At 44.0% G+C, this 240,044-nt stretch overlaps 2 protein-coding genes and 1 long non-coding RNA gene across 15 annotated transcripts; 1 reads left to right on the plus strand and 2 right to left on the minus strand.

Moving 5' to 3' along the window:
* Positions 1–38,753: 38,753 nt before the first annotated feature.
* On the minus strand, positions 38,754–116,131 carry UACA (uveal autoantigen with coiled-coil domains and ankyrin repeats). Of its 9 annotated transcripts, none has more exons than XM_087877824.1 (19): positions 115,893–116,131; positions 102,559–102,692; positions 100,809–100,897; positions 99,810–99,874; positions 99,193–99,250; positions 98,781–98,851; positions 97,223–97,329; positions 90,219–90,400; positions 88,777–88,814; positions 88,389–88,478; positions 84,997–85,104; positions 67,297–67,329; positions 66,876–66,974; positions 52,212–52,248; positions 47,964–48,013; positions 43,979–46,687; positions 42,824–42,943; positions 41,149–41,214; positions 38,754–40,963 (listed from the first exon to the last, which is right to left on the minus strand). In XM_087877824.1, exons 1-19 carry the CDS (start codon positions 115,956–115,958, stop codon positions 40,892–40,894), a joined length of 4,194 nt encoding a protein of 1,397 aa, XP_087733950.1. In that variant the 5' UTR covers positions 115,959–116,131; the 3' UTR covers positions 38,754–40,891. The 9 variants fall into 9 exon arrangements, with proteins under 9 accessions (XP_087733950.1, XP_087733948.1, XP_087733949.1 ...); XM_087877822.1 differs by having other exon boundaries at positions 42,797–42,943; XM_087877823.1 differs by having other exon boundaries at positions 88,777–88,817.
* A 5,550-nt stretch (positions 116,132–121,681) lies between these two features.
* On the plus strand, positions 121,682–209,866 carry LOC148112129 (uncharacterized). Of its 2 annotated transcripts, XR_015729751.1 has the most exons (3): positions 121,682–121,820; positions 194,802–194,968; positions 208,133–209,866. It is a non-coding gene; the product is annotated as an uncharacterized LOC148112129 (long non-coding RNA). The 2 variants fall into 2 exon arrangements; XR_015729750.1 differs by lacking the exon at positions 121,682–121,820 and having other exon boundaries at positions 194,769–194,968.
* On the minus strand, positions 206,644–237,555 carry MORF4L1 (mortality factor 4 like 1). 4 transcript variants are annotated; one of them, XM_087877830.1, is made up of 13 exons: positions 237,353–237,555; positions 236,952–236,998; positions 236,742–236,809; positions 235,669–235,755; positions 232,252–232,332; positions 231,166–231,228; positions 227,862–227,887; positions 226,057–226,145; positions 225,182–225,283; positions 224,950–225,038; positions 223,462–223,634; positions 222,517–222,601; positions 206,644–206,674 (listed from the first exon to the last, which is right to left on the minus strand). In XM_087877830.1, exons 5-13 carry the CDS (start codon positions 232,308–232,310, stop codon positions 206,659–206,661), a joined length of 702 nt encoding a protein of 233 aa, XP_087733956.1. In that variant the 5' UTR covers positions 232,311–232,332; positions 235,669–235,755; positions 236,742–236,809; positions 236,952–236,998; positions 237,353–237,555; the 3' UTR covers positions 206,644–206,658. The 4 variants fall into 4 exon arrangements, 3 of the variants coding, with proteins under 3 accessions (XP_087733956.1, XP_087733955.1, XP_034291509.1); XM_087877829.1 differs by lacking the exon at positions 206,644–206,674 and adding an exon at positions 211,962–212,696; XM_034435618.3 differs by lacking the exon at positions 206,644–206,674 and adding an exon at positions 211,962–212,696 and having other exon boundaries at positions 237,134–237,521.
* Between the last annotated feature and the right edge of the window lie 2,489 nt (positions 237,556–240,044).

The following is a 240,044-nucleotide window of genomic DNA, read 5'->3' on the forward strand; positions in this document are numbered from 1 at the left end:
GGAGGCGCATTGTGCACATGGGAATGGAATTTAGAATTTAGGCAGTCTTAGCAGGATATTTTTCTTTCCTGCTACACCTTTTCTAAGCAAATTTGTACAGATGAAGTGGCAAATTATTTTTACACTCTGGGCAATAAGACGCCAGCCATTTGGTCCAAATTACAAAAAAAGGAATTCTGGCTAATAGTGAAGGAGGGTTTTCTGATGGCATATGAAGTCAGCTTTGGCTTTGGAAATGAATGGATTCTCCTTCAGGGAGACTGAATATTTAAGCCATTGGAGATGTTGGATGATCTTTGAAATGCCTCTGGTTTCACTGAGATTTATTCTCAACTAGACAGAAAATGTCAATGTCGGAGTCACTGACACCTATTGCTTGGATAGGACTGGAACTTAATTCTGCCATTTTCCAAGCTTGCTCTGTTCCGACCATCTGTGAAATACATAAGCTTCATATTCTATGGGGCATCTCTGGTGGCCCCATTGAGGCAGCCCTTGGTGCCCTGAAGACTTGTTGCTCTTTTTATCTTGTTGAGATAAATGGATGATTCAGCCCATTTTGCATAAGCTGGTATGATACAAAACCTAACACCTATATATAACAGAGAGTGTGACTGAGGCGTAGAGTTTTATGCATCATTGGGCTCTCGGTCTGGCTAGGACTCTTCCATTCCTCGGGAGTGGGGGGTTTGGCTTGGGCTTTGGAATCTGTTTGGGCTCCTCAGGTTCCCATCCTGAGCCTGTGATAACCCGGGGCACGGCACGAAGGCAACACAGCCAGAGAACCGGTATGAGTCCCTTTACTGGCACCAACTTTGCCCCCAATGTCCCGTTCATTCTCTGGCCTGGAGAAAAACTCTTCCACAAACCTGCAGCAGCTTCTGTCCACAGATACTCCAGTCCAAATGCTGTAAGCAGAATGACTGCAAATCAATCACTCAAGCAGGGCAAGATAATGAGTCCCAAAAGCGAAGAATTGACAGCAATAATTCCAGCAAGCCAAGAAGAACACAGAAGCACGACTATAATTCAGTCAGGAGGAATGCCAGGAATGCAGGCCTCACTCTCAACACTAGATGAATTCAGCATTTGTTCCTGACAAATGCCCCTCCCAACTGCCTCTCCTTTAAACTCCATTCCCAGGTGTGCCTTGCAAAGGAAATCAGGTCCCTTTCCTTCCTTGTAAGCTATGCAACCCACGTTGCTCTCTTCTGTGTTCTTCCCTGCTCACCCTAGGATGAGACAGTTGTGGGTCTTGGTCTTCATCTGAACCCCCTCTCCCTTGTTCTACCTCTCCCCTGCTCTGCCCTTCCCAATTTCCTCCACAGCCAACAAAGCCACTCTCTCCCGCTCTCTGTCAGCTATTGGTCTTCCATCTCAGATTCAGACTCTGACAGGGGCATGACAGATTCCCCCCCCCCCCCCCCCGTCACAGCATCCACCTTACTCCAGGTGTTCCCCTTCTCTGTGCCTTTCCCAGGGAAAGACATTGTTTCACAGTTCCTCAATGGTTGGTGGTCCCAGGTATACTGCTATGTGCAAATTTGGCTTGATGTCAGCTGTCTCAACTTGGTCCTTTTAAATTTATAACAGTAACAGAGTTGGAAGGGACCTTGGAGGTCATCTAGTCCAATCCCCTGCTCACGCGGAGACCTATACTAGGGATTAGAACTGCTGAATTGCCAACCTTTCTGATCGACAAGCTCAGTGTCTTAGCCACTGAGCCACCTAGCCAGGCAATAGAAAAAGAATGACTTCTAGGCTCATAGCTAAAGAAAGTATAATTTACTAAAACCAAGTGATTACAGAGTAGCAAAGCCAAATCTGGCATTTCGCATGCAAATCAAGCAGTTAACTTTCCCCCTTGGGTCCCATCCCGCCATAATTATCAGTGAGTGTCTAATGCCATTCAAAATACTTGTAGTACAAAGTAATTATTTTGGTAACAGTCCCCAGCTGCATGGCTTAGAGGTGTTGGATCCCATTGGGTTACCTTGGAACAGTCCACTGCTCTCACAGGATAATATAAATCTTTCAGTTTCTTTTCCCCCCTTTGTCCCACCCAGCAGCTCCTCTCCCACCCCCGTTACTCATGACAGCCTGGCATCTGGCTAAGCAGGGCTGGTGCAGCAGGATGGCAGGTCTGACAAGCTCCATCTCTGTGCATTTCATTTTCAATTTCATTTGGATGGTGGATTCCAGGGTTGCACTCCCTAATAATGTATTGGATATAAAAACCCTTCTTCTCTAGCTCCCATGCATGGGAAAAGGGAGTCCTTAGGGAGTCTGGGAGATGTTGTAAGCAAACAGATTGGTTGGTGGCAGCTGAAGGAGCTTTTGCCTGGTCTACAAAACCAGCCGGTCAACTGTTGGCCTTGTGGCTCAGCCTGAACGGCAAACAAATGGTGAGCAAACTCTCTTGTGAACTCTTCCCAAAGGCAAAGCTCAGATGCAAATGGAAGAAGAATAGGAAGATGATAGGCATGACAGAGCCACTACAAATAAAATTAAAGCTTTGCTGCTTTCTTTGCTTTCTATTTTCCTCCATTCATGTTAAGTCTTCTTCCTTGCAGCCTCTCTCCAGGGAGGAAAAGGCACAGATGGTCTCCTCTGATCTGTTATTCATCATTTCAGCAAAAGCTTAAGTCAGCTCAATGTGCTGGAGCCATTCATAGAAGGGGGCTGTTTGTTTTTGCTTAAACGGATTGTTAATTTGCGCAGCAATCTCATTAGGCCTAAACTGCCAGTTAATTTTGTTTGTGCTCATTAAATGGCTGATTCCTAAACCTTTCTCGGCTGACAGTAAAGGCCTGGCCTAGAGCTCAAATTCATCCAGCCCTTGCCCAGAGCTTTCTAGAGAAGTGGGGTTGCTTCTCCTAGCTTTGCAGTGATGGCTAGGAAGGCAGGCAGGGTGAGACCATTAGCTGATGCCTCTAGAGTTTTCAAAAGCCTCCTTTCAAGGAAATATTCCATTAGAATGGAATAAAAAGGAATCATTCCACCTCCTGATTGCACTGTTGCAGAGTGCTTTACAAGAGGTGTCCTTGAAGAGTATTCAGAGATTTCAACTGGTGCAAAATGTGGCAGTGATGAGGATGTGTTGCTGTGCTCATAGAAAAACCTCTGCTCCACGAGCTGCCCTGGCTCCCAATCTGCTTCCAGGTGCAATTCAAGATGCTGGCGGATACCTTTAAAGCCCTTTGTGGCTTGGGGATGGATTACTTACTGGACTGTCTCTCCCCAGTGGTTCTGTTCTGTTTGATCAAGTAGAAGTGGGTCCCATCTGCAAGAGGGTCTCATCTGTTGAAAGCTGGAACATAATTTCCCTAGAAATTAGATTTGCCCCAACTCTGCCAGTCTTTTATAAGTCACTGAAAACCGGGCTTGCCATAGAACCCAGGGCCCTGATGGCATGGGCGAGTCCACGTTGTTGCTTGTTTGAATCTTCGAGTCTTCTCAGATGCTCTTTTTATGTTTTATGTTATGGACTGGTAAGGGGAACATTTGGAGCTCGGCAGGTCCACTTTTTACCTACCTAGGTCCCCAGGGGATGCCAGACGAGCTGGAGTTGCCTCCCCACGAGGCGACCCATGGGGTCTTCGCCCGAGTCAGCTGCAGTGTGGCAGCGGTGGGGCGCGGCGGGGTAGAGCCCCCCCATGGACCCAAGTTCCATCGGACCCAGATGGTGGTTTCCTCGCTGCGGTCTTTGCCCAAGTCAGCTGGGCGGCACTGTGGCATGGCGGCGGTGGGGCACGGTGAGGTAGAGCCCCCCCCATGGACTCCAATTCCATCGGAGTCTAGCGATGGCCGGAGACTGCTTGGCGACAGCCTCCCTGGAGTCAGCTGGCACCCGCCAAAGGTGAAGGAGTTGTCAGCGGTGTGCGTGGAGGGCTGGTCAGCAGCGGAGCACCCCGTCCCAGATGCGGCTTGGTGGAGGAGAGACCGAGCTGAGGGAGACGAGGAAGGCTGCGCACCGAGATCAGGCTCCACCTGCCTGCAGCTGGGGGGGGGTTCTTCTCCCCCCTTCCCCCCCCTCGCCAGGGTACCACAGCGTTTTTGGGGCCGGTGGAGGCACGAATCTGGAATTACTGGTCCCCCTGTGGAGGGAAGGTGTCTTGGAGGCCTGTCTGCACTGTCCAAGCAGGTTGGGCCGAGCAGGGGGTCTCAGGCGGTTGAAGGCCTTGCCTGGATGTTCCATTTCTGCTGCTTGGACCCCTACTGCCAATTCTGAGATACACTTTGGTCTAACTCCTCAGGGAAAGCTTGTGCTTGAAAATTGAATGCGTTTTTTGCGCTTTTCAGACCGTGGGGAACAGGAATATGTGTTTCTTCTGCAAATCTGAGCTCTGTGTCAAAAGTTACGTTTTCTGGCTGAATTGAGCCCTACTGCCAATTCTGAGATGCACTTTGGTCTAACTCCTCAGGGAAAGTGTGTGCTTGAAAATGTGGACATCCTCAGCTACTACATACCAACTCTGCAAGTCTTCGGGGACCCCCCGTGCTCTACAGTCTTTGAATATGTCTTCATTCAGTCCGTCCTTGAAACTCTCCACTAGGGCCGCTTCTGACCACCATGTCATGTAGGGTGCCAGTTCGCAAAATTCTTGGGTGTATTCTGCCACCGATCTCCGGCCCTGCTGGATACCCTTCATTCTGAGTCTCGCTTTCCGCTCAGCTAGGTGGTTTTCAGACCACCTCCTAAGAGCCCCCATGAACAGGTTGTAATTCCTCAGCAAGGGGGAGTTATTATTGTAGAGGGCCACCATCCATTCAGCTGCTACTCCCTTTAAGACATTTGTGATGCATCTTACTCATGCCGCATCTGATAAGTAATCCTCCCCCCAGTCCTTCATGTGGTTCCACACTTGAGTCAAGAAAAGCCCCAAGGTCATCGGGTTCCCATCATATTTTCCAGCTGGGGGGGAATTTTTGGCTTTTTGCGTCTGCGGGGTGGGGCCTGCAAGGCTGGGGGTCCCTGGGCTGCTGCACTTGAGCTCCAGAAGCCTGAGATGTTTCTTCCCCAGCTTCCTCTTCCTCTCCCCCACAGGCTGTCTCTTCTGGATCCAGTCTGCGGTAGTCTCCTCCCTTCCCCACAGGGAATACATAAGACTCACAGCTTTTCCGGCTTTCCTCGGCATTGCAGAGGAGTTGCATCACCTGAGCAATCATGAGGCTCTCATTTTGCTCTTGCAGCCACACCGCCTCTCCCTTACGAGGTCTGGAGCTGGTTACTCCTTGGTGGGTCCTCCCCAGGTCCGGCAACCTTCTTACTCCCCTCGACCATCTAGCTTCCTCTGGCTCCTCTCTCAGCCGAATTTTTTCCATCCATTCTGCAGCTTCCTTCTCCGCTTGAAGTGAAGTTATAGTAGAGCCAGAAGCTCCCATCTGGTCTCCTTCACTCTCTTGGTCAAACATATCTTGGGTTCAGCCCTCTCGGTGTTTATCCGGGATGGCTGGAGATGAGATTCTGCTTAATGTCAGGTGTGCTTCCTTCAAAGTCCAGGAAAGAATGACCCAAACTCCATTGTTTATAGAGAAAGGTACTTTTACTAGAAGATGAAGTGAACGCAACCAAAGGAAAGCAGAATCTAAGGCAATACGCACGAAAATTGCATATAAAAAGCATCCCCTCCCACTGTCCACTGTAAATCATCCAATCCAAAGGTCTCCCAGGGGTCAGGTGGAAGCACACATCTGGCAGTGTCATCAATCAGGAATGCCATGACCGTTGGCCCAACAGCAGCTTCAAAGATACAGTCCGGTGGCTTAACTATCAGTTTCGTTTTCCTCCAGCACGCTTCCCCCCATGCTACCTAGCTCTCCCCCCTCCCGTTACTATGGCAGCCAAAGCAGTAAAGACGGAGGCTGACATTGATTCAGGAGAGGAATTAGGGAGGCGCGTTTTTTAAAAAAAGCATAGCAATTAAAGTATTGAAGCGGACAGGGGACGATGAATAGATGATTTTTCTTCTCTGTTGTTTTGATTTGCTTTCCCTTTTCTCTCTCTTTATTTTCTTTTTTTTTAGGTAGGTAACATGTTTAGAAGTTAGGTAGGATAAAAAGAAAAAGTTTTTTAGTAAAAGGCGATATTAAAAGTTGGAATAAGAGAAAGAAATAAAAGAAGGGGGAATGTTAGTTTATACTCTTATACAATAAAACAAAAACAATAAGAGAAAACATGGAATAATTGAATAATGACAGATTGCAACTTATAATTGTGTTTCATTATTAGAAATATATGTTGATTGAATTATGATTAATTTTACTAGTTTTATTTGTATTGAAATATTGGACACTCAGGTGCTACACTGTTCATGCATTGACTTGATATGTTTGTAAAAAATAAAAAAAAACAAAAAACTTTTTTTAAAAAAGAAAGAAACTAGGACTGAGGAATTTAAGGCAGCCCATAGGGTTCTCTCAGTTAAATTCTTCCCTTTACAAGAGGGGCACCAGCAACTTGCCTAACGAAGCCAGTGAGCCTCAGACCTGGGACCCACAAAAAGACTATCCATTTTATTGTGGCTCCTAGGATGACTGAGACCATATTTCTAGGATTAGCCTGGTTGAAAAAGTGGAATCCGTTAGTAGACTGGGACAGCAACAAATGGTGGGGCTGATGACACACCTGGGTGCATCCAGAGTCTAAGAGGGCTAGCTCTCGGCTCCATCTGTCATCCAGACAGACATCCACAACAATCACCAGATGCAATGCCCATCAACAATCGTTTATTCGGGATTAGCAGCAACACAGCAGGAAGAACAAAATGAACCGGAACACAGAGTTTAAGTCAGCGCTGCACGCAACCGCCGTGCAGTGCATTTTATATTCTCCCCGGCTCCCAAACCACCATCCGGCAAACTACTTTCAAAATTCCCCCCCTCCCACATCAGCTGCTGAGCGCCGTGATGCCCTGACGTCGCAGTTCTGACATCACAGGACAGCACCGGTAGTTCTTGGCCGGCCGCATTGCCCCGGTGCTCAGCTGCTGCGCGGAGCAGATACCGCTGTCCTGGGTGGTCAGGTAGGCGCTCCGTCCGGCCCCAGACATCCCAGCGTCCCGGAGATGGCGAGTCCCGGCCAGGGCTCGACACTAGCATCTTCCCCTGGGCACCCAATGAAGGCATCCTTAGTTCTACTGGGATGGTCATGGGGTCCCCATGCTGACTTACCAAGCGGTCATAATTGGAGTCAGTTTTGGTATCACTGTCATCTGCGGTGATTGGAGTTCCCAACTCCCCCAGGCCTGGGGAAGTGAACTCAACGACTTCCACCCCCTTCAGGGCTGTCTTGCAATTCTTTGCTGGAGGCTTGTCAGCTTTCTTCCCACCAGTAGGGGTCGGCTTGGAGCCAAGTTTGGAGAAACAATCAGCAGTCTGGTGGCCCTCCTTCCCACATCAGAAGCACGCTGTGGATTTTGGCTTCATTGCTGACCCCTCTTTGGATGCTCTAGGGCAGTGATGGCTAACCTTTTTGCCATCACGTGCCAGGAGAGGGAGGCGGGGGGAGGGTCACGCATGCATGTGCCCATGCGCATGCGCATGCAACCCCACCTATCCCCACTCCTGGCACATGATGGCCTGGTAGGCCCATTTTTCTTTCTTACTTGATTCCAGATCCTTTCTATGCATCTGGGAAGGTCGAAAACAGCCTTTCCCACTCCCTTGGAGGCCCTACGGAGGCTGAAAGGGCCCATTTCCCAACTCTTGGTGGGACAGGAAGTGATGTTTTTTGCTGTCCCCAGCCTCCAGAATCTCTCTAGGATTCTCTAGGAGCCTCTCTAGGAGTCTCTAGGAGGCTCTCTAGGAGTCTCTGGAGGCTGGGGACAGGAAAAACGTCACTTCCTGTCCCACCGGGAGTCAGGAAATGGGCCCTTTCAGCCTCCGAGGGAGTGGGAAAGGCTGTTTTCGCCCTTCCCAGATCCATAGAAAGGATCTGGAGCCAGGTAAGAAAGAAAAACGGGCCTTCCCCAGCCTGTTTCCCTACTTCTGGTGGGCCCAGAAGGCCCGAAAATCAGCTGTCCGGCGCACGCATGCGCCCCAGAGCTGAGCTGGCGTGCCCACTAATATGGCTCCACGTGCCATAGGTTCGCCATCACGGCTCTAGGGCCTTCTTTCTGTGGGGCAAGGGAAGGCTTGATCCAAAGTTGGCCCCCATGGAAGCGATCCCTGGGACTTCCGGTTGGTGAATCCCAGCGATATGGCGCTGTGACAGCGATCGCTGCTTGCAGCGCCACTTTTTTGTTGCGTTTTGGGGTCCCTTCGAGGCGTGGGAGCTCGGAGAGCTCCGCGGACGATAGCGGGGTGTCAGCAGGCAGAGCGGTGAGGTGCAAGCACTCTCTGCTGGACCGACTACCGCTGTCAAACTAACGCGGCACGTCTGCTTTAAATGGCAGACTTGAAGCTGTGATAGCCAACAAAAGACAGGAAGCAAGAAGATTTCGGTGAAGTTGGTGCCTATGATCATTCGTACTACTCTCCCTTGAACACGCTCGGAGTGAGTTCAATTGGATTGTGCTGGCTGCGTCGGATAAGAAGGATCCTGGAAGGAATTGGCGGCGATTGTGAGGTTGGAGGAGATTGGTGGGAGACAAAATCGCAGACGTGCTGGTGAGATTGAGGACACTTTTAGAAAGGGAGACGGAGCCTTCATTGGATTGGATTGATACTTTGTTTTGAGCAAACAAACTTGGAAAGTTAAGAGTGTGGAATAGACTAATTGAATAAAGGAACTGGATTTTGGAAGTGCGGTAGCTGTCAGGACTAATAATAAGACTGTCTTGAGCTGAGAGACTGAGAAGGAGCACTTGGGGAAGATAACATGGCTGATGAAATCTGAATGACAATGCAAATGGAGAGCGATTGAACTTAAGAGCAACGCGAAGCAGATCATACAGCAAAGCGTGCCTGCTGCATCATTGTAAAAGAATTTTTTTATATTTTTGGTTGCTTTTCCCCTTTGCTCTTTTATGACTGAGAGAAGTTATTGAGCAATTACTCAATCAACGAGTTGGGCAAATAACAACAAAAAAAAAACATTAGAAAATTTATATATCTACAAGTATATATCTATATTAATATTATATATATTACATATTCCATTTTAGATAATCTAAATTAATTGTGAACTTATTTAAAATTTATTAAGTACTTTTTAGATTTTTTTATTAAGGAATTTATATACGCTATAATCTTTTATATTCTATAATTGGATTTTTCCTTTTCTTCTCCTTTCTTCTTCTTTCAATTATTGATTCTTAATTTTGATTAGCTTTTTATAACTTAAAATATTGAATATTGAGATTGCATAATTAATTATATGTGTACTTAGATTGCTTAAGATATATTAGAAAGTCATCAGTGCTTAAGTGTTAAATAAGAGTAGGTAAAGATAATTTTCTTAAGTAGTGGTAGCAGGTGAGAGGGTTATCTTAGTTCAAATTAGTTTAACTATTAATTGATTAATAAGTGACTTATTACAAGATAGATTTGTGCAACAGATAAAAATTTGAATTATTGAATTATTGTATTACTAAACAATATTGAATAGTGGAACGGAAGGGAACGATTTAATATAAATTCATTTGATAGAGGCAGTTAAATATTGGTGGATGACAATCTGGAAAAACATTGAAAATATAACAAGAAAACAGAAAAAGGTATTAAAAGAGATGATGAGCTTCTCATCCATGGTGACAAAAACAGGAAAGAAAACATCTTCAAATCCCACGATCACAACGACATCACCTGCTACACAGAAATTGACTGAAGGTTTCTCCAAAATGGAGAAATCAGGAATGCTACCCACAATGGAAGCAATGCAATCAACATTGACAGCAATACAGGACACGATGATTATGTTACAAGAAAAAATGTCTAGTAACCATACTGAATTGAAGACAGATATAAGGGCATTAGATCAAAAAATGATTGGTATACAGGAATCGATACAAACTAATACACAGAAGATTAAAAAGATGGAAGTTAAAATGGAACAACAGGAAAAAAATTTTTGATACGGTTGACCAAAAACTGATGGAACAGAACAGGGAATTGGCAGACTCAATTACCCAATTGGAAATGGATCGAGCCTCCTTCTATCTCCGTTTCCAAAACATTGCGGAAGATAAGGAAGAAGATCTGTGCCAGGTGATGGCAGAATTAATTGCTGAGGTGTTGCAACAAGATAAATTGGATATTATAAAGGAAATTGACGAGGTGTATAGGATCCAGACAAATTATGCACGAAGAAATAAATTGCCAAGGGAGGTGCATATAAGATTCGCAAGGAAGAAGGTAAAGGATATCCTCTATAGTATGGCAAGAGATGATCCAGTCATGTATAAGGGAAAGGAGGTGATCATATTGAAACAAATTCCAAGGAGGGTAAGGGAGATAAGGAGAGATTATAGGTTTTTGGCTACTCAATTAAACAAAAGGAATATTCTCTTCAGGTGGATCTTACCAGAAGGCATGTGGATCACGTGGCAAGGGAATAAAGTTAAGATAGATAGCTTAGTAGCAGCTCAAGAGTTTCTGGATCAATTACGAGCGTCTGAAGAGGATCAAAGTAGTAAAGAGGAGTTAGAGGCGGAAACATCAAAAGAAGAAGCAACCCAGCAGATAAGAGAGAAAGAAGGGACATCGAAGGAAAAGGAGGAGGAAGACAAAGAAAGACCAAAGTCCACAAAGAGTCACACGTGCCAAGAAGTATTAGGATAGTATACAAAAATTAAGAGATGGCTGATTGGAAATTGATATCGGTTAACGTAAATGGCCTAAATGATAACAAAAAGAGGAAAATTTTTTTTACAAAATTAGCTAAACAAAATATGGATATAGAGTGCCTTCAAGAGGTCCATATTAAAAAGGAAAATCAAAAATATTTGGAATATAAGAAATTGGGGAATCTTTATGCATCCCTAGCTGATAAAAAGAAAAGGGGAGTAGCATTGTACATCAAGAAGGAAATAAAAGCCGAACTAAAATATGCAGACCCGAAGGGAAGGGTATTAATGGTGGAAGTTAAAAGAGGCAACTATCCAATCTTATTAACAGCAATTTATGCCCCGAATGAAAACCTAGGAGATTTTTATAAAAAATTAGGAGAGAGATTAAGCATGATGGATAAGAGCAAGATTTGCATAATTGGCGATTTTAATGGAGTAATAGATTCGAATAGAGATTATAAGGGGACCAAAGGTAAAAAGAAAAAGAGGAAAATTTACCAAAACCATTCTTTGATATGGTAGAAGAACTCAATCTAGTGGATATTTGGCGGGTTCTGCACCCATATCAGAGGCAGTATACATATTATTCTATTTCTAAGAAATCTTGGTCTAGGATTGATATGATGTGGATAAGCAGAGATATAGGGTTAGATATTAAGTCAACAGAAATCATGCCCAACATTTGGGCAGACCATAATCCATTAGAGGTTAAATGGGAATGTACGCACAAGAGAAGAAATACAAGATGGAGATTAAATAATCAATTTCTAAAGGACAAGCAAAATGTTGAGAAAGTAAAAAAAGAATTAAATCTATTTTTTGAAGTAAATGAAAAGGAAGCAACATCTCGAGGTATCATATGGGATACAATGAAAGCGTACATAAGAGGACTAGCAATATCGTATAGTGCACATAGGAATAAGGAAAGAAGAGAGAGGCAGAAGGCACTGATAGAAGAATTAGGGAAAGCTGGCTTCCGGTTTGCTGCTTGTCCCCGCTGGACGCTCCTTCGGGATCGTCGAACCCACTGCCTGTAAGAGCCGCCTTTTTCAGCGGAATGGCGGCTCGAAAAAACTCCGTTTCCATTAGGAAACGGAGATAGAGCCGGCTGGGGTGGGTAGAGTCCTCTGCCTAATCCCAAAAGTTTTTTATTTACTTTTGGGAGGGAGCGGAAGAGACTCCCCGTATCCCCAGCCGATGCTCCGGGCTCTGGGAAATCTCTGCTACACGCAGAGCTAGGGGGCAAAAGCAAGCCTGTAAATCTGTCAAATAAATTAATTAAAGAAGATATGAGCTGGACCTCTGATCCTGAAGCGCAAGTATTCTTTTTATTTTATTTTGCCTAAGAAGTGAAGTGAAGGGGAAAAAAGTTTTTTAAAATGGCGATTGCTGCTGCGGCTTGAAGAGAGGCTGAAAGGGAAACTCCTTCCGTTTTCAATTACAAAGTAGCGGAATGAATACTTTTGGCTGTAACTGAAGGCAAAACCTCACTCTCACGTCTGTTTTTTTTTTTCCTTTTTTTTTCCTTGGGGATCTGATATTGATCTTGGTTGGAAAAAAGTTTTTTTTTTCTCTTTTCCAGTAAATTTTGTCTGCATGGAAAAATGGCACTGAGACTTACAAAGCTAGACAAACAGGCAGTGGGGGGGGATTCCCCCATTAATAAATTACATCAACAAGTTTTAACTCTCCAGTCTCAGAAACCTGACTTTAATATAATAGAATTTCTTCTTGAGGAGATTGTAAGAAGGGATGAGATTGTGAATCAGCAACTTGAAAAATTTAAGTTGGAAATCAAAGAAATTGGTGAATTGGTGAAATCTAAGTTTGGCTTTTTGGATCGAAAGATTTTAAAAACAGCTAATGGCTTAGCAGACTTTGTGATTCAGTTGGATGCAAATACTAAATTATTAGAGTCTAAAATGAAAGAAACTGAGGAGAATTTGGATGACAAGATCCAAAAAATTAAAAAGGATTTGGCAAACACTCAGGATAATAGTTCAGAAGACAAACTTAAAATGGAGGCTGATCAAAAGACTGGTAATGAAGAAAATGTACAACAAAGGATTGAAAGAGAAGTTTTAATGATCCAACACAATTTTACAGAATATGCAATTAGACTGAGAGGTCTGCAGGAAAATGACAGAGATGATTTAAGGAAGATATCTTCTGAAATTCTGGCTGGGATTTTAAAGGTTCAACCTGATGAAGTGTTTTGCAGGATTGACAGAATTTATAGAATAAACTCCTGGTTGGCAAAACAAAGGCAATTGCCTAGAGATGTGGTGATTTATTTTACAGACAAAGAAATTAGAAATAATATTGTGAAGAATTCTTATAATTCTACTTTGCAATTTCGTGGAAGAAAGATTTGGATTTTTAAGGAACTCCCGCCCAAGATGTTAATGGAGAGGAAGAAATTTGGTTTTCTAGTGAATGAGTTAAAAAAAAGGAATATTCTATTTAGGTGGGACGTCCCAGTTGGTTTAATATTGAGACACCAAGGAGTAAGATACCAACTGAATACTGTCGAAAAAGCGGAAGAATTTTATCAAAAAATTTTAAAAATAAATTTAACATCTTTAGGCATAACACAGGACAAGCAAAAGGAGCTGGAAATAAAGGGAAAACATCAAATTACAGAGGCTGTGGTAGATAAACTGTCTTCGGACTCCTTGGATACCCCAGCTGGACTGTCTATAAATTTGAGAGCAGTGTCATCTGATTCTAATGTGATGAATTATCAAGTTACAGACAAGTGCGTAAATCAACCAGTTGATATACAAGTGATGGAAAAGACATATGAGATAATAAAACAAAACCAACAAGATCAATTTACAAAGCAGAATGACAACCGATCAGCTGATACACAACTTGTAGGAAGGAAATCTGGATGGAAATGCAACCCGCAAAAGAAAAAGAAAAGAAACAGATCTCGTAGAAATAGTAGTTTCTAAACCAAGCAACAGTGAAGCCAGGGATTTTAAAAAATAAATGAATATGTGAAAAGATATTGGAGGCGAATTATCGTTTAATACTATCTTGAGGAAAGTGGCAGATCTCTGCAATGCCGTGATTTTGGGATGTGGAAAGAGCCTTACATTGTTGGATTTGAACTATCTATTTTGGATTTCTTTTACCGATAAATATATTATAATTATTTTGAGTTACAAGGCAAGAGAGTCATGCTGGGGCATGCAGAAGATCTGGCTGTTACCCACTAAGATGATGGGAATTTATAATCCTGATGAAAACCACAATTACAACTATATGGAATATAATTATAATGTCACTTGGGTGGTTGTTTTTACTTTTATATATACATGAGGATATTCATTATTGATGGGGGCAGAAGATGACTGAAGATTTTGAATAAACTGTTGCACCAGGATGCTATGTTACCCTATTATGGATGATGGATTTAACAATCTAGTGGAAAGACATCAAAGAAGATACTAAATGAATTATAAATTTAAAGTTATTGTCTTTTCTCTTTTTATAAAATGGAATGTATATATAGACATATGTATATTTTAGCAGAGTGGGCAGTGGATTATATTTAGAATTGTAGTGTATGGTAATCTTGCAGGAAACTGGGTTGAAATAGGCTAGTTTAGTGATTGATTAGTTTAAGAAAAAGGATTTTTAAGTCATATATTTTGGGGAGTGGAAGAATTGGATAGAACTGAATAAATGTTAAATTTGGAGAAGGCTGCTTTGAAATGTTATATTAATATATATAAAAGATTAAAGGTTATGTTGTTGTAATAATAATAATATTTTATAAGTTTGGGGGAGGAGAAAAGGTAGATTATTGCGAAAAGCGGAGAAAAGCGGAGTTATAAGAATATTATGCTAAGGGTCAGTACTTTGAGGAGTGAGTAAGGGCATGGTAAAATATTATGTAATTAATTATGAATTAGCTTATTGTTGTGAAGAAGAAGTCACAGGGGGGGATGGGTGGTGAGGGGGGGTTAAGGAAGAGGGGGGAAAGGGGGAAAAACTTGTATTTGAAAACTTTTTCAATAAAAAAAAAAAAAGAAGAATTAGGGAAAGCTGAGAGGGAACTACAACATAAACCAGATAATAAGGTTGTTAAAGAAAATTGGATGGTTATACGGCACAAATTAAACGTTATAGATCAAGAGGAATTGGCGTACAAAATGAAACGAACCAAACAATATTATTTTGAAAATGCAAACAAACCGGGCAGGTGGCTGTCCTATAGGTTAAAAAAAGAAAAAGAGAAAGGCATAATTCATCAATTGGAAGACCCGGAAGGCCACCTCAATAATAAACAGGAAGATAAATTGGAGATTGCCCGAGAGTATTATGCGGCTCTGTATGCGGAAGAACAAATTCCTAATGAAAAGGTGGTCCAATACTTGTCAAAAGAAAGTCTTCCAAAAATCGGGGAAGAGGATAAAGAAATACTTAATAAAGAAATAACGATGACAGAATTAAGGATGGTAATATCAAAACTTAAAAAGAACAAATCCCCAGGCCCAGATGGACTTCCAGGGGAATTTTATAAAAATTTGGATTTGGAGGAAATTTTGTTACCAAAGTTGTTAGAAATGTATAATGAGGCCCTAACAGAATCCAAAATTCCAGAATCATGGAGAGAGGCGTATATTACTCTCCTCCAAAAAGAAGGAGAAGACCCAAAATTAATTAAAAATTACAGACCGATCTCCCTCCTGAATACGGACTACAAAATCTATATGGGTATTTTAGCAGGAAGGCTAAAAATAATTTTGAATAAATTAATACACAGTGACCAAAATGGATTCCTCCCTGGGAAGCAAATCAGGAATAATACAAGGATGATAATAGACATATTGGAATACTATGAGGAACACCCGAACAAAGAAATGGCATTGGTCTTTGTCTACGCCCAAAAGGCATTCGACAATCTTAATTGGCAATTTATGAAACAACAAATTATCCAAATGGAATTCGGATCAAATTTTGTCAATACGATATCCACAATCTATCAAAAACAAAAGGCTAACATATTACTGAATGGAGAATTAACTAAGGCTTTTCAAATTAGAAAAGGGGTCCGACAAGGGTGCCCTCTATCCCCACTTCTATTTATCTTAGCACTAGAAGTATTCTTGAGAAAGATTAGGAACAATAATGAAATAAAGGGTCTGACAATCAGAAAAGAGATATATAAAGAGATCATTTGCAGATGATGTGGTATTAATCATGGAAGAACCACTAGAATCAGGCACTAAAATTCTGGAAGAATTGGGCAATTACGGGGAGGTAGCAGGCCTTAAATTAAATAAATCCAAAACTAAATTATTAACAAAAAATATGACGGAGGTAAGGAAAAAAGTACTGGAAGAATCAATGGAGATCCAAACCGCCAAGAAGGTAAAATACCTGGGGGTCTGGATTTCATCAAGGTGCTCGGCCCTCAGAGAGGATAATTATTTACCATTGATTAGAAATATTAAACAGGATCTGGAAAAGTGGGGAAGACTACAGATATCATTATTAGGCAGAATCACGGCAATAAAAATGAGCATATTATCCAAGTTATTGTATCTATTCCGAACGGTCCCTGTTAAATTAGATTAAAAAAATTTTCTGGAGCTCAATAGCATCATCAGGAAATTTATTTGGGAGGGAAAGAAACCAAGGATAGCAATTAGGAATTTACAGGACAAGAAGGAAAGAGGGGGTTTCGGATTACCTAAATGGGAGTTATATCAAAAAGCTGCAAACCTAGTATGGCTGAAAGAATGGGCAATCCTGAGAAATAAAAGACTGTTAACTTTAGAAGGGTATGATCTCCAGAAGGGTTGGCATGCATATCTCTCGGATACTGGGAAGAAGATAAAAACTTACTTCCATAGACATAAAATAAGGGAGATCTTGATACAAATATGGGGAGAGATGAGACAGAAGCACTATAGGAAAATTCCGAGATGGCTTTCCACCATGGTGGCTATAATATATCCAAATGTATTAGAAATGGGTAAAACGGTCAGATACAATGAATTATTAGATGGGGGAGGGAACCTTAAAACAAGGGAAGAATTGATGGAACAAGGTATTTCTATAGACTGGTGGCCATATAACCAAATTAAATCCAGATATAAAAAAGATAAGGAGGAATTTGGCATTGAAATGAGCATAAATGGATTTGACAAGATATGGATGGGTACGGATGACAAAATTCTAGCTAAATTATATAATTACTTATTGGAGTACGATATGGCAGAGGAAGTAGTTAAAGAACCGATGTTAGCATGGGCCAAAAATATAGGACAGAATATAAATCTGAATGAATGGGATTCAATATGGAATAATAATCTTAAAATGACAAAGGCGATGGCTTATAAGGAAAACCAATACAAGCTGTTTTATAGATGGCATATGGCCCCAGCTAGGATAGCGAAGATCTACCCCAATTCGAGCCCTAAATGTTGGAAATGTGACCATCAGCAGGGTACTTTTTATCATTGCTGGTGGACATGTAATCAGGCACAAAAATTCTGGAGGATGATATGGATGTGGATTAGAGAAATAATAAAAGAAAATTTTGATTTCGACCCAAAAGCTTTTCTCCTGGGAATTTTGAAAACTGAATATGCAAAAAAGAAAAAGTATTTAATTATACATATTTTGACAGCCGCTAGAATTTCCTTTGCCCAGTATTGGAAAGAAAAACAAATACCACCTCAAGAACATGTTATTGGAAAAATATTGGAGTGCGCCGAAATGAACAAATTGACTTCAGAAATTAATGACAGAGAAGATTCAGAATTTTATAGCGTGTGGGACATGTGGTACGAATGGATGGGGAAAAGGAATAAAGAAGGTAATAGAGATTAAATATTAACTAATTAACAAAATCTATATGAATAGTATTATATTTAGTCTTAGAGAGTTGAGCACTATTATCTTTAAGTGTTTTGAAATTAAATCTAGCTTCAAGAAACAATATCAAATAAAAGACAAGTAATAATGCATGTAGATGTATATATGTATATAATTGCACCAATGAACCGAAAATGTACCGATTGTATCACTATATGTTATAATAAAAATAAAAAAAATTTTAAAAAAAGGAAGCGATCCCTGATCAGGTCAATTTCCATGTCGGCTGTCATCACATATCAGTGTTGCAGTTCTTGAGGGCCCCCAAGGGAGCAGCAACCCTTGTAGACATCTTCATTGAGGCCATCCATCAGGGCCTCCTGGGACCACCCCTCATGTGGCGCACCAGCTCGCAAAACTCCTGGGTGTATTCAGCCACCGATCTCTGCCCTTGATTTATAGGCTTCATCCTGATTCTGGCCTTCTGCTCAGCTAGGGGGTCCTCGAAGCGCCTTCTGAGTTCCACCATGAACTGGTCATAATTCCTCAGTAGAGGTGAATTCTCTTCATGGAGGCCCATCCCCCAGTCAGCAGTGTCCCTTCCAGGGCCATAGTGACGCATCTCACACGGGCAGCTTCTGATGGGAAATCCTCTCCACACTCCTCCATGTGATTCCACACTTGGGATAGGAAGAATCCCAAACCCTTGGGGTCTCCTCTGTATTTTATGTTAAGCGGAGGAACCTTTGGAATTCGATGCCTCCTGGTTCCTGTCCTACTCACAGGGGGGCCCACAGCTTGAGCCGCAGCAGCTTTTTCTCTCTCTGGCTGAACCCTGGGAATCTCTTCTGCGCTCACTGAAGCCTCTGTTTCCCTCCAGGCTGGCAATGCATACCTTTCACGAGCTTTCCGACTCTCAAAAGGAGAGTTTCAGGAGTTGCATGGCTTGAGTCAGCAGGAGATCTTCACTGTCCTCTTCCTGCCAAGTTGCCTCTCCCCGCCTGCGTCTGGTAACTGTCACTCCTGAGGGGATTTCCTCCCCACAGCCAGTGCCCACTTAGCTCTGGCTGGCTTTTCTTCAAGCTGTAACTCTGACATCCAGTCCGAAACCTCCGCCCCCCCCCTGTAAGGGAGGGGTGGACCCAGCACCTCCCATGTCCTCTTGGTCACTGTCTTGATCAGACATTCCTGGCTCAGTTCCCATGGTAGAGTTTTCTCCAGGATGGCTGTTAAAAGCAGAGTTTGCTTAATGTCAGGCTTGCCTCCATTCAAAGCTCAAGAAAGAAAAACCCTGACTCCATGTTTGTAGAGAAAGGTACTTTTACTGAGTATGAACTGAATGCAGTGAAAGAAAAGCAAAGTCTGAGGCGATAGGCATGAAAATTACATATTGAAAGCATCCCCAAAATCCCTCCCCCCACAGTCCCAGGTTGAATGTCCAATCCACATCTCCCCAAGGTGTCATGTGGGGTACTTCTTTAGGCGGTCCCATCTATCTGGTATGCCAGGACGGTTGACCTTGACAGTTATCAGCTCTCTCCGCAGCTGCTAAAAAAACAGTGAGAATTTTTCTTCCTTTTCTGAGACATCTCCACCAGCTCACTTCCCACCCTCCAAATACCTACAATACCTCCCCCCTCCCATTACAATGGCAGCCGAAAGCAAGCAAGCAAGCATCATGAGGCTGACAAAAGGTGGCACAGCTTTTCATGTAGTCCTCCATATCAGCTTTCATTTTTGGCCACCAAAACTGCCTCCTGGCCAAATGCAGGGTTTTTAAGAATCTGAAATGGCCAGCCAATCTGGAATTGTGGTTGTGCTATAGTACTTCCAGTCTCAAGTTGGTGGGGAACCCTTCGAACCCTTCCAAGCCAGTCCATCTCTCATGGTCAGGATATCCCTATTATTTATGAACATGGATCGACTGGGAGCACTGCTTTCAGTGCCACCATCAGCTTGTCCTGGCTGGGATCAGGTTGTTGTCTGGTTTGGCCCCTGGTGATGACTTCTGTGGCTGATTGCGAGGGGGGAATGATGGCATGGACAACTTCTTCCCTGTGGCTATCGAATTGGGGTTTTCTTGATAGGACATCAGCTAGTAGATTCTTTCCTGCTGGGATGTATTTCAGCTCAAATTTAAACCACCTGAAGTACTGTGCCCAGCGGATTTGTTTGGGAGATAGTTTCCTTGAGGTTTTTATGATCAGTCTGGATCATAAAGGGCATGTCAAAGGGCATCTACTCCCTCCTAGAAAATGCCTCCAGGAGAGGAGAACCCAGCGGACTGCATAGGCTTCTTTTTCCCAAGCAGCCCACCTCCTTTTAGTCTTGGTAAGCTTCTTCAACACAGTGTAGGAGCTGTCCTTCTGTAGGTGCACAGCTGCCATGGCTATGTCGCTGGCATTTGCTTGGATGACGGACTGTCATTCTGGATCCAGGTGTTGGAGGATCGGCTCCTCAGCAAAGAGCGTTATAATTTTTCAAAGGCTCTTTGACAGTCCATTGAGCAGGCAAATGGTTGGCTCAGCCATGGTGCTGCAGGAGGAGGCCCCATTTTTAATAGTTCTATTAGGGGCAGGGTGACTTCTGCAAAGGCTGGGATAAATTGTCTGTAGACGTTTGTGAACCCCAGGAAGCTTTGAAGCTGTTTGCGAGTGCGTGGGGGCTGCCAATCTAGCACTGCTTTCACTTTTCCTGGGTCCATCTCCACCCCTCCGCTGGATATTTGGTAGCCTAGATAATCTAGGGAGGTCTGATGGAATTCACATTTTGACAGCTTCGCATAGAGTTTTGCAGCGAGGAGTTTTTTCAGCACTTGCCTAAGGTCTGGGTCAAGGGCAGGGGTGAAATCCAACTTTTTTCCCTACTGGTTCTGTGGGCATGACTTGGTGGCGTGGCAGGGGAAGAATACTGCAAAATCTCCATTCCTTCCCCTCCTGGGGGAAAGATATTGCAAAATCTCCATTCCCACCCCACTCTGGGGCCAGTCAGAGATGGTATTTGCCGGTTCTTTGAACTACTCAAAATTTCCGCTACCGGTTCTCCAGAACCTATTAGAACCTGCTGGATTTCACCCCTGGTCGAGGGCCTCCTTGAAGTGGTGAACAAGGAGGCGCTCCGGTCAGTTTCCCAGCCAGCCTTCAAAGCTCCCAAACTAGCTCTATGGGAGGCCGGCAGGCTTGCTTCAGCATCTTAATTTGAACCTCCGCTTCTAATCTCTGGGCCATGTCCTCGAACCAGCCTCAGAGCAGTTGGACAACCTCGTCAGCATCTTCCAACCTGGGAGCTTTCTCATCATGAAGTTCCGCTATCCACTCCACTGCTTCTCCCTTGTTCATGTCATCTGCAATAGCTGAAATCAATTCCCAACCCGATGGGTATTGATTCCCATATTGGTTGATATAAGCTCAGATTCAATTGAGGAAGTAAGCTAGTCCTTCCTGGGGTCCCATCAAATGTCGCTCTGAATTGGGTAGGGGGAGCGGCTAGTGGGCCATTGGGCTGGGACTGGCTGCTAGGCTGGAACCTGCTATGGGACCACGACTGGTTGCTAGAGCTGCAGCAGTGGCTGGCCGGTACCGGCTGCTGGGCCATGACTGGTGGCTGGAAGTGTGCTGGTTGATGGGTGGCCATGGGCTGTAGGACTGGGGCAGGCATCCACTGATATTGCACCCACCCCTGACCAGGGTAAAATTCCCACCCTGGAGGGATCTGGTCTGCTGGATATAGCCTGAAGACTGGTTGCTGGGATGGAGTACTTGGTCCCCTTAGTCCCAGGTTGGTTCAATGGACTTTGTTGCTGTGCCATGCCCATTCCCACAGTGGCATTCCCAGTAGACTGGGCCTGATGTGTGAGGCTATGGAATGACCCGCTCCGTAGTGAGTGAAAGGAGGTCGGCATCCCACTCAGTGGTACTGCAACTTCCTGGCTCTGGAAGGTGAACGTAGGTTGAGCCATAGCCCATCTGGGCTGTTCAGTCCCAAGGGGTTGAGCAGCACTGCCCATGCTGAGTTGGCCGAACTGCTCTGGGAGGCCAGCTAGCAACTGGCTGCATGTCGGTGGCAAGAACCCCCATTCCCAGGAGTGCTTGTGGCACAATTGCCCTGGCAACTTCCACTCGAGGGTTGGGATCTGTTCTGCCCTGCCTCCACTCAATCGCAATTCTGACAACATTGCCCTTGTCATCATCTCCTGCAGCTTCACCCCACAGGGTTAGATCCACTTGCATGGCTTGCTCAGCTGCTGGCTCTTTGGCCCGGACACCCAGCTGGCGTTCCCTTTCTGTGGCCTCCTCCCCTTCCACTATGGCTTTGGAAGGGAAGTAGATGGTTTTGACATTGCCCACTGAACCAACCACTCCCTCTGTGGCTGCCTTGTTTTCCTCCATCTTCCCTGAGTCTTCACGCAGCCTGATTTTGGGTCAACATTCGGAGCATCCCGGAGCCCAGGGAGCTGGTTGGACTTTTTAAGGCAGATTCAGGTTAATGTCATGGTTCCAAGTAACACCCCCAATGAAAAAAGACTCCAAGGCTTGAAGTTCCTCAAAGTTCCATTTTATTAGAGATGTCATATTGGCACATCTGGGAAAACCAGAATCTGAAAGCTTCCAAGTTTTCCCCACCCAAAGGAAAGTCCAAGTCCCTGCCCAGCATCTACATGTCTATCACATGGTCCAATCAAAGCACCGTCCCAACTGGAGATGCTTTCCAGTTCTAGCCCTCCAGGTGCAGGGCAAGATGTCCTTGACTCTCTGAGAAAGGAATCTTATTATGACTATATATCACCCATGCTCCATACAATCCCTCATCCCAGTTTCCCACAGTAGTAAATATGGTAGGCCTGAAGGCCCAGTGCAAAAGATGGCTTCCAGGGCTGACAATGTAAAGTTATCTAAAGTGACTTCCTGTGACGTGTTTCCAAGGATCTTACCCAATAACTCCAACACAAAATGTTCTTGAATCAAAGTTCTTTATTGATCAGTTATTTCTATTACAGGTGAACGTTTGGAAATGCATCTGGATCTCTGGACCACACCTTATATACCAGGGAAGTGGAGCTAAGATAAGGAGGGATCAGGGGAATGGGGTTAACCCATGGGCTCTGCCATGGGGAAGCAATGTTAGGCATTTATATGTAACAAAACCCCCTCTAAATGCCTAACAGTTGGAGCTGTGTGTCTAATCTTGAAGTTAAGTAGGCGTGCTGTTTGTTCTGTAAGGGTTTGGTCAGGATGTCAGCGATTTGTTCGGTAGTCTCGCAGTGTATGGATTTGATAAAGCCAATGTTCGTTAACTGTCTGACGTGTTTATGTTTGATGTCTATGTGCCTTGATCTCTGGCCTACAGCGTCTGCCACTTTGTCCCAATGGGTACTTTGTTGTCTGGTATCTTGGATGGAGTATACACATTTAGCTCTCTCAGGCTGGCCATCTCTTTCTCCATGGCCTCTTCCCATCTAATCCTTTCTTCCCGTGGCAACCTAAGTATGTCTTAGCGAAGGGCTGCGACATTAGGGACGTAGAACCGGAGGTCGGGGAGGGGGTTGGAGTTCAATTTGAAGAGGGCTGTTCCATCAGCATAGTGAGTGGGAGGGGCAGATATGGCGGTAGCTGGGGACCACATCATGTTCGGGGAATGCGCACTCGCTATTTTCTCGTTCCCCAGGCTGTCCAGATTCTCAGGGCCAGAGCCTTCGGCTGATGTTATGCAATGCCAGGTCCGTTGTTAATAAAGCCCCCCTCATTCACGATCTTATTCAGGAGGGGGAGGTGGACCTGGCGGGCATTACGGAGACCTGGTTGGGGCAGGAGGGGGGAGTTCCCCTCGTGGATATATGCCCACCAGGCTTCCGTGCATTTCATCAGCCGAGGGCTCAGGGTAGAGGCGGGGGGGGTGGCGGTTATTATAAAGGAAGGGCTGGATCCAAGGGAGACCACTGTTCCACAGATAGCCGGATGTGAGTCCCTCTTTGTAAAGTGGGGTCGTGGAGTACAGATGGGCTTGTTGGTCACGTACCTGGCTCCCTGCCACGTGGCAACGGCCCTGCCCGAGCTGCTTAACGTTATAGCCGAGGTGGCGGTGGACACCCCCAGGCTTGTTATTATGGGGGATTTCAACCTGCCATCTATCGGTGAAACATCTGAGGTGGCTCGAGAGTTCATGGCTTCCATGACGGCCATGGACCTTACTCAGTTAATTCATGACCCCACTCACACAGGGGGACACACTCTGGACTTAGTTTTTGTCTCTGGTCAGTGGTTGAGTGGCCTTGATATAGGGGATATAGCCTGACCACTCGCTCCTTCGACTGGACTTTCTAACCGCTGCACCCCGCCACAGGGAGGCGGAACCGACCAGGTGGTTCCGCCCCAGGCGCCTGATGGACCCTGATAGGTTCCAGATGGAGCTTGGGCCATTTCCTGAAACTCTGGCTCATGACTTGGCTGAAGACCTGGTGGCCGCCTGGGATAGTGCGGCTGCCGGAGCCTTGGACCGTGTCGTGCCTTTGCGGCCTCTGACCCGGCACCGAACTCACCTAGCTCCTTGGTTCTCCGAGGAGCTTAGGGAGATGAAGCGCCGGAAAAGACGCCTGGAGAGTAGTTGGAGGACCAGCCGCTCCGAATCCGACCGAACACTGGTGAGGTCTCATATTAAGACCTACCTAGTGGCGATAAAAGCGGCGAAATCTAGCTATTTTGCTGCTCTTATCGCGTCATCAGATAATCGCCCGGCCGCCCTGTTTAGGGTGACCCGCTCCCTCCTCCATCTGGAAGTGCGGGATGACCCCTTGCAGGGCCGAGCTGAGGACTTTGTGCAGTATCTGTATGACAAAATCGCTCAGATTCGGGAAGGGCTGGCCTCTGACTGGGTATGTCCGGACGGGATGACTGAGGCAGGTCTTGAGAGTGTTATCTGGGGGGAGTTCGATCCTGTGGCTCCTGAGGACATGGACAGGGTCCTGGGATGGCTGAACGCAACCACATGTTTATTGGACCTGTGCCCCTCCTGGTTGGTACTGGCTTCCCGGGAGGTGACACGAGGCTGGCTCCAGAAGATTGTTAACGCTTCTTTGAGTGAGGGGGTCCTGCCGGCCGCTTTGAAAGAAGCGGTTGTGAGGCCCCTCCTCAAGAAGCCCTCTCTGGATCCGGCTGTTTTGGCTAACTATCGTCCAGTCTCCAACCTTCGCTTTGTTGGTTGGAGACTCCAGTCCGGCTTCCGGCCTGGGCACAGCACGGAAACGGCATTGGTCGCGTTGGTGGATGATCTCTGGAGGGCTCTGGATAGGGGTTAGTCTAGGGGTTAGATAGGGGTTGGTCCTGTTAGATCTCTCAGCGGCTTTTGATACCATCGACCATGGTATCATGTTGCACCGGTTGGCGGGGTTGGGGGTGGGGGGCACTGTTCTGCGGTGGTTCTCCTCCTACCTCTCTGACCGGTCGCAATCTGTGTTGACAGGGGGGCAGCGGTCGACCCCGAGGCACCTTGCTTGTGGGGTGCCACAAGGGTCGGTCCTCTCGCCCCTTCTGTTCAACATTTATGTAAAGCCGCTGGGTGAGATCATCCGTGGCTTCGGGGTGGAGTTCCATCAGTACGCTGATGACACCCAGCTGTACATCTCCACCCCAGGCCACCCCAACGATGCCCTTGAAGTGATGTCCCAGTGCCTGGAGGCCGTGCGGGCCTGGATGGGGAGAAACAGGCTCCGACTCAACCCCTCCAAGACCGAGTGGCTGTGGCTTCCGGCGTCCCGATATAGCCAGGTGATGCCATCGCTGGCTATTGGGGGCGAATCACTTGCCCCCACGGAGAGGGCTCATAACTTGGGCGTCCTCCTGGATGCACGGCTGTCTTTGGAAGATCATTTGACGGCCGTGGCCAGGAGGGCTTTTTATCAGGTCCGCCTGATACGCCAGTTGCGCCCCTTTCTAGATCAGGACTCCCTATGCACGGTCACTCAGGCACTCGTCACTTCCCGCCTGGACTACTGCAACGCTCTCTACATGGGGCTCCCCCTGGGGTGCACCCGGAGGCTCCAGCTGGTCCAGAACGCGGCCGCGCGGGGGATTATGGGGGCGACGAGGCGCTCCCACGTAACACCTCTCCTGCGCGAGCTGCACTGGCTCCCGGTGGTCTTCCGGGTACGCTTCAAGGTGTTGGTGACCACCTTTAAAGCGCTCCATGGCTTAGGGCCGGGGTACTTACGAGACCGCCTTCTGCCACCAATAGCCTCCCACCGGCCAGTACGCTCGCACAGAGTGGGCCTCCTCAGGGTGCCGTCCGCCAGACAATGTTGGGTGACGACCCCCAGGGGGAGAGCCTTCTCTGTGGCGGCGCCCACCCTCTGGAACAACCTCCCCCCGGAGATACGTACAATAACAGACCTCCGGATTTTTCGTCGGGCCCTGAAAACCCATTTATTTCAATTAGCGGGGCTGGCTTGAGTTAATTTTAAATTGATTTTAAATTGGGTTATTTTAATTTACGGCCAAAAATATTTAATTATTTTAAATTGTTTTTAAATTTTGTATGTATTGTTTTTTATTCTGGCTGTTCACTGCCCTGAGTCCTATTTTGGAGAAGGGCGGTATAGAAATTTAAATAATAAATAAATAATAATAAATAAGAGTTGGGTGTCGTGATGTTTGTGTGTATTGATAGTACGTAATCTTCAAACCTTTTTGGCATTTTGTTGCTGTTATGTCTATGGCTGCCTTGTTATCCTCATGTATTATTATCGGGTAGGCTGGTTCAGTCCAGATGTTGGAGAGCAGGTCATCGAACCATGTCAGGTTGTTGGCTGCCTTCGAGAGGCAGATGTATTCTGCTTCTGCTGTAGATGTGGCCACTAGGTTCTGTTTCCCGGTGTACCAATGCACTGGGCAACCGTTGATGAGGAATACATAGCCAGATGTGCTTTTCCTGCTCTTTGTGTCACCAGCCCAGTCAGCATCAGCATAACAGGTTAATATGGGCTCTTTGGAGTTCACTGGCTCTAGACATAGGCAGGCATCTACTGAGCACGCGTTTTACATCTTCCCAGTGGTACGTTTTTGGTTCACTGACGTGTCTAGACAAGAGGTTGACCGCTAGGATGATATCTGGCCTAGTCCAGTTGGCTATATATAGTAGTGACCCAACGACAGACCTATAAAGGGTATTGTCCTTAAAAGCTTCATCTTCGTTCATATGTTTTAGAAAGTCAACTTGCATGGGTGTTTCGCATGGCTTGGCATCCTTCATGTTGTACTTGTGTAGCAGCTCCAATATCTTCTGAATCCTTTCTGTGTTCTGTCGAACTGGACACCCAAGTACTTGTTTACTTTTTCCAAAGTTTTTAGTGCGAAGTGCTTCCCCAACTTATCAGCGAAATCATCACATTTCTGTTTGTGCTGGCCACAGTATAAAATATCGTCCACATAAACAAGCACGTATTCAATAGATGTGCCCTCCTTTTTGATGAAGCATAGGTCGGCAGAGGTGGCTGTGAATCCCATGTCCCTGAGAATTTTCGCTAGGCACTCATACCACCGGATTGCTTCAGCCCATACAAACTCTTGTTTAACAACCAGGTATCTCCCTTTTGTGTGTTTCTTCTGGGGGGTGCTCTGACAAAGATCTCTTTGTCTAGTTCCGCGTGGAGATAAGCTGTCTGCACGTCAAATTGGTAAACTTCTAGGCCTAGAATTGTTGCTATCACCAGGGCACTTTTGACATTTTCGGCCCTGACCATGGGTGAATATGTATCGGTGTAGTCCTCCAGGTATTTCTGCGCAAACCCCTGCGCTACAAACTAGCCTTGTACAGCGTCTTATTGTCCTCAAGCTCCTTGATTTTAAAAACCCACTTTGTCCCAATGGGTACTTTGTTGTCTGGTATCTTGGATGGAGTATACACATTTAGCTCTCTCAGGCTGGCCATCCATGGCCTCTTCCCATCTAATCCTTTCTTCCCGTGGCAACCTAAGTATGTCTTCATAAGAGTTGGGTGTCGTGATGTTTGTGTGTGTTGATAGTACGTAATCTTCAAACCTTTTTGGCATTTTGTTGCTGTTATGTCTAACGGGCCTGTTGGGTTGTGTTTCTGTGTCATGCATGTACCTGGCTTCCCTTTCTGTAAGTGCATCTACCTTTATGATGGGGTGGTCTTCTTTCCATCCCTTGGTGGTTACCCCTTGGTGTCTAAGTGTGTGTTTCTCGTGTGCCTCCGTTTCAGATGTGTCTAGTCTACTTGTGACCCTTGCACTGTCTGTGACTTCCTGCCTGGGGAACACTTCGTTGAGGTGTATTTTAGACCAATTTGTGTTTTCATGGAATACTGGATATGATAAATTTATTGTCCTTGTCAATAAATCTGTACCCTTTTGTCCCGGACTCATATCCCATAAATCTTAGTCTCCTTGATACCTTGTCCCCCTTATGCCTTAATTGTTTTGGTATATGCACATCCGCTGTGACCCCGAATATGTGTAGGTGAGCTATTTGGGGTTTCCTGTGGTACATAACCTCATAAGGAGTTTTGCCTACCACGCTGGACCATAGTCTGTTCAGGGTGTAGTTCGAGTATGTGAGTGTCTCTGCCCAGAAGTGTTGCACCAGCCCTGCATCTTCTAATACGTATCTTACCATGGTTTGTAAGATACCATTCCTTCGTTCTGACACTCCGTTCTGGAATGCGGAGAACGGCGAAGAAGCAAAATGTAATATTCCATGTTTCTTTATCCAATTGGAGAAGTCCCTTGATAGGAACTCTGACCCTCTATCCGTCATTATTTGTTTTATTTTGGTGTTGTGTTGTGTTTCTACCCTCCTGTAAAATTCTTTGAACTTTTGAAACACCTCACTTTTGTGATTGAGTGTATATACGAACCCATAATGACTGAAGTCGTCAACTATAGTTAGAAAGAACCTCTTTTTATACTTTATAGAGGGTTTCATGGGGCCTACCAAATCCATGTGTACTAACTGGAAGGTCGAATTGGTGGTGCGAGAGGCCTTTTTTGGTTTAGGTTTAGTTTTGAGTTTAGAACACTCTAAGTAATTGTTACAGTTTTTTACTTGCAAACCGTTTGAACATTCAGTCATTTTTTTTTATTGCAAAAGTTTTACAATTACATTTTCACCCCTTTCCCCCCCCACCACCACCCACCCCAAACTTCCCAACCTCCCTAACCCTCCCTAACCCTCCCCTCCCCCCAGACTTCCCTATATTATACTCATATCTGGTAAAAAAAATAAAAAAGAACCCCTTAATATAAAACTTGTGTAAAAACTTGAACCCCTCCCTCCCCTTTATAATTTTTCTTTTTACCCTCATTACATTAAAATATTTCTAATACATTATTTTCAAATAAAAGCTATTTGATACTTTCTAGTTTGATATTTGTTCTGAACATATTCTATCCATCTTTTCCATTCCCATTCATAAGTCTCTTGTGAACAATCTTTTAAGTATGCTGAAATCTTCGCCATCTCTGCAAAACTGGCCATCTTCAAAGTCCATTCCTCAATAGTGGGCAAGGCTTCATTTTTCTAATATTTACCTATCAACAATCTTGCTGCTGTTATCATATACGATATCAGTTTTGTTTCACCCAATGTAAAACCCTTAACTATACCCAATAAAAACAATTGTGGAGAGAATTGAATTTTTTTCTTCAAAACATTCTGCATGACCTACCAAATTTTTATCCAAAAAGCCTTAACTTTCCTACAGGTCCACCAAACATGATAATACGTAGCATCCAAACATTCACATCTCCAACATTTTGGCTGAACATTAGGGTACATACATGACAACTTTTTGGGATCTAAATGCCATCTATAAAACATTTTATAGAAATTTTCCCTCAAATTCTGCGACTGTGTAAATTTAACATTCTGAACCCAAATTTTTTCCCATGTTTCCAACATCACTGGTTCTTCAAAATTTTGTGCCCACTTAATCATACAATCTTTAACTAATTCAGTTTCTGAATCCCTTTCTAACAAAACATTATAAAGCCTTTTGATATGCATTGGACCTTTCTCTTTTATATGTCTAACCAATTCTTCCTCGTGCAACATAATACCAGTTTTTTGGTCCTCTTTCCATCTCAATTGTAATTGATTATATTGTAACCAAGTTAGATTAATCCCTTCGTCCAACAGTGTCTGCAATGTCTTCAGCTGCCATCTGCCCGCATCTGTAAAAAGAACCTCTTTGTATAAAAACCCCCCGAGTGACATTATATTTGTATTCCACAAAATATGACCAAGATCCAGCCATAGCGGTATTTTATAATCCCATTTGAATCGGTGCTTCTTCCAAACTCTCATCAAAGAGTCTCTAAGTATATGGCTTTTAAATACTTTATCAACTTTGTCATCATAAAATAAGTAGGCATGCCATCCAAATTCAAGATCAAAACTTTCTGCATTCAATATTCCAGCCTTTTTCCTTCCAAACCAATCACTTGTTAAAGTTAAAGCTGCTACATCATAATATAACTGTAGGTTTGGAAGTTTAAGACCTCCTCTTTCTGGAACATCTTGCATAATTTTCAATTTCACTCTTGGCTTTTTCTCGTTCCAGACGAACTTATTCACTCCAGTTTGCCAGACTTTCAATTGTTTATCACTTTTAAGCACCGGAATCATTTGAAACAAAAAAAGAAATCTTGGCAAAATGTTCATCTTAACTGCTGCTATTCTTCCAAGTAGAGACAGCTGCAGTTTTTTCCAAGTCTCCATGTCTTTCTGCACCTCTCACCACAACACCTCATAATTATTTTGAAACAATTTCATGTTTGATTCTGCAACCTGAACTCCTAGATATTTTACCTTTGGTACAATCTCAAAACCTGCCCTCCTTTCAAGCTCATGTTTACGATCTTGTGTCATGTTTTTAGCTATCATTTTAGTCTTTTTTGGATTCAGTCTAAAACCTGAAACTTTACCATAGTCTTGTATAATGTCCTTCATCAGGATTATTGATTCCATTGGCTGTGATAGGGTAACAACCAGATCATCTGCAAATGCCTTTATTCTGTAGTCCTCTTGCCTAATCATTATACCTTTCAGGATATTAGAGTCCCATATTGTATTTAGCAAGACTTCTAGTGTTAAAATAAATAAAAGTGGGGACAGCGGACATCCCTGTCTTGTTCCTTTTTCAATTTTGAACTCTGTTGTCAAACTTCCATTAATAATGATCTGTGCCTTTTGCTCTTGGTAAATTGCTGAAATCGCCTGTATAAATTGATCCCCAAAGTCCATCTTTTTTAAAGTCTTTAGTAGAAAATTCCAATCCACTCTATCAAAGGCCTTCTCTGCATCCAAAAAGACCAGCACTGCAGGAATCTGTTTATTCTTCTCAAGATATTCCAATAAATCTATTACTTGCCTTGCATTATCCTTCATGTATCTGCCCTCGATAAATCCCGCTTGATCATCATGAATCACCTTTTGGATTACTGGCATCAACCTGTTGGCTAATACTTTCGCATAGATTTTATAGTCTGTATTCAAAAGAGATATTGGTCTGTAATTCTCTGGTTTTTTAGGACCGACTTGTTCTTTTGGTATCAAAGATATATAAGCTGTTGTCCATGATGGGGGTATTTTACCCCCTTGTTGAATATTGCAAAATAAATCTCTAAGTTGTTCCACCATTTCAGCTTGCAAAGTTTTGTAATACACTGCGGTCAAACCATCCGTGCCAGGAGCTTTGGCTGTTTTTAACTGTTTAATTGCTACTATTATCTCCTCCTCTGTTATAGGATAATTCGTTCTTTCCTTTTGTTGATCAGTAATTTTTGTAACTCTTTTATCGTTTAAATATTTTTCTATAAGTCCATTCTGCACCTCCTCTTTGGCGTATAATAGTCCACAAAAGCTTCTTTAATTAATTTTTGTCGAAAAATTTCTTTCCCTCCAATATCAATACTATCAATAGTCCGTATACTCTGTTTTTTCCTCAATGTGTAAGCCAACCATCTGCCCGGTTTATTAGCGTTACAAAATGTATTGTGCTTCGCATATTGTATGTTTGTTGCAACTTGTTCCGCCATAAGCATTTGAAATTGATCTTTCAAAAGTTTTATAGCACCGCATATTCTTTCATCTGTTGGATTTTTAATAAGTAACTGTTCTTTATTCTTTATTTCTATTTCCAATTCAGATCTTTTCTTTTGTCGAATCATTCTATGTTTAGAGTTCATGTAGATAAGCACCCCTCTCATATAAGCTTTACTTGCATCCCACACAATTTCTATTGGGGTACCTTTATTCAAATTTATTTCAAAAAATTCTTTCAAGTGCTTTTTAAGTTCTGTTGTGTTTTTTTCATATCTGAACAAGTTCTCATTTAATCTCCAAGAACGTCTCTCAATCTTTTCCATCTCAATTTCTATCCATACTGGGCTATGGTCAGTCAAAGTTCTTGGAAAAATCTTTGTTCTTTTTGTCTTGACAAGTAAATCATCTGACAACAAAATGAAATCAATCCTAGAGAAGGATCTATGTCTATCTGAAAAAAAAGTATAGTCCAGTTCTTTTGGGTTATGTATTCTCCAAATATCTTTTAGTTCCAAATCTTCTTTCATATCAAAAAAGGTCTGAGGTAACCTAATCCTAGATTTCGCTGAACTCCTTTTGTCTAATTTAGAGTCTATTACTCCATTCCAGTCTCCCATGATTAAAATAGATCTATAGTCCCATTGTAGTATTTTAGTATGTAACATTTTATAGAAATAATCCTGTTGTTGGTTGGGAGCATAAATTCCTATCAAAAGAATTTGGCCATATGTTGTAAGTAATTCAATTGCTACAAACCTACCATCTTCATCTGTTTCTATAACTTTAGCCGTAAATTTCTTATTTACATAGATAACCACACCATTCTTTTTTTGCAACGTTGAAGATATAAAGTGTATTCCTAGTTTGGAGTTTATCAAGTATTTTTGATCTTGAACTGTAATATGCGTTTCTTGTAGACAAATTATATCATTATTAAATTGTTTCAAATATGTAAATAATTTCTTCCTTTTCTGTGCTGAATTCAACCCATTCACATTCCAAGATAAACACTTAAGCGTCATCTTCATCTTTCTGGAGCAAAGAGCAGAATAACCGAATATCATCCAAAATCTTCGGAGTCGCTCCCCCCATGGCTCCAGTCTCTTGTATAGTAGTCTTAGCTCCCTTCTTGTCTTGTCTTTCCTGTTGTTGTTGTTGCTTTTGTTTAAGTAACTTAGATTGAGCTCGAGTTATACGTTGATCCTTAACTTCGATCATCCGAACCGGGTTCAAGATTGGAGAAGATTCCAGCAAAGGCTCATCCAGAAAACCTCCTTCTGCGCCTTGCATTTCCTCTGGTTCCTGCTTAGACTGTTCTTGCAATTCTCGTTGAGGTTGCTTCTCATCACTCTCCTTAATCTCCAAAGCTGTAGATGTACGTGGGGATGGTGTTCTTTCCTTAAGAGTAGTAGTGTAGAAGTGCTCTGCCTTCTCCACGGTATTCAAACGATATCTTTCTCCCTTGTATCTCAAAATTATACCAACTGGGGCGTCCCACCGAAATGGTATCTGTTGATTTTGCAATTCTTTAACAAGAAAGCCAAAGTCTTTTCTAGTTTTCAACATTTTAGGAGGTAATTCTTTATAAACTCCAATTTGTGAGCCCCCCACTTGCACAGAGGTGTAAAAGGATTTTTGCAGGATGTCATTTCTTATTTCTCTGTCTGTAAAATATATGACCACATCTCTGGGCAATTGTCTTTGTCTGGCCACCCAAGAATTCACTCTGTAAATTTTATCTATTTTGTGAAAAACCACATCAGGATTAAGTTTTAAAATCTTAGCCAGAGCCTCAGAACAAACCTGTCTCAAATCCTGTCTATCCTCTTCTCGAATTCCTCGAAGCCGTATTGCAAACTCCATTGCCCTGAATAACATTCAGTCATTTTTTGTACAATTGGGAAACTGGCGTGGCCCAACTTCCTATGAAGCAGGTGGGCGCAGTCATTATGGATGAGTTTGCCAATAGAGGGCTTCCCCTTGTGTGCTGTGTCAGAAGTGTGTTTGTCTTCAGTGGTGTGTTCAACCATAACCCCTTTTGTCTCCCCAGGAGTACCTGTCTTGCCTTTCCTACTTTCTAGTTTGGATAGTAATCTTCTTGGGGTTGTAGGTATGTGAGCCCTCCTTCAATGATGATCTTGCCTACATCCTTATTACCCTTCGTCATGTATGCCTTTCCTCCTTTAAAGGTTGTCTCGATACCCAAGTCTTTGCTGAGTTTGAGTGTGGCTAGTATATTGTGAGGTATCTCAGGTATGAGATACCTCTATTCTTCCTATCCCATTTATGTATGTGTTCCCTTCCCCTGTTACCAGGACCTTATCCTGATTTGCTACCTTAATGTGGTACTTCTTTGCTGTGAATGATGTAAGTATATTCCTGTTGTTGGTAGTGTGGTTGGTGGCTCCTGAATCGATGAGCCACGTGTTCCCTTTCCCTGGCTGCATGTGTGTGGGTTGATGGTCTCCAAGGCCATACAGTGACCCTGGCTGGCTTTCCCTGGAGCTGTCTCTCTGTCCCCTCCTGTCTCTGGGATTGGGGGAGTCTCTGCGTCTGAATCTGTTATCTGGTGAGTGCCTGTCTGGGAACCCTGACCTCCAGCCTTGCCTTTCCCTGCAGTGAGTGTAGTCTCTGTCCCTTGAGTTTCTGGGGCAGTCTCTCTTATAATGATTCTTGGAGCCGCAGATAAAGCGTTCGGGAGTGTTGTGATACCTAGTTTGAAACTCTACCCTTTTTACTGATCTACCCTCTCTGCGGCTCATGGAGCAGTCCCTTCTTAGGCTATCCTCAGCTATCAGCCTGTTGGTGAGTGTTTCTAGGGACAGGTGCTCTATGTTGAGGCTATCCAGTTGCATTATAAAGTTTTCTCAACTAGAATCCAGGGAATTTATAATTATACTTTTCATGCTATCTTCAGAGATGGTCTCCTCCCTTTGTATAAGTTCTGCCCTGGTAGCATTCAGATTTAGGATATGCTCACCCATGGGAGTTCCAGCCTTGTGCCTGGCTGAGTAGAACTCTCTAGAGATCTTGGTGGTTGTGGCTGCACTCTTGCTATAGAATAAGTTGAATATTTTTTGTAATATTTCTGCCACAGTCAAGTAGTGGTCAAGGCTGGGTGATAAGCTTGCCATTAACAAATAATAAGCCCTGTGGTGCAGGCAATCTACATCAAAGGTCTAGGGTTTTCTAGGTGGGTCATTAAGTAAAAACAACATATTTTCCCTTAGAAAGATAATTTGGAGCTGATGATTCCACTCTAAGAAATTAGTCCCATCTAGTTTTAGCTTGTGGAAATCAGCTGGTAAAGTCATTGAGCTGTATGGTAAGTTACTCACAGTCTGGAGCATGGTTTTGTAGGTGAGGGAACTCACAATATGCTGGGGGAATGCTTGTTGCTAGTCTGTATGGATTTATTTGTTCCTCTCTCTTCTTACAGGCGGTGACTGAGCATGCGTGAAGCTCATTTCGCACCGGAGGTTGTCAGGTGAGGAACTCTCTGCTGCTGCTCTCAGGCCTAGGCGGGTCCGTAGCCCTCCCTGGATGATGGATGCCATGGCTGGACCCCTGGTGAAGAACGGGAGGTGAGGAGGTGAAGCGGTCGTAGGTCGAGGACCTCTGAAGCTCGGCGGCACAGCGGCGGCGATGGACGTAAGTCGAGGATCTCCTGGATTCGGCGGTGCAGCAGCTGCAGAGGCGGTGGATCCTGGTCGGCGCTGGTTGGTCTCCGGGCGAGTAGAGAAGCCTGGCGGAGGTCGTACGGTTGGTGAGTAGCTGTTTTGCCTTTCTATTCCCGGGTCTTGCATTGTTGGTGCAGCGGGTGGTGAGTGCGAATCTTGTGGTTGATCCTGCAGGTGATCAGATTCCAGTGCTCGCTTTATGGGCGCGTTGTTTCTCAGAGGGTTGGCTGGTCGGTGCGTGGTTTCCGGTGGCCACCCTGTTGTCCCTTTGGCTTTGGGGTGCCTTGGGGTGGTTTTTTGCAAGTGCGGGAGGCTTGAATGTGGAGCCGAGTGCTGCCGCAAGAGTCTCGATCGCTTTTTCCACTTCGGGCCCAGTAGGTGGGCTCTTGCAGGCTTGTGCCATTACTTCAGGGCAGTTTTCGGGTTCTTCCGAAAGAAAGAACCTGAATTGTATTGGGGTCTTCGTTGTTTCGCGCCGTTTTATTTGAATCTTGGCTCCCCATTGGTTGTTGGCCATTCCAAGATGGCCACCGGGACCATGGCGCGGAAATGAAATCGTCCATGTCTGGAGCTTCAGCTTGGGAATGCCTTTCCCTTGCTGGACTGGCAACTTCATTGTCTTGTTCCTGGGTGCTCATCGCTGCTCCATGGCTTTCTAGGAGGCCTTGGAGTTTACGATGAGGTCCTCTTTGCTGACAGGCGCTTCCAGCATGTTCAGTATGGTTGATCGGAAGTCGTCTCTGCTTGGTGGCTCACTCCTTTCGTGGCTGCAGGTTTCCTCTCTCGGTTCCTCATCCCAGAGTAGTGGGCTCGGGTCGTAGTCTTGCTCACACTCGCTCATGGCAATTCTTGCTGTGGCGCCTTCGAGAGCCTGCAGCTCTTCCATCTGCTTGGTATAGGCTCTGGTGTACATCCTGCTTTCTGCTTCGGATTGTGTTCCTGATTCTGCCATTTCTGTGAGTTGTGGGTTAACCATCCTCTGCTACCAAACTGTGACGTGTTTCCAAGGATCTTACCCAATAACTCCAACACGAAATGTTCTTAAATCAAAGTTTTTTATTGATCAGTTATTTCTATTACAGGTGAAGGTCTGGAAGTGCATCTGGATCTCTGGACCACACCTTATATACCAGGGAGGTGGAGCTAAGGTAAGAAGGGCCAGGTGGGTGAATGGGGTTAACCCTTGCTCTGCCATGGGGAAGCAATATGTAACACTTCCACAAGAGCAGTCTAGACTACCTGGGGTATTGCATCTTTCAGGATGGGGTGGAAATGGTCCCAGGTAAATTGAGGGCAATTCTGAAATGGGAGGCCCCTCAAACCAGGAGACACTTACAGAGTTTCCTGGAATTTGTGAACAGCAGTTCATCCCCACATTTGCTCAGATAGCCCTGCCTATCACCAATTTACTCAAGACAGGAAGGGGAGGGGTGAAGTCCAAGCCGAGTCAGCCACTAAACTGGTTAATCAAATGCCAAACGGCTTTCGAGAAGCTAAAGCAGCTCTTTGCTGCAGAGTCAGTTTTGAAGCACCCAAACCCAGATGACCCTTTCGTGATCCAAACAATTTTTTTTAAAATTTGATTTATATGCCGCCCTTCTCCGGAGACTCAGGGCGGCTTACAATGCGTTAAGCAATAGCCTTCATACTTGTGTATATTTATACAAAGTCAGTTTATTGCCCCCACAACTGGTCCTTAATTTACCTACCTTAGAAAGGATGGAAGGCTGAGTCTGGTAAGATTCGATGGAAGTCTTGAGCCTGGATGGAAGTCTTGAGCCTGGTAAGATTCGAACCTGCAGTAATTGCAGGTAGCTGTGTTAATAACAAGGTGCTTTAGACCACTGTACTACCAAGGCTCTTGATTGCCAGCGATGTGGCAGTAGGGGCAGTTTTATTCCAGAAGAACAAAAAGTGGGAGCTGTAAACCTGTAACCAAATCACATGAAGTATTAGTACCACTTTATAAAGCCTTAGTAAGGCCACACCTGGAATACTGCATCCAATTTTGGTCACCACATTACAAAAAAGATGTTGAGATTTTGGAAAAAGTGCAATGAAGAGCAACTAAGATCATTAAAGGCCTGTAGACAAAAACATATGAAGGACGGCTGCAGGATTTGGATTTGGTTGCTAACTTCCTAACAGTGAGAACAATTAACCAGTGGAACAGCTTGCCTTCAGAACTTGTGGGTGCTTCTTCATTGGAGGTTTTTAAGAAGACCACACATCCTTCCCACCACCCCTTCGCACCCGGCGGCAGCGCTTCTTGCGCTCCCCTTCCCCAGCGGTGGCAGGAGCAGGTGGTGGGGGAGGGTGGCAGCAGGCTGCAGCAGCAGGCTGGTCGCTCTGGCTGGTGGCTCCTCCTCCTGCCACCCTCGCACACCGGGCAGCATCCAGGCAGCCATACCTGGCCTCCCCCTGTGGCAGCGCACATGGATCCCAGCAGCGCAGCTTCAGGGCCTCTCCTCGCAGTGGCGGTGATGAGGCAAACAGGCAGATGGGCATAGGGGAGTGATTGGTGGCAGCGCTCCTGGCTGGCAAAGGTGGATATCCAGGGCTGTATGCAGGCAACGATGGCATGGCCGGTGCACACCCGCGCTAAAGGCCAGCTGATTGTTGCACACACATGCGCACCAGTAATCAGCAGACTAGCTGGCTGGTGCGTATGCGTGCCCTGGAAACCCGGAAGAGGAATGGGCAACGCCATGCGTGCCGGGCAACATGGCTTTGCATGCCACTTCTGGCACACGTGCCATAGGTTCGCCAACACAGATCTAGTGTTGGCTATTCCTGCCAGCTTAATAGCATCTGCAAATTTGGTGAGTTCCCCTTCTATTCCCTCATCTAAGTCGTTTATGAAGATATTGGAGAGTACTGGAACTAGGACAGAATCTTGTGGTACCCCACTGCTTACTTCCCTCCATGTAGCTGTAATATTGTTAAGGATTACTCATTGAGAATGATTTGTCAGCTAGTTACAAATCCATCTGATGGTGATCCCATTTTTTTCTAGCTTACGAAGAAGTAGGTTGTGGTTTACTTTGTTGAATGTCTTGCTAAAGTCTAAGTATATTATGTCCACAGCATTTCGTTGATCTACTAATTTAGTCACTAGGTCAAAGAATGAAATAAGATTAGTTTGGCATGATCTGTTTTTAACAAATCCATGCTGATTTCTAGTTATTACTTTATTCATTTCTAGATGTTTACAGATCTGTTTGATTATCTTTTCCAGTATCTTCCCGGGTATTGATATTAGGCTGATTGGTCTGTAGTTTCCTGGGTCTGGGGTTTTTTTTCTTTTTTTTCTTTTCTTTTTTGAAGATGGGAACCACATCAGCTCTTTTTCAGTCCTCTGATAGTTCCCTGATGCTCCAGGATTTTTTTGCTGTATCTCAGCTCACCCACCCAAAACGGCAGCATGTCATTTCAATAAAGCACAGGAGAAGTGACACAGAAAATAAACTTTTATTGATATGTAGTGTAAAAGGGAGACTAGAAATACATAAATGTCTCCCAGAGAAAAGAGAATGATAATACTTTTAAGTATTAGTACATCAAAACCAGACAATTATTGTCAGTTATTCAAGTTGCTGAGAACAAGAGCACTTGGTGAATTGGTTAATCTAAGCCTTCCAGAAGAGCAAAACAAGAGGCATGCTCTGAAGTTCTCAGTCAACCTTCCACAAAGACATTTTAAGCCCACCCAATCTATGCACAGGTTAACCTTCCCCATTTCCTTCCCTGTTTACAATCCTGTCACCTTTTTGCAATTCCTGTCACCTCAGAAAAATGGCAACAGAGCCTGCAGTCCATTGCAATCCAACACACTCTAGTTCCCTGTGCCTGAAAGGTCCTCTTTGTAAGTAGGCAAAGGGCAGGAATGCCCAGTTATCTGCAACTCTGGAAATACAGGCCTTTGTGTTTGATCAGCACTGTGGATGGCAGAATCAGCTGTCAGTTTGTTGAAGCAGCACCACAGTCAATCTCCAACTGAGATGCTCGTAGCAACAATGACTCTTGCCAATCAAGGAGCCATCTTCAGAAGTCCATCAGGGCAACATCCTGTCTTAGCGCACAACAGGCACAATGTGGCTTTGCAATTATTCAAGATCATGCTCAACTTCAGACGCTTAACATAAGTAACTGGCATTTTTGAAGCAATCTGCTTTTAATATTTCCATGTAAAAAGGTGGGTTTTTTTCCAGAAACCCAGAACTCCATATATCTGCTTTTGGAACTATTCCAAAGTTACTTAAAAAGCAACACCAAACTTTCCTTTATATTTATTCCTAAAACACATAACATCTATGCCAAGTTAATTTTCTCACCAAAAGGCTTTTCCTGCATAAATAATATCCTTTATAGTGGATTATTATACATAATTTACAAAATACTGTATTTTAAGATGCTATTAAATCACCTTAGCATAAAATCAAAGAATTTGAGCGATTGGGGTCCATTGTTTGAATCCAACTGGCACAAACTAAGGCACAGACCTCACAGCAGGAGCAATATTTCCCCAGAGGGGTCTTTCTGGGAGCTCCTTTCAGCAGAGTTCCCCACTCCAAGTTGAATGGAGCCACAACTGACAGCCACAGCCACCAGTTCATTGAATATATATAAGAACACAATTAAGTTTCCTGGGTAACTGAATAGATGCGCTTGCTGCTCTAGGAAGACAGATGCCCCTGCCTAATAAGCCACAGACCTGGAAAGGACAAACTGGTCTTCGGCCCTTGACCTGCCTCCAACTCGTGGCTGCAAAGGGGGGTCCAGCACTACAGCCAAGCCCACTACAAGAGGCACAGGTATCCTTTTGTTTCTGCATTTTTTTTAAAAAAAACTTTTTAATTTTCCCAACTACTTTAGTTGTTAATTAGCTTAACTGTAAACAGTTGATTTCTTCTTTTTTAAAAAAGTAATGAATGATCAAATACAAATCTTAGGCTACTGTATTTCAAGGTTTCATAACAGCTTTTCATTTTTATCTATCGCAGTCCTGCTGTCCTTAAAATTACAAATAAATCAGTAATGAACACTCCGTGAAAAACTATCTTGTAAAAAGCAAAATATTGTCTGATGTATTTTTCTCTCATGAAAATAGCAATAAAAAGGCATTACTACTTTTAGCTAGTCTTCAAAGAGGCAGCTTGGCCAGCCAAGCCACCGTGGAACACAGGGGGAGCATCAAGGCCAATCCCAGGAGGACACCTTCAGTCTGGTTCAGCCCCCACCCCAGAAGATGCAGGCCCATTTCTCTGAGCTCCCTGGCTCAGAGCCTGACATCTACAAGGAGTGGGAGGGGAGATGTCTGGGCAGGGCAGGATTAGCATTCTTTTAGGGCTGTCAATCCAACATTCAGGAGAACTTCGCTTTGGTCATCATTTTGACTACCTATAAATAAATTTTTCAAATTACAAGTGATCTTCTCATTTTTGTTTAAAAATGAGTTTGTGTAAATATTTTTCCATATTCCTGCTACAAGCAGCTGAAGGGCGGGTTACCAACTCCTAAGCATTAAGGGACGTTAAGAAGTTGGCAAAGTTGCCTGCAGCCTGAGGAGCCAGCCAGAGCTTCAATTCCCCTAGCAAATCAGTCCCTGTCGCATGCGGATGATCTGGAGCAAGGCTGCCTGCACATCTTCATCCATGTGACCCTGCAAAATTAAAAGGAGACCTTTAAAAAAGGAAACTACTAAACATTTCTTGTCCATTCTTGTTCTGAAGTTGGATTGCTTGGATAAGTCTCCTTAAAGGAGACAGCAGTCACACTCAAGCATGAGAGCAATTGTCACCCAGGCCAAGCGAACCCTCTCCCCAAAGTCCCTGCAAGGTCACGCACCTGAACAGCACTAAGAAGGTGTGTCCGGTATATTGAGATGACTTCTTGGTGCTGCCTCTCAGCATCCTAAAGCAAAGGAATCTTCCATTAATTTTCTACCTGAAACGATCAAACTGATTGGCTTCACTCTCGTTGAGGAGAGGTGAGATGTTGCACAAGGGACTGATGCTTCTGACACCTCTAGAAATTCCTCCTGAGATTTTAATCCACTGCTCACAGTGAGGAGCACTCCTTGGTGCTCTCTGAGCTTGCTTTTCTTGCAGAGTAAAATACTGGGGTATACCAGAAAATAAATCATATTTAAAAGGAAAAGATTTAAAAAGCTGGCAGGCTCCAGGAGAAGAGCCTTCTGAGTGGCGTCTGCCCTCTGGAACATCTTCCCCCCTTCCCTCCCTCCCTCCTGACTTTTTTAAGAGCCTTAAAACCTGGCTGTGCCAGACGGCTTGGGGATCCAATGGAGGAGCTTCATACTGGAGATGGTTGTTGAATTAAAACTTAATCCCACCTCCCCACCGGCCCTGCTCTTTCCCATCTGATGTCAATGGTTGTATTTGTTAATGATTTTATCCACTGTGTTCTATAATTGTTGATTTTAATGTTTTTAATTTTTTTATGCTGTAAGCCACTCAAAGTTGTTGACTATAAGATTGGCGGCAAATAAATTTGATAGACAGACAAACAAGACAGCCAGTCAGCCAGTCAAGGAACCCTTGGTGCTCTGAGCTTGGCTGTTTGCTTGCAAACTAGTGCAGGGCACTGATGGGATCTAGTCAGGTCATGAAACGTCTGCAAGGAACAACCAAGGTCAGAGAGGACTCACAGCTCCACCTAAGCTATTGTGATGTCTCCCTTGGACGACTCCTCTGATTCTTCCTTGGAGGTCAGCTCAAGGGAGGATGAACTCATTCCTAGCACATCAGAACTGGGTTAACATGACTCTGAACAGCCAGCCAAAAGAGTTTTACAGGAGGCTTCGGCTGGGACAGCTTGCAGGTCAATGAGGAGGAGCTACCTTCCGTGGTGGATCCGAGAGCACACAAGACAGAGGAAAGACAAGAGCAATAGAGATCTGCCAGATTACTTGGGAGAAGGCCCTTGCCTGTCTTGATGGGTTGCACCGGAAAGCTATTTATCACAGCAGGCAGAGGGAAGCGTTGCGTTTGTGGCTGTGCGTTCCTTGTGCTTCCTGCTTGACTTTGTGCCTTGGAGACTCTGCGTCTTTCACCAAGTTAGCTCTTGTATTTCAGTTTGGCCTGGTGGAGTTAAGTTTGTTTGGTGGACTTATTTGTTGGAGCAACTTTCCACTGTTTTATGGCCATTGCTTTGTGGACTAACCTTGGCCTGCTTGTGGCTGGATTTATTGGGACAGTTCTGAGGCTAGGTGAAGGGAATTGCTGGGGAACATTAATAAACTCTCTACAACCACACTTTTGGGTGTGTGTGACTGAGAGGGGCAGCACAGCAGTATATATAGGAAATATGTGTTAATGGAAGGGAGGGGCCATGCACTCACATTCAGGTTTCTTCTGCAGATGTGCAGAGTTGCAAGTCATGCAAGGACTGAGAGATTATTTTCCCACCATATTTAAGCCTGGCATTCCTAACACGCTGCAATTCCTAACACACTGTATTCCAGTTCCCTACTTACAGCCAGCTGCTGCTGCAGAGTCTTCACCTGGTTCTGGAGCACTTCCATCTGTGGATTTTGCCTCTTTGCAGGAATGTTGTGGGTAAGCTGTGAGAGGCCATTAAGAGCCTGTTTGAGCCGTTCTACATCATTGAGAAGCTCCGTTATCTTCAAGAGAGATATTGATAAAATTCCAATGAAAAGAACAGGAAAGCCCTGCCCTCCCATCATCCCCGGCCCACACATAAGGAGAAAAAATACAACCCAATCCCTGGGATTTGGGCACGTTCAACTAGAAGAGGACAGAAATTCAGTTTTGCCCACAAAAGAGGGCTGATCCCATTTTTACATGGAATTCTTGCATAACATAAAAAGGCAGGAAGTAGGAAACAACTGCAGACATCTCCACACTGAGCAGCTCTTGTCAGCTACATCAACAGCTTTGGAATGACTATCTGCTACACCACCAAACCCAACTGCAGAAGGAAGAAGGAAAGCAGGCCACCCAACTCCAGGGAGACTTCAGGTCAGAAAACAAAACTCCTGAGAGTTTTAAGATGATGACTGACCAATGTTATTTTTTATTAAATGGCAATGCTGTGATAATGCAATGTCCCCTCAGAGCTTGCCAGCAGCTATGCTACAGCGACTGCATGTAAGCTACCAGGAGTCTAAATGGAGACGGTGGGCATATGACTACTGTAATTAAAAAATATGTGAAAAAACAATGGCAGGTTTAGACAATCCTTTTAACCTAGAGTAGGGACCCCATTCAGCCTTTCAAAGCTAGATGTTTTCATCACGGAAAAACTCCAGGAAGGGCTTCCATAAATTGAATTTCTTCAAATTCCCCACATATGACCCCAAATGTCTCAGAGGAAAATGTATGTAATCCTGGCACATCCAGTGGCTTCCATGTGAGCACAAAACCTGATGGTGCAGCTTTTGCTCACCTGGAAATCCCAGTAAAGGTCCCCAAGACCTTTGCTACTGGCAATTTAATGTCCTTGGGGGTTTCCATAAAGTACTTGTGTGGGATTTATAAATGCAGCTTTGTGTAATCATGTGTGCTAGATGCAACAAGCAATGCTTCTTTAATGTGACTCCATTCCAAAGCTACTGAAAGGAAATCTGGGAGGAGTCAGTCTAGCTCTCCTCTGCACCTCCTCAGGCATCTCAGCTTCCCCATTTCAACTGGCTCACCTTGTTATCTTTGGCCTCCACCTGCTTGGCAGACTCCTGGATCCTTTTCTGCAACTCCACAATGGTGCTCAGAGACTTGTCACACCGCTCTTTCTGGTCTTTGATTTCCTGCTCAATGTTGACGTTTCTTGGCTGAAGCAGCTCCTTCTCATCCTTCAAGGATGGCTCCTCTGCATTTGCCTTCAGCGAATCGTCCTGCAGCTTCTCCATCTTTTTAGTCAGCTCAGCCAGTTTCTCAGCCATGCTGCTCACTTGGCCTTCCAGCCTGCTTCTCATCCTCTTGTGCTCAGATGCCTCCACCACCTCTCTCTTCTCCAGCTTGCTTAGTGCTTGCTTCGTGCTCTGAAGTTCAGACTGCAGCTGGGAGACCTCTTCTTTTCTGGTTAGGTTTTCTTCCTCCTTCTCTCTCCATCCAGACTGGAGAATTGCCATTTCCTTCTCTAGCCTTTCTTTGATTTGGGAGTGTTCTGCCAGAGGCACCGAGGTGGCCTGTAGATGGACCAGTTCCTGCTGCAGCTCTTGAGCTCTCTGCAGCTCTTGCTGGTTTCTGGTTGCCTGGCTGTCGAGTTTTGCTTTCAGGTCCTCAATAGTACAGCTGAGCTTCCTCTCCAGGGCCTCCACTTGCTCCAGAGGAACATACTGGCCCTGCAAGCGGCTCTGCAGGAGGAGCACCTCTGAGCGCTGCCTGGCACTCTCCTCCTGAAGCCCCTCCTTCTCTCCCGTGACCTCAGCAAACTTTTGCTGCAGCTCCCTTAACTCCTTCTTCAGGTCATCCACCTTGCTTGCCAACATTCCCTCCATTTCATGATACTTCTCTGCAAGGATATATTTTTGCTGCAGATCAGTTTGGACAGTCAGGATTCCAGCTGTTAATTTTTTGATTTCCTCAATGTGTTTCTGGATTTCTTCCTCTTTTATTCTGAGCTGTTCCCCCTGTTCCAAGAGCTGGCTTTTCAGCTCCATCACAGTGGCCTCAAAGTCCCGCTTCTTTTCATCCAGACTGGCAAGGGGAGCATATTTAGACTTGATGCATTCTTGAATCAAGTCAATCTCCTTCTTCTGGGCTTCAATTTCTGCATGCAATTGGGCCACTTCTTCTTGCTTTTCTTGGTACTTTGCCAGCATTGCAGAGTTGTTTCTCTGAAGGTCCTGAATATTTTTATTCAGAACAGCGACTTTACTGTCATGGTCTTTTGTACTGAGATATTCAGCCTGCATTTGACTTTGCAGCCCCCTCAATTTCTGCTTCAGTTCACTGTTCTCCTCATTTACTTTCAAATATTCCTGCTTCACCTCTTCCATCTTCTCTTTCAGGTCTGACAATTCTTCATCTGTTCTTTCCAGCATGATGTTCAAGGCAGTTTTTGCCTCTTCGTGAGTTTCTGAAGAGACATACTGCTCCTTCATGACATCTTGGAGAGCTGCATTTTTAGTTACCAATTCAGAAACTTTGGCCTGCTCTTTTTCGTATCTTTTGCTAAGCTCATTAAGCTGCTTTTGCAAGTCTGCCAAGGTAGATTTTAAGATTCCTATTTCTTTCTCATGCTTTTCAGGAGGAATGTAAACTGTCTGAAGCTTACTGACCTTCTCCTGCAGGCACAGCTTCTCCGCTAATAGTTTCTCTGTTTCTCCTTTATACCGGTGATATTTTTCAGTGGTTTCCGTCACCTTCTTGTTCAGCTCGCCTACCACTTTCCTTGTGTCTTCACTGATCTTCAAAGGAACATATTGGGTCTTCACCTCACCTCTGAGGGTCTCCATCTGCTGCTTTAGGAGGCTATGGTCCATCTGAGCCCTTTCTACTGCCTTGTGTAAGGCTTGGTTTTTCTGTTTCAGTTCCAAGTGCCCCTTCTCAAGCTCACGGGCCCTTTGCTCATATCTGCTTCTGACATGCTTATGTTCCTCTGGCTTCACATAGTGAGCAAACTGAGCTTTTTGCTTCTCAAGCTCCGTCCTAAGATGTTGAACTTCTATGCACAGCTTTTCACGTTCTTTCTCCAACTCTGCTAGCTTCCAGTCCTTCTCATCAATTTCACTGGACAAAGAACTCTTCATCTTTTCAAATTTGTTAGCCAATTTCACTGCTGTTTCATTCAGCTGTTCTTCTGCCTCAGAAAAAGTCCTCTCCCTTTTTTCACGTTCCACTTTCAACATGCCAAGTCCTTTCTGCAACTTTTTGTTTTCCTCCACAAGCCTTGCTTCATCTCGTCTGAATTCTTCCACTAATAGCTCATTCTGCTTCAACTGATTCCTCAACTTGCCCACTTCAGCTGAAGCTCCCTCATACTTAGCCTTCATGTCCTTCAGCTCCTCAGCCACCTTAGTGCTACCTGCAGCAGCTTCATTTGTCAGGTGATTCTTCAAGGCAAGAAAGTGGGTCTGCATCTGCTTCACTTTCCCTTCTGAATCAAACATTCTCTTCTGCACATCTTTTAAAGCATCTTCCAGTTGTTTTATCTGCTGATCTGACTCTTGCTTAATTCTTTCACACTCAGAGACCAGGGCTTTGCATTCTGCAGTCTTGTGGGACAGCTCTGCCTGAAGCCTGCTGAGGTCACCTCTTGCTGCCTCATAACAGCTTTTGATGCTGCTGAGCTCTCGCTTGAGAGTATCAGTCTCTGAGGTGCAACATTGTGTTGGGCTTAAGAGCTCCAAAGGCCTCACCATTGATCGGCTCTGGAGATTAGCAGGCGCCAAAGCAAGGGTTTGCTTTAAACAAAACAAAGGTATTCGTTAAGTTTCATACAATCGTTTCTATAAAACAGTAACTTTAACAGTTTTTTTATGTAAAGGGAAAAGCCTCCATCTAGTTCAACTATGGTGCTTTAAATGCTACACTCCCAAGTTCATTTCGTAATTTTTCAGATTAAAAGGCAAGCCAATGTTGCTTAGAAGGATGAAAAATATGATGACTTGTTGGATCGCAGTTATACTTAGGATAAAAAGTAGAAAATAGGTGTAAGGACATCCCTCCACTAACATAAATGTATTGCCTCTAAATTTTACTAACTTGAAGATTAAAATAGCATCCTCGTTTCCAGATTTAAATTGTCAGCACTGGAAGTTCAGCAACTCCCCAGCTCACAAAGAGCACAAGTGGGCCAATGTTTGCAGCCAATGGCCATGCAAAAACATTTGGGAAGGGTTTGGAGGCTGCAGCAAGTGGGGCCACAATGGAAAAGAGATCAGGGGTGTCAAACTCAAGGCCCCTGGGCCGGATCCGGCCCACGGGATGCTTAGAGCTGGCTCAAGGGGGTGCCCTGGAAATATCAAAGGACCAGTCCGTGGTGCCTCTGGCAGTGAAAACAAAGCCTGGGGGGCCCTGAGAACCATTTTCACTGGCAAAGGGCTGCAGGAGCCTGTCATGGCAAAAAACAGAGCCCGGGCAGGCAACACGCGTCCTCCCCAGGGTCTTTCTGCTGGCAGAGGGCCGCAGGAGGCCATTGTGGCCAAAAACGGAGCCTCAATGACTGATATCAAGCTGGCCATCCCCAATCCAGCCACGCCCCCTGGCTAGGCCCAACCGCCAGGCTGCACCATCTGTGCTAAATCATGAGGTCAAACACAGCCTTGATGCGGCCCTCAATGAAATTGTTTGACCCCTGGCCTAGATTATGTTCCTTTTTTTTCCTTTTCTGAAAAGGCCTTGTTTTTAAATAGCATTAAACCAACATTTCAGCGCTATTTTTGTGGTGAATCTATAGTTTTTATGAATTGCCCACCTCAAAAGGGCAGAAAAGCCAATTGTTGACAACCACAGTTGCAGGGGGAGACCAACAGCAAAAAAAAAAAAGGCAGGGGAAGACGGCCGTTTTGGGGGCATGTTCTAACTTCTGAAAGCTCCGTCCTCCTAATGGGTGGAGCTACAGGAAGCTCTGCTGAGGAATGCAGCATCTCCAGGGGCTGCCCAATAACAGACGCCAATACATGGATCGCACTTGGAAAGCAAACTGGAGTTCCATTGGAACCAAGAATATTTAAGTACCTGGGATCCTGCAGAATAGCCTGGGTCCATCATCAGTACATTTTCTTTCCCTTAAGAAAAACAGAACACGTTCCTTCTTTGAATATATGGACATTGAAACAAATGTCCATATATTCTATATTAAAAAAGAAAAGAAAATCAAACACATACACTGGTTGCACCAACAATTTTGAAATGGTATTCCATCTCTTCAGATGCACCAAGTATTTCCATATGCTTGCACATACATTTGGGAGGCGAAAAACACAGAACTAATTATATTAAGCTTATTAAAGCAATATTAATAATCTAGCACAGGCTTTATACAGAAGAGTTGTTACCACAAATATCCTGGCAATAGTAAGCTATTACTATTGTGAGATATAAAATATTATTTTATTTTGGCTACAGGTGACAGATCTGAAAATCAAGATAGTTTAGCAGTTTCAGAGTGGAATCTCCTCTGAGACTCCAAGTATGAATGGCTACTTTAAAGTTAGCAGCTGAAACCAGATGGATTACATCCCAGGGTTTTGAAAGAGCTGCCAAATGTGATCTCAGAACAACTGAACCATATCTTTCAGAGCTCCTGGAGCATTGGGGAACTATCAGAGGACTGGAAAAGAGTTGATGTGGTTTCAATCTTCAAAAAGGGAAAAGGTGTGGATCCAGGAAACTACTGATCAATCAACTTGACACTGATACCTGGGTGAAATCCTAGAAACTATCAACGCAATTACTAGAAGCCAACATGGGTTTTTAAAAAAACAAATCATGCCAGATAAACCTTATTGCCTTCTTCAACAATGTAACTAAATTAGTAGATCAAGGAAATGCTGTGGACTGTAATTTACTTAGACTTCAGCAAGGCATTTGACAAAGTAGAACATAGTCTACTTCTTGTTAATAATATGGGTTAGACAGCATTACAACCAGATGGATTCAAGTTGATTAACCAACCACACTCAGTCATAAATGGAACTACATCTACATGGAGGGAAGCATGCAGTGGGGTACCCCAAGGTTCTGTCTTGGGCCCAGTGCTCTTCAACATCTTCATAAATTAGGTAAATAATTTATGGGGATAGAAAGGAATCTCATCAAATTTGCAGATGACACCAAGCTGGGGAGAAACAGCTAACATTCTAAAAGATAGATTCGAGATCCAGAAGAATCTTGACAGACTTGAAGACTGGGCCCTATACAGTAAATTCAATTAAGTGGTGAGAAAAGTAAGGTTTTACAGTTAGGCAAGAAAAGCCAAATGCATAGGTATCAAATAGGTAGCACACGGCTGAACAGCAGTATTTGTGAGAGAGATCTAGAAGTCCTAAAGAACAATCAATTAAGTATGAGCCAGCAATGTGGTGCAGCTGCCAAAAAAGCCAATGCAGTCCTAAGATACATCAACAGAGGAATAGTATCAAGATCACAAGAAGTGTTTTTCATTTTTCTCCACAACTGTTTTTACTGGGTATAGTTAAGGGTTTTACATTGGGTGAAACAAAGTTGATATTGTATATGATAACAGCAGCAAGACTATTGATAGGTAAATACTGGAAAAATGAAGCTTTGCCCACTATCGAGGAATGGACTATGAAGATGGCCAGTTTTGCAGAGATGGCGAAGATTTCAGCATATCTAAAAGACTGTTCACAAGAGACTTATGAATGGGAATGGAGAAAGTGGATAGATTATGTTCAGAACAAATACCAAACTAGGAAGTATCAAATAGCTTTCATTTGAAAATGATATATTAAGATAGAAATATGTTAATGTAATGAAGATAAAAAAGAAAATTAAGGGGGAGGGAGGGGTTCAAGTTTTATATAAGTTTTATATAAAGGGTTTTTTTTTTATTTGATATGAGTATACTGTGTGGAAGTCCGGGGGGAGGGGAGGGTTAGGGAGGGTTAGGGAGGTTGGGAAGGTTGGGGTGGGTTGAGGTGGGGGAGAAAAAGGGGTGAAAATGTAATTGTAAAACTTTTGCAATAAAAAAAAAAAGATCACGAGAAGTGATAGTGCCACTTTATACTGTATTGATAAGACCACACTTGGCATTCTACATAAAGCTCTGATCCCCATGATACAAAAAAGATGTTGAGACCCTAGAAAGAGTACAAAGAGCAATAAAGACAAAAAGAGGTCTGCAGGTTAAACCGAGTCCAATGAAGAGAAAAATTATCTACATGATAGCAGTCTTCCAATATCTGAGGAGCTATCACAGAGAAGAAAGGGGTCCAAAGCACTTGAGAGCAGAACAAGAAATAACAGGTGGAACTTCATTAAAGAAAGAGCCAACCAGAATTAAGGAGAAATTTCCTGACAATGAGAACAATCAGTGAAATGGCTTGCCTCAAGAAGTTGTGGATGCTCCATCACTGGAGGTTTTTCAAGAGGAGACTGGTTGGCCATTTGTCTAGTATGGTATTAGGTCTTCTGTCTTGAGCAGGGGGTTGGACTAGAAGACCTCCAAGTCACTTCCAACCTTGTTACACTATGTTCTATGAAAGGTCATTTTCAAATTCTGAATATTGCCATGATAACAAAGGCATGCCATCTGTCAGAAATGGTGTAGGATCTCCTACAAGGTCCCTTCCAACTCTGTTATTCTATAATTCAATCGTCCTTTGCTGGTATCTTTTCATTACTCGGAATGCCTATTATAAAGCTGCCACAGAAAGAAGAGAACAACACTTTCTTAAAACTGAGCCAGCATGGTGTGGCATTTGAGACATTGCACTAGGAGCAGGGAAGTCCAGGTTTTTATCTCCTTAGTAAGGCGACACCTGGAATATTGCCTCCAGTTAAGGTCACCACATTACGAAAAAGACATTGAGACTTTGGAAAAAGTGCAAAGAAGAGCAACTAAGTTGATTAAGGGCCTGGAGAGTAAAATATACGACGAATGTGTCAGCTGGATCTCCAGCATGGGTTTCTTCAGTGTGCTTGCGATAGCTGCCATAGTAATAAGGGGGGGAGGGGCGGCTCAGGTATTGGGATGGAGAAGTGAATTGGTGTAGTCCCATAAGAACTGAAAGGGAAGTTTGTACTCATGAATTATGGCACTGCCGAGTCGAGTTGTTTACACTCCGTCAAGGTCAACCATCCTAAGACTCCAGATGGGAGAAATACCTGAAGACTGGCTTTTCACAACATCATATTGGACGTTGATTGGGCTCCCATTGCTGGACCCTGGGGAGAGGGATTTGGGGTGACTTTAAATCTGTAACCTTTGAGTGTTTTGAATCAGATCTTGCCTCACTTTCGCTGCTAACATTTCAAACTTAGTAAAAGTACCTCTTCTCTAAATCAATAGAGTTGGGGGTTTTCTTTCTTGAGTTTTGAATGGAGGCAGGATTTGGGCATGGCCAGTCTAGAGAAAAGAAGGACTAGAGGTGACATGATACTGCTGTATTCCAGTATTTGAGAGGCTGCCACAAAGAAGAGGGGGTCAACTTATTTTCCAAAGTACCAGAAGGCAAGGCAAGAAACAATAGATGGAAACTAATCAAGGAGAGACCCCTGAGTTCTTCGGGAGAAGGGCGGTATATAAATATAATAAATAAATGAATGAATGAATGAATGAATGAATGAATGAATGAATGAATGAATGAATCAATAAATAAATCAATAAATCAATAAGAAATTTCATAACAGTGAGGACAATTAACCAGTGGGACAGCCTGCCTCCAGAAGTTTTGGGTGCTTCATCACTGGTGGTTTTTAAGAAGAGACTGGACAATCACTTATCTGAAATGGAAGCCTCCACATACACAAAACAGATGTCACAAGATTCATGAACATCAACACTGAGGGTGAAACGTTCCTCCAGAAAAGAGGCAGAGAGCAGAAGATGAAGGAGAGGCAAGGAGGGCAGAATATCATATGGTGTTGGAAGAACCAGCCTTCTCTCAACTCTTAAAGGTACAAAATGTCCAACTCTGGGCTATCTGAGCATCCTCCTGTTTTCCATCCCTTGGGAGACTTCACCAGCATCTGACTGTAATGGGCACATCCATATTCCCTCTGCACATGGATTCAATTCCACTGAGAAGCCTACCAAACCCACATCCTCCTCAACTTGCCTCCCACTGCCTGCTTACTGAAAAAAACCCACACATTGTTTTGGAAGAAGTCTGCCAGGAATTCATCTGCTTCCTGGAAGACAAACCCAAGGATGCACAATTACAGGCTGCACAAATAAGCAACTGCAAAACTACAGAAAGACTGCCTGTCATGCTGAAGAAGATATCAAAAGCTACCTACTGTTATTAGGGTTGCTTCCAGATCCGGCATGGTCACCCTGAAATCACAAAAAACAGACATGGTTTCACATAGCTAATTGGCTGCCAATCAGGAGCTTTAAATGATACTTCTTTCCTTCCTTAAAATTCCTTCAGAATTACCAATGAAATTCAAAGTAGAATGTACAGAACTTTCATTCATATCAACAAAATGTATGCACGAGATAGTAGCACACAACTGAGCTCTCTAACTAGATCAAGAGAAGGGGCGTTGGTCTTACCTGACACGCTCCTTCTCATTTAGTGGAAATTACATCCAGGAATGGGTTAATTTTGTCTCCTCGCTGATTGGACTGAGTCTGTTTTGAGATGTGAGGACCCGCCTCTTCTACAGACGGTCCCCAACTTTTGGCGAAGGTGAAGCAACAGACTTGACGCGTCATAATCAATGATTTAAGCAATGATTTACCCAGGACCAGATGGTCTCCAGGGTGTGGCTGGGTGCTATCTCCACCAAATGAGAAGGACTGTTAGGTAAGACCAATGCCTCTTCTCCATTATAGGTGGAGATAGCATCCAGGAATGGGACATACTGTCAGCTTTGGAAGCCATATTAGGCCGGAAGCTCCAACACCTTCTCATGTGTGGGAAAGTAGGAGAGGGGGTTAGTAGACATAATAGCATTCTTCCTGTCGGTCAAGGTCAGGGCGATCCAGCATCTGGAGGAGTGGTCAGGGGGGGGATGGAACGGACGTTGATTGGAGCATGTGACCGACTGGGTGGAAAAGGGGATGGTTTTGGGAGCTTTGACTTACTGAAGGAAAACCCGGGCTTTTCAGATTCGGGTTTCCCCCAGATGTGCCAATTTGCCTATTCTAGTAAACAGGACTTTGGAAAATGCTTGCTTCCGCATCTTTACTAGGAGTGGGTTTTTTTCTGGAATGCTGACACATACCAAAGCTGGCTGCTTTACGGGTGGACTGCAGTCTGGTTCTGAGCTCCCGGTTCCACGTGCACTGTCTGGAGCACACGTCTGCCAAAGGCCACCTCAGCCGAAGCAAAGGTGTCTATTTTGTAATGCCTGATGAATGGTGATGGGAAGGACTACGTTGCTGCTCGACAGACTTCTTCGATTGAAGCCTGTGTCGCCCAACCCTGCTGTGGTGGCTGCGCTCCTGGTGGAATGGGCTATCACTCTCAAAGGCAATGGAAGAGCCTGGACCTCGTAGGCCTTGGCGATACACGCCCAAATCCACTGACCTACTGTCGACATGACCTTCCTGCTGAGTGTAGCGGGCTGGAAGGACACAAATAGTGATTCTGATCTCCGAAATGAGGAAGTCCTTTTAAGACAAATGCAGAGAGCCCTCCTTACATCTAAGGTGTGCCACTTCTTCTCTAGTGCGTGGCCAGACTCCAGGCAGAAATTTGGTGGCACCAACTCCTGGGCCCTATGGAGTTCACTTTGGGGACAAAGGAGGGGTCTAACCACAAAACTACTCTGTCTGGATGAAAAATACAGAGGTCCTTCCTCACAGAGAAGGCTGCCAGTTCTGAGATCCGCCTGGCCAATCCAACAGCCACCAGGAATACCACCTTAAAGGTAAGAGCTGCAGACCAGCCGATCTTAATGGCTCAAAGGGGGCCCCGATGAGAGTGCAAGACCTTGGACAGGTCCCAGGTAGGGTACCTGTGCACCACTGGTGGTTTTAAGTTGGTTGCGCCCCTTATGAATCTGCACACCGTAGGAAGTTGAGAGAGACTGTAGTTTCCCACAAGTCAATACTGAGGACAGTGCCACCACTTATCATCTGATAGTATTAGGGGATAGCCCTTTATCAAGGCCATCCTGTAGGAACTCCAGGATCTGGGCAATTGATACATCCATGGAGTCTGCTCCTGCCTTAACACAAAAGCCACAAAAAGCCTTCCACATGGCTTTTATATGGTTGGTGGAGGGCCTCCTAGAGGCCTGTATTGTTTGAATGCTCCTGGTGGAAAACTTGTCTTTTCTCAGAAGACTCCACTCAAGCGGTCAAATGTGGGGTCTGGGTGGACTAAGGCTGAGGTAGATCTTCTTGTGAGGTATTCTCCATGGCCGGGCTACCGACAGGTTGACCAGGTCAGCAAACCACAGTCGTCTGGGCCAGTGAGGTGCTCCACCCTCTCTGACATCTTCCTGATCACCTTTGGGTGGAAGAGGTGGGAAGGCATACAGTAATCTTGGAGGCCACTGACAGTGGAGGGCATCGACACCTTCCGCCCCTGGAGTTGCAAACAGTGCGAAAAATCTGGGCAGCTGGCTATTGACTGAAGTGGCAAACAAGTCCATGACTGGGAGGCTGAATCATTCCACAATTTCCCAGAACAGAGAGGGGTGCACTCCGCTTGGTCGATGTAAGCCCTGCTGAGCCAGTCCACCTGCAGTCTGTTGTTGACTCCAGAGATCCGCCTGCAGTCTGTTGTTGACTCCAGAGATTTGTTTTGCTCTGATGGAGAGAAGGTGGCTCTCCCCCCAAATGCCCAGTTGCTCGACTGCCTGCATCAGGGACTTGGACCGGGTTCCCGGGTTCCCCCCTGGCCATGTGTGCCTTGGTGGCCACCTTGTCCATTAAAACCAGAATATGCTTGCCGGAAACCGTCTCCCTGAACTGCCTGAGGGCGAGGTGGACTGCCCTCAGTTTCAGCCAGTTTATGTTGTGTTTCTGATCCTCCTGACCTTGAGCCATCAAGGACTGTAGGTGAGCCCCCCATCCAAAGATGCTGGTGTCTGTCGTGATAGTCAGGTGGACTGGTTCTTTGAAGTGACAGCCCCTGGTGATGGCTAGAGACCTCCACCAGCTGAAGGACCGGATCACCTTTGGGGGAACACGAAGCTTGGCCAGTGTGTTGCTCCTGCCGGACCGCTGATAAGGTAGGAGAAACCACTGCAAGCTCCTGGTGTGCAGTTGGGCCAATGGGACGATGGAAATATATGAAACCATCTTGCCCAGGAGCTGTGATAGAAGGACCAATGGCACTGTCAGCCTTCACCTTTATATTGCTTGCTTGCTTGGCTGCCATTGTAACAGGGGGAGGGGGGAGCTGTCTGGATGTCAGGGGGGCGGAAGTGAGCTGGTGGAGTAAATGGGAGAAAGTTTTCCTCAGCGTTTTTCTGCAGCTGGGAGGCACGCTGATAACCACTCAAGATCAACTGTCATGGCATACCAGGAGGATGGAGCCATCGGAAGCTGCACCCCACATGACCCTTTGGGGGGATGTGGATTGGATAATCCTGACTGGACGATTGGGAGGAGGGCTTTAAGGATGCTTTCTATATGTGATTTTCGTGCCTATTGCCTCAGACCTTGCTTTTCTTTGGTTGCATTCAGTAAAAGTACCTTTCTCCATGAAAATGGAGTCGGAGTGTTTCTTTCTTGAGTGTTGAAAGAAGGCATACCTGACATTAAGCAAGGTCTGCAATTAACAGCCATCCTGGAAAACTACCGTAGGGGCTAAGCAAAGAATGACAGCGACCAGGAGGATATTGGAGCTTCTGGTTCCGCGACCTCCCCGTCACACCCCGGCTGGGAGGCTTCAGAGTGGATGGCTGATTTACAGCTTGAGGAAAAGGCGGAGAGAGCCAAATGGTCGCTGGGCGTGGGGAGGTTACCGGAGCTGGAGAAGACATCCCAAGGAGTAACAACTACCAGACACCGAGGCGGAGATGCTGCCTGGCAGGAAGAGCAGAAAGAAAATCTGATCACCCAGGCTACTGAGAGAGGCTTGTGAGAATTGTAGAGCCCATGAAAGGTATGGATTGCCTGCCAGGGGGAGGATGAACACCCCGGGGGTGAAATGGAGGCTGCTGCTTGTGTGGAAGAGAGAGTCTAAGCCCAGGAAGAGGCAGCTCAGGCCTCCGGAATTCAAGCGGCTGCTGCAATCCAGGAGCCCCCTGCTAGGCAGGCCTTGCCACAGAGGCGTAAAAAGCCCAAAATTCCCTTGCTATTAGTAAGATACGGGGGAGATCCGAAAGGACTGGGATTCTTTTTAACCCAAGTGTGGAACCACATGCAAGATTGGGGGGGAGGATTTCCCCTCAGATGCTGCACGCGTGAGGTGCGTTACTGGGGCCCTGGAGGGGGTGGCAGCTGAGTGGATGGTGGGACTCTATAATGAAGATTCCCCTCTGATGAAAAATTATTGTATAACCAGTTCATGGCTAACTTCTATCGACAGTTCATCCCCTCGTTTGCAAAAATTGCCTCACCAATTACTAACCTTCTGAAAACAAAAGGAGAGGTGCCAAAGCCCTCTCGGCCTCTCGAGTGGACTATGGAATGTCAGGCGGCTTTTGCTGTTCGTTGGGCGCTGTTAACCTGGAGGCATTTCCTGGAAGGGGCGAAACACCCCTTTGAGGTGTGGACCGATCACAAAAACTTAGAGGCCTTAAAAACACCATGAAAACTGTCGCCTAAGCAAATCCGCTGGGCCCAACACTTTAACCGATTTAATTTCTCCCTGCGCTATCTTCCTGGAGGGAAGAACTTTATGGCAGATACCCTCTCGAGACTGCCTCAATACAATAGTGTCCGAGAAGAAGTGATTTGTCCAGTTATCCCCTCAAAACAGCTGGTGGCACAAGTGGTTACCAGAACCCAGGCGAAAGGGGACCTAACCTTGTCTGGTGACTTGAGCAAGCAGTTAAAAGAAGCACTAAAAACTGATGAGTGGTTTTTAGCCCACTCCAATGAGTGTATGCTTCGGGAGGGTCTCGCGAAACTGTATGTCCCCGCCAGCCTGAGGGGGGCAGTATTACAATACACCAATGATGCTAAAATCGCTGGGCATTTTGGTTTCGTGAAGACATTACATTTAGTTAAACGACAATTCTGGTTGCAGGCGCTGAAGACAGACATAGAAGCCTACGTGGCAAGCTGCCCCGTATGTACGTCAGCAAAGAAGCCTCCGGGGAAAACCCCTGGGTTACTTCAGTGTAGCCAGGCCGGGAGCACCAGGGAGATCTCCATGGATTTTATTGTTGAGTTGCCCGAAAGTGGAGGGAATACAGTCATTTGGGTTGTTACTGATTTGTTTTCTAAACAAGTGCATTTTGTCCCATGTCACAAGATCCCTTCGGCTAAAACTCTGGCTAAATTGTTTGTCCAACATGTGTATAGATTACACGGGGCCCCAGAGCGAATAATCTTGGACAGAGGGGTCCAGTTCACCTCCCACTTTTGGAAGGAATTCCTGAGGTTGTTAGACTCCGCCCAGGGGTTAAGCTCCACCCACCACCCTCAAACCAATGGGGCTTCTGAAAGAACTAACTCAGTGTTGGAACAATACCTTAGATGTTATATAAATTATTAGCAAGATAACTGGATGGACTTGTTGCCGTTTGCAGAGGTCGCCTATACACTACTGTACAGGGTTTAAGGTAGCCTCCGACCAAGCCTCCGACCAAGACTTTGTGCCCATCCCAGAGTTGCCTCAGGAAAAACCACAGATACCTTCTTTGGCTGAATGGATTGAACAACTACGTGGTACCTAGTCTGTAACACGTAAGGCCCTGGACGTGGCTCACCAAGCTCATAAAACCCAAGCTGGTAAGAAAAGAATTCAGGGTAGGGATTATAAAGTAGGAGATAGGGTTTTCCTTTCCACCAAGTACTTGCAAACTATCCAAAAGTCGAAAAAACTTGGGCCCAAATACGGCCTTTCCCTATCGTACGCATAGTTAACCCAGTTACAGTGCAATTAGAGCTACCTAAAACCTTGCGGAGGATTCATCCGATGTTTCATTTTAGTTTGCTGAAACCCTTTGCGTCCGGACCAAGAACTTCCTCCTGTCCCCATACTCATTGAAGGGGAACAGCATTTTTAGGTCAAAGAAATATTGGATTCGAGGAAATATCGCAGTAAACTGCAGTACTTGGTGGCCTGGAAACATTTCCCTTTAGCTCAGTCTGAATGGGTAAATGAGCAAGATGTTAGGGCTCCGAAGCAGCTGCAATTGTTTTATTCCAAACATCCTGATAAACCTTAATCCTGGAGCTGTACTTATGTTCCTGTTTGTCACTGCGTTATTTTATTTCCCAGCTGAGCTTCATATTTCTGGACTATCAGACTTTCCGTATCTTGCCAAGAATTGTTATCAAAAGCTACTACGCATGTCCATCCACCCACATTCCTTCACACACACTTTCCTTTGTTCTCTTGCCACGGAGGTGTCGACTGCTGAAAAGCAGCCGGCCCGAACTATTTCAAAATGTAGCAATTATTTTTCTTAGTTAGTGAGGTGTTTTATTTTCTTTACAACAAATAAATGAGTTTTATTAGAAAATATTTCTTCGGGTTTTCTTTTCAGAATATTGCAACTTGGAGAAGCCTCGATCCATCCTCTAATTAAATCAGGATGATTGTCCCAGAGCCAAACATGGGATTAATCAATGCTCTGACATCTGGTAGCTCGGACGGTTGATTTATGGCTTTTTTCCTTGTTTGTTATTTCTGATAAGAGCGCATAGGCGCATAATTATTTTTGCTAAGATGCCGAAACAGAAGAAAAAAGGCAAAATGAAACTAAGACCACTCTTCGTAAATGATTTGATTGATCTTTCCAACGAAGAGGTGGCAGACAGGAGATTTTCAGATTTCCAGCCCCTTGCTACAGCCACATGCCTGGAACAAAAAGCCGTGGGAGCAGAAATAGAGGGAGATAAGACAGAAGCTGTTTTTGAAGATGATGATTTATGACTGAGGTCAGTAGCATTTTCTTCTGATTTTCCAAGCTCTGAAAAAGTCCTCCCAGAACCTTCTGAATTGGTAACGCTTGGTGCAGAGCCAGATTCCCCACAAACGGCAAAGCCTTTTTACTCCCACACACAGAGAGAAATAATTCATTATTCTCCTCGTACTCTTGAGCTCACCCTGAATAAGCTGGCTATGAAAGCCTATCGTGACCGTATAAAATTCTATGAACAGGAGCTATCCCAGGCAAAAATGGCTATATCTATGCTTGAGCAAGATAAGGGAGAATCTTGTGACTTAAGAACATAAGATAAAAAGCGCCATATTGCCTTCTTCTCCGGAGCCAAAGACACTCCCCCTGGTGGATTCTGTGTCAGGCCAATTAAGGCAAAGAGCACTGCATACGTCACATGAAAGTCTCCCTGATCAAGTTACATATAAACCTGCCACACAGTCATTTCTTGTAACTGGGCTGCCCGAAGCTAAAGGTGCAGCACCATCTCCTGGTGAAAGTAATTTACTACAGGAAGCTGAAATGCCACAAGTGTTTCCACAGGCCCAAACTCCAACACCCCCTGGTGGTGTTGGTGTCTTTTTAGATGGAACACAACCACACTTAATGCAGCAAAGGCAAATGACTGCATCTCCAGCAGGTCATGCCAATATTGCAGCTCAAGCACAAATGGCACAAATGGCATATGTGCCAAATGACATATGTGCCATATGTTCCATATGTGCCCCAGCAACAAATGCCTGCATATATGCCACAGCCACAAGTGCAAATAGGGCCAGCTCCTGGTCCACCTCCAATGGCACAACCAAGACCATTTTTAGGTCCACAATAGGCACAACAAATACCACAGGCATTTCTGCCAGCACAGCCAGCATACCAAATGCAGGCTCCTTACCAGGCATTTTCTGTCTCTCCACTAACTGGTGAGTCAAAACTAAAAATGTCAGGACATAATTCTAAAGCCTGGGTCAGTGAGATTACACTATTGCTTCTTAGAGAAGGCACTCACTGCATGATTTTCAACCCTCCTGGACCACCTTGGACTTTTGCAATAAGAGATTTAGAGATAAGGGCTCGCACAACATTATTGATATCCATGGATACTGAACTGCAGGTCACTTTTCCACCAAATACAACAGCCCGTCAAATTTGGGCTGAATTGGAAAATTGCTACAGGACTGTCTCAATTGAATCTTCATGTTTACTCATGTCTGAACTCCACGGTTCAAGATTGAAACCTGGTGAACAAATTGGAGGGCATTTGACCAAACTGAAAGGACTGAGAACAGAATTGAGAGAAAGAGGCCATAACATTGAAGATATTCAAATGATCAGCATCATTATTAACTCTTTGAATTATGAATGGAAAGATGCTGTTACAAAAATTAACCAAGTCCCAATTGCTCAACGCACAGTGGACAATGTCTGTAGACTTTTAATTGAAGAAGAGACATTCATGTTGGCCACGCCACACTTGAGAGGACCACCCGCATCAAGAGCTCCAGCTAGGCGCCCCTTCCGAGAAAGAACCTATGCTCCAAGGATGCCAAGGTGCAACACCTGCAATCGTGTGGGACACGCCACCCGGGATTGTCCCCAACGAGTTCCAGCTCCCGTCACGTACCAGCCCAGAGGAACAGATTCCAGAGGCAGAGGCGGAAGACAAGGTCGTCGTGGTCCCCGGCGTGATCCACAAACTCCACTCGCCACATTGGCTTTAACCAATGATCCACAACCTCAACCAGAATACGACAGACGACTCCTGTGGACTTTGGACAGTGGTGCAGCATTGCGTGTTATCTACAGAAAGGAACTTTTCACAGAGATGCACGAGCCTGAACCAGAACTACGTGAAATTTATTCTTTTTCAAATCATCCTTGTCAGGTCAAAGGAAAAGGAACTGTTTATGTTGAAGAGCTCGATGCATTCATTCCTGATGTTTATTACATACCAACAGCAACCAGTAACTTACTTAGCCAGAGTCACTTGTCTAGAATGTTAAAATTCCAGGTTCACCACCTTGAAAATGCAAGTTACATAGTTAAAGATGGAGATATTGTTGCTGGAACCATATTAATTGGTGGTGTTTATTACTTAAAGCCAAAGCCTAAAAACCAAACACAGGCAAGTATACAAACTCCAAAAAGGGAGAGCACAGGCCCAGAGAGAGATGCTCCAGAGAGAGATCCTGTTGCTATTCCAAAGGGTCCTAAAGCCAACAAAAAGAGAGTTGGTAAACAGGTTGCTCAGAGCAAGCCTGAGGTTCCTCATAAAACTGTTAATGTTGAGAATTCACTAACTGCTAAACCTTTGCATTCCAGGTGCCATTGCCATTCCATAAATGGCATAGAAGATTGGGGCATGCCAGTTTCTGTGTTCTTAGGAAAATGCCGGAGTTCGCAAAAGGTTTGGATCTAAAGGGGTGTAAGGTTGTGCTGTATGCAAGAAGGCCAAATCCAAAGCAGCAGCCATTCCCAAACACGCTACACGCCTGTCAACACGCAAATGCTTTGATTTGATTTGGTTCACACTGACATAGTTGGTCCTTTCCCGCCATCATTTGGTGGTAGAAAATATTTTCTAACAATTGTTGATAATTACTCTAGATATGGATATGTGTATTCTATGAAAGAAAAATCAGAGACCTTTCAGATCTTTAAAGACTTTGCAGCCCTTGTTTCTACCCAACATCAAGTTCGCATCGCCAGAATCCAGAGTGATCATGGTGCCGAATTCATGTCTCAACGTTTCCAGGACTGGATGCGTAAGAATGGAATTATTCATCAGACTTCGGCCCCTTACACACCGGCTCATAATGGAAGACAAGGGGTCCTGCAAACCATGATGCGTTGTCTCCTAGAAGACGCCAACCTTGGTAAGATATACTGGGGTGAAGCTATGAAGTATGCAAATTACATTGTCAACCGTACTTGGAGCAGTGTAACAAATCAGACTCCTTTCTTCATGTTGTATGGCTACAAGCCCGATCTTAAAAACATCCATATTTTTGGTTCATATGCTATGGTGAACATTCCCTTAGCTTAAAGAAGAAAAGAAAGTCCAGCAGCAAAAAGGCTGAGATTTATGGGTATTGATGATAACTCAAAATGGAGCAAATTTATTGACTCTAAACATGTAATTGTGATTTCCCAATCTGCTAATTTTGAGGAAGATATTGACTGATCCAGGATTCATTCCAATGATCCTGGAGTTTATTTTCCTAGAGATAATACTGCTGATGCCACGCAGATTGATGACCAAGATTCCACTGATTCTTCTCAACCCGATATTCCGTCTTCGCAAGCCGCGGATGCTGACGCTAGCAACGAAAGTGAGGACGAGGACGAAGCAGAAGAAGACTGGACAGTTGTTCCGAGACGTTCCAAAAGGGCCACAAAAGGAATCCCTCCACAACGATATTCTTGGCAACTGACAAAAGCACCCTTGCCTTTGATTTGCAATGTTACACTTCCACCTGATAATTTCACACAAATCAAGCAGCTCCCTGATTCAGAGCAAGACAAATGGTATGAAGCAATGCAGGTTGAAATGGACAGTCTAAAGAAACTTAAAGTATTTACACCTACAAAACTTCCAGCAAACAAAAAGGTCATTGGCACTCGATGGGTCTACAGAATCAAAAAGAAACCAAATGGTGGTCTGGCTACAAGGCCAGACTTGTAGCTCAGGGTTTCGCTCAACGTTATCCTGAGGACTACACAAATACTTACTCACCGACAGTCAGAACTGAGAGTGTAAAAATTGCTTTAGCAACTGCAACTATCCTTGGTCTAGAAGTTTTCCAGTTCGATGTTGACACCGCTTATCTGCATGCAGACCTAGATGAAGAGATCTACATGAGAAGTCCTCCAGGATTCCGACAGCAAGAAGGGAATACCTGGTTCCTAAACTTTATGGTCTGAAACAGTCTGGTTTAATGTGGTACTTATGTCTTACTGACAAACTAAATTCAATGGGCTTTATTAAGTCCGAAACTGATGAGTGATCCGTCAGATCAATAGATGTGAGGAAGTCACCTTCCCGAACGCCCTCTAGGATCGATTGGAGGGACTGCATCTTGAACCGCCAGTATCTTAAATAGTGGTTCAGCCTCTTCAAGTCGAGAATCGCCCTCTACCCCCACCCCCCGAGGTCTTGGGGATTACAAAAAGAATAGAGTAGACCCCCTGCCCCTTTTGGTCCTCTGGAACTTGTTGAATCGCCTGAATGTCCAACAAGTGCTGTATTGCTGTCTCCATGAGGACCCTCTTTGAGGACTCTCTCGAGACGGGGCAACGAATGAAAAGCCTCGGGGGCGTAGAGAGGAACTCAAGAGGCCTGACCTGATCGTCCTTAGAACCCATGAATCCAATGTGATCTCCTCCCTCACTCTGCAAAGAGGGCCAGCAACCTCCCAATGGGAGGGTTGAATAGGCAGTCACTTTGGGCGTTGGAAGGACCTACTTCGGCCACCACGAAATGGCCGCTTGGTCTGGAATTGCTTGCCCTTGGCCAACCTATCCTGTTGTTGTTGTTGTTGCCTTGGAAAATAGTGTCTCTGATATCAGTGTTCCAGAAAACCCCCCAACTCCAAGTAAAACTCGGAAGCAAGCATCTGGAGATCTGGGTTCTCTGGAACGCCAAGCCGGAGTTCGCCAAGCAAAAGGTAGGGTGGTGAAAATAAGGCGAGGAGCGAACCTTGCCTCGCCTGGAAAGGGATGGTAGAACCTTCCTTTTGTACTTGGACTCCACTAAGATAGGGTCCAAAACCTCCTCGAACAACGTCTCTCCTCTGAATGGGGCTGAGGCTAGCTTCCATTTATGCCTGGCGGATGCCTGCCACTGCTGTAGCCAAAGCAGGTGTCGGTAGCCACTGAAGACGCCATGGTCTTAGATGCGTACTTGACCACATTTAGAGTAACGTCTGCTGTAAACTCTGCTTACAGAGTTTATTGATATCAAGCTTATTGATATCTTGGTGTATCCGAACATCCCCAGCCAGAATGCAGTCCTCCACCTGGAGAAGCCAGATCAGTGAAGCTCTGGTAAAGAAGGAAGCCACTGTTGAGGCTTTGATAGCCCAGGCATTTGCCTGGTAGCCTCTCTGAAAGATCTGCTCTGCCCTTTTGTCCTCCACCTTCAAGGTCTCCTCCAGATCACCAGGTAGAACCAAGGGGGAGGATAGGGCCGCCACTGGTGCATCCACCTTGAGTGTCTGAAGCGCTCAGTCCAGTTCTGGACCCACGCTATAAAATCTCCTCTTCCTGGAGAGGCCCATTGCCTTTGGACCACATCCAGGAACAGTTTAGGTGATGGAATCACCTCCGCTGTAGCGGCCAGCTCTGAAAATAGGGACTCCGTAGGATCCATTGGATCCACTACAGGATCTTGAACTACAGGATCCATCCCCAGGTGGGCCGAAGTCTTGGCTTTGAAGAGTAGAGATTTAAATAGCGAGGGTTTTGTTTTACTTTGTATAACCTGATTATATAAGCTGACATTTAAGAACATGAGAAAGGAAATGTGTAATTCCTGTTTTTGAGAAGATGTTTGTTTTGCAGGAAATACGTTCCTGGGTTAACTTGCCCTTATTAATTAAAGGAAGTACGCAATTGATGTTTTTGAGGGGTATTTCTGTTGGGAATTGGGGAATTTCCAGGGTGGAATTATGTACTGCATATGTTATATAAGATGTTATGTAAGATCTGGAACTGATTCCCAAGGTACTTTATTGACGTGTATTCTGAATGTCCTGAAGACTATAAAAACTTGTGTAAATTGTTTTATTTCCGTCTTTCTCTACTTTAGAGAGAAAGTCCCTTTGCAAAGAATAAACTTTGTTCCAGGATTCTTTCGGTCTTTGTCTCTTTAAAACGATAATGGGATTTACCTGTCGACCACAGCATCTTTCTGTTCTGCTTTAGACACCTTGTCAGAGGTAGCAGATTTCTTCCCAGGTTTAGCACTTCTGGTCCTTCCTGAGGCTTTTGCAAAGTGGGCCTACTCCTTCTTTAGTGTAGATGTAGATCTAGTGTGCACCATACGGCCTTTCATTTCAGCTGCCTCCACCTGGGCCTTATCCGCCATTTTGCAAGCGGCATGCACGCAGCCTGACTCCCCAGGGAGCTCTCCTGCTATTGCCAATGATTAGCTGGTGATTAACCAGTTCTCCTCTTTCTCCCACAGTGATAAATCACTCTCCCGGGAGCCTATGCCTATTTAAAGGCAATCCAGAGCTGTTTGGGCATGTCACACCTTTTTCCCAAGGCTGGGGCTCCCAGGTGGCTGTTAATTGCCTCTTCGCACCTCTCCCCAAAGGTGTGGGTGGCTTCGGCTGCTTCCTGCCCCCAGACAGTACTGCGGTGTTCTTTTGGGCTGAGTTAAATGAGCGCAGAAGCTCCAAATGTCAACTTGCAAAGCTTTCAAGTTGCCATGAGCAGGAGGGAGGGAGAACTGATAGAGCTGACTGATTTCCCTAACTGAAGCTACATTCCATACATGCTTTCTTTCCACAATCAGAAGAAGGGTGTTGGATTTTACAGCCAGCCAAAGTGGTTAATTGAAGAATGTGATTTATGACATGGCCAGAGAGGAGGGGAGAGACAGGGTCATAGGGGAACATAAATCTACATGGGATTGGTTCTAACTGCATCCGAATATTGTCGAAATGGTGCTTCTAATAAATGGCTGTATTTCTTTTGAAGTTTGGCTCATGGCTCATGAATTAATTAGGGCATCTTTCGGAAACTTCACACCAATCTTGCAGCAAGCTCAGGGGTCTATTTGTGCTATATTGGCACAAATATAGGAGCACGAAGCTCTTGGCAACGCTGGGCTTGCTGAGGCTGACAAACCGGAGCGCAGTAGCTCCGAAACCTTCTGATTAGCCAGCTCTCCTTTCTGAGCTCCTGGAAGTCCTGGCTGCTTGAGCTCGACTGGAGCGTAAAGCTCCGACGGTCTTAGAACCCCTGGGTAGCTGTGTGGAATCACCACGTGCATGCTAACCCCACGAGCCCGCTGAACAGCCGGGGCCTGAGCCGGAGCTCTAGCCACCAAAAAGAGCCTGGCTACTCTACCAGCGATTGGGAGCCAGCCAAGCAATCCTTCTGTGTCTCAAATCTGTTGAATTAATTCTATCGATTAAAGCTGTAGAGGAAAACTTTTTAAGCGTCCGTCCTTGCTGAGGGACTGAGTCAAAAGCTGGGAACCACTGGTAGAGGAGGCGTGTCCTCACAGCTCAAAACAGATTCAGTCCAATCAGCGAGGAGATGAAGTTAACCCATTCCTGGATGCTACCTCCACCTATAATGGAGAAGTTACAGTTTCACCCTATTCTGCATTAGTCAGACACAGCCAGATTAGTATGCCCAGTTCCGGGCTCTGCATTTGGGGATGGATATTCACAAACTGGAGCGCACTTAGAGGACAACAGCCAAGAGGCTCAGGGTGAGGAACGCATTGGCTGCTTTTAGCCTGGACAGAGGAGACTGTAGAAAGAAAAGGCCAATTTCTTTCTGAAGGGCTATCATACAGGCAATTGGGTAGAATTGATCCAGAAAATAGGCAAGAAACAATGGTTTAAAATACAAGAAGTAAATCTACTTCTTGTATTTTAAACCACTGTTTAAAACCATCAGGAAAAAAATATGTAACGGCAAGAGCCATTCAGCCATGAAACAGAATGTTTTGTTAGGGCGGGGGTGGGGTGGACTCTTCTTCACTGCAAGTACTGAAACCAAGGTCAACGGTTGAGGATTCTGTAATTGTGGATCAGATTAGATGATCTCCTGGATTCCTTCCAACCCTTACATTCTGTGATTCCCTCTTACCCAATCATTTCTTCCCCCATCCTGTCTCTCTCATACACACACACACACATTTTCTGGTTCTGCAAAGGACCACTAGAAATGAAGACTGCCTTCCATATTAAAGGACATTACCTCATGGAACCTGAGTTTTGACTTCAGAGCTTCAAGCATTCGCAGACTCTCTTCTTGTTGCTTTTCCTTTGTGGCCAGAAGTCTCCTCAGTTCATCTTTCTAGAAGAGAACAACAATCACTGCTATGGAGAGCCAGAAATGTCTGATTCTCTTTCTGGGATAATATACCTGTATAGATTTGATATACACCAATATCCCACAGTGTGTAGCAGTCAAGCAGGCTAAAGTTACTTGAGACTTAACATATGCTGCCATTACATATATCCTGGTACATTAGCACAATCAACCCAAAATGTTTTTAAAACACCCATTCCTGCTAATTTATGATTTTAGATCTATTGGGCAATTATCCAAGGAGATGGAAAAATGTTTTCCTTTCAAGTTAATGAAAGTGAACAATAGAAAGAATTTCCTTTTTTACCTCAGTTTCAAGATCATCAGCAACCATTTGCTCCTAAAAACAGAACAGTACACATATTCAGATATTTGAAATTATTGTTTCTTCTATCATTCATGAATGGCTAGTGCTATAATTCACCTGGCAAAGGATATTTTTCCTCTGTATTTCATATATTGTCCCAGATTTGGCCAAAAATATTCTCTTTCAAAAATATTCTGCCTTGCATTCATACCCCCACAAAAATAACCACAAGAACTAGACTTGTGGACAAAGGACAAATCCCCTCTTTTCCAATGCCAATTTTCTGACAGTTCAAAGAAGCCACAATTCTGAGACCAAAGGGAAGAGGGAAAGCAAGAAAGAGATCTGCCTCTATTGAAATTACCTTCTTTCCTTCCACATAATAAAGAAAAGCTTAATAAAGCACATCAATTGACTTGGAAGCCATGCCAGTAAAGCTTCTTTTTAAAAATACTGTTCTGACACAAGAGGTAGAACAGTCAATCAAAACCAGAATGACAAGTATTTGGTAACAACAATATGGCTTGATCCCCAAATGCAGAGTAGCATTTAAACTTCTAGATCTGACTTCTGGGCGGCACTGGAAAAATCGCTCCGTTCCCAGTGCCGATTTTCTGGCATTTTGGTGCCCCTTAGGGGTGAGGATCGGTCCTGGTGGGACCGGCAAGAAGGAGGGGAATCTTCGGAGGAGGTGTGGAGAGGTGCAATCTCCCACCACACCAAGAAGGACCTTCAATCCAGACGCAGAGGAAACCAGCTGGCATGGCTGACCCAGAGGCTTGACATCCCGGTTTAGAGCAATAGGAAGTGGAGAGAGAGTACGGTGCGAGATTCAGCGGTGAGAGCAAAGAATACGTTTCCAGTTTTTGGACTATTGGATAGGAATTTTCCGGAGGGGCAGCAGAGAGGAAAGAAAGACTCCGAGTGTGAACGGGCGGCAAACAGTGAGGAGAGCAAAACGGGAAGAGGGCGAATTGCAGACCAGCAGAAGAACACCAGGGGGGTGGAATGATCAGAAGGAAAGTGAGTGTTCCAGGAAGCTGGGAAAGAGAAGTGAACCTGAATACGAGGTTCTGCTCGTATTTCCATATATTTGCTGCTCTAACAGAAGAAGAAGTGTGGATTGGCAAAAAGTAAAGGGCGCATGAGTGTGACAGTGCAGATTGGAAATCACCATTTTGAAGACTAATTGTCACTTTTGAGTGAAGGACTAAAATTTCAAAGGAAAAATTTTATCTGAACTTTTAAAACTCACAAGAACTGAAAGTACTATGTACATTTATACAAAATTTATATACTGATATACTTATTTATCAAGTAACAAATAGAATTTACATTTTTACATTTATAATTAATTAATAGCAGTTTAGTATTAATTATTGGTAAATTTATTGTCTTTTTACCTTTCTACTTAAGACCTACCTTAATGACGGGTCTTGGGACCCCGAGAGGTGGCACAAGGATTTTAAGGATTTTAAGGGTTTTAAGGGACATAGATTGAGGGGTTTTTTAACAAAATTTTTAACGAAAATTTTAAGGGGACCTGGGAGGGGGGAGGGGGTTGTAGAGGTGGACCTGGGAGGGGCCATATAGCCACTGAAGGGGGTGGTGGGTCGGATGGGCACAGCGGAGGGGATGGGGATGGGGTGCCGGAGGGCGAGATGAAAGGCAGCTCACTTGAAATGCTGAGTGGGAGGGGCACGTATGGCAGACGCAGGGGGCCATATCATGTTCGGGGGGTACACACGCGCTGTTTGCGAGCGATTGCGTACTCCGGCCCCCAATGCGTGTCTCGTTTCCCGGGTTGCACAGAATCTCAGGCCCTGGGTCCTCGGCTGATGTTGCGTAATGCCAGGTTGGAGGTTAATAAAGCCCCCCTCATTTGTAACCTTTTATTGGAGGGGGGTGCGGACCTGGCAGGGATTACGGAGACCTGGTTGGGCCAGGAGGGGGGGTCCCCCTCGTAGAAATGTGTCCAACGGGTTTCCGTGCATTTCATCAGCCGAGGGCCCAGGGGAGGGGTGGGGAGGTGGCGGCGATTATTAGGGAAAGTCTTTGTCCGAGGGAGGCCACTGTTCCTCAGATAGCCGGATGTGAGTCTCTTTTTGTGAAGTGGAGTCGTGGGGTGCAGATGGGCTTGCTGACTACGTACCTAGCTCTCTGCCACGTGGCGGCAGCCCTACCTGAGCTGCTCGACGTTATTGCCGGGGTGGCGGTGGATACCCCCAGACTCGTTGTCATGGGGGATTTCAACCTGCCATCCATCCGTGAGACGTCGGAGGCAGCTAGGGAGTTCATGGCTTCCATGACGGCCATGGACCTGACCCAGTTAGTTCAAGGCCCCACTCACAAAGGAGGACACACTCTGGACTTGATTTTTGTCTCTGGTCAGTGGTTGAATGATCTAGGAATAGGGGATTTAGATATTAAGCCCTTGTCATGGACAGATCATTCCCTCCTTCACTTAGACTTCCGAGCCGCTTCCCTTCGCCACAGGGAGATGGAACCGACCAGGTGGTTCCATCCCAGGCGCCTGATGGACCCTGATAGGTTCCTGACGGAGCTTGGGTCATTTCCTGAGACTCTGGCACACGACTCGACTGAAGACCTGGTGGCCGCCTGGGATAGGGCAGCCTCTGGGGCTTTAGACCGCGTCGTATCTTTGTGGCCTCTGACCCGATGTCGATCTCAATTGGCTCCTTGGTTCTCCGAGGAACTGAGAGAGATGAAACATCGGAAAAGACGCCTAGAGAGTGTCTGGAGGACTACTCAATCTGAATCCGACCAAACACTGGTGAGGTCTTATATCAAGACCTACCTAGTGGCGATAAAAGCGGCAAAATTTAACTATTTTTCCGCTCTTATCGCATCTGCAGAGAACCACCCAGCTGCTCTGTTTAGGGTGACCCGTTCCCTTCTTTGGGGGGGAGCGCGGGAAGACCCCTTGCAGGGTCGTGCTGAGGAGTTTGTGCAGTTCCTACATGATAGTCACTCGGATTCAGGAAGGCTTGGACTCCGACTGGGTGAGTCCAGGGGGGGAGATGGGGGTACGTCTTGAGAACATTATCTGGGAAGAGTTTGACCCTGTGGCTCCCGAGGATGTGGACAGGATCCTGGGTAGGCTTAGTGCTGCCACATGTTTATTGGACCCATGTCCCTCCTGGTTGGTACTGGCCTCCCGGGAGGTTACACGAGGCTGGCTCCACGGGATTATAAATGCTTCTCTGAGTGAGGGGACCTTTCCTGCTGCCTTGAAGGAGGCGGTGGTGAGGCCCCTACTCAAGAAGCTTTCCCTGGACCTGGCTGTATTAGCAAATTACCGTCCGGTCTCCAACCTTCGCTTTGTGAAGGTTGTTGAGAGTGTGGTGGCACGACAGCTCCCCCAGTACCTGGATGAAGCTGTCTATCTGGACCCTTACCAGTCGGGCTTCAGACGGGGGTACAGCACGGAAACGGCATTGGTCGCATTGGTGATCTCTGGAGGGCTCGGGACAGAGGTTGTTCCTCTGTTCTGGTCCTATTAGATCTCTCAGAGGCTTTTGATACCATCGACCATGGTATCATGCTGCAGCGGTTGAGGGAGTTAGGAATAGGGGGCACCGTGTTGCGGTGGTTCTCCTCCTTCCTCTCCGACCGCTCGCAGTTTGTGTTGGCAGGGGGGCAGAGGTCGACCTCGAGGCGCCTCGCTTGGGGGGTGCCGCAAGGGTCGGTCCTCTCGCCCCTTCTGTTCAACATTTATGTGAAGCCGCTGGGCGAGATCATCCGTGGTTTTGCGGATCATCCGTACCCTGATGATACTCAGCTGTACATCTCCATCCCAGACCACCCCAATGATGCCCTTGACGGCTGCCTGGAGGCCGTATGGGTCTGGATGGGGAGAAATAGGCTCAGACTCAACCCTTCCAAGACCGAGTGGCTGTGGCTACCGGCGTCCCGGTATAGTCAGCTGACGCCATCGCTGTCTATAGGGGGTGAATCTCTACCCCCCAAAGAGAGGGCTCGCCATCTGGGCGTCCTCCTGGATGCACGGCTGTCTTTAGAAGAGCATATGATGGCCGTGGCCAGGGGGGCTTCTTATCAGGTCGGCCTGATTCGCCAGTTGCGTCCCTTTCTGGACCGGGACGCCTTGTGCAGTCACTCACGCCCTTGTTACCTCCCGGCTGGACTACTGTAATGTGGCCGCACGGGTAATTATGGGTGCAACTTGTTGCGCCCATGTAACACCTCTCCTGCGCGAGCTGCACTGGCTCCCAGTGATCTTCCAGGTGCGATTCAAGGTGCTGGTTACCACCTTTAAAGTGCTCCATGGCTCAGGACCTGGGTACCTATGAGACCGCCTTCTGCCACCGATAGCCTCCCACCGACCAGTTCGCTCCTTCTGACAGGCAGGACTAGCTTCATAATTGAGTTTTAAATTCGGAATTCTTAAATTTTTGGGTTTTTTAGCTAATTGGCCTTGAATGTAATACTTTTAATAATTTTTAAATTTAAATTGTGATATTTGTATTGTGTTTTTACCTGGCTGTACACCGCCCCGAGTCCTTTGGGAGAGGGGCGGTATAGAAATAAAATTATCCTATCCTATCTTATCCTCTATCTTTTCTCTTCTTTTTTATATTTTTTATTGCTCTCTTTTCTTTACCTTTTCCTCTTAACTTGTTCATTTATTATTTAAAACAAAGATTTAAAATTAATATTAGAGCTTCTTAATTGATTAAATTAGTAATTGTATAACTATCTATTTATTAGTTTAAACTAAAAGTGGAATAATTTTAGTAATTCGATTATTAATTAAGGTATTAATGAATTTCTCTTTTTAATAGAATTCTATTAATTAAATTAGAAATTATATTATATAGATAGGTTTTCTGGGATATAACGCATTGTGAATTGTAGTGGACTGTTTATAATCTGGGAGTAAGGGATAAGGAAAGGAAGGAAGGAAAGGAAGTTGAATAGCGAAGAGGATGGTGATTTGGGAAAAGATAGATAGGTTTTTAGGGGAACAGTATAGAATACTAAAGGAAATGACCAGCACCACCACAACTATTGTGAAGACGGGAAAGAAAACTACTTCAACACTGACTGGACCATCAGCTTCTCCTGCAGCGCAGAGAATAGAAGGAATGTTCCCATCAGAAAAACAACCCCCTACTTCGACTATGCAAATCATGCAAGCTACCTTCTCAACAATTCAAGGGATTATGATAAAAATGCAGGAATGTATGACAAAGAATCATGAAGAAGTGAGGAGGGATATGGATGAGATCAAGAGGGAAGTCAAAAACGATATCCAAAAATTAGATGAAAAGATGGATTCAATACAAGAAATCATACAAAAAAATGATAATTGAATAACAGTCATAGAGAAAAGAACAGAACAGACAGAAGAAAAATTGGACTCATTGGACCAGAAAATGATGAGACTAAATAAAGAACTGGAAAATACAGTGGCCCACCTGGAGATGGAGAGAGCTGCATTTTATTTGCGATTTCAGAACGTTGTCGAAGATAGAGAGGAGGACCTGACATTTGTGATGGCGGAAGTGATTGCGGAGGCCCTTCAGTGAGATAAGGACAAAATAATAAATGAGCTGGACGAGGTCTATAGGGTCCACACGAACTATGCCAGACAATATAAACTTCCAAGAGAGGTCCATGTAAGGTTTGTGCGAAGAAAAGTAAGAGACATTGTGTATAAAATAATGAAAAATGGACTCATGTTCTATAGAGGCAAGTAAATAACCACATTAAAGCAGGTCCCTAAGAGAATAAGAGAACTGAGAAAGGAATACTGGTTCCTAGCCACATTATTAAATAAGCGGCACATACCGTTTAGATGGATAACAGACAGGAAGAACAGGAAAAGGTTTTAGAGGAAGGAGACAAAGAGGAAGAAAGGGAACTTCAAGAGGAAGAAGGAGTGAGAACAAGAGCTAAGAGAAGGGACAGGAAGTAATAGAATATCACGCAGTAGAACCACAAAGAAATGGAACAGAATTTAAAATTTTTATCATTTAAATGGTCTTAACTCTCTGGCTAAACAACATCAAATTTTTAGAAAAGTGGTAAAACAAAAAATGGATATTGTGTGCATCCAAGAGGTGCACATAAGGAAACAGGATGAAAAATACTTAGGAGAATCATTTGTAAGCATTAGCGGAAGAAAAGAAAAGAGGAATAGTGGTGTACATTAGAGAAGGAATAGAGGGTAATTTGAGATATGCAGATGCAACAGGAAGAATATTGATGATAGAAGTAAAATTAGAATATAAAAATGTTTTATTGGTGGTCATCTATGCACCGAATAATGGACAGTTAGAATTTTATTAAAAAGTACATGAAAAAATATTAGAAGAAAAAACAGAGAATATATGTTTAATTGGCAATTTCAACGCAATTGTAGATGTAAAAAAGGATTATAGCAGTGATCAGAATAATAAAAAAAAGAAAAATGTACTCCCTAGAAGTTTTATGGATCTAGTAGAAGAATTAAATTTAATAGACAGTTGGAGATTCTATAATCCCGAGGTAAAGAAATTTACATATTATTCCAATCCTCACAAGTCCTGGTCCAGAATAGACATGGTATGGATAACTAAGACACTTATTCAAGAGATAGAAACAGTAGAAATAATGTCAAACAATTGGGCTGATCACAACCCGGTAATGTTGATATGGAAAGGACATCAAAGGAAAAAGAGGAGATGGACATTGAGTCCACAGATACTGAAGGAAAAGGAATATATAGAGCAAATGAAAAAGGAATTAGAGTTGTTTTTTAGAGATAATACAAAATACCTTACTTTCCGTCAGAATCTGTGGGATACAATGAAAGCTTATGTGAGAGGATTAACAATAGCCTACAGTGCAAAAAGAAACAAGGAAAGGGAAAAGAATATAAGAATGTCCAGGAAGAGATCAAAAATTGGGAAGAAAAATTACAAGATAAAGCTGGGGATGAGCAAATTAGAGGTAAATGGATAGCAGCTAAACATAAATTGAATATATTGGAACAGGAAAATTATGCAAAGACATTGAAATTTATAAAACAGAATTATTTTGAACACGCGAATAAGCCAGGGAGGTGGCTTGCTTATGGATTAAGAAAAGAAAAGGAGAAAAGAACAATTCAGCAACTACAGGATAAAAGGGGTAAAATGCAATATAGTTTAGAAAAGAAAAAGGAGATAGCATGTCAATTTTTTCAAGAACTCTATGAGCAAGATAAAGTGACAGAGGAGGAAATAAATCAATATCTAAATGGGGAGGGAATGTTGGCTTTAACAGAGGAAGAAAGGGAGATATTAAATAGGGATATCACTATAGAAGAATTAAGAGAGGCGATTAAGAAACAAAAAAATAATAAAACCCCAGGGACGGATGGACTACCAAGTGAATTCTATAAAGGACTAGGAGAAGTATTGGATTGGATATTATTAGAAACCTGTAATGGGGCATTAATAGAGGCAAAGCTACCAGATTCGTGGAGAGAAGCATACATTTCGTTGATACCAAAGGAAGGAGCAGATATAGCACAGATAAAAAAATTATAGACCAATCTCTTTATTAACACTGATTACAGGATGAAAAAAATACTAAATTGTAGAATACACCCAGACCAAAATGGGTTTTTACCAACAAGACAAATAAAAAATAATATAAGAACTGTAATTAATGTATTAGAATATTATGAGGTGCATCCAGAGAGGCAGGTAGTTCTGGTCTTTCTGGATGCCCAAAAGGCTTTTGATCAGATCAATTGGCAATTTATGCTTCAGCAAATAAAAAACATGAAATTTGGGGAGAGATTTGAAAATATAATAGCCTCCATATACACAAAACAAAAAGCAAGTATAATAGTAAATGGAGATTTTACAAACTTTTTTGACATAAAAAAAGGAGTACGGCAGGGATGTCCGCTTTCACCCTTACTCTTCATCCTGACATTGGAAAATCTATTGATAAGAATTAGATCAAACAAAAAGATAAAAGGATTGAATTTAAAACGAAAGGAATACAAGGCCCAAGCATTTGCGGATGACCTTGTATTCTTCATAGAAGAACCATTAGAAACAGGACAATATTGATAAGAGAGATAGAGAAATTTGGGAAGGTAGCTGGCTTAAAATTAATAAAGATAATACCAAAATGTTAACGAAAAATGTAATTTTTATTACAATATTACAATATTCCGTTGGGCAGCAAACCAAAATGGCAGCTCCGCAGTGAACCCCGAGCTTAGGGAGGCGATGTTCGACATTTTCAGGGGTGCCAGGGGTCAGTTAACAATCTTTTGACCCCCTCCCAGCGAGCCGAGGTGTTGCCGGCTCGATAGAGCCATGGATAGATCCCGAGGAACAGCTGACTTTCGGGGAGGAGGTTAGAGGACAGCGGCAGTACCTGGAGGCTTGGCTGCAAAGACGTTGTTGGTGGAGAAGAAGGCAGCATTACAAATGTTAGGATCTCTCAGTTTTTGAGGGGTCTGGACACTCCCCCCCTTTTTTTCTGAAGCATGGAAGGGGCTTAATGGGCTGAATGGCCTGAAGATCAAGCTTATGGGGAAGGAACTGAGAATTTATTTTATTTTATTTTATTTTATATTGGATTTCTATACCGCCCTTCTCCCTGAGGACTCAGGGCGGTGTACAGCCAGATTAAAAAACATGCAGAACAAATATTAAAAACAATTAAAAGATATATAAATTTGGCCCAATTAAAACTCATTTACCAATTAAAAACGTTTAAAACATTTAAAAACAGTTAAAAATTTCATCTTAAGCCAGCCCGGTTGTCAGTTGGGGATGACGGTTGGTCTCCCCCTTAACTGCTCCCCCTCCCCAATTAGGTTTAGGCCTAATAGGGCCACTCAGCATAAATTTACAACTTTTGATTGATCTGCAGCCTTATTTGACCATTCTTTGACCATCTTGTCCTCCCTGGGTTACCCAGATTATTCGATTATTCAATCATTTATTCCATCCTATGACTACACCTTGCTTTTTTCTGAACTAAGCCTCGGCTATCGCTGATGTGAGAACAGGAGGAGGCACAGACACCGAGAGTCTTGGACTATGGTGGGACGGACCATCTCTCCTTTGACCTTATGACTCTGGTTTGGGTCACCTTGAAAGGGTGGCCTTTGAGACTTTATTCCCCACCATTGAATAGACTTATTATAATCACAAGACTTACCATCGTCATGATAGGACGATGATGTCCCGATGTTCTGATGTTTTTAGCCTATTGTTAACATCTTTTAGCCTCTTTAACATCTTTTCCTCCCTTATTTAATCTACCTGTTTTTACCATCTCTAACACCCTTTAAATAGAAAATGATCCTTCATCACTCTCAGCTCATTACTATTCTTTAATGTATTCAACTGCGGAGTTCCTTGCACTGCGAGACTCTCCCCTCTCACAGGTTTGGCCCTCTCAACTATCGAGGGCTGCCCTTGATGACGCGTTTTGGAACCCCGAGAGGTGGTACGCTAAAAAACGGAAACTCTGGGGTTTTTTAAATAGATTTTTAGATCCAATTTTAAGGGGATCCGGGAGGAGGGTGGTTTTTAATAATAAAAATGAGACTGGGGGGTCTCTTAAGGATCAGCAGCCATGCCATTTTGACAGTCCCAGCGGGTTGGGGAGGTTGGGAGTCGTAGGAGATGCTCGGAGGAGGGTGGGACAAGCTATACCTGTGATGGTGGGAAGGGGCAGAAGAAATCGAAGTAGGGGTGGGGAGCATCACACCAAATGCATTCGGATGGTGACTTGCTCCCATACCTCCTGCTCACCTTGCTTTCCTGGGGATATGAGAGCTAAGGACCCTGGTTTCCGTCTGTTATATGTGAATGCCAGGTCCGTGATGAATAAGGCTCTCCTCATACGAGATCTTATTGATGAGGAGGGTGCGGACCTGGCCTGTATCACGGAGACCTGGTTGGGGCAAGTGGGGGGAATCCCTCTCTCTGATTTATGCCCCTCAGGCTTTCATGTCCTGCACCAGCCGCGACACCAGGGAAGCGGCGGGGGGGTGGCAGTAGTTGTTAGAGAAAGTCTGAGTCCTAGGGAGGTCACTGTCCCTCAGATAGGCGGGTGTGAGTCTCTTCTATTGAAGTGGGACCCTGGAGTTCAGTCGGGCTTGTTGGTCACATACCTATCTCCCAGCTATGTTGCCACAGCCCTGCCCGCACTGCTCGATGTCTTGTCTGAGGTGGCACTTGAACTCCCCAACCTTTTAGTTGTGGGAGATTTTAATCTGCCTTCGATTGGTGAGTCATCTGAGACAGTCCGGGAGTTCATGGCCTCCATGGCAGCCATGCACCTGACTCAGGTTATTCAGGGCCCAACTCATAGGGGAGGACACACACTCGACCTGGTTTTTCTCTCTGGGCAGTGGATAAATGGTCATGGTAAGGGGGAACTTTCCATCACTCCCCTGTCATGGACTGACCATTCCCTCCTTAGACTAGACTTTCAATCTGTCAACCCCTGCTGCTGGGAGACGGGACCCATAAAATGGTTCCGCCCTAGGCGCCTGATGGACCCAGAAAGGTTCTTGAAGGAGCTTGGGACATTCCCCACCTCTCAATCCTGCGATTCAGCTGAGGCTCTGATGGCATCCTGGGAACGGGTGGCTACCGACGCCTTGGACAGAATCGCACCTTTGCGGCCTCTAACCCGACGCAGATCCCGGATTGCTCCTTGGTTTTCCATGGAGCTCCAGGAAATGAAACGTCGGAAAAGACACTTAGAGGAGAGTTGGAGGTCCTCCCGATCTGAATCTGACCGAACACAGTTAAGATCTTAGGTTAGGTCTTATCTAGTGGCGATGGAAGCGGCGAAACGTCACTACTTCGCCGCCCTCATTGCATCTGCAGAAAACCGCCCAGCGGCCCTGTTTTGTGTGATCCGCTCCCTCCTCAATCAGGGAGCGAGGGTCCTTTGCAGAGCAGAGCTGAGGATTTTGTACAGTTTCTGCATGATAAAATCGCTCAGATCCGGATCGGATTGGACTCTGACTGGGCAGAATCCAATCGGGAGACTAGGGTGGGTCTTGAGAATAATATCTGGATTGAGTTTGACCCTGTTTCTGTCAAGGAAGTGGACAGGATTGTGGGCAAACTTAGTTCCTCCACTTGCTTATTGGACCCTTGTCCCTCCTGGTTGGTTTCGGCTGCCAGAGAGGTGACTAGAGACTGGATCCAGGCATTGTCAATGCTTCGTTGAGAGAGGGGAACTTCCCCGCCTCTCTTAAGGAGACAGTGGTTCAACCTCTCCTCAAGAAGCCTTCCCTGGATCCAGACTCACTTAATAACTATCGTCCCGTCTCCAACCTTCGCTTCATTGCGAAGGTTGTTGAGACTGTAGTGGCTCAACAGCTCCCACAATTCCTGGAGGAAATGGAATACCTTGACCCGTACCAATCAGGCTTCCGACACGGTCACAGCACAGAAACGGCATTGGTCGCTCTGGTGAATGATCTCTGGCGGGCTCGGGATGGGGGTTGTTCCTCCATCCTGGTCCTACTTGACGTCTCAGCGGCTTTTGATACCATCGACCATAGTATCCTATTGCAGCGACTTGTGGGGTTAGGGGTGGGAGGCACTGTCTTACGGTGGTTTTCCTCCTACCTCTTGGGTCGCTTTCAGTTTGTATGGCCGAAGGGCAGAGATCCACCCCGAGGCCCCTTAATTGTGGGGTGCCTCAGGGGTCGGTTCTCTCCCCCCTGCTCTTTAACATCTATATGAAGCCACTGGGTGAGATCATTCGTGGCTTTGGGGTGAGATATCATCAATATGCTGATGATACCCAATTATACATCTCTACCCCAGACCACCTCAGAGATGCCCTTTCCGTGATGTCCTGTTGCCTGGAGGAGGTACGGGCCTGGATGGGCAGAAACAGACTCAAACTCAATCCCTCTAAGACTGAGTGGCTGTGGATGCCGGCATCTCGGGTTTCAGAGGCTCCATCACTTTTGATAGATGGGGAAAAACTTGCATCTGTTGATAGGGCTCGCAACTTGGGTGTCCTCCTGGATGCTCGGCTATCCCTAGAAGACCATCTAACGGCCGTGACCAGGGGGGCCTTCGCACAGGTTCACCTGGTGCGCCAGTTGCGCCCTTTCCTGGACCGAGATGACCTTCGCACAGTCACTCATGCCCTGGTTACTTCCCGCTTGGATTACTGCAATTCCCTCTACATGGGCCTGCCCCTGAGATGCACCCGGAGACTCCAGCTGATCCAGAATGCAGCTACATGGGTTGTTATGGGAGCCCCTTGTTACTGCCATATAACACCCCTCCTGCGTGAGCAGTGGTTCTCCGGGTCTGCTTCAAGGTGCTAGTCCTCACCTATAAGGCCCTTCATGACTTAGGTCCGGGATATTTGCATGACCTTCTCCTGCCTGCCTCTCACTGTCCTGTTCGCTTACATAGGGCCGCTCTCCTCAGGGTTCCGACAGCGAGCCAATGTCACCTTGCTGTGCCCAGGGGTAGGGTGTTCTCTGTGGGTGCTCCCACCCTCTGGAATGAATTACCTACTGAGCTCCGGACGACTCCTGATCTCCGCTCCTTCTGTCGGGACTTGAAGACTTGGCTTTTCAAACAAATAGGCTGAGACTGATTCCGGGCTTTATTATTTACTACTAATTAATTATTTGGATTAAGTTATGATTTTATTGTACTTGTTTCTTAATTTGTGTTCGCCGCCCTGAGTCCTTTGGGAGAATGGCGGCATATAAATACATGTAATAAATAAATAATAAATAAATAAACAGAGGAATTAATTAAAGAATTAGGATTACAAGTAGTAAAAAAGGTTAAGTATTTAGGCATATATTTGACAGCTAAATGCTCAACTATAAAGGAGAATAATTATGTAACTTTAGTTCAACAAATAAAAGAGGATTTAGAAAAATGGGGGAAACTGAAATTATCATTATTAGGAAGGATAGGAGCTATAAAGATGAACATTCTGCCGAGGCTGCTTTATTTATTTCAGACGATTCCACTATTTGCAAAATCTTTTTGTAAATTTGAACAAGATAACTACAAAATTTGTGTGGGAAGGAAAAAAGCCAAGAATTAAATTAAGTACTTTGCAGGATGATAGAGCCAGAGGTGGATTTGGACTCCCAGCATGGGAGACATATCCACAACAAGTTTGACATGGATCAGGGAATGGGCGAATCTGAAAAATCAAAGACTGTTAACCTTGGAGGGACATGATTTGTTGATGGGGTGGCACGCCTTCTTGTGGAGCACCAGGAACAAAACACATAGGTATTTTTGCAATCATATATTAAGGGATTCATTAATTTATACATGGCAGGAAATTAAAAGTAAACACTATATGAAAGTTCCTGGATGGTTATCCACAATGGAGGTGATGATACACCCCAACACCTTAGAAATTCAAAAAATGGTAAGATACTATGAAATTTTGGATTCTCAAGGAACATTAAGAGGAACTCAGAGATCAAGGGATACAGATATATTGGTGGCCCTATCTTCAGATAAAAACAAGATATGTGCTTAGGACCTGGTTATCTACGGGACCGCCTGTTACCACCAATAGCCTCCCACCGGCCAGTACGCTCCCATAGAGAGGGGCTCCTCCGGGTGCCGTCGGCCGAACAATGTCGACTGGCGGCCCCTAGGGGGAGAGCGATCTGGAACGAGCTCCCCCCGGAGATACGGAGGATCCCAGATCTTTGCACCTTCCGTCGCGTGCTTAAAACGTTTTTATTTCATCAAGCTGGCCTGGCCTAAATCTTCTCCTTTTTTAAATTTAAATTTTAAACACAAATTTTAATTTGTTTAATTATGGGGTATTTTAAAATTCAGCCTAAATTATTTAATTTGTTTTAATCTATTTTAAATTTTGTATCTCTGTTTTATCCTCTGGCTGTTCACCGCCCTGAGTCCTTCGGGAGAAGGGCGGTATAGAAATTTAATAAAATAAAATAAAATAAATATAAAAAGGATCAAGAAGAAGGAGGAATTGAATTAAAACTGAATCGGTTGTATAAACTTTTAGAAGCCACGGAGGAAAAATTGATTTAAAAAATGTACAAATATCTATTGGAATTTGATCTTGCAGAGGAATTAGTAAAGGGACAAATGATAGCATGGGCTAGAAATACTGGTCATAATTTAGAATTGGAGAACTGGGAAAAAGTGTGGGAAAATAATTATATTATAACAAAGTCAGTGGTTTATAAAGAGAATCAATACAAAATGTGGTATATGGCCCCTTCGAGATTAGCAAAAATGTATTCAAATTTAAGTCCAACCTGTTGGAAGTGCAAACAGCACAGGGTACTTTCTTCCACGTCTGGTGGCTTTGCCCAAAAATTAGGAAGTATTGGGAAAAAGTAAGAATTTGGCTAATAGAAATAACATCAGAAAAAATAGAACTCAAACCAGAGATTTTCCTACTAGGGATGATTAAAGAAAACTATAGGAAAGAAATAAAATAAATAAATATTACACATAGTCACTGCAGCCAGATTGGAAAACTGACCAACTGCCAACAGACCAATTGATAATCCAAAAAATCTATAATTGTGCAGAAATTGACAAACTAACATTTGAAATGAAGGACAAGGTAGACTCAAAATGTTATATAGCATGGAATAGGTGGTATGATTGGATAACTTGTAGAAATGAGAGTACCGTATTTTCCGGTGTATAAGATGACTTTTTAACACAGGAAAATCATCTCAAAAGTCAGGGGTCGTCTTATACGCCGGGTACCCGAATCTGAGTTGCTGGCGCTGACCAATGACGCTACGGGAGCGCCGACAACATTGAGGGGAAGCTGTGCCGATCTCGTCAAGGCTGCATGCCGCTCAATGCTGGAACCAGCTGGTTGCTACGCGGAGCTTCCCCCGCCGTCCCAGGCATCCAGGGGGATATTACCGATGCTCCGACTTCCCCAGCTGACCCCCACCTGTCTGGGGAAGTCAGAGCGTCGGTAATATCCCCCTGGATGCCTGGGGGAAGCTCCGTGCAGCAAGTCAGATTCATGAAGCTGTGCCGATCTCGTCAAGGCTGCATGGGTGAAGGAAAAAAACCTGGTACAAAATAGCCCTCTTGCCACTACACGTAGCGTAGCCCATTACCTTGACAGGCAGATGTGCAGCCTGGCTCATAAGTATCTCTACAGTACAGCAACAATACATACAGTACAGCAACAGTACATACAGTACAGTATACAAATAGCTAACAGTCAAGATCCCATCATATGAAATATTAAGCCAGTTTTAAACTTAAAGTTGTAAACTTTGCCATGGAACATAATAACTGTGCTGCTGCAAGACAATATGGAGTAACAGAAAAGATGGTTCGGGACTGGAAAGCAAATGTAAAAGCATTAAAGAGTATGCCAAGGGGTAAGTGTGCATTAAGAAGAGGCACCCCACATTGGCCAGAACTCGAAAAAGACATGATGAATGAGCATCGCCAAAACGGTTATGTAGTGACACGAAATAAAATACGTTTGTTTGCACTTCAGTGGGCCAAATCTAACCCAGATCACAGCAACAGATTTAAGGCCACTGTATCCTGGTGTACTAGATTCTTGGAAAGGCATAATTTGGTACTGAGGCAAAAGACAAAAATTGCACAAAAATTACCTGCAGATCTTGATGCCAAAGTAAATAGTTTCCATCGTTACGTAATACAACAGTGCAATAAACATGGCTATGCGTTAAGTAGTATCGGAAATATGGATGAAACTCCAATGAATTTTAATATGATTGGAAATAAAACTGTCCACCCAAAAGGTGAAAAAACAATTTTAATTAAAACAACAGGACATGAGAAGTCCAGTTTTACAGTGGTACTAGCATGCACAGCTGATGGCTCCAAACTGAGACCAATGATTATTTTTAAAAGAAAAACAATGTCGAAACTCAAGTTCCCTGTTGGTTGTTTTGTACATGTGAATGAAAAAGGCTGGATGGATGAAGAAGGGGTAAAACTATGGCTTGATAATGTATGGAGCAGGCGACCAGGTGGACTTATTCAAAAACGTAGTCTACTGGTGTGGGATATGTTCAGGGCTCATTTAACTCCCAGCACCAAGCAAAGGCTTGCAAGAATAAACACAGATGCGGCAGTTATTCCTGCAGGATTGACATCGTTGGTACAGCCACTGGATGTGTGCCTAAACAAGCCATTTAAAGATCGCATTCGAGAACAGTGGAATGAATGGATGGTTAGCGGTGAAACGTCATTCACAAAAGGAGGAAACATGCGTGCTCCATAGTTGGATGTTTTGTGCAAGTTTGTCATAAAAGCCTGGAATTGATGCAGAAACTGTAATCAAGTCTTTCAAGAAGTGTGGCATATCAAATTCATTAGATGGTATGGAGGACGACTACTTGTGGCAAGATGAAGAGGAAGCCGAAGCTGAGACCATACCATCTGATACGGAATTAGATCCATATGATGACTGCCTTACAAATGTATTACAAAATGTCATTGATGTACTTATGATATCAGATGACGAACAGGAGGATTTTGAAGGCTTTTAAAGGGAAACTGTCACGCCAGCAAAACCTGTAAAAATAGCTTGCAGTTATGATGGGCGTTGCTGACTCGCCAGGGACTTGCCCGGCACTGGCTCTCTATTGTTTGTTATCTTCCTCCTATCATCATCAGTTCCAGTTTGGTTGACAGCTTAGAAAACAAACAGCATGGCAGCTCCCATGGGTTTATTGTCTTATCCTTCCTTTCAGCTTTAGAGTGAATTAGGAAAAGTTTAATCCAATTGCACTGTTTGATGTTTACATGTTTGATGACAGCCTTATGTTTATAAGTGACAGTTTTCCTGCTAAGTACCTGCATGTCATAAGCATTTGAATTAAAATTACCATATTGAAATCAAATCTGATGTTTTTTAATTTTTATTTGGTGTGCGTTGGAAGAGGGGTAGTCTTATAAGACGAGTATAGCCCAAACCCTATATTTTAACAGGAAAAGTAGGGGGTCGTCTTATACGCCCAGTCGTCTTATACGCCGGAAAATACGGTAAATGAAAAATTTTATATGATAATAATAATTAACAAATATGCACTGTTAATAAGATAATGGACGTGTGATTAAAGTCACTTTTTCTTTTTATGTATTGTCGTTTGTATTAATATATATGTATCTTGTATATACATAGTATAGTATTTTACTTTTATATGTTTAATAAAGTTTTGTTTTTAAAACCAAAAAAAATAAATAAATAAACTTCTAGATCACTCTGTTAAAATGAAAAACCAGAGAAAATGAATACATCCCTCACTCTAATCATCACCAGAAGCATCCTGCAGAGGGCAGCCGGGGTGACCACAGAAATGTCTCCTGGCCTCAACTGCTAAATCATCATCCCTCTCCAGAAGGCAAAGCTTCTCCTTGGGCACACTGGCCACTGCTGCAGCTTTATTGTCACTGCTGCTGAAAGTGGTGCCAGATTCCAGCAATGGGGACTCCAGTTCAAAAGGCAGACTGGGAATTCTTCTGTCAGATAACATGCCTCAGAGTAGAAAAAATGTCATCACCTTTATTCTAACCATGGTTCAGAAAGGGATGGTAGGCAAAAAGAAAAAAAGTAAGGAAAGCCTGGGGATTGAGGCTTGGTATTTTATATTAGCAATCTCAATTAAATGTTAAGCATGCGGCACAAACTGAGGCTTCTTACCTCATTCAGCTGCAACTGCAATCCATTTATTCTGTCTAGTAAGATTCGTTGTTCCTGTTGGATTTCCCTTACTCTTCCTTTTAAGTCTTCATTTTCTCTTTCTAATTCCTAGGAACAAAAAAATCTTATTCAAAGTGAGGATGTCATCAGACACTGCAGCTAATCTTAGCTCCCACCCCACATGAGACCTTCCCCTTTAGAGTCATCCAGATTCTCTTTCCGGTTTTCCTGTTGGCCACTTGCCAAGGGCAAAAGACCGGACTTCTCCCTGAAGCTACATCTGAGCAGAGGAAAACAGGACCCCCACCCACCTCCACTCCCCCTGGCAGAAAGCGGCCAGTGGCCACTTTCAGTCTGCTGGCTGATTCATCTCCATCCCCCACCCCCAGAAAATATTGAAAGTCATTTCTTTATATTTATATTTTTATTATATTTTTCTTTTTTTCCTGCACTTTTTATTCTTCCTTTCCATTTTGTCTTTTAACTTTCATTTGTATTGATTTTTTACTATTGTAATTAAAATTCTTAATAATTATAGTAAAAAACCCTACATGCTATTGCAGAAAACTTTGCAGCACTGTAAGCAGTGGTGGGATTCAGCCAGTTCGCACCACTTCAGGAGAACCGGTTGTTAACTTTCAGAGCAGTTTGGTGAACTGGTTGTTGGAAGAAATCATTAGGGCAGAGAACCGGTTGTTAAATTATTTGAATCCCACCACTGACTGTAAGTAATATATTTTTTAAATCTGAAAGCAGCAGAGACACATAGAATTATTCTGGTTGGTCTGGACAATGCAACAAGAAGACTGTAATGAACCCAGCGCACGTGTACAGGCAGCCAGTGGAATAAACAAGGTTGGCATTGCTTGTAATTCCCAATCCAGAAGAGGAAGTGCATTTCTTATAGGGGATGTTTTGGAATCAGTCCTAAATGACTGCGAAAGGAAGAACATTGCACTCATTTTTCTTTAATAAATGCTCTATGAGAAATAGAAGGGGAAATATGGTTGGTGGGCTTTCCTCAGGAATATGTAACCTATTGGGGAGCTAGCTCTGGTTACATCCTCAATTGACCAGGAGCAGGAAAACTAAAGTTTCCACAGACAGAGGCAGCAAAACAACTCCAATTAAGATATTGAGTGGTTCCTGAACAGTCTGGAAAGGATATTAGAGTAAGGATGATTAAAGCCTTGGCCCAGTTAATTAATTGGGAAAAAGAGACCCTCAACTTTGAAATAGATAAAATTTATAGAGTAAATTCCAGATTTGCTATAAGAAAATTATCAAGGTTCATTTTTTAAGAACTACAAGAGAACATGCTTTGGACTGCCACTTCGAATCTAAATTAAGAATGGAAAATGTGGATATAATTGTTTTGAAGGAAATTCCTATCACAGTGATGGCAAACCTTTTTGCCATTGGGTGCCAAAAGTGAGGGGAGCGCAGGGGGGGGTCGTGCGCACACGTGCCCACACTCAAAGTTCAATGTGCCCCGCCCCTCCCGCGCATGTGCGCGTGACCCTCACTGAGTTCCCGCTTTTGGCACGCGATGGCATGGTGGGCCTGGTAGGAAATAGCCCATTTGCCGACTTCCAGTGGGGCCGGAAGGCCCATTTTTTCGCTCTCCCCATGTTCCAGAGCCTTTCTAGGAGCCTGGGGAGGGTGAAAACCGCCTTCTGATCCTACCGGAAGTCAGCAAACGGGCTGTGTCCTAGAAAGGTTCTGGAGCCTGTGGAGGGTGAAAAACGGGCCTTTCCCACCTCCCTGGAGGCCCTCCAGACGCTGGAAACAGCTTGTTTCCTGACTTCCAGTGGGCCCGGAAGGCCTGAAAATCAGCTGGCGTGCGCCTGAGCTGAACTAGGGCAACATTCGCGTGCCCACCAATATGGCTCCGCATGCTACCTGTGGCACGCATACCATAGGTTCACCATCACGGTCCTATCAGAATCTTGAGAAAAAGGAAAGCAGGAAGACTGGAATAGATTATAAAAATAAATTATTAAATTATTAAAAAAAAGATATATAAGATGTGTAAGATGTGACCCGGTCAGCACTCTGTTCATAAAATATGTATGATGAAAGAAAATTTTTAATAAAACCTGTTTACAAAAAAAAAAGAAAGACCCTAACTGTAATATAGTTATTGAAAATACATGTGAGACCTGACCTAGTGGAAATCATGTATTTTCACTCATCAGTTACCAATTGCTAACCAAACTTTTGTTCTCACTCTCTGAAGACCAACCTTCAATGATAAAGCAGCATTTGGGGTACATCTAAGCAATTGTGAATCTGCTCTAAAGAGCTTCATTTGTTCAAGGACCTTCAGATGGACAATGACCAATAATTGAGCCATAAAGAAATTGTACCAATGGTATTCCTAAAATGGTGCTCTGGCAGCAGGCACTATTCCATCACCACCATCACACCCCATGTGGAAAAATGTCAGGCTAACTAATGAGTTTCTGCTTGTATGTAATTGGCCTGCCTTGGACCAGAAGAGCACCATGCCATTCCAAGAATTCAAAAGATGTTATCTTGTTCTTTTATGTCCATCAATGAGACATTTTATTTATTTATTTATTTATTCAATAAAATTTATATGCCGCCCTATCTCCGAGGACTCAGGGCGGCTCAACAGTAAAACCACCAGTTAAAAATATAAAATACATAAATATACGTATATAATTTATATTAAAACCCTCCAAAATCTAAAAACCCTCTCAGTCCAGGCTGGGCGATGTGAACAACCATGTTTTTAATTCGCGGTGGAAGATGCGAAGGTCAGGAGCCCCAGGGGGAGTTGATTCCAAAGGGTGGGCGTGCCCACAGAGAAAGCTCTACCCCTAGGGGTTGCCAGCCGACACTGTCTAGCTGATGGCACCCGGAACAGGGCCTCCCTGTGAGAACCCACCAGGCGATGGGCAGCTGTTGCTGGCAGCAGATGGTCCGCCAAATATCTTGGGCCTAAGCCATGTAGGTCTTTATAGGTCATCACCAGCACCTTGAATCTTACCCGGAGGGCAACCAGCAACCAATGCAAGTCACGCAGGAGGGGTGTAACATGGGAGTATCGAGACTCTCCCATCACAACCCCCACGGCCGCATTCTGTACCAGTTGAAGCCTCTGAGTGGTCCTCAAGGGCAGCCCCATGTATTTGTGCAAGTTACACATGTTGGCAAAGACCATTATTATCTTTCTCTTTTGGTGGTTCGTTTGTACGTGTTTCTTTTGCAGGACTGTGCAAATATCCTGCAAGGCGAGCAACTGTCTACCGTTTGCACCAGGCATTGCAGGACTCTAAGTAGTAGTTTAGGAACAAAGTGAGAGTTTTCAAGAGCTGATAGATTAAGTGGCATATACTTTTCAGAGCCAAAGGTACTTCCTTCACCTGTACATTCTGGTGCTCCTTCAGAAATGGTTTATTGCTCACTTCATCCAAGATATTAGGTTGAGTCCATTTGGGCAGCATGCTGGGCACCTGAAAAGAATGTTGAAGTTCATCTTCAGTAAGGATGATTAGTATTTCAAGAAATACTAATTACCTCATCTGCACAAGTTCCCCATTCCTTACAGTCACATTAGGCAACTGCAGACTAGACAGAGATAGCAAGCTTGACCACAGATGCTGATAAAGAGAGCTGATCACATTGAGAAAGACCACAATCACTGATAATGCCAACAATATAATATCTTCCCCAGAGGGCAGATCTTCCTCCAAACCACCTCCAAGGGGCAGAAATTAGAGGCTTACATTGAACATCACCTAGAATCCTTACCTTCAATAGTTGCTGCCCTTTCTTCATTACTTCGTAACCTGCTAAAAACAAAGCTTCTGTTTAGATATTCTGTCCAAGCTTTAGGGAGAATATGAAGAAAAACAAACTTATTCTTTAGAAGCTACTAGTCTGCATCTTCATTAATATTTTATATCCAACAATACAGAACATCAATTCTAAAGATGATTTAGAATAACCGCCTCAAACTGAAACCCTTTGGGATTCAATGGATTATATACCCACTAGCCACATGAGCTGGATATGTTGAGAGTAAAGCGTGAAGGGCAAACAAGAAAAGAACATATGCTGGTTTATTTAAAGGGCTTATGTGCCCCTCACATCAACAATGCCTCTAAAGCTCAAGAGGAACTGGAGAAATATTAGACATAAACAATGTGCAAATGATAAAGAAGTTAATTAGTAGTTCATCTCAAAAGTATCAGTAGAGCCTGGCTTGGAAAGAGTCCAAGAAGAAGACATTCTGCCTTGAGGAACTTGTAATAATGAAAAATTGAAAAATGTAATAGGAGATTCCAGTTGTCTTTGATTAGTGAGTTCCTCAAGGCAGAATGCCTTCTTCTTGGACTCTTTGCATTAAAAGCATATCATTTAACTCCTGCTTCCACCACAAGGTGCCCTGTGAGCAGCTTACAAACCCATAAATAAACCACCAGCTTGCTTGCTTGATTTCATTTGTGTATTTTAAAGTCTTGGCGGCTCAGAGCAACAATAAAATGATAGAACCATAAAACACAAAATCATTAAGCAAATAATTACAAAGTTTCATGGCAGAAAGAAAGAAAATAGCTCTGTCAACCATCTGATTAAGAGACCCAATAAAAGCAGGCACTTTAAAATCCCAAAAGCAAAACTTTATTGAGTACATAATTTCGGCATTGAAGAAAGCAAAACCAACTCTAAATTTTCCCGCACAACCCTGCATAGTTAAAAATGAGTTTCATTCCCTCCTCCCATGGAACAGGTCACATTGTCCAATTAGGAATCAGCCTTTTGTTCCACATCTTGCCCAACACCTGCAGAAGTGTCCTTGGCTCTCAGAGTTGAAGACTATAGCCTCCACATTCCATCTCACCCTTCCCTCCCGCCAGTTCTTTGGCAAGCTGAAAAGCAATCACAGTCACAGGAAGCTTAAGTGTTTTTCAATCTTGACAAGCTCTATATCAATTAACCCCCCAAATTACAAGAGTCACCAAGTTTTTGTCACTTAACTCCTGAAAAAAAACAGTTTTGGTGGCTTTTGGGATCTTAGGGCAAGAGCACTTTCAAAAAAGGAGGGCAACGACTAAAAAAAAACAACCTCTGAGCCTCTGACAATGAACAAAAGGACCGAATGGTAACCTCTGAATGGAAACAACCAAGAGATGGCAGTATCATAAGCAAAGAAGAAATTTCCCCTGAAAATATAAAGAAAGCTGATGCACCTTTGCTGGATTCTTCAAAGGCAGCCTTTATTAGAGACAGGATTTCAGCACTGTCCCCAATTCGTGCATAATAAAAACCGTCATGGCCTAGCGCATCAACCAAAGTAACATCGGCTCCATTTTTGAGCAAAACTTCTACAGCATCCTTACAGCCATATTCACAACCCAACATCAGAGCGGTCCTGCAGAAGAAAGAAGAAAGCATGCAAATACAATACAGGTTGCCAAGTCCCTGAATTTTGAACATGTGACCATGAGGTTGCTATGATAGTCCTAAGAGTGAGGATCACTTTTTTCAGTGCCACTGTAGCTTTGAGTGGTCGCTAAACAAACAGAACTGGAAGAAATAAAACTATGAAAAAACTATGAAAGAAAATTTCAATATTGTAATGGGAGGGGGAAGTGCTCCAGAGGCAGATGCCCCTTTGGATTGAGTTCCCTGTATATGGAGGGGGGGGAGGAGAGAGCACCTGGCACCTGGGGCTCTCAAGTGCCGCTGCTGCTTCTCCTCCCTTCCCCACTTTAGGAGCTGGAGAAACCTGAAAAAATTCCCAAAGTCAGCAGCAACTGTGGGAGTTGGGAGCTCAATCTGGTCAACCAAAATCCAAAGGCTTCCTGTGCACACATCATTGATGTATTATTTATTAATTAAGAAAATCTATGTGGCCGCCCACAATGATGCCGAGCGGCTTACAGAAACACAGAAATCTGCAGAAATTTAAATGCCGTTTAAATACAAAAGACCCTCACTAACTCAACTAACCTGCCTGAGGCGAGGCCTCCTTCGTCAACTCCTGACTACAGTCTTCTTCCCCCTTATTGGCCCCCCAGGTCAGGTGACTGTCCAGAAGGTGGGCTTTTCATGTAATTTTTAAATTATATTTAATTATATTAAGCACCTTGTTATTTATTCTCCATCGTGCTGATTGAATAATACAATTCATGGGTTGTTCCTCTACTTCCTTGCTTGAAGCTGAGTCAATCATTTCTTTAGTCCCGCCTCCTTCCACTGCGTCTCCCCACTTTTGACTCAGCTTTCATTCAAGAAGCAACAAGGAGAGGTGCTTCAGAAGGAAAAAAGTTTTAGACCAGGATCCAACTAATAGAAGCTGGGCTGTCTCTGCAGCCTTGGGGGGGGGGGGGGGGAGCTGTCCGACAGCATGTCCGACAGCAATCCCTTGAAAGCATCAGCTTTCTGCCTACTACTGAAAAGCTGAAAACTGAAAAGCCGAGGCCCCAGGACATCATTTAAATAATAAAGGACTTAGAGTCTCTGCTCAGTTTAGGCTGAGTAAGCTCGCTCGCTCGTTAACAGCCAAAGAAAAAGCCATGCAGCAAAGCCCCTGCGTGGGTGAGTCTGCCTGTTTCTCAGGAACAAAAGGGACAAACATGGAGGATAACTCCGAGACAGGGGCAAGTGGGGAGGAGCAGGGATTCCCTGCTCTAAGCCCAGCCCAAGAAATGAGCTCAGAAGGGCCCAGAGCTGCTGCAGAAGCAGCTACACTAGAGATAAGAAGAAAGTCTCCATTTTCCAGTGAGTACTCCAAAGCTGAGGAGAAAGAGGCTTTGAGGAGGCAGAAAGCCATTGAGAAAAGTTTTGCTAGAGCTGAAAAGGAGGCAGAGCAAAAGGGATTTCCCACTCTTCACTATTTCAACCAATAGAGGTGGAGCAGCAAGGCATTAGTGCCAGAGCTGCAACACCAGAGGGAGCTGGTGAGCAATCAAACCAAACAATCCTTTGTTTGAGAGAGGATGAATCATTGCTTGGATTGCAAGGAAAGTTTCAGGACTTTGGAAATCAGTGGCAACCTCATCCAGAGGATGAGACTGGCACCAGAGACAACATACATTCCCATAACTGCAGGAGCTAGATCTCCTGCACTTATGAGTAAGATGAAGGCTCTAATATCAGAGGCTTTAATGCAGGTCATGTCTGAGCAAAAGAATCAGATCAGCCCTATAAACGTGGAGAGAATATCAGACCATGATCGCCCCTTGCCAGCAAGGAGGCAAAAAAGGGGCCTGGCGTTACAAAGATTTAACTCCTGCATCTCATCCACTCCTAGTGAGGTGTCATTTTCAGGAGAGGAAGAACAAAAGGAGACAGAATTCTCTGATGAAGAGGAAACTATGGAAGATACCCCAGCATTTAATGGTCTGTTTCGAACAAGTCTGTTTAAGCTACTGCTAAGCAAGGCCAAAGCAACAACTGGCATGGGCACTGACCCGATGACATCTAGGGTAAAATCATCTGTGACAGACCCAAAGGATAGGCTCTTTGCAAGCCCAACGGTGGAATGTGAGACGGTTCCTTCTTCCAATGTGTTCAGAGAGATGGTGCATGGGCAAATGGTCCAACCAGTGATTTTCCCAATGCCAAGTGGGAACGAAAAGATGATGTATAACGTAGAGCCAGAATTTGCAGTCTCTAAAACCTCCAACAATTGATGGCCCAGTGGCTGCCTCAATATCCTCAACCATCTTAGGCAGAGGAGGGCTTGAAAGGAGAGGACAAGAAGGTGGAGCAGACCCTTCATAAGGTTCACCAAGCGGCAGCATGGGCAGTCAAAGCTACCACATCCGCCTCATTTTTCAGCAGAGCTGCTCTGATCTGGCTTCGGGAGATGCAGGACAAGGCACCACCTGGTGATCTCCGATCACAACAGGATTTTAACAAAGTAAGAGCTACACTGGAACTTATAGCAGACGCCACTCTCAATGGCGCTAAGTACACTTCCAAAGCCATCGCAGCATCAGTAGTTGTAAGACGCTTGGTTTGGCTCCACCATTGGCAGGCGGATATAAAACATAAATGGAAGTTAGCTTCTGCCCCAGTCAAGGGGAACAAGTTATTTGGGGAATCCATAGAATCTATACCGGTGGAAACCAGGGACAAGAATTTTTTTTTCCTCTTCAGTTGGAATATTTTTCTCTTTCCATTTTTGAGCGAAGGCTATTCATGCCGCTGTGAATATATGCAGTAATAAATAATTTGTATCTTTCTTATATTTTGTTTCTAATTCTTTCTTTCTATAAGTATGATAAAAATAAAATAAAAATAAAATAATTCCCAGTAAGAAATATTACTGAAAACCTTTAACTGCACAAAAATGGACACTCACTTTGGAACTCATGGATAAAAGCGAAATTAAGTACTACAAAATCTGGGAACAATTTTATGACTGGATAGATAACAAGAGGGTAGCCAAGACAAATGTATAGTGTTAGAACAAAAATATAGATGTTATTATAGATAAATGGGTGTTTAAGAGATGAATAAATATACAGAAATAAGGGGAAAAGTATTATCATATTATGTTTAAATAATGAACAAAGCTAAAGAACTATATGTTTATATGAGTACTAATATTATTGTAAAGTGACGGAAGATGTATGGAACCAGTGATGTCATATCTATGTCCAATGTTTTTTAAATTTTGTATTATTAATAAAAAACTTTTTTAAAAAAAGGGAAAAAAAGAATTTTTTTTTGCCTAAAATATTTATTTATTTATTTATTTATTTTTAAATTTATATACCGCCCTTCTCCCTGAGTACAGCCAGAATTAAAAAACATAAAATACAAATATTAAAAAACAATTAAAATATATATAAATTTGGCCCAAAATTAAAAATACAAACCAATTAAAACATTTAAAATTTCTTCTTAAGCCAGCCCGGCTTGCTGGAAAAAGTGGGTTTTAAGGGCACGGCGGAAGGCACTAAGGTCTTGGATTCTCCTTATCTCTGGGGGCAACTGATTCCAGAGGGTAGGTGCCCCCACAGTGAAGGCCCTCCCCCTGGGGGTCACCAGCCTACATTGATTGGCACACCCAGCAGCACTTCTCACCCTATATATGCAGGCAGCCCTTTCTGGCCACAGATGCCAGTTTTGGTCACCAGCAGAATCAGAGGCTCCACATATGAGCCGTCAATCGGACAGAACCAGATTTAAAGACAAGACAGGACAATGGTTTCCTGGGAGAGGTTCATTCCAGGGCTCAACCAGTAGGCCTTTCTGACGCAAAAAGTGACAGCAAGAGCAATCCACCCATCGGTGGAAGACTGGGCCTATTTGCCGACCGATGGGTAACAGTAACAGAGGATGCCTGGGTCCTGAACACAGTAAAGACTCGACTACTGAGTGGCGTCTACATCCCAACCTATTCAAGGAGTTGGCAGGAAGATTCGGGAGTCCAGTCCTGGATCTTTTTACATCCAAAGCGAACACGCACCTACCAAGGTTCTACGCAAGATTCCCAACTCCGGGAGTGGAAAGAGCCAACACTCTCCACAGCCCATGGCCAAGGGGACTGTTATATTCATTCCCACCACTACCATTGTTCCCAAAAGTGATCAGAAAGGTAATGGAGGAGAGGGCAGAGGTCCTGCTCATAATGCCACACTAGCCTAGACAGCCATGGTTCGCAGATCTGGTCAACCTGTCGGTGGCCAGACCATAGAGGATCCCCATGGACAGAGTATCTCTCAGCCAGGGGGCTCTACTACACCCAGAACCGCAGTGGCTTCAACTGACCATCTGGCACTTGAACGGGTTAGATTAGGTCAGCTCAAGTGCCCCATCAGGGTTATTCAGACAATACAGGCCTCTAGAAGGCTTTCAACCAACAGGATCTACGATGGAAGATGGAAGGTGGCAATTACTTCCGCCAGACAAATATCTGAACTGGCAGCCCTGTCCATAAGAGAGGACCTATGTATTTTTCACCTAAAGAGGGTAGTGTTGGTGTTGGTTCTCATCTTTAAAGCGCTCCATGGCTTAGGGCCAGGGTACTTACGAGACTGCTTGCTGCTACCGATAACCTCCCACCGGCCAATACGCTCTCACAGAGGGGGCCTCCTCAGGGTGCCGTCGGTCAAACAATGTCAGCTGGCGGCCCCCAGGGGGAGAGCCTTCTCTGTGGGGGCACCCGCCCTGTGGAATGAGCTACCTCCTGGAATACGACTGATCCTGGACCTCCGTACCTTCCGTAAGGCCCTAAAGACTTATTTATTCCAGCAAGCTGGCCTAGCCTACATGGTTTTTAATGGGATTTTTAAATTTTATAGATTTGGGGTTTTAAATTGGGAGCCGATTGATTTAATCTCTTTTAATTATCTTAACTTTTGTATTGTATGTATTTTAATTTTGGCTGTTCACCGCCCTGAGTCCCTTTTGGGAGAAGGGCGGTATACAAATTAAATAAAAATAAAAATAAATAAATAAATAGTGTTGAGACTAGATTCCACTTTCCTACCGAAGGTGAACTCCACCTTCCACAGGGCACAGGAGATAGTACTGTCGGATTTCTGTCCTAAGCCGGTGCACGAATTAGAAAAGAAGTGGCACTCCTTGGACGTTAGAAGGGCGATACACATCTATCTAAAGAGAATGGCTTCTATCAGGAAGATAGAATCAATGTTTGTTTCAATTAGGCCAAGCTCATTGGGCAACAAGATTTCACCAATAGGTTGGTGGATTTGAGCACGCATTACTAAGATCTATAAACTGCAGTCGTTGCCACTGCCCAGACAAGTGATGGCCCATTCAATGAGGACTGCAGCTACAACGGCGGCATGGAATACTCAGGCTTCCATCGAGGACATCTGTAGAGCAGCAATGTGATCTTCTCTGTCACCATTCATCAGACACTACAAGCTGGACGCTTTCGCATCAGCAGAGGCAGCCTTTGGCAGAAGAGTACTTCAGAGAGTACATACAGTGGCAGGGACCCAGGACCAGACTTTGCCCCACCCTTAGGACAGCCAGCTTTGGTATGTCCCATGAATTGTATTATCCAATCAGCACAACAGAGAAAGAGTGTTGGTCTTACCTGAATGCTTCTTCTCATTGTGCTGAAGGATAATACAATCCCATCCTGAAGACTGTCAGGTCCTAAGTCTGGAAGTGATCAGCAACAGCACCGAAGAACTCCATAAGTCAATCAATCAGCCTTCGTCAAAACTGGGGAGGTGCAGGAGAAGGAAGTGGGACTAAAGAAATGATTGACTCAGCTTCAAGCAAGGAAGTAGAGGAACAACCCATGAATTGTATTATCCTTCAGCACGACGAGAAGAAGCGTTCAGGTAAGACCAACACTCTTTTATCATATATCATTCATATGGCTTCCCAACTCAGACAATGTGATTCTAGGTAGTGTACAAAAATGGAAAAAAGCCAAACCAACAACTATAAAAAGAAACAACAGATATCCTTAGAACCTACTAAAAACTATCAGAAATTAGAGGAGAAATCAATTGTGACTGCTCAAAGTGGGGATTCTGCTCCTCCTGCCCCACAGGGCCAGGGAACAAGCCAGATCTTGACCGCCTGCTAATAGGTCAAGGCAGAAGCTGCCAGTGAGACATTCCTCCTGGGCCCTGTAAGGTGGTCCTGATTCATGAAAGGATTGTGTGGGACATTCAGATATGCTTCCGGGCATGTGGCCCAACAAATGCCCTAGTCATATGCCATACAGGGCTTTAGTGAGGTAATTATCACCTTGGATTGTTCTTAGAAGCCCACTGAAAGCCAGTGCAGGTCATAGAATACAGGTGCCACATGGCTATTACAAAAGATACCCAAAACTACCCTGATCAATGCATTTTGAACCAATTGTAACTTCCAGACAGTCTTCAAGGGCAGTCCACAAATAGTGTTAATGTCAAGAATAAGACATTAATGGCTAAGAACAGGGCCCCCATCCCAGGAACAGGCAGAAGTGGACATATGATGGAATACACAAAGTCCCCTCTGGCCACAGCTGCCAGCTTGCTCTTCTAAGCAGGAGCCGTAAATCCAGGAGAACCTCCAAACTGGACACCAAATTCAAGGAAGGCAAGTCAAGATCTTTCTGAGTCAAGTATGAAATATTTCCAGTTACAGAATCCATGGGGCCCAAAACTCACAATTTCTAGGGTTTTACTTCAGAGAAACTAACTCTAACATCTTCCAGAAACATATAGGTAATTATCTGCAGATGACTTGCAGGAAGATATCTTACCGATTTTGCTTATCTCTTGCATTAACTTCAGCACCTCTATCTAGCAGAAACTGGCATATAGTTGGACGGCACATCTGAGTGGCCAGCACCAATGGTGTCCTTCCATCCTGGCAAAAGAACAAGAAACTTGGACTTCTGGGTAAGAAATGGCAGGCAGCTTCATGAAAAGGAGAGCTGATGCCTGTGGCAGAATGAAGTGCTGGCAAGTAGACCTGTTCTTCGAGAATTCCTCCACAGATAAGTAGTGGACTTGAGATCACCCACAAGTGCTCCAGAAAGCTCACAAGGAAAATGCAGGACAGCCATCTCCAGTGCGGTTAGAGCTCCAGGAGAAAAGTGAAAGCCATCTTGCTTGAAGCACAATTGGTGCCTTTGAAACATCACTAAGTACACATACAACACTTCCTTCAGAAACTGTTTGTTAACTGCTTTTCAGCTATTGGGAGTCTTTGCATTGACAGGTTTTACAGTGATGATTTTCCTTCAATCTTTAATGAAAAAAGTTTTAACTACAAGTTTAAGAACTTTTTTAAAAAAGACGTTTGGGAACAAACAGCAAAAGCAAGGCTTCAATTTTAGAAAGTTGCAAATGGATTTAGGGTCCAGATAAATTTGAAATAAGATTTTGAAATTCATTATAAAAGAATCCTTCCCATGGGAAAATGCTTTTGTTTTGAATTTCTTTAAAAAGAAATTTACTTGTAAATTTGTATAAGTATACTTGTATACTTGTATAAGTAACAGATCAAGAAAGTGATTTAAATTTTCTTATATTGGATTTACAAGATAAGCTTGTTAACATTTTGAAGAATTTTGTGAGCATGGACAAAGAAAAAATTAAAAGAAATCAAGTTTAACAACATTATTTGAAGGTTAAGACTGTTAGAAGTAAAAGGAAGAAATATAATTTGGTTTATTTGATCAAAGTTAAATAGGCAAGTTGTTATCGCCAGTAATCCTTAATAGACTTTTGCTGACATCAGGACTGAAATGAGGTTTTATGGATTTGTTTAGACAAAAGATGGAATACAGGAAAAGATCATTTGTTGTATTTAAGTTACTACAATTATATTTTTGATAATGTAATGCAGGAGTCTCTTTTTCATTTACTTCATTCCTTTATTATATTCTTATTTCTTTCTGTTCTATTTTTGTTTTCTTTTTCACATGTCCTATTTTTTCTTTTTATTCTTTTTTTTGGCTTATGTTTGTTTTTATTGATGTACAGTGGTACCTTGGTACTCAACTGTTTTGAAGCTCATCGAATTTGGTACTTGATGCATGTTGACATGAAAATCTTGTTCCAGTACTCATTGTTCATTTGATACTCAATGCACAAACTAGTATCGGCTGCCTTGTGACTCACTACATTATTCCTTATAGGAAAAAATTGTTTGTTACTCATCGTTTTTGGTACTCATTGCACCTCCCAGAATCTTATAACGATGAGTACCAAGGTACCACTGTAATTGTACTGTTTAATAAAATTTTATTAAAAAAGAAAGAAAAAGCACCAGGAACTTGGCCATTCCTGAAAGAAGACTCTGAAAGAACTTACAGCATCTTTGGCATTCACCAAGGCTCCGTGGTCACATAGCAACTGTATGCTGGATGTACAATCCGACATTGCTTTGGGAAGCAAAACAACAGATATTACTAGTGGAAAATTCAAGGTTTAACTACTGGCAGGTTATTTATTGGCTGCAGGATCCATGGAACAAGTCTCTGGACTGTTTTAAATTATTAAACAGTATTAAGCTACTAATATCTAATAGTCAATTTCTCAATCAAAATGCATCCATTTTAAAGTACTGAGGTAATAAAAAAAGTTCCTTAACAATTGTCATCCATCTTTTGGTGAAACACAAGCAGCATTTGCATTAATCATTGGTTTTTCCATGTTGTTAGTAGCTCTGCTGGTTTTCGCATTACATTAGGAATCCTGGTTGCACATATAGCCTGTCCCTTACCTGCATCATGAAGAGCAGTCCGTCCTTGCAAATCCACATTTTCTGTTGAGCAGTTGTACTATAGAAGAGCCAAGCGTATCTTATTACCATTGTGTTGAGATTTAATACCTTCAATATTTACCATTACATTTTAATAATAACAGAATCTAAACCTGGCAACACTTCAAGCGGCACTTCAAATACATTTTCATTCAAAAATGTTACATACATGGATCAGGAACGCTCATTTAAGATGTTATTAGGTAACATCCTACCTACTCTAATAATGCAGCTTTCTACAAAATCAGTCCACAAGCTCCACGTGGTCTCTTGATCTGCAGGGCTTCCTTTCTAAGCGTTTTCCCTCCCACCCCATGGACAGATTTGCCACCTATAAAACCTGCACTGACCTCCACTAACCTCCTAAAGAAAAAGAACCTTGCATCTGCAGAGAAAGAGCCTCTAGTTGTTCAGCTTCTGCTTAATTTTTTTACATTTTTTTGAAATCCCACTGGACATTTGATAACTACTATAAATAGCTAATCAATGTCCTGAATGTTCCCCATTCAAAGAAACAAAATTCCCTATCATGCTTTCTTTTCGACATAACATTTAACAATTTGTCAACTATTTAATACCTGCAACAGTTTTTGTAGACAAAGCGCATGTCCATATTTTGCTGCTAAGTGTAGAGCAGTCCTTCCTGAAGAGAAGAATTAACAAGGAAATTCTGAACATAGCCAGAATATATATGCTACATACATACGCAAAGAAATGCCTATTCCCCCTCCCCCAAACACCCCCAGATTTATACATATATAATAACCCTGTGTCGCTCCAATTGCAGATTAAGTTGGTGGCTGTACTTTAACTAAATTATATACCTCAAAGAAAAGAAAGAAAACTGGGCTTTTTTATTAATTTAAAATGATTTGTAGTGCAGAATAAATATTTATTTATTTATTGGTTCGATTTATATGCCGCCCTTTTCTGGAGACTCAGGGCAGCTTACAATGCATTAAGCCTTCATACTTTTGTATATACCTGCTTAGTCGGGCTTTCACACCCCCCCCCAAAGTGGTGTTCTTTTTTATACAAAGTCAGCTTATTGCCCCCACAAACCGGGTCCTCATTTTACCTACCTCGAAAGGATGGAAGGCTGAGTCAACCCTGAGCCCTGTGAGATTTGAACTTGCAATAATTGCAGGCAGCTGGTGTTACTTAACAGTGCTTTAGTCTGCTGCACCACCAAGGCTCTTTTAGTTCCACACCTCTCTTTTTTTGGGGTGGGGTGGGGGGGTGCTGGTTACTATAGTTCAAAGCAACAAAACAAGCATCATGGAACCCAACAGGCTTACAGGGCCAGATACACAATACAGTAGTTTAGTGGAGAAATCCGGTCAGATCTATCCAGCTCACGTGAACCGGTAGCGCCGGTGGCGGGACGCTCCGCCCACCCACTGGGATGTCATTACATCACATTTTTTACCCTCTGCGCATGCGCAGAAGAGACACGCGCATTCACATTCCCGAACCAATAGTGAAGTTAAGTGCATTTCACCACTGCATTAGTAGGTCTTTTAAAGCTATTTAAGTAACAACATGCAATTGTTCTATTTTAAACAAGGAAATCATACCTGCTATATCAGTGGCGACAATGTCAATTCCATGAACAAGGAGAGCATTCAGACAATCGAGGTTACCCTTTGAGGCTACAACGTGGAATCTGAGTGAAACAAAAGGGGAAAAAAATAATGTCTTGATCATCTGCACAATTTCATTCTGTACAAATAAATCTTACTGAGTCCAAGAGAATTTGCTCCCAGTTCTAGAGCTGAAATTATTCCAACATGTGAATTGGAAGAGATAAACATTTAGAAGAAAAATATCCAAATAAATAACCTTCCAGTAGCTGCTGGACTTTAGAACATGACCTTCCTGAGCTCCAGCTAAAGTAGAACTAAATCCTGCACTAATATGTGCAACAACATGCTTGTAAAGCTTATGGTGTTGGCTAGGATTGACTGATCAACCCCAACAGATTAAGGAGGGGAATGTCACTGAAGTGCCCAATACCAACCAAAAAGTGGCCCTGTGAGATGTTGCTCTGTTTACCACAGGGGGCAAAAGATGCGCCAGAATCCTCGCACAGACCTAGAGTCTTCCCAGAGCAGTGTGGTCACATTTTACTTCCTTTCCTACTTGTTTAGTTTTGAATAGTTGCCACAGCCCTTGAGCCCCCTAAGGCTTGATGTTACCAAGAGATGCTACCCTCAAGTCCATTCCAACCAACTCTGGCTCCTAGGCTCACTTGCCACAAAGGGTTCAAGAAACCTTGCATAGAATATTCCAAGCAATCATCATTCTCACCCTTGTCAACTTCAGAGAGAAAGCCATTCTGTGGAATCATTTACAGCTGATATTCTTTGGGTGTTAGAAGATTTGGAAATTACCAAAATCTTTCCTTTTTTAGTGAGAGTCTCAGGGGAGGGCCTGCAGGGCTGGCACAGGTTGCCTGGGAATCCTGGGGGAGGGAGAGCAGGTGGGAGAAAAATCTGGAGGGGCTTGCAAACTTCTTGCTGACCTCCCTATTGACTTTGGCTGTGGAGAGTCAGCAGGGAAGGTTGCAAAGGTTACTGTGGCTCTCTATGATGTTGTAATCATGAGCTGGGCACCCAAATCAGGATCAAGCATCTGTGTGGGTGCTGCAACAGCTGGAATCTCATAGCCGGTCATACATTCCTATTTTCAGGTCTGCCATGGTTGACCAAATGGACATAAACTGAGAACTACTTGTAAAACATTTTACTCAATTTCTGCTTCATTTCAACCTGAAATTCTTTTCATCCACAATATCATGTCAGGTATCCTTCATTGCATAACATCTGAGGTTTTTTCAGAGAACTTTTCATATTGTGAAATAGGAGTTTGGCTTAAATAAAAGAACATTTGAATTTCCAGATGTTGCTTAAAGAGAAAGTTTTAAGGCTAATCAATTTTGTCAGCCTTTAATAGAATATTTGCAAAAGTGATTCCCTCCAATGCTTTTCTAAATATTTCTAAATTTCAGAATTTGGAAGCTGGTTATTCCAAAACACAACATGAGTTATAGATATGAATTCTTTTCCCAAGATAAAAGCCCCAACAACTTCCTATTTATTTTTTAAAAAAATATACTGCATTTTTTGTAAGGGTTAAGGAGGTTTCCTAAGAAATAAACACTAAATCAAGTTTATATTAAGGACTATTAGGAATAACATTCCTCTGTTATTCCATCTAAACATCCATCTAAAATCTAGTTAAGATGAAGAGCTGCCCATGTAGGTTTCCCCAAAAATCGTCCAGGGTTGGGGGGATAGTGGCAATCAAACTTATCCTTTTACTTACGCAGATCTCCCTTCCAGATCGAGTTTTGTGGGGTTCACTCCTTTTTTAGCAAGGATAGACAAAATCTTCTCCAAATCACCCCTTTCAGCTGCTTTCATCAAACGATCATCGTATTTGTTCCAATCTGCAGTCAACTGTTTGAAAAATGCAGAAAAAATATAATAAACGTCAGTATTGGAAAATCTAGCAGGAATTCCAGAAAATATTTGTTATAAGCAAGTATTGAATGTCTCCAATAAAAATGAATGAGCTAAAAGAATTGTTGCTCATCTGGCACATTGCTAAAAGGAGAAACCACTTGAAAAGTCAGGTTGTAAGCACTTCTGCAGGGAAACTCCCTGGAGGAGGTGTTACTCTGGTCTAAGAATACAAGAAATAAATCTACTCAATTACATTTTTAGCAGCCACCTTAAACTGATTATTATTTTAGTTTATTAATATTATTTCTTTTAGTACTATTTAGTATTATTGTTAGTTTAGCTTCTTTTCCTCAGGCAAAATGGGCCAAAAAAGAGATTTAACTGACTCTGATAAGTCAAAAATTGTAAAAAAGTCTTTCAGAGGGCTGCAGCACTTTTTGCTAAGATATTGGGGTGTGATCACAGAACCATCAAATGTTTTGTTGCAAATGATAATCAGGACCAAAAGAAATGTGTTGAGAAAAAAAGACGCGAATTAACTGCCAAAGATTTGAGAAGAATCAAATGTGAAAGTACTAGGAATCCATTATCCTCCAGTGCTGTCATACTCCACAATTGCAACCTACCTGGAGTGCCCAGAAGTACAAAGTGTTCAGTGCCCAGAGACATGGCCAAGGTAAGGAAGGCTGAAACCCGACCACCACTGAACAAGACACATAAGTTGAAATGGCAGGAATAGGCCAAGAAATATCTGAAGACAGATTTTTCAAAGGTTTTAGGGACTGATGAGATGAAAGTGACTCTTGATGGACAAGATGGAAGGGCCCGTGGCTGGATCAGTAAGGGGCACAGAGCTCTACTTCTACTCAGGATGCCACCAAGGTGGAGGTGGGGTACTGGTATGGGCTGGTATAATTGAAGATAAGCTAGCTGGACCTTTTTGGGTTGAAGATGGACTCAAAATCAACTTCCAAACCTACTGCCAGTTTTTAGAAGACTCTTTCTTCAAGCAGTGGTACAGGAAAAAGTCTGTATCTTTCAAGAAGACCATGATTTTTATGCAGGACAATGCTCCATCACATGCATCAACATACTCCACTTTGTGGCTAGTCAGTAAAAGCCTTAAAGATGACAGAATAATGAAATGCCCCTCTTCCTCACCTGACCTAAACCCTATTGAGAATTTGTGGGTTCTTAAATGGGAGATTTATGGTGAAGGAAAACAGTACATCTCTCTGAACAGTGTCTGGGAGGCTGTGGTTGCTGCTGCATAAAAAGTTGATCAACAGTCCCTTTAGACTCAGGCAAGAGCCTGCTCAATTTCCCCTGCTCAAAATCAATAAGCAAAACTGATGCATGATCTCACAACTAGTGGTGGCCTTTATTGGACTAGGGTAGCCTGGGGTCACTCCATCTCCCGGCCCTCTTGCTCTCTAAACCTTTTCCTTCTAGCACTTTTCAAAGGGTCTTTCCTGCTTGCCAAACAGACCATTCAGATCCATTTGCATCCTTTCCAAGCCAAACCAAACCAAATCAAATGGTGTAGGGTCTCCTGCTTGGGCGAGGGTGGGTGGGTGTTGGACTAGAAGACCTACAAAATCCCTTCCAACTCTGTTAATCTGTTATCTGAAATCACCCTTTCAAAACCAAACCAGATACTGCAAGAGCATCACAAACATGAGACTGGAAGTCATGCGCACTTCCTCACAGCACCAAGGAAATGATGGAAAACGCAGCATTAGACAAGCCTTCCCAAACTGTCCTTCAGATTGCCTTCCATTCCTTTCAAACTGCAGCCAGATTCTGAAAGCAAATCTTCAAAGAAACCAAGCATCTACAGGAAAAATTATGCTTTCCAATCACTGCTTATCCCAAAATGCCTCAGTAGCTTTGAGCATAGACTAAACACTTGCAGCAAATATATAGCTGAATTGGACTGGGAAATCACTAGCACAATCCTTCCAAGATAGGGGAGTCCCAGCAAGGCAAGGACATTTTGAATCTAAGAAAGATGTTATTTCAGCCACTTTCCTCTTCATATTATCTACATATTCCAGACTTAAACACATATATTGGCTTCTTCCAAAAATGTGTCTTGGAGTTTCAATCTTAGGGGAATAAATGCTTCCTTTAGTTAACTTTGCAACAGTTCATAAGTGTTCCAATGATCTAACTTTTCAAAAAAAATTGCAGTTATGTCAAAAGTAACATTTAAAAAAATATTCTGGAGGGTTTGTCACAGTAACAGTAACTGTTTATAGTTAGAATACATTTAAAAATTACACTTTCTACAAGTACTTGGAAGCACATGTCTATAAAATCAATTTTTTTCTACACTAAATAGCTTATTATGTAAATGTATCCAGAATCTTTGATGTAAAAGTAGTTGTAAATTAAGCAATAATTGAAGAAAATTATAAACAAAAACATTATAACGGTGTAAGTCAACCAAAATTAAAAAGGGATAATACATATTGGAACAAATTTAAGATTGCACTGCCAAAAATTGCTTGGTTTATTATCAAATACATGGTACCTACTACGTTTTTAAAAGCACATGAAAACCAGCAACTCATCCTAGAATTCCAAATTCTTGAAGCCAAGAGCAAACAATACACCCACTACAGAAACCAAACAGCCCGCCTGAGTCCAAGGAGGAGACACGATGTCATCTGGGACTTTGCTGCCCTGCTGCAAGCATCCTGGCCATGCTTTTCTTAACTTGGATCCTCAGCCAGGCTCTTCATCCCCAGGTTTTTCTTCAGACCTCATGACTGAAAAGGCTCCAGAACTCTGCCAAGCCCAACAGTCTCCCCAGCATGTCCTGCCTGGCACTGGGGAAGGAAACCTATGTGGAGGGTCTGGCTTTCTTTTGCAGCCTTTGGGCAGTGGTACCAACTATTGCTGCAGCAATTCTGACATAGTAAGTATTACCCAGGTCCAAAATATCCTGTAAACAATATGCAGACAGTCTCACATGGGTCCAGAGCTATTTTCTGATTTTCCTGGTACTTGATAGGACGATAGAAAAAAAAAAGGCTAATAATATATTCAGTGCATGCTCAACCAGTGAGTAATGTGTCAACTAGTAAGGCAAGAATGCATATGTTGCTTCCGCCACAAGTGGGCGACGTTCTCCCAAAACAGGGGATGCTGTGTCAGTCCTTTGAATAGCTTTGAACAGGAGCAGCTCCAAGGGAAGCCACTGGCTTTCTAAATACCAGACAGATGGCCTGCACAGCACGGCCTTCAGGTATAGTAGCCCTTGACTTCCAACCGTTCGTTTAGTGACCATTCAAATTACAACAGAGCTGAAAAAAGTGGCTTATGACGATCTAACAGAGGGGTGTCAAACTTGATTTCATTGAGGGCCGCATCAGGGTTATGTCTGATCTTGGAGGGCCGGGTGTGACCGGGTGGGTGTGGCCAGCTTGACATCACTCATGTCGGGGGCTCCTGTGGTGGCCCGAGTGCTTTGCCTGTGAAAATGGGCTCCCGAGCTTCCTATTCGGCTGCAATGGCCTCCTGCAACCCTCTGCCAGCAAAAACGGAGCTCGGGAGGGCTACCCACGACCCTCCAGAGCTATCTTTTCACTGGCAGAGGCACCATGGGCTGATCCTTTGCTGTTTCCAGAGCGGTCCTGCAGGCCAGATCTAAGCAGGCCGCGGGCCTTGAGTTTGACACCTCTGATCTAACAGAAGGAATCTACAAATCTATTTTGGAAAAAACTTCTCAGAAATTTACTTAGAAAATGTACCAGGTCCCTTTGCCTTTTAAAAAATAAAAAGAAGTTTCCATAGGACTTTCCATTCAGAAAGAAAGGTTCCGCTAAATACTGTTGCAGTTTTCTATAGACTTGTTGAAAAGGCTTGTGAAAATACTCAATGTAAAAAATGCAGGAGCCCTTCTCTCTCCTCTCTCTCATAATGGTGAACATCCACCTAATAGACATGCCATCTAAACTGTATTAAATGGCTTGTAATTTGATTATCATGGAATATTTCAAGGTGCTTTTCTGAAATTGAAGTATATAATGTCCACAGAATCCCCACAACTTACTTAGGAAATTAGCAGTCAAACAATTAATAAGGTTAATCTGAGATTTGTTACTGGTAAATGCTTACTGACTATTGGAATGACTGCATTATTTATAGGATCAAATTGCTTTATTATCTGTTCTAGAGTCTTCCTAGGTGTTTATGTCAGACTGATAGGACTCTCCTCTTTTCTGTCTTTAAAAAAACGTTCCTCTTGTCAGATCAACTGTCACTTGTTCTCTAGGATTTTTCACGGATCTGCAGATAGATGGTATCTGATTGTCCTCTGAGCAGCCAGTATTGATAGCTGAAGAGGGGTACATCTTGCAAAATAGGGTGTACTATTACCCTGTTTTCCCCAAAATAAGACATCCCCTGATAATAAGCCCAATTGGGTTTTTCAGCGCATGGCAATAAGGCCAAGTGCTTATTTCAGGGTTCAAAAAAAATAAGACAGTGTCTTATTTTCGGGAAAACAGGGTACTTTTCTTGGAATGAAATAGTTATTTCTAGTCAAAATTTAATGTACAGATTCTGAGATCTGCAAAATGAAAAAAATGGACTCAATGAAGAGCTGCATGATAATTGAGGAATGAGAATGAGAAAACTCCAGACTTTATCAATGATCCTTATTACTGAGGGCACCCTGCTTCTCGCTTTCTGTATTTGGAACGGTTCTGTGCTCTTCGCTTTTCTTCAGAAGTTTAAAAGCATCCTATCCTACTTCCTCTCCTTTTACCTTTCCTTTCAGTAACTGTCTGTGAGTCAAAAAAAATTGCATGCATACAGTCTCCAGTTAAAGTAAAATACACTTTAGGAATGATGAACTTCAGAAAAGACTGGGCCAAAGTCATTGGCTGCATTAAGCACACAACAGACTTACACAATGGGAGAACACAATCACCATCACCTTTTGCTCATCAGCTCCCTTCCTGAAAGTAACAAGAATTCTCTTTTTTGACATAACTGATTCTTGTTCTTATCCACTGCATTCTACATACCAAAATAATAGATCCCATCAACTCCTAATTAACTTTTATGTTTTTTTCCTAAGGGGAATAGAGTTCAGATCAAACTTAGCAGAACAACTGGCAAAGAAAGGAATGGGAACCAATGAAAGTAAAGGGGGATGTATGTTAAATTGCCAGAAATGGACTAATTCCATCCAAGACGGAGCTTATGGATAGCAATAGCACTTAGACTTATATACCGTTTCACAGTGCTTTTACAGCCCTCTCTAAGCGGTTTGCAAAGTCAGCATATTGCCTCCAACAATCTGGATCCTCATTTTACCAACCTCAGAAGGATGGAAGGCTGAATCAACCTTAAACCTGGTGAGATTCAAACTGCCAAATTGCAGGCAGCCGACAATCAGCAGAAATAGCCTGCAATACTGCACTCTAACCACTGCGCCACTTATGTTATCTCAGAGCCTCTTTTTTGCGTTATTTTAAAAATATGGAGAATGGATGAAGCATCAGGTAATTGGAGAAGGGCAAATTATGTTCCTGTCTTCAAATAGTGGAGAAAAAGAAAATGACTAATTATAGCCTGGTCAGTTTGACATCAATAACAGGAAGAACTTTACAACAGATTAAATTGTCATTTTTTTCAGCACTTTAGAGAACAATAGATAATTTGGCAAGAGCCAGCATGGGTTTATCAAGAATAGATTATGGCAAACTAACCTGCTGCTGTTCGTTTTTGACAAGAGTGTCCAGTTTACTAACCATAGAAACATGGTGGACCCAGTGTACTTTAATTTCAGCAAATCATTCAAAAGCCCTATGACAACCTATCACGGAATATTGCAAAAATGGATTGTCTATGCTACCATTAGAGGATACCAACTATGAGCATGTGTCAATAGCTTCTGATCAAGCTGGAAGAAAGTTCCAGGAGGAGAACATTAAGCTCTCATCTAGGCCCTGGGCTATTTGTTATATTTATAAAGACGGTTAAGAGAATAGAAAATGTGAGTACCAATTTTGCAGATAACAAAAAGACAGAGAGGATAGAAGAGATGGTAGAAAACAGGACTGGCACAGGATCACCCAGCTGCTTTTGTGCCTCAAGTGGGACTAGAACTCCCAGTCTCCCAGCTTCTAGCCTGATATCTTAACAATTGCACCATACTAGTTCTCAAAGGGGCCTTACAAGAATCCAAAAATAGAAGCCAAAAATAAAATTAAAATCGGTCTCATTATATTGTTCAGTTACCAGTTAAGACTTGGCTTTGCAGTCTCTGTCCTGAATATTTAAAAAGTGGTTCCAAACATACTTCTTTGAGGAATGATTCCACAGCCTGGGAGCCACACAGGAGAGGATTTTCTTCTCATTGGCAAGAGAAGAGCTTCTGGCAATGGGTCGTCTTTGGAAGAGCCTCTTCTGTTGATCCAAGTAAATGGACAGCTTCATGGGAAACAATGGGGCCACACAGCATGTGTAAAGCATGTGTAAGATGCTGGTAAAGACCAGCATCTTAGCAGCCAGCAACCTCTGCCAATCTCTCAGCATAGGTGCTATATGATCCCCATTTCTTGCACCAATCTGGTCACCGCCTTTTGCACCAAATCATGCCCTCGTCACCTCCCGCCTGGACTATTGTAATGCTCTCTACATGGGGCTCCCCTTGAGGAGCACCCGGAGGCTCCAACTGGCGCAGAGTGCGGCCGCGCGGGTGGTAATGGGAGCGACATGGCGCTCCCATGTAACACCTCTCCTGCGCGAGCTGCACTGGCTCCTGGTGGTCTTCCGGGTGCGCTTCAAGGTTTTGGTTACCACCTTTAAAGCGCTCCATGGCTTAGGACCTGGTTATTTACGGGACCGCCTACTACCACCAATAGCCTCCCACCGGCCAGTACGCTCTCAGAGAGGGACGCCTCCGGGTGCCGTCAGCCAAACAGTGTCGACTGGCAGCCCCTAGGGGGAGAGCCTTCTCTGTGGGGGCACCTACCATCTGGAATGAGCTCCCCCCGGAGATACGGAGGATCCCGGATCTGCGCTCCTTCCGCCGTGCTGTGAAGACCTTCTTATTCCATCAGGCGGGCTTGGCCTAATTTCTTCCCTTTTTAAATATGTAAATTTTAATCTGTTTTTAAATTATTGGGGTGTTTTAATCTGTCTGGGCCAAAATGATTTAATTTGATTTTATCTGGTTTTTAAAATTTTTTGTATTTATGTATTTTATTGTTGGCTGTTCACCGCCCTGAGTCCTTCGGGAGTAGGGCGGTATACAAATCAAATAAACCTAAACCTAAACCTAAACCTAAACCAAATGCAATTTTGGCCACTTTACAAGGGAAGCCCTATTGCAGTTGTTGAGATTGTTTTGGACAGATGTCAGGCCAGGGACATGACAGAGATCTATGGGATAGCACCAATCAATGATCAAGGGGATGAACATGAGTTCCCCCACCCTGCACCACCTTCTGGGTATGTCCCAATAGGAATGGATGGAATCACTGCAAAAATATCTCTTCGCTTCAACTCCACCAGACAACCTAGAAGGACACCATAGTTGATGATAGGAAAGGCAGTGAAGAGGTCCAGAACTAACACAGCTGCACTGTGATGGAGTATAGTAAAGCAGCACTTTCCTAGGAAAGAGGGAGCACATTCCAAGGCAGGGAGCAGACAAGACACAACACAGCCTGGAACTGGAGAGGAAGTGTGTTAGGATAGCCACTCCCTAAGAATCTCAAAGGGCTTATTAGGCTGAGAGTAGGAAAGATTTAGTCTTCTATAGGATGTGAGCAAATAAAAACGGAAGCTTGGTTGTATTGCTCTCTGTCATTCTTGGGCTGAGCCTTGACATGCACTCCCATCATCAACTTTCCAATGTAGATCATCCACCAAGTGAACAAAACAGTCTCAAGATCATTTCCCGGATGAACCCGATTGAAATGTATCCAGCTAATCAGATTTAGTGATGTAATGATATATCCAGAAAAAAATCAAAATTAAGTAGAGATGGGAGAAAATATTCTGGAAGGATGGAAGGGTGGCAAAGTTTGCTCTACTTAAGTGAACACTTTGACTTGTCATGCCTGGCATAGTATCATTTTTTCAGTGAAGCTACTTTCCCATTCTGGAAGTTATAAAAGCATCCCTAACACATAAATATCATTCTCTCTCATGTAAGGAAAAGGAGGGATCAAGAGCAACCAACACATACTGGTCTGTTGATAGCTTTTTCCATTTATTATTTGACTCTTTTAAGCATGTGTTTTGCCAATTTCATAACTATGCCACTGAGAAAAAAGTTTATGAACAAGGAAAGTACTGTTATTTTATACAAATTTTTTTTGAAGTCAATTAGAGATGGCTTGAGAGCGGAATGCATTCCCATGAGCCTAAATAGCTTTACATACTTCTTCAGGAAAAGGGAGTTAGAAGTTAGGCAATTCTGTATACCGGAAAAGTTACAATCTATTTCCAAAAACAACGACACACCCTCCAAACACATACCAGATAACACACCCATTGACTCTGAGGAACAAGAAAAACTAAATCCACTTGATAGTTATATACCATCACTTTTGATTATATGAAAACTTCCTTTTTGGCTATAAATCAAAATACAAAAAGAGTGTCTATTCCTTTAAGAAGATGATTACTGGCAAATGGACTTGGAAGTGTGTGTTTTGCCCAACTGAGAAAGTTTTCTGCTAGTCAAATGCAACTAATCCTGCTTCCCGGTCTCACTTGATAGAACTGAACCTTCTATGCAAACAATCAAAATCAAAACTTTCCTTGTTACCTAATTTTTCCTATATAATTTTCATTAAAAATGGGGGGGAGGGGTAAGCTTTACACCTTGTTCTGATTATCTTGATTCCTGGTTATTCTCTACTGATTCTGAAAGTTAGAAAAGATTTTGGGTGTCAACTATGGTAGTCCAACCCATTGCCCAACAGAATGGGATAACTCACAGTGGCCACCAAGTCCCTGCCACTAAATCACCACAGGACAACTCCATGCAGCCAACTTGCCGCAGGGACAACTCACCCTGGGCAGCCAGAGGGCTCAGAACCACTGCTGATGCTACAGCCGTGCCAGGCTCAAAGCCGCCACCAATGCTGCTGCTGTGTGAGTTCGGTGAAGCGGCAGCTCCGCAGCAGCTGCATCAGCAATGACAGTGAGTGTGAAAATGGGAAGCCCTCAGTCTCCACTGCCTCCCTGCTGCCCACCACAACTGCCATCACCACCATCCGGGCCTCTTCCCCTAGCAGCCTAGTGTGGCAGCAGCAGTGATGGGTGTGAAAATGGGAAGCCCTCAGCCACCACCTCTCCATCATCCACCCCGCCCTGTGTTCTGCCCACCTACTTGCTCACCCACCTGGTTCTCCCTCCACCTGCCTGTGGCAAGTTGGCCATGAGGAATTGTCCTGCGGTGACTTAGTGATAGTGACTTGGCAGAGGCGAGTTGGTGGTGGCGAGCTAGCCAAAGAGAGCTGTCCCAAGCCCCTGCGCAGGATAGGAATTGACTACAATAGCCAGTCAAGAATGCCTCTCTTTAAAGCTCTTCGCAAAGGACAGTGTACTATCTCCTTTGTGTACTACCAGTGTACTATCCATTACTGAATAGCACTTAGTGGTAAAACATCTTTCCTGAAGTCCAAGCGAAATTTCCTTTCTAGAAAGACAAGATAGAAAGACCTGCACATGGATTAGAGAACAAACACAAGCATACGAGGCCATAAAGAGAGTCAAAGAATTGCAATGGAAATGGGCTGGTCACATAGCAAAAAGAACTGAGGTGTACCAAGGCAGTCATAGAATGGATCCCACTTGATAAAAAGCATCCACAAGAGACCTAAAACAAGATGGATTGAGGACATCAACAAGTATTACAGGCCCAATTGGCAAAAGAAAGCTCAGGACTGTATTGGTTGGAAACATGCGGAAGAGGCATTCATCCTGCAATGGATAGACAATGGCTAAAAGGATCGTGATGAATAACCCATTGTTTCTTTTCCTGCCTATTGCAATCAAGAAAACAATTGTCCTCATTTCCTCCATCTTTCTTCACTGAGACTGTTGAGAGGTAGGCTTAAAGCCTTCCCCACCACAACAAATGGCTTCACTCCCTTGCTAAACCCCACACTGAAATAATACAGCCTTTTAAGGATTAAGCCTTTCTGGTGCAAAGGGCTTCTCCTTATAGAGTACAGCTCTTCATCTGGGGAGGGGAAAAATTTTGAAATTCTTGAACAGAACTTTAGAACAGCAGGTTTTAGAATGAGCCTCCTTTACCACCTTGTAATTAATACAGGCAAGTCCTAACTCATTTATCCACTAATTATGCAACTCTGTTAGAAAACTGAACACCCACTATGAAGTATTATTAATGGATAAATTAGTGGATGAACATGTACTCTTTGTATTAAAAAAAGGTAAACAACCCAGTAAGACTGCCTTCTAAAAAGAAACTAATTATTCACAGAAGACTCTTTGAAGCTATTTCAAAGCTGTAACACCTATAGCCAAAAACTCCTTGAAAAAATGAGCTTGTAATGTATTCAATTGCACTCTCCAACAAATAATCCTCAACCAAGATATTGTGTTGATTAAATGGACACACCTTTTGTTCATCTTATAAGCAAACTAAAATTCTAATCTTTCTCATGAATTGCTAAATTCATTTTCCCCAAATATACCAGAATATTATAGAATTTGGAGTTACAGTCATAGTTTGGCCACATTCAGAACCAGACTCAAATTGTGACATAACTGATCAAAAAGACTAATATAACCACACATACAGAAGTACTATGTCCCCAAACTGAACAGAAACATTTCAAAGGAAATTTAATGTAATTAATCATAACTACATGTAATCCTCACATAACGATGGCAACTGGGGATTGTGATCCCCATTCGCAACCTCCTGATGGCTTCCCCAATCGAGCAAATCTCGTAGCAAATAGAGATCACAGATGAGGTAGGATACTCCATAAGGATATAAGGACGAGTCACAATTACCATTTGTTCAACTGCTGAATAACTGTTGCTCATTAAAAACAGGGCCACCTGTAGTTCACTTTTCCTATATTGTTTTTGTTGGCATTTTTAATTCCAGAAAAATAACTAGCACTTGCAGGCCAGTCACTAGATTCCAGATAGAACTTTAAAAGTATACAAGAAGAATGTTTTATGCACAAAGTGCAATATAATGTAGAATATCAGACAACACAAGACAATTTATTACACAACATGCATAGTAGGTACTAAGAATAAACCTGGGTGCAAATACTACTCTACAAGTGTAGTACAGAACCTCCTTGCAAGATTACATATTTCAGATAGTTATTCCAATAAAATAAGCAATTTTATATCAACATCAACAAGAAAATGTTCAATGTCTTTGCTGGAGTACTCTTTTTACAGAATGCATGGAATGTATCAGTCGGAAAAATTCATCCACTAGTTCGCAAGGACTCTTCGATCTTTCTCACGTGTGTTATCAAACCATTTTTCCCAGGTCTCTATGTATTTGTTTTTCCTATTCAGGGGCAAGCCCCCACACTTTACAGGTGAAAGTGGACTGGTCATAATGTTCAAACATTTATAAGGTCAATTTGAATTGTGATTTTGTCCTTTAAGGCATTAGCCAATTTCCCTACATTGATGTTATTTAACAAATTTTACAAACCTCCAACATTACTAACCTAAATGCCATGGGGAAAAAACCCACTATCAATTGTGACAAAGATTACTGAGTATAATAATGAATCTACTGCACATGAGCTAAAACTCAACAAACACACCTCAGCACTCCTACCTTCCAAAAATATTAAAACCACATACTCTGGGCAGTACAGCCATCTGCTAACCAAATGTAGAACACGACAAGTTGGGCAGTTAATCTTGTCTTTGCTCTTACATCAGACTTTGAGTATGCATCCAAGGTGTACCTGTCCTGTTCATTCAGTATGCCAAGCATCAGCAATATTTACGTGGCTAGTGAATACAAAACAAAAAGTACTCCCTTTATTGTGCTGAGGACCTTGCAGCCTAATTCAACTTCATGGGCCAGAGTTCTACATGGGAGAAACAGATGTGATCAGCGTTCAGATTCTGCTGTATCCCATGGGCAGCTTACAACAGTTGACATTGCTTAGAGAAGATTCAACATTCACATGCAACATTCTAATCCACATCTGACAAGGTGGCATCCCGAGATGTAGCCCTAATCTGCTAAAGCACAGGGGATGTAGAATGAAAAACAGACATTCTGGCATTCCAAAGAAGCCAGATGTAAAAGTTCCAAGCTTGATTTTGGATTCCCTTCAACTGGCACACGCGATAATGGATAAGATTAGGGCAAAGGTAATAGAGATAGTTTGATCAATAACAATAGAAAAAGCTCATACACCAAGAGACCCTAAGAAAAAAGGTTCAAAAACAGTCTCAAACTCCCTTTTTCACCAGATAGAATAGTTTAAAATCCAGCCTTGACCAGACAACAGTTAAGAAATAAAAGCTGCTAAGCGGTCAGTCCAAAGTTCAGAAACGGCAGAAACACAACACGGGCTGCAGCGAAACCTCCCGCCGGGAAGAGGAGGCACTTCTGGAAAGCAGAAGCCAGCCGGCCTCTTCCTTGCCTGCTTCCCCCCGGCGCGCAGAGGAAGAGGAGCCGCTCGGCTGCCTAAATTTCACAGGAATAATTCCTTCGGAGAAACAGCTTCGCTGCCGCTGTGCGAAGCGCTTTCCCGGCCTCCCTTCCTTGAAAGGCGGGACCTTCGGGCTGCAGACGAAGGGGGCTCCTGGAGGTGGGGAAGTCCGAGGAAAGAAGGCGCCTCCCCCGACCCGGCTCTCTTCGGCCGCGGTCTCCGGGGAACCTCCGCTGGGGCGGGCTCGCCGCTGCCAGGAGAGCCGCGTTGCCTCGCCTCGCCCGTCGCCGCGATCCCGGCCGTTTTGCTCGACCCGCAGGAGCCGCCCGGACCCCTTCGCGCCAGCCCGGCCGGGCTTTCTTGGCCCCCCAAGAAAGGGGGGAGGCCTGGCCTCCGGCGCAGCAGACTAAGCGGGCGCACCGCTTCTTGGCAGCCACGGAGACAACCCCCCGCCTGTCCAGGGACCCCCGGCGGCCGAGCCGTACCGGGAACGCCGCCGGGCTCCGAGAACGATCCCCGCCCGTCCTTCCCTGCTCACCCCTCCGAGGCCGCTCCCGGAGGGCGAGGCCTCTGGCTTCCTCAGACGCGACTTCAGGCTCTTCATGGTGCCGGTGCCGGTGCCGGTGCAGCCGCCCGACGGGACGAGCACCACCGCTCGCCTCAGCCGCGCGGGAGGAGCGCAGGCGCCGTGTCAGGCAGCCTCGGCCAATCGGGCCACGAAGGGGGCGGAACTTCCTTGGCTGGTCTGCGGGCGGAGCCGGCCCCTCCCTCCTTCCCTCCCCCCCCGCGGGCTTGGGAGAAGCGGGGATCGAAAGCGCCTCATCGGCCGCTTCCAACGGCAGAGGATCCACCACCAATAACCGCAGCTGGCAGCCCTGCCTCGCGGCCCAGGGAGCTCTCCCAGCTTCTAAACCAGAAGCCGGCAGGATCAGGACCAACTAAGCGGGGGGCTCCGGGGGGCCTGGAGCGCTGCGACCGGAACTGCCTGCTTGCCGAGTCCCATCTGGAGCTCACCGCTCCTCTCAGCCTTGGGAGACGGGAAGAATCAGCCTGAGAGCGGTGGCCTTGCAACTCCATGCGAGGAAGGGCTTGTGGCAACCCAGACTCCAAATTCCACAGGGAACTATTGCAGTTCACAGAGCAGAAATATGTGCATAACGAACGGCATGGTCCCATCGTCCATCTGCAGCTTCAGGGTGTTCTTCAAGGGCAGCCCGTGTGCCACACATTGCAGTCATCCACTCTGAAGCTGGCCAAGGCATGCTTGACCATGAACGCTGCCTCCCAATCTCTCAAAAGGCAGAGTGGACACAGGAAATGAGACTGCAGAAGTCCTCTTGACCGCAGCTGCCATGTGTTCATGGAACAGGAGCTCAGGGGGACTCCCCGGTTTGCATGCTGCTTCTGTTAGCAGTAATGCCAGTCCAAAACTATGGATGGAAAATCATTGGACCCAGGGAATCTTAAAACCTACAGCCATTCAGTCTTCCTAGAATTGAGCTAAAACTGGTTCTTCCCCATCCAAACCCTCACAGACACTGAGACGGAATATCAATTGACATCACTTGATCAGCCTGAGGTAGAGGATGACATTGAGCCTATGGAGTGACTTTTGTATGCCACCTTGGCATACACCCTGAGTCTTCGGAGAGGGGTGGCATACAAATTGAATTAATAAAAATAAAAACTTGATGAAGAGAATGTCAAGCCCTGAGACATCCTGCAGGGCGCCTGTAGGTGAGACCTCTTCTCTGCAATCAGCACCACCTGGAACCTACTCCAAAGGAAGGAAGAGAACAGCACAGCACAGCACCATATCTCCATTCTTAACTCCCAAACCTGGCCCAGAAAGATATCATGGTTAAGGATATCAAAAGTCATTGAGAGATCAAGGAGAGCCAGGTTAGAGGTGCCAAACCCAGCTCCTGCCAGAGGTAAATGCATGTGAGATCAATGCTGCTTGAGGCCCGTATCCAGACCTGATGCCAGACCAAAGGGTTCTGAATAATCTGCTTCCTCCAGGGTTCTCTGAAATGGCAGTGCAACCATCTTTTCAACATCCTTCCCTAAAAAGGAAAAATTGGAGACAGGACAGACATTCTCTAACATGGTGGGTCCAATAATGTCTTCTGACAGAGGGGGTAAATCACCACCTACTTAACCCATGGTGACATACCCCTCTGCATGAATATCAGTTTCATGTTTGGATCAGTGGATGGCATCTCTGCGTGTTTCAACTGAAGCCTGCATAAAAACCTTCATTGCCCATGAGGTGCCATGAGAACCCATTCCACCATTTTTACCAGTGGCTGTGCTGGATCAGTGCACCAGAGCTCTGGTTTTATGATGCTTTTCATTAAAACTTACTAACATCTGCTACAGTCATTTTTGATCCATAGAAGTTTTTTTATAGTAACTTCAGATAATATAATCTAATCTAAAAATCATCAGATCTGTGCCAATATAGCAGGACTGGTATATAAGACTAATTTGCACTTTTATATACATTCTTCCTTCACTCATAGCTTGACAATAACAGAAGGGGGTGGATAGAATATAGGGGTGGGAGAATGGTAATCAAGCATTTGTTGCAGGGGTGGAATCCAGCTGGTTCTGGAGAACCGGTAGTGGAAATTTTGAGTAGTTCGGTGAACCGGCAAATACCACCTCTGGCTGGTCCCAGAGTGGGGTGGGAATGGGGATTTTGCAGTATCCTTCCCCTGGAGTGGGGTGGGAATGGAGATTTTGCAGTATCCTTCCCCTGGAGTGGGCCATGCCCACCAAGCCACGCCCACAGAACCGGTAGTAAAAAAATTGAATTTCACCACTAATTTGTTGGCTTCCGTGAGACATTGCTGGCATCTCAAGGACACACTGAGCAGATGTCCCAGTGTGGCTGGCTATTTCCCATAACAAAATGAACATGTGTGATTGGTAAACATATTGGACCATGGGTGGCCCGTAGGGAAAAGGGGGAATTAACTACACTTGCTTTTGCATTGGAAACCCAGAGCTGGTTTTACTTCTTCTGTGCCAAAGTGGTTTATACAGTAAAGGTTTTTTTTTTTTTTGGTAAAATAATGTCCCAGGAGTTCCTTTTTCTGGATTTGCCAACTGGACAATTGACATTAAACCAGCTCTCTATGTAGGCTTTATGAGCCTACCTGGACTCCACCAGGAGGTTGGCAGCTTTGAGATGTTGGCAGCCAACAAAGAAATGGATGGGGGGGGTGCAAGCCAGGGGAAACCCCCTCTCAAGAGGTCCTGGTGGCAGCTCAAGTCAAAGCTGGGATGAGGGCAGCCAGCGCATGCCCCAAACAGAAAGCGGAGAAGCTGGACCAACAGCCCAAGCTCAAGGGGGAGAGAGCAATAGAGGGACCCTATCCAGTCCCCAAAGGCCGGTGAATCAGTCACATGAGGAAGGCAGCAGAATCAGAAAATCAACCAATCCCCCCTGGGGTCACGGTAACCCAGGAGAGCAAGTGGAAGCTAGGAAGTTCCCAGCCTCAATTCACAGTCTGTCAATGGAACAGCTGAGGGAGAAGTTTGGTGGGCTGGAAGTCCAAGGAGCCACCTCACAGAGGGCAATGACCGCGGGAACCGGGATGAGTGCCATGAAATTGCTGCCTTCCCTGTCTCCCCCCCCCCCCTGCAGCCGATGGTGCTGACCCCACTCAGGGCAGTGGGAGCCCTCCACCAAGGACAGTGGTTCCCATCCCTGCCACCTCCCCACTGGTGGGGCAGTGGCCAGAATACGCAGACCCAGCAGCAGCTGGCATCCCCAATCAGGCAGGGGTGGCAGCAGTGGGGTTTGCCACCTGGATATGTCTTGGTGCAAGAACTGCCATCTCCCCTAGCGGTCGGATTCATTGGGCAACCCAACAACTTGGCCTATTTCCTGATCAGGTCTGGAATTAAATGAAGCATCAAGGAGCAATGTAATCGGATGAGCATGCCCAGGTCAATGCTGTTACATCTAACCTAGAGTGCCACGGGATGGCTGGTATCTGTCCACAATGAGGCTCCAGAACTGCAAGACCTGGACGCTTTCATGTAGGCATTGTGGGACAGATTCGAAGACCCCACAGCAGCCCAGTGAGCAGAGATCTGCATCCGCACCCTATAGCAGGGCAGGCGGACAGTGGCAGAGTACATGTAAGACTTTCAGAACCTGGTGGCTCATCTGAAAGATTGGCTGGTCTACCAATTCCAGGAGGGGTTAAAGAAGGAGTTGTATCACAACTGCCTACCTCAGGGGATACCCCACGACCTTCGAGTGTGGTACCAGTTAGCCATGAATGTGGATCTCGACCTGATGGAGTACCAAAAACCTGAAGCACTGCTGCAGAGCCAGTTTTGAAACACCCAAACCCAGATGAGCCTTTTGTGATCCAGGTAGATGCCAGTGATGTGGCAGTTTGGGCGGTTTTACTCCAGATGAATGAAAAGGGGGAGTTGCAACCCTGTGCCTATACATCTCGCAAATTATCTGACACTGAGAGACATTGGGCCATCTGGGAGAAGGAGACTTATGCAGTCTGATGGGCCCTTCTGACATGGAGGCAGTTTTTAGAAGTTAGTAAATTCCTGTTGTGGCCCACCAGCTGCCAACGGAGCTGGCAGCAGACTCGGACGATAAGGAGGTTGGGGAGGAACTTGGGCCAGTTTTGGAGTCTGGGGAAGGCTCTGATGGATGCTCTGCGTCCAATGCAGAGATAGAGCCAGGGCCGTCCAACATTTCCCTGCCAGGCAGTTGCCTTTGGAGGCTGATATGAGTGAGGAGGAAGAACAGCTGGGGCCTGTTCCAGATGCATGTATGTGCAGAGCAGTTAGGAGAGGTGAACAACAGAGGACAAGGAGTCAACTCAGGAAGCAAAGCACACGTGGACGCTGAATGGCCCCTCCCTGGCTGGGGAATAAATAGAAGGAAATGGGAATGGTTGTCATAGGAGACAACAGTTCATATTTCTGAAGATTTTGCTCATTGTGTTTCGTGCCACAAAGACTGCTTGCCAGAACTTAATTTGCAGCTGGGAGCTCACTGCCTTGCAATTATTGCAAGGAACTGATAAGGTCTCTTACTGCAGTTAAATCCTTGAAGGACTATTGCCTGGACTTTTTGGTGGGTGAATGCAATTAATTCACAAGAGGTAAATAAAGAAGATTGTTTTGTGACAAAGAGTCTGCTTTTTGCTTCTGCTAAGGCTGGGTCAGAATAGTTTGTCTCCTACCTCAACAACCCTCTACTAAAATGGAGCAGCTTCATGCAGAGAACACTCAGCTCATCCAACAGGTGGCTTTGCTGGCAGCACAGGTTGCGCAGCTTCAAGCTCACGCTGCTCCACCTTCCTGGAGGAAATGCCCAGTACCAGTGCCTGATAAATTTGCAACCAAGCTATATTTCCAGCATTTTTGGGACAATGCCAGCTCTTTATCAGCCTTCCCCACTGACTTCCCCACTGACTGGGATAAACTGGGGTTTATGATTAGCCTTCTTTCTGATGCTGTGGCCCGCTGTGCCATGCCCCTGCTGGTCCAGGCTAGCCCTTTGCAGGTGGTTTTGTGACCACCTGAGGCTCATGTGTGAGGACCCCATTAAGACTCAGACCACTACCCAATGCCTGAAAACCCTGAAGCAGGGCTGGTGCCCTCTACATGTGTATATAAGTGAGTTTAGGCTGCTTAGCCAAGATTCGGCCTGGAACGAGGCTGCCCTTATGGACGCTTTCCAAGACTGGTTGTCGGAGGAGTTGCAAGACGAGCTGGATCATGTTGATGTTCCTCCAAACCTCAATACGCTGGTCCATCTTTGTCTTTGGATTGACGCTCAGTTGCAATGACGGGGGTTTCATTTCTTCTGTGCCAATGTGGTTTATTCAGTAAAGTTTTATACTCTTGGTAAAATAATGTTCCAGGAATTCCTGGAATTCACCAATTGGACAGTTTACAACTGACCTCTTTGGAAGCATATTTTGTGGGATAGAATGAACACCCATGAAATTAAGCCACAACAGACCCCTTGCAGTAGGCAGCATTACAACATGCTTTGTAGCTTAGGAGTAAGATCAACATGAGGGATACACCACTTGACTACACCAATCTCACAAAGTCCTTGTGAAAAAGAAGGGATGTCATAGAACATAGTATCATAGGGCTGGAAGGGCCCATGGTGTTGTTCTAGTCCAACTCCCTGTTCATAGCAGGAGCCTCATATAATCTCATATAATGGTTGTCCGGTCTATTTTTGAAAACCTGCAGAGAAGGAGCACTCACAATTCTAGGAAGCAAACTATTCCACTGATTAATTGTTCTCATTTTCTCTTTAAGGTTGGATCTTTCTTTAACAAGTTTCCACCCATTGCTTCTTGTCCTGCCCTCTGGTGCTTTGGAGAACAAGTCAATCCCTTCTCTAAGTCCCTCAAGAACTGGAAGACTGCTATCACATCAGTCCTAATCCTCCTCTTTGGTAGGCTGATCATACTAGTTCCTTCAACCACTCATCTTATGATTTAACCCCAAACCCCTTACTATCTTTGTTGCTCTTCTCTACCTTATAGGGTCTTTTTTTGTATTGTGGTGAACAAAACTGGAGACCAAGGGTGGTCTCACTAGTGCTGTATAAAATGGTACTTGATGCTATCCCTCTGTTGATTCAGTCTAAGATTGCATTGGGGTTTTTTTGGCAGCTGCAGCACAATTCTGGCTCATATTTAAATGATTGTCCACTAGGGCTACTATATCCCTTTCACAGTTACTGCTGTTGAGCCAGATACCACCCATTCTGTACCTGTGCATTTGGTTTTTCTTGCCTAAGTGCAGGACTTAACTTTATCACCATTGAATTGCATCGTTGGATAGATTGTTAGATAGATCTTGTCCCCAAAGACCACAGATTAAGGTTAAGAGGATGTGGATTGTCCAAGAACAAATGATTGGCAGCTTTAAAGAGAGTGATTTAAACTTGAAATAAGGAGAAATTTTCTAACTGTGAGAGTTATGAACAATAGAGCAGCTTGTCTCTTATCACAGGAGCTTTCCAGGAAAAAAACAGGATACCATTTGTCCAGAATGGTAGGGGAATTCCTGATGTGAGCAGGGGCTTGGACTTGAAGTCCTCCAAGACCTCCTCCAATCCCATCATTCAAAGAAATGTGGCCTTCATTGGGCAAAGGTTCTATTTTGGATAGTGGTAGATGAGAGGAAAGAGCCAAAGACAAAACAAATATTATTGCTTGGTGTGGTTTTTTGTAAATAGGATTTTTACAAAATTTTGCAAAATTTATCTCCGCATACTCTATGCATTGTATACATTGAACTAATCTCCCATGCATAATTAAATTGGATACCTGATTTAACCATACACTTAAACACATGCACTGGATTCATACAACACCATGGGTTAAAATATGATTATCTTATTTATGGGGTTGTGTGAATATAGCCTTTATCTCTCTGAGAGAGGTATGCTAGTAACTTTCTCTAGATATGAGCACTTTCTTCAGCTGGGGAACGGGGCAACCAGGGACCTATCCCAGATCAAGGAAATATTCAAAGTGCAGAATCTTTTTTCTGTATGCCAGGATGGTCTTTCACATTAAGACAGTTTCCTGAGGAAAGCAAGTTAACCTTCTCCAAGCTGCAGAAGCACTAGCAGGAAAAGGGTTGAACATCTAGCAAAAAGAAGAACTTGCTTGGCCGAGAGTGTTTTATCCACCTGGCCTTCCTCTTTCTCAAATATCCCAGAAGTTGCAGCAGCTGACAAATAAGAATTAATTGGCTAGGAGCTGTTAAAATGCACTTGGAGTCATTAACGTGGCTCATTTATGGAGCCTGTCTATCTTTACCTATGTGGTATCTGAGCCAAGTGATTTTAAAACGAAGACTTTTGCAGAGGTTGAGAAATGGTCTCATAAGGCAGCTGTCCTCCAGCTGGTGTCTCTTAAGGCTATATTGACTGAAATTATGGGTGTTTTAGTCTGACAAGCCTGAGGTTTCATGTTGAGGCAGGCTGTTCTAAAGGATGGGACAACTGGTAGAGATAAAAGCAAGGAACTCTGGGAAAAGGAGCACTTTGCCAGTGGTGGACCAGTCTGGACTTCTAGATGGTCTCCAACATGATCTAAGGATCTGCTCAGATATAAATCTTTTTGCATCCAACTGTTAATGTTTTTAAAGCTCGGCAACAGACTAGAAACTGACTGGGAGCTACTGAGCTGACAAAAAGCCCCAGTTAGTCACCAATTGCTTTCTTTTAGGCCAGGTGAGATTCCAGATCATCTTAAGATCTTTAAGAGAATTTGACACAAAAACAGGATGCAATATTAACAGGAGGGAGAATTGAATTTAAATAGAGAGGGACAATACACACTTGATAGAAAACTTCCTTGAGTGAATATAGATTGTAATCCATTTATTTATTCAGAAAAAAAATCGTGACCTTAAGCAAATAGCTCTGGGTGACCAAAACAAAAACTACACCTAGAGCATGCCAAACACGCCCACCATGAGGTGGGGGCAGTATTGTGGAGCAGGTCCATGGTAATAATGAACTCCCAAACCACCTCTGCTCTGGGGCCACAGAAGGCAGGTTTAAGTGTCCCAGAACCATAAGCCAAGGGAACCCCATGTCAAGGAGCCCCACAGTCAACGAGCACAGGCAGGGAAGCCAGTGTGCAGGAGAGAGAGTACAGCAGTAATCCCAACTGATCTTTATGGAACAGTTTCATGATGGCTTTCATCATCATCATCTTAACCATTGTCTATCCACAGCAGGATGAATGCCTCTTCCGCACGTTTCCAACCAATACAGTCCTGAGCTTTCTTTTGCCAATTGGGCCCGTAATACTTGTTGATGTCCTCGATCCATCTTGTTTTAGGTCTCTATTGTGAACACTTTATATCAAGTGGGATCCATTCTATGACTGCCTTGGTCCACCTGCCTCAGTTCTTCTTGCTTTGTAACCAGCCCATTTCCATTGCCCATTTTCCATTGCCCATGGCCCATTTCTTTGACTCTCTTTATGGCGTATGCTTGCATTTGTTCTCTAATCCATGTGCGGGTCTTTCCGTCTTGTCTTGTGATGCTGAGCATCTAATGTATCTTCCTGTTGGATTGGGTGATAGAAGAGATAGAATGCAGCTCTCAAAGTAACAACAGCTCTTTATTAGAAGATCAGTAACCCAGCAGCCGGCTCATCAGACAACTTCCCTTTTTATAGGGAGCTGTCAGACAGCTCGGCCAATGAGGTTCAAGTATTTTCCTACGACTTTGGCAGACCTGAGTAGAGCCTATGCTTCACTCCTATTTAATATACAACACCCCTCCCCTCCTGGATAAGACATTGTCCAATCAGGTAACTTATTTACAAACGTAGTTACATAGATAGGCGGGGCATTGTCGAGCTCTAGTTGACCTGCGCAGCTCAGTTGGTTCCTGGGCATCGGCCTGAGCGGGTGGACCTGTTGCTGGCTCAGTGCTCACCAATGGAACCATCTGGATTTCGTCATGGCGCATGGCTGGAGTTTCTAGGCCCAACCCTTCCCGGAATCTGCGCTGGAGTCTCGGTTTCTCAGGTGGGTGTTCCCGCTGTACAATTGGGTTTGAGTTATGGTTAGATATTTGTTTGTTTTGTTGGCAAGAGTCTTCAGGGATCAGCCTCTTGTCGGTTTGAGCTATCTCTGGTAGTCTTAGCGGTGAGCTTTCAAGACGGCCTCAGAGTTGGTCCAAGTGCCGTTGCCATTTTCTCCCATCCTCTAGCTCTACTTTGTATGAGAGAGGACCTGACAGTTCCACCACAGTGGCTGGAATCTAGAGGGCTCCCCCGGCATAGTTGTGAGCATAAACTTTGGCTCCTATTTCAAATGACCAGATTTTCCCTGTTGAATTGGGGGGTGTTTCAGCAATATAGTTTCCCCAACGAGTGCAGAAGGTGCTGAACGATGGGGACAGGATAGGCACTCTGTTGTAGGGCCTTATTGAGTGTACACTTATAGTCCGTACAAATGCGGACTGAGCAGTCAGACTTGACAGGCGTGACAATAGGGGTCTCCCAACGGGCATGATTAACTGGTTCAAGGATTCCCTGGCCAATTAGTTCATCCAATTCTTTGTCGATTTTAGGCTTAAGGGCAAGAGGAACCCTCCGCGGTTTTAATCTAATTGGGACAATTTTGGGATCTAGGCTGAAGGAAACAGGCATTCCTTTATACTTGCCTAGGCTATTCCTGAAAACGTCCTCGAACTCTCGGATCAGGTCGTCTGTGCTGTTATTGGCGATGGCATTGATTCTGGTGACTCCCATGCCCAGGGCCTCGATCCAATCCAAACTGAGCAGGCTTGGTAATGCCCCACTGACCACAGTTATTTTCAGGGGCACTGAGAACTCCCTAAACTGGACCTGAAAGATTCCACTCCCTAGAACAGGGATGCGGTTTCCTTGGTAGTCTTTGAGGTGCACCCTCTGGGCCTTAGATCCAGTGGTGGGATTCTGCCGGTTCTAGGCGGTTCGGCCAAACCGTTTGTTAAATTGCTGGCTTGCCCCGCCCCTTGCCAATAAATAGTGGGGGCAGGGCGGGGGCAAGGGGCGGGCGAGCCAGTAATTTAACAAACGGTTTGGTGTTTTTTGCAATTTATTGGCAATTTATCGCAGCACACCGAACCGTTTGTTAAATTGCTGGCTCTCCCGCCCCTTGCCCTGCCCCGCCTCCCACCCCCGCGGCATCAGCCTACCCTAGCCCAGGGCTGGGCAATTGTGGCTCTTTTACAACCTGTGGACTTCAACTCCCACCTAGCCCATTCTGGGGAATTGTGGAGAATTCTAGGAGTTGAAGTCCACAAGTCTTAAAGCTGCCAAGGTGGGAGACATCTGCTGTTACACTGTAGAATCCTTTTAAGCATGAAGATGGCCAAGTATCCTCCTTGAGAGACAACAGTTGAACATCAGGAGGGCGTCCCGATATAGTCAGCTGGTGCCATCGCTGACTATTGGGGGTGAATCGCTGCCCCCCACAGAGAGGGCTCGCAATCTGGGTGTCCTCCTGGACGCACAGCTATCTTTTGAAGAGCATATGACGGCCGTGGCCAGGGGGGCTTTTTATCAAGTTCGCCTGATTCACCAGTTGCAGCCCTTTCTGGACCAGGACACCTTGCGCACGGTCACTCATGCCCTTGTCACCTCCTGGCTGGACTATTGTAATGCTCTCTACATGGGGCTCCCCTTGAAGAGCACTCGGAGGCTCCAACTGGTCCAGAATGCGGCTGCACAGGTCATTATGGGTGCAACCCATTGTGCCCACGTGACACCCCTCCTGCGCGAGCTGCACTGGCTCCCAGTGGTCTTCCGGGTGCGATTCAAGGTGTTGGTTACCACCTTTAAAGCGCTCCATGGCATAGGACCCAGGTACCTTCAAGACCGACTTCTGCCACCAGTAGCCTCCCACCGGCTAGTTCGCTCCCACAGAGACGGTCTCCTCAGGGTGCCATTGGCCAAGTTATGTCGGCTGGCGACACCCAGGGGGAGGGCCTTCTTTGTGGGAGCCCCAGCCCTGTGGAATGAACTGCCCCCGGAAATGCGTAAGATCTCTGACCTCAGGGTATTTCGCTGTGCCCTTAAGACCCTGCTGTTCCGCCAGGCCAGGCTATCAATGTAATGATTTTAAATTGGATGTTTTAAATTTTGGGGGGTTTTTAATATTGAATATTAATTATTCAATTTAATATTGAATAATTTCAAATTATTTTAATTGTTGTTTGTCCTTGTGCTTTTAATAGGCTGTATGCCGCCCTGAGTCCTTTGGGAGAAGGGCGGTATAGAAATAAAATTATTATTATTATTATTATTATTATTATTATTATTATTATTATTATTATTATTTATTGGTTAATCTTTAGTGAGATTCACAGCCTTTGAGGCTGGTTAATAGCTCAGCAGCTCGAGTCCTAACCAAGGACCTAGGAACTGTTAAGGTATCGTCGGAGGATGTAAGCTGTTCCGAGTAAGGTGGTTTTTTGTAGAGTCAAAATGTTCAAGTCCGGCAAATTTAGAATTTCTAAATAGCGGGGTAGCCCTTTGGGTATTGCTCCGAGGGCTCCAATTACAATCGGGACAACACACGATTTCTTTTTCCACAGTCGCTCAACTTCAATTTGTAAGTCCCGGTACTTTGTGATTTTTTCTTGCTGCTTATCTTCAATTCGTGCATCACCAGGTATTGCAATGTCAATGAACCATACTTTTTTCTTTTCAACTATTGTTATGTCAGGTGTGTTGTGGACCAAGTGCCTGTCAGTCTGAATCCTAAAGTCCCACAAGATCTTGAGTTTCTCATTCTCTAAAACTTTCTCAACCTGATGTTCCCAGTGGTTTTTGCTGTACTCAAATCCAAACTTCTGGCACAATTTCCAGTGAATGATTTTAGCAACACGGTCATGGCGTTGTAGGTAGTCAGTTTGTGAAATTTTGCTGCACCCACTGATCAGGTGGTCAACTGTCTCTTCTTTTTCATTGCAGAGGCGGCATTTGCTGTTGGTGGTAACATGTTGAATTTTTGCCTTCATACAGTTTGTGGCTAGGGCTTGTTCTTGAGCTGCCAAAATAAAGCTTTCTGTTTCTTTTTTCAGTACTCCTGATCTTAACCAGTTCCAAGTTAGTTTCTGGTCAGCTTTGCCTTCAATACTTTTCAAGTATTGGCCATGCAGAGCTTTGTGTTTCCAATTTTCAGCTCGCTGCTCAATTACTTCTTTCTTATATTCTGCTTTTGTTTTAGTTGTCTTTAAAAGGCCTCCTTTATTTACTTCCTTAATCATTGGTTCTTCACTTTTCTGGATGTAACCATTCAAGCTGCATTTTTCTTCTTCCACAGTCTGCTTTACTTGTAGGAGTCCTCGACCACCCTCTGCTCTTGGTAAATATAATCGGTCAACATCACTTTTAGGGTGCAAGGCATGATTCATTGTCATAAGCTTATTATTATTATTATTATTATTATTATTATTATTATTATTATTATTATTTGGTTTTTTTTATTGAAAAAGTTTTACAAATACAAATTTTCCCATTTCCCCCCCCTTTCCCTCCCTAACCTTTCCCTCCTCCCACGACTTCCCCAAGATGAAATCCAAATCCAAATCATATGTTATCATACTTTACCGCCCTTCTATTCTATACCGCCCTGTGTACTATACATTTCTACATGACATTGAACTATTCTAACCTCTATATACTATACATTTCTACACAACATTCAACTAAAAGCTATCTGGTACTTCCTAGTTTGGTATTTATTCTGCACATAATCTATCCATTTCTTCCACTCCCATACATAAGTCTCTTGAGTCCGGTCTTTTAAGTATGCTGATCTCTTCGCCATTTCTGCAAAACTGGCCACCTTCAAAGTCCATTCTTCAATAGTAGGCAAAACATCCCTTTTGCAATATTGACCAATCAGTAACCTAGCTGCTGTCACCATATACAATATCAATTTTGTTTCACCCATTGAAAAGCCCTTAACTATGCCCAATAAAAACAATTGAGGAGAAAATTGGAGTTTTTTCTTCAGAACATTTTGCATAACCCACCAAATTTTTATCCAGAAAGCCTTCACTTTCTTGCAAGTCCACCATATATGATAATATGTAGCATCCAAGCAATCACATCTCCAACATTTTGGTTGAACATTAGGATACATGCATGACAATTTCTTAGGATCTAAATGCCACCTATAAAACGTTTTATAAAAATTTTCCCTCAAATTCTGTGACTGCGTAAATTTAATATTCTGAACTCATATTTTTTCCCATGTTTCCATCATAACTGGTTCTGCAAAATTTTGTGCCCATTTTATCATACAATCTTTAACCAATTCATTTTCTGAGTCTCTTTCTAACAAAACATTATAAACCCTCTTGATATGCATTGGGCCTTTCTCTTTTATCTGTCTAACCAATTCTTCTTCATGCAACATTAAACTAGTTTTTTTAATCTTCTCTCCATCTCAGTTGAAATTGATTATACTGTAACCAAGTTAAATTAATCCCTTCTTCCAACAGTGTATTTAATGTCTTTAGTTGCCATCTGCCCCATCATTAAAAAGTACTTCTTTGTATAAAAACCCCCGAGTGACTTTATATTTATATTCCGTATAATATGACCAAGATCCAACCACAACGGTATTTTATAATCCCATTTGAACTGGTGCTTCTTCCATACTCTCATCAAGGAGTTTCTAAGCATATGGCTGTTGAATACTTTATCCACTTTATTTTCGTAGAATAAATATGCATGCCAACCCAATTCAAGATCATAACTCTCTATATTCAATATTCCAGTCTTTGTCCTTCCAAACCAATCACTTGCTTGTGTCAATGCTGCTGCTTCATAGTACAGTCGTAGGTTTGGAAGTTTAAGACCACCCCTTTCACAAACATCTTGCATAATTTTCAATTTAACTCTTGGCTTTTTCTCATTCCAAACAAACTTATTCACTCCTTTTTGCCATTCCATCAGCTGTTTATCACTTTTAAGCACTGGAATCATTTGAAACAAAAAAATCTAGGTAGAACATTCATTTTAACTGCTGCTATTCTTCCAAGTAGAGACAGCTGCAGTTTTTTCCAGGTTTCCATATCCTTTTGTACCTTTCACCACAACACCACATAATTGTTTTGGAACAGTTTTATATTTAAATCTGCAACTTGAACTCCTAGATATCTCACCTTTGGTACTATTTCAAAGCCTGCCTTCCTTTCAAGTTCCTTCTTTTGATCAACTGTCATATTTTTAACTATCATCTTGTTTTTTTCTGATTCAATCGAAATCCTGATACCATACCATACTCTTCTATAATGTCTTTCATCTGAATTATTGATTCCATCAGCCGTGTTAGGGTAACAACCAGATCATCTGCAAATGCCCTTGTTCTGTAATCCTCTTGCCTTATAACTATTCCATTCAGAGTGCTCGAGTCCCGTATTGTGTTCAACAAGACTTCTAAAGTTAGAATAAACAACAACAGGGATAACGGACAACCTTGTCTTGTGCCTTTTTCTATACTGAAGTTTGTAGTTAAGCTTCCATTAATGATAATTTATGCTGTTTGCTCTTGATAAATTGCTGAAACCGCCTGCACGAACTGATCCCCAAAGTCCATCTTTCTTAAAGTCTTTAATAGAAAGTTCCAGTTCACTCGATCAAAGGCCTTCTCCGCATCCAGAAACACCAGCACTGCAGAGATCTGTTTATTCTTCTCAAGATAGTCCAATAAATCTATAATTTGCCTCACATTATCCTTCATGTATCTGCCTTCTATAAATCCTGCTTGATCATGATGAATCACCTCTTGAATAACTGGCATTAATCTGTTGGCTAATACTTTTGCAAAAATTTTATAATCCATATTCAGGAGAGATATTGGTTTAAAATTTTCCAGTTTTATAGAACCTACTTCCTCTTTCGGTATCAAAGAAACAAAAGCTGCTTTCCATGAAGGGGGTATTTTACCCCCTTGTTGTATGCTACAAAATAAGTCTTTAAGATGTTCAATCATTTCTGCTTGTAAAGTTTTATAATACACCGCAGTTAAACCATCCGTTCCTGGAGCTTTAGCTGTTTTCAATTGTTTAATAGCAACAATAATCTCCTCAACTGTTATTGGTAAGCTCGTTCTTTCCTTTTGGTCACTAGAAATTTTCATAACTCTCCTTTCTTCTAGATATTTATTTATAAGTTCATTCTGTATATCATCTTTGGCATATAATTTAGTATAATAATCTAAGACGGCTTCTTTGATTAGTCTTTGTTGAAAAACTTCCTTCCCTCCATACTCAATACTGCCAATAGTCCGAGTACTCTGTTGTTTCCTCAGTATGTAAGCTAACTACCTGCCCGGCTTATTAGCGTTGCAAAATGTATTATGTTTTGCAAATTGTAAATTAGTTGCTGCTTGTTCCGCTGTGAGCATTTGAAATTGGTCTTTCAAAAGTTTTATAATTACTTGTAATTTTTCATCTGTTGGGTTTTTTATGAGCAACTGTTCTTTTTTCTTTATCTCTCCTTCCAATTCTAATCTTTTTCTTTGTCGATTTGATTTATGTTTAGAATTCATATGGATCAGTACCCCCCGCATATACGCCTTACTCGCATCCCAAACAATTTCAATAGGGGTACCCTTATTCAAGTTCATTTCAAAAAATTCCTTCATTTGTTTTTTAAGTTCATTTACGTTCTTTTCATATCTAAACAAGTTTTCATTTGCTCACCACGATCTTCTCTCATTCTTTCCCATTTCTATTTCTATCCATACCGGGCTATGGTCAGTTAAAGTCCTCGGAAATATCTTTGTTTTCTTTGTTTTTAAGAGTAAGTCAGCCGTAAGTAGAATAAAATCAATCCTAGAGAAGGATCTATGTCTGTCTGAGAAAAAAGTAAAGTCCAATTCTTTTGGGTTATGCACTCTCCATATATCTTTCAATTCCAAATCTTCTTTCATATCAAAAAAAATCTGTGGTAATTTAACACATGACTTTGCCAAACTCTTCTTATCTTTTTTGGGATCTATTACTCCATTCCAATCTCCCATAAGTAAAATAGATCTGTAGTCCCATTGTAATATTTTAGAGTACAAGATTTTATAAAAATTTTCTTGTTGCTGATTAGGAGCATAAATTCCAATCACCAAAATTGGACTATTATCTGTAGAAAGTTCAATTGCTATATATCTTCCACAGTCATCTGCTTCTAAAATTTTTGCTGGCAATTTTTTATTTATATAAATCACTACACCATTCTTTTTCTCCGAATTTGAGGCTATAAACTGCGCTCCTAATCTAGGATTTATCAAATATTTTTGATCTTGTATTCTAATTTGAGTTTCTTGTAGGCAAATAACATCATTATTAAATTGTCTCAGATAATGAAATATCTTCCTTCTTTTCTGTGGTGAATTCAATCCATTCACGTTCCAAGATAAAAACTTAATTGTCATTTGTAGTCTCCTGAAGCGTTAAGAGCATTTGCTGAAGTTTCTGTTCCAGACTGGTAGTCTTCGGCTTAGCTCTTCCCATAACTTCGGATTTTTGTGCTTTACCATTGACTCCCTTCTTATCTTGCGATAGCTTAGATCTCTGCTGTTGTTGTTTCTCTAGAATTTGTTTATAAGCTGCTCGAGTTATACGCTGGTCTTTAGCTTTATACGACATCAACTCGAGATCCACTGCCACTTCTCTTGTATTTTTGGGTGGTCCACCTAAAGCCTCTAAAGGAAGATCCAGCAAAGGTTCATCCAAAAAAAACCCTGTTGCTCCTTGAGTTTTCATTGCCTCCACCTCCATCTGTTTCCACTGCTCTTCAAGCTCTTGTTCAAATTGCTTCTCTTTCTCACCCTCCTCTATACCTAACACTGAGGATGTATGTGGAGATGTTGCGCCAGTTTTAAAAACATTGAAGTAAAAATCTTCCGCTTTTTCAACAGTATTTAATCGATATCTCTCTCCTTGATACCTCAATATTATGCCAACTGGAGCATCCCATCTGAATGGAATTTGTTGTTTCTTTAATTCAGTCACCAAAAGTCCAAAGTCCTTTCTATCTCTTAGCATCTTAGGCGGCAACTCTTTGTAAATCCCAATCTCCCTTCCATCCATTTGAATAGTAGAAACAAAAGACTTTTGCAAAATATCATTTCTTATTCTTCTATCTGTAAAGTAGATCACCACATCTCTAGGCAATTGCCTCTCCCTTGCCACCCAAGAATTCACTCTATAGACCTTGTCCATCTTGCACAAAATCTCCTCAGGGCTAACCTTTAGCATCACAGCCAGGGCATCAGCACAAACCCTTCTCAAATCTTCTCTGTTATTTTCTTTTATTCCTCTCAGTCTTACAGCAAACTCCATAAATCTAAATTGCATCATTGTCACTTCATTTTCAATCCTTTGCGTTTTATTGTCAACATTAGAAATTTTATAATCAGCTTCCTTCATTTTAGATTCTACTTCTGAACTGAGTTCTTCCACTTTTTTGTCAATCTGGACAACTACTTCTGACAAGCCAGTCACAACTGTCAGTATGTCACGCTTCATCTTGTCATACTTTTCTTGAACCACCTCCTTAATTTCCTGTTGAGATTTTTCAAATTTCTGGTCCAAAACTTCATTTTGATTCATCAGAGCCGCAGCAATAAATTCCTTCAAATCTTTAAAACCAGTCTCCTGTGCTTGGCTCTGAGTCTGCAAACTTAATAGCTGCTCTTGTGACTTGTGAGTGGGGGAACCCCCCCTGCAGCTTTAGCTTTTGTCTGCTTTGAAGCCATTCTGCCACGCAGTCTGATTCTTTCTAAGAAGGAAGTCCTCCCTCCCTTTTCACCACAGAATCCTCTCAGAAATTTCCCGAGCTTTAATCAAGTCTCTAAGGGAGAAGGAACAGATCAAAATCACTTTAAAAAGAACTTTTTCCTTTTCTTCTAGCCAGCGCTGTTGCTTTAGATACTTTGTAACGTATTAAAACACTCAGGCAAATCCACTTTCGCTTTCAGCTTTTCTCCTACCACTGAAGCCGGATGCCATTTTAGCAAACTTTCACTTTTTCTCCGTTCTTAAATTCAATCACAGGGCTAATACAAATACTTGCAGTTTTGAGTTTCAAGTCCAGATTCCACCCTGTTTATTTTTGATAATTCTCTTAGATTTCGCTGGTTATGTTGGTCGCGTCGTCTGGCTCTGTTGGATGCAGAGTTGTCCCCGGAGTCCGGAGCCTCGGCGAGCTGGATAGGGAGCCTCACCCTGCTTCCTCCCCAGAAGCAAAAAAGACAATCTGGGGACTTCGCAGGGGGCTCTACCTGCTCTCGCTGGCTCTCCTCCCGTTTCCTCAAGAACGTGGAGTTTTTCAAGCCGCCTCTCAGCTGTAGGGGCGGCTCTTTATGGGTGGCAGGGCTGGCGGTCTTAAAGAGACCGTCTAGCAACGACAGCGGCGCCAACAAGAAGTCCTTTATTATTATTTGTTAGAGGGCAGGGCTACATTTGGAAATTTTTGCAGGTTGTGCAATACGATCTGGTGTCTGCAATGGAGAGCAAAATCCGGCTTCTTCTCTCCGCTGTAAGTGCGGCATCAGGATTCCACCTTGGTATATTTGCGGCACAAGGCAGCCCTCATCTCCTGCTGCTTGGGACTCGGAGTGGTAAACAGCGTCTGGTTCAAGGAGCAGCCGGATTTTGCTCTCCATTGCTCTCTCGGCCCCCTGCAAGCTCTCGTCTCTCGAGGAGTGCTTCCTGAAGTGGTGCGGGAAACTTTGGTTGGGCTTCTCGAGAAATGAGAGCTTGCAGGGGGCCAAGAGAGCAATGGAGAGCAAAATCCGGCTGCTCCCCGAACCAGACGCTGTTCACCACTCCGAGTCGGCAGGAAATGAGGGCTGCCTTGCGCCGCAAATATACCAAGGCGGAATCCTGATGCTGCACTTACAACAGAGAGAAAAAGCTGGATTTTGCTCTCCATTGCAGACACCAGATCGGCCCCCTGCAAGAGAATGAATTTGAGTTTGAGTTTGAGTTTATTTAGATTTATATACCGCCCTACTCCCGAAGGACTCAGGGCGGTGAACAGCCATAGATAAAACAGATACAATATAAAATTTAAAAAACAATTTAAAAAGCATATTAAATAAATTTGGCCCATACTAATTAAAAAACACCCCTATTTTTAAAAACAAATTTGAATTAAAATTAAACAATTAAAAAGAGTTAGGCCAGCCCTGCTTGTTGGAATAAAAAAGTCTTGAGGGCATGGTGGAAAGTGCGTAAATCCGGGATCCTCTGTATCTCCGGAGGGAGCTCGTTCCAAAGGGCAGATGCCCCCACAGAGAAGGCTCTCCCCCTGGGGGCCGCCAGTCGACACTATTTGGCCAACGGCACCCGGAGGAGCCCCTCTCTGTGGGAGCGTACTGGCCGGTGAGAGGCTACCGGTGGCAGAAGGCGGTCTTGTAAATACCCAGGTCCTGAGCCATGGAGCGCTCTAAAGGTGGTAACCAATACCTTGAAGCGCACCCGGAAGACCACCGGGAGCCAGTGCAGTTCGCGCAGGAGAGGTGTTACGTGGGGATGCCATGTCACTCCCATAACCACCTGCGCGGCTGCATTCTGGACCAATTGGAGCCTCCGGGTGCTCCTCAAGGGGAGCCCCATGTAGAGAGAATTACAGTAATCCAGGCGGGAAGTGACGAGAGCGTGAGTGACCGTGCATAAGGAGTCCCGATCCAGAGAGGGACGCAACTGGTGAATCAGGCGAACCTGATAGAACGTCCTCCTGGTCACAGCCATCAGATGTTCTTCTAAGGACAGCCATGTATCCAGGAGGACGCCCAAGTTGCGAGCCCTCTCCGTGGGGGCCAACGACTCGCCCCCAATGTCAGTGATGGCACCAACTGGCTATATCGGGATGCCGGAAACCACAGCCACTCGGTCTTGGATGGGTTGAGCCTGAGTCTGTTGAGACTCAGAGACTCAGTCTGTTGAGAGAGAGAAAGTGGGGGAGAGTGGGGGAGAGAGAGAGAAAGAGAATGAGAGAAATAGAGGGAGAGAGAGAGAGAAAGAGGGGGAAGAGAAAGGGGGAGAGAGAGAAGGGGAGAGAGAATGAGAGAAAGGGGGAGAGAAAGAGTGGGGGAGAGAGAGAGAAGGGGGAGAGAAAGAAAGAGTGAGTGGGGGAGAGAAGGGGAGAGAAAGAATGGGGAGAGAGAGAAAGGGGGGAGAGAAAGAGAATGAAAGAGTGGGGAGAGAGGGAGAGAGAAAAAGAAGAGAATGAGAATAAGAGGGAAAGAGTGGGAGAGGGGGAAGAGAAAGAGGGAGAGAGAAAGAATGAGGGGGAGAGAAAGAGAATGGGAGAAAGAATGGGAGAGAGAAAGAGTGGGGAAAAGAGAGAATGAGAGGGGGAGAGAAAGGAGAGAGAGATGGGAGAGAAAGAATGGGGAGAGAAAGAATGAGAGAAAGAGTGGGAGAGAGAAAGAGAGGGAGAGAGAGAGAAAGAGTGGGGGAGAGAGAAAGGGAGGAGAGAAAGAGAGAATGAAAGAGAGAGAGAAAGAGGGGGGAGAGTGCCTGAAGGACCCTATCCCGTCACTGGGAGTCCAGGTGCTTCAGCAAGCGGTGCGCTGGATTCGTATTAATGGTCCGCGAAATTTAAAATTATGAACTTGGTGGTCCCTGAGGTCCAAAAGGTTGGGGACCCCTGCTCTGGAGGATTTAAGTAGCTTAACTGTGCTTGCTTGCCAATACCAGAATTACAGAGTTGGAAGGGACCTTTGGAGGTCTTCTAGTCCAGAGATCTCCAACCTTGGCAACTTTCTCTGCCTGGGCCTGATGCTTCCTGAGAGGCAGGGGGTCTCTCCGAATGGGACCCCCTCCCCAAAAGGCTGGCCCCAAAGCCCTAGCTCAGAGGTCTTCAAACTTGGCAGCTTTAAGACTTGTGGACTTCCACTCCCAGGATTCTCTAACCAGCATAGCTGGCTGGGGAATTCTGGGAGTTGAAGTCTTCCAGGCTTAAAGTTGTCAAGGTTGGAGATCTCTGGACTAGAAGATAAATTATGGCATAAATGATGACCGGTCAAAAGTGCGAGGACCTGTCAGAAATCACTTTTTTCAGCCCTCTGGGTAGTCCCTATGTGCATATGGACTACTCAGAGGGCTGAAAAAGTTATTTTTGACCGGTCCTTGCACTTTTGACCAGTCCTTGAACTTACAACTGTCCTCACATTTTACATTTTGTGCCCTATCTTGTCACCGTGGTGAAGAGAAGTAGAGGTGAAATGATTGACACGGTTGTTAAGAATGCCACAATGGGCATAAATGTGAGGATGGTCATAAGTGCAAGGACCGGTCAAAAGTGCGAGGATCAGTCAGAAATGACTTTTTTCGTTCCTCTGCACATAGGCACTGTCAGGTATGCTTCCTTCAGTATCCAGGAAAGAAAAACCCAAACTCAAACATTTTGAAGAATTTGGTACTTTTACTGAATATGAAATGATTAACAACCCAGGTAAAGCTGGAAGTGAGCAAAGCGCGCGAAATGCATCCACTAAGCATCTCCCCCCCCCCTTGTCCATATATCATCAGCCAATCCAAAGGTCTTCCAAAGGTCAGGTGGCATCACGTCTGGCAGCGTCATTCATCAGGAATGTAGGGGCAGTTGGTCAGCCATCCCCTTTGAAGAATCACTTTCGTTTCTCATGAAGACACATCCTATAAGGAAAAACAAATCTTGCATCTCCCCACCCCTCGTCCTATAACTAATCCCTCCCCCGTTTCTTATGGCAGCTGAAGCAGGCAAAAGCTGAGGCTGACATTCGGCCCCCCTTGCAGAAGATACGTTATTCCTAAGTAAAAGGAAAGAAAAGAGAGAGAAACAGAATATATACAATAATTATGGTTTATCTGGGTATTTGGTATAGAATTGCTGTACTTTCTTGGGAGCTCGGACATCTCGTTTATTCACCCATTCAGCCTGCGATAAAGGGAAATGTTTCCAGGCAATCAGATATTGGACTTTACCATGGTGTTTTCTCGAGTCCAAAATTTCTTTAACTTCAAAATGTTGCTCCCCCTCTATGAGAATGGGAACTGGAGGGGTGCTTTGATCAGCCCTTAAAGGAGACGAGTGTTCAGGTTTCAATAAACTAACATGGAATACAGGATGTATTCGTCTCAAGGTTTTTGGCAATTCCAATTCAACTGTTACTGGATTAATCTAATCACACGAAATGGTCCCACATACTTAGGCCCCAGCTTTTTGGACTTCTGGGTAGTCTGTAAGTATTTGGTAGACAAATAGACTTTATCACCCACTTTATACTTGTGAGCTGGGGACCTTTTCTTATTGGCTTGGGCCTTATGAGCCCGGTGTGCCTCATCCAATGCCTTCCGAGTCACTGCCCATGTGCTCTTTAGCTGTTCAATCCAATCCATCAAGGAAGGATTTTGAGGATCATCTTGTGGTAACTCGGGAATGGGTACAAAATCCTGGCCCGATGCGACCTTAAAAGGGGTGAATCCGGTGCTACTGTGTACAGAATTGTTATATGCCACTTCTGCAAATGGTAACAAGTCTACCCAATTGTCTTGCTGGTAATTTACGTAACACCTCAGGTATTGCTCGAGTACCCCATTGGTTCTTTCACAGGCCCCATTTGTCTGAGGGTGGTGACTGGAACTTAACCCCTGTGCTGAACCTATCAATTTCAAAAACTCCTTCCAGAAACTGGAAGTAAATTGCACCCCCCTGTCAGAAATTATTCTTTTCGGAGATCCATGTAGTCGGTAAATTTGCCTAATAAACAGTTTTGCGAGGGTTTTTGCTGAAGGGATCTTTGAGCAAGGGATGAAATGTACTTGTTTGGAAAACAAATCAGTTACTACCCAAATGACAGTGCAGCCCTCACTATCTGGTAAATCCACAATAAAATCCATAGATATTTCCTTCCATGGGGCGTTCGGTCTAGCCACACTTTGCAACAATCCAGGGGATTTTCCTGGAGGTCTCTTAGCCGAGGCACATACTGGACAGCTAGCCACATATGCCTCTATGTCCTTTTTAAGTGCAGGCCACCAAAATTGTCTCTTAACAAGATGCAGAGTCTTGACAAACGCAAAGTGTCCTGCGGCCTTAGCATCATGAGCATATGTTAATACGATTGTCCTTAAAGTTGCTGGAACATACAATTTCAATCCAACCCAAGCTAGTCCGTCACGAAGTGTGCATTCATTCGAGTGATTCTTAAACCACTCGTCAGTTTTTAGAGCTTCTCGCAAATTTTCAAGTAAATCCCCCGAGAGTTCTGGTTCGGCTTTACGCTGAGCTCTGGTAGTGACAGGTGTTGCTAATTGTGTCAATGGGATCATTGGTTGAACCACTTCCTTCTTGATGCTGTTGTACTGTGGCAATCTGGAAAGTGCGTCCGCCATGAAATTTTTCCCACCAGGAAGGTACCGTAAAGTGAAATTGAAACGCTTGAAGTGTTGGGCCCAGCGAGCCTGTTTTGGTGATAGTTTGCGTGGTGTTTTTAATGCTTCTAGATTCTTATGATCAGTCCACACCTCGAAAGGGTGTTTTGCCCCTTCTAAAAATTGTCTCCATGTTAACAGCGCCCATCTAACTGCAAACGCTTCTTTCTCCCATATGGCCCATCTCCTTTCCGTGTCTGATAGTTTACGGGACGTGTAAGCACAGGGCTGTAATATCCCGTTCTCATTCTTTTGCAAGAGTATTGCTCCTACAGCGACGTCGCTAGCATCAGCTTGTACTACAAAAGGTTGTTCCATGTCGGGGTGTTTGAGCACCGGTTCAGCTGCAAACAGTCGTTTCAGTTTCTCGAAAGCAGCTTGACAGTCCATAGTCCATTCTAGTGGTTTCGAGGGTTTGGGTTTTACTTCCCCTTTGGTTTTTAGCAAATCTGTAATTGGCAGTGCGATTTTCGCGAAAGAGGGGATAAATTGTCTATAAAAGTTTGCAAATCCTAAGAAACTCTGTAATTGTTTACGGGTGCGTGGTGCGGCCCATTCCATCACTGCCCGGACCTTTTCCGGGTCCATCTCTATTCCCTCATGCGATATACGATATCCAAGATAGTCAATTTTGTCTTGGTGGAACTCACATTTAGAAAGTTTGGCATAGAGTTCAGCTGCTCTGAGTTTATTCAAGACCGCTTGAACCAGTCTTACATGGTTGGCCATGTTGTCAGAATAAATTAGAATATCGTCCAAATAGACCAACACCCCCTTATATAGGTGCTCATGCAACGCTTCGTTGATCAACTGCATGAATACAGCCGGGGCCCCCTGTAGTCCAAAAGGGAGTACTCTAAACTGGAAACATCCCAGTGGGCAATTAAATGCTGTCTTCCATTCATCTCCCTCCTTTATTCTCACTCGGTAGTATGCCTCCCTTAAATCAAGTTTGGTAAAGATTTTTCCCTTCCCTAAATGGGCTAACATGTCCTTCATGAGTGGGAGGGGATAGACATTTTCTACGCAAATGGCGTTCATGTTTCTATAATCAACTACTAATCTGAAGGATCCATCTTTCTTTTCGCGGAACATTACTGGCGCTGCCACCTTGGGTTTGGCTCGTTCGATGAATCCCCGTTCTAAGTTTTTATCGATAAAATTCCGCAATTCCCCCAACTCTCGAGGTGTCATGGGGTAAATTTTTGGTTTGGGAAGCTTCACGCCAGGGAGTATTTCAATGGTGCAGTCAGTGGCCCTGTGGGGAGGCAGGGCATCTGATGCTTTTTCGCTAAACACTTCCTTGAGGTCCCAATATTCTTTAGGAATTTTTTCTTCTCCCTCAATATAGTTAATGGCTACTGCCACCCTTTCTGGCCTTATGTCGTCCCTTGGGGGGGGGCCTTCCTTTTCCGGAGTTGGTTCTGCCGTACGGATGCGCAGGACCCCCGTTTTCCAATTTACTCGTGGATTCCATTTACGAAGCCAGGGCAGTCCTAGAATGAGGGGCCTTTTCATGCCAGGTGCTACAATAAAGCTGAGCTTCTCTACATGATTCCCCAACTGCAGTTCAAGGGGTTCGGTCATAAAACTAGCTGGGCCTCCTCCTGCAATCGACCCGTCTAATTGACAAAATGCAATGGGTCTTTTTAAAGTTTTCAGTCTCAGTCCCATTTCCTCCACTACTTTGGGGCTAATTATGCACCTAGTGCACCCCGAGTCCAACAGGGCTAACAATTGCGCGTGAGTTCCTGTGGAGGGCACCCTTACTTCTACGGGGATGAGTAAGGGTTCTTCCGTGTGACTCACCCGTTCGTCGGTGTCGGAGTCGGAGTCTGTCTCACTGTCGTCATCGTTGGCCGGAGTTCCCAACTCACCCTGGTTCCGGGGAGTGAACTCAACGACTTCTCCTTTCAGGGCGGTGCCGCGGGTTTTGGCGGGTATTTTGTCGCCTTTCTTTTGCCTGGCCCCGGTGGCTTTTGGTGGTGGTTTGGAGAAACATTCGGCCGCCCGGTGACCCTCCTTCCCACATTTGAAACAGGTGAAGGGCTTTGACTTGGGTTTGAATTCGGTCTTCCCGCCAGTCATCTTGGCCGCCCCCTTACGGTAGAAAGAGGATGACTGGTCCCCCATCCGCCTTCCTCAGAGTTCGCTCCGTTTCAGCTCAATCTCCACATCCTCAGCTACTATGTACCATCTATCCAAATCATCGGGGACCCCCATGCTCCTGCAGTCTCGATATATCTCTTCATTCAATCCATCTTTGAAACTCTCCAAAAGAGCCATTTCTGACCAGCCTGTCATATAGGGTGCCAGTTCACGAAACTCTTGGATATACTCTGCCACCGGCCTCCGGCCCTGCTGAATGCTCTTCATTCTGAGTCTCGCCTTTCGTTCAGCTAAATGGTCTTCAAAACGCCTTCTAAGGGCCCTCATGAACTGGTTGTAATTTTTCAGCAAGAGGGAGTTGTTATTGTGGAGAACCACCATCCACTCAGCCGCTACTCCCTCTAGGGCATTCGCAACGCTTCTGACTATAGCCGCCTCTGTTTCGTAGTCCTCCCCCCAATCCTGCATGTGGTTCCACACTTGGGTCAGGAAAAATCCCAAGGTTTTAGGATTCCCATCAAACTTCCCAGGAAGGGGGGGGGATTTTTGGCTTTTTACGTCTGCAGGGGGGGGGCCTGCAGGGCTGGGGTTCTCTGGCCGGCTGCATCTCTTCCTCGAGCTGCTGAAGCCTGGGATGTTCCCTCCTCAAACTCTTCCTCTCCCCCGCAGGCTGTCTCTTCGGGCTCCCCCCTGGGGTCTGCTTCCCCCTTCTCCACAGGAATTTCAAAAGACTCACGGTTTTTTCTGCTTTCTTCCACATCACGGATAAGCTGCAAGGCTTGGTCTATCATGAGACGTTCCTTCTGCTGTTGCATCCACACTGCCTCCCTTTTATGGGGTCTGGAAGTTGTCACTCCCCGGGGATTCTCCCCCCAGTCCGGCAGTCTCCCCACTCCTTTGGACCATCTAGCTTCCTCTGGCTCCAAACGGAGTTTTTCCAACCATTCTGCAGTTTCTCTTTCCGACTGGAGGGCGGTTGAACTCGCTGCCCCCATCTTCCCTTCTTCATCACTCCCTCGATCTGACATACTTTGGATTTTCAGTCCCCTCGGTTTTTTGTCCGGGATGACTGGTTTTGACTTCCAGCTTAATGTCAGGTATGCTTCCTTCAGTATCCAGGAAAGAAAAACCCAAACTCAAGCATTTTGAAGAATTTGGTACTTTTACTGAATATGAAATGATTAACAACCCAGGTAAAGCTGGAAGTGAGCAAAGCGCGCGAAATGCATCCACTAAGCATATCCCCCCCCCTTGTCCATATATCATCAGCCAATCCAAAGGTCTTCCAAAGGTCAGGTGGCATCACGTCTGGCAGCGTCATTCATCAGGAATGTAGGGGCAGTTGGTCAGCCGTCCCCTTTGAAGAATCACTTTCGTTTCTCATGAAGACACATCCTATAAGGAAAAACAAATCTTGCATCTCCCCACCCCTCGTCCTATAACTAATCCCTCCCCCATTTCTTATGGCAGCTGAAGCAGGCAAAAGCTGAGGCTGACAGGCACGCCCACCCGGTCACATGATTAACTAACCACGCCTACCCAATCACACGACCAGCTAGCCATACCCACCCAGTCACATGACCACCAAGCCACACCGCCAACTAAGCCACGCCCACAGAACCGGTTGTTAAAAAAATTGAATCCCACTACTGCTTAGATCTCTCTTCTTGATGCCGGGTCCAGTCTTTTTTATCATTTCCCATGAAACTATTGTTAGGGATGACCCCCTGTCTATTTCCATCTCGCAGTTTGAGCCCTCTATCTGCACGGTTACGTATATCTTTCCCGCCATTGCTCGTTTGCCGGATGTTGGTCTGGTACGCCTCCTTTTTCTCAGTTGGGGGCTTCCCTCTGCATCTGGGGTTCCAGGATGTTGCTTTCCATCTCTCGGGTTTGGCGACAGCAGCAGGAGGTTGTTTGGCATGGAAGACTGTGGGTTGGCTAGCGTAGCAAACTCTTGCCAGATGTCCCTTACGGTCGCACCTCTGGCATATAGTTTCCTTGTGTTTACACGCTGCCCTGGAGTGTTGTCCCCCACACCCTGCGCATAAGGGCTGTCTTTCTTCCACAGCAGGGTAGGCTCTCTTTTTTTCAATAGATGTCATTTTCATCTTCCGATGACTCAATCTGCTCGGCGCTCTCCTGGTGGACTGCGGCAGTTGGGCGTGAAGTCGGCACGTTTCCCACCTTTTGCAGGGCTGCCGCTGATTTGTGTGAGGCTTCTGATGCTCTAGCCTCATCTAAGACGGTTTGTAGAGTGAGGGTCGGCTTTGCTAACAATTGCCTTTGCAAGCTAACATCCCTCACTCCGCTGATTAACTGTTCCAACAGCACGTCCTCCAGCTCTCTAAACTCGCAATATGCAGCGGCCTTTCTAAGTGCTGCTACGTTATTACTATTGTTCACTGTTTCACCTTCCTCCTGCATTCTGCTGTGGAACTCCCCGCCTTCTTACAAATTTGGATTGCACTGTGCTTATAGTGCATTTTGAAGATTGGCCCAGGGCAGAGTTTGAGTGCCTTGGTCATATCAAACACCTCAGTTCCACAATAGCTGAGAAACAGCACTCGCTTTCTATTGTCCGATAGTCTAAGGAGGTTGTTGGCCTCCATGAAGCACTCAAACCGAATCATGTATGAGTCCCAATTGTCCATGGCTGGGTTGAATGGAGTTGGTGGGGCATGGGCTGTCATCGTGCAGGCTGATGCAGGTCTTGTTCGCTGCAGAGACAGCCTGTAGATGCCGCCCAGTGGTCCCCTCCTCCGCTGGGACTATTATCTGCTAATTACGCTCTTGTCCGTCCTCTTGTTCTTCCAATCCCACCTTCATTGCCAGTGTTGGATCAGACGATAGAAGAGACAGGACGCAGCTCTCAAACAGCTCTTTATTAGAAGATCAGTAACCCAGCAGCCAGCTCATCGGACAGCTTCCCTTTTTATAAGGAGCTGTCAGACAGCTTGGCCAATGAGCTTCAAGTATTTTTCCACCGGTTTGGCGGACCTGAGTGGAGCCTATGCTTCACTCCTATTTAATATGCAACACTTCCCATGGCTCTTTGTGCCACTCTTAGCTACAAATGGCTTTATGTCCAGCACAGCAGCCCTGAAAGCCACTTGAATTCTCTGGATGACAATTGCTTACACCTTCTCCCTTGCGCTTGGGTCATGGCTGACATCACAATTGCAAGAGGAGAGCCTCCCTCCAACTGGGCTCAACCAGGTTTCAGTAGCGGAGAATATCCATGACTAGATCATAGAGGAGGTGACTCTATTACAGGCCAGACTTGTGTCCAGGAGCAGCAGACATGGAGTAAGACCACTGAAAGTCTGAAGACTGGGCCTTGGGTCTGAGCACAGGACTCAGGAATGCAGCATTGCTGCTTAACGCTGAAGTCACTTCCCTGAGAGGGAACCACCCTCATCTCCCATCATATCTCCCCCTGCCCACCATCATCATCACGCCTCTGCCTGCTCTGTCCCCGATCCACAGTCATCTTCCAGAATGAGCAAGAGGCTAGACTGGTTAACCTCATAAGGTCCTTCTAACTGTGTGATTTGCAGTGTACGCTTGGGGGAAGAAGGCTTTGGCCTGGGAGGCCCAGATTTCCATCCCCTTTCCTGCAAACTACTCTGTGCAAATCTCTCTCTCTTTCTCTCTCTCTCTGTAGCAGAAAATGCCTTGGTTACAAATAGATTCTTAAGAATTTTGCCAGTTGAGCAGTAGCTATTAAGAATAAAACCATATTCTACAGCCCCAAAGGAGTTGAAAAATAATGCCTCTAATTTTATACCTGCAGTGATGCCTTCAGGCGAGGCATTCCGGCTATGCTTGTGAATGACCTAAAATTATAGCAGGTTACAGACGTGATATTTATCATTTTAAAAGTAGCATCCTGCTGGTAGCTGATATGCCTTGTGGGCTATTTGTAGTGGAGCCAGAGTGGGGCATACCAGACAGCCTCCTCCAGTCTCTCGGGTTGTTTGTTTTTCTTCTCCTGATATGCTGATCCAGGATGGGGAGAATACAAATAAGGCAGTCTGTGAAATGCTGCAACCTAACCTGCCGGTGACACACAACCACAACCATCCCAGGCATCCTTCTTTGGGGGTCAAAGCTTCTGCACTGCCTCGAGGCTTCCTTTCAACTGGAGGGCAACCCAGCTAGCCTCTGTTTAAGGGGAAAAGTCAGAGAGAGTTGGAAAATGAGGCCCTCCTCCTTCTCTGCTCCTACAGTTTGAGCCAGGAAAAGAGGCAGCTCTGTGTGCTCGCTGGTCTCTTCCCATCTCCCAGAAGAATTAGAACAAACATTAGCCCCAGCAGCCTGGAAGCTGAGACGGGCTCAACACACCAAGGCTTTTGGCACGCCAGCAGCTCCACTCTGTGCTTCAGCCCTGAAGTGTCCCTGCCTTTCAGAGTGGGGGCAAGGGGGTAGCCAGGCTTCCAGCAATGGATTTCTGGCAACAGAACGGGTAATAGAGAGAGCCAACCAGAACAGTTGTTGTGCTTCTTAGACTACATGAAGAAGGGAGAAAATTGATTAGGATGGACTTAGCTTTCTCTTCCAATGACTCACTTCCACTGAAGAATACAAGCAATCTAAGCGAACCCCAAAACTGTTAGTGCGTGTAAATCAATAAGAAATATTGGAAAATTCAAACAACAACATTAGAATAGAATAGCATATAGAATAGAATATTCTTTACTGGCCAAGTGTCATGAGACACACAAAGAATTTGTCTTTGGTGCATTAGCACCCTCTATTCGTTTATTTATTTTATTTATTTTTATTTATTTTATTCAATTTATACCCTGCCCTTCTCCAAGTGGACTCAGGGCGGTGCACAGCCAGAACTAAAACACATATCAATACAAAATTTAAAATTATTAAAAGAATTAAATAACTATGGCCCCAAAATTTAAAACATTGAAAACTAAAACCCCTTTGACAATTTAAAAAGCTAAAAAACTAAAAAAGGGAGGGGGGGTTCACGCCAGCCCTGCTTGATGGAAAAGAAAATTTTTAGGGCACGGCGAAAAACCTGGAGATCCGATATCCTTCGTATCTCCGGGGGCAAATCGTTCCAGAGGGCAGGAGCTGCCACAGAGAAGGCCCTCCCCCTGGGGGTCGCCAGCCGACATTGCCTGGCTGACGGCACCCTGAGGAGGTAGGAGCATACTGGTCGGTGGGAGGCTATCGGCGGCAGAAGGCGGTCTCGCAAATACCCAGGTCCATGCCATGGAGCGCTTTAAAGGTGGTGACCAACACCTTGAAGCGCACCCAGAAGACCACTGGAAGCCAATGCAGCTCACGCAGGAGAGGTGTCACATGGGAGTGGCCCCTCGCTCCCATAATCCCCTGCGTGGCCGCATTCTGCACCAGTTGGAGCCTCTGGGTGCTCCTCAAGGGGAGCCCCATGTAGAGAGCATTGCAGTAGTCCAGGCGGGAAGTGACGAGCGCCTGAGTGACTGTGCGTAGGGAATCCCAATCCAGAAAGGGATTGAACAGAAAGGGAACTGGCGAATCAGGCGGACCTGATAAAAAGCCCCCCTGGCCACAGTCGTCATGTGCTCTTCTAAAGACAGCTTGCATCCAGGAGGACACCCAAGTTGCGAGCCCTATCTGTGGGGGCCAATAACTCGCCCCCAATAGCCAGCGATGGCACCAGCTGGCTATATTGCGATGCTGAAAGCCACAGCCACTTGGTCTTGGAAGGATTGAGTCGAAGCCAGTTACTCCCCATCCAGGTCCGCACGGCCTCCAGGCACCGGGACATCACTTCAAGGGCATCGTTGGGATGGCCTGGGGTGGAGATGTACAGCTGAGTATCATCAGCGTACTGATGGAACTCCACCCCAAAGCCACGGATGATCTCGCCCAGCGGCTTCACATAAATGTTGAACAGAAGGGGCAAGAGGACCGACCCCAGCGGCACCCCACAAGCAAGGCGCCTCGGGGTCAACCTCTGCCCCCCTGCCAACATCGACTCTGACCGGGCGGAGAGATAGGAGGAGAACCACCGCAAGACGGTGCCCCCTACTCCCAACCCCTCCAACCGGCGCAGCAGCATACCATGGTCGATGGTATCAAAAGCCACTGAGAGATCTAACAGGACCAGGATAGAGGAGCAACCCCTATCCCGAGTCCTCCAGAGATCATCCACCAACACGACCAATGTCGTTTCTGTGCTGTGCCCAGGCCTAAAGTCGGACTGGAGCGGATCCAGATAGACAGCTTCATCCAGGTACCCAGGAAGCTGTCGTGCCACCACACTCTCAACAACCTTCGCCAAGAAGGGAAGGTTGGAGACCGGACGATAGTTAGCCAAAACAGCCGGATCCAGAGCAGGCTTCTTTTTTTTTTTTAATTGAAAAAGTTTTATTGGTAAAAAAAAAACACAGTTTTCCCACAACCCTCCCACCCAACCCCCCCTCCCCCTCCCCGACTTCCCAGAGCAGAACACAAGGTATTTCTATTAACTTTTAACAATAAACTAAATTGCTTAACCAACCATTAAACTAACACCCCCTAACAAAAAAATTCTTAACCCCCCATAGATAAAATCCAACTTCTTAGACATAATACTTCTAATATCACTTATATAGTGCTTATACAGTTAAGAAAAATCATTCATAAGCTATTTGATATTTTTTAGTCTGATACTTATTTTGTATATAATCAATCCATCTTCTCCAGTCCTGTATATACCTTTCTTATGTGTGATCCTTCAGATATGCTGAAATTTTAGCCATTTCAGCTAGATTAGTTACTTTCAATATCCAGTCATCAATAGTAGGCAAAAAGTCCTTCTTCCAATGTTGTGCTATCAACAATCTTGCTGCTGTTATCAAGTTCAAAATTTAGTCTCTACAGCTGTATAGTCCGTAGTTATACCCAGTAAAAACAAATGCGGAGTAAATTTCAATCTTTTTTTTTAAATATTCTGCATCACCCACCAAATCTTTATCCAAAATGCTTTGATTTTTTTACAAATCCATCATATATGGTAATAAGTTGCATCATCACAGTCACATCTCCAACATTTAGCTTGCACATTAGAATACATACATGATCATTTTTTTGGATCTAAATGCCATCTATAAAACATTTTATAAAAATTTTCTCTTAAGTTTTGTGCTTGTGTAAATTTCACATTTCTAGTCCAAATCTTTTCCCAAGTCTCCATCATCACTGGCTCTTGAAAATTTTGCGCCCATTTAATCATGCAATCTTTAACCAGTTCCGTCTCAGAGTCTATTTCCAATAAAGCATTATACAGCCTTTTGATACAGCCTTTTTGATCTCTAATTTGTTTTACCAAATTCTCCTCATTTTGCACAAAGCCAGTTTTTTTATCTTCCTTCCACCTAGCTTGAAGCTGACCGTACTGAAACCATGTATAAATTATACCTTCTTCTCTCAATGTATCTAAAGATTTCAAATACATTACCCCCCTTTCCATAATAAGAAGCTCTTTATAGGTAATCACCTCCTGTTTTTGTTCTATAGTTATATTTTCTATTGCATGTCTAGGATTTGCCCATACAGGTATCTTATAATTTAACTTATATTGATATTTTTTCCAAACCCTCAACAAAGCATTTCTAAGTATATGGGCCTTAAATACTTTATCCACTTTTTTGTCATATAACAAATATGCATGCCATCCATATAGTAAATCATAACCTTCCAAATTCAAAATTCTCCCCTCAGTTAAGTTAAACCAGTCACTAAATTGTGATAAGACCGCTGCTTCGTAATATAATCTTAAATTAGGCATTTTGAGACCCCCCTCTTTCACGTGTATCTTGTATAATTTTCATCTTTATTCTGGGTTTTTTCCCAGCCCAAATAAAAGTATTAACACCTTTCTGCCATTCTCTCAAATTTTCATCTTTCTTAAGCACAGGTATCATTTGGAACAAGAATACAAATCTAGGTAAAACATTCATTTTAATTGCTGCAATTCTTTCCCCAATAAAGACAACTGTAATTTTTTCCAATTCTCCATATCCTTCTGTACCTTCTGCCAGAGTTCCTCATAGTTATTTTTGTATAATTTTGTATTTGAAGCTGCTATGTACACTCCTAGATATTTAACCTTTTTAACTATTTCAAACCCTGTTATTCTTGCTAGTTCATCTCTTTCCAATACAGACATATTTTTAGTTATCATCTTTGTCATATGTGAATTAACTTTAAATCCTGATACTTTCCCATATTGATCAATTATATCCAATATATATGGAGCCGACTCTACAGGTTGAGATAAGGTAACAACCAAGTCATCTGCAAATGCTCTTAATCTATAATCTTGATGTCTAATTACAATACCCTTCAATTTTTCTGAGTCACGTATCTTATTCAATAGCACTTCCAAAGTCAGGATAAACAACAATGGAGACAGAGGACACCCCTGCCTTGTTCCTTTCTCAATTCTAAAATAAGGTGACCAGATTTTAAGATTGGTAAAAAGGGACACCATTGTGGGTGTGGCTTATTTTGTGGGCATGGCTAGCTGGTCATGTGACCGGGTGGCCATGGCTATGTGTATAGGGACTACTCAGAGGGCTGAAAAAAGTCATTTCTGACAGGTCCTCGCACTTTTGACTGGTCCTCACACTTATGACCATCCTCACATTTATGCCCATGCAGCATCCTTAACAACCATGTCACTCATTTCACAACTGCTTCTCTTCACCATGGTGATAAGATAGGGCAAAAAACGTAAAATGTGAAGACAGTCGTAAGTTCGAGGACTGGTCAAAAGTGCGAGGACCAGTCAAAAATAACTTTTTCAGCCCTCTGAGTAGTCCATATGCATAAAAGGATACAGCAATAGAGAGGGATGAAGGAAGGGAAGGGAAATTAGAGTAGGAGTGAGGGTAAGAGGGGGAGGAAGAGAGGAGGAGAAGGAGAAAGGAAGAGGAAGTAGGGAGGAGAAGAAGAGGGGGAGGAAGAGAAAGTAAGAAGGAAAGAAAAGAGAGGTGGTAAGTTTGAGGAGAAAGATTGCTGCACAATAAAAAAGATGAAAGGGAAGAAAGCCAACCCCAAACAAATATAAAGATATTAAGATAAAGAATTAATGGTTAAACTTTAAAGAATAAAAGAGAACAAATATGAATAAATAGCAGTAATTAGAAACACACATACAAACATACAATTTATTTTCTTTGAACAGAGTATTTGGCCGGTTCACAAATTTAAACAGTGTTTAGTCACTTCAATTAAATTTACAATTTCTATATTTCCTTTTTGCCATATTTATTCCTCATCTATTTTTTTAAAAAAACCAATATTACCCTTCATCCTCATCTCTAATCTTAATCAAATTCAATTTTTCCCTTCTATTCTATATTATACCCCTTCCCATTGTCATCTATTTTTATATCCATCCTCACATTGTTTAATTATGTAATACAGTTGTTTAATACAAATTCAACATTTTAATATAAATCAATTAGTTATAAAACTATCTTTTTTGTATATTAATCAATATGAACATGAATATTCCAATTATTTCCATGCAATCCAATTTCTTACAAATCAATTAATTATATTTACCAATAATAATAAACCAAATAATTTCCCCCATATATTCCTCTGAACCACAACTTAACCATTTCTGCTTTCAACACAATATACAATTAATAGTATCTCAATTATTACAATTCCCTAGTTAAATACAGCTTTTTTTTCTTTTGTGTTTTAAAATCTTGAACTCTCCTCCTAAATTTCCCATTGTTTGCAGTTTTTCACCTACCTTTTTTGGGGAGGAAAAATAAAAATAAAAATAAATCTCTCTCTGCCTCATTTTGTCACATTGCACCAAAGATCCTGGTTTCGGTTTCGTTTCTGCAGCTTAGCTAGGGGGAAAAAAACTGCTTTAGGAACTCTTTACACTGATTGCCTGTAGGGCGGCCCTTTGAAGCCCCGGGCAAGAGTTTAAACAGTTTTTTTTCTTCTAGCCATCAGCTGGGGCTCAAGAGGCAGCGGGACTCAGGAGGCAGAATGAAAAATCGGGAGTTTTTTGAAACGCCGCGGGACGCGGGACAAATTGCTAAAAATCGGGACTGTCCCGCCAAAAGCGGGACGTCTGGTCACCTTATTCTAAAAGCCTCTGTTAAACCTCCATTGACTATTATTTGTGCTGTTTGCTGCTGGTATATCGCTCTAATTGATTGTGTAAAATACTCTCCAAAATGCATTTTCTCTATTATTTTGAACAAAAATTGCCAGTTCAAGTGATCAAATGCCTTCTCTGCATCCAAAAATATAAACGCTGCAGGGACTTGGTTATTTTTTTCCCCAAATATTCCAATAGGTTTACAATTTGTCTAACATTATATTTCATTTGTCTCCCTTTTATGAACCTGATTGGTCATTATGAATTATTTGTTGCATAACTGGCATTAATCTATTAGCTAATATTTTAGCAAAAATCTTATAGTCAGTATTCAAAAGTGAGATTGGCCTAAAATTCTCAGGTTTGATAGAGTTTTGATCCTTCTTTGGAATTAGTGAGACAAAAGCTATTTTCCAAGAAGATGGTACTCCTCCTCCTACCTGAATTTTGTTAAATAAGATTTTAAGTGGTTCTAACATTTCAGATTGTAAATGTTTATAATAAACAGCTGTTAATCCGTCTGTTCCCGGAGCCTTACCTATTTTTAATTGTTTAATTACCCCAACAATTTCCTCAGAAGTTATTGGCAGGTTCAATCTTTCTCTCTGTTCCAGCGTTAGTTCGGGAATATCTATCTTTAAGTATCTATCAATATCAACATCTTGAGTTGAATCTTTGTATAGAAATCCAAAAAAGCCTTTTTTATTAAATTCTGTTGGTAAATCTCCTTACCTCTAAATTCTATCTTGTCTATAGTACGTGATTTTTGCTTTTTTCTCATCGTGTAAGCCAGCCATCTCCCAGGCTTATTGGCATTACAGAATGTATTATGTCTGGCATATTGTATGCTATTTGCTACTTGTCCAGCCATTAACATATTAAATTGCTCTCTTAAAATGTTTATCATATCTTTTGCCTTTTTATCTCCCGGATTAATTATAAGCAATTGTTCTTTCTTTTTCATTTCCTCCTCTATCTCCTTCCGTCTATTTTGTTGTTTTAATCTATATTTATTGTTCAGAAAAATTAATGTTCCCCTCATATGCCTTACTTGCATCCCATACCATTTCCATCGAGGTACCTTTATTCATATTGTTAACAAAAAATTCTTTCATCTGTTTTTTAAGTTCATTCAAGTTATCTTCATATCTAAATAAATTCTCATTTAACCTCCAAGACCTCCTTTCCCCTCTTTCCTGTTCTAATTCCACCCAAACCGGGCTATGATCAGTTAAAGTTCTTGGACATATCTTCGTCTTCTTCACCCTAGAAAAAAGATCATTTGTGGTTAATATAAAATCAATCCTAGAAAAAGATTGATGCCTATCTGAAAAAAAAGTAAAATCACTTTCCAGTACGTTCCTTTCTCTCCAAATGTCTCTTAGCTCCATATCCTCCAAAATATCAAAAAAAGATTTAGGCAACTTAGCACGCATGGATATCTTGGATAAGCTTTTTTTTATCTTTCTGGGTATTTATTACCCCATTCCAATCACCCATTAAAAGTAAAGATCTGTAATCCCATTGTAGTATTTTGGTATGTAAAAATTTAAAAAATTTGTCTTGCTGTTGGTTAGGTGCATATATTCCAATTACAAGCAGCTTCCCACTCTGTGTTGTTAATTCAATTGCGATATATCTGCCTTGAGTGTCAGTCTCAATTAAATTGGCCGGTAGGCCTCTTTTAACATATATAACTAGGCCATTTTTCTTTTCTGGTGCTGATGCCACAAAGTGTGTGCCTAATTTCGAATTTATCAAGTACTTTTGATCTGAAAATTTAATATGCGTTTCTTGCAGGCAAATAACATCATTCTGGAATTGCTTCAAGTAGTGAAATATTTTCTTTCTTTTTTGTGGAGAATTTAAACCATTGACATTCCAAGATAAAAATTTATTTGGCATCTCTAGGCCCTCCAAGCTTTGAAAGCATCAACCGAACCTCCTCCGCCATTTTGGACTTCGGTCTAGCTCCTCCCACTGCTGGTGTTTTTTGGGCTTGTTGGGTTGAATCTTGAGGCTGTTGTGCCAGATGCTCTTTGTAAGTGGCTCTTGTCAATCGTTGTTCTCTTGGCATCTCTATCTTCTTAAATGGCTCAAGGGTTGGTGGTGGACCCCCACTCAGCAATAAGTCTTCTTCCAAATTAGCTCCTCCAGCTAAAGCTTGAGCATAGGTTTGTATTTGCCCTCCATCTTTCTCTTGTTGTATCATTTCCAATTGCTTGCTAGCACCCCCTGGTGAGGGTGGCCGTCCAGCCTTTAAGACATTGGCGTAAAAGTCTTTTGCCTTTCCAACTGTGTTTAAGCGATGTCTTTGCCCTGCGTATGTCACTATTATCCCAAATGGGACATCCCATCTGTACTGGAGCTGTTGGTTTCTTAATTCATTCACCAAAAACCAAACTGCTTTCTGTCTCTTAACATTTTAGGAGGAAGCTCCTTCAAAACCACCAGCTCTTGTCCATCCACTTGAATCTTGTTTTTGTAAGAAGCTTGCAAGATATCATTTCTAATTCTCCTTGTTGTGAAATAAATCACCACATCTCTTGGTAACTGCCTTTGTTTTGCCAGCCAAGAGTTAACCCTATAGATTTTGTCCATATGAATTGCCACATCTTCTGGCCTTTCTGAAATCAGCTCTGCTAAGGCATTGGAGCAAATATCCTTTAAATTTTCACCATTCTTTTCTTTCAAACCTCTCAGTCTCAGGGCAAATTCCATTGATCTGTATTGTAGCATGACCATTTCATCATCCACTTTCTCTGTTTGTATCATAACCTCTCCTAATTTAGTTGCTAGCTCCAAATTAGCTTCATCAACTTCCCGTACTCTCTCCTCGATCTTTAACATATGATTAGCCAGTCCTGAAACTGCAAAAACAATGTCATCTCTTATTGCATCATGTTTTTCCTCCACCACATCTTTAATTTTCTTTAACTCCTCCGAAAATTCTTTCATCATTTCTGCCTGATTGTTCAGGGCACCCATTATTTTAAGGTCTTGTGACTGTGTATCAGCCGGAAGTTGTTGCTTTTGAGTCACTACAGGGGAACCTCCTCCCCCTTTAGAAGTTGGTGGCTTTAGTTGTTTAGCAGCCATTTTATTTTAAAATGAGTTTTTCCTTTTACAGCCACAAAGTCTTATAAACAGTCTTACAATGTTTATTTTAGAGTTTTTCAGAATAAACAATCCTCTCTCCAGTCTGTTCTCAGTCCCCAGCAATTTTCTCTTCAAGCGGAAGACTCTTAACAAGCAGTTTCCCTTTAACTTTCACTTTCCCTTCCGCCCATAACAAAGGCTTCCTCTCCAGCCTCCAGCTCAAGAAAATTCCATTTGCAACAATGTATTCACGGAGTTAAGCTCTGTTTCTTTTAAAAGGCTTGTACTCTTGCTTCCGCTCTGTCTGCCTTGTTAGAAATCATTAAAACTCACTGTTTGCCGGCAGAATTGGACGCGACGTCTGGCTCTGGCTAGCAGAGGCACCAGCGATCCAGAGCAATGGGAGGGCTGAACTGGGGAGCTCTCACCCTCCGAGTCCCTGGGATTAATCCAGGGACTTTCGGGGAGCTCTACCCACCCCCTCCGACTCTCCTCTCCTTCTTTGCCCAAAGGAGAGTTTTTTCAAACCGCCGGACAGCAGTTTAGCGCTGTCAGGGTGGTTTTAACAGATCGGGTGGCTGGCGGTCAATGGAGACCGTCCTCGACGTCCGTGGAGCCACCAGAAGTCCCAGAGCAGGCTTCTTGAGGAGGGGCTTCACCACCGCCTCTTTCAAGGTGGATGGCAAGACACCCTCCCTCAAGGAAGCGTTGATAATCCCCTGGAACCAGCCTCGCGTAACCTCCTGGGAGGCCAGCACCAACCAGGAGAGACACGGGTCCAATAAACATGTGGTTACGTTCAGCCGCCCCAATATCCTGTCCACGTCCTCGGGAGCAACAGGGTCGAACTCCTCTCAAATGGCAGTCCCAAGACCGGCACCCATCATCCCGTCTGTACCTACCCAGTCAGAGACCAAGCCTTCCCGAATCTGAGTGATTTTATCGTGCAGATACTGAACAAAATCCTCGGCACGACCCTGCAAGGGATCCTCCCGCACTCCCAGATGGAGGAGGGAGCGGGTCACCCTACACAGGGTGGCCAGGCGGTTATCTGCCAACACGATAAGAGTGGAAAAATAGTTACATTTTGCTGCTTTTATCACCACTAGGTAGGTCTTAATATGAGACCTTACCAGTGTTCAGTCGGATTCGGAGAGACTAGATCTCCAACTGCTCTCTAGACGTCTTTTCCAGCGCTTCATCTCCCTCAGCTCCTCGGAGAACCAAGGAGCCAGGTAGACTCGGCGACGGGTCAGAGGCCGCACAGGCATGACTCGGTCCAAAGCGTCAGTGGCCGCCCTATCCCAGGCGGCCACCAGCTCCTCAGCCGAGCCATGAGTCAGAGCCTCAGGAAGTGGCCCAAGCTCCATCTGGAACCTATCAGGATCCATCAGGCGCCTGGGACGGAACCATCTGGTCTGTTCCGCCTCCCTGCAGCGGGGTGTGGTGGTTAGAAAGTCAAGCCTAAGAAGGGAATGATCCGACCATGACAAGGGCTCAATCACTAACTTCCCTATCTCAAGATCATTCATCCACTGTCCAGAGACAAAAATCAAGTCCAGAGTGTGTCCTCCCGTATGAGTGGGTCCATGAATTAATTGGGTCAGGTCCAGGGCCGTCATGGAAGCCATGAACTCCCGGGCCACCTCAGATGCTTCGCCGACAGACGGCAGGTTAAAGTCCCCCATGACATTTTGTTGTCGTAAATTTGCAAAGTAACCTGGTTAGTCTGCAGACTGTAGTTATATTGGTCATCTCTTAGGCCTTTACCTGATTGAGTGTTTTCTTTATGAGTGTTCACATTTTTGGAAGAAAGACAAGGGCCTTCTCTAGTTTCATTTCCTGAATTAGATATCCCATATCTATCCGTGGTTGTCCTCCTAACTCCTTCTGCAATATTTGGGTGACACTTAATAAACTTTACAAAAGATTCTTTCAGGCAGTCAACCTTATGACAGTTTATAAGAATTCATAGAGTTTACAGTTTGAGCTGTAAGCAAACATTGTCTAGAAAGGAAATCTCACATTTTCCCCCTTTAAAGTCATTACATCTCCCTCCTGTGCAGGGAAAGCTACTGCTGAGTTCCAAGGAGGGGACCATTTTCTGAGAGAGAGGAAGATAGTGTTTGCTTTCAAGTTTGGCTTGTAAGTCCCATCCCAATGAGTCACATAAATTAAATTTATCTGATAAGGCGGCTGCAGACAAGTTACTTACTGGAAGAGAGTGTTTCTTTGCGGTATAATCTTCCATTTTCTGCTGCTTCAATGGCTTGGATGAACTCTGTGCTGCAGAGTGCTGTCTCTTTCTCCTTTTCCCCATTCTTAAAAATCCTGGCTTGTAGTATTGTTAAAATGTATCTAAAACAAATGGTAGCCACATTATATGTGCTTTTGTAAAAGTCCGGTATAGATTAAAAATAGATTTAAAATGAGTTAAAAACTTAAAAAGCGCATATATCAGGGGTGAAATCCAGCAGGTTCTGACAGGTTCTGGAGAACTGGTAGAGAAAATTTTGAGCAGTTCAGAGAACTGGCTGGCCCCAGAGTGGGGTGGGAATGGAGATTTTGCAATATCCTTTTACCAGGAGTGGGGAGGGAATGGGGATTTTGCAGTATCCTTCCCCTGGAGTTGGGTGGGAATGGGGATTTTGCAGTATCCTTCCCCTGGAGTTCGGTGGGCATGGGGATTTTGCAGTATCCTTCCCCTGCCAGGCCCACCAAGCGACACCACGCCCACTAAGCCACATCCACAGAACCAGTAGTAAAAAAATTTGGATTTCACCACTGGCATATATATATACATATATATATATGCATATTCTTTCTAGCCAGGTTTTACCTATGTATACTAAGATGTTCTACAGCCCTGGTTCTGTGAAATCTCATTCACAAGTTTCTGGGCCTTTTTTCTGCTGACAAACAGCAACTCTGTGTTGCTCTCTGGGAGACTCAGATAGCTATTTCTGCCTTTTAAGGCGTCATCAGTGAGCCACATCCTCTTCTCAGGTATCCTCCCTGTAAAGGTACAATGTGTCTTTTTCTTTTTCGTAGGCTTTTATGTGCATATTCTTTCTAGCCAGGTTTACCTACGTAAGCTTTACAGGGAGGATACCTGAGAAGAGGGTGTGGCTCACTGATGACGCCAGTTCGAGGACTGGTCAAAAGTGCGAGGACCAGTCAGAAATAACTTTTTCAGCCCTCTGAGTAGTCCATATGCATAAAAGGATACAGCAATAGAGAGGGATGAAGGAAGGGAAGGGAAATTAGAGTAGGAGTGAGGGTAAGAGAGGGAGGAAGAGAGGAGGAGAAGGAAAAAGGAAGAGGAAGTAGGGTGGAGAAGAAGAGGGAGAGGAAGAGAAAGTAAGAAGGAAAGAAAAGAGAGAGGTGGTAGATTTGAGGAGAAAGATTGCTGTACAACAAAAAAGATGAAAGGGAAGAAAGCCAACCCCAAACAAATATAAAGATATTAAGATAAAGAATGAATTGTTAAACTTTAAAGAATAAAAGAGAACAAATATGAATAAATAACAATAATTAGAAACACACATACAAGCATACAATGTATTTTCTTTGAACAGAGTATTTGGCCGGTTCATAAATTTAAACAGTGTTTAGTCATTTCAATTAAATTTACAATTTCTATATTTCCTTTTTGCCATATTTATTCCTCATCTATTTTTGTAAAAAAACAATATTACCCTTCATCCTCATCTCTAATCTTAATCAAATTCAATTTTTCCCTTCTATTCTATATTATACCCCTTCCCATTGTCATCTATTTTTATATCCATCCTCACATTGGTTAATTATGTAATATTACAGTTGTTTAATATAAATTCAACATTTTAATATAAACCAATTAGTTATATAACTACCTTTTTTGTATATTAATCAATATGAACATGAATATTCCAATTATTTCCATGCAATCCAATTTCTTACAAATCAATTAATTATATTTACCAATAATAATAAACCAAATAATTTCCCCCATATATTCCTCCAAACCACAACTTAACCATTTCTGCTTTCAACACAATATATAATTAATAGTATCTCAATTATTACAATTCCCTAGTTAAATAGAGCTTTTTTTCTTTTGTGTTTTAAAATCTTTTTTTTTATTGCAAAAGTTTTACAATTACATTTTCACCCCTTTTCCCCCCCCACCGTCCCCCCAGACTTCCCAACCTCCCTAACCATCCCTAACCCTCCCCTCCCCCCAGACTTCCCTATAATATACTCATAACTGGTAAAGAAAGATAAAAAAAAAACACAAAAACCCCCCCCTTAATATAACACTTATGTAAAAACTTGAACCCCTCCCTCCCCTTTATAGTTTTTCTTTTTACCCTCATTACATTAAAATATTTCTAATACATTATTTTCAAATAAAAGCTATTTGATACTTTCTAGTTTGATATTTGTTCTGAACATATTCTATCCATCTTTTCCATTCCCATTCATAAGTCTCTTGTGAACAATCTTTTAAGTATGCTGAAATCTTCGCCATCTCTGCAAAACTGGCCATCTTCAAAGTCCATTCCTCAATAGTGGGCAAAGCTTCATTTTTCCAATATTTACCTATCAACAATCTTGCTGCTGTTATCATATACAATATCAGTTTTGTTTCACCCGATGTAAAACCCTTAACTATACCCAATAAAAACAATTGTGGAGAGAATTGAATTTTTTTCTTCAAAACATTCTGCATGACCCACCAAATTTTTATCCAAAAAGCCTTAACTTTCCTACAGGTCCACCAAACATGATAATACGTAGCATCCATACATTCACATCTCCAACATTTTGGCTGAACATTAGGGTACATACATGACAACTTTTTGGGATCTAAATGCCATCTATAAAACATTTTATAGAAATTTTCCCTCAGGTTCTGCGACTGTGTAAATTTAACATTCTGAACCCAAATTTTTTCCCACGTTTCCAACATCACTGGTTCTTCAAAATTTTGTGCCCATGTAATCATACAATCTTTAACTAATTTAGTTTCTGAATCCCTTTCTAGCAAAACATTATAAAGCCTTTTGATATGCATTGGACCTTTCTCTTTTATATGTCTAACCAATTCTTCCTCATGCAACATAATACCAGTTTTTTGGTCCTCTTTCCATCTCAATTGTAATTGATTATATTGTAACCAAGTTAAATTAATCCCTTCGTCCAACAGTGTCTACAATGTCTTCAGCTGCCATCTGCCCGCATCTGTAAAAAGAACCTCTTTGTATAAAAACCCCCCGAGTGACATTATATTTGTATTCCACAAAGTATGACCAAGATCCAGCCATAGCGGTATTTTATAATCCCATTTGAATCGGTGCTTCTTCCAAACTCTCATCAAAGAGTCTCTAAGTATATGACTTTTAAATACTTTATCAACTTTGTCATCATAAAATAAGTAAGCATGCCATCCAAATTCAAGATCAAAACTTTCTGCATTCAATATTCCAGCCTTTTTCCTTCCAAACCAATCACTTGCTAAAGTTAAAGCTGCTGCATCATAATATAACTGTAGGTTTGGAAGTTTAAGACCTCCTCTTTCTGGAACATCTTGCATAATTTTCAATTTCACTCTCGGCTTTTTCTCGTTCCAGACAAACTTATTGACTCCAGTTTGCCAGACTTTCAGTTGTTTATCACTTTTAAGCACCGGGATCATTTGAAACAAAAAAAGAAATCTTGGCAAAATGTTCATCTTAACTGCTGCTATTCTTCCAAGTAGAGACAGCTGCAGTTTTTTCCAAGTCTCCATGTCTTTCTGCACCTCTCGCCACAACACCTCATAATTATTTTGAAACAATTTCATGTTTGATTTTGCAACCTGAACTCCTAGATATTTTACCTTAGGTACAGTCTCAAAACCTGCCCTCCTTTCAAGCTCATGTTTACGATCTTGTGTCATGTTTTTAGCTATCATTTTAGTCTTTTTTGGATTCAGTCTAAAACCTGAAACATTACCATAGTCTTGTAAAATGTCCTTCATCAGGATTATTGATTCCATTGGTTGTGATAGGGTAACAACCAGATCATCTGCAAATGCCTTTATTCTGTAGTCCTCTTGCCTAATCATTATACCTTTCAAGATATTAGAATCCCGTATTGTATTTAGCAAGACTTCTAGTGTTAAAATAAATAAAAGTGGGGACAACGGACATCCCTGTCTTGTTCCTTTTTCAATTTTAAACTCTGTTGTCAAACTTCCATTAATAATGATCTGTGCCTTTTGCTCTTGGTAAATTGCTGAAATCGCCTGTATAAATTGATCCCCAAAATCCATCTTTTTTAAAGTCTTTAGTAGAAAATTCCAATCCACTCTATCAAAGGCCTTCTCTGCATCCAAAAAGACCAGCACTGCAGGAATCTGTTTATTCTTCTCAAGATATTCCAATAAATCTATTACTTGCCTTACATTATCCTTCATGTGTCTGCCCTCGATAAATCCCGCTTGATCATCATGAATCACCTTTTGAATTACTGGCATCAACCTGTTGGCTAGTACTTTCGCATAGATTTTATAATCTGTATTCAAAAGAGATATTGGTCTGTAGTTCTCTGGTTTTTTAGGACCAACTTGTTCTTTTGGTATCAAAGATATGTAAGCTGTTGTCCATGATGGGGGTATTTTACCCCCTTGTTGAATATTGCAAAATAAATCTCTGAGTTGTTCCACCATTTCAGCTTGCAAAGTTTTGTAATACACTGCGGTCAAACCATCCGTGCCAGGAGCTTTGGCTGTTTTTAGCTGTTTAATTGCTACTATTATCTCCTCCTCTGTTATAGGATAATTCATTCTTTCCTTTTGTTGATCAATAATTTTTGTAACTCTTTTATCGTTTAAATATTTTTCTATAAGTCCATTCTGCACCTCCTCTTTGGCATATAGTTTGGTATAATAGTCCACAAAAGCTTCTTTAATTAATTTTTGTTGAAAAATTTCTTTCCCTCCAATATCAATACTATCAATAGTCCGTATACTTTGTTTTTTCCTCAATGTGTAAGCCAACCATCTGCCCGGTTTATTAGCGTTACAAAATGTATTGTGCTTCGCATATTGTAAGTTTGTTGCAACTTGTTCCGCCATAAGCATTTGGAATTGGTCTTTCAAAAGTTTTATAGCACCGCATATTCTTTCATCTGTTGGATTTTTAATAAGTAACTGTTCTTTATTCTTTATTTCTATTTCCAATTCAGATCTTTTCTTTTGTCGAAACAGTCTATGTTTAGAGTTCATGTAGATAAGTACCCCTCTCATATAAGCTTTACTTGCGTCCCACACAATTTCTATTGGGGTACCTTTATTCAAATTTATTTCAAAAAATTCTTTCAAATGCTTTTTAAGTTCTGTTGTGTTTTTTTCATATCTAAACAAGTTCTCATTTAATCTCCAAGAATGTCTCTCAACCTTATCCATCTCAATTTCTATCCATACTGGGCTATGGTCAGTCAAAATTCTTGGAAAAATCTTTGTTCTTTTTGTCTTGACAAGTAAATCATCTGACAACAAAATAAAATCAATCCTAGAGAAGGATCTATGTCTATCTGAAAAAAAAGTATAATCCAGTTCTTTTGGATTATGTATTCTCCAAATATCTTTTAGTTCCAAATCTTCTTTCATATCGAAAAAGGTCTGAGGTAACCTAATCCTAGATTTCGCTGAACTTCTTTTGTCTAATTTAGAGTCTATTACTCCATTCCAGTCTCCCATAATTAAAATAGATCTATAGTCCCATTGTAGTATTTTAGTATGTAACATTTTATAAAAATAATCCTGTTGTTGGTTGGGAGCATAAATTCCTATCAAAAGAATTTGGCCATATGTTGTAAGTAATTCAATTGCTACAAACCTACCATCTTCATCTGTTTCTATAACTTTAGCCGTAAATTTCTTATTTACATAGATAACCACACCATTCTTTTTTTGCAACGTTGAAGATATTGTGTTTTAAAATCTTGAACTCTCCTCTTTTTCCCTAGATTTCCCATTGTTTGCACCTACCTTTTTTGGTGAGGAAAAAGAAAAGAAATTTGCCTGCCTAGTTTTCCAACATTGCAGCAACAGCAAAGCAGTTTCAGTTTCGTTTTTCAGCATAGAAAGGGGGAAAAAAATCTGCACTGTTTGCAAGCAAGCAGCAGAGCCCTGAGCAAAACAGCTGAGAGCAAATCAGCTGAGGGTCGGGAGCCCATCTAATCAAGGGCTAATTAGCCTATGCTGAAGCTCCGCGGGCCAATAAAATTACAAAAGAACACCGAACTATTTGTTAAATTGCTGGCTCCCCCGCCCCTCGCCCACCACTATTTATTGGCAATAAATAGTGGTGCGGAGGGGCGGGGCAAGCCAGCAATTTAAGAAACGGTTCGGCTGCACCACTGGCTATAGGGCGGCCTTTGAAGCCCCGCGGCAAGAATTTAAACCGTTTTTTTTCCTCTAGCCATCGGAGGCAGCAATAGATTGGGAGTGAGCGGTGTAAACGAATGGCCGGCGATCCAACAGAGCAGAGAGAGTGAGGGTGAGTGAAGGTGTGGGAGGGGCGAGAGAGGGCTTTGGTGACCCCTGTGAAATGGCTGTTCGACTCCCAAAGGGGTCGTGACTCCAAGTTGAGAACTGCTGCTCTAAAACTTTCTCAACCTGATGTTCCCAGTGGTTTTTGCTGTACTCAAATCCAAACTTCTGTTTCCAGTGAATGATCTTAGCAACGCGGTCATGGCATTGTAGGTAGTCAGTTTGTGAAATTTTGCTGCACCCACTGATCAGGTGGTCAACTGTCTCATCTTTCTCATTACAGAGGCAGCATTTGCTGTTGGTGGTAACATGTTGAATTTTTGCCTTCATACAGTTTGTGGCTAGGGCTTGTTCTTGAGCTGCCAAAATAAAGCTTTCTGTTTCTTTTTTCAGTACTCCTGATCTTAACCAGTTCCAAGTTAGTTTCTGGTCAGCTTTGCCTTCAATACTATTCAAGTATTGGCCATGCAGAGCTTTGCTTTTCCAATTTTCAGCTCACTGCTCAATTACTTCTTTCTTATACTCTGCTTTTGTTTTAGTTGTCTTTAAAAGGCCTCCTTTATTTACTTCCTTAATCATTGGTTCTTTACTTTTCTGGATGTAATCATTCAAGCTGCGTTTTTCTTCTTCCACAGTCTGCTTTACTTGTAGGAGTCCTCGACCACCCTCTGCTCTTGGTAAATGTAATTGGTCAACATCACTTTTAGGGTGCAAGGCATGATTCATTGTCATAAGCTTCCTTGTTTTTCTGTCCAAATTGTCTAACTCCATCTGGGTCCAATCAATTATTCCTGCAGAGTATCAAATCACAGATATAGCCCACATATTTATGGCTTTTATGATGTTTCCTCCACTCAGTTTGGACATTAATATCTTATGAATTCGCCGAATGTACTTGGCTGAAGTTAATTCCTTGACTTTATTATGCATTAAGTCAGAGGCCTCTAAAATCCCCAAGTACTTGTAGCCTTCTTCTGATTTTACTGCCTTTATCATTTCTTCATTCTCTAGTTCTATTCCATCCTCTTCTATGATCTTGCCTGCTTTGGTTGCTATTGTTGCACATTTGTCAATTCCAAACTGCATACCAATGTCTTGGCTGAATTCTTTTGTGTTTTCAATTAATAAATGCAGTTCAGCTTTTGTTTTACCAAACAGCTTCAAATCATCCATGTACATCAAGTGTGAGATTTTCAGTCCTTTCTTTGCAAGTTCGTATCCACAGTTCATCTTCTTCAAAATGATTGTCAGTGGTAGCATTGAGAGTATAAAAAGTAGGGGTGAAAGGGAATCGCCCTGGAAAATGCCTCGTTTAATTTCAACTTCACCCAGTTCTTCTTCATTAGCCATAAATTTCGTTTTCCAGAGGTTCATTGAAGATTCCATGAATTTTTGCATGTTGCTGCTGATGCCAAAGATTTCCAGGCATTTCTTGATCCAGCTATGGGGAACTGTATCAAACGCTTTCTTATAGTCTATCCAAGCCATGAACAGGTTGGTTTGTCTTTTCTTTGAGTTCTTTAAGATTAGCTTGTCAATCAGCAATTGATCCTTTGTTCCTCTTGAGTTTTTGCAGCATCCTTTCTGTTCTACAGGAAGCAAGTTATTTCTTTCCAAGTATCCATAAATTTGGTTTGCAATGATGTCAGTAAGAAGCTTGTATGTTGTTTGGCAAACAGGTGATTGGCCTATAGTTTCCAGGGTCCTTTCCTTTTTCTTTATCTTTTTGGATCAAAAATGTCCTTCCAGTTGTCATCCATTCATCATTTTCAGGTGTTTTTAGGATCTGGTTCATCTGGGTTGCCAATCTTTTGTGCACACTTGTAAGTGCCTTTAACCAGAAGCCATGCAGCTCATCTGGTCCAGGTGCACTCCAGTTCTTCACTTTTCTTGACTGTCTTTGCACCATTTCTTTTGTTATTTTCACGTCTTCCATTTTAATAGAGTCCTCAACCTGTTTGATCCATTTTGCATTTCTGTTGTGCTTCTTGTTTTCCCACAAATTCTTCCAGAATTTCAGAGCTTTCTCTTTATCAGGCTTTTCATTTGTTGTTACTCCATCTCCATTTTCTAAGCTCTTATAAAACTGGTGCTGATTTGCTCTGAACTGTGAGTTTTCCTTGAACTGAGTTACTCAGTTTTCATACTTTTAATCTTTTCAGCGATGGCAACAACCCTCTGCTTCAGCTCTTCAATTACTACTGCAATCTCCTTATTTCTCAGATCGTATCTTGCTTCCAGGCTGCATTTGACATGCTTGTTCTTTAGGTGACCTTGCCTTAGGTTCTTCAAGTTGCTCAGATCTCCTCGTAATTTTTTGATCTTCAATTCTAGCCGAATTTTCCACTTAGGCTTCCCCTTCTTGCCTCTTTGGTTCTTTTGTATTTTCAGACCCAGTTCTTTGGTGGTTATGACGGCTGCTGCATACATCAGTTGGTTTGTTTCGGCTAATGTAGTGGTTCGGATAGTTTGCACAGTCTCATTGACCTTTTTAAGTACATTTCTCAATTCTTTCCAGTTCACTTGGTTCAGCTTTGGTAAACGTGTTCTTTCAGCATCTTCCATTTGATGCTTTATTTTTCCAGCTAATTGAGCACTATCTGTTGGTGTTTGTTCTTCAGTGCTTCCTTGTTCTTTATCTTCATCCATTTCAGTATCCTCCTCCTCCCTTTCTTCCTCAATTTGCTTTTGAGTCTGCAAATCATTCTTGATGTTACTCTTCTTTGTTGGTGTACTGAGACCATTAATTGCTTTCTCTTCTATTGCTATTAATTCTTCTGTAGTGAAAAATTTGTGATTTAGGATTACACGTCATTGGTCCATTAACCTTTGTTCACTGGTGTCACAATCCGTGTGGTTCATCTTCCATTCATTTTTGAAATCCACGTTTTGCTGGCTCAGACTGATAGTATGCTTCCATAATAGAGATGTTTTCTTCCCTAGTCCAGATTTTTCGCTTTTTGGGTTTTTCTTCCAGTAGCTTGTCAGCTCCATGCCCTGGTTGCCTAGCAGAGGGAGCTGAGCCCTGTAACTTATTTTGCATAGAATGCCCAGGAGCCATAGCATCCAACGGAACCCTTGTTAATCCAGGCGACGGTTCAGCCGGCATAAATTTCATTTTTTTTTTCGTATTCACCATGTTTGAATAGGTTGTGAAGCAAATTTTGTCTGGCGCTTCACCTAAGATCTGTCTGATATGATTGCACCTGTTCAGCATAGTCCTCACTAGAGCACACAAGCCCCTCCACCACGACAAGGTAGAGCTCATCGGAGGGGTTATTATTATTATTATTATTATTATTATTATTATTATTATTATTATTATTATTCTCGTCCTAGGCGAGAATCATGACTGCTCTTCAGTACCAGGAGCCGTAGGCTGTGGAGCACGTAAAGTTTATTCCCTTTCCACACCAACCAGTCCCTTAGGGTGAGGTCCGCCTGGTGCTCTTTGAACCAGGAATCATTCGAAAGTGCTGCTTTTAGCTCCGCTGTCAACTTGTCTTCGGGGAGGTTGGAACCCTGCCGCGTTTGCGCTCTGGTGCGGGCTCGGGCAGTTGTCTAAGACTCTGAAATCATGGCGTGAACTATCTCTTCCCGTCGGCTGTCAAATTGGGGTTTGCAGGATCCCTGCATCAGCCAGAAGGTTCTTACCCCCTGGGATATATTTCAGGTTAAAGTTAAAGTGTTTGAAATATTGAGCCCAACGAACCTGCTTTGGAGAAAGCTTCCTCGGGGTCTTCAGTGCCTCGAGATTCTTGAGGTCAGTCCAAACCTCAAAAGGCTCCTCCACCCACTCCAGGAAATGTCTCCAGGACAGGAGAGCCCATCGCACCGCAAACGCCTCTTTTTCCCATATCGCCCATCTTCCAGTCACTCTCACATGGCAACTTCAAATCCCCTCCTGAAGCTGGGTTGGATTGGCAACTCTTCCAGGACTCTGATGCCTTGGGCCGAGCCTTGAGCCGGAAAGCTTCCTCTGCAGTCTTCATGGCCCGTTCCATTTCTTCAGGGGAAGAAATCAAGGGGTCGGTACTTCCTTTAGCCCCCAGGCCCCCGACAGCTCCTTCCTTCTCTTCCATCTTCACTGAGTCTTCACCACCCAGGATTTAGGTAGATGCTGGAGCTCAGCACCCCCGACAGCCCCCTTATGGGGTGCCGTTAGGACAATGTCAGTGTTCCAGAAAACCCCTGACTCCCAGTAAAGACATGGAAGCAGGCATTTTCCAAAGTTCTCTTTGTGCTAGGTAAACTGGCACATCTGGGAAATCCCGAATCTGAAAAGCCCGAGCTTTCCTTCAGTAATTCAAAGCTCCCAAAACCACCCCGTCTTCTCAATCGATCACATGCTCCAATCAACATCTGTTCCACCTTGACCCAGCACTTGACCACTCCTCCTCCAGATGCTGGATCACCTTGACCTTGACCGATAAGAAGAATGCTATTATGTTTACTAATTCCCCTCTCCTAAATCCCCCCTCCTACTTTCCCACACATGAGGAGGTGGCAGCATTGAAGCTTCCAAGGTTGACAGTACGCTTCCAATTGGCGGACAGCCCTTGGAGGTCATTTGCTTCAAGGAAGCATTCAAACCGCGTCATGTATGATCCCCACTTTTCTTTCGCGGGATCAAACGGTGTTGGCGGTGCCAAGGCGGACATAATTCTGCTGTGCTCAGCTCGTGCAGATTTTCCTGCCTGCCTCGATTCGGTTGTCAGCTCTTTTTGTGCAACCTGTCTACCTCTATCCCATCCTCATCGCCAATGTTAGATCGGGCGAGTGAGGAGACAGGAGACAGGTTGAAGTGAACAACTACTCTTTAATACACAGTGAGAATTAGGACTTCCAGTTGGCACCGCCGGCATTGTGGACGGTCTCCTCAGACCGCTGGCCCCGCGATCTCATTAAAGCCGCTTTGACAGCGTTGAGCAGCTGTCTGGCGGCTTGAAAACCTCTCCATTGGGAGAAGAAGGAGAGGAGAGCCGGTGGGTGTGGGTAGAGCTCCCGGTAAGCCTCCTGGAATAATTCCATGAGGCTTGGAGGGTGAGAGTTCCCCGGTCAGCCCACTGAAGCTCCGGATCCGAGACGATTCTGTTTTAAACAGAGCCAGACGTCGCGACCAACTCTGCAGGCAAAAGTGAGTTTGATTGAATCCAAGCGCAGACAGAGCAGAAACAGGAGAACAAGCATTTACAGTACAATATAACAGTGCTTAACTCCAGGTTTACATTGTTTCTAATTGAATCTCTTTGAGCTGGAGGCTGGACAATGGCGCCTTTGTTTTGGGCATGAGAGTGAAAGAAATGTGTCCTAATTTGCAAGCTAAATGTTGGAGATGTGAATGTAATGATGCAACTTATTATCATATATGGTGGACTTGTAAGAAAACCAAGGCATTTTGGATAAAAATTTGGTGGGTGATGCAGAACATCCTGAAAAAAAGGTTGAAATTTACTCCTCAATTGTTTTTATTGGGTATAACTATGGATTGTACAGCATTAGAAACTAAACTGATTTTAAACTTAATATCAGCAGCTAGGCTGTTGGTAGTGCAATACTGGAAGAAGGACTCTTTGCCAACTATTGAAGAATGGACATTGAAAGTAGCGAATTTAGTGGAAATGGTGAAAATTTCAGCGTATTTGAAGGACTATACACAAGAAAGATATATATCGGAATGGAGAAGATGGATTGATTATATTCAAAATAAGTATCAGACAAGAAAATATCAAATAGCTTATGAATGAATGTTAAACTTTAGAAGTATTATGTTATCTATAGTGGAGTTAAGCTTTCAGAGGGGGATTTGGTAGTTTAAGAATAGTTAGGTTAATTTAGCTTATGATTGTTAATTGAAATACCTGTATTTTGCTCTGGGAAGTCTGGGTGGGGAGGGTGGGATGGGAAGGGGGGAAGGGGTGTGGGGGTGGTGGGGAGGGAAAAGGGTGGGAGGAATATTGGGGGGGGATTTTCTTTGTAAAACTTTTTAATAAAAAAAAATACGCAGTGAGAATTCGGCAAATTTACAGTAGAACAGCTCTCCTTATATAGCTACTTGCCAAGTGTATTAGCCAATGATCATCAAGCTTTTTCCCGCTCTAATTTTCCCTCCAAAATTAGATACATAACACCTCTTATGTTTCTCATAAGAAAGATGGCAAATGGGGCTGCAGATGAAGGTAGAACTGGCTGAACCATCACAGGAAAGAGGGTAGGGCAGCTGTGATGAACTGGGAGAGCAATCAGGATGAAGGAGCAGCTTCTCAAGTTCAGTGGAAGGCAGTAGCTCCGTAGCTCCAGCCATCCAGGAATCAGTAGAAGGCAAGGGAGAGCAGCCCAGAAGGAAGGGCGAGAAACAACTAGCCTACATTACAAGGATGTAGAATTTGTTGGACATTGTAAAGATTTCCTAAAGCAAGAAAGGTTCAAAGATGGAATAGACTGCTTTGGGAAGGGTTGAGCCTCTTTCTCCAGAGGTGTTTGAACTGAGTCTAGCTGGCCATCAGTCAAAGATGCTGTAGCAGTCCATTCCTTGCTTATCAGGTGTTGGACTAGATGATCTCCTGGGTAATTTCCAACCCTTGTGTTTTGCAATTCTTGTATTTAGTCCAAGAGAGAATGTTGGGGTAATTGATAACCTTCCAGCAACAACATAGTAATAATTACACAAGATGAGGCTTTTGAAACTCAGAAATATTTCATAACACATAAAACTAAGATTTGCTTTTTCAAAAGGTGATGATGAAAGGTGAAAGTTACATTACTTTCAAAAAGGATTAGAGGATAGGACTTGTAATGATTGCAAATACAAAATTATAAAAGAAAAGTCATTGTGCTAACTAAAAAACAGAATGAAACTTTTTACCTTTAATTTTTCTTTTCTTCTTTTTACTTAATTTTGATTTTTCAAAAGTTATTGCAACACAGCTACTCAATATGAGCAATATTTTTGAATAAAAACTGTAGATCCTTGGTCAATTTATTAATACTTCACCAATTAGCAAAACCAGAAACCTGTGTTCCTTCCTAGGAGAGATCCTCTTCTGAAGGGTTAGAACGGCGTCTTTAGCTCAGGCCTACCTGCTTTTTGTTGTCACAAAGGTTCATTCGGCTGCAGCAGCACAAAATAAATAGCAAAAGTATTATGTATGTATCTATTTTGTGCGGGAAATTCAAATGTTCTGTGAGTTGTGATTGGTTAACGGTTGCCCCTGAAAAGTATATAAAGAGGGCTGTTGCCTATGTTGCTTTGCTGAAGTCTCACCCTGAATTAAAGAGCTGTTGTCACTAGCTTGCTTGTGCCTCTCATTATTCCCGCGCTACAACATTGGTGACGAGGATGGGATTGGGGCCACAAGAAGCAAATCAAAAAGAGCTCTGAGTTTCAGCCAGGGTGATGAGCGAACACGGAAACGCGGCAATGTCTGCCTACGTTCTGCCAAAACCCTTCGACCCGACCCGAGAGAAGTGGGGATCGTATCTAACCAGGTTCAAGTGTTCCCTGGAAGCAAGCGAGATGCAAGGGCTCTCTGCGAACCGGAAAAGAGCCCTATTCTTAAGCCACTGTGGGCCAGATGTCTTCGAGATGGCTGAGTCCCTCTGCGAGCCAACCCCAGTCCAGACGGTTCCCTGGGACGTCCTTCAAGCAAACCTGAGAGCCCACTATGCTCCAGTTCCTTCGAACTTTGTACAGCGCTACGAGCTCCAGCAACGTGTACAAAGACAAGGAGAACTGGTCAGTGCATATGTGGCCGCACTTCGAAAAGCCGCAACGCATTGCGACTACCGAGATCTTGATGATGCACTACTCGAGCAATTGATTTGTGGCGTTAGAGACACTCGTTTTCAGAGGCGCCTTCTGGCAAAGCCAGATCTAACGTTAGCCGGCGCGCTCAACGAAGCCAGAGCACACAAAGCATCCACGAAGGCTGCTGAAGCGCTACAACGGCCACTACCAAGCAAAGACAGTCCAAAAACAGCCCCCGTTCACAAAGAAGAGGCGCGAACTAGCACAGAGGAAGAGTCAGACACACGGAAAAGAAAAAGCGAGCAAAGCCGCCGCCACGAGAACTGTTCTAGCTGTGGCGGGGGATCACGAGAGACAATCCTGCAAATACAGAGACGCCATTTGCAGGCATTGCGAGAAGAAAGGCCACCTAGCACGAGTTTGTAGAGCTCAATTTCCGCGTAGTCGCAAGCCACGTGACTACCGCGACCAACCAGAACCGGCACGTTCAAAACAGCCAACCAAAGATGACGGCGCAAGAAAACAGCACGAGATTCAAAAGCGGGAGACCTACAGCACGAGAATCGGCCAAGCCTGCTCAACCGACGATGAGAAAGTCTACACGAAAGTAGAAATCGAAGGGAGACCTTGCGAAATGGAAATTGACACCGGGTTGACCCTGTCCATCATGTCCTGGACTACACTCAAAGCGCTCCTGCCAAAGATCCAGAAAACCCAGCTGTCACGACAAAGAGTTCACCTCCTCGACTACCAAGGAAACCGAGTTCCTGTGGAAGGCGTGGGCACGTTCCGGGTCACCTACGGCGAGTTCCAGAAAGAGCTTCCCCTGACCATCGTCAGCAAGCCGCTACCAAGTCTCCTGGGCATGGCGTGGTTCCGAGCCCTCGGCATGGGCTTCACGGGCGTCCACAGCATCGGCGGGCCATCGCTCAAAGAAACTATCCTTCACGAATTTCGGGACGTTTTTGAGGAGACTCTAGGCAAGTACGTGGGGATCCCTATCTCTTTTAATTTAGACCCCAACGTGGCCCAAATCAGACTAAAAGCAAGACGGGTTCCATTTGCTCTTAAACCCAAAATTGACGCAGAGCTCGACAAGCTAATCAAACAAGGGGTGTTAGTTCCCGTAGATCACACTAAGTGGGAAACCCCAATAGTCATGCCAGTTAAATCGGACGGATCAATTAGAATCTGCGCTGACTATAAATGTACGATCAATAAGCAGCAGAGCGCCTATCCCATTCCAATCGTCCACCATCTACTACACTCCCTGGGGCCTGGCAAGCTATTCGCCAAATTAGACCTCACGCAGGTGTACCAGCAGCTGCCAGTAGATGACGCTACGGCAGAATCACAGACCATAGTAACTCACAGAGGTGCATTTAAATGCACTAGACTACAGTTTGGGGTTAGCATCGCCCCATGGCTTTTCCAGAGCACCATGGAGCGCCTTCTACAAGGCCTCCCAGGAGTTGTCCCTTATTTTGATGACGTCCTCATTAGTGGCCAGGACGAGACACAGCTTGGGGATAGGGTTAGACAAGTCCTAACCAGATTCAGAGAAGCGGGACTTAAACTTAAAAAGTCCAAGTGCAAAATAGCGGTTCCCTCCATGGAATTTTTGGGCTACCGAATCGACGGCACAGGCATTCACTCCATGGAAAGCAAAGTCAGGGCCATTCAGAATGCGCCCACCCCCAAATTGAAGCCCGAACTGCAGGCTTTCTTGGGACTTCTTAATTTCTACACTATGTTTTTAAAAGACAAAGCCACCGTTGCGGAGCCACTGCACAGGCTCCTAGGAAAAAATGTTCCCTGGGTGTGGGGCAAAGCAGAAGCGGCTGCATTTCAAGCAGTTAAAAAACTTTTGTCCGAGGACAGCTTCCTCATACAATACAACTCAGAATTGCCTCTAGTACTTGTTTGCGATGCGTCCCCCTTTGGCATGGGCGCTGTGTTGAGACATAGACTACCGAATCAGTTAGAGGCGCCCGTTGCATATTACTCTCGCACTTTATCTAGTGCCGAAAAATATTACAGCCAGCTGGACAGGGAGGCTTTAGCGGCTGTAGCTGGGGTCAAAAAATTTCATGAGTATTTGTTTGGCTGGACCTTTGAACTTATCACAGACCATCAGCCTCTTTTGGGACTTTTGGCTGGCGACAAGCCGACCCCGGCTGCTCTTTCCCCCCAGATGACCAGATGGTCCATTTTCCTGGCTGCCTATTCATACAGACTGCTCCACCGACTGGGCCGAACTCTGGGCCATGCTGACGCCCTCAGCCGATGCCCCTTGCCCGAGTTGTTAGAGAACCCGACTCCGGAAGCCCCTGTTTTACTCATTGACGTTGTGTCCCTGGGCCCCATTTCTTCTAGCGAGGTGACGAAGGCTTCTGCCAGGGACACTGTGTTGCGCACTGTAATGGGCTGGGTAATGCGGGGTTGGCCTATCAAGGTGGACGGTGGGGATTTTCAACTGTTTTTCAACAAGAAAAATGAACTGTCTATGTTGGGGGGTTGTTTGTTGTGGGGAGACAGGGTTGTCATTCCTTCCTGGTTAAGGCATAGAGTTTTAGAAATGCTGCACGAGGGACACCCTGGTATTGTTCGTATGAAAGGCCTAGCTCGAAGCTATGTGTGGTGGCCACATCTCGACCAAGACGTCACTGAGTGGGTGGGGAAGTGCAGACCCTGCCAGGAGTCCCGCCCAGATCCCCCTATTGCTCCCGTTAGGGAATGGGAAAAACCAAAAGGACCATGGAGGAGGATTCATATTGATTTTGCAGGCCCGTTCCACGGCCAGAACTTCCTTATTATCGTAGATGCCTTTTCTAAATGGCTAGAGATTGCCTTGATGCCCTCGACAACTTCTGAGGCCGTAATTAAAGTCCTCAGGAAACTTTTTGCATCTCACGGGTTGCCAGACACCCTGGTATCGGATAATGGGCCCCAATTCACTGCGACCCAATTCGAGGGCTACTTGGCTGAGTTAGGCATACGACACGCATTATCTGCTCCTTTTCATCCGGCTTCGAATGGCGTTGCAGAGAGATTTGTAAGAACGGCCAAGGAAGCACTATCCCGGCTCGATGCAGGTGATTGGCAAGCTAGGATAGACCAATTCTTAGCAATTCAACATGCAACCCCATGCCCTACCTCAGGGCGCAGCCCAGCTGAGCTATTAATGGGCCGAAAGCTCAGGTGCATTCTTGATCGCTTACACCCCAATTACTCCTCTGATAATTACAAGGGGGAAGGGGGAGGATTAAGACAATTCCAAATCGGAACCCCGGTATTCGCCAGAAACTATACCAACGGACCACTGTGGGTTGAGGGAACTATCGTAGGAATCACCGGTCCAAAATCATACACAGTAGATGTAGGGTATGGTAAAATTTAGAGAAGACACATAGACCAATTGCGTAGATGTTTACAGCACGAAAACCCCAACACGGTAAATCCTAACTTCCAAAGTTTTCCTGACACAGCTACCTCAAGCCCGAGTAAGCCGGAATACTTATCTGGCAAGCCAGAGTTCCAGCGCCACCCCAGCGAGTTGACACTCCCAGCCGGAGATAACCACGCCTCTGGAGAAATCCAGGAGGTTCCATTGGCGGAGCCAGGAGAGACGGGAGGTCCCTCTGACCAGCTCGACGCCTCGCCAGCAACTGAACTGCGCAGGTCAACCAGAACAAAGACACGCCCTGGTCACCTGCGCGATTTTGTATGTAAATATGTAAATAGATAGGATAAGTGCCTTCTGGGAGTGGAGGGGTGTTATGTATGTATCTATTATGTGCGGGAAATTCAAATGTTCTGTGAGTTGTGATTGGTTAACGGTTGCCCCTGAAAAGTATATAAAGAGGGCTGTTGCCTGTGTTGCTTTGCTGAAGTCTCACCCTGAATTAAAGAGCTGTTGTCACTAGCTTGCTTGTGCCTCTCGTTATTCCCCGGCTACAACAAAAGGCCTCACTTCTACCACAGGGAACCATGTTGCTGCTAAATTTGCAAGCATGAAATATATTCTGAAGGCACCATTTTTTCCTGAAGCAATAATTGTTTCTAATTACAAGCATACATCAAACTATTTTGTAATAAAATATAATTTATTAGATATATGTGCCACCAACACTTTCAAGGCAACTTATATATTAAAACTACAGTAATGAATAATCAAAACTGACATCGAAATAATAAATTAAAATATCCATGGTCCATGATTAACTAACAAAACGCTCACAATAACCATAAAATATAAGTCATAATAGCATTGACGATAATGACAATCTTGAATGTTGGCAAACAACCCCCAAATGCTTCGCCCCTGAAGAGCTTTGTTTTGGCAGCTGCTGGAAAGCCTGCAAAGGGGGCCAGTCTCGGGTTCCAAGGAGGCCATTCCTGAGGGCTGGAGCCATTACAGAGAAAACCCATCTCTGGTTTCTACTCCCTGACCTCACCTCACAAAGGCTGTCTTCCTAGAGCAGGGCTGTCAAACTCGCATCATCATGGTGGCGTCACAATACATATCGGGACTTTTCCCCCCTTTGCTAAACAGGGCATGGCCAGAGCATGACCCATCTGGGCCACAGGCTGTGAGTTTGACAGCCCTGTCGTAGAGAAATGTACTGGGCAGGTTGACACTGGCTAGAGAAAGCAGCCCTGAAGAAACGTGGGGTCAAACCATTGATGGTCAAAGCTCAGCCCTCAGAAACAATTGGTAAAAAGAGTCGGTCCCTAAGGCTGGAGCACTGCATTCCTGAGAAACCCCTAGTAGAAGGTGGGGCCTAGCATTTGGGTCAAATGTAGCTTCTGTTGGTCATCAAAAGCAATCCCATACAAGGTGTACTATGATAGTCCAGGTCTTTAGTTACTACTATGAGGGCCTCATGCCCCAGGTAAGTTGTAACTGATACACCAGCCAAAGCTATGCAAAGACCATCCTGGCCAGAGCATTCACTCAGCAACAGCCACAAGCCTAGAAGAAACCCAAATCACAACCTGCTGTCTTAATGGTAGCATTCGTGAGGCAACAGTGGAGCTGGCTGAGAATCTCAACAAGCAGGAAGCAACTATCATCTTAGGTTCAATTTTGGCCTGTTTTGTCCTATCTAGATCTTAATACTCTTTGGGATTCAGACTGCCATGGCACTATCAGTACAGCTCTGAATAATCATCCTGTAGAAAGAAGAGTATCCTTGAAATTCTGATCATGTTGTACAGTAAATTGATGGATGTGATGATGCTGGTGTTGGAAGAAATGTCCATCTGGGTTCAGTTCCAAGTGGGGAGAAAGTCACTGGAAGAATGGTTTAATGGTGAAGCAGAACCACCAAGCACGTGTGATTTTGGGTAGCTGATTTGGGTAGCTGGTTTGATGAGCACATGGATTTTTATAGAGTTTGTTCTACAGCCTTTTGTAATTTAGAAGCTTGTTTTGTGTATTTTATTATTTGATTCTAGTTAGTTTGTCTCACAATGGCCTGCAATGAGTTGGGGTTTTTAACAAATATAATTAATGCTGGCTCCCTTGGGGTTTTAATCCTATCTTGAATGGATTACTACATCTGCATTTCTAAAAGTTGGCCCCTTCGTTTCTTCTTGGGGCAGAGAGCTGAGGCTCTGGGTTTCTGTCTTTAGAATAAGGTAAGGTGACCAGACGTCCCGCTTTTGGCGGGACAGTCCCGATTTTTAGCAATTTGTCCCGCATCCCGTGGCGTTTTTAAAAAGTCCCGATTTTTCATTCTGCCTCCTGAGTCCCGGCTGCCTCCTGAGTCCCAGCTGATGGCTAGAGGGAAAAAAACTGTTTAAACTCTTGCCGCGGGGCTTCAAAGCCCCGCCCTACAGTTGATCAGTGTTAAAACAAAACAAATGAGTAGACCGATGCCTGCAAAAATAGAAAAAACAGCCCCTTACAGCTTCTGCATAGGTTAATTAGCACAAGTTGATTAGCTCGGCTTCCCCACTCTCAGCTGATTTGCTCTCAGCTCTTTTGTGCAGGGCTCTGTTCTGTTGCTAGCTGCAAAGAGTTCCTGGAGCAGATTTTTTCCCCCTAACTAGGGAATTGTAATAATTGAGATACTATTAATTGTATATTGTGTTGTGTTGAAAGCATAAATTGTTAAGTTGTGGTTTGGAGGAATATATGGGGGAAATTATTTGGTTTATTATTATTGGTAAATATAATTAATTGATTTGTAAGAAATTGGATTGCATGGAAATAATTGGAATATTCATGTTCATATTGATTAATATACAAAAAAGATAGTTATATAACTAAACTAAACTAAACTAACTAACTACAACTAGTTTAGTTAGTTATATAACTAACTAAACTAACTACAACTAATTGATTTATATTAAAATGTTGAATTTAACCAATGTGAGGTTGGATGTAAAAATAGATGACAATGGGAAGGGGTATAATATAGAATAGAAGTGAAAAATTGAATTTGATTAAGATTAGAGATGAGGATGAAGGGTAATATTGTTTTTTTAAAAAAATAGATGAGGAATAAATATGGCAAAAAGGAAATATAGAAATTGTAAATTTAATTGAAATGACTAAACACTGTTTAAATTTGTAAACCAGCCAAATATTCTGTTCAAAGAAAATACATTGTATGTTTGTATGTGTGTTTCTAATTATTGCTATTTATTCATATTTATTCTCTTTTATTCTTTAAAGTTTAACAATTCATTCTTTATCTTAATATCTTGGGGTTGGCTTTCTTCCCTTTCATCTTTTTTATTGTACAGCAATCTTTCTCCTCAAACCTACCATCTCTCTCTTTTCTTTCCTTCTTACTTTCTCTTCCCCCCACCCTCTTCTTCTCCTCCCTACTTCCTCTTTCTTTCTCCTTCTCCTCCTCTCTTCCTCCCTCTCTTACCCTCACTCCTACTCTAATTTCCCTTCCCTTCCTTCATCCCTCTCTATTGCTGTATCCTTTTATGCATATGGACTACTGAGAGGGCTGAAAAAATTATTTTTGACTGATCCTCACACTTTTGACCAGTCCTCAAACTTACGACTGTCCTCACAAAATAAGCCACGCCCACAATGGTGTCCCACTTTACCAATGTTAAAATCTGGTCACCTTACTTTAGAAACATGTTTCTCCTTCTGCCTTTTTAGTATTTCCTAAAATATTTCATTCTTCTAAGAGGGTTGGGTGCTAACTTTCTTCACTGGCTACTCAGCAGCTTCAGATGGATGTTGGGTAACAGCAGTAAAAGGACAAACTCCATAGCTCTTTCCAAATGAGCAACCAGCAAGTGCCTCAATTTCCAATCCTTTCAGGCAAGGATCAGGAAGAATCCCATGAGCGGAAGTGTGAAATGCTGCTGAAGAATCCCAAAGGGTTAGCAGGCAGCACTGGCATTATCCAGCTTGCAACAAAGGCATCCGTTAACATGGTCCCTGTCATTTCTTTTTTTTTTTTATTGCAAAGGTTTTACAATTACATTTTCACCCTTTTTTTCCCCCCCCTCCTCCACCCACCCCAAACTTCCCAGCCTCCCTAACCCACCCTAACCCTCCCCTCCCCCCGGACTTCCGCACAATATACTCATATCAGGTAAAAAAAAATAAAAAAAACCCCTCCTTTATATAAAACTTGTATAAAACTTGAACCCCTCCTTCCCACTTATAGTTTTTCATCTTCATTACATTAAAAAATTTCTATCTTAATATAACATTTTCAAATAAAAGCTATTTGATACTTCCTAGTTTGATATTTGTTCTGAACATAATCTATCCACTTTTTCCATTCCCATTCATAAGTCTCTTGTGAACAGTCTTTTAAATATGCTGAAATCTTCGCCATCTCTGCAAAACTGGCCATCTTCAAAGTCCATTCCTTGATCGTGGGCAAAGCTTCATTCTTCCAGTATTTACCTATCAACAGTCTCGCAGCTGTTATCATGTACAATATCAACTTTGTTTCACCCAAAGTAAAACCCTTAACTATACCCAATAAAAACAATTGTGGAGAAAAAAGAATTTTTTTCTTCAAAACATTCTGCATGACCCACCAAATTTTTATCCCAAAAGCCTTAACTTTCCTACAAGTCCACCAAACATGATAATATGTAGCATCTAAACAATCACATCTCCAACATTTTGGCTGAACATTAGGGTACATACACGACAATTTTTTGGGGTCTAAATGCCATCTATAAAACATTTTATAAAAATTTTCCCTCAAATTTTGCGACTGTGAATTTAACATTCTGAACCCAAATTTTTTCCCATGTTTCCAACATCACTGGTTCCTCAAAGTTTTGTGCCCACTTAATCATACAATCTTTAACCAATTCAGTTTCTGAATCCCTTTCTAACAAAACATTATAAAGCCTTTTAATATGCATTGGACCTTTCTCTTTTATGTGTCTAACCAATTCTTCCTCATGCAACAGAATACCAGTTTTTTGGTCCTCTTTCCATCTCAATTGTAATTGATTATATTGTAACCAAGTTAAGTTAATCCCTTCATCCAACAGTGTCTGTAATGTCTTCAACTGCCATCTGCCCACATCTGTAAAAAGAACCTCTTTGTATAAAAACCCCCTGAGTGACATTATATTTGTATTCCACATAATATGACCAAGATCCAGCCATAGCGGTATTTTATAATCCCATTTGAGTCGGTGCTTCTTCCAAACTCTCATCAAAGAGTCTCTAAGTATATGGCTTTTAAATACTTTATCCACTTTGTTGTCATAAAATAAGTAAGCATGCCATCCAAATTCAAGATCAAAACTTTCTATATTCAATATTCCAGTCTTTTTCCTTCCAAACCAATCACTTGCTAGAGTCAAAGCTGCTGCATCATAATATAACTGTAGGTTTGGAAGTTTAAGGCCTCCCCTTTCTGGAACATCTTGCATAATTTTCAATTTCACTCTCGGTTTTTTCTCGTTCCAGACAAACTTATTCACTCCAGTTTGCCACACTTTCAGTTGTTTATCACTTTTAAGCACCGGAATCATTTGAAACAGAAAAAGAAATCTTGGCAAAATGTTCATCTTAACTGCTGCTATTCTTCCAAGTAGAGACAGCTGCAGTTTTTTCCAAGTCTCCATATCTTTTTGCAATTCTCGCCACAACACCTCATAATTATTTTGAAACAGTTTCATGTTTGATTCTGCAACCTGAACTCCTAGAAATTTTACCTTTGGTACAATCTCAAAACCTGCCCTCCTTTCAAGCTCGTGTTTACGATCTTGTGTCATATTTTTAGCTATCATCTTAGTTTTTTTCTGGTTCAGTCTAAAACCTGAAACTTTACCATAGTCTTGTATAATGTCCTTCATCTGGATTATTGATTCCATTGGCTGTGTTAGGGTAACGACCAGATCATCTGCAAATGCCTTTATTCTGTAATCCTCTTGCCCTATCATTATACCTTTCAAGATATTAGAGTCCCGTATTGTGTTTAACAAGACTTCTAGTGTTAGAATAAATAGCAATGGGGATAACGGACATCCCTGTCTTGTTCCTTTTTCAATTTTAAACTCTGTTGTCAAACTTCCATTAATAATAATCTGTGCCTTTTGTTCTTGGTAAATTGCTGAGACCGCCTATATAAATTGGTCCCCAAAATCCATCTTTTTTAAAGTCTTTAATAGAAAATTCCAATCCACTCTATCAAAGGCCTTTTCCGCATCCAAAAAGACCAGCACTGCAGGTACCTGTTTATTCCTCTCAAGATATTCCAATAAGTCTATTACTTGCCTTACATTGTCCTTCATATATCTACCCTCAATAAATCCCGCTTGATCATCATGAATCACCTTTTGGATTACTGGCATCAACCTGTTGGCTAATACTTTTGCATAAATTTTATAATCAGTATTGAGAAGAGATATTGGTCTATAATTCTCCGGTTTTTTAGGACCTGCTTGCTCTTTTGGTATCAAAGAAATATAAGCTGTTGTCCATGATGGGGGTATTTTACCCCCTTGTTGAATATTACAAAACAGATCTCTAAGTTGTTCCACCATTTCTGCTTGCAAAGTTTTATAATACACTGCAGTCAAGCCATCCGTTCCAGGAGCTTTAGCTGTTTTTAATTGTTTAATTGCTACCATTATCTCCTCCTCTGTTATAGGATAATTCATTCTTTCCTTTTGTTGGTCTGTAATTTTTGTAACTCTTTTATTATCTAAATATTTTTCTATAAGTCCATTCTGCACATCATCTTTAGCATATAGTTTAGTATAATAGTCCACAAAAGCTTCTTTAATTAATTTTTGTTGAAAGATTTCTTTCCCTCCAATATCAATATTATCAATAGTCCGTATACTCTGCTTTTTTCTTAATGTGTAAGGCAACCATCTGCCCGGTTTATTGGCATTACAAAATGTATTATGCTTCGCATATTGTAAGTTTGTTGCAACTTGTTCCGCCATAAGCATTTGAAATTGGTCTTTCAAAAGTTTTATAACACCACGTATTCTTTCGTCTGTTGGGTTTTTAATAAGTAGCTGTTCTTTGTTCTTTATTTCTACTTCCAGTTCAGATCTTTTCTTTTGTCGAATCAGTCTATGTTTTGAGTTCATATAAATGAGCACCCCTCTCATATAAGCTTTGCTCGCATCCCACACAATTTCAATTGGGGTACCTTTATTCAAATTTATTTCAAAAAATTCTTTCAAATGCTTTTTAAGTTCTATTATGTTTTTTTCATATCTGAACAAGTTTTCATTCACTCTCCAAGAGCGTCGCTCAGTCTTACCCATCTCGATTTGTATTCATACTGGGCTATGGTCGGACAGAGTTCTTGGGAAAATCTTCGTTCTTTTTGTCTTAACAAGTAAATCATCTGACAACAAAATAAAGTAAATCCTAGAGAAGGATCTATGTCTGTCGGAAAAAAAAGTATAATCCAATTCTTTTAGATTGTGTATTCTCCAAATATCTTTTAATTCCAGGTCTTCTTTCATATCAAAAAAAGTCTGTGGTAGTCTAATCCTGGATTTCGCCAAACTCTTTTTATCTAGTTTAGAATCAATTACTCCATTCCAGTCTCCCATTATTAAAATAGAACTATAGTCCCATTGCAGTATTTTAGTATGTAACATTTTATAGAAATGATCCTGTTGTTGGTTGGGAGCATAAATTCCAATCAAAAGAATTTGGCCATTTACTGTAAGCAATTCAATTGCTATAAACCTACCATCTTCATCTGCTTCTATGATTTTAGCTGTTAATCTTTTATTTACATAAATAACCACGCCATTTTTTTCCGCAAAGTTGAAGATATAAAATGTGTTCCTAATTTAGAGTTTATCAAGTATTTTTGATCTTGAGTTTCTTGTAAACAAATTATATCATTATTAAATTGTCTCAAGTATGCAAATAACTTCTTCCTTTTCTGTACTGAGTTCAACCCATTCACATTCTAGGATAAACACTTAATCGTCATCTTTATCTTTGTGAAGCAATGAGCAGAATAACCGAATATTCGGAATCTTCGGTCTTGCTCTCCCCATGGCTTCAGTCTCTTGTGTAGTAGTACTCTTAGCTCCCTTTTTGTATTGTCTTTCCTGTTGTTGCTTTTCTTTAAGTTGCTTAGATTTTGCACGAGTTATACGCTGATCTTTAACTTCAACCATCTGAGCCGGGTCCAAAATTGGAGAAGATTCTAACAAGGGCTCCTCCAAGAAACCTCCTTCAGCACCCTGTGTTTCCTCTAACTCCACCTGCTTAGACTGTTCTTGCAATTCTTGCTGGAGTTGCTTCTTATCACTCTCCTTAATCTCCAGCACTGTAGATGTACGTGGAGATGGTGTTCTTTCTTTAAAAATAATAGTATAAAAATGCTCCGCCTTCTCCACAGTATTCAAACGGTGTCTTTCTCCCTTATACTTCAAAATTAGGCCAGTTGGGGCATCCCACCGGAATGGTATCTCTTGTTTTTGCAGTTCTTTTACTAGAAAGCCAAAATCTTTTCTGGCTTTCAGCATTTTTGGTGGTAGTTCTTTGTAAACTCCAGTTTGTGCGCCCCCCACTTGCACAGAGGTGAGAAAAGATTTTTGCAGGATGTCATTTCTTATTGCTCTGTCAGTAAAATATATCACCACATCTCTGGGCAGTTGTCTTTGTCTGGCCACCCAGGAATTCACTCTGTAAATTTTGTCTATTTTGTAAAAAAACACATCAGGATTAATTTTTAATATCACTGCCAAAGCCTCAGCACAAATCTGTCTCAAATCCTGTCTGTCATCCTCCCTGATTCCTCGAAGCCTTATAGCAAATTCCATTGCCCTGAATTGCATCATTACAATTTCGTTTTCAACTCTGCATTTTATCATCAACATCAGAAATTTTATAATCATTGTCTTTCATCTTAACATTAACTTCTGATTTAAATTCTTCCACTTTAGAGTCCACTTTAATAATAAATTCTGCAAGGCCAGACGCCACATCTGATATTTTTTTAGTCACCTTGCCATAATCCTGTTTAACCATATCTTTGATTTCATTAATTTCCTGCATAATTTCCTGTTGAGATTTTTGAAGTTTATCATCTATTTCCTGTTGAGATTTTTGAAATTTATCATCCAAAGCCTGAGAGTCCCTGTCATTTCTGATCTGAATCTGGATGGAAGAGAATCCTAATCATTGACTACTTCATTTGTAATTGCTTACTTACCATCCCCTCAACCAAGAAACGTTAGAGACTGAGTGATAGTTATGAAAATTGTTTATATTCAAGGAAGGGCTTTTTAATAGTTATTTTATCAAAGATTATAATTGCAAAAATAAATGCTACTACCAAATAAAAAAGAATTAAAAAATAAAATAAAAAGGAATAGAAAACTAAAGAAGAAAAAAATAAAAAAAGTATAACAATATAAATTTTACAGTTTTTAAATTTTTATATAAACTTCAAATTTCTAAAGTTTTTACATTTTAATAATATCTTATATATGTTAATTTTAAACAAAAGAGGAAACATTATTTTAAAATCTTTAATTACACTTAAAAAGAAAAGTACATCCCAAAACAGTCATGGAATCAAAACAGTTTTGATTTGCACTTACACTTACACTCAAGTGTATATCTGGACAAAATGTAAATTATATCTGGACAAAATGTAAACTAATTGGAACATTTGAGGAAAAAATTCAAAGTGCAGAGGAAAAATCAGAAGGGCTAGAAACAAGAATAGTTACTCAAACAGCAAAATAAGAAATCCGAATTAAAGAAAGAAAACTAACCAAACTGAACACAGTAAGGAACTATTAACTAAAACAGAAAATTAATCTTTAGAGGTAGACTAATGGCAGCACCATAGAAAGAAAAAGAAATCAAACCCATCGAGTCCAGCCCAGCTGGAGCTGAACCAGGGGTGAAATGCTCCCGGTTCGGACCTCAAGGCACCTGGTTTCGGCCTCAAGGCACCTGGTTTGTGGGGTGCCACAAGGGTCGGTCCTCTCGCCTCTCCTGTTCAACATTTATGTGAAGCCGCTGGGCGAGATCATCCGTGGTTTTGGGGTGCAGTGCCATCTGTACGCTGATGACATCCAGCTGTACATCTCCACCCCAGACCACCCCAACGATGCCCTTGAAGTGATGTCCCGGTGCCTGGAGGCCGTGCGGGTCTGGATGGGGAGGAACAGGCTCCGACTCAACCCCTCCAAGACTGAGTGGCTGTGGCTGCCGGTGTCCCGATATAGTCAGCTGGTGCCATCGCTGACTATTGGGGGCGAGACATTGGCCCCCACGGAGAGGGCATGTAACTTGGGTGTCCTCCTGGATGCACGGCTGTCTTTAGAAGAGCATATGATAGCCGTGGCCAGGGGGGCTTTCTATCAGGTTCGCCTGATACGCCAGTTGCGCCCCTTTCTGGATCGGGACTCCCTATGCACAGTCACTCATGCTCTCGTTACTTCCCGCCTGGACTACTGGGGCTCCCCTTGAGGAGCACTTGGAGGCTCCAACTGGTGCAGAATGCGGCCGCACAGGTACTTATGGGGGCAACATGGCGCTCCCATGTGACACCTCTCCTGCGAGAGCTGCATTGGCTTCCAGTGGTCTTCTGGGTGCGCTTCAAGGTATTGGTTCTCATCTTCAAAGCACTCCATGGCTTAGGGCCTGGTTATTTACGAGACCACCTTCTGCCTCCGATAACCTCCCACCGGCCAATATGCTCCCACAGAGAGGGCCTCCTCGGGGTGCCGTCTGTCAGGCAATGTCGGCTGGCGACCCCCTGGGGAAGAGCCTTCTCTGTGGGGGCAGCCACCCTCTGGAATGAGCCCAGGATACGACTGATCCCGGACCTCCGGACCTTCTGCCGGGCCCTGAAGACTTTTTTATTTCAGCAAGCCGGGCTGGGTTAAAAATCTTTTAATTGGGGAATTTTATGGGTAAGGGGTTTTAAATTGGGGAAGCCAAAGATTTAATTTCGTTTTAAAGTATTTTAATATTTGTATTGTGTGTTTCTAATTTTGGCTGTTCACCGCCCCGAGTCCTTCGAGAGAGGGGGCGGTATAAAAATTTTAAAAATAAATAAATGAATAAACTACAGTACCTACATGAGGCGCTTCTGGCAGGGGATGGACTACTGGGAAGAATGTCTTTGGAAACCAACTGGCTCAAAGGGCTTTAAACTAAAATTGGAGGGGGAAGGAGACAATTTTTTAAAACAGATATTAACAGATTAACAGACTTGGAAGGGACCTTATAGGTCATCTAGTCCAACCCCCTGCTCAAGCACAATATGTGTGCTTTTGATTTTTCTTACCTAAGTGTAAGACTTTACTTTTCTCTACATTGAATTTCATTTTGTTAGATAGGGCCCAGTGTTCAAGTCTGTCAAGATCCATCTGGATCTTGAGCAGTGGTGAAATCCCAATTTTTTTTACTATTGGTTCTATGGGCGTGGCTTGGTGGGAATGGTGTGGCTTGGTGGGCGTGTCTTGGGCATGGCAGGGGAAGGATACTGCAAAATCTCCATTCCCACCCTACTTCAGGGGAAGGTTACTGCAAAATCTCCATTCCCACCCCACTCCAGGGGAAGGATACTGCAAAATCCCCATTCCCTCCCCACTCCTGGGGAAAGGATATTGCAAAATCTCCATTCCCACCCCACTCTGGGGCCAGCCAGAGGTGGTATTTTGATACGTTCTCGAACATATCAAAATTTCCGCTGCCGGTTCTCTGAACTGCTCAAAATGTCCGCTACCAGTTCTCCAGAACCTGTCATAGTCTGCTGGATTTCACCCCGATCTTGAGCCTATCTTCTAGAGTGTTAGCTATCTGTTAGCCAGTTTAGTATCATCTGCTGGCAGGGCGGCCGCTGGAGCTTTGGACCGCGTCGTGCCGCGTCGTGCCTTTGCAGCCTCTGACCCGGTGCCGATCCCAGATGGCTCCCTGGTTTTCCGAGGAGCTGAGGGAGATGAAGCGCCGGAAAAGATGCCTAGAGAGCGGTTGGAGGGCCAGCCGGTCCGAATCTGACCGAACACAAGACCTACCTAGTGGCGATAAGAGCGGCAAAGTCTGACTACTTTTCCGCTCTTATCGTGTCTGCAGATAACCGCCCGGCTGCCTCAGGTTGGGTCTTGCCATCACTGGGGAGGACGATGAGGAGGGGGTAAGCTGCTGGACTCTCCGGGGGGGTGTCATCAGCTGTTTGAGAAGTCTTTACCACTCGCGCACAAAACGAAGCAAACTCTTTCATCGGAGATAGGGGGGCATGGAGTTTGCAGATGACTCTGCCTTGTGATGTAACAGAGGCGTGCTCCTCCTACAGGCCAGCTAGGGGAAGGAGGGATGATGTTGACTGTTTGATTGCTAATTGATTTATTGTGCTCCTCTTACAGGCCTGCTAGGGGAAGGTGATGTTAACTGTTTAATTGCCACTTGATTTATTGCCTTTATATAAAAGGCGCTACACTGCGATTGCGTGTAGCGCTAACTTTAAACCTTGTTTCCGGCTTGTGCCTTTCTCCTGCCTGTGTTTGCTGTGCTGAACCTAATTAAAGGATTGCAACTGCTTTATTCCATTCTGGTGTTGGCTTGTTTCCAGTGCAGTTGGGTGGACTGGCCGAGAGAAAGTTAGCGCACCCCCACCCACCAATTTCAACTGCCTACGTTCCCTAGCTGCGGTCCAGTGAGAAAGGCTGTCAGTGATGGCAGAAGGGACGGCGCTAGGTGATTCGGAGTTGGAGGTCCCTCTAGAGGCTGACGTGGAGGAGGTGGTTGTGGAAGAGGAGAAGCTACAAATAGCAACCCCTCACCAACCGGTGGTCAGACCCAAGCTGCGCCAGCCACGTGAGGAGGAATGTGTGGAGACGGCTGGTGCGCAGAGTCAAGGGCTAGACCCTTCGGGACAGGTTTCCGGTGGGGGCTGGTGGATGTCATAAGAGATCGGTTTGGAGAAGGGAGTTTCAGGGACGCCCCATCTTGGCAACCCTGGGCCACTGGGGCGGAGCCGTTACAAGGCACATCTTTCCAGGCCAGAGGTTCGGTTTCGCATCGCTAGCCCCAAATTCCGAAGGGAACAGGAAACAGGAAAAGGAAAGGGCCAAATCGAAGACCAGGACTACCACCTGCCTAAGAGGGAGGATAGCACCAGTGGCTCTGAACAACCATCGACCAGAAGAGAGGTAGGAGCTGGAAGGTGGGCACAACGTCCTGTGGGGGAACGGAGGCCCGTTGGAGACCTGAGGAGAGATGGGGAGAACAGACCGCCTGTACCACCCCCAGCATGGATCCCAGTTCCTGGGATGTGGGCACCACCTCTAATCTGGGGCCCTCCTGCACTGCAAGCCACCTTTGACGGGAGCCCAGACCATGTGGCATTGTTCTTAAGCCAGGTGGTTAGTCATCTAGATCAGTATGGTCGCTGGTATCCATCACAATGGGCCATGGTGGTAGCCATTACGGCTGTGTTAACCGGCGATGCAGCAGACTGGGTGGCGGGATTACATCGCAACCATGCTAGAAAACTGGTGGACGTGGGTAGGTTCTTGGAAGCTCTCCGGTCTGCTTTTGAGGATGACTCCAGTGTACAAATCGCGGAAGGAGATCTTGTAGCCCTCAAATAGCGGGGTGTTCCTGCAAAGGACTATGTACGTGATTTCCGGAAAATTGCTAGTCGCTTAAGGGACTGGCCCAAATGGATGCTAGTCCAGCAATTTCGGATGGGGCTGGATCGTGAGTTACGTCAAGCCTGTGCGTACCAAGGCCTGGCTCTGCGCCTGGCTGTTTGGTTTAAAGCCGCTATTGAACTGGACATTACACTCCGGGAGTTTAGGCCTCGGTTGGAAGTTAATGTGGGACAGAGACGGGTTCCCATAGAGAGGGCCTCAGAAAAGCCGCCAACCACGCGGGTTCAAGTACCTCTGCCCAGCAGCGTCCCACCTGAAAGGTCTCAGCGACCGGCGTTTCGTTGTTTTCGCTGCAATCAGATAGGACACAGAGCGGCTGAATGCCCTGTACCTCCATTATGAGTACAGGCCCAAAAGCCAGCTACGGGGGTAGCGACCAGAGGCCGACCACGGCAGCCACAAGAACGTACCCAAGCACTTCAAGGACCAAAGTCCGTCGTAGACCATCAGGCTCGTGATATTACACCAACCACTGTGGCGGGGAGATTCCCGGTGGTGTCGGGGGACAGTGATGACGACGAGCCGGAGGACCCTATGGTGAACAAAACTGTGTTCCCTTTTGTCATACCTGTGGTGCTGAGGAATCCCCGAAGCACAACGGGTTTTCAGTATGGTGCTTTAATAGACACTGGATGTACCCGTTGTCTGGTGCGGAGAAGTGTGGTGGATGCTCTGGGCCTACAGATAAAAAAGCTAAAAGTTCCTGTGAAGTTCGAACAGATGGATGGGTCGTTGTTGGGGGGGGCGCCTACTAACCACGTAACTGAACAAGTGTTGTTGGTGATAGGTGAACATCAAGAGTCCATCCAGTTTATTGTGGTTGAAAAAATGATAGAGCCAGTTATTCTGGGTCTCACATGGTTAGATAAATGGCAACCTCACATCTGGTGGGAGGGAGGTTATCGTAAACTTAGAATCCCTTTGGGACCTGCTGTCCCGTCCCCTGCTTCTTCAGTGGGACAGTCAAGTGAGGGACAGGACAATAGCTGTGCCTCCACAGAGGTGTTGCTTACACCGGACTTTCCTATTGTTTACCAAGACCTTTCAGCCGTGTTTAGTGAAGAGGAATGCGAAGTACTACCCCATCGGACTACGGATTGCGCTATCGAGTTGGTGCCTGGGGCTAAGTTACCGAAACCTCAAATGTATTCCATGACCCAACAAGAATTATCCGAGTTACGACAATATATCAACAAAAATTTAGCTAGAGGTTTCATCGTCCCTAGTAGATCTAGGATGGCTGCCCCAGTCTTCTTCAGGGAGAAGGACAGTGGGGTTCGGTTATGTGTTGACTTCCGAGATTTGAATGGAGTATGTATAGAACATCTATACCCCCTTCCGCTTATGAAGGATTTGTTAGCTGCGCTATCTACAGGACGGGTATTTACAAAACTCGATTTACGGGAAGCGTACTACCGAGTACGTATCAAACAGGGCGATGAATGGAAGACCACTTTCAACTGCCCTCTTGGTAGCTACCAATATAGAGTTATGCCATTTGGACTTCAAGGCGCTCCAGCGGTGTTCATGCAGCTTATCAACGAAGTTTTGCATGAACATTTGTATAGAGGAGTTCTTGTTTATTTAGACGACATTCTAATATATACGCGCACATTGGAAGAACACGTTGTGTTAGTCCGTCAGGTTTTAGAGAAGTTGTTAGCTGCTAAACTGTTTATAAAACTTTCGAAATGTGAGTTCCATAAGTCAAAAATAGATTACCTCGGGTACAGGATCTCAAGCAATGGGATAGAAATGGATCTAAAGTAGAGCTATAGAAGTAGAAATGGATCGTAAAGTCCAAGCTATAGTTGAGTGGTAAGCACCGAAAACCAGGAAACAACTCCAAAGTTTCCTTGGTTTCGCGAATTTCTATCGCCAATTCGTCCCCGCATTTGCCGCTATAGCACTACCATTAACAGACCAGTTATGCACTAAATCCCCTGTGCTAAAACCAAGACCAAACCAGTTATTGCAATGGACAGCTCAATGTCAAAGTGCGTTTGAACAGTTGAAATATCTTTTCACCAGAGAACCGGTACTTAAACACCCTGATCTGTCTCATGAATTCATCGTTCAAGCCGATGCTAGTGACGTTGCTATGGGAGCTGTGTTGCTGCAAAAAGATGAACAGGATAGGATATGCCCTTGTGCTTATACCTCATGCAAATTAAATACCACAGAGCGAGGGTGGGCGATCTGGGAAAAGGAGGCCTTCGCTGTCCGTTGGGCTCTACTTACGTGGCATCACATCCTGGAAGGGGCTACTATCCCCGTTTGAGGTATGGACAGACCATAAAAATTTAGAGGCATTACAAACGCCTAGACGTCTGTCCCCAAAGCAACTACGCTGGGCACAATATTTTCGAAGATTCAATTTCAGACTCAAATATGTGCCAGCAGGAAAGAACTTCCTCGCCGATGCACTTTCTCGTATGCCACAATATAACAGTAAGCGCGAGGAAGTAGTGGAATCTCTTATACCACCTATTGAGAGTGGGCATGAGGTTGCGGCAGTGTTACGGAAAGAAGCGTCTTTCTTAACGAATCTTCGGATAGCTGTCAGCCAGGATACGTGGGTAAATCAAAACCAAATGTCAGTAATCCTACGAGATGGATTAGGGTGGAATGGGGATCGTTTATACATTCCAGAACCGCTTCGAGCTACAGTTTTAAGACGGTGCCATGATGCCAAACCAGCAGGTCACTATGGTTTCCTTAAAACACTTCACCTGATTAGACGTCAATTTTGGTGGCCACGAATGCGTGGTGAAATTGAACGTTACGTAAAAACGTGCCCAACATGCGCGGCAGCAAAACCATGGTCAGGGAAACCACTCGGTCGATTACAATCGGTGGCTGATCCTAGTCGTCCGTGGGAGGAGGTGGTGATGGATTTTATAGTGGACCTTCCGCCCAGCAATGGACATACCGTTATTTGGACAGTAGTAGACCTATTTTCAAAGCAGGCGCATTTTATACCCTGTCGGGGTCTACCATCTGCCCGACGATTGACAGACATGTTTATACAACATATCTACCACCTTCACGGGGTCCCGAAGCGTATTATATCAGATCGGGGTGTCCAGTTCACCGCCCAGTTTTGGAGGTCTTTCATTCATAGGATAGGGTCTACTCAAGGATTAAGTTCAGCCTTCCATCCCTGTACAATGGAGCAGCTGAATGGGCTAATGCCGCTGTGGAACGATATCTACGTTGCTATGTTTCGTATCAGCAAACTGATTGGTCTGCCTTACTCCCGTTCGCTGAAGTCGCGTACAACAATATCAGCCACCGTAGCACGGGATTTTCTTCTTTCCAAATCATCTATGGAAGAGAATTCCCTGCCATACTTGAGGTAGAACCTCCAGCTACAGGGGTATCTACACATTCCGGTTGGGCCGACAAGATCCGACAAACGTGGCCAGCGGTAAAAACGGCGCTTCAAAAAGCAGCAAATGAATACAAACTTTATGTTGATAAAAAAAGAGCCGACCCAAAACCGTTTTCTGTAGGGGATCACGTGTATCTATCTACAAAATACTTGAAATTACAATTACCTAGTAGGAAACTAGGTCCCAAATACATAGGTCCTTTTCCTATAACACGTGTGATCAACCCTGTCACTGTCATGCTTAAGCTACCTTCACTGTTAGGAAAAATACATCCTGTTTTTCATAGCAGCCTCCTTAAACCTGTCAAAGAGGAAAGGCCCACACATCAGCCTGTTTCCCCGGGACCGAGTCATTCAGATCAATATGAGATAGATAAAGTATTGGATTCACGTCTACGTAGAGGCAGGTTACAGTACTTAGTACGGTGGAAGGATTATTCACTAGCACAAGCATCTTGGGTGGCAGCTCCAGACGTTCATGCCGACCGGTTGCTCCGTCGGTATCATCGTAAATATCCAAATAAAACAGGTCCCAGTGGGTAGAACGGTTGCTATGCTAACATCTTTATTTTATTTCCTGCAGGTGGACTCCTGGTAGAGAGAAGCCGCCTGTCGAGCCTCGGTTGGGTCTCACCATCACTGGGGAGGACGACGAGGAGGGGGCAAGCTGCTGGACTCTCCGGGGGCATGTCATCAGCTGTTTGAGAAGTCTTTACCACTCACGCACAAAATGAAGCAAACTCTTTCATCAGAGATAGGGGGGGCATGGAGTTTGCAGATGACGCTGCCTTGTGATGTAACAGAGGCGCGCTCCTCCTACAGGCCAGCTAGGGGAAGGAGGGATGATGTTGACTGTTTGATTGCTAATTGATTTATTGTGCTCCTCCTATAGGCCTTCTAGGGGAAAGAGGGGTGATGTTAACTGTTTAATTGCCACTTGATTTATTGCTACGTATATAAAAGGTGTTACACTGCATGTAGCGCTAACTTTAAACCTTGTTTCCGGCTTGTGCCTTTCTTCTGCCTGTGTTTGCTGTGCTGAACCTAATTAAAGGATTGCAACTGCTTTATTCCATTCTGGTGCTGCACCCAGTGCAGTTGGGTGGACTGGCCGAGATCTGCATGACAAAATTGCTCAAATTCGGGAAGGTTTGGACTCTGACGGGGTAAGTTCAGACGGGGTGATGGAGGAAGGTCTTGAGAGTGTTATCTGGGAGGACCTGGTGACTCCCGAATATGTGGACAGGATTCTGGGTAGACTTAGCGCGGCCACATGTTTATTGGACCCGTGTCCCTCCTGGCTGGTAGTGGCTTCCCGGGAGGTTACACGAGGCTGGCTCCAGAGGATTATCAACGCTTCTTTGAGTGAGGGTTGCTTTCCCGCCACCTTGAAAGAGGCAGTGGTGAGGCCCCTCCTCAAGAAGCCCTCCCTGGACCCGGCTATTTTAGTGAATTATCGTCCAGTCTCCAACCTCCGCTTTGTGGCGAAGGTTGTTGAGAATGTGGTGGCGCGACAGTTCCCCCAGTACCTGGATGAAGCGGTCTATCTTGATCCGTTCCAGTCGGGTTTCAGACCTGGGTACAGCACGGAAACAGCATTGGTCGCATTGGTTGATGATCTCTGGAGGGCTAGGGACAGGGGTTTTCCTCTGTCCTGGTCCTATTAGATCTCTCAGCGGCTTTTGATACCATCGACCATACCATCATGCTGCGCCGTTTGGAGGGGTTAGGAGTGGGAGGCACCATGTTGGTGGTTTTCCTCCTTTCTCTCTGACCAGTCACAGTTTGTGTTGACAGGGGGCCAGAGGTCGACCTCGAGGTGCCTTGTGTGTGGGGTGCCGCAAGGGTCGGTCCTCTCGCCCCTTCTGTTCAACATTTATGTGAAGCCGCTAGGTGAGATCATCCGTGGTTTCGGGGTGCAGTTCCACCAGTATGCTGATGATACTCAGCTATACATCTCCACCCCGGACCACCCCAATGATACCCTTAACGTGATATTCCGGTGTCTGGAGGCCATGCGGATCTGGATGGGGAGGCTCAACCCATCCAAGACTGAGTGGCTGTGGCTCCCGGCGTCCTGATATAGTCAGTTGGTGCCATCTCTGACTATTGGGGGCGAGTCATTGGCCCCCACGGAGAGGGCTCGCAACTTAGGTGCCCTCCTGGATGCACGGCTGTCCTTAGAAGAACATGTGACTGCCGTGGCCAGGGGGGCTTTTTATCAGGTTCGCCTGATCTGCCAGTTGCGTCCCTTTCTGGATTGGGACTCCCTATGCACGGTCACTCATGCCCTCGTCACTTCCAGTCTGGACTACTGTAATGCTCTCTACATGGGGCTCCCCTTGAAGAGCACCCGGAGGCTTCAACTGGCTCAGAATGCGGCCGCACGGGTGATTATGGGAGCGTCATGGCGCTCCCATGTAACACCTCTCCTGCGCGAGCTGCACTGGCTTCCAGTGGTCCTCCAGGTGCTGTTGGCCAAACAATGTTGGCTGGTGACCCCCAAGGGGAGAGCCTTCTCTGTGGGGGCTCCTGCCCTCTGGACAAATTGCCCCCCAAGATGCAGAGGACTCCCGACTTACGCACCTTCTGCCGGGCCCTCAAAATGCTTTTATTCCAACAAGCTGGGCTGGCCTAATTTTTAAATTTTAATTGTTAACTTTTAACTTTTAAATGTCCAAAACGGGTAGTTTATTTTAATTAGATATGGGCCAAATTATTTAATATTTCTTAAATTGTTTTTTAAATTTTATATCTGTGTGTTTTATTTTGGCTGTACACCGCCCTGAGTCCTTCTGGGAGAAGGGCGGTATATTAATTAATTAATTAATTAATTAATTAATTAAATAAATAAATCTGCAAATTTGATGAATTCCCCTTCTATTCCCTCATCTAAGTCATTTATGAAGATATTGAAAAGCAGTGGGCCTAAATCAGAACCTTGTGGCACCGCACTGCTTACTTCTCTCCATGTAGACTTAGACCCATTAAGGACTACTTGTTGAGTATGGTTTGTCAGCCAGTTGGGAATCCATCTGGTGGTTAATCCCACTTTTATCCCACTTTTTTCTAGTTTATGGAGAAGTAGGTTGTGGTCTACTTTGTCGAATGCCTTGCTGAAGTCTAAGTATATTATGTCAACAGTATTTTGCTGGTCTACTAATTTATGTTGAAGAATTAAATAAGGTTGGTTTGGCATGATCTGTTTTTAACAAACCCATGCTGACTGCTAGTTATTACTTTACTCATTTCTAGATGTTCGCAGCTCTGTTTTAATTATCTTTTCCAGTATCTTCCCAGGTATTGATGTTAGGCTGATTGGTCTGTAGTTTCCTGGGTCTGTTTTTTTTCCTTTTTTGAAGATGAGAACCACATCAGCTCTTTTCCAGTCCTCTTGTAATTCCCCGATGTTCCAGGATTTTTGAAGGATGTGGTACAGTGGTTCTGAGATGACATCTGCCAGCTTCTTTAGAACTCTGGGATGTAATCCATCAGGTCCTGGTGATTTGTATTCATCAAGATCAGACAGGTATTCTCTTACTATTTTTTTGCTTATTTTAACTTTTATTTCCAGTCTGTTTTTTACAGTTATGTTTCTGATAGTTTGGCTATAGTTTTTTTTTGCGTGAAGACCGATGCAAAGAATGAGTTAGCAGGTCTGCTTTTTATTGCCTGTTACTTCCTTGCTGTCTTCTCTCTTTAGTGGATTTTTATTTATTTATTTATTTAATACATTTTTAGAAGCTAATTCCAAGCACAAAGCTCAGGGCAATCAACTGAACAGCAAAAAAAAAAAAGAGAGAGAGAAGGGAACTCAGACACAAAACAGAAGTAGAAAACAAGCACACGGTTAGTCAAAAAGGATTCATATGCCTATACATTCATACTCTGTCCTTCATACTCTGTCCTTCAGAGTATGAAGGACAAACAACTTGAAATCCTATAGTACATGAGGTACAGTGATGTACATCCTAGTACATCACTGCCATTACCAAAAGTTGGTGGGATGAAATCCATGACTGAAGTGCATAGCTAGAGGGATTTAAACTTCAAAAGAAACAGATCTAATAAAAGAGGAGATGGAGTTACACTGTATATAAGAAACAACTATACCTATATAGAAATGCAACAGAACAACGGTTTGGGTTAACATCAAAGGAAAAAGGAATGACATTGCCATACAGACCACTGAACCAAACAGAGGAAATAGATGAACTATTTGCTGATCAGTAAGATAGAGTGTGCAGGAAGCATTCCACAATAGCAATAGCAGAACTTTAATTACCCTGACATATACTGGGAGACAAATTTTACACCTAGCAGTCCCAAAGGTGTTTTTTTAAAGGCAACAGGACTTTGTTTTTTCCTTGAAGATGTTTTGCTTCTTATCCAAGAAGCTTCTTCAGTTCAGAACTTCAGCTCAGTTTCCGTGATCATGTGGTCACCATGATTATATGCCGGGCACGCTGAACTCTGTTACTTTTCCACCAAAGTGATATCTATTTATCTACTCGCATTTGCATGCTTTCAAACTGCTAGGTTGGCAGGAGCTGGGGCAAGTAACAGGAGCTCACGCCATCATGCGTGTGGAAAGTCCCCCCCCACCATGAATGAAATATTTTGTGGAATATTAAAAGAGGCAGAATATTATATTCCCCCTAAAGGAGAAGAGGAGAAACACGTTCTTAAAGGCAGAAAGCAGTCCCAGTCTTCCTGCTATAGGAAAATAGCCTGAACCAGAAGCATAGAGAGACCAGTCTTTAGAAGATTTTGTATCCATTCAGAAAGATTGGGCGACTCTGTTCATAAGCAAAGAGTAAACAGAGACTCCAAATAAGCAACACAATTAGGCAAGCCAAAAGTTGACAAGATTAGTTCAAACAAACACCTAGGATTTACATTTATCCTTTTGCCTGTAGAGCCAGCCATGACCCCTACATGATCTCATAGGAATCTGGCAACAGCCATTAAAATATCAACAGACATGTTCTTGCACAGGAACAGCCATCTCCACCACAAGGCCTCTACTCTCAACCCCATTTTGTCAGCCACCCCAGAAATATGCTGCTATCACTGAAGTTTCTGGAAAACCAAATAAACAAAGTGTCAGCTCTGGAGCCATTTTTCCCTGGCCTCTTCAGGGCTGCCACAGTGAAGGCCATCGAGCTGTGGGAATGGGAGGGGGGAGGTAGAGATAGTGAGAGGATTGTAACCAAAACAAAATTCTTCTCTCTGGGAACCAAGGACATTTCCACCAGGTACCAGGAGGCGGGTTGCGAGACCAGTTGAACTTTGGACTGTGATCTGATTGGACCATGGGATGGGATACATGGGCAGGAAGAAAAAAAGTATACTTTTAATTAAGGAGGAAACCTAGAGGTGGGCTTCAGCTGGTTCGGACCAGTTCTAGCAAACCAGTTGTTAAAATAGTGCCCAGTTTGGCAAACTGGCTAATCCCACCACTGGCTGGCCCCACCCTCGCCTGTTTTTCGGGCCATTTTTGGCCATTTCAGGGGCATTTTTCAGGCCATTTTCGGGTTGTTTTTTTGGGCGTTTTTGGCCTTTTTCAGGTCGTTTTTCGGGCCATTTTGGATGTTTAGTAATAGTAAATAAATAGAGAGGAAAAGTGAGTCAAAGGCCTCAACAAGATACAATTTCCCTCTCTATTTACAGTGCAGAAAACAGGCTGAAAAATGAAGATTTCAAATCTTCAATTACCTGTCTTGAAGCTGTACAACAATCTGGATTTGAAAGAGGAAGAGGAATTTGTAACTTGTGTGGGCACACACTTCAGACCTCCCAATACCTCACATCCATTTTGCTTTTTCCTGCCCCGCTGCACAAATCTTTTAAACATTTGCTGGCAAGCACATTACACAACCATATGAAATAGTATAAAATCGCACTACTAAGCACAGTAACACATCCCATACCCTATATATAGATTATGTTGAACAAATGTAATGTCTTTGGGTCAGTGGTGGATTCCAACCAGTGTTACTACCAGATTGCTTTGCACGCAATCGCCGCACACGTGCTTGCTTCGCACGCGATTGCCAAACTTGCACTCCACGAAAGCACATTAGGTTTCGAGCCAGCTGAGGTGTGGCAATCCACTCTGCCGCGCTTATCAGCTGGGCTAAAAACCAAGAAATAAAGGTAGGAATAAAGCGGGGGCGGGCGGGAGGGCCCAGCTCCCAGTCACAGAGAACCGGTTCGGTGATGTCACATCGTCACTGCTACCGGCTCGGCCAAACCAGGAGCAACCCACTACTGCTTTGGGTTATTTATTTATTTATTTATTTATTAAATTTGTATAGCGCCCTTCTCCCTGAGGACTCAGGGTGGTGAACAGCCAAGTAAAAACATAAACTACAAACATTAAAATACAATTAAAAAGATATATATAAATTTGGCCCCATGATTAAAAATAATAACAGACAATTAAAAACATTTTTAAAAGTGTTAGGCCAGCCCGGCTTTAAGGGCACGGCGGAAGGCACCGAGGTCTTGGATTCTCCTTATCTCTGGGGGCAGCTGATTCCAGAGGGTAGGTGCCCCCACAGAGAAGGCCCTCCCCCTGGGAGTCACCAGCCTACATTGTTTGGCTGATGGCACCCCGAGGAGGCCCTCTCTGTGGGAGTGCACAGGTCGATGGGAGGCCGTCGGTAGCAGCAGGCGGTCTCGAAGATATAATTGATTGATTGATATAAAGCCAAGATATAAAAATAAGGAACACAAGAAAACTTCATCAAAAACTTGAATTGCCATAATGTTGTCTTCTTAAAGCCCCCTGCTTCCTTCTTTGCTCCAATTACAATTTCTGTACTAATAAACTTTATGTCCAGTTTTAGAACCAATTCTGAGAAAATAAGCTAGAAAGAATCCTTCCACCCACTTGGACCTTTTCCTCATATCAGTACATATCTTTGCAAAACAGGTGGTGCTTTAAAACACACATCTTATCTAGCACATTTAGTTGGACAACAAGCAGACACTTTGGAAAGAGATCAAGGAAAGGAGGGAGGAAAACCAAGAGACCCCCCCCCCAAAAAAGTAATGGGGTGGGTTAGGGAACAAATCTTAAGTATCAGTGTAAAAATCCCTTTTTTCCAGTAATAACAGTTCTAGGATAAATCAGATCAATAATAATGTCTGTCCATGTACTTCTCCTGCTCAGCTTTTCCTCATTATCTGACTATTCCGGAATATAAATAAAGACAGAGGAGGACAGTTTTATTTATTTATTTTATTTTTTTATTGGATTTGTATGCCGCCCTTCTCCCAAAGGACTCAGGGCGGCTCACAACAATAAGAAACAGAAAATACAAAGGTTAAAAGACAAATTAAAACAGAATATCCAATAAATAAGGTTAAATGTGGGAATACAAACTCAAATTTAAGAATTTAAGAATTTAAAAAGCTACAAAATCAGTTTAGAGTCAACCCAGGCCTGCCCGTTGGAAGAGCCAGGTTGGGGATTATCCGGAGCTCCAGGGGTAACGTATTCCAGAGGGTAGGAGCTCCCACAAAGAAGGCTCTCCCCCTAGGGGTCACCAGTCAACATTGTCTAGCCGAAGGTACCCTGAGGAGGCCAACTCTGGGCCTCCATCCAGACCCATACGTCCTCCAAGCACTGGGATATCACGTCACCCACGTTGGGGTGATGCAGGGTGGAGATGAAAAGTTGGGTAACATCATCATATTGATGATACCGCACCCCAAATCCCTGGATGATCTCACCCAGTGGCTTCATGTATATGTTAAACAGGAGAGGCGAGAGAACCGACCCCTGTGGCACCCCTCTGCCCCCTGCCAGCACAAACTGCATATGACCCGAGAGGTAGGAGGAGAACCACTGAAAAACAGTGCCTCCCATTCCCTTAGCCATCGCAGTAAGATACCATGGTCGATGGTATCAAAAGGCACTGAGAGGTCAAGTAAGACCAGGACAGAGGAGTAACCCCTATCCCATGCCAGAGATCATCTATCATTTATGTGAAGGGGTCGCGACCCCCAGTATACTGTATACTGTAAACAAATCTATGAAGCCTCATAATTTCAGTCCTTCAGTCAAAACACCATTAAGGGTTGTCAGATATAAAAACATATTTATTTTAAACTTGATCATATAAACTAAATTCATTTGGGATTTCCTGAAACAATCCTTCTTCGTTTTTCAAAACATATTTTCATCACTTAATAGTACTTAACCTAACTTTTATTACCACAGAACAGTGCCCAGTTTCCAAAAGAACAACAGAATTTGGAACAGGTCAGGAAGAGTCCCAGAGTACATAGTGTATATTCATGATCAACAGATATCTATCTGGACCCGTGCCAGTCGGGCTTCAGGCAGGGGCACAGCACAGAAACGGCATTGGTCGCATTGGTGGATGATCTCTGGAGGGCTCGGGACAGGGGTTGTTCCTCTGTCCTAGTCCTATTAGACCTCTCAGCGGCTTTTGATACCATCGACCATGGTATCATGCTGCGGCGGTTGAGGGGGTTGGGAATAGGGGGCACCGTTCTGCGGTGGTTCTCCTCCTTCCTCTCCGACCGCTCGCAGTTTGTGTTGGCAGGGGGACAGAGGTCGACCTCGAGGCATCTCGCATGGGGAGTGCCGCAAGGGTCGGTCCTCTCGCCCCTCCTGTTCAACATTTATGTGAAGCCGCTGGGTGAGATCATCCGTGGTTTTGGGGTGAAGTGTCACCTGTACGCTGACGACACTCAGCTGTACATCTCCACCCCAGACCACCCCAACGATGCCCTTGATGTGATGTCCCGCTGCCTGGAGGCCGTGCGGGTCTGGATGGGGAGGAACAGGCTCAGACTCAACCGTTCCAAGACCGAGTGGTTGTGGCTCCCGGCGTCCCGATATAGTCAGCAGGTGCCATCGCTGGGGGTGGGGGTGAATCTTTGGCCCCCACAGAGAGGGCTCGCAATCTGGGTGTCCTCCTGGACGCACGGCTGTCTTTAGAAGAACATATGACGGCCGTGGCCAGGGGGGCCTTTTATCAGGTCCGCCTGATTCGCCCTTTCTGGATCGGGACGCCCTGCGCACAGTCACTCATGCCCTTGTTACCTCCCGGTTGGACTACTGTAATGCTCTCTACATGGGGCTCCCCTTGAAGAGCACTCGGAGCCTCCAACTGGTCCAGAATGCGGCCGCGCGGGCGGTTATGGGTGCTACCCGTTGCGCCCACGTGACACCCCTCCTGCGCGAGCTGCACTGGCTCCCAGTGGTCTTCCGGGTGCGATTCAAGGTGTTGGTTACCACCTTTAAAGCGCTCCATGGCATAGGACCCGGGTACCTTCGAGACCGTCTTCTGCCACCAATAACCTCCCACAGGCCAGTTCGCTCCCACAGAGAGGGTCTCCTCAGGGTGCCATCGGCCAAGTCATGTCGGCTGGCGACACCCAGGGGGAGGGCCTTCTCTGTGGGAGCCCCAGCCCTGTGGAATGAACTGCCCCCGGAAATTCGTAAGATTTCTGACCTCCGGGTATTTTGCTGCGCACTCAAGACCCTATTGTTCCGCCAGGCTGGGTTAGCAATATAATTTTAAATTGGATGTTTTAAATTTTTGGGGTTTTAAATTAAGCCAAATTTATTTAATATTTTTAAATTATTTTAAATTGATGTTTATTCTGTTTTTTAATTAGGCTGTACACCGCCCTGAGTCCTTCGGGAGAAGGGCGGTATAGAAATAAAATTATTATTATTATTATTATTATTATAAAATGGGGGGGGATACTAACACACAATTAAGTATTTTGCTTTTACTTTAACCCAGCTCATCTTAAAACCTGCTATCATAAACATTTTTTTATTAATTTCTCCCATGATTGACTCTGTTCCTCCAAGGAATCAGAATAGAAGCAGCTGCTGTGGTCCTACTTAAAGCACCCATTTGATAGCTGCAGGAAGCAAGAGGCCTAAAGCAGGGGTCTGCAACCTTAAACACTCAAAGAGCCATTTGGACCCGTTTCCCACAGAAAAAAAAACACCGGGAGCCACAAAACCCTTCCCATGGCTGACTATTTCTTGAGCGGCCACAAAACTAGCCTATGTAGTTGAATTAAATGTTCTATTTTCTTCTGAAATTTTTCTTTTCTTGGATTTATCCATGGTTGGCCAACTGGGGGTTGAAAAGCTCAATAAATCGCATGCCGGTGGGTGTCGCACATTGGTGGTTGTGATGTATATTTTAGTGACAGGGAGCCACAGCAGAGGGGTGAAAGAGCCACATGCGGTTCCAGAGCCACAGGTTGTTGACCCCTGCCCTAGATCTAGTCCAAGAGCTCTCTCCACCTTCAGGCGTCTTTATGTAAAGGAGGCTTTAATTGCTCTAATTGCTCAGCCCCCAGTTATGCACTACCGGGGTGCCAGGTGTGCACAAAACTCCTTTGGAAAACCACTCTGACACTCAGAGACAAGTGCTCCTTCGTCAAAGGACGTTCTCCCACAGCAGGTCTACCTACCAGCCGCACCTTGCTACTGTTGCCACACCCAGGTACAGATAAGCAGCACAGTCTGATTTCCCCCCGTCACACCCATAGTAAATATCCAGAGTCTCAAAAATAACACTGATACCATAATTAAAGAAGCACATAAAAGAGGAATGATTGTCATTCTGAACAAGTTGGACAACATACAGGAAGCCAAAAGGAAACCTCCACAGTCCACACCCAGCTATAGAGAGCCTGGAATCCTCTTCAACACATTCTTTACCACTCAAAATACAGGGACCAGATGGCCCTAGATGATCTTTTGTTCCTGAAATTAATAATATCATAATTGGGTTGCCCATATCATAATATGGGCTCATTGACACACTTAATGTAACCAATAGTCCAAGTATTATACAGGATTTCTTCTGAAGAAATTGCAATCCACCAGCAATTTCATATTGCTGTGGATATTCATATTCTTTATAACAACATCCTATAACAATGGATTTTAATTCATTGACAATATCATCACCAGGATGCTGAAGCTGATTTGTGCACCGGTCTCTTCTGATATTTCCTCCACAAATATTATTTTACTATATTCAGAGCAATCATATGATATCATGATACCATGGCAAGTTACCATAGCTAACTTAAACATATTGACAGATCCTATTTCATGTGCCTCTTTTTGGGTGATCTACAATGATAATTATATTATTATCAGAATGCATATTCAGGATGGCCCAGCTAAGTTCCAACAAACTATTTTCTTTATTTATTAATTTTTTATTCTGCCCATTTCCCCTACAAGGCGACTCCAGGCAACTTGCAAATTGTAAAACAAGCCTCTACTGGGAGGAAAGTCGGGCAGGGCAGTGGCTACTTCCAGAAGATGCCCAGTAAGCTAAGTGCCACTTGAGGAGGAGCTTGTGGGGCCTGGCAAGGCAGGGAGCAGGACAATGGTTTGCTGGGACCAGTGGTGGGATTCAATTTTTTTAACAATAGGTTCTGTGGGCGTGACAGTTGGGGGTGTGGCTTGGCAATCATGTGACCGGGTGGGCGTGGCTATGTGCATAGGGACTATTCAGAGGGCTGAAAAAAGTCATTTCTGACAGGGCCTCGCACTTTTGACCGGTCCTCACACTTATGACCATCCTCACATTTCTGCCCGTGCAGCTTTCTTAACAACCATGTCACTCATTTCACAACTGCTTCTCTTCACCATGGTGACAAGATAGGGCAAAAACGTAAAATGTGAAGACAGTCATAAGTTTGAGGACTGGTCAAAAGTGCGAGGACCAGTCAGAAATAATTTTTTCAGCCCTCTGAGTAGTCCATATGCATAAAAGGATACAGCAATAGAGAGGGATGAAGGAAGGGAAATTAGAGTAGGAGGGAGGGTAAGAGAGGGAGGAAGAGAGGAGGAGAAGGAGAAAGGAAGAGGAAGTAGGGAGGAGAAGAAGAGGGGGAGGAAGAGAAAGTAAGAAGGAAAGAAAAGAGAGAGGTGGTAGGTTTGAGGAGAAAGATTGCTGTACAATAAAAAAAGATGAAAGGGAAGAAAGCCAACCCCAAACAAATATAAAGATATTAAGATAAAGAATGAATTGTTAAACTTTAAAGAATAAAAGAAAACAAATATGAATAAATAACAATAATTAGAAACACACATACAAACATACAATGTATTTTCTTTGAACAGAGTATTTGGCCGGTTCACAAATTTAAACAGTGTTTAGTCATTTCAATTAAATTTACAATTTCTATATTTCCTTTTTGCCATATTTATTCCTCATCTATTTTTGTAAAAAACCAATATTACCCTTCATCCTCATCTCTAATCTTAATCAAATTCAATTTTTCCCTTCTATTCTATATTATACCCCTTCCCATTGTCATCTATTTTTATATCCATCCTCACATTGGTTAATTATGTAATATTAGTTGTTTAATATAAATTCAACATTTTAATATAAATCAATTAGTTATATAACTACCTTTTTTGTATATTAATCAATATGAACATGAATATTCCAATTATTTCCATGCAATCCAATTTCTTACAAATCAATTAATTATATTTACCAATAATAATAAACCAAATAATTTCCCCCATATATTTCTCCAAACCACAACTTAACCATTTCTGCTTTCAGAAATATACAATTAATAGTATCTCAATTATTACAATTCCCTAGTTAAATAGAGCTTTTTTTCTTTTGTGTTTTAAAATCCTGAACTCTCCTCTTTTTCCCTAAATTTCCCATTGTTTGCACCTACCTTTTTTGGTGAGGAAAAAGAAAAGAATTCTGCCTGCCTAATTTTCCAACCTTGCAGCAACAGCAAAGCAGTTTCAGTTTCGTTTCTCAGCATAGCTAGGGGAAAAAAAATCAGCACTCTTTGTAAGGAAGCAGAAGAGCCCTGAGCAAAACAGCTGAGACAAATCAGCTGAGAGCCGGGAGGCCAATTAGCCTATGCTGAAGCTCCGTGGGCCAATAAAATTACAAAAAAAACACCGAACCCTTTGTTAAATTGCTGGCTCCCCCACCCCTCGCCCACCACTATTTATTGGCAATAAATAGTGGTGCGGAGGGGCGGGGCAAGCCAGCAATTTAACAAAGGGTTCGGCTGCACCACTGGCTCTAGGGTGGCCCTTTGAAGCCCCGCAGCAAGAATTTAAACCGTTTTTTTTTCCTCTAGCCATCAGCTGGGACTCCGGAGGCAGCAATAGATTGGGAGTGGGCGGGGTAAGCGAACGGCCGGCGATCCAACAGAGCAGAGAGTGAGGGTGAGTGAAGGCGTGGAAGCTGCTTTCTCCATCCTGCTCTCTTGCGTCCGGAGCCAGTGGGGAACCACGTGGCAGCCCACGTGGATCCCAGGCAGCGGAACTCAGGCTAGGGAAGGGGTGGGCAATTGTGGCTCTTTTACAACCTGTGGCCTTCAACTCCCAGAATTCCCGAGACAGCCAAGCTGGCTGGCGCCGCGCGGGCGGGAGGTGAGGGGCAGGCAAGCCAGCAATTTAACAAAGGGTTTGGCCGAACCCCCTAGAAGCCCCAGAATCCCACCACTGGCTGGGACCCAGGAAAGCAGGTGCAAGGCCTGTGGCAACCAGAGGAGCAGGCGTTCAGAGCCAGCAGGCCTTGGCCTCCCAGGGCTCCCAAGCCCTGAGATACTTAACAACTGCACTGGGGACAGCACAGATGGGAGTCATTAAGTGAGGCAATCATGCTTAACAATGAGCCTTGCTTAACAATGGTCACAACTCATGACCATAATGGACAGTCTCTATTACAGTGGTATATTTGTATACCCTGCAAGGGCGACACAATGGCTGCAGAAAATCAGAATGAAGCAGCTTTCACTGAAGCTAAGAAAATCGTGACATCAGACCAGAGGTCTGCAACTCATAAGTTGCAATGAAATTGGCTTGGGATGCCTCATTATATGGCATTATTCATCAAATGATGAAGGGAATGCCTGAGAGCTTTCACATCACACCCACAGCAATGGAGGAAGATCAAAGAAAGAACCAAGTCCCTTTTCTTGCACAATAGCGATCACTCATAACAACACAAGACAACACATTGACAAGAGTTCTAAAAAGAAGTAATTCATTTGGTTGGAGATTCAGGTGCAATTATTGAGTTACCACCAGTAGCACCTACCTTTAAATAGGCAGACATACAATCAGAGGTTATTCCTGTTGAGCCCAAAACCAAGAAAGACATGTGGTGATTCCAAACTTTATTTAAAATTTCAAATCCATAGACAAAATCTTGCCAGATGGAGGACTTTACTGTACAGCACTGTGCTCTGAGGACCATTCAGGAGGGCTGTCTTCACTCTCTTGCACATCTTATTCTGATTGAGTTGCCTCTTCCTCCTCTGAACTGCACTCCTCCCTCTGGGAATTCATTTCCATACTCCATTTCATCACACTCCATAGATGCCAGCATAATATAGGTGTCAGATCCCTAAAAGTGATACTGCCATTCAATCGGAGGAGGGGGAACACTTGGATTCGATTCACTAGCATTGCCTGTGTCAACAGATAATTTACAACCTATATCCTGGCACCAAAGAGCCCTGAGATCCCCTTTACCTGCAGGAATTTTTATGATAGCCATGTGGGTTGTTTCACTTTAAAGGATAATGGTGGGAATGCATGTTTGTTCGGGTTCTCAGAGAAACTAGTAAAGAAAACATCTTCACACTTGTGTATTGGCTAAAATCTGCATTCTGACTTAAAGGGAGGGGTCTCTACCACTTGCTGAATACCCTTGCCTAGCTTCGAACTGGCAGCAGCAGCCAGGAGGCTATAGCTGGGGGGGAGGGGTTAACTGAAAGTTATGTTTGATAATAAATAATATTTTCCAAAATGAAGAATGACCTGAATCACATGGAATTATTTTCAAAGTAGAGGAATGTGTCCCAATTTTTCCAGCAAAAGCAGGACATAAGATCCAACATCTCCAGAATATCTTGACAGTCCCCAGCCTGGAGGCTTCTTCAGACCCCCAAGCCCCCACAGAATGGGAGGCTCTATCTGGCAGAGGAGTAAAACAGTCCAGGATTCCTCCGAACATTCAGTCACTTATTTTCTCACCATCCTAATATGCAACCTGTCATAGTCTCTTGCCGGTTCTTTAATTGGTGTTGACCTTTATGCTCATCAAATTCTTCCAAAGAACTGAGGATGTCATGCTGTATTTGTCTGGATCCAAGCATGATTACTATTTATTATGTGTGGGTAATTTACAATTAGATTCAGAGTCTGGTGAAACTGGTAAAGTAGAAATTCAATAATTCAAGACAGGTCCATATAACATTATTATAAACTATTATAAGCGAATTATGCAAATATTATTATTTGTTTGTTTATTATGGTTGCTCATACAACCCTACAGATGTTTAGACTGGATTTGGCATTTTTATCCACCTATAGAGACCTTCTCAAGCAGCTGGGATAGGCAGATGTGGATGCTTGATGGGGTTAAGTCTCATAGCAGGATAGATTCCAAGTCAAGCTGCCTTCTGCAATTTATTATCATGATTATTAATAAAAATGCCTCCCAATTCCTGTGAAGGGAAAGTATGGAAAAACGGAGAACCTGATTCGGTGGTTGCCCTGCCTGCCTCCATTGTTGCCCCTGCCAGAGGTTAAATGCAATTCCCAGCCTTGCATCTAATTCGAGGAGGAAGTTCGTTATTTAAGAAGCATGTTAACTACCTTTAACAGATATATATACATTTAAAAAACCTCTATAAACCAACCAGACACCGCCCCCCCCCCCAGCAGCCTTGCGAAGCCCATGGGAGGGCCATGCAGGGAAGATTCCCAGCCACCCATCGGCCTGCCGTCTTGCAGCAGCCCCGAGCAAGCTCCGGCTGCCCCTTGCTTGCACTTCCCAGAGCGCCGCTGATAAGGGCAGGAAAGAGCCCACAGAGCTTAGTGTGAGTGCAGGTGGGGACCACTTGGAAGACCCCACTTTGCCTCTCGCTGCTTCTTTGTGGGCCGCCTCCAGAAGGGCCTGCCAGGGAACAACTGGCAGCAGGTGGGGCGCTGCTCCTGGGCAGAGGGTCCCGGGGCCGCTGACCTACAAGGATGGGGGGGATGGCTGGAGGAGGGCCAGAAGCTGCTCTGAAGGCGACCTGTGCCGGCCGCATCTCGCGCTCAGCGATTCACAGCCCCCGTCGGGGGCAGCCTGTTGGGTGATGGTGTTTTCATTACAGGCAAGGGCAATTTTCCTGTCCATGCCTGTAATGTTCATTCATCCTTAAGAAAGATATTCGTAAAAGAGATAAAGTTTAAAACTCCAGCATCCTTCTTGTATTGCAGCAACCAAAACTGGTCATATCTGATGTTCCAGATGTGGTCTGACCACTGCAAGAATCACCTCCCATGATGCAACCCAAGACTACTGAGGCTGTTTTAGAAGCTGCAGTGCACTGCTGGCTCAGAATATGAGTCTTGGAAGGGACCCTTGGTGGTCTTCTAGTCCAACCCCCTGCCCCAGCAGGAGACCCTATACCACTCAGGACAAATGACTGTACAATCTCTTCTTAAGAACCTCCAGTGATGGACTACATAGACATGCCCACCCATATACTCCTTTGCAGTCATCATCTGAAGAGCTTCATTAATTCTAACTGTGTTATGGGATCATCCACTCATATTTGGTGTTAAACATTTCTTTTTGTAGTTTTTAGATTTTAACTGTGGTTTACATTTTTATTGCAGATTATCCAGGAAACCTTGGTACTGACTGGCACGTACATCACTTAGCCCGCCAGAGAGACGGCTCTGGGCCACAAGCAGTGGCTATTTCAGGCACAACTGAACACATGGACGACTATTTTTATTTCAATGACATACAGTCGGGTAGTGCTGGCAATACAGAAAGATTTGGACTGGGAATAAAACACTCCAGAATAAAAAGCATATTTTTTGTATCCGACTTAGAACATTTGCCAGACCAGTGGAACATCCCATGTTCCTGACAATTACTCATCCAGAGAAAGTCAGGAGGACTGAAACCAAAGCCTCTTTTGAGCTTTCAGAGCCCCTGGCCGTTGAGGCAGCAGCTGCTAGATCACTTTTCTAAATACTTCAGGGCAGAGGAAGCCTGGCTCCAGCTAATATAACCCAGGCCACAGACATCTGGGTTACGTTTCCAGCCTGTTTCTAGCCTGCTCATCTTCCTCTAAGCAGGGGACACTTAAACCCTCAATCCTTCAACTTCTCCATCCTGCCTTCCTCTACCCCATTATGTCACATGCAAGTTTCGAACCTAAAGCCTTCTAGCCTCCAAACTTCTCAGAGTTGCCAGAAGAAAACTCTGGATGCCCACCAGACTGAAGAGCCAGTTTTAAACTCCTCCCCAAAAAATTTCAGTATTTTCAGATACTCTCAGTAATCATCCAACTTTCTACTTGGTCCTAATGTAAATCAACCATTTGATCTTATATCTTATTCCAAATTTTCTACTCTCATTAATGTCTGTTGCAGTTTCCTCCTCCTCAATACCATTTAGGGAAGGATATTGAAATGTGACTAAGCTAACAGAAAACCCCAGAAGACAGAGAGGATCCAGAGTTCTTTCTGTGAGGATTCATGGCCAAAGGACAAAAATGATTGATGGTTTTTGCAGGATAGAATATGGCCCTCCTGATATCTCTTAGATCTAGTGGCAGCTTTGATACCATCAACTACCATATGGTATCCTGCTGGATGAAGTATAAGGGTCATGAGTTGGAGGCCCTTGTACTCCTATGATTCCACTCCAATTTGTGTGGCTAGTTCTAGTTGGGGAAGAGGGGGATTACTTACGGTAAATCCCTGGTAACTCCAGTATGGATACTGTTACATATTTTATGTGATTAAAATATCACAAATATAAGTTATGAATATAGAGGGCTTGTAATACAACCATAGTTAGCCTTTTCATGAACTCACTGGGAAACTCATGTTGCTGGAATATGTGTACTACTGATAAGGAAAGATTCTGAGTATGAAGGATTCATTGTTGGTAATTCTAGGTAGGACATTAGTGGGCATAAGGAATGTAATGGATTGCAGTTTTTATAGTCATGGAACTGTAAGAATGTGATGTTCCTGACAAGACTGGACAAGTTGACAAGACAATATGTATCATACACATGGATTCAGAGTAAACGAGCCTGGTATAAAGAGAAGACTCGAAGTGTGAGATGACTCTTGTTGGCGTCCCAGCCCACTCTAACACAGCCTGATCACCTGTGTTGAGAGTGTATGTAAATATTGTGTGTGTAGCCTAGTTGGGCAACAATACTTAGAGCAACTTGAATAGCCTTGTTGGGCATAGCTTATTGTAGTAAGATAACTTTGAAATTAGACAAGTATATGTACAAATATAAAGGAACTAATTAAGCTGTTGCACACTGGCTTTGCTTTTTGTCCGAATAACCCAAGAATAAAAGAACTATTGGAAAACTATTTCAAGTGGTTTGAATTCAATTTTATGACATAATCATAGAATTCTGCTTTCCCTTATGTTATTTAACATCTGTATGAAGTCATTAGATAATGTCATTCATTGGAATGGAGTGTTGTCAGTATGCTAACATCCCTTAGTTGACAGTGCCACCCAAGCTTGACTAGGATTGTCACAGAAACTCCAGTTATGCTGCTGCTGGAGATCAGAGTTCTCAATTGGAGCAGCAGTGGCTTTGCAGATAAGGGGACAGAGAGCGAAATAAGATTTTACTCTGAGATGGTATTAGAGGGGACAAACAGTTCACATATGCAAGGTTGGAGTTTTGGAAGAGGGACTGTAGCTTAAATATACATTTTGTGATGAATGATGAAGCTTTCATAGTTGTATGGTTAAAGGTGGTAAGGACTTGGCCTGGAAGACCAGCTGGACCAGTGGAGAAAGTTGCTTGATTGGGAGAACAGTAGCCCGAAAGACAGACCGGAGCTGGGAAGACCAAGAGAAGTGAAGAGGGGGACTGGCTTGGAGCCAAGACAATCATAGTGATGGCATGTTTGGGGTGGCAAGATGTAGCTGTTGCCATTGCTTAAGAGTAGCTGGCTGGAACCAAAGTAGCATCAGCAGTGGCACAGTGGTTGGGCATGATGCCCACCATTCTTGGAGGCCCCGTTGGGCACTAGCAGAACACAGGTGCTTTCCTACCGACTAGAGCCAGGATAGAGGTGGAGAGCTGGAACCCAGTGACCAACTGACTGGGGTCAGAGAGGCAATGGTGCTTAGCAGGGAAGTGAAACCAGTCATTCTGCTCAAGGAGGGCTGCAACTGTGATGGAGGAGGGCCAAGACGCATCTGGGAGAGTGGGCTTTTACTGGGGGCAGGCCCTCACAGATGGAAGCAACTGCAGGGAGCAGAAGCACGTCCTTTACAGAGTTTGTGAATGCTGGGGGCAACGGGAGCAAAGGTCTGGACTCCTCGTTTACATGGCCCAGCCAGGGAGTCCCCTAAAAAGCAGTCTGCCAGCAGTGAGCTGAAGCATGGGGCACCCAAGTCTCTGGGAGATGTGGCTATTTTAGGGTCAAGGACATCCAGGAATGGTTCTGGGTGGATTTCCACTGACCCCTCTTTGAAGAGCTACTACTGTATATGGGAAGTACTCCCTTGTGTTGGAAAAAGAATTTTACAGCCTATTTCTGACCTTCGCAGCTTCCCTCAGCCATGTGATCACCATTACGGTACAATCAATAGCATTGACCTTGCCTGAACTGGTTCCCCACCCCCTTGAAGGGCAGCAATTGGAGAGGAAGGGATTGCAAGAAAGCAAGCAGTTTTGCTCTTCTGCACATTAAAAGCAATATAATCACCAGAAAACAGAGCCATGGCTGAGCCATACAAACAATTTACAGCAGCGGGACCCAACCTTTCTGGCACCAGGGAGATTGTCTCATGGAAGAAAATTTTTCCACAGACCAGGCTAGTTTCCTATGCTACCTAGATCCTGGCACACACGCAGATGAAACTTTGCTCATCCACCTGTGGCTGGTTCCTAATAGGCCTGGAGATTGGGGACCCCTCACTTAGAGTACACTCTTGCAATCTCCTCCTCTCCAATCTTAGTTTGGGAGTGGGGGTGGGGAACCCAAGCAATTTCTGTAAATCTCCCCTTTGTTTCGCCTTTCCCCACTGCCAGCACAATTGTGTTGCTCTGAAGTGTAGGAGCAAACAGCTTACTCTCTTGAAATCTCTTCCTCTCCAATCTCTCTGCTCTGTGCTGGGGGTGGGATATTAGAATATGGGGTGCACAACGTAGCTGTGGAATCCCATCATTATCAAGCTAATACAGTGGGAATTGAAGTGGACGAGAGGAACTCCAACCTCTTCTACTGACTTGCTTGCCCTGGCGTGGACCTGGTCATTGGATTATTGGACTTAAAGTGTTGCTGTTGCTGAATGCCAGCCATGTCAGCTCCACCACAGTTCAGAATTTGCATTTGGCAACAGCAATGATCAAATTCTTTAGCATTGAAGTACGGCAAGAATCAGTTATCCTTCAACATTTAAAGATCAAAGTGGTTTTGCAGAAAAGTACAGACTTAAGCCTTTAACAGCTGAAGTAGAAAATTTTATTTGGAGACTTGTACCTATCTCCTGCAGAGAATATCGTATCACCACACCTGGAGGGACCATGGCAAATTCCTCCTATGCTAGAAGGTGCATTCAACCCCACCTACTAATCCCACAATTCTTCAGCTATGCAAAGAACAGACACGTTCACAACATTTTACCCTCCCAACACCAACAAAGCACACAAGGACCCTCCCCTCCCCCCCATCTGTGCTTGATCCCCCTCCCCCCAATACTGGCAGCCAGTTTGTTTGTGGGAAAGGTTGACAACACGGCATCAAACCGTCAGCAGCAGGTAAGGCTTTGCTCCAAAGAAAGCGGCCCAAGAAGCATGCAGGAGTTCGGGCTATGAAATCATCGTGCATTTCCAGCGACATTCCAACATCAAACCGCTGCAGTAAAGCATCCCAGGAGCCGGTCTTCCTTCCTTCAGGACTGAAGAAACACCCTTGGGACTCAGATGGTGGCAGTTCCAACTGACGACACAAACACTTTTGCCATTTGTGCAGAGATGCATGTGCAAGGAAGGGACTGTGGACAAACGTGGAACTTAGTGGGCAGCTGCAGAGACCAAAGGATCTCTTCTGGTAATCTGCCATCTCCTATGTGCTGTTATAGCACGTGGCTCACACGGCTTTCCGGTGATATTCTGGAGGTGCCACCTCATAGTCGCTTGCACTGAAGAGTGCTGAAGAATTCTTGGCTAAATACCTGCGAAGGAAGGAAAAGCCCAGTGTGACTCTAACACTGACACCAAAGAGGCTCGGCCTTGGGGACCTGATCCCCCACATTACCTTCACAGCAACCCAGGTGAGCATTTCACCTGGGTCACTGCTGTACCCCCATCACCATCCCTCCTCCTGCTTTTGAAGAACTGAGACCGAGGGCCAGCTCCCGCTAACGATCTCTCTGGAGCAGGGGAAATGGGGCGGGAGGAGGGCTCCATGCATACCATTTCAAGCCCTTCAACACAATGCTGCTGCAGTGGCAACATATAACTTTCCACAACAAAGGGTGGTGCTGAGGGAGGAGAAAGTATGAAGAGGGGAAATGGAAACAATTCAGCTCCTACTTCTATTTCCACATAAATATTTGTTCGAAGGAAGACAAGCAATCTAGAAATGTGCTGTTCTTCTTTATGGCGATGCCATTTGTGGCTCTGCAGCTCATCTGGGGAATGCACTGAAACTTCAAAGAAAGCGGCTTCCTTACCCACTTCTCACCCACCCCCAAGCCCATCAGACCTGCTTGGACAGGTGCCAAATGCTGCTTATTACCCTCCAAAAAATAGAGATCAAGAAAAAGAAGGATGCCTGCTGAACACAAGGAGTCAGCAGATGACCCGTTTGGCCTGAGGTGAGCTGAAATAGCACTTCGAGGGACTCCAGCCTCGGCCCCCCAAAGGAAAAGTTTGGACAACTCAGGAGGGGCAAGATGGATGGCACTCTTGCATCCGCCCATACTAAAGTTCAATTTAGACTTGTCTGCAACTGTGCAGAGGCACTGGCATATACCTCCATGCAAAGCGATTGATGGCTACAGGCAAGTTGCAGACGGCCCAAGGTGCACGTCTCCCAAATCTCAACGATGCACAATGTGGAAATGTGCATCCTGCATGTCGAGTGGTTAATCTGACTTCCTGTTGGGAGGCAGATGGAAGGCAAGGCACACTGTGGTTTGAACACCCCCTGGCCAGCTTGACATTTGCAGGAGTATAAATGCAATAGTTAAGCAACCATCTCCAAATGACACAAGAGGCCTATATCCCTGAAGTCTAAATCAAGCTTTAAGCAATGCAAGCACCTGTGGAACTTTGTGGTTTTGATACTATTGTGAAATCAAACAGGCATCTCATCCAAGCCAGGGAGAGGAAATCCAAGCACAGGTTTTAATCTAGTTGACCTGTTATCTCTGGTAGGAGACAGAAAAATGGTGGCTGAGATTATGACTGAAGGAAAGCCCACTGTTGCCCTCTCATCTTCTGGCTGCCTCTGCAGACAGAAAGGGTCTGAGACAGCCCAGCTTGCTTTCCTACAGATCTGTCATGGAAAGATCAGTGCCAAATGCCTAAGAAGCCATCTCCTGTAGGGAGAGGGGATGATGTGGCTTAGGCACCTTTGCTACAGTTTTTTTTTTAAATTTGATTTATATGCCGCCCTTCTCCGGAGACTCAGGGCGGCTTACAATGCGCTAAGCAATAGCCTTCATCCTTTTGTATATTTATACAAAGTCAGCTTATTGCCCCCCCAACTGGGTCCTCAATTTACCTACCTTAGAAAGGATGGAAGGCTGAGTCAACCTTGAGCCTTGGTGAGATTCGAACCTGCAGTAATTGCAGGCAGCTAGTCTTAATAACCAGCTTAATAACAGGGTGCCTTAGACCACTGTACTACCAAGGCTCTCCCTCTCCTCCTGCCTCTTAAAGGCAAAGTTTATGAAGTGTCTAAAAGACACAGGGTATGCCCCTTCTTTGGATCTCTAGAGAAACCAGGGAGGATTGGAAGAGCACCAGAGAATTAGATGATCAGAGAAGGGCAAACCTCCCTCCCACTTGTAAAGTGGGGGAGGAAACAAGCCTGTCAGCCTGACATCTGGGCAACAGCATCACCCACAATCAGTCTAGGAGGATTTCAGAGGAAGCACTGTAAAGCCCTTCTTCAGCCAGGTGGGAAAACCAAAACCAGGCGCATGGGACGGGGGAGGGCATGCCAGGCAGAGCTTCAGGTGAAGAGAACCTGGTGCAGAGCCGCCCCCCCTCCCCCTCTGTCCTCTCCCACCGTTAAGACTTCTCAGAGCAAGAACTGGTGCCCTGGCTGCTGGTGAACTAAAAAAAGGATGAGCTGAGTGTTGAGGAATGGCAAGACACATGTCTTGATGGACCTCCTGTAGAACAATATAAAAATGTTTCAATCCATTTATTCCCATGCATTCTGATTTCTGGTTGAATTTCCTGAAAATTGGATCCAGTTGATATATTCACCTTCTACATTCAAAGTGAAACTTTATCTGAAACCACTTTAGAAAGGCACTAGGCACAAATGAATACCTCCGCCTTTAAGCACCTGTTTGAACCTCAACTATTACCACATTAATGATAGTTCTTTAGACTACTATTATTCTACTACTAGATAAAATCAATGTGTACCTTCATTAGGGCTGCACTTTATGACTCAGTTCCAGCTTTGCTAGATTGAGAAATGTGTCTAAGGAAACAGGATATTCAAGTTGGAACTCAAGACAGTAGGTAAAAATGGCTTCACTGAATCATTAAGAACTTATCATTTTGTATCTGAAATGTACCGTATTTTTCAGAGTATAAGACACACCGGACTATAAGACACACCTACTTTTTTTGGTGAGGAAAAGAAAAAAAATCTCTCAACAAGGACACAACTTGGTTAAAAGAGGTGGATAAGAATAAAAAAGAAGTTGAAACAAAAGAACCAGTAATAACAAGAGAAATGGTAGAGAGAAGAGCAAGGAAGAGCAAGAATTGGTCAGCACCAGGTGAAGATGAAGTGCATGGTTTTGGGTTGAAATATGTAACTGGTCTAAATTGCCAAGCAGTTTAACAACATACTACAAGGAAGTGAAATTGAAGAGTGGCTAATATCTGGCAAAACCTACTTGATAAAGAAAGATCCAGCAAAAGGGGCAGCACCAGGCAACTACAAGCCAATTACTTGCTTACCAACAACTTTCAAATTCCTAACTGGTGTGGTGGCTGAGACAGTCTAACAGAATATAGTTAAAAACAATCTCTTTCCACCTGAGCAGAAAGGAAACCACCCTAAGAGCAGAAGAACAAAAGATCAACTCTCCTAACTGACAAAACCATTGTTTTGGAAAACTACAAGAGAAGGAAGACCAACCTAAATGTAGCATGGATTGACTACAAAATGGCATTCAATTGTCTGCCACATGACTGGATGGATAATCAAGTGCCTAGAAATAACAGGAGTCAGTACAAACATCAGAAACTTTGTGCAAATGGAAGACACAGTTGCAGGTCAATGGTGAGAGGCTGGGAGAGATTAATATCAAGAGAGGAATATTCCAAGGAGATTCACTATCACCACAATTTATCATTGCACTCTTTCCTCTGTCAAGAATACTGAGCAACTCAGGCCATGGCTATCAAGCATCAAAAACATTTGCCAGACTCTTGCACCTCCTTTACATGAATGATCTGAAGCTGTATGGAAAAACATTACCTGAAATAGAATCTCTGCTCAATACTGTCCATATATACTGCAATGGAGTTTGAATTGGACACTTACTATCAAACAAGAAAAATAGTGAAAACTGAAGGAATCAAGATGCCCCACGAAAATAAGAGTCTGGATGAAGATGATTACTACAAATACCTGGGTATCCTTCAGGTTGACAACATCAAGCACACTGAAGTCAAGAAAAAGGTTAGAGATTAATACATCAAGAGAGTGAAGAAGATCTTAAAAGTCTAAAGTCAATGAAGGAAATACCATCAAGGCACCATCTGGGCAATTCCAGTCATTAGATACACAGCAGGAATAGTGGACAAGCGGAACTAAAAGCAATGGATAGGAAGATCAGAAAAATAATGACAATGAATCATGCCTTTCATCTTTGCATTGACAGACTCTACCTACCAAGGCAAGTAAGTGGTGTGGAAGTACATCAGATGGTTGAAGAAAAAAGGGCTTTGGAAAAATATCTGATGGACAGTGAAGAAGATGCACTGAAGTTAGCATGCCAAGAAGGCTTACCGACTACTGGAGAGACCAAACTCGTGTACAAGAAAGACCAAATGAAGAACAGAATGGAGGCATGGGAAGACAAAGCACTACATAGCCAGTACATTAAAACAAATAGCAGGGAAAGCAGATAATAAGACCTGGCAATGGCTAAGAGCAGGAAAATTAAAGAGACCGAGGGATTAATTTTGGCTGCACAAGACCAAGCCACAAGAACAAATGCATACAAAGCCAGAATTGAGAAGACAGCAACAGATAGTAAGTGCCGCCTATGCAAAGAAGCTGAAGAAATAGTGGATCATCTGATAAGCTGCTGCAAGATCACACAGACTGACTACAAGCAGCGGCATGACAAAGTAGCAACAATGGTGCACTGGAAGATCTGCAAGAAATATGTGCCTGCAAGCAAGAACTGGTGGGACCATAAAATAGAGAAAATCATAGAAAATGAAGAAGTTAAATTGTTCTGGGACTTTAGAATTCAAACAGACTGGCACCTGCCACATCATACCTGACTTAACTTTGACTTTTGTCAATAAGACAAAAAAGTCTGGATAGTGGATGTGTCAGTGCCTGGAGACAATAGAATAAAAGAGAAAGAATTTGAGAAGATAACAAAATACAACAAAGGTCATTCGAACTGGACCTTATCTGCACCGGCATTGGACTGAATTTGGACTTATTGGACCCCTGATCTGACTACAATTGACCCCCGGTTTCCGGCTGTATCATCAGTCCCAGTTACATTTATAATGCCTTGCTGTGAGGAGAGGTTTAAGCCTGGGTGCGGTCACTGAGGGAGTCACCCTGCTGCTGCTGCCACCGAATAAGACCTGTCAATACCTGTGAGAGGTATTGGTCATTGTTCTTCGGGGCATCGGCCTGAGACTCCTCTCCACTGCTGTGAGAGGACAGTGGAGCCCCGGTTAGTTCCGCGCCAAAATGGTGGACTGTCTCTCCCGGACCTTTTAAATTTACCATCATCGAATCCTTGGCCTCACTCCATCTTCCCCAGGTGGACTTTTAGGGATGTATTCACCGGCTCAGCTTTGCCTTGCGAGACTCCCCCCTCGCAAACCTGGCCTTCTACGTTATCGAAGGCCTACCTCGATGAAGGGTTTTGGAACCCAGAGAGGTGGCATGCCGCAAAGAGGGGGTTGAGGGGTTTTTTATATAAAGTTTTAGCTAATTTTTTAAGGGGTTCCAGGGAGGGGGAGGGTTGGATTAGAAATAGGGTCGTGGGTATGGGGGATATGGGTTATGGGTATGGCTGTGAAGCGCGGCATGGAGGGTGGGGGGCCTGGGGTCGAGAGGGGGGTTAAAGCTCATCCAGATAAAGCTTTTACTATCAGTACTGTGGGTGGGAGGGGTAGATATGGTGGGAGCAGGGGGCCATATCATGTTAGGGGAGCGCGCCCCCACTATCTTCGAGCGGTGGCGCGCTCCGGCCCCCAAAGCTCCACTCATTCTCCATGTTGCGCAGATCCTCAGGGCCCGGGCCTTCGGCTGATGCTGTGCAATGCCAGGTCTGTAGTAAATAAAGCCCCCCTCATTTGTGATCTTGTCCAGGAGGGGGGAGCAGACCTGGCAGATATTACGGAAACCTGGTTGGGCCAAGGGGGGGTCCCTCTCGTTGAAATGTGCCCACCAGGTTTCCACGCATTCCATCGGCCGAGGTTGCAGGGTAGGGGCGGGGGGTATCATTAAAGATGGTCTGAGACCGAGGGAGGCCACTGTTCCTCAGACGGCTGGCTGTGAATCCCTCCTTGTGAAATGGGGTCATGGGGCTCAGATGGGTTTGCTGATCACGTACCTGGCTCCCTGCCACATGGCAGCAGTCCTGCCCGAGCTACTCAACGTCATCGCCGCGGTGGCGGTTGATACCCCTAGGTTTATGGTCATGGGGGATTTCAACTTGGCATCCGTGGTTGAGGCGTCTGAGGTGGCTCAGGAGTTCATGGCTTCCATGACAGCCATGGACCTGACCCACTTAATTCATGGCCCTACCCACACGGGGGGAAACATGCTGGATCTGGTTTGTGTCTCTGGACAGTGGTTGAGTGATCTTGAGATAGGGGATATAGTTACCGAGCCCTTGTCATGGTCAGATCACTCTCTCCTTCGTCTCGACCTTCAAACCGCTGCACCCCGCCGCAGGGAGGCGAAGCCAGAGATGGTTCCACCCCAGGCGCCTGATGGAACCTGACAGGTTCCAGATGGAGCTTGGGCCATTTCCTGAGGTTCTGGCATACACCTCGACTGGAGACCTAGTGGCCGCCTGGGATAGGGCGGCCGCTGGAGCTCTGAATCGGGTCGTGCCTTTGCGGCCTCTGACCCGGCGCCGGTCTCATTTGGCTCCTTGGTTCACTGAGGAGCTGAGGGAGTTGAAGCGCCAGAAAAGACACCTAGAGTATAGTTGGAGGGCCAGTCTTTCGGAATCGGACCGGACACTGGTAAGATCTCATTTTAGGAATTACCTAGTGGCGATTAAAGCAGCAAAATGTAGCTATTTTGCTGCTCTTATTGCGCCATCAGATAACCGCCTGGCCGCCCTGTTTAGGGTGACCCGCTCCCTGCTCCACCAGGAAGCGCGGGAGGACCCCTTGGAGGATAGAGCCGAGGATTTTGTTCAGTATCTGTATGACAAAATCACTCAGTTCCGGGAAGATTTGGACTCCGACTGGGTAGTCTCAGGGGGAGGGACTGGGGCAGGTCTTGAGAATGTTATCTGGGATGAGTTTGATCCTGTGACCCCTGAGGACGTGGACAGGATTCTGGGTAGACTGAACACGACCACTTGTTTATTGGACCCGTGTCCCCCCTGGTTAGTGCTGGCTTCCCGGGAGGTGACGCGAGGCTGGCTCCAGAGGATTATAAATGCTTCGTTGGGTGAGGGTGACTTCCCCGCCACCATGAAAGAGGCGGTGGTGAGGACTCTCCTCAAGAAGCCTTCCCTGGACCCGGCAGTGTTGGCTGATTATCGTCCGGTCTCCAACCTTCGTTTTGTGGCAAAGGTTGTTGAGAGTATGGTTAGGGACGGAAAGGGCATTGGTCGCGTTGGTTGATGACCTCTGGAGGGCTCGGGACAGGGGTTGCTCCTCTGTCCTGGTCCTATTAGATCTCTCAGCGGCTTTTGATACCATCGACCATGGTATCATGCTGCACCGGTTGGAAGAGTTAGGGATGGGGGGCACTGTACTACGGTGGTTCTCCTCCTCCTTTCTCTCAGACCGGTTGCAGTCTGTGTTGGCAGGGGGGCAGAGGTCGACCCCGAGGCCCCTCATATGTGGGGTGCCACAAGGGTCGGTCCTCTCGCCCCTTTTGTTCAACATTTATGTAAAGCCACTGGGCGAGATCATCCGTGGTTTCGGAGTGAAGTACTACCAGTACGCTGATGATACCCAGCTGTACATCTTCACCCCGGACCACACCAACGATGCCCTTGAAATGATGTCCCGGTGTCTGGTGGCCGTGCGGATCTGGATGGGGAGGAACAGACTCAGGCTCAACCCATCCAAGACCGAGTGGCTGTGGTTTCCGACGTCCCGATATAGTCAGTTGACGCCATCGCTGACTATTGGGGGTGAATCGCTGGCCCCCACGGAGAGGGCTCGCAACTTGGGCGTCCTCCTGGATTCACGGCTGTCTTTAGAAGAGCACTTGACGGCCGTGACCGGGAGGATTTTTCATCAGGTTCGCCTGATTCGCCAGTTGCGTCCCTTTCTGGATCAGTCCTACATACAGTCACTCATGCCGTCACCTCCCGCCTGGACTATTGTAACGCTCTCTACATGGGGCTCCCCTTGAGGAGCACCTGGAGGCTCCAACTGGCGCAGAGTGCGGCCGCACGGGTGGTTATGGGAGCAACATGGCGCTCCCGTGTGACACCTCTCCTGCGCAAGCTGCATTGGCTCCCGGTGGTCTTCTAGGTGCGCTTCAAGGTTTTGGTCACCACCTTTAGAGCGCTCCATGGCTTAGGACCTGGTTATTTACAGGACCGCCTACTACCACAAACAGCCTCCCACCGGCCGGTATACTCTCATAAGAGGGGCTCCTCCAGGTGCCGTCAGCCAAGCAGTGTCGACTGGCGGCCCCCAGGGGGAGGGCCTTCTCTGTGGGGGCACCCACTATCTGGAACGAGCTCCCCCCAGAGATACGGAGGATCCCGGATCTGTGCACTTTCCGCCGTGCTCTTAAGACCCTCCTATTCCAGCAAGCCAGCCTGGCCTAATTTTCTCCCCTTTCTTTTAAATTTTTAAATTGGAATTTTAATTTGTTTTTAAATTATTGGGATTTTTAATTGTCTTGGGCTAAATTATTTAATTTGGTTTTAATTATGTTTCTAACTTCTGTATTTATGTATTTTATTTTGTGCCTGTTCACCGCCCTGAGTCCTTCGGGAGTAGGGCGGTATTTAAATTTAATAAAACAAACAAACAAACAAACAAAAACATAGAAATAGAACAACTGTGGCAAAGTCAAGCAAGTGTACTATTACCAATAGTAATAGGTGCCTTAGGTGCAATCCCAAAACAACTGGAGCACCACTTGATCATTGGCATTGACAAATTTGTGCCATCAGTCAATTGCAGAAGGCAGGTTTACTTGGAACAACTTCCATCCTGCGTCGATATCTGTAATACCATCTAACATCCACATCTGCCTATCCCAGGTCCTTGGTTAGGACTCAATAGGTGGACAAAAATGCCAAACACAGTCTGAACATCTGGCTGACTGTGCGATGATCAATAATAACAACAATAATAACAACAATAGTAATAATAATAATAAATGGGTCTAGAGGAGCCCACAGTGAAACACTATCTTGATGTGGTTGTGAGAACGATTAAGCAGTGGAGGTCTTCAAGAAAAGATTGGACAACCATCTGTCCAGGATACAATATGATCTCCTGCTTTGGGGAGGGGGTTGGGCTAGAAGATCTCCAAGGTCCCAACTCTGTGATTATGATTCTGCTGCTGTATAAGAAAACTGCAGGGACTAGTCCAGGCAATTCTCAAGAACAAACACTGACCGGAAGGCACAGAAAAAAAAAAAATCACCCTGCCGTACCCAGGTCACATCACCCCCTCCCTACCCATCTCCTCTCACTGGAAAACAGCAGCCACTGAAGAGATTTTCTAAATTAATGGCCACATCTCACAAGGCAGACCATCCAGTACCAACACAGGCCGAGACAGGACAGTCTTAACATCACATGTTGGTGTGGTAGCTATGCCTGGATCTTGGTGATGTCTTTGCAAACCATGAGTACCATATTTTTCGGAGTATAAGACGCACTGGACTATAAGACACACCTACCTTTTTTGGTAAGGAAAACACCAAAAAGAAAAAGAAATCTGCCTCTGCCTCTGAGCAATTTTGCCTGTTGCAGCAAACAGCAAATAGCCTACTTTACTTTCATTTTCGTTTTCAGCATAGCTTGATTAGCACAAGAAAAAAAAAATCTGCTCCCAGCAATTTACCTCCTTGCAGCAAGCAGCAGAGAACAAAACAGCTGAGAGTTGGGAGGCCGATCCAACATCCAATCAACTTATGCTAATTAGGCTGTGCTGAAGCTGAAACGAGCTGTTTCTTCTTGCTGCTTGCTTCAAGCAGGTAAACCGCTGGGAGACAGAGGCCAAAGGGTGGGGGCCAGTGGGTGGGTGGGGCTACATTCGGTGTATAAGATGCACCTAAATTTTCACCCCCTTTTAGGGGGGAAAAAGGTGTGTCTTATACTCCGAAAAATACGGTACTTCGCTCTTGAGAGGTTAAAGGTAGTCTTTATACGTACTTTAGGAAGTCGTGCAAATAGTTCAACAGCAAGGCCAAGCTCTTCTCATCAAGAGGTGTGTAAGCAAGCATTGCTCCAATCCTGACTGTTTCAAACACAAAATAAAAAGATGCATCAAGGAAAACAGGTTTACAAGCTTCTTGGCAGCAACCATTCAAACCTTAAGACTTTGCTTGAACTTGACCTGAGGTAGTTCAGTACCTGCTGAACTGGGCTGGGGGGGTGGGGGAGAGAAGGACCCAGAAATAGGGGAGTGCTTGTGGGAAAGGGGCTGATGCCCTGCTTTGCCAGACGTTCTTCAGCTGAGAGGGCCAGAGATGCTGTGCAAGAGATCAGCAAGCCCCCAACCACTTCCTTCTTTCTCCTGTCCCCAGCCTCCTAATCTACTGCCTCCAACTTTCTATCAACTGTCAACTGGATTGAAGCTGCCTGGAGATGAGATGAGGAACCTTTCTTCCCAAAGGACTTTGAGCGCTAAAAAAAATAGTTCTTAGCATCTCAGTCATGCAAACTATCTGCACCATGCCCATGGCACTACCTATGCCAACTACCTACGCTATCTATCTTCTACCCATCTATTTCCTGAGGGTAGGAAAATGCAGAAGAAATTAGGGAAAAGCACCAAGGAGTCATTAGCAGAAATCAGAACTTCTTAGGCAGTTTCCTTTGCCAGAAGCCCCCTGGTTTTCCATCTAGAGGAATGAAGAAAGCTTGATCAGGAAACAGCCCCTCTCAGGATTACCTGATATTCCCATTTTGCTACCACAGGCCTTCAATTGGCTTTACAGAGGGATCCTTTAAACATGGACAGCTTTAAAGGAGGCTTAAAAGTAATGCAAATAGGGAGAGGTAAGATCTTGACAATGGCATGTGTGAAAAAATGCACTGGCCAAAACAGATTTCTCCTTTCGTTTTATGCCCTTGTGCATAAAGTGTGATCCATACCGAACAACCGGAGGAGGTGCGGTGCTCCATAGACCTGGGACATGGGTGCGTCTGGATGATCCGCTAAGATTTCTGCATATTGTGGCCGCTCAAATTTATACAATAGTTGGGTCCCCAGCATAACGTTGAAGTATTCTTTGATGCCTGCCACAACTTCATTCACAGCATATTCTCTGATGCACAGCCAGAACAAAACAACACAACAAAGATGTGGTAAGAGACCGTGGAAAAGGGAGAGTTTTCCTGAGTCCCAACAGATGAGCCCAAAGGACAGGCTCAGTGACTTGAGGCAGGGGTGGCACTGTTGCAAGCCACACGGGGCCAATGCCAAGACCGGCATGCTTTTGTAAGGATGTTGGGAACAGGGCTGGATAGGATGGCATTTGGTTTTCCTGAGAGTGGAGAGCTTCAGGCGGAGGTAGGGAGAGGATATATTTCCGGGTCCTCAATCTTACTGCAGTTAAGTATTACAGTTGACAAGCAGCAAAACTTTGAAAAGCATTTGCACTTGGAAGGAAGGGAAGCCCAAGGACCAAACTGGCTCCAGAGATGTCTTCCATTCAGCAGCCTCTTGCGGATCGAAGCAGCCTGCCCTAACCTAGCCTGATTCCCCACAAAGGAAGTGCCTTGGATCTGCTAGAACAGTGATGGCTAACCTTTTTGCCATTGCGTGCCAGGAGGGGGGTGGCAGGGGAGGTTCGCCTGCGTGCGCAACCTCCCCTCCCCCTGCTCCTGGCACGCGATGGCCCAGTAGGCCCATTTTTTTTTCTCACGTGGCTCTAGATCCTCTCTGTGCATCTGGGGAGGGCAAAAACAACCTTCACCAGTCTGAGGCTCTCCGGAGGCCTGAAACGACCCATTTCCCAACTCCTGGTGGGACAGGAAGTGACGTTTTTTGCTGTCCCCAGCCTCCAGAGCCTCAGATAGGTTCACCATCATGGTGCTAGAAGTTACCACTCTTGCTATGAACAGACCCCAGAGAACAAGCTGGTCCTCAGAGTCAGCACTTCACTAGACTGATGACCTGAGCTGCCATTGCTGCTCTGCATTTAGCAGGGAGGAGACTGAAAAGGGTTGGAAGGGGCTTGCAGGGTAGCACAATATCCCACTCAGATCTAATCTAGGCTACTTCCAAGATGTTTGAGGATGTGTGCCTTTAAACAGCCTCCTATTGTTGCTTCCCCAAAGCAAGAGAGCTTCTCCCCACCCAGCCTCCTTTCCAAGAGCTGGGCCAGGACCAGTGGTGAAATTCTGTGGGCGTGGCGTGGCTTGGTAGGCGTGGCAGGGGAAGGATACTGCAAAAATCTCCATTCCCTCCCCACTCTGGGACCAGCCTGTTCTCTGAACTATCCAAAATTTCCGCTACTGGTTCTCCAGAACCTGTCAGAACCTGCTGAATTTTACCCCTGGCCAGGACATGGGCTTGTGGTCAGCAGATGACTGCCCTGCCCTTCAGGACCAACCAGCTGCTCAGCCTCTGTTCCTCACTTGTTATCTGTGTTTCCTCGTGACTTCTTGTAGTTTGCATAGTCCTCTAAAACTGAGTCTACATTCTTCTTGGCCGGAAGGTAGAAGAGCTGAGAAAAAAGCCAGAGACCATCAGAGACTGACGTAAAATGCCCATCCATCAGCCCTGAAGACATTTAAAACATAAATACCCATCTCCGAGCTGAAACACAGAGAAGGAGCCAGCTAATTAAAGGCACAATTTCAAACTCACCTGCTTTTGGCGTGTAATCAAATCCCAGTCATCTACAAGCCACGGTTTCAGCTCTTCTGGTATTTTTACCTTTACTTCAACTCTGTTCATAAAAGTTTCTTCCTGAAGAAACAGAAATGCAAACTTTAAATTCTGGGACACTAAATTTGAGTTGGGCGCAACTCTATGTACAAATGTCTCATTCATCCAGGTCGTAGTTGTGCCAAAGGTGCTTTTCTTTTAAACGCAACTGGATTTTCTGACTTTTCTTTAAGACGTTTTTCTTCCCATACAAGCAGCTTCTTCTTAGTTAGAACTGAAGAAGCTTCTTGGATGAGTAGTGAAATATCTCAAACAAAAATCAGGAAGTCTGGTTACCTTTAAAATAAAAGCACCTTTGAGACTCAGTGTACAAACAAACCTTCCAAAATTAAGCAACCAAACAAGGAAGGGACAAGTGCTGCCCTGGACCCAAAAAGGCGGCCAAGGGTTCCAAATGAAGGTCTTTTACAGAATTAAAAGAATCGTCTCTGCTAATATGTCAATAATAACAGTGCACAAAAGCCATCAAGGAACCTATATCGAGAACCCACCAGCAAAAGTAAGCAACAGAATAAAGAATCAAGCTACACATTTCTTGACGTTCCCCCCAAGAGGTGACCAGAGGGTTCAACAATTTGCCATACATCTTTCCTAGCACTTAGTTTGGAGCACCAGTGCTGAAAGAAGAAAATGGCAAAGCACTCAGTAAGGGGAGCCCGGGTGATGCCCCTGAAACCTCCTCCTGAGTGCCCAAAGCAGAAGCAAGTCCCAGCGAAGACAGCAATCTGCCAGGAAGCCAGGTGCAGATGGGCCTGGCTGCCTCCCGGAACAACCGCCCAAGGGCAAATACCTACACTTTCCACCGTAGGGTCTACTCGAGCTCTTTTCTTCCTGGGAGGCTGAGGGTTTTCACTGGAGCTGCTTCCCTCGCCAATTCCTGGAGCTAATCATAGAAGCAAAAAGATTAAGGTGGTTTTTAAAGCTAAGCATTTTCAAAAACTGCACTCCATACATGCTGCTTCAGAGCAGAGACAAATGTCACCAACATAGAAGAGTGCCCTTTCCATTATGTAATGCTTTTAAACAAAAGCTCTGTACAAAACAGGGTTTTTTTGCTCCATTATTCAGTATTGTTAAAAAGTGTTATTCAGTATTGTGCAAAAGTGTTTTTAAATGATGCAATGTCTGAGTCAACTGAACCTTTTGATCCAAACCATATCAGGCAATTCTCTCACCTTTCTCTTACGATCAAACAGAATGCCTATAGGTTCCATCTTTTTGCCAACACTTTTAACAGAAGAAGTAAATGTATTTACAGTTGATCTGTTCATGAGTTAATCTGAACTAAGAGTTGAAGGATATCAACATTTTTAACCCAGTGTCTTTTCCCCACCTCCAGATATGCTGTGTTTCCAGGCATCACTGCCACCAGTTGAAAATGAACAGGTACAGGTAGTCCTTGCTCTACCACCATTAGGTCAGCAAGCATTCCAGATGCTGCTGAACAAATGGTGGTCCTCGGAATTCCCATGGCTACAGGATCCCAATCTGGGTTCTTGGCAACCTGTTTTCATTTACAACTCGATCAAAGCATTCTGCGATCATCAGAGGTCAATGGGGAAGCCAGCAGGTAAGGGCACAAATCACGGGGTAAGTCTCCCCGCTCGCATTCCCTCCCCCAGTCCCTCTGTGTTCACAGGCATTCCTGTTCACCCTCCCAGATCCCCACTCCTGCGGCCCCACACATTCTTCCCATATGGTACTCCTCATGCACCCTCCCTGATCTGCTCTGCACACCTTCTCATACACACCTTCCCCAACTCTTTCTTGCATCCCTGCATGTCATGCCTCTTGCACCCCCACTCAGAGCAGCCACTTGCCTGTCTACAGGCCTGGCACTCACAATTTCCTGCCATTTTCCCCATTGACTTTGGTTGTAGGTAGTCAGCAGGAAGCTACTGCACCTAACAACTGCGGGATTCGGTTAAGAGCAGCAATCTTAATAGCAGGGACTGCTGTTGCTAAACAGTGCAGCCATACTTTACAACCACATCACTTAGCAATGGAAATTCTGGTTCCATCGTATCTGTACTGCTAGAAGGCCCAACACAGAAATGCAAAAAGTGCACCCAAGGGGACACTTTCCACTATTCTGTGACCTCAGAGGGCCCCTTTCCATCAAGTGAGGATCAAACATTCAAAAAATATTTTGGCGGATGTGTGTGTGTTGAGGAGCTTAAAGAGCGAGTGGAATGCCTGAAATCTGAAAACAGCTACCGGCTTTATGAGAGCCAGTGTGGAGTTAAAAGTAAAGTATAGGCAAGATCTCAATTCCATCCTGCATACAGATGTGCAGCAGATGACATTGACCCAATCACTCTCTGCTCAACATATCTACTCATTGGATCGTGGTTGTAGGTAAAAAAATTGGGGGAGAAAATATATATATGCCACCTTGAGCTCCTATACGAAAGACAGGATATTAATCTAACAAATTAATATCCTCTCTGCAGCAAACATGTACAAATGTCTTTGTACTGAGTTTAATTTGAGAATCATTTTGACAGGCAAGTTAAGTTACTTCCACATTTTTAAAATCTCTCGTCTGGGATGCTGGGTAAAATATTCAAGAGCCTTATAAAAGTAAAATAATTCTTACTTTTCTGTTTGTTCTTTTTGGTCTTCCTGCCAAAGAGAAAAAGAGACCTGTTACTGCATGTGCAAAACAGTTCCACTGACTACTTCCTTTTTCTTGTTTTCCCACCACTCATATCAGTTCTAGCTAAGAATTAGTTGAAATGTAGCTTTCCAAAGCCCACATTTTTAAAATGATAACATTTTGCACAACTAATGTTTGAAGATGAATTCTTATTACTATTTATTACTACTACTTATTACTACTAGAAAAAATAGAAGGTTTAACCAACTAAAGAGCCTACGAAGATAATGCATTTTCCTCACTTGTAGGCAAGTCATAGAATCAAAGCAAATATTACTAGCAATGTAAGAGTGGCAGTGGTTTTCATTCTACTCCAGCCTAATCGTTCTTTCACCATTTAATGAAAATTTTGAATCATGTACCAGTAAACACTGAAGGATATTAAGTGCAGTTTGATCAGGTTAATTATTATTCTGCATAGCAGTAACTGGATTTCATTATGCCAGCTGATTGGAATAGCTTGTTGCTTTTCCTAACTTCACCAACATTCTATACCCGCAGCACAAGTTGGACTTTGCTTGAACTTCCACTCAGTTTGGGGGTTGTTACTCCATCATGTAGAGCAACATCTGAATATTGTTCCAAATTCGCAGATCTAGAATTAATGGAAGTTTATCGGTTTAAAAGGGGACAACCAGGGCCGGATTTTCCTATAGGCTAACTAGGCTTCAGCCTAGGGCTTCAAAATCAAGAGGGGCCTACACAGTGGTGGGATTCTGGAGGCGGGGGAGCCAGCAATTTAACGAAGGGTACGGTGTTTTTTTTTGTAATTTTATTGGCCCACGGAGCTTCAGCATAGGCTAATTGGCCTCCCGGCTCTCAGCTGATTTGTCTCCGCTGTTTTGCTCAGGGCTCTTCTGCTTCCTTGCAAAGAAACGAAACTGAAACTGCTTTGCTGTTGCTGCAAGGTTGGAAAATTAGGCAGGCAGAATTCTTTTCTTTTTCCTCACCAAAAAAGGTACGTGCAAACAATGGGAAATTTAGGGAAAAAGAGGAGAGTTCAGGATTTTAAAACACAAAAGAAAAAAAGCCCTATTTAACTAGGGAATTGTAATAATTGAGATACTATTAATTGTATATTGTGTTGAAAGCAGAAATGGTTAAGTTGTGGTTTGGAGGAATATATGGGGGAAATTATTTGGTTTATTATTATTGGTAAATATAATTAATTGATTTGTAAGAAATTGGATTGCATGGAAATAATTGGAATATTCATGTTCATATTGATTAATATACAAAAAAGGTAGTTATATAACTAATTGATTTATATTAAAATGTTGAATTTATATTAAACAACTAATATTACATAATTAACCAATGTGAGGATGGATATAAAAATAGATGACAATGGGAAGGGGTATAATATAGAAGGGAAAAATTGAATTTGATTAAGATTAGAGATGAGGATGAAGGGTAATATTGGTTTTTTACAAAAATAGATGAGGAATAAATATGGCAAAAAGGAAATATAGAAATTGTAAATTTAATTGAAATGACTAAACACTGTTTAAATTTGTGAACCGGCCAAATACTGTTCAAAGAAAATGCATTGTATGTTTGTATGTGTATTTCTAATTATTGTTATTTATTCATATTTGTTCTCTTTTATTCTTTAAAGTTTAACAATTCATTCTTTATCTTAATATCTTTATATTTGTTTGGGGTTGGCTTTCTTCCCTTTCATCTTTTTTTATTGTACAGCAATCTTTCTCCTCAAATCTACCACCTCTCTCTTTTCTTTCCTTCTTTCTCTTCCTCCCCCTCTTCTTCTCCTCCCTACTTCCTCTTCCTTTCTCCTTCTCCTCCTCTCTTCCTCCCTCTCTTACCCTCCCTCCTACTCTAATTTCCCTTCCTTCATCCCTCTCTATTGCTGTATCCTTTTATGCATATGAACTACTCAGAGGGCTGAAAAAGTTATTTCTGACTGGTCCTCGCACTTTTGACCAGTCCTCGAACTTACGACTGTCCTCACAGTTTACGTTTTTGCCCTATCTTGTCACCATGGTGAAGAGAAGCAGTTGTGAAATGAGTGACATGGTTGTTAAGAATGCTACAATGGGCATAAATGATGACCAGTCATAAGTGCGAAGACCGGTCAAAAATGCGAGGACCTGTCAGAAATCACTTTTTTCAGCCCTCTGGGTAGTCCTTTTGTGCATATGGACTACTCAGAGGGCTAAAAAAGTTATTTTTGACTGGTCCTCGCACTTTTGACCAGTCCTCGAACTTACGACTGTCCTCACATTTTACGTTTTTGCCCTATCTTGCCACCATGGTGAAGAGAAGCAGTTGTGAAATGAGTGACATGGTTGTTAAGAAAGCTGCACGGGCATAAATGTGAGGATGGTCATAAGTGTGAGGACCGGTCAAAAGTGCGAGGCCCAGTCAGAAATGACTTTTTTCAGCCCTCTGAGTAGTCCCTATGCACATAGCCACGCCCACCCGGTCACATGACGAGCTACCCACGCCTAGTCATGTGACCAGCTAGCCATGCCCGCCCAGTCACATGATTGCCAAGCCACACCCCCAACTAAGCCACGCCCACAGAACCTGTTGTTAAAAAAATTGAATCCCACCACTGGTGAAAGGGCCTCATAAGTGGAATAGCCTAGGGCCTCTTTTCATCTAAATCCGGCCCTGGGGACAACCCACTGATTACCTAAGGGGGAAAAATTCAAGAAGAATACTTTTGAGTCATTATAATTTCTGAATTCCAATAGTTGTCTTCTCTGCTGAATAAAATTCAAGGACTAATACAGGTAGTCCTCTACTTATGACCAAATTGAGCCCAAAATTTCCATTGCTAAACAAGACAGGTTAAGTGAACATTGCCCCGTTTTACAACCTTACAACCTACAGTTGTTAACAGAATCTAGTTTCCCCATTAACTTTGCCAGAAAGTTGCAAAAAGTGATCGCATGATCTTGGGACACTGCAACTGTCATAAATATATGCCAGTTGCCAAGGTTCCAAATTTTGATCACGCGACCATGGGGATGCTGCAATAGTAATAAGTGTGAGAATGGTCATAAATCACTTTTTTCAGTGCCATTATGACTTTGAATGGTCAGTCAATGAATGATTGTTAAGTCAAGGACTGCCTGTATGCCATTATTTTTTCAGAAGTTCATCATATTACAGAGAAAGTTTTAACTACTGGTAAATTGCACAGAAAATCTAAAGAAGCAAGGAAATCTGGATTTCAGGATGCAGATCCTTGTGTGACATTCCATCCTTAACTCACCGTGTCGATATTGCAGGGGTTTCCAAACTGCAAACGGTGTGTGCTCCGTCTCGCCTGAAGAACCTAGGCACAAACGGGGATGCAGTTAAGGAAAGAGCATCAGAGTCCTCAGTTCCACTTGAAAAAACGGTGCCAGAGTTAACAAGACAACAAGCACACAGACGAATATTGCCAGGCCCAAAAAATGTTTAGTGTTATTTAGAAGGGCACCCAGTTAAGACAAGTGACTCTCTGTATTGTGCTTTTTCCATCTAAAGGTTGGAAATTCTCGAGAGGAACTTCAAGCTTATAAAAGTTAGATTTTTTTCATAGAAGGTCAGATCAGGAACTGCTGCTGCTAAGGTCTCCAACAGACAAACAATTCCCTTTGAAATCAGTATCAGTACTGTAACTGCCACTGGTGCTTACCTAAACAGGATTCTACCTAGAGAGAAGATCCACACTCAAGAAACTATGCAGCATTCTAGAAGGGACAATAGGGAAGTTTGCTCATAACATTCTACTTCCTGAAAACCAGCTGAAGTCCCCTAAAATTCAACGTTCTGAAAGGAAATATCCAGAGGATAGCTCCATCCAAATGAGGCCCATTTAGTATGCCCAGTTGGAAACGGACCCCGGGATTCATGACTCAGGAATTCTCTGTCGTCAGCTAATCTAAAGATTAAAGATTTCCAGATTTGAAAAGTGACCCACACATAAAGAAATGTGAGGAAAATTCTACCAGCAGCTAAATTGTCTAAACTGCATAAAAATTAAAAGTTGTTGGGATCCAAGCTCAAAATGATGGCAGGGTGCTGCTCAATGCAAAATTTATGTTGTTTATAATGTAATAATAAAAAAACTCTTCCACATAAAATCTACACATTTACTCGGAGTTCCATAGATCTAAACCAAACTATAACAGGAAAGAAGCTTGGAAGGGGTCCCTTTATATTCACCTAACAACCATTTAAAGAGCAAAGATTTCAGATGAAAGCTGCATTTTTTAATATAATATTTCACACGCAGGAAGCCATTTTAGCATGTGAATTATGATCTCCTAGATGAAAGAGTTAAAAGAAAAAAATTAAAAAATTATTTTCTTACACTTCAACATTTTTCTGCTGGAGTCCAGACGTTTTCTTGCCTGGAGCAGCCCCTCTCATCTTTCCTTCTGCATACTGTTCCCTTTCAAAGGAAGGAAGCAAAGATGTTTTAATTAGACACACAAGTACATCTCCCTAAGCGTGCAAATAGTGCACTAGGAAAAGGACTGCAGCACCTTCCAAAGGTGGCTTCTCCTGCTGCTGGTTTGAGAGGAGTCTGCACTTTCTTGAAGGACCATGTGACCCCCTTATTCCAAGAACAAGGCAGGAAGGGTACCAAACTACAATGTGCACAATTCATAACCATCATTGGATTTCAGTTTAAATGAAATAAATTCAGTTAAAATGACTACTTTCATTTACCTAAAACCAAGATAGGGATTACTGGTTTAAGAAAAACTGGGAAAGCAGTCTAACCTCCAAATAAAGAACTTAAGCTCCCTCCCAATCTAACCTTCCTTCACAGGGAGTATCTACTGTACTTGTAGCTCAAATCTTTGTACATCAGCCTACAAAGGCAGCAGCAGCCGGGTGGGGGTGGGGTGGGGGTCCACCAAACAACCCGTCTCTTCTAAACAAGATGGATGGCAAATACATTTAATAAATAAAAAATAAACCCTCCAGACTAGATGAGCTAGAAATGGGATGTAGAGTATCAGAATCCTATGGGGCCACACGCCAGGAACTACTGGACTATGACATAATCAAAACAGCAACTGCAAACCAAAATATATTCATCTCTTCCAGAAACAGAAGCATATTTAACAGAAAATAAAAGTATTTATCCCCCTGAACTAAAAAGTAAGACATACTACTAGCCCTATTTGAAAATTCTTCTTGGTTACTACCAGGCCATTTTTTAATTATTATTATTTTTTGCTTTTGTTTCTTGTGGTGTGCTCACATCATCCCCAAAATTAAAACAAAATCAAGGCATAACAGTTTAAAAGGATTACGGATGTTCTTTCCCAGGATGTCATGAATAACATATTCAACAATATGAGGAGAACAAAGGAAACGACAAGCAGTTAGCAGGGAACTCTGAACCACGAACCAAGACAAACAATAGGCAGGGGGTGGAAATAGAGGCATTCTGGGTTCTCACAATTGTTAGAACAGGCTGGACTTTTTGCTTCTCCTCTGTCAAGTAAGGAGGCAGCAGGTGGCCTTTTGTTCCTCTGGTGCAAAGTAAAGCAAGAGCCCCCCCTGCCCCCCAGGGACAACCCAATTTGGCTGTCAAAGTGGTGCATTCCGGGCAACTCACCTTCTTAAAAACATGTTATTTTGTTAGCATCCAATAAATCATCATAAACTCAAAAAACTGAGAAACTAGTGGCAGTGTGAGATAGTGTTTTTGTCGGGATTCCTTGGAAATTCACTGCTAGGATTTTGTAGAAAAAGGGTTTAAAATATAGAATATAAAGTACAGAACTGCTGTAGCTTAATGCTTTTAAACATTAAAATGTTTTAAAAGCCTCAATCCATACATCATAGATCATCAGAATTGGAAGGGACCTTGGAGGTCTTCTAGTCCATCCTCCTTATACAGTTTCAGACAAATTACCGTCCAGTCTCTTCTTAAAAGCCTCCAGTGATGAGGCACCCATAACTTTTGAAGGTGAGCCATTCCATTGGTTAATTGTTCTGTCAGGAGATTTCTTTAGTTCTAGGTTGCTTCTCTCCTTGATTAGTTTCCATCCATGGTTTCTTGTCTTGCCTTTTAGTGTTTTGGAAAATACGTTGAGCGCTTCTTCTTTGTGGCAATCTTAGATATTGAAACACTATCCTGTTGCCCTAGTCCTTTTCATTAGACATGCCCAATTCCCACAAACGTTCCTCATACATTTTACCCTCTAGCCCACAATCGTCTTTGTTTGCTCTTCTTTGCAATCTTTCCAAAGTCTCAACATCTTTATATTGTGATGACCAAAACTGGATGCAGTATTGCAAGTGTGGTCTTACCAAAGTCTTTTATAAAGCGGTACTAACACTTCATGTGATCTCAATTCGGTTCCTGTTAATGCAGCCTAGGGTTGCATTGGCATTTCTGGTTGCTGCAGCACACTGCTGTCTCACATTTAAGTGGTTGTCCACTAGATCTCTCTGAGTTATTGCTATTGAACCATGTTTCACCTAATCTATACCTGTAAATTTGGTTTTTCTTACCGAAGTGTAAAATCTTACTACACTGAGTTTCATTTTGTTAGTTAGGGCCCAGTGTTCAAGTCTGTCGAGTTCCATCTGGATCTTGATCTTATCTTCTGGGGTGTGGCCAATTTTTGCCAGCTTCCATCATCTAAATCAGTGATGGCAAAACTTTTAGACACCAAGTGCCCAAACTGCGTGCATGTGCATGCCCAAACTGAAAGGTGCGCGCACACAAACTGCGTGCATGTGCAAACGTGCAAATGTGCGGGCATGCACATGCATGGACATGTGTGCCTGCATGAGTGGACATGCAAGCATGCGCAGCAGAGACCCAAAGACCAGCTGGCTGGCGGGAGGTGGGCATCCCAACACCGGCAGCACAGCAAGAGGTAAGATCTTTTTCTTTCGTGAGCTTGTTTCATCATTTGCAGGGAAACAGAAGCTCACGAAAGAAATGCCATGGAAATCTGACCTGGGGTGATAGCACGTGTGCCAGCAGAGAGGGCTCTGCATGCCACATCTGTCAAGCCTGCCATATGTTCGCCATCACGGATCTAAATCATTTATGAAGATATTGAAGAGTATTGGTCCTAAAACAGAACCTTGAAGTACCCCACTGCTTACTTCCCTCCATGTAGATATAGTACCATTAAGGACTACACATTGTGTGTGGTTTGTCAGCCAGTTACAAATACATCTGGCAGTGATGTTGTCTATTCCACATTTTTGTAGCTTACCAAGAAGGTTGTAGTCTGCTTTGCCAAATGACTTACTGAAATCCAATATACTATGTCCACAGTATTTCACTGGGCCACTAATTTGGTCACTTGGTCAAAGAATAAAATAAGAGTTGTTTGACATGAACTATTTTTGACAAACTCATATTGGTTTCTGTTTATAACTTTGCTTCCTTCTAGGTGTTTGCAGATCTGTTGCATGATTAGCTTTTCCAGGATCTTCCCAGGTATTGCTGTCAGGTCTGTAGTTTCCTGGATATGTCCCCCCACCCCAACTCTCAGATTTATCCTGCATGCCCCTAAAAATATTACACTTGGTGCCATTCAAATGCTGAGGCATGAACACATTTGGTGAACACACCACAAATGGCAAATAATTCTGTCAATTGTGTTAGTAATCACAAGTCTCCATGAGGGAACTGAGCCTCCTATTGTTGAGTGTCTCTTATTAAGCTTCAGTCCTGCCTCAGGTGCCTATCACCTATCAACAAAACTGCTGGATGCACAGAAATGGTTCTATAGATAATACTTACTGATTGGCCTTTTGAAGTTCTTTCTGCTTCTGCAGATTGGTGTCGACGTATTTGAGGACTCTGCTTTCTGGAACCCATTCATCCCAGCTGAAAGAAAACGGGACAGCTTTTGGACCATCTAACCAGAAGGCTGTAAATTCATCAAAGGGGCCCAACCTTTATTTCTGGCAACGGCTAAGGATACAGTGGCTAGAATAACCCTAACATCTAAATCAGAACCAAATTATAGATAATCCTTGACTTACCATCATTCAGTGATGTTCGAAGTTACAATAGGCCTGAAAAAAATGATTTACAATCTATCCTCACACTTATGACTATTGTATCAACCCCATGGTCATGTGATCCAAATTCAGCTGCTCAGCAACTGGCATTTGTTCATAACAGTTGCAACATCCTATGGTTGAGCGATCACCTTCCCAGCCAGCTTCCGACAAGGCAATGGAGAAAGCCAGATTCCCTTAATGACTGATTTACTTAACAGCTGCAGTGATTAGCTTAGCAATTATGGCAAAAAAAGAGATTGAAATCAAGAAACACTTTTCTGAGCAATGGAAATTGATCCCACTTGTGGATATAAGTTGAGGACTCCCTGTAACCCATTTTTCAGAAATGTACAATCCGGTGAATTCTATTTTTCATCAAGGAAAGTTAAGCTCTAGTGCAATAATTTGAAAATAATTTGAATAATTAAAGAAATCACTTCCAGAAGAGTTTTGAGCGGGAAACATTAACAGCCTGTACAGAGGAAGAGCAATGAAAAAGGCACAGAATCGAAAAACTGGGCGGACAGCCGAAGATCTCGGAGGGCAGCCTTGTCCGGCCTCGGTCCAGGCGGCGGCTTCCGAGGCCAAGGAGGGAGCCCGCACAGGCCCCCCGGGGGGGGGGGCTTTCCCGGGCGAAGAGGAGTCCCGGCCTCCTAAGGGCTGGGCAGCCCCCCGGGGCGACTCCCACTCCGGCCACACTTGACCGAGGCCCTTCCTCCTCCCTGCCCCGACGCCGAAGGGCCCAGGCGGCGCCCCGAGCGAGCCGAGGGGCCCGGAGGGGGGGTCGGGGGGGTCGCCGGGACTCACTTCTTGTTCCAGCCGCTGTAGTGGATGAAGTACTTCACCTGCTTGTCCTTGATGGCCACCTTCACGCACTGGGGGGAGGAGAGGCGTTAGGGGGGGGCGGCCGCCAGGCAGGGCTCGGCTCCGGGGAGGCCCGCGGCCTTCTTCCGCGCCCGGCCGAGCCGGCAGCCCGGCGGTCTCCCATCGGGGTGGGCGCGAAGGGCCGCCACGTACCTTGGCTTCGTACAGGAGAGGCCCGTGGAAGCACAGCACCCGCTCACCTGCGCGGAAACGGGCGTTAGTGGCCGGGCCGGGCCGGCGCGGGAGTCGCGGAGGGAGGGAGGGAGGGAGGGCCGCCCGCCCGCCCCGCGGCCAAGGGGGAAAGCCCGCCCCCGCCAGGCCGCGCCGCCTCTCACCCTCTTGGAATTTAGGCTTCGGGTCTTGCTTGGGCGCCATTTAGGAGCGACTCGGCCTCCCCCTCCCGTCGCCGCCGCCGCCGCATTATGGCAAGAGGGGAAGCGGTGCGCCTGCGCAAGGAGCCCCGCCCACGGCCCCGGGGCATGCCGGGAGCGGTAGTCCGTCGGAGGGGGCGGCTACTCTGACGGGACTGTAGAAACGCCCCGCGGGGATCTCACCGGACGGCGCTTCCCGGGCGGCTTCAGCGGCCGGCTTGTCCGGAAAGCCTCGGCGAGATGCGTGGTGCGACGTCACCCGATCCGCGCCTCCGAGCCCCGCTCCCCGCCCGCTGCAGGATCTGCCCTGGGTGCCTTGTGGGGAGCCCGGCTTCAGCTCGGGGGCGCTTCCGGTTCCGTCGGGTTGGGCCCTCCCTCCCCTCCCCTCCCCTCCCGCAAAGAACCCGCTGAAGGAAGCCGCCTCTTCGGCTCCTCCTGGCCTTAGGTTGCCCACGGAGTCGCCCAGCGAGCCGAAGGCGGCTTTCGGAATGGAAGCGCTTGGCTGGCCTGCGCCTTCGGTGATGGAACAAGTCCCCACGGCACACAAAGACCCCCCCCCCGCCCCCACATGGCTTGGTTTCATTGAGGAGTGCAGAAAAGGATCCAGGAATTGTTCCTGAATATCAGAACGCTACACAATAAAATATTCTTTATTGGCCAGGTGTGATCGGAATCATTGGACACATTTGTCTCCGGCGCATAAGCATACAAACAACAAAATGACTAATCGTGATTCATAAGATACAACAAAGGTACAATCGTAAGATACCGATAGGAGAAGGTAATAGGAAAGAAGAAAAGGATAATAGCAATACAGCCCTCCTAGGTGGATAAATATCCTTAGGCATAACAGTGCTGGGAAAAAACTTCGTGTCTAGTTGTTTTGGCATACAATGCCAAAGGCCTGTATGGAAAGAGGAAGGGAGGAGAAAGAAAACAGACATGATTAGTTGCTTTTCAATAGGACTTATCTGGGTATTTGTCATGGAATTTCTAGCTCTGCAGAAGTGTAGGCACATGGTTGCAAAAACCCGTTCATTTTCCTGATACAGCCCCCACCGCCACGTTGCTAGCACCTTGCTAGCGAAAGGAGTGCTCGAATCCAGGTGGTTTAGAACTGGCTTGGCAGTGAATAAATGCTTGAGTTTCGCAAATGCCACTTGGCCCTCCATGGACCATTACAGGGGCTGGCTGGGTTTGGGTTTCCCCCAGTGGTGAAATGTAAAATTTGTTACTATCGGTTCTGTGGGCATGGCTTGGTGGGGGGTAATGTGACTGGGTGGGCGTGGGCAACTTTCCTCCCACCCTTTTAAAAGCATTTTTTCTACAACCTCTTTGGCCGAAGAGGTTTTAGAAAAAAATGCTTTTTAAAGGAAAAAAAAGCCTTTGATGATTGCGCGGCTCAGCTGGGCATGGGGGGGGAAGGGATTTTTGCTACCGGTTCTTGAACCACCCGTTGCCATCGCTACCGGATCGAGTGATCCGGTTCAAACCGGGAGGATTTCACCCCTGGTTTCCCCTCCCCTTTTATCAATCTGGTTTTCCGCAAGTTAATAATGGGTAGTGCTATTTGTGCAAATGATGGGATGAATTGTTGGTAAAAGTTAGAGAACCTAGGAAGCATTGAAGTTGCTTCCTAGTGGGGGGGAGGAGCCCATTTCAGCATTGCTCCAAGTCCATCTCTATACCTTCGTGGGAGATGCAGTACCCCAAGTAGTCAATTTTGCCCTGGTGGAATTTGCATTTAGAGAGTTTAGGGTACAGCCAAGCAGCCCAGAGTTTTTTGAGTCTAGTTTCACATACTCAGCCATGGTTTCAGTATACAGTAAATTAAAATATCATCAAGGAAAACTCCCTTACATAGATGCTCATATAGCATCTCATTTATCAATTGTATGAAGACAGCAGGGGGCCCTTGCAGTCCAAAGGGGAGCATCCAAAATTGAAAGCATCCCAGTGGTCAGTTGAAAGTAATTTCCCATTTACCTCCTTCCCTAATTCTAACTCAGTAGTAGACTTCCCATAAATCTAGTTTAGTGAAAATCTTTCCCTTGGCCAAGTAGGCTAATATATCTTTCATCAATGGCAAGGGGTAAACATTCTTTTTTTTTTTTTATTGAAAAGGTTTTCAAATACAAATTTTTCCCCCTTTTTCCCCCCCCTCCCCCCCCTCCCTAACCCCCCCTCCCCCCCCCTTCCCCCCCTGTGACTTCTTCGTAACAAAAAAAAACCCTAATTCATAACAGATTACTTACTCCCTCCTCAAAATACTGACCTTTACTTACTAAAAGTATTATAAATCCCCCTTTATCCATACATTTCAGAAAAGAAGAAGAGAAAAAAAAAAACAAAACAAAAAAAAACAAACACATTATACTATAACTATTATAAAATAACTCTAATTTAGCATAATAGTGTTTTATATCTATGCATTATTGCAACAATTCAAAACCACCTTCCACTTTAAAACTATACAATAAGTCCTACTTTAATAACATTTCAAAGCGGGCTCCCCATAAAATCTAATTTAACATTTATTCCACTCTATCCATTTCCTCCACTCCCCTAAATGTATCACTTAAAAATCCCTTTTCTTAAACTAATCAGTCTGTAGCTAGCTTATTCACCCACTGTCTTACAAATTTACCATACACAACAATTCTTGATATCTTTAATTCACTGCCCACACTACTTAAAAATATATATATATATATATTCCATTATATCTAAATAAAAAAAAGAAAAGACAATAACTTTAAATTTATAGTCCATATAATATCTTCTTGAAGTCTTTCCACTGGATTGTTAAAACCAACATCCATAATAGGGTGACATAGCTTGCGGATGCAACAGTTTATTCAAGATCTCCAATCAT

The sequence above is a fragment of the Pantherophis guttatus genome, chromosome 13 (genome assembly GCF_059756535.1).
Source record: "Pantherophis guttatus breed Tessera chromosome 13, ASM5975653v1, whole genome shotgun sequence".
Lineage (NCBI taxonomy): Eukaryota > Metazoa > Chordata > Lepidosauria > Squamata > Colubridae > Pantherophis > Pantherophis guttatus.

Excerpts from the sequence above, each read along its gene's own strand:
- UACA (XM_087877821.1), bottom strand. The coding sequence starts at position 115,958 with ATGAAGAGCCTGAAGTCGCGTCTGAGGAAGCCAGAGGCCTCGCCCTCC. Across the intron at positions 98,852-99,192 it reads GACTGCTCTTCATGATGCAG|CAATGTCGGATTGTACATCC; the intron begins GTAAGGGACAGG and ends TGCTTCCCAAAG. Across the intron at positions 46,688-47,963 it reads GCTATTCTGCAGGATCCCAG|CAAACCCTTGCTTTGGCGCC; the intron begins GTACTTAAATAT and ends TTTTGTTTAAAG.
- MORF4L1 (XM_034435618.3), bottom strand. The coding sequence starts at position 237,173 with ATGGCGCCCAAGCAAGACCCGAAGCCTAAATTCCAAGAGG. Across the intron at positions 231,229-232,251 it reads CAGCAGAAAAATGTTGAAGT|GTTCTTCAGGCGAGACGGAG; the intron begins GTAAGAAAATAA and ends GTTTGTGCCTAG. Across the intron at positions 212,697-222,516 it reads TATTTGCACGACTTCCTAAA|GTATTTAGCCAAGAATTCTT; the intron begins GTACGTATAAAG and ends CTTCCTTCGCAG.